Source organism: Podarcis vaucheri, assembly GCF_965113315.1.
Source record: "Podarcis vaucheri genome assembly, chromosome: 5".
NCBI classification, from domain to species: domain Eukaryota; kingdom Metazoa; phylum Chordata; class Lepidosauria; order Squamata; family Lacertidae; genus Podarcis; species Podarcis vaucheri.
Window position 1 is genome coordinate 56,744,477 of NC_138763.1, and position 243,793 is coordinate 56,988,269.

Genomic DNA, 243,793 nt, shown 5'->3' on the forward strand with positions numbered 1-243,793 from the left:
TTGCCACATTTTTGTGACATGTTGGTTGGCCCTAATAAAAGCATTAGCCAAGTGCAGAAAACGGAAGTTTCTACTTTCTGTTGCAATGCCTCTCACTATTTAATGCTTATCCAGCACCAACTACGTGAAAGGCACTTTTTGTACATTTTGCGATGTGAGAGGGAAAGAAGAATGGAAGCTTATTGTCATGCGCCCTTTAAAAGAAACCACATTTAACAAGAAATCTTTTTGATTCACCCACTTTGTCAGTACATTTGTTTTGGAACAATAGCTGCTTTCAATAGCAAGCCCATGTTACATTGACTTCTTTCAGCCTGAATAGACTGTGATGACATCATGCAAAGCCATTTCTGGCCATGAAACTGAAATGCATACTTTGCTATACGCAAACAGCACTGCATTCTTCGGCAGCAGTAACAAAGACGAGAGCCCAGATTAATTTCTTCCTCATTGTGCTGTGAGCATCTCAAAAAGCAGGTTAATGTAAAACCCAGCCAAATGTTGTTAAACCTGATTCTTGGCATTTGTGTCTGGCCTGCAGAAGCACAGGGAAGGAGGAATGGCACCCCTGCAAACTGTGCAAATCCCAGTTGTTAAAACAATTGAGGATCTGTGCATGGTTGTCAAAAAGAAAACTTTATCTGACAGTTTTTAATTTTGGCAGAATGCTGAGCAGAAGCAGGAAGGGGCACTGTGCAGAACGTATAAAGGAGAGTCAACTTGGACAAAGTAGTGATTGAACTAAGTGAATGGTGCCATAGCTAGACAGGTGGGTGGGAGATTTATACCAGGGGTAGGATTCTTTTTTCTGTTGAGGGTTTGCATTCCCATGAGGCTGGTACATTGAAGGGGCACATGATGATATGGTCAGGGCCACCCCTTTCTCTGTCTTTCTGCAAACCGTTCTCTCCTGACGAATTCATCAGTTCTTCTCTCTGCTTTGACCTCACAGCTTCTTAACTGCTCATATTCTTCAACAAGGTGTGGCCTTAAAATCCCAGCTCACATGCCTGGGCTTCCCTTTTGCATTCTTGCTGCGTCTCCCCTTTCCAAAAACTCTTCCTGATTTTAGTGTTGTGCCTGCAAAGCCTTGCAAGTGCATCACCAATAATATCAGACTCAGCAGGTGCAGTGACATCTCTTTTCTGTTTTCTGATTACCAGAAATTTAATAATAATTCATTTTCCTTTCTTCTTCCCAAAGGCAGGTATCTGGAGGAACTCTGGGAAATTAACTTCCTTCCTCTGCCGTGGCTGACGAGGATCTTGTCTGATCATTACCATGCAGTGAGTTGGTATGCTTACTATACTGAGCAAATGGGGGGATTTCAGTTCTTTTTAGGTCTTTTTAACTTCACAGTTTTCTTCTCTGGTATATTTTCCTAATACCGTATTTTTTGCTCTATAAGATGCACTTTTCCCCTCCTAAAAAGTAAGGGGAAATGTGTGTGCGTCTTATGAAGTGAATGCAGGCTGCACAGCTATCTCAGAAGCCAGAACAGCAAGAGGGATCGCTGCTTTTGCTGCACAGTGATCCCTCTTGCTGTTCTGGCTTCTGGGATAGCTGCACGAAACCTCTTCAGGGCAGCGGGAGGAACGCTCCCCCTGCCCTGAAGAGGCTTTGTGTTGCTTTCTCTGAAGCCAGAACAGCAAGAGGCATCACTGCGCAGCGATCCATCTTGCTGTTCCGGCTTCTGGGATTCAGAATTTTTTTTTCTTGATTTCCTCCTCCATAAACTAGGTGCATCTTATGGTCTAGTGTGTCTTATATAGCGAAAAATACAGTATGTCTATGCCTATAAAAATCCAGGCCTGCTTTGAAGTGTGTAGAGGCTTGTCATTCAGGTCGGACACTGAAAACAGATACACAGTGGAGAAGTGTACATGGAAGCATGGATCTAATTTCTAACATTGTTTACGGAAAATAATGATGAATCAATAATGATGAAGCCATGACAGTTCACACCCTGGACATCGCTTGTTAAAATGCATGCATTAAAAGCATGATGTCCCGGGTGTGAACTGTCACTGCTTCCCCCAAAGAATCCTGGAACTAGTTTGTTGAGGGAAGCTGAGGGTTGTTCAGAGACTCCGTTCCCCTCAAACAGCTACAGTTCTCAGACTGCCACACTTAACAACTTGGCCACCACATTCTGTACTAGCTCCAACCTCCACACCATCTTCAAGGGCAGCTCCATGTAGGAAACATTGCAGTAGTACAGGCAGGAAGTCAACATAACATGGACAACTGAGTCCAGGCTGTCCCAGGCCAAGAAGGGTCATAGTTGATGAACCAGCCTAAGCTGGGCATTGGCATCCCTGGCCACAGAATCCGCTTGATACTCCAGTGTCTAGCTGGAATCCAGGAGCATTTCCTGACAACAAGCCTGTTCCTTCAGGGGGAGTACTACAACCCCTTCAAAACAGGTTGTATACCTAATTCCTAGACATGGGAACCAGCCATGTTAGGCTAAAGCACTGAATTGGCACCTGTGTTTTATTGAAAAAAATTGAACTCTTGAACTCTATATGAAGTTTTCTTTTCCTTTCAGCTGGAAAATGGTGGTGACATGGTATTTCAGAGAGACTTTAACACTCAGGCAGTGAGATTTGGTCTGGTACTTACACAGGTAGGTCACTATTAAAACGTGAAGAATTTCTACACAGGATGGAGGGCAGGAGACCGTCTGCTGACAAAACATTTCACATAACCTAACGTGACGATGGGAGGGATATGCATGAATATGAGAGAAAGAAAGAGAAAGGATTTAATATACAGTATATGCTAAAATTGGCTGAAAGATACTGTTGCTGCCAACTCTGAAATCACTGACTGAGATAACGTTTTAAACTGTTCTTATAACATTTTTACCATTTCCTCCAATTGTTGATATGTTTGCCATCCTGGGGTCTTTCAGGAGGAAGGGTGGTATATAAATTGAATAAATAAATAAATACAGACTGAACCTGGGGGGGATGGGAAGGCAAAATTGTGGCAAGAATTAGCGAGGTGAATTTTGTCCATACCTACAGAGTAACTCACAAGCAATGGGCAACTGTTCAGTCTTTTGCGATGTTCCCACGGTCCTTCCCCTTAGAGGTCACTAGGTCAGTTGCTCAGTTGAATCCAGACTTCTCTTAATGGCCCTCTCACAATACTTACAGATCTTTTTGCTGACATAACTTTGAAATTAACTGGGATAAAAATGCATTAAAAAAAAATCTCTTGGTTACTTCAGGAGCCAAGGTACCATTCAGAAATAATTTCCATTTATGGATTCTTCTTTGAGATAAAAGCAGTAAAACATGATGCTTCGGCCTACAGTTTTTACATGCAGGTAAGAAAAGCGTCTCTGTGGTTCTCTCTAACTTGGGCCACCATCAATCTTTAGGGAGATGAATAAAACATTGAACTAGGCCACACCCTGAAAACAATAAATTTCCACAAGGAAGATAGTGTCACTGGCATTTTTTGCTATAAGGAGGAGGGAAATAGTGTTAAGGCTGACTTGCAAAACTGGGCAGAAGTGCTCTTGTGCAACTCCCCATTAGGGTGACCAAGGAGTATAGGGATCCTACCCCTTTAATAGTCAGGTAGACTTGAGCAGTTCAGCAGGTGTAGCTAAGACAAAGGGTATGTATGTATTGCCATTCCAGCTCCATTGCACTCCCACCTCTGGTGTCTGAAGTCAAGTACACATGTCATTAGATTCAGCTCATATGTATCCTGCAGCTTCTTGAGAAATACTTCTGTTGGATGCTTTCTCCTCAAACCAACTTCCTTCTGACTTGAAAATGCAAGTCACAGATTGGTTGAGGTGTATACAGTTCAGACAGCCATTCCACATGTGCAGAATGACAGTTTCCTTGAACTGGAGTTCAGGGGGGTGTACAGTTGCAGGTAAACAAATCAGATAATATGAAGACACCATCACCTGCTCTCTAGTTGTGTACAGCAAATGCAACATGAAATGCACAAGGGAATGGGAGTGGCCACCTTGCTTGCCTGTGCAGCTACTAATGTGTACATACCCAAAGGAAAAACAATGGGAGCTAGGAAGACCAGTTAGGTAAAAAGAGATTGATCTACAGTGGTACCTCTGGTTACATACTTAATTCGTTCCGGAGGTCTGTTCTTAACCTGAAACTGCTCTTAACCTGAAGCACCACTTTAGCTAATGGGGCCTCCTGCTGCCACCGCGCCACCGGAGCACGATTTCTGTTCTCATCCTGAAGCAAAGTTCTTAACCCGAGGTAAAATTTATGGGTTAATGGAGTCTGTAACCTGAAGCGTATGTAACTTGAAGCGTATTTAACCCGAGGTACCGCTGTACCTTGAATTAGGATTTTATTGGTGGAGGTTTTTGAGTACCTTCAGCTCACAGATGCTGACAAATAACAATTTAACTCTGTGTCATTTCAGAGAGTCAAACATACAGATCCAATTATATCTTTTTTTACTGCCGAACGGAGTCCTGTCAGTTTAAAGGAGACACGTGAAATTAAGTATGAAATCAAAGCACAGTGTCAGATAGATGGGAAATGGGAAGAGTTCACTACAGAGAGACTTACTCAAAAGTTTGGAGTTAAGAAGCCCAGCTGTAAAAGCATGGTAAGTCAGGGAAGGGAGCACTTTGTACATTTGAAAAACAAAATTGTTACATTGACTTCTTAAATAGCATAGATAGAAACTTGAGTACTAACTCTTGCCTCTTTCTGAATGCAGGTTTTGAAAGCATGCATACCATCAGTTCCAATCTATGTGACCTTTTCTCTTCTTTTCCCAACATCGTAAGAGACAGCAAGCACTCTCTGGGCAGCTCTGCTGAAGGACTCATTTTGACACCTAGCATATGCGTAGGAGTGTTAATATCATACGTCTAAGGGCCTGCACTGGTCAGGCAGGTGATCACATTTCGCATAACAAGAGAATAAACTGCACCCTTCCCTCATGCTCAGCTCATTTAGACATTAATCCCTATTTGCATTGTACTCTTGTTTCCTGTGGCAAATGCTGCAAATAGATTGCAATTGCTTAGGTGTAGCTTCAAATTACCAATCTGGTGCCCACTAGCAAATGAAGGGCATGAACCGTTCATCCCACATGGATGCAAACAGCCGTGTGTGTGGCATTTTAGAGAGCTTTCTTTTTCCACTCTCCCCAGCTGGCCTTCAGCCAGGTGCACTACAGCACATCTAGTCATTATTGATTTCGGGAAGCCATTAATGTTGCTCACATAAAAGTGTCAGGTAACCCCACCTAGTCTAGCCCTCATCCCATTGCACAGGCTACTGTACAAATAAAAGCAAGAGCCACCTCCATACCAGGAAACTGGAGATCAAGCACCTCAAACAATCCTAGTTTATATTTAAATTATTCTGCCAGAATCACCAACATTGTCTAAATCCTGAGACATAATCTAAATGTATGGCCTTATAGCTTTGCACTTGCTCTATCTCAAATTGCTTGTAGAGCCCCACCAGGTAGGTGTTTTATTGTAATCTGCAATATGTTCTTGAAAACAGTAACAGTGCAATAGTGGTGGATGTATTCTGCTTTAGTTCTGTTATGCTTCTCCAGTTCTACCACATTTTCACTTTCCAGAGGACAAGAACAAGCCAGAACATTGGTGTGCTATAAAAAGTTTGAGGATATCACCAGCACGTTATGAGATGTGCACTGATTGGAAATAAAGCAGTGTGACTGCCTCAAAACTTTTGCAAGTACAAACAGTGTGGAAGGTAGGGTTGCATATAGCTGCCCCAATAGCATCAGGAGCATAAATCATCTTGAATGCACAAGAAAAGGGATTTCTGGAGGGACCTTTAGTTATTCCGGTAATGGAAGGGGGAGGTGAGGAGAGCCTGTTTATTCCCAGCCTTGCTGGTTGCCAGTTGTAACCCGAACCACACTCCTTATTAAACCCGACAACTCCCAGGTGAGGTGAATTCTGGGAGGTCAAAGCAACTGATTCCAAAGGGACTTGGAGACACCACACCCTGCACTTCTCAGCTAAATCCCTCTCTGTTTATCAGAAACAACAGGCCTAGCACCCAGGTGCCTTTCCAGCCTTGCAATTCAACACAGCCTGTTGTTTCCCCTTGGAATCCCACTCTTTCACCCACATGGTATGCTTCCAGTGGCCAGGCACATGGGAGATCACAAAAATGCTTGGCATAAACATACTTCAGACCCCAACAGTCAAATCGCATGAAGTTTTATTAAGAATAAAACAGGAAGAGAGGACAAATGAACAAAACATGATGAGTAAAATAAAAGGAGCCTGTTGGTTCAAAGTTATCCAACCTAACCTTGCTACTTACAAACAGGCTTCCGGTTTTCATGAACAATGTTTTCTTTATTTTTGGTTTCTTAATGTAGTGTTCTGCTTCTTCCTTTCGTCCTCCTGATTTTTAAAATTCTAAATAAATTTATTACCATTGGCTGTGGGCTTCATGCATGTATTTTTTCCAGACTCTCCCCACGGGAGCGAACCTGATGTTCCCCATAAGATCTCTTACCCACTACCTTTATGTGAACTGGATGGGTGTGTGACTAGGGTGGCTACCAGCCCTGCTTCCTCCTCATGTCTTTGGACTACAACTTCCAACTTTGCTGGTCAAGGGCTGATGGGAGTTGGAGCCCAACCACATCTGGAAGGCACCATGAAATGAAGGAAGGTCCTTTAAAAGTCATTCAAACAGAGGACTATCTGTCACACTGCATGTGAAAGGCAGCATGTGAAAGTCTGGCGGCACATCTCCTTGCCTTCGTTTGGTTGTACGGTGTGGCCAAGTTGGTTCATTATTTTCAGGGCTGTGAAAGTTTTCCTGGAAGCTGCTTTAACCAGTCATCTTGTCAATGACTGTCAAGGTCATTTTGGGAGGTGGCATCCACCCTCTTGTTCTCTGCCACCCCACACGGCATGTGTGCCTGCTTTTAACATGCCATTGCTGATACAAACAATGACATAGTGGCATAAGCCTGTTGTCTAGCCGGGGAGACTGAGAGGGAGATACAACAGCCATCTTCAAATATCTAAAGGGCTGCCACATGGAATATGGACCAAGCTTGATTTCTCCTGCTCTGGAGGGCAGGACCCAATCAATGGCTTCGAGAAAGGAGATTCTGACTAAAACATCAGGAAGAACTCTCTGGCAAAATAAAAAAAATTGTCCAGTAGTACCTTAGAGACCTAAGGTGCTACTGGACAATTTTTTTATTTATTTCAACTGCGTCAGACCAACATGGCTACCTACGTGTATCTAGAACTTTCTGGCAGTAAGAGCTGTTTGACAGTGGAACAGACTCACACGAGAATCTGTTCTTCATTGGAGGTTTTACAGCATACAGGCTGGATGGCCACCTGTCGTGTAGATTCCTGTACTGCAAAGGTTGGACTAGATGACCCTCCCAACTCCTCAGTTCTATGATTTTATTATTCTGCCTTGTAAGCTTGAGTTTGCCTTCCTGCGCTTCTGTGGAGTTGTTACAGAAAAATACAGAAGATTATGGTTGGTGCTTACTCATGACCCAGCTGAATAAAGCATACTTTGTTGTAAAATATCAAAGTGTTCCTGGCCCATTAGATAAGAGCAGCAACCTCAGTTTGGAAGCTAATGTGCAGGAAGACTGAGTAAAACACACTATTTCATTTGGAGAACCGTAGCTAATGGCCAATTAATGCAATCCCTTACATGCGGTCAGTTGTGAGGACAGAGCACAGTTGCCTGTAAGCCTAAAAGAAGTGCAAAGGCAGTAAAATGGTTGTCCTACTGTTTAAAAGTGTGTGTGTGTGAGTAAACACCCTGGGGTTCCCCGGAGAAAAGTGCAGGATATAATTTTAATAATTTAAAGTTCAAGATACAGAAGTCATTTCAAGAAATCTAACCAGGAAAAAAGAAGAAATAGGAAAAACAGCATGGAATCACAAATCCTGCAAAAAAACAAACAAACAAACAACACACACACAACCCAAAACCTCCATACCTGCATTGCCTACCAAATTTCAACTCTGTCCTTTAAATTTAAGCACATGCATCAAGAACAGCAAAGGTCAGAATCACAATTTGCATCTGCTAATAATACAAATACCCACAGAGTCAAAACGTGGGTGTTACAGGAAGCATAGGTCAGTATGTCAGTGTGGGTGAATATAGGAAACATGATGTAATTGCTGGCGGCTGTCAACGATATTTCTGTATTTATAAACAAACAAAGAGTTCAGTCCCAATGTCAGAGCTTCACCAAAAGAAAAGAACAAAATGGAAAAATGTCGATGTCATAAATTTATCTCTGCAGAAAGAAATCTCATTATTTCCATTATTGTTTCTATTCTCTTTCTCAGGGAAACTGTGGTGACAAAATATATACTAAGTTAATAAACTCATATACTGCCTTTTGGGGGTGTGGAAATTAAACCTTAGTCAAATTGTTGAGGCCCGCTTGGAACTAAATAGGCAGCAGTATTGGTGCAGGCTGCTTCAGCTGCTCTATAAAAGTTGAAAGTTTAAGACTGCACCTCAGGAAGGAGCTTGAATCTGGAAACATGTTGAGTTCATTTTATTAGTTGATATTTTTGAGAACTAGTTTCTTCTTTTTGCATTCCCTTAGAAATAACTCCCACTGCAACCTCATAATGCACATTTACTGGTTGGTAAGGCCCCACTGAACACAATGGGATTTATTTCTGAATGAACATTTATAGGATCGCACCATTTAAAGTATAAAATTGTGGGCGGGGGGGCATATCCTTCACAACTGCTGGGGTAAACCACACCCCTTGTCTATCACCAAAATAACACTGGTAAACTGAACCATTCATTACTTCATTTTCTACATGAATCACCTTCACTGAGTCATATTTGTTGCGAAAGCCAGGTGGATTTTTTATAAACTTGTCAGTGTGTACTCAGATTACAATTACAACCTTATAAAGTTGATATCATAGGTAAGAACATGGCCATTTATTTAAATGTATTGCTCCTTATTTTTCAGAGGCATGTTAAGTGCCTTATAGGTTGCTTTTAATGTGGAATTTAAGAACTACCTTGTACTAACGTAGCAGATTTTTTAAAGTTTCCTTTGTTTAAAACAAATTGCATTTGTTCTTTTTCCCCACTTCATTTTTGTTGTTGTTGTTCCCCATCAATTTCAAAGGGACAGCCACTCAATATTTGGCTGCCTGCAACTTTAGTGTTTCTCATCCAAAGGACATGAGCTTTGCAGGTATCCTAATACCATTCCATGGCACAAGTCCTGTCAAATACATGAATGATGATGATGATGATAATAATAATAATAATAATAATAATAATAATAATAATAATAATAATAGAACATCACAGTTTTGTGTAACGGAGAGTTGACACTTACTGCAGTGCTAAATTATTTGTTCTTTGAACCATTTTCACCTTCTATGCTGTTCTAATCTCCGGAGATGTACAGCAAAAGACTGTACACACATCAGAACCTTTTAGTATTAACAGCAGTTTTTTAAACATTGGTTGGATCATGTCCAAAGGTCATAAAATAGAATGTGCAAGTATACAGAGGAGTTGTGTTGCTGGTCACTAACTAAACCAAAAGCAAGATTTTATTGGAGCCATAATATTTGATATTCCGAACTTAGAAATGGAAAGCGTAATGTTGGTGGTCAACAAAAGAAGTTTAAAGACTTCTCAAGGCAAATCTAAAAAAATGTAGTATAAACATCAACAATTGGGAAACATTTGCCTGCGAGTGCGCCAATTGGAGAACAGTCTTTACCAAAGGTGTCATGGGCTTTGAACTCAGGACGCAAGGGAGAAACGTGCTAAGAGGAAGGCACACTTGACCAACCCTCACCATGATCAACTCCTGCCCGGAAACCAATGTCCCCACTGCGGAAAGACATGTGGATCCAGAATTGGCCTCCACAGTCACTTACGGACTCATTGCTAAAACCATGTTTATGGAAGACAATCTTACTCGGCTATGAGTGATTGCCAAATAAAAAGAAGAAGATGATTTGATGGTTGTGGTACTGGAAAAGTAAACACACTTTTCTGTTTCCCAAAATACTGTTGTTTCAGGGTTAGGGAAGTGGTAATGTTGCTACAAAAGAAACACTGTCTTGTAGGCAACCCCCAAACTGCAGGCAACCTGACCAATGGGATATAAATGCACAAGTATCAGGCTCTGAATTGACTGCGCCCTTTGAGGGAACTTCTGAGCTGAAAGAAAGAATGGCCATAAGCAGAACTTCACTGACATGGCTATGATAAAATGACTCAAGGAAATGTCATTGTTTGAAAAGAATGGACCTGGGGAAGCCCTTTACCTGTAATGACATGGCAACGCTCCTCCCATCCAAAACAAATAACATGGCTAAGCTGAAGGTCACAGTTGCTTGTGTGCGGATAAGCTACTATGTATACTCTTCCTACCGGAATCGTACTGTATAGAATAATAAACATTTCCGAACAACAGGAAAGGAACAAAGGGAATACAAAATTCAAAAGAACAAAAAAGTTACCAGACGAACGTCTATGTTATGGAGGAAGGAAGTGCAGTGGTGTTAGTTTATGCTTTTATCCAGTGCTTTTTTTCTATAAAAAAGTGTTTAGGGGTACTCTCATTTTCCTATTTATATTGAAATACTGCCCCTCAATGAGGCCAAACCTAGATTCACAAAATGTTTAGGGGTATGCGTCCACCTGCATCCTCCCTGAAAAAAAGCACTGCTAAATGTGCTCCTCAGATGCATGTTGCAGCAACAGTGAATAAGCTGCTATTATTTCCTACCCCTGGTGGTACATGACACCACAAAAGTAAACAAGAGCTCCCAAGAACTGGCTAGCCTATGGGATCGAGTCAGTGCTTTGAGGCCCAAAAGAAAAGAATGAGGTGGCAAGTGAGTGGGTGAGAGTAGGAGTCATGTGAGCTAGAAGGAAAGCAGCAAGATGAGAAGCAAGTTGTGTGTGGGGGGGAGACAAATGATTGATTTCTGTCTGAATCCAAGTCTGCAGCTTTGGGCGAAGTAAGGCCGTCTTGGGGTGTTAACGCTGCAAAGCCCTCCATCGCAGACTCAGGTTGTATATATGTGTAAATAAACTATATATATATCACAAAGACTTCCTAATTCCAAAAGGAACACAAACTCTGGGTAAAAGCCTGGAACCCCTGGAATCTCACCCCGCTTGGAGATAGGGGTGGTGTGCAACAGTATTAACATTTGTAGCTGCCCTGCAGGCTCACCTGAAGGCAAATCTGTCTTGTCACAAGCTTGAATATATTTATGTCTCAGCATAAACATAGAGCGTTTCACCAGTTTCTGCGTCAGGCTCTCTGTAATTATATTTGCAAATGTTGCAAAGGACCCAATAGGCCTACAGTGATATTCTAAAAGTAACCAAGCTGCATCACTGGAACTTCCCACGGTACTGTATATTAAAAACAGCCAGTTGCTTAGGTCCCATCACATTCCTTAGATGCAGAATCACAAAAATGAAAACTGTGAGAGGGCTCAAAGGTACTCTCAGGGTGCAATCCTATGGCCCCTGGAGGATGGGGTGGAGGACCACAGGAGCCACAGAATAGAGATGTCAGGGGCTCAGTCGCTGAACCCTTTGAAGCTCTGCTGAAACCAGTGTTGGAAGTTCTGATGTCAGAAGGGTAAAAAAACCACACACAACCCTCATTCCATGGGCATGCCAAGAAGCAGCTTAGATGCAAAGGTCTCCCAGTCCCTTGACACAGTCCCAAATTAGGGGGAAAATTAGACACAGTTGTGTGCATATCTAAGTTTCTCCTTCCACGTGTTTCCAATGATACATAAAGTTGGGGGGGTTAAATATTTGTCATCTCCCTTCCCCCCACCATGGGCATAGCCAGGATTTTTGTTAGGGGGACAGGCCTTTTGTTGGGGGGGGGGGAGGCAGAACCTCAGTTTGCCATGTATTTTTATTGCTTTAGATGGGGGCAGCTGCCCCCCTGGCTACGTCCATGCCCCCACCATAGGGTTGAAGCCTACAGCTTCAATCCAAAACACACTTAGTAGAAATCTCAGTAAGACTTGCTTCTAAGTAAACATGTCCAGTAAATGTTGTAAATGTGTGAAATGAGGGAGGCAGCCCAGGCATCCTCAACAGAAACAGAACAGTCCATTCAAATCAAGTCAAATGGGAGTATTTCACAAAATGTGCACAGAAGGAATCAAAGATCAGCAGCCACGATGGTAGCTGCCAAGACATTATCAGGCACTCTTTAGGAATCAGGATGGTGCCTTGTCAAACTTGAGTTATATGTAATCAAACTATGAAAGAGTACTGCATTCTCCATTGTGTAAATTATACAATGCAAGTTTTGCTGGCACACGACAGACATTGTGGGTGAAAGTTTCATCACTTCTTCATGAATCATGATACACTATTAGATGGTGTGACTCTGGGACTTTTACTGAAAGATAATTTAAAACATTTGAATAATTGTGAATGCATGAAAAGCTGCTTTCTCACAGAGAAAGGAGCAAGCTCTATGACCCTTCATGGGTTTGGTAGAAAATGTTGCCATGGTAATTGCAAACCATTGTTCACAGCTGACTTCAGCATTCATTGTTGCATTCTGATTACAGCTTTTGTTTCATTATGAAGTGTGATTACTGAAAGCCTCCTTACAACAAAGATGTATTTTCATGCAAGAGCTGAGTATAGAAGAGGCCTTTTAGAAATCCCACCCCCCTGGTTTTAAGCCTGAAAAGGTGGTGGAGGGAGCCCTACTGCACAGTGGGCAATATTAAATATTCCAAAGGAAGCAAAATTAAAATTGATTGTTGTAAAAGTGGTTTTATGACACCATTGGAAAGAACAATTATTGGTCTCTCAAAGTTTTATGAGGTAATGCCTGAATTTACTAGACTTCTGACTTAAAACACAGAACAAAGGAGAGCTTTTAAAATTATATTTACTCAGACTTCTCTGCAGTTATGAACTTGTTTAAACATTGATACATTTTATTGCATCAGCTTATGCAAGAGAGCATGCAGACTCCTACCCTAATGTAATTTGGCCTAATAAATGAAAGCACTGCAACCACATGGTATCTTCTGTCCTTTGACCAACACAGTGTGCTTTGAAACATGCTCAGCAACAGTTAAAAATCTATCAGTTTTTATGGTTCAGTTTTTATGCACTGAACTGCAAACAATGTTTATACAATCTTTGTATCGGAATCAGGAATAATGGATAAATCCCAGTTATTTGATGTCAGACCTCCTATATCCCATGATTACAAAGCCTGTTATGGCTGGCACAAAATATTTATCTGATTTAGTTATGTTAGTCAATATAATGACCAATATTATCTTATCTTAGTTAATGAACATGTATGTAAGGGGGATAATTATTTACTAAATTTAATTCCTACCTTTTCTCCATGGAGAGCAAGGTAGTGTACATGGTCAACACAGTCTAATAATTTATTTTATTTAAAAGAATCCTAAGCCACCTGCAAAAAAGGAGAAGCAAAGTGGTGCACATGCTGCAAAAAATGAATAAATCCAATCCATATTAAATCTAAACCCAAAAACCTGACAGTTAAAATAATAAAACAGGAAGAGCGAGATAAAGCTATTTGTATTGCATTTCTATCCTTGTGACCCATTCCACTCGCTCTCAAGACTCCACGCCTCGTTTTATTTGCAGTTTACTTTTCTTTCAATGGAGCCCAGTTACACCAATTGGCACTCTCCGCTCCCATTATTTTCTATGGACCTTCAGAGAGCTCCCATTGTCCCCAACGGGGACATTCCTGCAGTTCGTTTCAGTACTTCCCTCCCCCGACCCTAGTGAATACATGACAGGTCCGAGCCTGTAGCCTGAGTTCCGCGGAACGAGGAATACAAATCCCAGCATGCAACGGGCTCCGAAGCGATCGCGCGACGCGGGGGCAGGCGCTGGGAAGACTACATTTCCCATGATGCCTCTCGGCAAGAGAAAGCCGGGCTTTCGAAGCTCCCTTATGGAGCACGGCCTTCTTGGGACCTGTAGTCCTTCACCGACTTCAACCCCCACCCCCATCCCAAGCTCTGGCGGCGGGAACTTGGCGCATGCGCCCTGGGCTCGCGAGAGCAGGCAGTTCCTGTAGCTCACACTGAGGTAACTAATAAAGTTTCTCCTCTGAGGAGGGAAGGAGAAGAGAGAGCGAAGGGGGAGAAAAAGAGCTCCAGCGCCGAGAGGAAAAGAGGGCGGGACCGCGCCGGGGAGCGGCTGGTCCGGCTTCGTAGGGCGCTCTGCGTTCGGGGGGCTCTCGCAGGAATTTCCGCGGATTTGAGTGAGTACCGGCCGCCTGAGGGAGAGAGCAGGGCCGAGGGAGGAAGAAGCGGGGTATTAAAAACACGCACAAACGCCCCACTTCCCCGCTTAATGCCGCCGCCGGCTGAAAGGGGTCTCGCCTCGCCTGAGGAAGGGAGCCCGGCGGCGAGGCGGCCTCTGTGGGGGAAGGTAGGGGGCCGCCTCGCCGCCGGGAGACGCCTCGGAGCAGGTCGGCGGCTGTGAGGCGAATGACGGAGGCTTGGCCCGGCGAGGGGGCTGGGGGCTGGGGCTGCTCTGGTGGTTCGTTGAGGTGAGCAGAGTGAGGGTTAAACAGGTTCCGGGGCGGAAGGTGCAGGTCTGAGGGGAGATGGGAGGGGGCGTGGGAGCCCACTGGCCACGGCGAGGCAGCCTTTGCAGAGCCTGGAAGAGGCGGCTGTGGGCTGGCAAGGCGGCATGTCCTCCTCCTCCCAGGGCCAGGTGCTTGTTGCCCCTCTGCAGGCGAAGCTCCTTCCTGGCTGTCGTGGTGGACCTTTGGCCTCCCGAGAGAAGGGAGCTCGGTGGTGGCGGCGGCTGCTAAGCTCTCAAGGTGGCTTTGGGGTCTGCCAGGGGCAGCGCGCCCTCTTGAATGTTGAGGGTTGGGGTCGCGCTCCCTATCCGCAGGCAGGGATATCCCGCCGGGTGCTTTAAGTAATTGGTAAATAAGAATGCTGCGGGGCAGCGTCGCGGGGTCGTTACAGTGCCTTCATCCCCTAGAAGCGTTTGGTTGGCTACTACTGTATGTGCAGTAGGGTCTGCTGGGATAGCCCAGTGGTTAGAGCGTGAGACTCTTAATCTCGGGGTTCAGGCCCCACGTTGGGCAAAATGATTTCTGCATTGCGGGGGGGGGGGGGGTTGGACCAGAGGACTCTAGTGGTCCCTCCCAATTCTACAATTGTATGTTTCTGATTCTGTTTTTATGATCTTATGATCCAGAAAGGGCTCCTCTTGGTAGATATTTCTTTCTTTGTTTGTTTTTGGGGTGGGAAGTGTGGGTGGGGAGAGCAGCTGGCCTAGTTGCTGTGCCCTAGGAACTGCAAAGGGGACAGGATATGCTGTGTGTCGTTTGTATGTAGCATTGGATGTGCTCATGTTGAAACTGGCATGCTGAGGAGCTGAAGGATTGGTGTCATGAGGGCGTTTGATTACCTCTTTGAAATGGATTTTCAGGAAAGGCTGCCCTCTGCTTTTGCTTAGCTCTGCAGCATGTAGCATTTTCTCTTAAATGCCTGCCTACTCTTTGACTAGGACTCCCAAAGTGACTTTTTACCCTGGGGAAAACTTGGCAGCTCATGGTATAATTAACCTGGTAAGTGTTTGAGACTATGCAACATCCCCAGCGGTCAGGGGTTGATCTTGTTACCAAGTAATTTTTGTTACTTCAGTATTCTGAGTGTGACGCTGTGGAGACTCAGATCTTATCGGTCTCGAGAATTATAGAGTGATTTGGGTTGTGGTTGAATGCTGTGCTTTTGTAAAGGATGGGTGCATGAATGCTGACAAATGTTTTCAGTGGGTTTGCGGAGTTATGCCTTTGTGTATGATGCAAACTGGAATTTTGAAGCAGCAGCTTAAAGGCAATTAGAAGAGATACTTTAATTAAAACCTTATTTGCTTTAAGTGTTGTATTTCCTTTTTGATGACTTCAAAAGCCTGCTAATACTGGGATTTCTAGCTTCATTAATATCTGTAAAGGGTTCAAAGTTCCTTATCTAGCAGTTTTGGTTTGCCAAACTTTATTTTCACTTTATCATCACAGGATAGTAATGCTTTCTGAGAAATTTGGAGATGTATATATTTTCTGTGTGCATTTATAATTCACTCTTTACAATAGTCTCAGGATGGAGAATACACATACACTAAAACCAACAATTAATAATATAAGCTAAACAGAAACTTATAACATGGGTATATTACATGGGGAGGTTTGTACATAGATATTCCTGAAGTATCTTCTTCAAAGAAAGTGTTAATGTAATTATTGACATTTTGACTTTTGGGGGGGCAGGGGGAGGGGGATGGATTGAGAATATTCTCCAGCCGTTGATGTGCTGGAATATGCATATCTGGGGTATCTAGATTGATAAGGAAAAGGGACCCCTGACCATTAGGTCCAGTCGTGACTGACTCTGGGGTTGCTGCGCTCATCTCGTTTTATTGGCCAGGAGAGCCGGCGTACAGCTTCCGGGTCATGTGGCCAGCATGACTAAGCCGCTTCTGGTGAACCAGAGCAGCGCACGGAAATGCTGTTTACCTTCGTGCCAGAGCGGTACCTATTTATCTACTTGCACTTTGACGTGCTTTTGAACTGCTAGGTTGGCAGGAGCAGGGACTGAGCAATGGGAGCTCACCCCGTCGCAGGGATTCGAACCGCCGACCTTCTGATTGGCAAGTCCTAGGCTCTGGTTTAACCCACAGCGCCACCTGCATTCCTTATCTAGATTGATACAGATTGATAGGCCTAACTTGCAATATATGTCTATGCCAGTGGCCAATCCCCCTCTTGTGCCGTTTGATGGTTGAGTTGGAATTAGTAGCATTCTCACATTCTGAAATAGCATAACTTAATAAGAGTACAGATAACCACAATAAAAAAATACATTTACAACTGCTCTCATATATAGGCTCTAGAATCAATGAGGCATTTTCTAGTCTTCAGGAGGTTATGTAGTCATTAACATTTATAATGCAGTCTATGCAATCACCTATTTTAAGTGCCTAATATCAACATAACACGCTGTGTCAGTGTGGGAATCCCCTTTCAGTCTGAGGACCATAGTTTGTTCTTAGCAACCATCTGGAGGTCAGATGCTAATGCCGGGCATGGCCGGGGCAAAGTGGGCATGGCAGTGAATGTAACGTTTACCTTTGTACAGCCTGCTAGTTTCTACACACATTCCCCTCTCCAATTATTAGAGTTCATGGGCACATTGTGAGACAAAAACACTAAAGGAAGATATGAAGCAGGGCCAGTGAGGAGTGTGGTTGGGAAGGAAGTGTGGCTTGGGGAGAATCCCAAGGGCTAGAGGGCCTTATCTGCCTCCTGAGAACGAGGTTCCCCACTCCTGCATAATATTGTACCAGTTATTAAGTACTGTATACATATTTTTTATGTATGTGTTATACTCAGTGCTTTTTTTCTAAAAAAATGTTTAGGGGTACTCTCATTTTCCTACTCATATTGAAATACTGCCCCTCAATGAGGCCAAACTTAGATTCACAGAAAAAAGCACTGGTTATACTGAGAAGAATTTAAAATGTGGCAAAATTGCTTAGTTGCCAAACCAGATGTTAAGCTGATGTGGAGGGAGCTACTAACATGAATGCAACTTTTTCTTATATGAATTGCTTTCCATTTAAGCTAGTGATTTCCAGAGATAGTATTTTGACCATCAAAGATATAATTCACAGGGGTATGTAAGGTCCATATTTTGTTCATGCAACTTGTTGAAGTAGTAGAAATTGTGTCCCTGCTGCAAGGAAGTTCATGAAGTTTTGCAACTTGCAGAAGTAGGGCCTGTAGGCAACAATGTGTTAGTATGTAACAGTTGAAAGGGTATCTGTATTAATGGAATGATTAATTAATTGCTTCCTGGGGGAAAAGGTTCTTCTCCTAATACTTTCATTTCACATCCTCATCCATATTCACAGAATCAGTGAATGTATATTTCGCCAATCAATTAATAGTTGCAAAAGTTCTGTTTCCATCCCCTTTTCTTTCAGATGGTATGTTTGTACAAAACAACTCTTCAGTTGTTTCAGTAACTCAGTATTTCACTAAGATTGACAGAGTCTTCTCTAGTGTGCTTTAGTAAAGGCACTGCAGTTGGCCTTGCAGTGGGGACCAAATGATGAATGTAGTAATCAATATGTCTATGATCATGTGTGACATCTAATCTGGAAATCAGCAGCTTGGATAAAACACTAAAGGCTAGTTTTCACTATTTCATGCTTTGTGGTGTGATGGTGCAGTTGTTTCAGTGTTGAACCAGTGCTTCTCATAGGCATATGTTGGGCTACTGTGGGTACAGGATTTTGGACTAGATGGGCCACTGGCTTGATGCAACAGACTCTTCTTATGTTTCTGTGCATAAGTATGTTTTCTTCCCATTTAGTTGTCAACCCAGGAGATTTAGACAGTGCTTGTATGTATAGAGCTTTTGGCATGCTGCAGCAACTGTAGCTATGGTTTCTACTCAATTGCTATAAGGAGAAAGTGAATTTCTGTGGAGGACTATCCTGTAAAAGCACATCAAATAACCACCCAAGGAATTTATATACTTCATTACAAAGAATAGGACAGTGATGATGGAAAGATACAAAGGCTGTGACTGATACATAAATACTGGTATATATATATAGCACCTCCTCCCTTTATTGCTGAATTGCAGAAATAGTATTTAGATAAAAGGCCTTGTTCACAACACTTGTACTTAATTTTCACTTTTGCAGGAATGGACAATCCACATAATATTTTAATGTGTGAGCATCTTTCGGCCTGGAAATGAATTGGCAATCAGCGCTGCTGTTTTTTTGTTTGTTTTGAAAGGGGTTATGTGAATTCTAAATGGAGCTCCAGACAGTAATGTGGATGCTGCGGTCTGGACTAATTGAAATTTCAGTCTTTTTCAAAAGCAGCTCTATGTCAGAGTGCATAACAATAACCCAGTCTGGAAGTTATCAGAGCATGTTGATCAGCTAGCTGTAGTTGGAGATAGGCATTCCTAGTCACTGAGGCTACCTGAACATCCAGTGACAATGTTGGCTGTAGGAGTGCCCCCAAGCTATGGACCACCTCCTTCCAGGAAATTTCAAGCCAGTCCAGAACAGGTGGTCTCCCCATATGTAAGATTTGAGAAACTGGAACACATAAGTCTTATAAGGATTCAGCTTACTGGTCCACATGGTGCATACAACTAAAGTACAGAAGACTGGTTCCGACAGCCATCAGGTTCCAAGCATGCTGTCTTGTATATGACTATTTTCAGTGCAGGCAGAAATCCCATTATGGAGACAGTTATGCGATAAGGATTTCATTATGAACTGAATTATATGGTAGTTTGATTTTTATAAACCTGTACTTTACCATGCATTTCCTGCTATTGGAATATGAAACAGGGTTTCTTTTGTTTTAAAGGAAGGAAGTTAGTGTTGGTGCTTTTAAAAGTAGATATACTTCCTTAAGGAAGATGCAGAAACATCAGGGCTGTGTAGGTGTCTAATTTTTCAAAGACCAATATACAATCAAGGCATTTCATGGAGAGAGTAAGAATTTACAGTGGTTCTGACAGTTTAAGCTCCAGACAGCTTCAGAAAATTGTCGACTTGATGCATTTTCCTCAGGTCTAAAATAAATGTATTTGGCTAATCTATGTGAAATGCCTATTGTTTGAGGGAAATAGTTTAGTTCGTAATACTTAAAATCTATTTCTATAAGATACTAATGACTTTTCAGATTTGTCACGTTCCAATATGTTCTTCTTAATCTTCTGATTTAGTCTTCTGTTAGTTTAATTATTTTTAGTGTATTTTAATTTGTTTATTTGTTTTTATGTTGCTCATCATCTTGAGGATCCTTGTTGGGTAAAAAGGCAAGATATAAATGCCTTTGATGTATTGACAAGAATTAGAGTGGAAAAATTCCAAGCATTTGGATGACTAGGATCCTAAAAATTGGGGCTGATGTCTAGAGTGGCTGGGGAAACCCAGCCAGATGGGTGGGGTATAAATATATTATTATTATTCTTATTGAAATAGGGAGCATTTTCTCTCCTAAGATATTCAGGGCGTGACTTTTATGACAGAGATCCATTGGTAGCAGGTTCGATTTTATTGACACTGGGTGATATTTAGCTAGATAATGGATCAGAATAGGTGCATTGAAATCAATAGACTGAAGTTATTCATTTTGAACTCAGTGGGTCTTCTGTGGGTATGACTAATGTTGAATATTGTTCCACTCTAAAATGGTATTTTAAGCATTTGAAAACTAGGCATAGTGCATATCTTCAGAAGCTTATGTAGGCTAACGTCCATAGTTATTTAGCTTTTCCTTGTACTGTGTTCCCTTTGGACAGTTTTCATCTTTGCATCTCTTTAGCCTTTCGAATTCAAAATCCTTCTTGAATGTAGTGCCAAAAATCAAATGGTGTCTTTTAAACACAGGTTACAACCCCACACAGAGTTAAGTGTGCTCAAACCCGTCCCGTCCCCCCATGGGCACTTAATTCTGTATTGATACAGAAGTTGGACCAATGAAAAGTTCATTTAGACTTGTGAAGTGTGTCAGTTGCTTAGTCAATCTACTCATCTAGCGAAATGTTTTGTGAAGCCAAGAATGCTGCTATTTATGCAGTGAGCATTTTCTATTAGCATCACTATGTTTTCAGATAGCAAAGACAAAAGTGAATGGCCCTTGATCCGAAGCTACAGAAGTATGTGGTGTGATATATCTATATACCACATGCACACACACCCTTTGTCTATCTTCATTTAGAAACAGATGCCCGCTTGTCTGCTTTGTAACAACATTTAAAACTAACACCTGTTTTTAAAATAGTGGCTATGTGTTTCTTCACTAAATTGAAAACCAAGTGTGTGTTTAGACTATCCTTGTGGCTTCAAACAAAAGCCTAGTGAGAATTGTTTTTCCCTCTTTTATTACTGACACTTGCATAACCTAGTGATATATAATAATTAGTAGCTTGTCTTTATGGACATGCATTACAATACTAATAAAATAATTTTAAATATTTCATCACCATAAGACATGATTGCCCTATATTTGATCCATCAGGTGGTTAACCCTGGTTATAGTATTACTTAATATGCCTTTTGTGGTATGTTAGCTCCCTAGTGTATGTAGCATTGGACTTTTGTGTCATAGCATTGTATTGTATTTAGTTTGCTTCCCACTAAGCAGGACTTTGAGTTTTGCATCAAGCCAGTCTGGATCCAGAATAAATTATGCCAATTGAATTTGGATGTGTTTATTTACTGTGTTAATTTTAGTTTACAGAATTCAGTTTGTCAGACAGTTTGAAATTATTTGAACAGTACTGGGTGTGCACGGGCCAAAGTGTTATGGAAATGGAAAACAGCCTACTTTGGGATGGGTTGTGATGGGAGGTAGATTAAATGTTGAAAATCACTTAACTTTTCATCTGTCTTTTTGTGAAACCAAAGGAGTGGTTGGAAGAGCAGTGAACATAGATGAGCTGGTGTTGTGGCTTTTGGTTTGTTTGTTTTTTGGACTCGTTGCTGAAAGCTTGAATTCTGTTCTTCCAACCTTTCCAAGAGTGCTCAGATCCAGAAGTGCACTTTTGATGTTAATATACTTGCATATACTGTGTTGGCCCTCAAAAGTTAAGTGGCAGGAATGTAGCTTCTGCAAAAGATTAGCAATAATTCCAGACTCAGCTCTTTGTGATAGAAATCATGCTACAGTTATTACTCCTCCTAGTTCTTATCAGCTTGGGAGGGTAATGTGCATTTTGCTTTGCATCTTCCTTAGAAGTGGCCAAGCAGGAAGCACATTGTGACTCATAACTGTCTTGAACATTGGCAGAAGGTGATAATATAGTAGCAGAAGGGATAAAAACTAATTTTGAATTTAAAAACTAAAGCAGATTCTTAAAAAAAACAACCAAGTAAGTAAAAGCCTTGCTAAACAGAAGTGAGGAACCTATGGCCATTCAGATATTCTTCTGGAAAATATCCTCCAGTATCTTACCAGGATCATTCACAGGGTGATCTTTAAGAGAACTTATAGAATTTAGTTACCTGACTTTTGCAATTTGTTCAGCTCTCAGATTATGAATCTTAACGACTTTTCAAGGATATATAGTGCTCATTTCATGGAGGAAAAAATTCTTAGCTCAGTAATTTCTTGAAAGTTCTACACATAGTAAATTCACATGTTTTCTCAGAAGTCTACTGTTCTTTGTTGCTGCTAGATAATGTGCATTAACCATTAAATACTTAGGATTTTAGCATTAGCTTTCAGTTAGTGATAGCCCTTAAAATCCTTAAATGTGTATTGAAAACTAAATAGAAATCTAAGTTTATGTAACTTAGATGTGCTGCGGAATTATATGACTAAACATTTTTTAGTTATGTTCCTAGGTTGTGTTTGTTTTGTTACGTTATAGCCGCCACTTTACATGCATTCTTATTAAGAAAATGTATGACGTATAACATGGGAAATTTGGTTTAAATCAGGTCTTTTTTAAAAAAAATTGGCTGTTCTTAAGACTGAAGTTCTTCTAACTTCCCATATCTTGTGTATGGGATATACAGTCAAATCTCAGCTCCCGGACCTCTCCATTTTGGAACGCTTTGGCTCCTGAACACCGAAAACCTGGAAGTAAATGCGCCAGTTTCCAAACATCTGTCACAGCTTCCGCTTGAGTGCAGGAAGATCTTGAAGCCAATTGGAAGCTGTGCCACGGTTGTCGAACATTTTGGAAGCCAAACAGACTTCTGAAATGGATTATGTTCGACAACCAAGGTTTTGACTGTACTTCCTAGTTAGCACATTAATACTGAGCCCTTGAGATCTATGTAACTATGTTTTGGTTTCAGTAAATGGCAAGCAGAAGAAACTTGACTATGCTGTTGTGAGGGCTGGATAAATCTGGGATATCTGGTAATTACATACACCACCCAAAATAAGGCCGTAGAAGTCTGGCCCTGAGTAATAAAATAAAAACTAACTTTTTTCTGGGCCACAAAGCTATAGATTTTATACAGAGAATATTAGCTAGTATATGACCCTGGCTAATTTGACAGAATTCCCAAATGTAGGTATAATGCCTTGCTTCATATTGGAGTGAAAATAAAACTAGCTCAAATTTTTGGCTGCTTAGATGTGGTATAGGTAGTAAAGGAAACCTGTCAGATATTAACTTTAGAATCTAATGGCTGAATATGTGTCCATACTTGTTTTGTCCTAGAAAATCTGGAGTATGCAAAGTATTTGTTGGTTATCCTTATACCAATACGCTCTCTTTCTTTCTCTTCCTGCTTGTTCTCAATAACATTGTTTCTGTCTATGGCTCCAAGGCATTGTGGTGAAATATTGTAACATGTTCTGACAAATGGTATAATTATAACTCCACAGTCCACTGCATTCAGGAATGAGTGGTGTTAAGACATCTCAAAAGTTTAAATATAGTTCATATTGTCTGTGAGATTATATATCCTCATTTGCATCATTGTTTAAATATTTTTATTAACTTGCTACATGTATACTTTCTCACTTTTAAAGAAATGATACAAGAGCTTAGTAATGAGTTATTAAATCAAAATACAATTGGCATGAACACACACTTAAAATGGATACCATCTTTCATGAAATATTTCAGGCAATATAAACATTTTGTATTTGGACTGAGAGCCATACATTTTTGTAGAGCCAAATGTGGAGAGCAGTGTTAGAAACTCAGATATATAATCTAATTGTCATAAACCAAGGTTACGGTTGCCACAATGGAATGTCTCAGCACCTTTTATTTTTGCAATAGAGATTAATACAATTATGATTATTGATTTCTATACCGTTTTATATTTTAAAGAACAAATCTCAAAGCGGTTTACAGCACATTAAAGCATCAGATAAAACAATTCAGAATAAAACAAATTGAAGCTTCAAGGAAAATATTTCAGATCGTTCTGTAAGTGACATTTTGATTTCCCCAGTTGCCAGCCTGGCATCCAGAGATCTCCACGTGGTTGGAATTGGATCTGTACCCGTCACAAAATACACCTGGGGCTTGGCTAATTTCTAACACTGGTGGAGAGTTGCATTGCCCTAATTTGTGGTGCCCTTAGGCTGTTGAGATTTACTCTGTTTTTTAGTTTATCAACAAGCTTAATAGAAGTGCCAGTTGTCTGTATCAACTAGGATAACATGTGGAGAGATCCATTGTGGCCAAATCTACAGTATGTTTGCCTTAAGCATCAGTCATTTGCTTGAAAGCAAGTTGTACCAAGACTTGCCCAATTAAGTCTGTGTGGTTTTTTTTATTTATTACATTTATATACCATCTTTTTCTTTGCAGGAGCTCAAGGTGGTGTACATGGTTCTCCTCTCCATTTCACCCTCACAACAAACCTGTGAGGTAGCTTAGACTAAGGGATGGTGGCTGGCCCAAGGTCAACCAGTCAGTTTCATGGCTGTGTGGGGGTTTGAACCATGGTCTTCCAGGTCATAGCCCAACACTTAGATTGAGCCTATAATATTCTTTATAATATTGTAACAGTTATTTTTTTTAAAAAATGCTGTATCTGTGCCAGAAGGGCTCACTTAACACAATTATGCTTAATTGAAAGCTTAGAGGATAAGAAGGCCAAACAAACAATAATTAAAAGTAATCAAGCCTTCAAATATGTTACCCTCATTTCCTTATCCCTAATTCACCTGTTCCACCTCTTCCTTCCTCTCCAGTATTATTTATTTATTAGTATTCATCCCCTTTGTATGAGGTTTAAAAGTCCAAAAAATAATAAACATAAATTGAATATAGAAACTTTATATAACACTCACATGCAACACATTGCCGGTGAACCAAATCTGCAACTGCTCTTGTGGAAAAGGTTTAAACCCCAGCATATTTTTTGAAAGAATGATTTAGCACAATTATATCTTAATAATTAATATATTCTAGAAACTGAATAAATCCACTATTGTTGTTTTATATACCTTGGTTGAAAGGGTCTTGGTAGCACTTGAAGCATGCAATTCTAATTATGTGAAGACTGTAAGTTTTAACATTATTCAGGCTTCTGAGTGTAATACCGTATTGGCCTGAATATAAGCCTCACTTTCCCCCCCAAAATCTTGACCAGGAAAAGTTAAAGTGTGGCTAATATTCGTGACCTTATGGTATGCAGCCAGGAGCACTGGGCAAAGAGCACCAGAAGCGCGGCAAAGGGGCGACTGCCCTGTGCATAGTCCCCCATCCTCTCCCTAAGGCCAGGAAGGGAGGGAGCGAGGAAGCGGAAAGGCAGCCAGCAGTGCAGTGCAGCCCCCCCCCCCCGGCCAGGAGCAGCGAGGAATGGAGCAGCTTATATTCGGGTATTTTTTATTTTTTTTCTCTCCCCCCCCCAATCAATTTTAAAGGTGTGGCTTATATTCAGGTAGAGCTTATATTCAGGCCAGTATGGAAATATTCTCAAGTATCACATCTATTTTGGAATCTCTTGCTGTGCTCTCATGAAAAACAGTGTTTGGGGCAATGTTTAGTGAATCACAATGTTATTTTGTTTTTTTATAAAGTTCAGTGAGGATTCCCCGCCGCTTGCTTATTTAAGTATCACCTTTTCCTAAAATAAGCTATGAAAGTATGTTAGATGAAACTAGTAATGAAACAGTATTGATTAAGTGCAGCTAGTAAAGCAAACATTTGCTACTCTTTGTTTTGCAGTGTAATGTCCAAATTCAGAAATGCCTTATGTGGATCGTCAAAATCGTATTTGTGGTTTTCTAGACATTGAAGAAAATGAAAATAGTGGAAAGTTTTTGCGGAGATACTTCATATTGGACACAAGAGAAGATAATTTGGTATGGTACATGGATAATCCACAGGTAAAAACATTTCAGGATACTTTTAAATGTGTGTGCTTTTTAATAATATGAGACTGAATTGAGCTGGAAGATTTCAAGGGAAAATTCTGCAAGTATTGACTTGCCTTTCAACTTTGTGCAGATACATATTCTGTTAAATTCTCATTTTGCCCTGTGATTCCATCTTCATGGGTCAAATGATTTACCATTTGAAATTTGGATACCTTGGGCTACAGTCCTAGACACATTTGTTTGAAGATAAAACTGAGACCCAAATAATTGAGGTGTGAAGACTGTGACTGAATGCTGATGGTCAGCAGGTGGCAGGTTCTGGGCTAAATTTGTACCTGAGGTTTGTCATCCAGTCCACGGTTGACATCCAAGAGACAAAAGGTGGAATGGGAAGTAGACTTGTTTATAGATCTTGGCAAGCATTTCAGTGGTGGTGCTTTGGCCACCCAACCCCAACTTCCTTTTCAGAGTGGCTCTTGGGCAGTTGTTTGACTAGGTTTATAGGCTGTACAGTGGTACCTCGGGTTACAGACGCTTCAGGTTACAGACTCCGCTAACCCAGAAATAGTACCTTGGGTTAAGAACTTTGCTTCAAGATGAGAACAGAAATCGTGCGGTGGCGGTGCAGCGGCAGCCCCCATTAGCTAAAATGGTACCTCAGGTTAAGAACAGTTTCAGGTTAAGAACGGACCTCCAGAACAAATTAAGTTCTTAACCCAAGGTACCACTGTAATCTAGAAAAGAAAGACAACTTTGTTGGTATTGTCAGGATTTTCACACTTCTAGTTTTCAACTTCAAACTTACTTGAAAATAAAGAATTGGCTGGCTCAGTGCCAGATGGTGTCTGGGTGAAAACAAAGGAAGTTTACTTGGTTACTTAGGTACATTTGACATGTGTCAATTTAAGGGCTGAGCCATTGTGCCAATTTTGTAAGAATCTTTGGATTTTACTGGATTCAATCAGAATGAAAGAGTTATTAACCATATTGAGCCCCATGAGAAAACTCATGGAAATCAGTGGAGCACTTCTGCAAAAGATGCAAAATACCATTTGGTCCTAAATTTGAGACACCTGATTTATGTGGCAACAGTACTTCGATTTGGGTGTGTGTTAGTGTGTATATGAATCACAGCACCTGAAATCCATTGTAATAATCAAGAGCCAGTCAGAGACTAGTTTTACTAAGGCTAAGCCTTTAAACTGATGCTAGCAAGCTGTTTTAGTGTAGGAGTTTATTTTAAAATAACGAAACACAATTGTAGCAGCATTCTGTTACACAGAAGGTGCTGCTGGGCTGGATAATTATGTTATAGAGATTTCTACCCCACCCTTCAGACAGGTTGCCAGGATTATTTTCAAATTAGAGAAATTAGCAAAATCTAGAAAGGGTAAAAGCATCAGCCAGAAGAAAAACCTGCTTAAATTAAAAATAAAATAAGCTAAAATATAGGAGGAGGTGGAATGTTCAGATTCATGAAACAAGGGCAATTAAGGAAGTTGTTTCCAAAAACAAGCAGGATTAAGCTGGCTGGCGTAATTGGGTATAACACAGAGGGAAGAATGAAAAAGCAATTGCAATTACTAGTTCTTAGAATATTTTGTTCTATGTGGATTTCAAGCTTTTGAACAAAGCCTCAGAGCTTTTCTGAAAGCTGTATTTGGTGTGCATGTCTACTTGCTAGTAGGCCTAGGCGATGTATCAATACATCGTCCAGGATTGGTTTGAGGACCAGAACATGATGGTGCCTTCACCCAGCAGTATATCATGGGTGGAACTTGCCTGCCGCCCAGCTCCTTACCTTCCTTCTCCAGCTGCCTCTTTCGTCCTGTGCTGACAGTGGTAGGAGCGGTGGCGGTTTCACCCCAGCACCTCATGGGATGGGGCCAATGCTCCTCCCTCCGTGTTGGAGGGAGATCTTTCTAATAAAGATCAAATAGATAAGAACATGTTAGAAAAATATTCTATCTTTTGAATGGTTTTTTTTTTTAATGTGATGGTTTGAAAATTTGGGCATATATTGTCTTAATTGATACCACTGCACAATAAAATAAAAACTATTTTCTTGACTACAGAACCTTCCCTCTGGATCTCCGCCAGTTGGAGCCATTAAACTTACCTACATTTCAAAGGTATGTATGTGTTCCTCTAAAGATTGAATTTCCAAATTCATAACACACTTTGAAAGGAATTGAGATGTGAGTAACTTCTTTAAGATGTAGCTAGTAAATATGTGTTTTGATTTTGGCTATTGTTTCTGAGAACATTGGAAAGGAAGAATGCAAAGTCAGAATTCTGAAACTAGTTGCAGTCCTTTATGCTCACAATAATTTTTATTACTACAAATCAACATTTTATCTGATAGGGTAGTGTTTGTACACGTGCATGTGTCATGTTGAGCCCATTTTTATTTATGGTTTCTGAACAAGCCAATAAACCCCTGTTTATAGTTGGCTTGTTTTGGTGAACCATAGTAAAAACTACATGGGTTTTCAAGATATTGATGTACTGCCAATCAGTTGTTCTAAAGTCTGCTGCTGCTTTTCTCCTTGCAGCCACTCCAGAGGAGAGTGGAGTCCATGAGCCTATGAGTCTTAGGCTCATTCATGTAGGACTAGGTCATAGGTAAAGGTAAAGGTACCCCTGCCCGTACGGGCCAGTCTTGACAGACTCTGGGGTTTGTGCGCCCATCTCACATCTATTGGCCGTGGGCCAGCGCTGTCCGAAGACACTTCCGGGTCACGTGGCCAGCGTGACAACGCTGCTCTGGCGAGCCAGAGCCGCACATGGAACGCCGTTTACCTTCCCGCTGGTAAGCGGTACCTATTTATCTACTTGCCCCCGGAGGTGCTTTCGAACTGCTAGGTTAGCAGGCGCTGGGACTGAACGACGGGAGCGCACCCCGCCGCAGGGATTCGAACCGCCGACCTTTCGATCGGCAAGCCCTAGGCGCTGAGGCTTTTACCCACAGCGCCACCTGCGTCCCCATGGACTAGGTCATAGTTTATTGTTAATGTCTGAATTCAGCCACAGTATTTTCTCTGAAAGTAAATAATGTAGATGAAAGCTTCTTAAATTGTCTCCTGGAGTATGAGTGAAACTAGTGTGATGGGAAGAGAATACAGAGTGTGTGGACAGCTTTGATATAATTGTGTTTTGAGTATTTGTATCCCACAGTCAGACTATTTATAATCTTATTTACTTTGGGGGTGGGGTTTTTCATGTTTATATCTGTGCCTTATGTGGGCTTGTTAATTTGTTTATTATTATATTTTCATGTTTATTGTATAAACTGCTCTTTGATTTTTATGAAGAGTGGTATGCAAATGAAATAATAATAAATGTCATTTTTTTCAGTCATATCAGTAAGCCCACAAAATTACTTGCCTGCAAAGTTTTTTACTAGCCTGCTAAGGAAGCAGAAGAAAGGAAGTCCTATGCTTGGTGGGCAGCATGGCAACACAGGCTACTAGCCTCTTTGCCGTTCAGTAAAGAAAATTCCCCCCCCCCCCAATCTGCCATGGTAGGATTGATATGTTAAAGTAAAGAATAAGTTCAGTTTGGATAATATTACATGTGTTTCCATTCTTTGCAGGCCCCACCCTTTGCATGTTACCTTTACCACAGAAATACTCCATTTCTAGTCCTTTGTAGAGATGACATAGCTCACTGGTGTTTTATGTGGATCTGTGTACTAGTGTAATGTGTGTTTGTAATCAACACACAAATCAAGGTGTATTGTAAGGAATTTTTATGTTGTACATGATAATTTTTATTATGGTAATGCATATAACTGTCATTTTTTTTAGGTTAGTGATGCAACTAAACTGAGGCCAAAGGCAGAATTCTGCTTTGGTAAGTTGTAGTAGACTGCATAAATGTTGTTGTTGTTAACTGCAATCAGGATATGTTCTGCCCATTTCTTATCAAATACAAGTGGAAATATCTATTTGGAATTCAAGTTAATTCATTTTAAAGGTTTCCTTCTAATTTAAAGAAGAAAATTTATTCCTTTTTATAGATTAGATATTGGCAGTATCTAAATTAGCAAAATTGTTGATCATACAGCAACAAGTGGCAGTTACCAATGGTATATTTAATAATTGGATAATTAAAACATTATTTCTGTATTTGTTTTGACAAAATTAATCAACACTTTATATGTTTATTTATTTTTACCCCTTTCTCATGTTGTGGACCATTATATACACTGGACTTTATACAGCAAAAACAGAAAGAACGAGAGTCATGTTTTTAATACACATCGGTATTAACAATGCCTGCTAATTTGTTATTTGCAGTGAGTTTAACATGCATCTGGTGATTAAGCAAAGCCTAGATGGCCATGTTAGCATATGCAACAAATTATAAGAATGGCTGCAGGCATGGCTTCTTATGGAGCTATTGCTTGTAGTGTTGCTATAGGCTATGTCCAACTGTGGGGTCCCAATAGCACTAAGTATCTGACTATGTGGTGAGGCCATTTTTACTTATCTTTCTGTTTGTTCAGAATTATGATCTACTACAGAAGCATAGTAAACATAACCTCCTTGCATATCAGAGTACTCCGGACAATTAGCTTCCTATATGTATTGCTTACACTTCATGACATGATGAAAGGAGGTGGTCATGTGGCAAAAAGATTCTCAAATATTTAATATAAAGGAACAGTCTTTGTGTGGGTTATTTGAGCTCTAATGCTTTTTCTGTACTCTGTTGCACACACAAAGGAATTGTGACAATATAGCGCTAGCTAAGAGAATCCATATGATTACCAATCACTAGGAAATTACTTGCAGATTTAAATATGCAATAAAAATGGCAGAAACCAGCTCTGCGGATGTTGCTTGTTCATTCATATAAATTCTGTGTCTACGGCCGTACTTTCCTGAACACGCCCGATCTCGTCTGATCTTGGAAGCTAAGCAGGCTCAGGCCTGGTCAGTACTTGGCTGGGAGACCGCCTGGGAATACTCGGTGCTGTAGGCTCCCCCCCTTAAAAAAAAACAAAACCATAAATAAATTCTGTGTATATCAGGATATGGCATACACATTTTCTTGCTTTAAAAGTCCTGTTGGTTTTTCCTTCTACCTCAACAGCATTTAAACACTAATTTTAGATTTGAAGCACCTATTGTAAGTGTTGGGTCCTATGCATTTTTATAAATAAAAGTCTGTTTAAAAGGACAAATTACTTCTGGTGTTTTCAAACCAGAATAGGATTATTCTTTGTGTATTTCCCCCTCCCATCATACAGATGTGTTGGTTCAGCAAGGGTGTTGGGGTCAGTACTTATTTGGAAAGTTAGAGAAGGGGTGTGTGTGTGTTAGGAGATAGGAGAACCAAGACCACATGCATCACTCCCCACCCCCTGCATCTAGAACTATATATAAACAAAACAGAGTTATTTAAGACAGATGAGTATATGCTATTAAAGTATTGAACTTGGGTTTTATAGCTTTGGGATAAGGAGTAATGTACCCAGTTTGACTTTGAGCTTTGTTACAATGTCTAGAAAAAGAACAACATAGGTTTTTTTTTTAGTTAATGAAGTCCCTTCCTCCTGTCTTTTAACAGTCATGAATGCAGGGATGAGGAAATACTTCCTACAAGCCAATGATCAGCAAGACTTAGTTGAATGGGTGAATGTCCTGAACAAAGCTACCAAAATTACAGTAAGTAATTATTTGTGCATGGTAGAGTCATTCTACATAGACTTCCACTATACTTGGACAAACACAGCAACAATATGTTTGGTTTCCTATGTCATTTTCAGGTAGATGTAGTGCTTACCCTGCCTCCAAAAATAATTTTTTTTTTTTAAATGGTCATAACTAGTAAAACATTATGGCCAAAATTGAGATGGTGTAGAAAGGAAGGGACACTACAAAAGGAACTAGAAACAGAAATCAAATTCCTACTTTTGAATGTCTCAAACTTGGAGAATGCAGGTGAATAAATCAAAGCATATAATTTCTACAAATATTTATCTATTTTTCCTGTATGGAGCAGGTGGATATTTCGTATTGTTTTTAGATAATATTTTTTTTTGGATGAACACTTTCTAGTATCTTATGTTGATATTGTTTAATTGAATAGCTTACACATTTTGTATTATTGTAACTTGTTTTTGAATGCCTCTGGGATGTTTGAAGCGATATATAACTATATATAATTATACTAAGTTAGAATGGTTTTTGCTTGCTCCCTTGTTTATAATGCTTATTATTTTCAGGTACCAAAGCAAACTGATTCACAGTCTCACACTGATAATTCAACACGTCACACTGAAAATGTGGGGTTAAAGAAGCAGATGTCTTACAGGACAGAGATTGTTGGTGGTGTTCCTATAATAACCCCTACTCAGGTAGCAGTGTGCCCTTTTATAACAACTTTTCTAATTATCAGAAGTATTTAGTTATTGGCCATCTATTCCACCAGTTGAGTGATTGCTTGGAGCATGGGATTTCTATTGCCCCCAAATGTTGCCTCTTCTATTGTGATAAATGTGTACATTGCTGTCCATGTATAGACATGCTTTTTGTATTGAAATGAGAAGGCTAGTCTTCATATGCAGGAATTTTGTACAGTTGCACCTTGGATGTTGAACGGAATCCATTCTGGAAGTCCATTCGACTTCCAAAACATTCGAAAACCAAAGCGCGGCTTCTCATTGGCTATAGGAAGCTCCTGCAGCCAATCGGAAGCCACCAAAGCCCAGTCAGATGTTTGGCTTCCGAAAGAACATTCAAAAACTGGAACACTCACTTCTGGGTTTCGATCGTTTGGGAGCTGATTTGTTTGGGAGCCAAGGCATTCGAGATCCAAGGTATGACTGTACAGTGGTGCCTCGCAAGACGAAATTAATCTGTTCCACGAGTCTCTTTGTCTTGCGGTTTTTTCGTCTTACGAAGCGCGGCTATTAATGGCTTAGCGGCTTTAAGAAAAAGGAAACAAACTCGCAAGAACTCGCAAGATGTTTCGTCTTGCGAAGCAAGCCCATAGGGAAATTCATCTTGCGGAACAACTCAAAAAACGGAAAACTCTTTCGTCTTGCGCGTTTTTTGTCTTGTGATGTACCACTGTATATGTATTCAGGGTGTATATGGGACTACTTAAGTTAGAATCAAAATATTATTTTCAGTTTTATTTTGCTTAAAACTATGTTTAAATGTAGGTATGTGCATGTATGTACGTATATGTTTGTGTGATAATGTATACATTGTATTTATATATAATAACACATCTATATGAAAATGCTTTTTGAGGTGGAGGGAAACCTGTTTTTACAAACTCCTTGTTGCAGAATGAGTTGCTACTCTTTGCAGTTAGTTCTAAGCTAGGATTGAGTTTGGTTTTGTGGATGGTAGATTTGCAAGATGCTTTGGCCTGGTAGTGAATCAACACTAGCAGTAATAAAACCTGGTAACCAAGTGATTCTAGACATTATACTTGTTAATGCTAATTCTGAGATAGAATATAACATGAGAAGCAGTTCTAAGAGGCGCAGCTTCATTATGCATATAATTGCAGATCCTTACATGTTGCCTCCAGTAAAGGGAGAAAGCTGATAGAATCAGGAATGTTCCTTGCACAGCATAATCAATATGAAACTTTGATTTAGTAAACTTTGTACTGGCCTGGCTCTTGAAAAATATAGGGAACACCCCCCAAAAAACCACCTTTGTTTTTATAGATAGTTGGAAATAGTTGACAGATTTGGGAGGTGGGGCTATTACCAAATTTGTAGAAGAAGCTTACTGGTTTATATATATTATTTATCCTGAATGTTTGATGAGCTACATGCCAAACCTGAGGTGACGTAGAGACACAAGTATATAAAGGCCCTGATAAATTGAAAATATGTATTTAGTGGTGCACCAAATTCAAAACTTGAATTTATCTAATAAAAGGGAATTTATAATCTGGAATGATGTTAGGGGAAAGTAGTGGAGGAGTTGATGATGAATTCTAGACTTTACCATTAAGTAGTCTTGTTTTATTTCTAGAAAGAAGAGGTAAATGAATGTGGTGAAGGTGATAAAAACTACTTGAAAAGGTCCCAAAGCCACCTTCCTTATTTTTCTGCTAAGCACCCCCCAGATAATGCTGTGATTAAAGCTGGCTACTGTGTTAAACAAGGAGCAGTGGTAAGTGACTAAGATGCATTTCTGATGTTAATGACTCATTGTTCTATATGATGCTAAAGCAAGAGAGTTTTTTTGCCAATGGAATGAATCTGGTTAAAATTATTTGGGAAAGAGGGGAAACTCCAGGGCTCTTTGGTAACTTCCAGACCCTGACATTTAGGAGCATCCCAGGTGGGGAACCTCTGGCCTTTGGGCCATATTTGGACCCACGTGGGTTCTGGTTTGGCCCTTAAAGCCATTTCCCTCAAACCATGGCCTTCTGTCCTATTCCTGATGTCACATGTGATGTCAGGTGAGGAGCAGGTGGAGATGGTGGCTGCCAGTGTACAAGTGAGAGCCTTGAAGTGTGCTCACAATTATGTAATGACAAAGAAGGCTTTCTATCACCACCAGCCAGTTGAGAGGGAGGGCAAGACAGCAGGCATTGGCTGCGTACAGCTAATCTTAGTAGGAAGAAAACCTTGAAGTTGGCATCGAGCAGGGCTCTTTGTAAGCCCCTTTCTCCTTGCAAAGAACCCTGCTCAGCACTTTGAAGCACCAACGACCAACTGATAAGTACAGTGGTATCTCAGAACTCGAACATAATCCATTCCGGAAGACCGTTCAACTTCCAAAATATTTGAGTTCCGAGGCATGGCTTTCGATTGGCTGACAGCTAGGTTTCTGCACAGGGGAAGCCACTTCGGAAGTTCATGTTCCAAGGAGCGTTCGAAAACAGGAGCACTTCTGGGTTTTCGGCATTCTGGAGACGAAACATTTGAGAACAGAGCTGTTTGAGGTACCACTGTACTTCAAAGCACCCTGCAGGGCACTTTTCATACCCTTTGTGGCAGTCCCAGTTATTGTGTGGACATCAGAGTGCATCATCGCCGGATGCCATGTGATGTAACAGATAGCTGATCCACTCACTTGTCAGATTTTGCCTGTAAGCAGTCAGGGGGATAGAGATCTGGTCCACTGGCCAGATTCAATTCCCCACCACTGCAGTAGCATGTGATTTAGTAATGATTTTTAAAGAGAAGTTAACTTAACTGAATGATTTTGTTTGCACTTTAAGAAAAAGGTTTTTGTTTACAGGCTCAGAATCCCATTAGAGGGAAACTGTTTTATGTAATTAATTATTAAATAAAGCCTGGCTGCATTTGCTCAGACACAAGATCAGAAGAATGTTAATAAAAGTATGGCCCCACTCTATCTACTTAAAATTGCCTCTGTATTTTAAGCCTTTAGTATACCTCAGACTCACCATGTTAGACCATCCACTATCGTTACAGCACTATAGCAACACTGAGGCAAAAAAGAAAGCAAGCAAGCAAGCAAGCAAGCAAGCAAGCAAGCACCAGGGGCCAGTATACATCATGAACTAGTGTATATGAGATAGAGCAGCCATAGTATGGAAAAAGTATCAAGCTGCCTCAACAATACAATTAGAAGCAGCCTTGACTTTGACTATTGTTTGGAATTGACCCATTGCTAAAAGATTGCTGGAAGTAACATCAGCTGGAGTAGATGGGCAGCTGCAGTTTGGCTCTGTCATCTTGCTTGGAGTAACCAGAAAGAGAAATCAAAACCTTTCCCAACTTAGAGGGCAACCTGTGATTTGCTGGCTCTTGTTAAAAAAGTTGATTATTTGATAGCTATCAATTGCTCCATTAGTAACTGCCTCTTTTGGGGAAAAGGAGAATTGAAAATACTTTCAGTCACCTCTGGACATGGTGGAAAGACTCACTTTCAGTTGCCTCAAGTTCTTTTCCTCCCCTATTCAGAGCCGTTCTCAGCAAATGAAAACAGAGACAACTCTTCCCCAAATGTTACAAGCTATGCTAAAAAATATGGCCTGGATATTAAGACTCCCATGAATAAACTGTTTGATGGTCCCTAGACTGGAATTACGTTTATGTTTATTTTTTTATTATTTTTTTACTTTACATAGATGAAGAACTGGAAAAGAAGGTATTTCCAGCTGGATGAAAACACGATAGGATACTTTAAATCTGAACTGGTAGGTGTCCAATTGTGTGTGTCAGATTAACTTTTGAAAACATGTTTTGTACACGCATGATAATGCATAATTGTTGTGCTTCTATTTTCTGATGGGAAACTAGTTTTATTGGAAATGTGACTTGGACGTAATTCCTCTTATATATATTTTTGTAAGTTGACAGAACCTGTATGGATATTGTATGTAGTTGGATCATGCTATAATGCTGAGTGCTGAAAATCTGAGAGTGGAATTAATAATTAGTCCATCCCTTTCCCATCCTTTGACCATTATTGGCCCTTATTCTCTGAATTATTTGTGCCTCTCATATATAATAGTTGTACATCTCTAAGCAAAGCAATAACCTCTTTCCATTTTCTCCTGTTGCTATGCATACTTTCTCCATTCCAAGTTAAGAATTAAAGTTTTGATTTAAGATGCATCCTTCTTATACATGTAGGCTGGTATGCTTGTAACAGCAGTTTCCCAATGATGCATTATCAACTTTTAAAAAGATTGTTGAGGGAAGTTTAAAAAGCTACTTGAAGCATCACATTGGGCAGCACTTGAATCTGGCATTAGAAAGACACCTCTCCATCCCTTCTCAGGACTGGCTCCTGGTTCCAAGATCAATAACCATCTTCCAGTGTTGCCTTCCAGAAAAGCAATTCTATCAACTTAAGAGCTTTCTGTCTTTTGCAGTTATCAGTTGATTAACCCAAAGCTAACTTCTAAATTCAGTAATCTTATTTCATCATGGATCACTGGCTTTTACCACAAGTCAATTTCTCGAGAGTGGGGAAACAAGCACCACTGGTTATCTGCTGTGTTGAAGGTGAATTCACTTCCATATCTATAGGCTACTGATGGTAGAAACTATGTGGCTAGCCAATCAGTTGTCTAAAGAAGTTCATAATTTTCAAGTTGAACAATATTTTTGATAACTATTAAGAAGATATTGTGGGTGCTTCACAGCTTTAGTTTTATGATGAAAGCTATCTTCCATTAAAATAGTAATTGTTAAGTGAAATACAAACTATGTTGCGTTTATTTCTTAAGAGCATGGGAGGAAAGAAAATTGAGTTGCTTAGCTGAAGTAAGATTCCATCTACAGCAATGCATGCTCTTGAAGAGAATGAAATGTGATACAAAAATGTTTGGTCTTAATTCTTGCTGTATATGTCACTTTAATTAATCTGATCCTTAAAATTCCTAGCAGTCATTAATATTTGATAGTGCAAAGAAGCTTCTTTGGTGTTGTATGTGGAGAAGGTGTGAAATGTTACTTTACTGTATTAACTTTATATGAGGCTTTTCCTCCAAATAAGTATGCTTTTTGCTTTCCTTTCAATAACCACATGATGGCGCATGAAAAAAGGCAGATGAAGGATGTCAAATTGTATGGTTTCAGAAAAAGAAAGCAATGTAATTCATCATATTACTCAAACTGCAAGCAAGCAAGCAATGTAAACCTTTGAACATTTTACCTATTCATTTACTGAACTCCTTCTGTAATTTTAGAAGTTTCCCCTAAATTGTATTCATATATAGTGTGCTACTGATGATGTTAAGCTGCTCAGTGGTATCAGAAAGTTCATAATCTTTACAACTGATTCAGAAGTCATTACTAATTATTTTTAAATTAAATATGAACATGTCAACTTAGTGATATTGCTGTACTGTGCTGTCCACTATAAATAACCTAATCAGCATGCATTTAAAATGTATAAATGTAAAGATTGTTTGCTAGCAATCTTCCTGACCTTTCTTATCAACGTGGTTATAAAGTTAACATGCATCAACTTGAAATTGATATAGTCCCTAGGATAACATACTTAATTCTTCACATACTGAAGAGAAAGCGGGTTCCTTACTGCGTGATAAAATATCTGTGTACAAATCTCATATCAAATGCTGGGCTCTGCTATCAAATTTCTTGTGTGAGCAAACAGAACTGTGTTCTTTACCATATATTTTTACTCCCCTTCTTGCTTTGGTTAATGATTTTTTGTAGTCATGTTAAAAAAGAAATTAAATCACCATAAAGGGTTGATTTTATATCATTAATTTAAATAGGTTTTCCGCTTAATTCAGAGTACTCAACATGGTGCCCTCCAGATATTTATTTAGAAATAAATAAATAAATAATCCAAACAGTATGCATAAAACAATATAAAGCAATTATCAGTAATATACAGATAAAACCAGCAAAACTTTAAAAGCAAATACTGAATTTTATATCTAGATAGACTTGGGTTTTTAAGAAATGTTTTGAGCAGGTGACTAAAATAATGAGGATGCCTGCTTAAGGAGGGAGTTCTAAAGTTGAGAGACAGTGAGAGAGACGGAGACTCCTAACAGATGCAGAACCTGTATGGCACTTGTAAAAGCGGAAACTCTGCAGATTAAAGCGTTTGAGTACGGTAGGCACATTTTTCTACTAAACTGCTTCCAAGCTGTTTAGGGCTTTATGTACTAACAGCTAAAACTTGTCAGGATTCAAGCTCATATTATTTTCTCTCATCTAGCCCACCATGACATTCCGGCACTGCTCCATGGCCTGTGTGACTTCTCCTGACTTAGTTGTTTTGGAGAAATATAGCTGAGAGTAATCAATATACTGATGGCACTGTACCTTAAATCTCCTAACATTTTGAAGTCCTGACAAAGTGCCATGTTGCCTAACCAGGTTGTGGTGTTTGGTGATAGGTGAGCAGCCTCCCCCACTTCAGATCTTGCCCTACAGGGGAGATGGGGAGATAAGGATCTGGCCTGCTGATTGAAACCACTTCCCCCTCCCTGACCTCCATAACCCTTACCGTTCAAGAATGTCTGCAGTTATCTCTCCACTGGGCCAGTGTTTGCTTCAGACAAACAGCTCCAGGACAGTCTTTAGTTTAGGAGTGGCCAATATCACTGTCACTTTCAGAGACTTGTTAGACTGTAACTTCACTCATCCCCAGCCACTGTGATCAGTGGTCAGGGTTGATGGGAGTTGAAGTTCAGTAATATCTGGAGAGCACCACACTGCCTATGCAGCTCAAATTAATTTATTTTCAAAACAGATGCAACTTGGCCAACTTCATAATGATTAGTTCTAAGGATATTTGGTTTATTTTTCAAAGCTTTGTATTGTTTCCTTATTTATTACACCATCATGCCTCCCAAAGGAGCCAGAGCAGGAAGCAATGCAATTGAAACAACTAATTGATTGCTATTACAGTTAAAGAGACCTAGTTAATTCTACATTCACTGAATGTAGTTGCTGGCAATGTGTCACTAAATTAAACTCAATTTTGCTTGCTCTTGCTGTGTAATGCTTAATATAAATGTAATGCATTTATATTAAGTGATTAGATTGATTTTGGGCCACATCTTTCTATCTGAAATCAACATGGAAATAAACTATCTGGATCACTGAGTTCCTTAACTGGTCAGCAATTTGAAATCAATTTGCTAATCATTTGATTTTGTAAATAAGTCATCTATTTGACATCTGGGATATAAAACTTGCATTTTGGCACCTCCTTTGGGATGTCTTAAGTCCTTGTTTCTTATGTGCTAAAAAAAAATTGATGTACTATCTGTTTTTTCAGGATAAGGAGCCCCTTCGGATTATACCACTGAAAGAGGTTCATAAGGTCCAGGAATGTAAACAAAGGTGAAAATCCAGAGGTTAAACTAAAAAGTTGATGATCTCCTTCAGTTAGAAAAAGAAAGCCTGCCTGCACATCATTTCCCATTATGTCTTAATAAACTTCTCCACTTTCCATTATACTAAAATCACCCTCTGTGGCATGCTTTTAGACAGATGTAGTGAGATCTTAAATAGCTGTATTAAACTGAGTTGCTGGTATATCATGTTAGAAGATGTGGGTCTCTGAACGAAAGGAGGATTATAAATAGCAGGGGGTGCAATATCCCAATGTGTTAAAACGTTTTTGGTGAGAAAGTTGGTTTTATATGTTTTAGATATTATTTTATTTTTAACTGCATTCTTTTACCACTTCGTTGTTGGCCACACTGGACTCCTGTGGGATGAGGGGAAGTATAGAAATTTAATAAAAAGTAATATAACAGGAACACGGGTGGGACGCGGGTGGCGCTGTGGGTAAAACCTCAGCGCCTAGGACTTGCCGATCGCATGGTCGGTGGTTCAAATCCCCGCGGCGGGGTGCGCTCCCGTCGTTCGGTCCCAGCGCCTGCCAGCCTAGCAGTTCGAAAGCACCCCCGGGTGCAAGTAGATAAATAGGGACCGCTTACCAGCGGGAAGGTAAACAGCATTTCCGTGTGCTGCGCTGGCTCGCCAGATGCAGCTTGTCACGCTGGCCACGTGACCTGGAAGTGTCTGCAGACAGCGCTGGCTCCCAGCCTCTAGAGTGAGATGAGTGCACAACCCTAGAGTCTGTCAAGACTGGCCCGTACGGGCAGGGGTACCTTTACCTTTACCTTTACTAATATAACAGGAAATACTCCTTTACTTGAGGATTCTAGTCCTTTGCAAATGAAGAAGCAAAATACCAGTTTAAAGACTGGTGGTTTTGTGTTTGTATCTGTGCTAGTCACAAATACAAAAGATGAAACTGCGGTTGCTGTGTGTGATGCCATAAAGTGGTTTCCATTATGGTATTGTAAGAAAAAAGTTTTCTAAATAATGTTGTCTTTTTGTCATGCTAAATTTGTGAAAGCTTGGGGTCCTGGCTCAAGTGTGGCCCCCTTTGTGCCTGGGAGGGGGAAGGCAGCAGAAGAATCTGATAGCATGCATCACTTCACTGGTGTATCATTTTGCTGTTGATGTTTGTCCTTCCCTGGGCAACTGGCTATACTGAGAAGCTGCCACTGGTGTGAAGCTTCATGTCTTCTAGTGCAGTTACACATTAGAGGTCTGTGCCTGACCTGGACACCAGCCAGTCAGGTAATGATTTCTCCACTTGAAGAATGTAGCCTTGTTCTCTTTTGTGTAAAATTGGGGTGGGAGGAGAGGGGGAAATCTAGTGTCTCAGCAGTATAGTGTAACTACTTTGAGCTGCTAGAGCAAGAAGGTTGAGTGAGTAGGCACAGAATCTTGGTAGCATCTTACTAATATAATGTGTGTGTGTGTGTGTGCGCATGTGTGCATACACCCCCCAACAAATGGTGATATAATTTAAATTATTTTCAAAGGTAGCTCCCTTATTTATGTGTGTTCTGTTGCTTGGAAATACAAATGTGCATGTCAGACAATGGTAAAAATGTTTAAAGACCACAAACATATTTTTTCCCCAGTGATATAATGATGAGAGACAATCTATTTGAAATTGTAACAACTTCTCGAACATTTTATGTACAGGTAAGTCTATGGGAAACCACTTTTCTGTAAGAAAATGAATTTATTGCATTTAGAAAGGTCAAATACATAATCCTTTGCTTAGTGCCTGACAGTATACATACAGCCTTGCAGTTAAATAGTGTATAATTGTTTAGAATGGAATATACTAACAGACATGCCTGTCATGTAAACAATGCTAATGACCAACGGTACCTGTCCACTAGCAGAACTAACAGTATTGAAGGAGTGGATTCCCCCTTCTCCCTCAAGCCTTCCCCTCTTCCTGTGGGCCCAAAATCTGCTCTGAAGGGTTGAAGGGTTATTTGCATCAGATTAGTGGGGGTATGGAGGGCTACAGGGAGAAGAGAGGGAGAGAAAGTCTTGTTGAAAGAACAGAAGTCTGCTGGCATAAGATTGAAACTTGGCCAGAGAGCTGAAGGCAATTCTCCAGCCAGTCCTTCTACCCAAATTATTACAGCCACCTAAACGATCCAACCAAATGCTTGCTTCACTTGTTTTTAAAGTCGTCTTCTAGGGAATCTTTCCCAATGCTCTACTGCCATTAGGCTGTTGTGAACACTTGTTTTGGGGTGGGATTTGAGTAAACATGCATAGGATTGCACCATTAAAAAGGTTAATGCTCTGAGGGATTGAGAAAGCAGAAATTCATTGTGAGAACAGATAAAGTCTAACTCAGATGCCAAGCCAATACTTTTGGTTCTAGTATTTATTTCTCCTCAACTCCTCTTTTCTTCAATTATATCGCTCTTCCTCTAGTTGTTTCCTTAGGTCCTTCCTTTTCAGCTTTGTCCCACTTTCTTAGCCATCCTGCCTCTTGACTGATCCCTTGTACTCACCTCTCCCAGAGCACAGAGCACCTCTTGATCTTAAACACTGTGAAGTTCATTTATTACTTGTGTTCATTGTTTCTCCATCTTTTCCTCCAAGCTTCATTCTCACCTTTACTTCTAGATTCCATGTCTAATCTTGGGACGTGTGTGGCGCTATGGGTAAAAGCCTCAGTGCCTAGGGCTTGCCGATCGAAAGGTCGGCGGTTCGAATCCCCGCAGCGGGGTGCGCTCCCGTTGTTCGGTCCCAGCGCCTGCCAACCTAGCAGTTCGAAAGCACCCCCAGGTGCAAGTAGATAAATAGGTACCGCTTACTAGCGGGAAGGTAAACGGCGTTTCCGTGTGCTGCGCTGGTGCCGGCTCGCCAGAGCAGCTTCGTCACGCTGGCCACGTGACCCGGAAGTGTCTCCGGACAGTGCTGGCCCCCGGCCTCTTGAGTGAGATGGGTGCACAACCCTAGAGTCTGTCAAGACTGGCTTGTACGGGTAGGGGTACCTTTACCTTTACCTATGTCTAATCTACACCATTTTTTGTCCTCTTTACTCTGGGCTCTCTGATCCTTAGATTTGTTATAGCTTGATAGCCCCCTGCCCCAGATTTTAATTCCAGGCTCACTGACAAGTATCACTTCCCTCACAGAAAATGGATCTGAAATGCTAGGTAGGGGTGGAGCTGTTGCAGGTCACCAAACCAACTGTTCTGATCTGTGAACATTTCAAGTTACAACACCAGACCTGCCAATCAGAGATACTACCTGACCTATTCCTTGGAAGAGCCTGATTTCCCTTTAGAAAATTTACTTTTGTGTTGCTGGATCTCCAAAGTGATGTGATACCACTCTCTATGTATATTTGGCCTAAATTTCTAACTGTAGTGCATCTCTTATTTATTGCAATATTGTTTTCCGTGCATGGTTTACATGTTAGTTACTTTCCCCCCTAGAAGCAATCACAAGTTCCTTGTTCATTATTTATGTAGCAGGTACTAAATTTAGAAGTCACTACAGTACTTCAGTAATTGTTAAGCTTGAGATTAGTGAGTAGTTACATCAGTAATATAAAATAAATCTCTTACCATGCCTAAGTATTTAGATATCAGCCTAAGCTTATTAAAGATTTTTTTAAATTGCAATTTTCTTTATTGAGAAACATAGAAAACACTTGTCATATTCTTAGATTACAAGGTTTATGAAGCATATCTGTTTATTGTCACTCACACGATAAGAGTTTTTCTTTCTTTTTTCTTCAGGCAGATAGCCCAGAAGACATGCACAGCTGGATTAAAGCAATTTCTGGTGCAATAGTAGCACAGCGAGGACCTGGAAGATCAGCAGCTTCTGTATGTTTTTAGAAAGCTTTACTGTTTCAGCAGTGATGAATCTTGTACATTTCAATCTCTTTCATTTTCTTGTGCTCTTCTACCCCCTCCTAAGTCTGGAGTAATATCTTTGCATGCATTACAGGTTGCATAGAATCCTGCCTTTTTAATTAAGTGCTAATCTTAGCAGTATCCATATGTGTTGTGGGTCCGCACAGTATTATTTTAATGTTCCAGCAGTTCAACTGGTGGGTTTGAAAATTATTGTAGTTCTTTATTAATTGGAACTCTGTCAAATTACTTGACAATCTTTACTGAATCTTGTACTTGAGATGCCAAATAAACCCTTGATTTAAAATTACTTTGGTGAACCCTTTTGAAAGCTTTTGGGCTCTCCAGTCTCTTAGCAGTGAGTAATCTAAACTTAATGTAGATTTTCATGGAATGTTTTGATAATTATTGGCCTCATTATTGGTGACTAGCTTGGTTCACAATTCTAACATTACCAAACTGAATCTTAACTATAGTGACAAACTGTAGGACTCTGTAGATAGCGGTGATGTAAAGTCGGCGGTTCGAATCCCCGCGGCGGGGTGCGCTCCCGCTGCTCGGTCCCAGCGCCTGCCAACCTAGCAGTTCGAAAGCACCCCCGGGTGCAAGTAGATAAATAGGTACCGCTTACCAGCGGGAAGGTAAACGGCGTTCCGTGTGCTGCGCTGGCTCGCCAGATGCAGCTTTGTCACGCTGGCCACGTGACCCGGAAGTGTCTCCGGACAGCGCTGGCCCCCGGCCTATAGATGTGAGATGGGCGCACAAACCCCAGAGTCTGTCAAGACTGGCCCGTTCGGGCAGGGGTACCTTTACCTTTACCTTTACCTTCCAGCAGATATCAAGTTTAGAGGTACTAAGTATTAGATTTGTCGAGCTGGAAGGAACCATGAGGGCTATCTAGTTCATTCCCTTGCAATACAGGAATCTTTTGTATTCCATGTTTTAATTTATAATGTTCTTGCAATCCATATTCTAGCCATGCTTTGCAGTTCAGGTTTTGCAAGATATGGCTTTTATTTCCCATTAATACATCAAAAGTTAGCATTCACACCTCTTTGTAAAATGGAATGGCTTCATGTGTTAAAAACAATTGATCACTTGTTTCAAGCTTCATTCTTTGGCAAGGAGAAGTATTGTTGTAATTGCAGTGGGTTTTCACTGCATAGTAGAGACTCTGTTTGGGAATCAATGTGTTCTGGGTGAGAGAAGCTGCCAAAAGATTTTTCTATATTTGTGTGTCTCTGTATGTGCAATCTTTGTGGTGGGATAACTCAGCTAGTGACTCTCAGCAGTTCTTTCTTTCTTTCTTTCTTTCTTTCTTTCTTTCTTTCTTTCTTTCTTTCTTTTCTCTCCCTCCTCTCCTCAAGTTTAGGTTACTCTAATCTTAGCTTTGCACTGTGTTCCAGATGCGGCAGGCCAGAAGGCTGTCGAATCCTTGTATACAGAGGTATACATCAAGAACTGGTGAATGCAGCATGTATGTGGGCTCTCATGTAAACTTGCCTTCTTACCAGAGGGCTGAAATTCCAAAATACTTGTTAACACCATGTAAAATGATGAGGTCAATCCCATGGCTTCCTCTATTGATTTATAACCACTGTGAAGTTACTAACTTCTAAAATGCTTCCCATTGGCCATTATGTTTACTATCTCTAAATGCCTCCTAAATAAAATCCATTTTTAAGAATGGCAAAGATTCACACAGTGCTGAAATCTCTGCTCACATGTGCTTGCTTTACTGAGTACAAAAGCTCTAGTAATAAATATACATATTTAGGAACTAAAGCTGACCTAATTTGCATGAGAGTTCATATTTCCATTTTATCATTTTTGAAAGATAGCTAAGTAAAAGCCACCTCGACCCTCATAGCCAAATATGTGTGTACATTAAGGAAAAAACGCTGCACTGATTTGCATGGCTTATATGATAGATATGCATGGGGTCATTAGCCAAGATGTAGGGGCTGTTACAGTTTGCAACCTGTATGTTAATCAAAATAGTGCAATAAATAAAATCTTTTACTTTTTAATCATTAGGCATAACTACATGTGAGTCTTATATCATAGGTGTGAGTTGTATGGATTGTAGTTTTTAAGCTGTTATCCCAGTGCTGGTCCCACTTGAATTCAGATTTTATTTTTTTAAAAGAAATGTTTATGTAGTATTCACTTTAGAAAAGAAGCTTAATTGTAGGTTCTGCTTTTGTACAGTGGTGCCCCGCAAGACGAATGCCTCGCAAGACGGAAAACTCGCTAGACGAAAGAGTTTTCCGTTTTGGAGGTGCTTCGCAAAACGAATCTCCTATGGGCTTGCTTCGCAAGACGAAAATGTCTTGTGAGTTCCTGTGGGGTTTTTTCCCTTCCCCCCTTTTTCTAAGCCGCTTATCAGCTGATCCAATAAGCCGCTAAAAGCCGCTAATAGCGCTAATCCGCTAATCCGTCAATGGGCTTGCTTCGCAAGACGAAAAAACCGCTAGACGAAGAGAATCACAGAACGGATTCTTTTCGTCTTGCGAGGCACCACTGTATTGGAATTTATCACTCCAAGTTGAAGCTTGTATGTTTCATATTCAGTGTCACAGAATGTTTCATACTCCGTGTCACAGAATGTTTCATATTCTGTGTCAAAATGATTCCTGTGAATAGTTCGTTATTGGGGTATTTATAATTTCCCCCACTACTCCAAGTATACTGTTTATCATTGTAGAATATTGAGGTGAGCTGCTTCTGATTGTAACAGACAGTAGAAATAGCTATATTTTAGTGTTGCCCCCACCATCCTAAATTCTAGATCCATGAACTGTTACTCATGTCTTGAATAATACAGTGAGGAGTGCAAAAAATGAAATTGTACCTCACATACACTTGATAAAGGGATTCTGGAATTATATATTGAACCAGTCCATGCTCACTGGTAGCTTCAACACCAGATTGTATTATTGAGATAATATTCTGAAAGAGCTGTTCCAGAATACTGCAAAAAATAATAATAATAGGGCAACTTTCTGGAACAACAGAATTGAATGGGAGAACAGTGTAGTCATGTGACCTGTCTCCTTTTGTCAGAAAGCCAGACTATATGATGGAATGCTGGCCACTTGATTGGCATGCTGCAGGTTCAGTTAAAGCTTTCACTAGCCATCTGAAAGTCCTACTACCTCATTTGTGGTTTTTTTTTAAATATACACTAAAAATATCCTTTGATATCATGAGCAGTCTAGTAAATTTGTCTTGAAAATACTCCAGTTAACTGTATAAATGCTACTAATGTTTTTTGGCAGATACCTTTAAGAAGGGGCTGCTAACTTGTAGCCCTCCAGATGTTGTTTAACTCTCATAAGCTTCAGTCAGCATGTTCAGTAGTCGGGGATGGTGGGATTTGTATTCTAGCAACATCGGGAGGGCCAAAGGTTAGCAGCCCCTGTCTTAAAAGTATAATGTTGAAACATGGAGTTTAGTAGTGACACAGTCATGTAAATAGTTGTTGATAATATTGTACACAATATAAAGCTTAGCAATTGAGGCAGCTCTTACCGTACTTTTCTAGAGGAGAACATGTTAGTATTTTATCTTCAGTATGGCTGACTATGGCAATAAAATACATTTAAAATGTAGAAATGACACAAATCATATTTGTTATAAATTTGGGAGGAATATTGTCCAGTGGAATTAATTTATTCCTTAATAGTTTGTAGTTCTATAGAACGAAAAGGTGAAGGAATAAGAAATAGGTGTCTAGTCAACAAAAATGTAAATGTTCATTAACTTAGGAAGTGACCTTCAGTGAGGGATTCCATTATGCTTCTTTTTTGAATGTGAATACACTTTGCATGCACTTTTGAATAGTTCATTCGAGTTTATTGGGGGACTTCAGGAAGCATTTGTTCACATGTTCTTAAATTATGAAAGTATGCCTTCAATAATTTTAATTGCATTATATTAAATAAACAAGTGCAATTCCAAGCTAGTTTGTGCTGGTAAACTTAAAGTGATGCCATGCTAGACTTTAGGGACCTGACTTGGCCGTTTCAGCTTGCTATCACTGCTGTAAGCTCAGTCTTAACATTTTGCTGCCTTGGAAAACCACCTGCTTTCTGCTCTTAAGCTTTGCTTTGTTTTCCCCCCTTTGATTTGTGTTTTGGTTTTTTTAGAGGTATAAGTTTGAAATGCGTTACTAGCATGCAATTAATGACCCCCTCAATCTGACAAACATTCCTCCTTTACAGGAACATTCCAACTGTTCTTCAGAATCCACCTGTCCTGCAAAAACAGCAGCAGCCACCTCACATTCCACAACCACTCACAACCCCCCTTTGGTCCAAACCCTTAACACCAAGCCCCTTGTCTTGGAGAAGCGAAGACTTCACGAATCTTTTACCAAGACCAAGCCAGGGAGCTTCAAGATCCAGGCTGTCCCTTCAAGAGACCCAGCTTCCAAAGTGACTCTACAGGGCCTAATGGAACCTCAAAATAAAAATGGCACTCAGGAACAGGATCCTGGCCCAGTGGATCTGGATGATGCAAGCCTTCCAGTCAGTGATGTGTAATAATGGGAAGAGTTTGGAGAGTGATGCATTTGCTTTTGGTCCTTGAATTTCCTTGCTCAGACTTTTAGCCAAAGATGACTATGGGATGAAAGAACAAAGAATGGAATGTTGCTTATATGTGTGTGCTTACATTCAAATTTGTGTATGTTTAAATTGTCATATGCTGCCTTGTACTGATTATCAGAGCGGACCTTTTGCTTCTACCGCAGTCTGATGATAAATCTTTTTAAAGTGAGGGGCCAAAACAAATGATTAAATATTACTGTTGTCAATAAGCAAGATACCAGCTGCTTTTCATCACCCATATGGCAAAACTGAGTAGTATCTTTGTGCTTTAATAAAAGAAATGTCAACATGTGACTTACTTATACTCTAATTCAGGCTATTGACAAGCAAGTTGACTTACTTTCTTAAAACACTGGCACAGCCTTTCAGATATTTTAATATATGTATGCAGAGTTGTTTCTTATAGGATCAACACTGTAGAAACTTACAGAAATACGCAGAGCTTGATATAATGTACTTTTCCTATGCACAGAGTCTTCATGTAAAAAACAACACTATAATTCTGCAGTGTCTGAAATGAAGTGTATTTTCCCTACCACGATGATACAGATTTGGCAGCTGCTGCATGATCTGCATTCTTATGGCACAAATACCACCTGCACTGTATTTTAGACATTGCATACAAGTGTGTTAACTTACATGAAATGAGTGTCTCTATGTGTGAGAAAAGCATTCCTAAAGGTGAGGGGCACAGAGCACTTACACCGATAAAAGTGTGCTGACTTTATTGGAACAACTTCTTTGTAACTTCTCTGTGAATCACTGCCCTTCTATAGAATTCAATCCCCTTAGAATTCCTGGTATTTGGTGCTGTGAAACTAATTAAAGAGTAATACAGCTATTTTGAATATTAAGCCTATTTTTATGCACTCCTAAAGGTAAATTGTAATTTTTGCACATTTGGATATTAATGGACCACCAATAAATAAGGGTGTCGTGGGGTTTTTTAAGTAAGGAGAAGGGAAACTGGACTACTAAATAAATCTTTTACAGGTTTAACTAAAAGTATTTTATATTAAGCTTCGCAGAAATTAAAAGTTTAAAACTATTGTCTTAAGATTTCCCCCCTCCTGTATGCTCCTTTCCCCCCAGTGTGGTATTAAATGGTTCCCATTTTATATTTGGGTTAGTAAAGTCTAAACAAACTTGTTTCATGCTGTTAACTGGTACTGAGTTGTTCAATCATGCAATTGTGGCCTGTAACTTTTGGTGCACTAAATTTATTAAAAGTGCCTGTGGGTTCTTCTTTCATGATGTGTTAAATGTTTGGGGGTTAATTGGATGCTGATTTTTGCTTTTGTGGTTTTGAACCTTATTTTGTGTAGTGTAGTTTACAACATGTATAAAAAAATGATACGCTAGCATTGCCAGCATACTGGTATCTATTAGCTGTGCATTGTGTTTTTTAAACTTTTCAGGGTTTCAGTGATGAAAATAATGGGTTTAAGACACTGATGTTGGATATTTTGATCAGAATGAGCATGCACTATTTTGTAGTTAGGTTGTGAAATTATTTGCTTTAATCAACAAAAGCCCCAAAGTCTCACATGATGCTGCTTAATGCAATTCAGTTTCCAGTTTGTAGTACTCTAGTTTTTTTAAACCTTGTGTGTGTGAGAGAGAGATGCTTGACAAAGCAAGAAAAAAGGGAAAAAGGTATTTCAGACATTTAAGTGAAAATGTCCACTACTTCAGTGAACATACAGTTGAGTTATGCCCCAGCGGTGCAGATAAGCAACCTGTTTGAAATTAAGGGTTCTGGAGTAAAGTTGTGTGGGATTCTACTTCAGCCAACAGGCATGTTGCCTACTCTCCTTCTTGCTTGCCATTTAGTAAGATGTGACAGAAGTGGATTATGCCCTATGTGCCACCCCAATTCACTGTGGACTCTGGTTGTTTCCACGTACTCAAACAGGGTTTAATTTGCTGCTGACTTTCAGTTGCCCCACCCGCAAGCCTCATTGGAAGAAGATAGCTGCTCATGGCCCAGTAGAGTTTATTTAGCTTTGCAGACAATAGCACCAGTTGACCTTTTTCAAATACTAACTAGACCAGGGGTCCCCAACTCATGGGCTGGAAGCGGCCCCCAGGGGTCCCCAACCCATGGGCTGGAAGCGGCCCACAGAGGCCGTTTAACCAGCCCCTGAGCCCAGACGCCACTTCTGCGCAGGTGTGATTTTGGGCATCTGCAGAAGCGATTTCCGGCATCACGCTGCGCTAGCCCATCTCCCTGGGAGTGATCTGGCCCATGCCCAGTAAGCCTTGCCGACCCCTGAACTAGACTGTATAGACTGTCACAACAACCTGTTTAAAAGTATACCCCCCCAAAAGCCCTAGTCAGTGCCCTCAAAACGTGGCAGTGACAAAATTCCCTAAAGCCAGCACACTGTGGGTCATGTAGTCTTTTCCATTTTAATTCATTTCTTGTTCCAGAGAAATTTTCTTTCAGTTCCAAGGTGACCTGCAATTATTGGCTTTCTTTGTGCAATACATAAAGAAAATGCAAGTGGAGAGTAACACTTGCAGCCTTACTACATAAGTATTCACATGAAAGCCCTACTTTCAGCTTGCCCAAGGCAATGTCGTGGTCTGTACTAGTTTGCACCTTGAGAATTTAAACTTCTGCAACTTGCTCATTCCATCCTGTCATCTGGTCTTCGGCATATAATTTTTCTGCCTGCAGCTAAGTGGCCTCCAACTTTAAATTAATTTGCCTTAGAGATGCCTTCCCCCACAAAACTTGATTTAAGCCTATATGTCTATGCAGTTCTTTGTGTGATCCCCACCCCATCCCACTGGAATTTACATGGCGGGGGGCACATTCTGCACTACATACAGTATCGCATAGCAAGAGGTACAAGCAGTTACACCATTGGTGCAGACAATCTTGCATTTTTCTGATTCCATTGTGTCTTCTCATTTTTGTTCCTTATATTTTTGTGTGAATTTATATCATTGCACACATCCACCTAGAAGTGTAACTAATTTTGCCTGTCAGGATCTAGTTACTTTGTGATCATGGTAAATCCACTAGTTTAGGCTTCCTTTCAAGGTTACACTCCCCTTTCCACTTTTTCAGCACACTGATTTTATTTATTGAAAGGTACATAGGTGAAATTGCAACATGTTAATAAAAACTCCCAAACTTTCAGTTTTGAGGGGAAATCGCCTGTGTACGAAAGCTTGTAAACATTATTTGGATTTGTTGAGACTAAAAGTTGAAAAGAGAAAAGATTTGTTAGTACTGACAAATGCCTACAGCTATAGTAGTAGCAATGCCAAACTGTGGTGGTCTTGTTTCTAATGAGTATAGCAGCACCTTTACATTTATTAACCATAAGCTAAACACAAGCAGTGTTTGTAAATTACATTATTTGCCTTTTCAGTTACATGTGAACTGGTAAGTTGACTGTTAAGATTAGTTTAGTAGCATACATTTTAACTTGTAACAAACTTAGCCAATAGATATTTGAAACCTTATTTTTCACAAATATGTACATTGTGGGAGAAACTGAATTGGAATGTTTGTATTGGCATACTTTGTTGTAGTTTTAGATTTCCTGGTTCTGGTACAGTTTTCACACTGCATGTTCATTTTATTCTGTTTTGATATTGCCAATTTTAGATTCTGAATTTGAAAGGAAGCAGCACTCTTATTGGGATTCTTTTAAAATTTAACTGCTTAAGATAGTTCAGTGCAGGAAAATATTGTGGTTGCTAAATTGTTAGGGTCTCTTATTTATCAGTACCTTTTTAAATTATTTTAGAACCTGTGGTGTTTTCTGTAAATGTCACACTTATTAATAAATTGACTTCAGTACTGAAATACAACAATCCTATCAGACTACTATATTTAGTGCACTTCAAAAGAAAAAGGTTAATGGTGAGTGAAACTGTTTGCATACTATCTGTTGTTCTTCCTTGTTTAATTCAGAAAACTAAGTGACAAGTTTTTTAAAAAATAAAGAAAAGCCGACCTGTGAAAACTTCATTCTGTGTAGTATAATAATCCTTTGGTTCCCATCATTTTTAAAAATAGTGGTCTTACATCTCATACAGATATGGTGTGAAGAGTTATTGCAAAAGCCTTTTTTGTAATTGTCAGTTGCTTGTAGAATTTAAGGTGGTATCCAACTACCGTAAACACTTCCACTAGCACAATGGAATTGTCCCTAGTATGACCCCCCCCAGATCTGTTATGGGCATGCAGGGGTCACACAGAGGAGTAGGAAACCTCTATTGTGCAGCTGAAACTCCTTGTGCTGGCAGAACTGTTTAGTTTGGGGATCATCTCAGGTCCAAATGACCTCTCACATGCATACCTTTAGTTATATTGGTTTGCTTCAGCAGTTAAGCCAGGCATAGGCAAACTCGGCCCTCCAGATGTTTTGGGACTACAACTCCCATGATCCCTAGCTTACAGGACCAGTGGTCAGGGATGATGGGAACTGTAGTTCCAAAACATCTGGAGGGCCGAGTTTGCCTATGCCTGAGTTAAGCTTTACAGCCCGGTAACAGTTTAGGTTGACCTATTTATTTTAGCATAATAGCAATGTTATAAACAGCTGCTTATGCATCATTTCCCCCTCTGATAGTGAACCTAAGTGAGAAGTACTTGGCTGCTTTGGAAGCGAATGGGGGCTACTCAAAAAATGACAGTGACTGCTCCGTACACAGAGGACAACCTAGCCACCATGTACAAGTACCGGTACTTCAGCTGGTGAATGAAGAGTGTTGTTTCAAAACAACAAAACTGCCTAATGGGAATCTCTTGCATTTACAGAACTGAATGGCCATTGAGCCTAGGAAGGTAGGCAGAAGGCTTCTAAAGCAGGAGATGAATATTCTTTTCTGTAGTGGACTGCATTCCTTCAGGGTTGATTGCTGAGAGTTGCATGATGGCAGGTAACAGTGCCAAAACCACCAGTGGGTGGGGTCCTCTCTCCCTCAAATCAATATTATTTTAATTACGGTATATTCTCTTGCTGTGTGTTGACAGCAAAGAAGAACAAATGCATTTGTTCTTGTTTGTTTCTTAGGGGAAAATGATTGCTTTTCCTTCTCTCAGAAATTTGTGACTCCCTTGAAAACTAGTGGTTACGGCAATACATAGTGTGGCCTCACAGCCAGTGCCATGTATCAAACAACCTTTTACAGTAAGCCTGCAACTTAATTTAACTTGTGTGTGTTCAGCTTTACATACTTGCCCCCCTTTTTTTTACAAATTAGAAAGGGAGCAGATGGTGGGGCAGGGCAGGGGGTGGGTAGGAAGTCTTTGCCAACCCAATGTGTGCCTAATGTGTTTTGACTACATGCCACTTTGGCTTTAGGTGTGAGCCCTGTAACATAACCCTATTGAGGGCTTACTGTACTGCATAAATGCTTTTCAAAACTGAAGCAAGGCAAATATATATGGATTATTCAATTTCTATACCGCATCATATATTTAAAATGTCTCTTAAGCAGTGTACAAAAAATAAAGCAACAATAGACAAAATACTAAAAAATACAGTTACATATAAAAATGTCACATTAATACAAAGTTGCTAATATATATATTAAAAAGTATCTTGTAATGACATATTGACATAACACAACCCCAACATGTATGGTGCTGAAGAGAAGCAACAAAAAAATTGTGATTTACTGTACGGGATTTTACATTTCAGAACTACTAACAAATTGCTTTATTTAGCCATTTAACAATACCAGTTAAATAAGGTATTGGAAAGACATACAGTTTTAACTTCTAATTTGTACAATACTGTAGGACTCTTAAAAAAAAAAAAGTAGAGTCCTACAGTATTTTACAGAGACTCTAAAACTCTGAAGCTCAGTTTCACAGAATCTGCCTTGACTATGAATGACAGACCTAAAATTTGAAACCAGTTGTACCGTTTTGTTAATGCTCACCGGTCCATCTTTCTCCTTAATCATTTTCTTGTGCTTTTTCTGACCCCTTTTCACCTCTACAATATACTTTTTATCGTGAAGCAAATGTGACTGCACCATAGATTTATATAATGACATTATATCAGCAAAATAAAAAAATTCCTTCCAGTAGCACCTTAAAGACCAACTAAGTTAGTTCTTGGTATGAGCTTTCGTGTGCATGCACACTTCTTCAGATATTGAGTGTATCTGAAGAAGTGTGCATGCACACGAAAGCTCATACCAAGAACTAACTTAGTTGGTCTTTAAGGTGCTACTGGAAGGAATTTTTTTATTTTGACTATGGCAGACCAACACGGCTACCTATCTGTAATTATATCAGCAGTTTTATTATTCATTCCTTTTTTAATGATTGCCTTTTTCAGTCATCAAGCTAACCACTACGATCCCAAAGTCAGTTCCCAAATGCTCAGCTCCCATGATTGTATATGTGAAATTAAAGATTTTTTGCACCAACATGCATAAAATTCCATTTACCATCTTAAACCTTCAGTTTGAAGAGGTCCCTTTAGAAATCTTCGCAATCTTTGTTTTATCCACAATTTAGTATCATCAGCAAACCTGGCCACCTCATGGCTCACCCCTAATTTATAGGGTTGACCGAAAATTCCTGACACCTGCTGAGCGCTTTTTTTAAAAGGAAACCACCAAAATAGTGATTTTAAGCTTATGCAGCTGTTTCCGCTACTTTTTCCACAGCATTGCCATACATCCGGGTTTCCCCTGACATTTACAGGTACGCAGATTTGGCAAATTCCCCCTTGGTGCCATTTCTCCCAGGACATGTCAGGGATTTTCCTGACGTATGGCAAGCCTATCACTTAGGAGCAACTTGAAACCCCCAGTTCCCAATCCCATTCTTGGGAGATTCCGGCTTTCCCCATCTCTCCATTCACAGAACTGTCCATTTATTGCTACTCCCCGCTTCCTGCTGATTAACCAATTTCTGTTCCGCCCGAGGACCTCTCCTCTTATTCCCTGACTGCCGAGCTGAGCTCACTCACACCTTCCCACACGCCTTATGCACACGCCAACTCTTTGAATGGAAATGCCCATTAACTTTGGGGAGGGGGGCGGCGGCCTCCTCAAATACATTATTGTGTTGGCTCCTACGGAGAATGCCCCTGTTTCCACTCGGGAGTCTTGGCTGAGGTTGACAGAAAGCGCGGGTTGCGCGTAGCTCCGCCCCGCCGGCATTAAGCGCTCGCAGCTCAGCGCGCTTAGAATAACTTTCCCGGCCCAGGCTCGCCGCCGCCGCCGCCTCCGGCTTGGTGGAAATGGGCTTTGGCGGGTGCCAGCTTTACGGCTTGCCGCGGCTCCCTGCCCCACTTGGCGTGGCGGCGGCGGCGCGTTGCCTTTCCTGCCCCGGCGGTTGTGTAACCCCGCCACGTCCCCTCCCAGGCGGCGGCGGCGCGGCCAACCGACGGGCCGCTCTCCACGCGCACGGCATCTTCTCTGCCTTCCCTCCCCAGGCGCTCCGTTTAAAAGCGGCTCTCCCCGCCGCCGTTCCCATCTGCGTGCCTCGGCGAGCCAGGCGGCCAAGCGCTCTGCTGCAAACCCCTCCGCCTCGCGCGCCTTTCCCGCGCTCCAGACGCGGCGCCTTTCTCCACCCGCTTCCCGCCTTTTCTGAGAGAGAAAGCGCGCCCGAGCGATGAGGGGAGCCCTGTGGCCTCTGGCGCTGAGCTTCTTCTGCCTGCTGCCGCCGCCCGGCTGCCGGGCTCAGCTGTACGGGCGGCGCTTCGAGGAGCGGCCTTGCCCCGAGCGCTGCGAGCGCGCGCGCTGCCCGGAGCTGCCGGCCGAGTGCGCGGGCAGCGGCGAGTCTCTGGACTCGTGCGGCTGCTGCCCGGTTTGCGCCGCGCAGGAAGGCGAGCCGTGCGGGGGCCCTCCGGCCGGGGAGCCGTCGTGCGCCGAGGGGCTGCTGTGCGTGGTGTCGCCCGGCGGGCCCGGCGTGGCGGCCTCGGCCACCGTGCGCCGGCGGGCCAAGGGCGGCCGCTGCGTGTGCGCCAGCAGCGAGCCCGTGTGCGGCAACGACGGAAGGAGCTACGGCAACGTGTGCCAGCTGCGGGCGGCCAGCCGCCTCTCCGAGGGCCAGCGCCAGCCGGCCGTCATCGCCATCCAGCGGGGCGCCTGCGGGCAGGGTAAGCCTCCAGCGGGGGGAAAGGGCTCGGAGTGGGGATGGCGCAGTAGTAGGGCGCGCAGGGCGCTACAGCGGAGCTGGCGTCCCACGCTGGGCGCATTTGTTTTTCTGGGCGCTTTGCATATGGCCAGGAGCTCTTACAAAACAGAACCCGACGGCTTCCCAAGGATCAGGTCTTGTACCGAAATGGGAAAACAGGGCCAATTCAGATCTATTAATAAGGCAATCAAATGAAGGTTGGGGCCAACTCCTAGCGGCCCTTCGGCCCCCCAATAAAATATTTGAGAGGTTTCCCCCCAAGTTTAGTACGTATTGCCATTCAAATGGTGGGTGCAGGAAGAATGGACAAACTTTAACGATTACTTAGCTAAATTTGTTAAGTTAAACTAATTGGAAATAGCTTGCAGGCTTAGGAATTTATATAAGTTAAGTGATGTACAATTTCGAACTGAAAAGGTATAAGGATGTTAATGGACTAAGTTAAGTTTATAAAAATTATGATTTTGAAAGCCGTTATCAGGATATGCATGGAAATTCAACCAAAGGGAAGCGAGGAAGTCACTTAACAATGTCAATAAGTGTAATTTTGATAGGGATATGATTTATGTTTGTTTGTGTGTTTTGTTTGTGTATAATTTTGTGAAACTTAATAAAAAAAATTGAAAAAACACACAAAAACAAATGGTGGCTGCGCATCGTGTTATGTGATGGATTATGTGGGGCGGGGCTTACCAGCCCCCACCCCAATATTTTATTCAAGTTGGCACCCCTGCAGAAACGTATGAACATAAAATAAAGAAAGAAGAAAATACCGAAGAGCACCAGCAGGCTTTCCCCCTTGCATTAGCTTTGCTTCTTTAAAAATCAATCAAGCCATCCAAACCTCAGTTGGTTTCCTGCTTAGTGATGAGGGTGTCTGGGGGGGGGCGCTTCTTGGGCTACAGTTCTCCAGCGTCAGCATCCACCTGTTTTGTGTCCTATTTCTGGCCTCTAATGGTGGTAGCACAATAGAGAGAGCTCTAAAGTAGAACCATGGGGATTACTGATATGCAGATGGCTAAGAAACCAAATTCCCTGGTCAACACCTTGGAGAGTTCACATTATTCTCTCCCTCTTCTCCCCGCCCATGTGAACAATAGTTGTGAGCCATCGGTGGAGAGGAGAAAGTGTGCTCGGAGAGAAGTTTGCGTATGGGTCGAGATGGCTTGATTTAGGAGACAGGGAGAGGTAGTTTGTGCTTGTGGGAAGAGGACCGGGTAGGACTGGGTAGAAAGGTCATGAACTGGAAACAGAGGCAGGGGAAACATCTGGGCTTGATGCTGAACAAAGAGAAGTGAGTGAGATAAACCTGGAAAAGCCCATTTTTGGGTAGGCACGCTGAGAAGTGATCTGATGGGGATGGAGTGTTTGTTTTTGTTCATTGTTTTGCTGGATTCTAGAGTGAGGGTGGGGAGTGCGAAGGAAGCTAGTGTTGCTCTATATGTTGCTTTTTTTAAAAAGTAAATGATCAGTAATATAGATTTGATTCTTCTCTTTTAAAAAAATGTACACTAGCTACCTATAAGCATATCCTCTAATTCTATTTTACAGTGGCCTGCTATGAAATGTACTAAATATAATGTTATGAAGCAGTTGAGCAAGACAGCATAGGGTGGGTCAGACTGTCTGTGATGGTGTTATATCCATTGATCATAGTCCCTTGAATATTTAGAGCACAAACCTATAGATTCAGATGTCGGCCTGTTGTAGCCTTCATCGTGGATAATGTCTCCATATCTCAAGGAGCTACCGTATTTTTCGCTCTATAACACGCACCTGACCATAACACGCACATCGTTTTTAGAGGAGGAAAACAAGGGAAAAAATATTCTGAATGAAACAGTGGACGTATCATTTTTGTGCTTCATGCTGTGGCCACAGACATGTGATCTGATGGTGAATTTGGGGTGACCCAATGCAAAAATCCTGAGAATCCCTGTGGATCCATGCTTTGTAACCACGTTTTTGCACCATTGCAGCCCCAGGCAACAGTGGGTGCGTGATTTTTTTTTGGGGGGGGCAGGCTGTAGCCATGGACATGCTATGTGCTCTGATGGTGAATTTTGGCTGACCCAATGCAAAGATCCTGAAGATCCATGTGGACCCATACTTTTTAACCACGTTTTTGCACCATTGCAGCCCCAGGCAACAGTGGGTGCGTGATTTTTTTTGGGGGGGACAGGCTGTAGTCATGGACATGCTATGTGCTCTGATGGGGAATTTTGGCTGACCCAATGCAAAGATCCTGAGGATCCATGTGGATCCATGCTTTGTAACCATGTTTTTGCACCATTGCAGCCCCAGGCAACAGTGGGTGCGTGATTTTTTTTTTGGGGGGGGGCAGGCTGTAGCCATGGACATGCTGTGTGCTCTGATGGTGAATTTGGGGTGACCCAATGCAAAGATCCTGAGGATCCATGTGGATCCATGCTTTGTAACCACATTTTAAGTGGGGAGGGAAGGAAAAACACAGAAGGCTAAGAATGCAGGAGAGGGCTATAACGTGAGGAAAGGAAGGCAAAAGTTTCCCCCCACCCACCCACACAAGCCAGCCAGCGTGTGCTCTCTCTCTCTCTCTCTCTCCCTCTTTAAATGGAAGAAAGCATATTTGAATGCTGTGTGTCTCCAAAAACAAAAAGCAGGAAGTCAAATCAGAATTTTAAGCCGAACCTGTAATCTCTCTTCCCTTCACAAACATTGTTCCTCCGGAGCAGGGAGAGGATAGAAGGACGGACGCTCTGCTTTCCTCTCTACTTGCCTGGAGGGGAGGGGCTTCCCCTGCTCTTTGTTCCGTTTGAGCAAACACAGTAACGAAACAGAGAGGGCGGGCAGTAAGACCCTGAGGCAGAATGCAGGAAAGCTGCCACTTCCTCTCTTCAGGCTTCCCTTCTCCCTGAAGCGCGGTTTGATTTTTGCCTCATTTTTCGGCTCCAGGGACCACACATTCGCTCCATAACACGCACAGACATTTCCCCTTCCTTTTTAGGAGAAAAAATCTGCGTGTTATAGAGCGAAAAATACGGTAGTTTTCTGTTGCTTACACTTGAAATCTGTCTTTTGCTTGAGGGTCATTAAGGGCCAAATTACATAGCAGGTGAGTGCTTGCTTAACTCTTTCTACTTTGGCCATTTCCCCGCCTTAACCTCCCCTCACCAGCTGCTTTTCCCCTTGCAGGGCAAAATATACAAATACTTGTATGTTTCTTCTGTGGCCAGAAAACCATGCAATTGTGAATGGAAAAGCAGCCAAGAAGAAAGGGTTAATCAGTCTCCTTTCCTCCATTCAAATTTCCAGAATCTTCCAGTTACTTTTCATAAATATCTATATTCATATTAAGAGACAGTTATGCATTTGCTGTGTAACATTTGGCTTGGCTTGACTCTAGCTAAATATTTTCATTTGAAAGAATATTTATGAAAATCAACAAGAATTATGCCTTGACTAATCTGCTACCTGCTGTCTGCTTAAGACTACACTCCCACACATATTTACCTGGGAATGAGTCCCACTGAATATACTATGCTTCTCAATCAACATAGGGTCTGTCTGGAAGGCTGCAGCCCTAGCACAATTGGGAGTAAAGACCAGACTAGATGTGTGATAAATTTGTGGGCAAAAATGGGTCTGCCATTGTTTCGTTGTAGAGTGGTGGTGTTGAGGTGGGGTGATTTAAAATCCTTCCCCCTGCTCACTATCTAAAATGGTGGTTTTTTAAGCTGTTTTTCTCCTAGCAATAGAGGATGGTTCATTAGGGCAAATGGGTCACTGCCCTACAAACATCTTGTCTCCCCTTCCTCAGCCCTCACCTGCTTGCCTTCTTATTTACAGTCAGTCAGGGTGTGGTTCAGCCTGCCTCAGGGTCTGGCTTCCTGCCTTCTGCCCCATCAGTCCCAACGATTACTAACCAATTACTAACCACCACTGTCTCCCAGTGAGGCTCCATGAAGTGGATAAAATCCCTTTAAAAAGTGGCTTGGGGTGTAAATGGAGGGAATACAAAGATTCATCTCTGTCAGCCCTCCACCTGTACTTTAAATCCTCTCCACCCAAATTGGTTTAAAGGGAATTAGCAGGACCTGAGTTAAGTCCTACCACCACCATGCCCATTTGCATCCTAGGTTCTGTACAGCTCAATTTGTAGGTAAATTGGCCTTGAGGAATCTGGCTACTTGCATGTTATACATTGATAGCTAGTAACTGTGGATCATCTGGTAATACATGCAGTGAAAAGTTCATTGGGCTGGCGACAGAAGTTTTAAATCTGGGATTCTAGAACTAAGCTATGTGGTCTGGAATGCACATAGACAACTTGAGTATCTTTGAAGTACCTCCATTTATAAGAATGTGACAGAAAGGTTATATAAACATCTGGCAGACATGGGGATAGAAGGTATGGGAGCAAACACTTCATTCAAAAAAGAAAGGCCTGAAACCACATTTTATTGAAGTAGAATAAATAGCTGCTTTGATGTTGGGATATATCTGTTCTTTACACATTAAGCTTTAAGGAATCTATTTTCTTTCTAGAGTCCCCCTTTCCCCAGTATATACAGAAACACACTTCAAGCAGCTGTTGAAGAAAATCAAAAGTGGTTGCTAGAACCTTTAACCATCCATCCATTTCTACATTGCAGTTTTTCATGTTTACATACTGTTTTTTAAGTCCTTAGACTATTTTACACATTTCGTATATGAAAATAATATGGGAACTTACTTTATATGAAACCATCCCCCACAACAAATGTAGCTGGAAGGCTTAGTCTAAACTTCTGTGAAGAGCTTTATGACTAGGTGCCCTTGAGTCAAGTGACATCATGGAAAATATAATTAGATGTGCAAAGTAAGCAGCAACAGTGGAACGAATGGTTGCTGAATGGTTGCCACAAGCCTATGGACCACTTCTTGGCAATACTAAAACCCATCTCATCAGAAGCTGCACATTATTTGTTAGTTTGATATGGTGCATTTTGTTCGAGGGTAGACAAAATAAAGTTCATGATGTCATTTTTATTAAAGTGTATAATCAAGCTGATCAGTGCTGAGAACCAGCAGGGAGATCCAGCATGTTTTTTTTGGTCAGGGAAGATTTGAGCCCAAATCCTGCTCAGCTAAACTTATGATTGAGCAGAGGTGCATATGATTCCACTTTCATGCAAGTTACTGTTATGTAGCCTAATCTGTTTCACAAGGCTGTTGCATGCAGAAGGTTGTAGGTTCAAGCCCTGGCTTCCCCAAACCCTGGAGAGCTGCTGCCAGCCAGTGTAGACAGTACTGGGCTTGAAGGATCCAAGGGTCTGGCACAGTATAAGTCAGCTTCCTGTTGTTGCAAAACTGTATTCTGTGTAGGAACAAAGAAGTCTTCACTGCAGTACTGTTTAAGAGATTAGGGTTCAGGATAAGGTTGTGTGATAACATAACTCTTTCATGCTCAGCTGGTATATAAACTTACATGTGAGTATAGTAGCCCTTTGAGTATGGTGGGACTTCCTTAGAATCATAGATTTGTAGAGTTGGAAGGGACCATGTGAGTTATCTAGTCCAGCCCCCTGCCATGTAGAAATTTTTTGCCCAAGGTGGGGCTCAAAACTATGACCCTGAGTCTCATGCTTAACCGACAGAGCTATGCTCTACTGACTGAGCTATGCTATGTAAGCATCAATAGAACTGAGCTATCCATGACCTAAAGAGCCTTCCAGCATTTTGACAGATGAGACTGGCCTGACCTTGTGTTATAAATTGCTGTTGAAGGCTATATGCCAGCTAGAACATGGTTTGGCTTTCCAAAACATTAGTCATGTATTATTGATTCAAATGATTGTGGTCCTGAGGTTGTCTAATTAAAAAAGAAAAGAAAAAAGTTTCAGAATGGATGCAGCTGCAACTTTTAAAATAGTTTGCCTTCACCTCTTCAGTCCATGGTTAAAACAATTTATTTTATAACTAAATATAAAATAAACTCCTGTGATGCTGCTCTTCAGGAATAAGCAAAACAAAATATTTTTTGTACAACTTTTAGCTGTTCAGGAAGTTTTCTTTTGCGTCCTTATTAAAAATGGCAGTGCCCATTTGTATCTTGTTTTGTTTAAAATTGGTATTGTAACCAATTGGGAAAAATTTGAATTCTGTTCATTGTAATTAGCAGTGTGATCTCAAAGTCTATCTTTAAAAAATGTTCGCTTTAAGCATCACAGCAGTGCAGCTGTCTTGTCCCCACCAAGTTTAAACATTCCTAGTTGCTGAAGGAAAGCTTGCAGAGCATTCCTAATTCCTGATCTATGCTGCTGCAGGGGGTTTGGGTATGGTGGATATTTACCTTCTGCCCAGCTCTACTTGGTCCTGCCAGCAGAAGATGACAGGCATAAGGCCCTGAAATGAGGCAGAGCGGACAAAGGGTTTGCTGGCCTGGGTCCTAATCTGGACAAGCAGACAAAGGGGTGTGATTTGGGTCTCTGTGCTTCACTAAACTAGCCAGCACACCAGACATTCAGGGCAAGTAGCAGATCCTCAGTTACAAAGGGGGTTGTGCCACGCCATTCAACCACACAACTTCCAGGCTGGGAGTTAGTATTGCCCTTAAAACTTGCTTTTCTATCCCAGAAAGCTATGAGTGGAAGATGTAAAATCAAAATGGAAAAAAGTTCATTACTTCCATTCAGTACAAACCCATGCTTGTTAAGTGTGTGCCTATGACTCACACATCAGTACTTGAAAAACATATATTGCTTTCAACAATAATAGAGAAAGCAATGTACAGTCAATACATTAGCAAACACAAGAATCTAATAAAACAGCAGCAATCATAGTAGCCAGCGGAAAAACCAATAACCTCGAATTCCTCAAAATAAAAAAATTCCTTCCAGTAGCACCTTAAAGACCAACTAAGTTAGTTCTTGGTATGAGCTTTCGTGTGCATGCACACTTCTTCAGATACACATGAAAGCTCATACCAAGAACTAACTTAGTTGGTCTTTAAGGTGCTACTGGAAGGAATTTTTTTATTTTGACTATGGCAGACCAACACGGCTACCTATCTGTAACTCGAATTCCTCAGTAGTCTTATAAAAAAGTACATGAACCAGAAACTTAAATGGATGCTCTGAAGCCTACTAATACATGTATATCTTCACAAACTCTCCAGAACCCTACAAGGATTTATAAAAGGATAATGATTCAAATGTCTGCTAAACAGGACTCCCTTGTGGAAGCTTCAACTTGTCCTCCTGAGAAGATATGAACAGATTTTAACAAAGATACAAACTTAGATCATTCAGTCCCTCTAAGGATCCATCCCCTTACAGATGAAAGGATTTCTATCTCTCATGCACATCAAACTATACACATGGGTTTATCTGTCCCTTTGATCATTTAGCCTGGCCTTTTCTGAACAGTAGAGGCTCAGAGAAGTTTTTCTTCTTCCATTTCCTCTGTAGTCCCTTGAAAATCTGCTCCTGTGGGTTGGGGGATACTTGGGAGTGGAGGTGGGGGGGGATGCCCTCTCATGTGAACAGAGGAACAACTTGGGAGCTGAGCCCAAAAACTTACTCCGTTGACTTCTGCTAATAGTGCAAATTTCAGACATTTTCAGAATTCTTCAGACACTGGCTGATTTTTCCCCCTTTCAGCACATCTGACATCATTTAATTGACAAAGTTGGACAGAGCAGTATTTAAATGTTGCCACCTGTCTAGTTTTTGACCTGATTACCCAGTTCCTAGGCTTCTCGTCTGGTTTTCAGACATCTCTTTGTCCGTCCGTCCCCCACTACTTTCCCCCTCTTTACTGTAATGTGTGTGCTATGAATATGAGCTACTTAGGAGGTTTTTTTTGGAGAAGCAGTGTATGCCTTCATTTCCTCCGGCTGGGGCTTTATCTGGATGTCAGTCGGAACAAAAGAGAGGGACTGGAAAAGCAGGTCTCATCCCTGATGCAGCAAAAGCAACTTTTGGCTACTGGGTCTGATCTTTTTTATAGCAACTTATAAAGGATGCTTGAATGGCCTCAATAAACAATCCATTGTATAATTCTGGGTATTTTATTTCATATCACTTTCTCAGGGAGTATACTGTTTCCCTTTTTACAAAACGAGGTTCTTAATTAAAATAAGTTTCGATGTAATTCCCAGGATTAACATTGTTTGCTCCTTTTTCAAAAGCATAGCAATGAGTTGCAGTGCACAGTTCTTTCCTCCCCCTGTTCCCTCCTTTTTTTGCAAGTGCTTAATTGGACCAAGAGATTGAAGTGCTCCTTTGCCCCCACCAAATCACTGCTTCATAGGCAGGGATATGAATGTTGTGTGCTCTGCTATTGCTCCTCAAGTGCTGTTGCCTGTCTGGAATGTATCCTTGCACTGTGACAATGGCTCTTGCTTGCCTTAATGGAGAGTTGTGCGTTCTTAGAAACCCAACACTCTGGCATTGCTGGCATGTAGCCTCCTGTCAGATCCATTGCCTCACCTTTGCCTCTTGTCTGACCCACTGGCATGTAACCTCATCCTCCAGGCTGGAGAAGATCCACCATCATCACCCTATTTGTTCTGCTGACTGATGAAGCTCCAGCTGAATGGCCCAGCCACCTGTTTTGTGGGGAGAAATGTGTTCCTCAAAAGGTGGGGGGGGGCATGTTGCGTTCTTTGCACGGCTGGTCTGCTTGCCCATGCTTAATAATCAGCCTGTCTGAAAATACTATGGATACTTGAAAAAACATATGTTAATAAGACACAACAACAACAACAAAACTTTATTAGCAAAGCCAACAGGCCACAGCTATACAAGAATTAGAGATAGAATAAAATAAACATAAAAAGGAAATAAAAACAAACAAAAAGAGGTCCGTCAGGTGAACACGTCTGTCACTCAGATGGTGGCCCTTAATTTCACAGCTCTCTCGATGAACCTTGCGACCTTCTCAGTTGTCTGACTGTCCATATCAGATAAGAGAAAGAACAATATAATGTCTTGTGGACGGCCAGGGTTGGAGAGGATGAGTGGATGATAAGACACAAGACTACTAAAAAGACATTAAAACTCCATATTCAGATTTGTTGTAGCTGCAAAACACTTGCCTGAAAATAGGTCATCTTTTTCTAAATGCAGCTTGAGATATGGCAAGGCTCCAGTGGAAGAATGCTAAGAATTGCTATAGACATACCCTCGTTGTATGAACTTGGTCTGCTGATGGAATAATCAAGACAGCATTTTCCTGGAGATTGCAAATGAGGGAGGAGGTATGCTAGATATGTTGGATCTAATACAAGCAAAATTTTGTATGATAGAACTAGTGCCTTGACTTTTGCTCAGGCGAGTTCAGAAAAAGCTACTGAAGTTTCAGAGCATATCTCGGTTGAGAGGCAAACTCCATGAACTACACAAGCTGCAGCCCTGAACCTGCCGTGCTGGGGGAATGTTTGCTATAATGAAGTTTTACTAATGCAAAAGATAACTATTTGCAAATACAGTGCTAAAGTAAAACATAATTGCTCCCTATGTACAATAGATGCCCCAATCTAGCCATGGTAGCCTGCCTGTAGAAACAGGTTCTATATGCGGACCTGCTTTAGAAGAGGTTCAGGAGGCCACTGGACAAGGAAAGTGTGTTTTTGTTCAGCATCCTGCAATGGACTGGCGGTCCATTGGTCAACTTTTTTTTTTATGCCCAATTGCTCCATCAAAAATGTTTGCAAGTTGTAAGATACAAAGATTCCACGTGTTAATGTCACATCTCCCTTTCTTGGTTTTGTAACTACACATAAACATATTTATATATAACACATTATGCCTAAGGCTCTAACTACACATGCCATTTATTTTATAATTGCTCTTGAATGCACGTTCCTCTGCTCAAACAACAACAACAACAACAACGCTACCATGGAACCCACTCTTCTGAATTGAGGCCCTAGCATGGAAAGGGTGGGGAGTAGGGAAGTTTTAACCATTTGCAATCATCCAAATCTGGGTCATGTCCCTTCTGCCTTCCATTGACATAGGAAATAAGCTCCCATTAAAACAGGAGATTTGAAGCAAATTGCTACCATGGAAGCCAATGGGCCCCATTAGGACCATAGTGGGGGACAAAGGGTTAAAGCCTTATTGTCACCTAATCCATATTGGGCACTTTTTTGGGGTGTGTACAGGGGGCTTGCACTTTGGGGTAAACTACAAAGTAAAGTATCTTTTTTGTAATATTTTTTTACCCATTTTCAATTACAGTCCAATAATAGCTTCATTTATAACAATATAAATTTATAATACTGTACAATTATTAATACCAATCATTCAAATACCAGTAAATAAACTGTTGTCACCATTTTCTCTCTCAGGCTGGAAAGAAAAGTGGTCTATCAAACTGCAGATGCCCCAGTAAAAAACCTTAGTTCCTTGGTATCTCACAGTCTCCTTTCATCCTTCCAGCTGAAGATATATGAGCAAATATACTTCTAATTATATTAAATTCCAAGTCTTCTTAGCGTCATTCAGTTCATTTTGTAGATAATAAAGGATGGGGAAGAACCAGCTCTAAGTTTCCATCTAAACCTTTTGCAAAATAGAGCTTCCCTCCTTTTTTCCTTTTCCCCCCACACAGTTTTGTTTGATGTTATATTCCATATTTATAATCCAATTTCTTCCATCCTCACTTATACAAATATAATTTGAACCAACATTCAGAGGAGGGCTGCTGAATCATAAATGTAGAGAAGAAAATATTAAACAAAGAAACAGTAGCCTCCCCTCCCCCACCATCTTTTGCACCTAATGAAGTCTTACCTCAAGTTCAAACCTTGAAGTCCTTGCAGTTGGTTTGTTACGCAGTTTGTGATCTCATCTCTTCTAGCACACGCCTGTACTTTAGTCCAGTTAAGCTCTAATTAACAGGAAAATCTCTGCTTCTTAATGGTGGCATTGGAGGGTTTTCGGCAAGTGAAGTGCTTTCACATTCAGTGCCCCCCTACCCCCCCCCCGCATTCCATGCTGGAGCGAGAGCCAGGTACTGAGACAAACTGAGTGAAGCCGTTCTCCCCATCCTTGGAGGGAATGTGCAAGAATGATTGTTACCCAGAATCATCCTTGTTTTTCCTTCGCCAATGAGCTCCCGCTGTCATGGGAGCTGCCCCCATTAAGGCAGAGCGGAACCGGAAGCCACAAAGTAAAGTATCTTGTGTACTTTGGCCTTGCGTGTACGTGCACCATAGCTGCAGAGTGCTTGCTGCTAGATCGTGCCAATTTTATTATGAGGTTGACTTTCCCAGTCCTTGGACTACTGCCTGGGGAATAGAGTGAACTTCTGAGACCACAGTAGTTGGCCATTCTTGGACTAGGTGATTAATTGTAGTATGAAGTTCTCTGTCTCTCAGTGTAGCCCTTAGGCTGAACTCCCCCCCCCCCCCCAAGTTCTGGCATGCCAAAGAAAAGCAAAAAAAAAGCAAAGCAAAACAATGATGAACTCTTTCAGCACATGCTAACTTGCTCATGTATATGTTTGCAGCATCCCATTGAAAAAAGTGAAGCAAGTAAGCTAAAGCTAACTCTGGCCTTGCTACTTTCTACCCATGCACAAATCAGATGAAGATGCATTCATATTGATTTCTAAATTTAGAGCAAGCCTTGGGAGTGAGTGGACAACTATTAATTCAGGTGCAAACTTTTAAAACATCGTTTTGATTGAAAACTTGATTATCCTTTCTGTTACACAAACGTTGCTGAATTATTACCAAAAGCTTATTATGCCAGATTTAGGAGAAACACATGGCTGGAAGTAGACTTTCAATGTGCTTTCTGAATTCCAGGAATAAGATGTTGTAAATGGTATCTTGGATTTCAAACATGTATCCAGATAAATTTGTAGCTAGTTGTGAAACAAACATAAAATGATTAAACTCCTAGGCACTCATTTTAGTTTGCTTTGAAATTTGACTAAGATTTACAGAGCTTCGGCGCTGTGTAGGAGCTGTCTTTTCCATCTGTCTGTTAGTATTTTAGGTTTTTTATTTTGGTCTTGTAGGCTATTTTGTATTTATTTATTGAGACATTTCATGGAGACAGCTGGCTCTTTGTGCCTACAGCAATGATCTCTGGTGTACTGAATATTAACACTCATCAGACATTCTCTTTCACTAGAACATCCTCCTAAATGGAATAGCTGCATCCTGTTTTCCAAAAGCTAAATGTCAAAAATTTACATAAAGCCCAAATGTGGTGCACATTTTTGTTATCACATTGAGTCCCATTTTCCTTTGACCATTTTATTTCCCTTCAGCATGGTTTCCTGGCCATCAAAGTAGAAGTAATTATGAAAGCCCCATGTTTTATCTATTATGTTATTAATTTAATTGGCAAAATGAGTAAGAATTTACCTTTCAAATCAAAGCAGATAAATATAGATAGAAAGTGGGTCATGGATAAAGAGTTGGTCACATTGGCTTGGTTCAGACCAACCACCAGACCACAGTTTAGTGCTATATGAATGTGCCTCAAACTCCCACATCCCCTCAACTCACATGCTGTGATTGCTTTCCTTACCACTTGTTTACAAACCATAGTTTGCCATTACATGTGAACCAAGCAAACCATGGTTTGGCACCATACAGGAGAGAATTGGATTCACAGTGCACAAGGAGAAGAGTATCTATGTGAGGGTGAGGCTGGTTCATGTCCTGCAGAGCTACTGTTTGGTGTTAAATCTGAACTGAACTAGCATCCTCTTAAAATTCTGATGGTTCAGTTTTATTAACAAAACATAATTTATATTTTAAGACATATTTAACTTGGCTAAGGGACGCGGGTGGCACTGTGGGTTAAACCACAGAGCCTAGGGCTTGCCGATCAGAAGGTTGGCGGTTCAAATTCCCGCGACGGAGTGAGCTCCCGTTGCTCGGTCCCTGCTCCTGCAAACGTAGCAGTTTGAAAGCACGTCAAAGTGCAAGTAGATAAATAGGTACCGGTCTGGCGGGACGGTAAACAGCGTTTCGATGTGTTGCTCTGGTTCGCCAGAAGCAGCTTAGTCATGCTGGCCACATGACCTGGAAGCTGTACACCGGCTCCCTTGGCAAGATGAGCGCCGCAACCCCAGAGTCATCCATGACTGGACCTAATGGTCAGGGGTCCCTTTACCTAATGTGAGTTGCTCATGCAGGCAACCCAAGGGAGTCCTCATTACAGGCTTTGAAATAGGTTGAGCCAGTGCTGATGGTCCACAGCCTGACTGGTGAGGGTGTGGAACAGGATGCAGAACTGTGCACTTCATTACTCCACCCTCTTAAGTGAGAATCCCCAGTTACGCAGTTTAAGGGTTAAGTTGCCACATTAACAAAGGCTAATGCTAATCGGGATTTGCTCTTAGTTAAGCTTTCTTTTAACTGAGGTTTGACGCAAGTTCAGAATCCTACTTAAGAGAAAAAACCTAGGAAGTGTTAACTGTGGCTAACATTAATGGCAACAAATACCGTATTTTTTGCACCATAACACTCACTTTTTTCCTCCTAGAAAGTAAGGGGAAATGTCTGTGCGTGTTATGGAGGAAATGCCTACAGGTGGCATGCCTACGGATTTTCCTCCTCTAAAAACTACGTGCGTGTTATGGTCGGGTGCGTGTTATAGAGCGAAAAATACGGTAACTCTTAAGGATGCATAATGCCAGTGGGTAGAATTAGTGGTATAAAGGGGAATCCTGTGGTTGGTGTATGATCCCTTAAACACCATTAAAGATGGAGCGAATTATGTCTGAAGGAGCTTATATTTTCAAGTTTCCTCACTTTTCACCTAAGTTACTCTGTTTGAGACAGGTCTGTGATGAGCCCAGTTCTGTCTGTTGCATTATCCCCACTGCATATCTTGCCTTCTTAGAAATCATTTTCAGCATTGTTCCATATATATTTTATCTGAGGCTCCTGAGCAGAACCTTTGTAAGACAGACCCTTTAATGCTGGAGTTCATTTGCTATAGAAATGCCCAGATCCCCATTTTTCATCAGCTACTGAGTATTTGTCATTCCTGGGTTATTTTAGTCATTTGGCACTGTTCTCCTTGGTTTATTTCCCTTCCTGTCTCGTCAGAAAGCTTTCTTCCTCATTGATTTTGAAGATCAATAAATGCTTCTCAAATATTTCCACTGATGTAACTTCCAGACAGCTTCGATGGAGCAAATGCAAAATGCAGTAAATAATGTTAGGAAGCCCACTGGTAATATTTGGTAATTTTAAGGGTAGCTTCTTTTGCAGCTTGCCAAGTTTTAATTAAACTTCATGCCAGCCACCTTTGATGGAATATTATAACCATTTCAAAAGTAGGGTTGAGAAATTGTGGTTAAATACTATTCACCATGACTATTGCAGCTGAGAATAGAACCGTTAAGTCACGAGTTGTCAACACCTACTTTAAGCAGTACACTCACTTTTCTTTACCAAGAAATGCTCTGTTTTCCTGCTTTTCTTGCCGATGTTTTGTAGCAGCTGCTACCACTATAGTTGTGAAGATGTTTGGCTGATTCATAGACCGCTGACTGTGGTTTACAATTTAGCAGGGAAAAGACTTCCTGTTTAGAGCCAAGCTATTCCTGCATGAAGGAACAAACATGACTGCATTCTTTATTTTTTATTTAAAAAAATAATTAAAAGGGACTAGCCTAACCAGGAACTGGACTAAGAACTGTGAATCCCAGATTCAGATCTTAACTCAGAGCTGTTTCATCCATTACAATTTCCAATATGGAATTGTAGTGTAGGAAAAAAGTATGTACATTTTCACATTTGAAGTGCAATGAGTTTTTCTGCTGAGACACACCAGATGGGCAGGCAACACTGAAAATAAACTTTAGCCACATTTAAAATAGCTTTATGCTGTCATATTTTTCCTCCTTCCACTCCATCCCTATTTTGTTTTGTGCCATGCATTTAAAAGCAGGGTCTATCTTGTTTTTATTATTATTATTGATCTGCAAACTGCTCAGGGGAGTCTCTTTTGGCTGAGAAGTAGAGCAAAAATGCTACAAACAAACAAACAAACAAACAAACCACTCACATTGAATGAATTTATCCTATGCAGAGGTCAAAGAAGTGCCCATTCATTAGTTATCCAGAGCTTTTGTTATCCTATAGCAGATGTTAAGCAAGACATTAGAAATAAAGGCTGTGTCCATGGAAACAGACACAATTTTCTGTAGTGGTTGTTCAGGACTAAGCAGCTTTATTATTTACAAATAATGAAGAGTGCATCCTCTTGTGGTTTACAATGTTACATAAGGTTTTCTATTAATGACGATGTGCCTGTTAATCTGGTTTCAATTCACATGTCCTGGTAGATAAAGCAGAGCCAGGGAGAAGCACTGCACATTTGGGATTGTAACTAAAATTATTAAATGGTTTATTGATATACAATAGAAAACAGAAAAAGAAATATGTGAATTGACCATATAAGAACATAAATGGACATCCATCAAAGCTCTGCAAGATGGATGGCCTATCTGTGATCCTCCAGATATTGAATTGCATCTCCCATCAGACCCAGCTAGCAATGCCATGGTCAGTGATGTAGTGCAGCAACACCTGGAGCCATAGCCTAGCACCCCAGTATCCCTGCTGTATAGTGTAAACAAAGCAGTACAATATCACTAGAATCATCATCATCAAGGCTATGTAGTGTGAATAATAGCATAACCATAGGAGAATTCACAAACCAACTATAATTTGCATAAGAATAAGTAGCAAAGCTACCAGTAAAGAAATCTGAATAAGAATAAAATGAGGACCTATTTGTCTCTCCAGCCCATTTCAGTTTAAAGCACTGTTTTACCACTGCTCCCTGAAGAGCAGTGGTCCTTGTGTTGTAGCAAGTTTCTCTACACGTGGAAAAATAAGCTGTTTGAGGCTCTCCAAGTGTAACTTTAAAAACTCCAAATTAAACAGCTTGACTAACAGTGCTGCTGCTCTCAGTCTTTGGAGAAATGGATCAAGATTCCATGGGCCTATTAACATGTTTTAACTAACACACACGCTTCTAAGGGAGGCAAAAAGATCCTGAGAGTTATGAAGGGGGTTCATTGGCTTTTGGCACAGCACAAACACTGCTGATTGGAAGGGGATTGGTTGATGCACACTGCTATCTAAAAGCACTACTTAGGAAAAGGTTGGGGTGAACACATGAGTCTTCTGCAAGATCTATTACAGAGAACATTCCTTTTATTATGCACAGAAAATTCAAACTATTACTTCCATAGATTTATTGCTTAAATATAATTTTTATGGATTGGTAACACTGTTCAACAGCTTCTGTACATACATTATTTGAAACATGGATGATTCTATCAAATCAGCTTTCCCTATAGTTCTCTCTAATCCTGGTGAAACATCCTATGTTGCATTTAAATAATTCTCCTGTTTTCCAAAACACTATAATTACTTCTTCCTTTCAGATACCTTACCCAAACTGTGAACTTGCATCTGAAATGTAACCGTTATGAAGTGTAATATGTTAAAAAATAAGGACTAAAAGAGAAAAGGAGTGCCAATGTTAGCTTTTCCTTTCCGGGGATGGGGGGGGGGAATCCCTGGCATTGCTTTCATACTGAAGTCATACATAACTTTGGTTTCTGTGCAGAAAACGAGGTATGCTCTGACTTCACGAACAAAGTGGTGCTGATCCTATAATGCTGTTCTTTCTCATTGTCTTTTAAACTTTTTCTTTAAGGTCTATGGAGACCAGAATCTTAAGTAAAATTTAACTAGCTCACTTCCATGGGGCTGTGGACTTTCTGTTTTTCAGAAGCTATCCATGTTGCCACACAGAAATCTATTGACCCTCTATGCACATCACCATAAACCAGGGTTGCCAACTTTTCTGGGCCCGCGGGTACATTTGCAAACTGAACAAACTGCTGTGGATGCCACAGACATGCCACAACCTAGCACATACCACAACTTATTCTATTAGCTACAGCAGAATGTTTTTTCGTGCCTCCTTTCTATTTTCAGCAGGGGGAGGGGACCCTGCAGGCACCAGAGAAGGCCTCTTTGGATCCCTGCCACAAACCAGACACAATGGCTAAGACCCAGACTAAGTACTCACTGGTTTCAATGGGAACTAAATTAAGTCTTAAAGACGTAATTTGTCCCAATGACTTCAGTGAGGCCTATGCACAACAAATTTAGTCTGCTTTGTGTCTGGAAAAGTACTCTGGAGTAAGAGTGAAGCCTAGATGTTCTCACCATCTGTAACACATGCAAAGAAATGTATCTATTTTCTACATTTTTTTATTTATTTTTTGGTGATGAACAAGGAACTTGCTGTTGATGGAAACCCAAACCTGAACATAAAGTCTATAGTCTTAATATTTAATTTTGAATAATGCAGCAGTCAGTGCTTTTGGTGGCTAGGTCTGTTCAGTGTTTTTGGCATTGCATTTCTCTTATTCAAGGCCTGTTGGTACACATGCAGTCCCAACCCACTTTCAACTTATGTGTAGGATGGAATATGCTTAAAAGGCTCTTACCCATGTGCTGGGCAGTGAGTGTGTAAAATCAAGAGCTGTGGTAGTGGCCAGGCAGCTGATCTATCAGTCAGTAGGTTCTGGTTCAAATGTGGCCTTTGTCATTAACATACTAGACAAGCCACTCTCTTGTCAGCCTAGGCTCCTCTCCCATTTTACATATGAGATAATAAATGGCCAGTCTTACAACTTGGTTGTAAAAGTTATATTGTATCAGTATTATTTATCATTATGTGCATCCCAGCACTGCCACAATTTGAGATGTTTCTGAAGGATAGCCTTCAGGATAACAACTCTAGCAAAGTGCCTCTAGCAAATTATTAGCATAATGTCCATGGAAGCTAATGCCATGGTAAATCTCTTCATCACTAAAGAGCTTTAAGATTCACCTGAAATGTGTGCATGCAGAGACTGAAGGTGTGCATTGGCAGGATCTTGCAAATTAAGCTAGGGCAAGCTAAGATGACCCAGTCTCACTGCTCACAAGACATCCAATGAGATCATTGCTGAGGCTTGGTGAGTCCTGCTTAATTTTAGTCTGGGAACACTAAAACAGATGTACAGAAATGCTGTGAATTAAAATGAAAAGGAAAAAAAAAACTTTATAAAAGATGAATGGCTATGGACAACTGGTAAACTGTGCTCCTGTGCATTAGCTACTTTTTATTTCTCTCTTCTTCCTGCCATGATTCTAGACTGACAAAGAGCAAGGATGGGGACTGGGAGAATGGTGTGCAACAGAAACATCTTTTCCCATGCTGAGAGACACTCTGAGGAAAGCACTGTCCCCTGAGAAAATAGCTTGAAAAATTGTGAGGTTCTTTCATTTGTTTTCAGCGAGGAACTTGAGAATGTGTTTCTTAACTGCTCACAGAGTTCCATTATGAAAGTCCTAGCAATCTGTGTATGTAGAAGGCAAGATGTTTTCCATTAGATCAGTTTCTCTCCCCCACAACATCTGTTGCAAAATTGTGTTATACAACTCAAATGGTTTGCGCAAGAATAACGTAAGATACACAAGAAAAGCCCTTCTGGATCTAACCAAAGGTACATCTAGCCCCAGCATCCTGTTTCTAACAGTGGCAAGCCAGATGCCTCTCGGGTAGCTTGGAAGCAAGGCATGAAAGCAGCCCTGCCCACTCCACCCCAAGATACACTGCTCCACACCTTTATTTAATATTCATGATCATAGCTGTTGATAGGCCTGTCTGCAAATTTGTCTCTTAGACAACTCTTAAACATCTTACCATTTTTATCTTCCGGAAGAGAATTCCATAAGTCAAGCATGTGTTGTTTGAATAAGTCTTTTTTTATCCTTTATTGAATATACTGCTAATCAGGTTCACTAGATAACCCTGAGATGTAGTATTAAGACAGATGGAGGGCAAAAAAACCCTTTCCAACCACTTTATCCACAGGCAGATATAATTTTATAAATCTTTCATTACCTGTTGAATTAGCCTTTCCTCTGAGGAAAGATACTCCAAATCCTGATATTACTGGTTGCCCTCTTCTTCAGCTTTATGGTATGCACTTTGAGGTGGGTTCAGCAGAACTGTACAGAGTATTCTAATGTGGCATTATTATGTATATTAGCTGTCTTGTTTTCACCTCTGTCCTAATAATCCCTAAGATGGAACTTGCCTTTTTTACTGTCAATGCATACTCAGAGTTGACAAATTATTAAACTGTTCAACATGACCAAGAGCGCTTTCCTGGACAGTCCCCATCAATTCAGACCCATAAACCTATAGAAGAAGCTAAATGTTTTGCATCTTTGTGGTTCATTTTACACATCTTTTCGATCTCCAGTACTCCCTGTACATATTTGTTATCAAGCAGTCCAACTTGCCTGGATTTTTTGTTTTGCTTCTTATTGTGCGTTTGAGCCCCACGTTGGGCAAAGCATACCCGCATTGCAGGGATTGGACTAGGTGACCCTTGTGCTCGAATTTGAATTTGGACTTGGAGAAAAACAGACAGAAAGTTTAGGCTTGACTCTGCTGAAATGTAACATTGATGTGGCTGCAAACTTTGTACTTTGGGGATCTCTGCAAGTTATAGGCACACCCTAGATTCCAGTATTCTCCGTGTTTATATTTTGTAGGTATTGCAAAGGCACCGTAAGTTTCACCATATGGGATAGACTCTGTAAAGAAGCTACCCTTTGAACCTCCTACTGTTTGGGAAAGCTGGTCAGGGGCTGCTGTCTTCATGGCAATATCATGCCTATATATCTAATTAACAAAATTAAAAGACAACTGGGGCAGTTGTCATTTTTAAATTTAATTTGCCCAGTATACAATGTGTGGATGAATTAATAGTTGAACTGTTTAGTGTAGTGACTGCCCAGACAGTGATTTAAACTTATGTGAGAGAGTTAAGTAAATGCTGGGAGATCTGGTTCCCCACCTGTCCTCCCCACCCCCCGTCACTAAATTAATTATGAAATGATGGTTTGTCATTTCTAACCATAGCTAGGTATCTCTTGCCTGCTGTTACTTAGAAATCCCATGGTTTTTGTTCTACTGCAGTTCCCATTTCTTAAAGTAAAACGGGAAAGGAATTTTCATGGAGCACAGCAGTCAGCTCTGCCTCTCCTTCCAAGGAGAATGTTTACTCTGGAGAGCCATACATTCATGTTGCAAATAGGTAAAAACTGGATAGATCTAAGAAAGGGATACTTGTTTATAGAACTCTCATCTTGTATGTTGTGCTAAAGTTTCATTTGCTGCAAAAAGACAGAAACACTATTTGATTATAAATAGTGTTTCTGTCTGTCCTTTTTTGCAGTAAATGTAACTTTAAAACAACATACAAGATGAGAGTTCTATAAACAATTGTCAAAGCAATTGTATTTCCTTTAGGATGTGGTGGCTTAATTGTTCTGGTGCAGCATCACAGTTGCATCCCACCCCAATCTCCAAGCAGTACAGGATTCCAGGGGTTCCAGGCACTTACTCAGGGTTCAGTTTCTTTGGAATGAGGGACAGTGGAGACCATGGTGTCTTTATGATATCTGGTTAATTTATACATATATACAACCTGAACCTACAATGGTTAATGCTCACAGCTTTAACAACCGCAGAAGGTCTTGTTTCTCCCATAGTTACAGCCTTGGATTCAAGCAGAAATCAAGGATGGCATTCACTCTCTGGATTCTGTCTGCTTATAGCAGCTCTCATACACAGCTTTGGCTATTGACTTTCTCAGTACTCAGGGGAGGGGGCCCACCCATTTCCCCTCTAGCACAGAGCAGCTTCCTTTGTCAGACTAACTACCCATACCTGGCCTTTGCTTGGCTAATTCAACAATGGAATATACCATTAGATTTTAACCCTTTGCTAGATCCAAGAATTAGAAGGGATTCATACAGCCTAACCTACCCCACAACTCACAACAGTACTTTGATGAATTGAAGCCTGTAACTAGCACTGACACCTTATACCTGTGTAGTCTTTTCTTAAAGTGTTTCATTTGGGGGGGGGGGTTCAGTTTATGCCTCATGCCCCAGCTAGAAAAATTACTGTTGTTGGTTTTTGGATCAATAATTTAGATCCAGGGAAAGTCTATTGCTAAATATTTTGGCAGTCTATTGTGGAAGTATTCCTAGAAATGAGACACATCTGTCAGTTATAAGTAAAACAGAGCAGAATCATGAAGAGTGGTGGACAGAAGGATCTGGGCCATCAGTAGCAGCTTATGGGAGGCAGGAAAGTTAATTGAATTGAGCTTGAGTTATAAAATGCAATTGTTAGGGCCCTTGGGAGGTCTGGCTAATGTGTGGTTTTATGTCCAGGTCCTGTAAATGTTGTTTTACTGAAGTGAACATAGAATGCTATTATGGGTCATTCCCATAATAACCACTCCCTAGAGGTGAGTGTACCTAACCCTGTTCCTAGCAGGACACCTGGCACAATGCAGATTTCTACCCAGAGGTCTCATTTGTGCTGCAGTTTGCAGGCAGGTAGGAAACAGCAGCAGGTGGGAGTGCCACTGTTTCTTCCTTTCTTCATACTCTGGACAAAGGAGAGAGGATGCTTAATCTCTTTCAAGCCCTCTGTGCATGCCGGAGTGACCAACGGAAGGGCTCATTGTTGTCACAAATAGTGACCGGCTAGTAAGCCAAACCAACGTTTGTTAACTCATGAAGCTAATTATACATAATTTTAGCAGTGTGTTAATTATATTTTGTAACTGAGAGGAGCCTCTGCTGAAACTGTGATGCTAGTATATTAGATGATATAAGTAGTTCTTACCTGGCATTTGTGAGAGGAGCACATAATAGAGGTGAGATAAGTGGCACACTTGTGCACAGCTCTGCTAGGTAGCTGAGGATGTTTATGATATGGCTATATGTGAAAATGCCCTGCCTTGTGGCAGCCTCAGAGGTGTGGTGACTCATTTGATAAATATGGGGGTGCTAAAACTGAGTAATCTTCTTTGTAATATAATGAGACCCAGTGCTTTTATTGGAGCAAGTTCCCCCCACCCTCACGATTTTATTAATTAAAAATAATCTCAACAACAGTCTTGTTGTGAGCTCTTAGACTTTTTTTAAAGAAATGTTTTTCATAGATATCAACTCTATTTTTAATACGAGTATTTTGCAACTCTTTATTGCTGACATTGATGAATTATGACAAGTGTTTTATTTTCCATTCCTCAGGCCAAGAAGATCCAAATAGTTTGCGGCACAAATACAACTTTATTGCAGATGTGGTGGAGAAGATAGCACCGGCTGTGGTTCACATTGAATTGTTTCGCAAGTAAAGAAATCCAAGTTTTATTATTTAACTGGAGACTTTGTGGGTTTTGTGTGCTGTTGTGAAAAACACTGATGCTATATTTTAATGTTGTTATGAATATAACATTATGTTTAATGTATGAATAGTATAGCATACTATTATTTTCTTAGTGACCAGCTTTTAAAAATAGTTAATGCATAAAGGACATAAAGTCCTTTATGTCTCATATTCTAAGGTATCATAAAACCAAATGTATCATAATAGTGTGTAATGGTCATAGAAGCAGATTGTCTTTGCTATCTTCAGAAACTGCTTTGCTTCTTGATCTTGAAATTCCATGTCTTTTAGACTGCCTTTTTCAAAGAGGGAAGTTCCTGTTGCCAGTGGCTCAGGGTTTATTGTTTCCGAAGATGGGCTGATAGTTACAAATGCCCATGTGGTTACCAACAAGAACAGAGTGAAAGTGGAACTGAAGAATGGTGAAACACGTGAAGCTAAAATTAAAGATATTGACGAGAAAGCAGATATTGCACTAATAAAAATAGACACTGCGGTAAGTAAATTATGAGCACGGGATTACTTATGCATCTGCTGTTTGATTGATATTGATATATTCTTACATGAAAAAAACTAGATTTATAGCAAACAATGGACTTGGAAAGAAGTATGAATATATTTACATGCCAAATATATAGTTGAATCAAGTTTAAATAAAACTTTCAACCATATCAAGATACTTAGGATGTCATTGTAGCAACGGATTCAATACCTTTGATTTGTAGTCATTTTAAAATTCACCTCCTGGGAGAGTGATGCAGTATCAGTCATCAAAAGGGTCTAAAACTTTTTAGGGCTGCAAACTGGCAAAGTTGTTCAGCAAGACTAAAAAATAAAGTGCTGCCTTTTTAAAAAATCCCCATTTCATGTGATTCTGCAAGCATGTAAGAGCAACTTAGCCATAGTATGAGGAGCTGACATAAATGCCAGAACCAGTTATTTGAATCCTGGAATTGTAAAGTTGAAAGGGATCCTGAGGGACATCTAGTCCAACCCTGTTCAAAGCAGGAATCTCAGCAAGCAGTCCCCAACCAGTTTGAAACCATTCTGGACCCTGATTAGCTTTGCAAGTGTGCTAGGAGATTTATTGCTGCACCATTACCTATTATTACCCATCTAGAAAGAGAGGCAGTGATTGGCTGTGATAGAAATACACACAGTTAACATTGATTCAGTATTGCCATGCACACGTTGACATACAGTCACATGTTTCTACAGCCGTGCTTGGACCTGCTGCTTGTGTGCAAAGGCTGCACATGAGCAGAATAGGAATGAGCATGCTAAGCTCTGCCCCCATGTCACCATGCCTGCTGCCCACCACAGGGGGCAAAGTCTGAAGCAGGGATAATAATAATAATAATAATAATAATAATAATAATAATAATAATAATACTTTATTATTTATACCCCGCCATCTGGCTGGGTTTTCCCATCCGCTCTGGGCTTCCAACAAAATATTAAAATACAGTGGTCTGTTAAACATTAAAAGCTTCCCTAAACAGGGCTGCCTTCAGATGTCTTCTAAAAGTCTGGTGGTAGTTCTTCTCTTTGACATCTGGTGGGAGGGCTTTCCACAGGGCGGGTGCCACTACCTAGAAGGCCCTCTGCCTGGTTCCCTGTAACTTGGCTTCTCGCAGTGAGGGAACCTCCAGAAGGCCCTCGGCGCTGGACCTCAGTGTCCGGGCAGAACGATGGGGGTGGAGATGCTCCTTCAGGTATTCTGGGCCGAGGCTGTTTAGGGCTTTAAAGGTCAGCACCAACACTTTGAATTGTGCTCAGAAACGTACTGGGAGCCAATGTAGATCTTTCAAGACCGGTGTTATGTTCTAAACAATGTACTGAGTCCTCACTCTACCTTCCAAGTTGCAGAGAGCAGACAAAGGGGCAAAGGTTAGTGAGCTCATCCCCACTCCTGCGAACATATATCTTGTGTTTGGATCTGAATATACTCCTACCACGCACTCTTCAAGCCCACATACAAAGAAGCGCTTCTACTGCACTGTCAGTATGGCTGGCAAATTATTTTTGCGGCGTCAAAACAGGCTGTTAATTCTGCATGGCTGCCTTCTTAACATGGGGTCACCCTGGGGCAAAAGGTACTGGCCTTTTCCAGGGCGATGCTTCCTCCCGTTCATGTGCGCTACAGAGTCCAGCTGGGAGCACAGGCTGTTACTGTGCAGATGTGCCCTAATTCAGTACTGCGGCCTTGGAAGGGGAAAGCACAATTAAGACATAACTCAAGTTCTTTGGAAAACGTCTCCTGGCATATGTTTGATTTCTGTCCGAAAACGTAGCAAGAATAATGTTTGTTTATGCCCTAGAGTGCACTCTGGTTTTCATGTGGTGAGCTTGCTTTGCCACTGTATTCATGCTATTTCAAAACCTCCCTTTAATGCACTGCAGGTGTGTGTGTGTGTGTGTTGTGTTATACAATTTGGCATATTTAAAGAGACAAATGCTGTTTCGTTTTCCATTGCTAAGTGCTCTGGGAAAATTAAAACACACACACACACACACACACACACACACACACACAATACTTTATTCAGTATTTCAAACCCTATTGGGGCTATTGATCCAGCAGTTACTAAACTGCTCAGTCATTATCACGTGGCTCCATCCTACTGCCTAGATGCCTTCTTTCTTTTTTACTGTGCTGCATAAATGTTTTACTTAAATATGCAAAGAGAACCTCATGGGGGGAAGCATAGCTTTGAAGTGATGTACAGAGTGCCTGGGATGCTATCTTTGCTCTTTTTATGTATTATTAAGGATTTTTATGCCTGTAGAACAGGCAGTGTCGGGGCATATATCTACGATAAAGAGCTGTACACATATTTAAAAATATTAGCTCATTTCAAATAGCCATGATCAGCATAGGTAATGGGGATTATCCTCCCACGACTTTTTAGGGATCTGGAATGCTGATTCAGTGCAATTGAGAGTTAGCAGAAAGAGTGAAATAAATATTTTTTAGTTTACATTTCCCCAGAGGTTTGGGAAGGAGGAGTTAAGAACATGTTATATCTATGTAGAGAATACAGTGGGTGGAGCTTCCTTAGTTTACACTGTTGCAAGTTGGAGTTTTGGCAAGGGTTAACAGAGGAAGTAAGCAGATGGACATACACAGTAGCTGAGTTCAGCAATTTCCTTTTAAGCATTGTTTCCTGGATTATTTTATGTATTGTTTCTAGAAAGGATGAAATGCTCCTGTGAAATGCTGTTCAGTTACAGTATTTTAGCTTATGCAAAGAGGCAGGGCAATCCAAAGGGGGCAGAGGAAGGAAAATCTGAAGCAGAGACTCTTCCAAAGCCAAAGCCCTGCTAGATTTATTCTGTGAACCGCCCTGAGACCTCTGGGTATAGGGTGGTATATAAATTCAAATTCAAATAATAATAATAATAATAATAATAATAATAATAATAATAATAATAATAATAATGGATTTAGCACTGGCAGAGCAGAAGGTGGAAGATCAGCTTTTCTACCAACTTTCCATGCTTTTTTATTCTTATTCGCAAAAAAGCTTTGGTCCCAATGGAAAGCAAAGTAAGTTTGTTGGCCTTAGGGACTGTGTACTCCCCAACCCCCTAATCCATGGGTAGGCAAACTAAGGCCCAGATCCGGTCCAATCGCCTTCTCAATCTGGCCCACAGACGGTCTGGGAATCAGCATGTTTTTACATGAGTAGAATGTATCCTTTTATTTAAAATGCATCTCTGGGTTATTTGTGGGGCCTGCCTGGTGTTTTTACTTGAGTAGAATGTGTACTTTTATTTAAAATGCATCTCTGCGTTATTTGTGGGGCATAGGAATTCGTTCATTTCCCCCCAAAAAATATAGTCTGGCCACCCACAAGATCTGAGGGACCCCCTGTTGAAAAAGTTTGCTGACCCCTGCGCTAATCTGTGCCAAAACACACCCTCCAAAGCACCAGAGGAGGAAGGATAGCTGTGGAGGTTTCTGCAACTACAACAAGGATGCTCCTTCCACAGGGAAGCAGATTCACAAAACCCTGTGGCCCCAAGACATCTTAGGACTGCATGCTAGGAAGTTCTATGTAGTCACATCACACATAACTAAAATCTACGTAGTTTCAAAACAAGTAATTTTATATGGCTTTTTGAGCACATTTCAACTTTTGTGCGTTACATGCAGCCTATTAAACTTCATTTTGTTCACTATATGCAGCATTCTTCAGTTAGTTTATTAATTCAGTTGGTTTATTCCTACTAAGAGGAATATGTTTAACAAATATTTTGACTGCGAATGTTAGACAAGTGCTCTTCTAAGTACAGTGGTACCTCCAGTTAAGAACTTAATTTGTTCCGGAGGTCCGTTCTTAACCTAAAACTGTTCTTAACCTGAAGCACCGCTTTAGCTAATGTGGCCTTCTGCTGCCGCTGCACTACTGCTGCGCGATTTCTGTTCTCATCCTGAAGCAAAGTTCTTAACCTGAGGTACTATTTCTGGGTTAGTAAGAGTCTGTAACCTGAAGCGTCTGTAACCTGAAGCGTCTGCAACCTGAGGTACCACTGTATAAGCATTAGACAATTGACTAATGAGGTAAAAACTTACCTGCAGTCACTTCCCTGCTATTTTGCCACTTTACACTTCTATCAAATAAATAAATAAATGCTTAATTTGTATCGCACATGGGCTTATTTATCGTTTAATTTGATAGTAATATTTAATGCATTTAAAAATGATTGTTGACTGTATGATTCTTTTAACTGTATTTCTGAAGCAGAAGGGGATATTTCCTCCTTTGGCCAGATAATGCAAATATGAGTACTAAATTCTGTCATGGGATATGGAATGTCTGCGGTAAAAAAAAAAAAGCGCAAGGCGACTTACTCTAAAGATTCCACTCCACTGACATTTCTAAAACTGCTGTGTTCTTTCATTCCCAAGCATGCAATTTTCCTTTAAGTGATGGACTTCTGCCTTAGGACAGACTGCTTTTCTAAACAGGAAAAGAAATTAAATAAAGTATTGAGTTACAGGCACCAGTAGACTGAACTGGTTTGCACTCACTAACCCATTTTTCCACGGAAAAGAATTTAGCACAAATGAGAAACAGATCTGTTGGGATGTCCCCCTTCAGTTTCCATAAGGTTGTGCTGACCAAATGGAGATACATAGTAATACGGGATGATTTGAAGACATCTTGAAGAGTGAAGGTTCTTTATTAACTTTCTTCTCTAGGGAGGGAAGTAAAAATTTATTTCTGGAAAACTAACACAAGGGAAGCCCAAGAAAAGGAAGGGAGCTGTGAAAGTGAAACCATTACTTGTCTTGTAGTGAGTTAGTCAACTGGTCCACCTAGCTTCAAATCATTTTTTGATTCTATCTGCCCAAATAAGTCCGTCTCTCTGTCTCTGTCTCTCTGTCTCTCTCTCTCTCTCTCTCTCTCTCTCTCTCTCTCTCACACACACACACACACACACACACAAACCAAACACATATTCTAACAAGCAGTGCAAATAGGACTTAATGGAACTATAACCAAAGAGTTAATAAAGTTTTTCTGTTCCTTTAGCAAAAATAAACTGGACCAAAAAAAACAACAACCCCTATCATGAATGCAGGTCACATATTGTGATTACATGATGACTGGTTGAAAGCCAAAACAAATGGAACTGAACAGACCTCCCACATGGAAGTTTCCATAGAAGAAAGCATAGAGTTGGAGTGTTCACCTTAGAAGCCAATAAGTCCTCATAGATCACTCTTCCCCTTTCCTGAACAGTGAGTGGTTCTCCCTAGACATTTTATGAATCACTTGGGCAGCTTGACTATACAAAACACGGCAACTTGGACTTAGAAATGTTGCCTGTCTTAGCTCCAAAACAAGTTCCTGAACGTCTTACCAATTAGTTGTCTGAATAACATAGTCCTGGTAATTGGGATGGATGCAGGAAATGCATCTCTTTCCTGTTTAGAAGTTGCCAAAAATGTGCAGAGCTCTAAAATAACTCTCAGGGGTCATAGAGAGGATACTGGTGGACACTGCTTATGTTTGACTTCTCTGATTTGAAGAAGAAATCCAACTGAGCAAACAATCATGTTCATTTCCAGTGCTTATGAAGTCTCTGTTAGACCAGTGGTAGGGAATCTGTGGCATTCCAGATATTGCTGAACTAAAACTCCCATCGTATTTGTCTATTGGCCTTGCCAACTGATGAGGGTCAAAGACCAACATCATCATCCCTAGCTAACAGGACCAGTGGTCAGGGATGATGGGAATTGTAGTCCCAAAACATCTGGAGGGCCATGTTTGGCCATGCCTGATCTAGAGAGTCACAAGTTCCCCTTATCTGTTGTAGATGAATAATCTCACCCACTTTGAAAATGCAGCTAACTAAACTGATACTGGGACAATCAGTGCCTTCAGACTTAGTGATAAATTCTAGTTCATAAGTATGGGAATGAACCTATGTGAGCATCAGGACTCATATACTTCCCTCTTCAGCACAGTTGCAAGATCAGAAGCAATGGCCCCATTTTTCACTAAGCACCATTTATGTCTGAACAAACTGTGCTTAACCTTAACTGTGGTTTACTGAAACAGATTAACTTTGTATTTATGAAGCTGGCATGTTTCAATAACCATAGCTAACATTAACCACAGTTTAGGGTTCAAAACAGAAGTGAACATTTTGGTTCACTTCCTTGTAGTTTCATCAAAGGAGAGTGAATGAGTCCAACACTTGTCTAGGCTCATTCCCTTAATAACTATAGTTTCTTGTGATGTCGGAAAGCAACCATAAATCATATAATGTTTCTTATTAACTCAAAGTGTTCCGAACTAACCTTTGAAGTAAGGAGGCCTGGTTACTGAAAGGAGGATGGTTTGTCTATTAATTTGCAAAAATGATTGAGTGTGACATGATCTAGTGTCTGCTGCAGTATGGTGTAGAATCAGCCTTCCTCAATCTGTACCCTCCAGATATTTTGGTGTACAATTTCCATCTGCCAGAGTCAGTATGGCCAGAGATGAAAGGAGCTCTAGCCCAAAACATGTGAAGGACACCAGGTTGGTGGAGAATAGCGCAGATGCTTCTGTGCCAGGAGACCTAATTACCTCCCTACCTGGCAGTCTTTTTTGCCATTTCACTGTTTGAGGTTTGCTTTTAGGGAGGTCTTAGTCTTTTGATGTGTTTTGAAAATAGTTAGTGACTTTTGCCACAATTTACTAATAGAAAAATTACCATCTGAGCATGTGAAATGGCTTTTAGAGCCTTTTTTTGTTTTTGTTTTAAAAAATCTGCCTCCATTAGATCTCTTAAAACCACCAAGAGGTAAACTTATGAGAAGAAACATTTTGAGGTCCAGTTATACGTTTTAGGGTCGAGATCACTTCCACATGTTTTGTAAGAGGTACCCCTGAAACGCAACCAGTTTGTTTTCCAGAACTGTTGGCCATTAACATAAACACACACAGCTTGCTTTGCTGCTTTCCACACAGGCTGTGTACACAGTAAAATAGCCAAACCCCCCTCTGGCCACACAAATACAGTAACTGCAGTGCTACAGAGGGGAAGAGAAACCACATGAATGGATCAGACAAATAGAAGGGAAAGCAGTGGGTGAGAGAGAAATCAGGAGGGCAAAAGTTCGCATTCATTTCCTGCTGCTGAAGCAGGTAGGCCTCAAGCAGTGTTGGTGCCCTAGAATCAAGTTCATCACCTGGGTTGGGTTTGGTTGGGGTCAGAGAAAGCCTACAACTTGTTTTAGAGCACCGGGCCCCCAAAGACTCAAAAGGGTTGATTGTGGCAACAGTAATGAGGCAGACACTGATACTGGATTAAACTATTGTCACAACTTTTACTGTATACAGCAACAACAACAAAAGTTACTAGGACTAGCTAAATTATTGGGGGTGGGGGCCTCAGTCATGACTCTTTGCACCTGATGACTGGTCTGGCTGTCCATTCCTGCCCCTTAATTTGTTGGTTTTTTCAAGCTTGCCTTCAGGAGAAACTGGCCATTTCCGTAACATAATTACCAAGACAGGAGTTTGACTAATATAATAAAGCATGCAATGAAAATCCAGTAATTACCCCACTAACTACTCAAAAAGCCACTCAATGGAAGGTGAAGACCATGCACGTCCTTGTCCAATCGGCATGGTGTCCAAAAAATTGTTCCTGGCTTCCTTAGAGAGCGACCCTCAGATGACTGAGGTAACTGTAATTCAGTTGTGACCTGCCAGATTTTGCTAAACTGCAACTCCCATCAGCCCCAGCAAGCATGGCCTATAGCAAATGGGAGTTCTAGTTCAACAATCTCTGGCAGGACAAAGGTCCCTCACACGGGCCTTAAATAAAGGGAAGCAACTCAACTCTTGGCCCTGGCCTGACATTCATTTGTGTCTCCTGTCTTTGGCTGCCACTAAATCTGCTTGACACATCTGCTTGTCTGTCTCTGAATTTTCTTCTTGCCACATTTGCTTCACTAAAATGAAAAGGGATAATAAGTTGTGCATTTTCCCAGTTGTTCAGGAGCAGCTGGTAGGTGTGATTTCTTGCATTCGTCACCCTCACTTTCCAGTTTATTGAAGACAGGAATGTAAATCCTTGTATGAAATCCATTGCATCCTCTTCATAGCACTGGCTTAGTAAGATGGTTCTAGTTACAGAATTTTAAAAATTATGCAGACTGTGTTAGGCATTAAATAGCTCCCCACATCACCGGAACACCGGACGAAGAATCCCAGTAATTTTGTGTGTGTGTGTGTGTGTACATACACACACACACCATATTTTTCCGTCTATAAGATGCCCCCATGTATAAGACGACCCTTATTTTGGGGGACTCCGATGGGGGGAGATGGCTCCCGTGTATAAGACGCCCCCAAATTTTGGACATTTTTTTTTTAGCTGTGAAATAGAAATACCATATTTCCCAGGTCTCTACATCGCAAGGTGCCCATACGTCTGCTGTCTTTGTGAATTTGTCATCTTGCATGTGTGCATCACATTCCTCTTTTCCTCTTCACTACTGTCCTTTCATCTCCTTGAGATTTGCTTACCACTTTCATCCATAAATTTGTTCTCAATATCACATAATGGATTTGATATCCTGCTGATGCTGTGTTTCACCTCTTCTGCTTCTATTAAAAAATAATTGATACTTATTTCCCTTACACGTTTGAGGGTACAAATCAATGTTTTATTCGGTGAGTCATACTTTGGCAACACAGTGTAAAGTAATCTTACTTTTTTTGTGTAGAATTTCTTCGCTGGTCTGATCTGTTAGACCGTGTGAATGCGTTGCAGGCTTGTGAATATACTGACTTTGGAAAGTATATTGTTTTTCTTGGCATCTTTTAAAGGAATAAAATAAGCATTCCTGACTTAATATAGTAAGGGCTGTCTGAGTTTTGGCAGCACTTCTGCTAATAGATTGCTGCCATTTAGTTCAGGCATTTCCCAGGGTTGCCGCTGCTACATGTTTTGCAATTCACTGTCAGCTCAGTGTATGAATTATTCTTTTTGGGAGTGGGGCGGGGTTGAGGAATCAATATTATTCTTTAAGAAAAATAAGATTTATAGAGTTCTGCTCTCTTGTATTCTTGTTTATGAATTTTCTGTAAACTTTCAAGCTGTAAGGCAAATAAAAATTAAAGCCACTTTTAATTCCTCACTATAGACACCAGTTTTACTGCAGTTATTTCAGGAGCGGACCCTATTTCAGTTTTCTTCACAAGCATCCACAGTAAAGTATTAACTTCTTACAACCAAACTGGCAACATTAATATGGGGGGGGGGGAGTGCAGTGCTTTGCTGGCCCATGTTCCTGGGAGTTATTTGTGTTTCAGAGGAAGTCCCAATAGGCACCAAAAGGAATTGAAAGTTGCACCTAGTTTGGCTTTTAAATTGTTGAAGATAGTTCCCATTCACAAATGTACCTTACTTGATTCTGATGTCCGCATGCAACCAAATGAAGTTGCAGAATCCCATTGTGATAAATAAACTGTATTTCTTCCTTGTACTTCCTGCAAGTAAAATAACTAGCGCGTAAGGGGAAAAGATTCTACCCCAGCATACTCCTTGCTGTGCTAGTTTTGTAATCAAAGTCAGTGATGTGACAGACTTCTAAATCGGAGGTTGGGAGATTAGTACTAGATTTTAGAGTCTGCCTTGACCTATATTAGATTGAATTGGATCCCTTTGAAGCTGATGTAAGTGAAATCTTTTTACATTGCACTATTGCCTCACCACATTTCCAAATGCACTGTGGATGCCCCCATCCCTATCCTGCCATGCAGCAAACATAAAATCCTGCACTTAATTGAGTGTTGCTGTCCAGGCCTCTGGAAATCTAACCTTGCAATTACTTCTCTTCCTGCACAGTATTAGGTGGAAAGCATTGTTTAGCTTAGATTCTTGCCACAATGAGAAGTGATGGCTGGCTTAGGTCCCTGAACGCTTCTCTTGTCCCAAATACATTTGCACTGGGAGAAATGCAATGGTATCTGTGCCCACAAATGCTGGGTGCAAAGCTTCTGAGACTAATTATTTTAACATCAGCCTTGACTTTCAGAATTTGAAATAATACGTGCTGGGTCTGTGTTTTACGAACATTACATGAGGCCACACGATAATAGGATGATTAAAGGAAGGAAGGAGGGGGCGCACAGAAAGGAGAGAAACAATGACTGTGGTTTGCTCTGGGCTACATGGTTAAGTCAGTGACTCAGCATGGGGAGGGAGGGAGGCAGGGAGGGCACTTGGAAAGACTTAAATCTAGGCATGTCCAGGCTTCTTTCATTTACTCATTATATGCTGCTGGAAGGCATTTAATTAGCTCCTCTGCTTTAATAACTCTTTGCTCCCCTGTCCCTGAATATTGTAAAAGGATAAATTAAAAAGCAAATCATACTTGAAGCTTCCAAAATACTGGGCCTTCCCCGCAAAAAATTATTCTATTCCATATACAGGAGAGAGAGTAATACTGTTTTCAAAAATGTATGCATTGAACAGCTTTCCTGTTTCATTTAGGCAGTCGTGAGGCTGGGATCGGTCTCTGTTGTACTCTATAAAACACCATGCACACCTGGTGGCCCTGCTTAAATTAATGGATTAAATAAACAACTTCAAATTAAGTTCCTTCTTTGAAATTGGTGTTGATCCGTTGTCAACAAACTGACTCATATTAGACTTTTAAAAGCACTGTGATATTTTGCCTTTGTTTTAGCTTCAGCTCATTGTAGTCACCCTTCCTTTGTCATTCAGAATTTATAGTTGCTGTTAATTCTTTTTACGAGGTGGGAGCATTCCTTTGACATGTTTTACTGTAGATTGCTTTCTAAAATGCTAACCACTCAGCAAGCAAGAGACATTTATGACTTGCAATAGGATTTTGGATACGCAGCCTATGCTGGATGAGGACCTGCATTGGCAAAAGGATTCTGTTCACATGGTTTCTGGTACAGGGATCATGTATACAGAATTTGGTACTGAACCAGTAACTGTGTGTGCAGAACAAAATGTATTAAGTCATGTCTGCCCGTAGCTGCAGCAGTGATTACCTTTGCAAACCATTCCCCTTTCCTCACCTTTCCCAAACAAGTGGTAGCTGCTAGTCCTATTAATGGCTTAGGCAATTAGACATGAATGAAAAGCCCACTGCTGCGCATGCATATCTCTGGGTAGCACCTATATCACTCTAACATAACACAGAGTTTTCATCCTAATCTGATTATTTTTGGCCCTTTTGGCTTTTTGACTTTTTTTTTAATCCATTCCCATTCTAAGAGCCTTTACAAAGGTAAGGCTTAAATTACACCACTCTGTGCAAATGTGCAAATGTGTTCCTGGTTATTGTTCATGGAATAGGCACTTGTAATGCAAATGAGCATTTTCCCCACGTAGCACTCCAGATGTCACAATATTTGTGCTCTTTGACTTAACTTTAGAGCTCAACAGGATCTCCAAAAAAGAAAAAGGGAAGGCCGCTTTTACCTTACATAAATTGATGATGATTGCCATGTTGAGGAATAAGAGGAAACTGACAAATCTCACACATGCTCATTTGAGGATTTCTGCCTTAAAATGCCTTAAACAAAAGATACAGAACTTGGTCTCTTCTGGAAACTCTCTGTACATGACACATTCTGCTTTGCAAAACTGTGTTTTATAACATCTGCTGAGGAAGGGAGTTTTGCAGCTGATTTTGTTTTAACCCCAGAAAGAGAAGGCTAACTCTTTCCAGAAGGCATGTTGAATCCCACAGATGATCTTGAGCCAAGTCATACAGTACTTGACTTTGAACTAGTGTTTCACCAATATTGGCCCAGGCTTGAAGACTCAGCACAACTGCAAATAATTGCATTACTCACCAACTATTTATTATATAGCTCGTTTTCTTGCCAAAAATAACCCGAAGCTATGAAAATATGTGTCTGTCTCTCAGGAGATCTATTACACTTATCAGGGTTTGATCTGATAGATGAATCGCTTTAGACAGATCATAGAAAACATTTTGTTTCAGGATTCCCACCCCCACCCCCCTTCTCTCTGCCTTAACATAATATTTCCCTGCTTTAGAAGTTTTGTGGAGATTAACAATAAGTGCTATGCTTAGGGTGTTCCAGTTAAGGGTGAACTGGCCTATAAATAATGCTAATTTATATCTCTAAAGGGATGGACATATTCTTTTGTGAAAGATGTCTGCAAGAAATACATTAGTTTAAAAGGATTAGATTAATATTTTATGACTGGATATTTACTTAGTTTGGTGCTTTGTATTTTTTTTTAGCCACGTCAATGGGCAAAGCAGTGGAAAGGACTTTGTGAGAGATGGGGCCCTTGGCAATGATCAGGGCTCCAAGAGGGAGAAGTGCCATCACTTTAGCATTTCTACTGAGACAGCAACATATCCTGAGCCAGTGGTTGTACTTGGCTACTGCTGAACCAGCAACTGAGCCTTTTGCATTTGCTTCCCCTTAAACAGTTGATTAATCAGACACTAGAGTTTGCCATCACCCCAGAATTTACCTGGATTTTTCTATTCTCCTTCCCTTTATTTGTCTCCTCTTGTGCTTCTACCTGACAAACAGTATACAATGGAAAATTAAAATACTATGCTAGAAGTGTCATTAATATTACTTAATTGTTTAAAGTTGCCATTACATTTACCTGATACAGGAGGAAAGCTGGCTGTGCTTATATCTTGATTCATTGTTCAAGTTACTATTTAAGTTGCTTGAGTTGCTATTGACTAATGATTATTTTGACCCTCTCTATTCTTAGGGGAAGTTGCCAGTCCTCTTGCTCGGACGTTCAGGAGAGTTACGGCCTGGTGAATTTGTAGTTGCAATTGGAAGTCCATTTTCTCTTCAAAATACTGTGACTACTGGAATTGTTAGCACCACCCAACGAGGAGGCAAAGAACTGGGTCTTAGAAATTCTGATATGGACTACATCCAAACGGATGCAATTATCAATGTAAGTCACTTTCCACAAAGCCATTCTCTTGCATTCATGGTTCTCACCTCAAAATACATTCAGATTCTGTTGCTGCCTTGTCATTCATCCCTATAAAGTTGATGCATCAGGATTGGCCAAAATTGTTTCTTGGAACATGCAAAGGAAGCAATTTGCAGTGATCTTTCTGGTTGCTCTTTAAAGAGACATTTTTTTTTTATTATATTTAGCTGAATTCTCTTAGAATTATTAAGTGCAGGCAATGTTCATCAGAGGTCTTTAAAGATCCATCAATGAGTTTGCCAAAATATCACGTTGCTGTTCTTTTGTTGGCTTTTTTAAAGAGACAAGCTATTTTTTTGGACTAATAAGACATCAACTTTTAGTGCTTCTTCTGCTAGCCTTGAGAGAACAGGTAATTCTCAGGGAGAATTCTCGGTCTAATTCTCACAAAGTTGTGCTAACTTCCTGTAATCTAGGAGTGTACAGAATTAAGAAAACAGACATATTTTCCTAAGCTTCGTTAGCAAGGCCATCAAATAAAGGAATCAGTGTCTAGCAGTTTTTAGACTAAAAGAGAGGCAAAGGTGACCAGGAACTTTACTGGAAAAAACAGAAGCTCTAGACATGTTTAAAGAAAAGCATCAAAATTATCACTGAAATTTAGTGGTCTTTCGGATAAAAGAATACTAGGTAAAAGACCTCCCTGTCTTGTTTTAGTCAATGAATGGCAAAACTGAATCCCCTGATTTAAGTACCTCCACACAGGAGACCTTTATTTTGGCTGCTATGGTAGTTTGTTTGGTCTGTGGTGTGCTTTGGCAAGCCTTCCATATCAGCCCCCTTTGAACTCTATGTTCCTTCTCCAAGATCTTGGCTTCGTGCTTTTGTGCCCTTCCGCTCATGAGATTGCATGTGCTACAGTTAAAGCAGTCTGCATTTCCTTTCAAAGTGTCATGCATTGATCGTAAAGGGTTTTCTTTTCCCCAGCCTAACAATACCGGAGGGGGTCTGTTAATCCTTAGTCCGCCATTGCAAAGTTTAGACATTCTAGGCTACAGAAACTATATCAAGTTTATCCCATCCATGTTTGTATAGTAACCTCTCCATAAGAGAATGCTGTGCATAAATGAATGTGAACCCCTCCCTCCCGGAATGTTTTGTGTAGCAACTCTATTTCAAAATGTAAAAAAAACTGTTGTAAATGGGGGGGAAAAAGAAAGATTAAAGACAATTTTTCTTCTTCTAAATTTACAGTATGGAAACTCTGGAGGACCTTTAGTAAACCTGGTAAGAGTTTCTTTCTAATAGTACTTCTAACTGGTGTTTTGGATTTTACTATTGATTCTCTTGCCTCTCTCCCATCCCTTTTCCCCATATTGGTAGAGGAAGGCTAACAAATGCCTGTACAAACATCAGACTCATTAATCACTCTTTAATGTTGGTGCTGGTAAATGGTGTGGTGCTCTTGGAGTTCAGTATTCAAAACATTTACTGTGTGCATATTTCAAAACGAACGTAATACGTAGCATATTTTCTCAGTGAATAATAATATACTTTAGAATCTTATTTCTACCCTGCACCGAACTAGGCATATAAGCAGACTCCCTGTGTCAGTTTCTTATGTTTACCGCATGGTTCTCTCTACCAGCATGTTAGCAATATGATTCTGTGTAAGTCAGAATTAAGCCCCCAAGGGGGTCAAAGGGATGCTGACCCTTCTGGTATTAGTTTGTGATATTTCAGTGCCACTGTCTGCCTAGCCAGTGGACTGTGAGCAACTCAAAAGCTTAGAATCATAGAATAGAATAGAATCATAGAATCATAGAATCATAGAGTTGGAAGAGACCACAAGGGCCATCGAGTCCAACCCCCTGCCAAGCAGGAAACACCATCAGAGCACTCCTGACATATGGTTGTCAAGCCTCTGCTTAAAGACCTCCAAAGTAGGAGACTCTACCACACTCCTTGGCAGCAAATTCCACTGTCGAACAGCTCTTACTGTCAGGAAGTTCTTCCTAATGTTTAGGTGGAATCTTCTTTCTTGTAGTTTGGATCCATTGCTCCGTGTCCTCTATGTGACATCCTTTTATATATTTGAACATGGCTATCATATCACCCCTTAACCTCCTCTTCTCCAGGCTAAACATGCCCAGCTCCCTTAGCCATTCCTCATAAGGCATCGTTTCCAGGCCTTTGACCATTTTGTGCGGTACAAGAACATGGAAGACTTGAATACTTATGCCAAGAAAAAGACACTGTCTGTTGGCTTTGCTTTGTTTTGGTAAATTGGAAATAGTAGAGATTGGCTTCACAAAACTGATGAAATGTATTATCAAGATTTGGAAAGCCCATTCTGTGAGGCAGTGAAAAGTTTTGCATAAATAGTGGCACATGAAGAAGTTCAGCCAGTTCTTTTTAACATGCTAGTTTTACAGATAAACGGATTAGAGTCCTCTGAGGATTGCCTTGACGCCATTGTTGTCTTCTGGTTTTTTTGTGTGACTTCACATTTTCCTCCATTGAAGGCTATTTGGCAGCTTTGGCAAAATTATTATTGCTAAAAAGAAAGTTTTCTATGTCATATCATTTAATAGAAATATTGCTTACTCCAAAAGCAAACATTAAAAATACCTGTAAGGTTTTGTCCGTTTTGATTTAAAAAAAATAAAATAAAACTCAATTTAGGCCAGCTACAATTATGGACTACTTTCTCTTTTTTTAATTTCAATGCAACAGAGTCCCTTAAAGCAAACATGTTGAGTAAGTCTTGTTGGAAAAATAAATCTTGAAACCAGTTGAAGGAAAGTTTTTTGGTTAGTTTAAGAGAAAGTATCAAGCTGTTGTGCAGAGCATATTTTTGCAGCTAGAAAAGACTGGGGCGATGCCTGATCTCATAACCAAGTCGTTCCCTTGAGTAGAACTGTCTGTCCTGGTTTGCAACAGCTGTCTCAACTCTTGGGCAGTAATGTCCCAGGTCTGCTACCTGACTTTGAAGATGCCAAGAATCGAACATGGAGCCGTATGCATGGAAGCATGTCGCATCGAGCTTGCTTGTCTTGATGTTAAACCCTGGTCCTTTCACACTCAGGAGTCTCAAAGCGGGTGGGGAAGAAAAAGAGTGAAGGATGCTTTCACCCAAATGAAAACGGGGGGGGGGGGCAGATTTAATTTTCCAGGGTACATTCAGTTCATGATCAGTTTAGGAACAGGGAGCTATGACAAAGAGATCACACGCAAGGTCAGCAGCTCAGATTAAAGTGTGATAGAAATTGCAGTCTTTATTTGGGCCGCTCATGCTTACTTAATTATTCACACTACTGCAGGATGGTGAAGTGATTGGTATTAATACTCTGAAAGTCACTGCTGGGATTTCCTTTGCAATACCATCGGACAAAATTAAAAAATTCCTCACTGAGTCGCACGACCGACAAGCTAAAGGTACTGTACTGGTAAAGTAAACCTTCAGTCCTATATACATTTACATGAGAATAAGTTCCACTGAATTAGTTCAATCCTACACATATCTGCTCTGAAGTAAGAGCCATGCTACACAGTATACAAAAGTCGCAGCACTTCAAACTTCAGGAAAAGATTCTCCCACCAGACAATCTTTCACCTTTGTGTGGTGGTTTATTATAATATTGTTTATGTGAGGTAGTGTTCAACAATACTACTTCCCACTTATATTCTGAAGTGGTATCTCCCACATCATTCTGCTTCATTGGGGTAGAATGTCTCCTGTTCAGATGGGAAAGGCGAATCAACATAAATGCTACATTTTCCTTCTCAAAACAGGAAAAGCTGTAACTAAGAAGAAATATATTGGCATACGGATGATGTCTCTTACTCCTAGGTAAGTTTAAAAATTTCAGGGTGGGTGTTTGGTGTTTCTGGACAAGGAATATACTAGCCTGGAATTGCGACTCTTTCTTGACACCAGGCCCGTTGGCTAGGCCCCAGGACGCATGCCATGGGTGCACATGTGTCCAACATCAGCACACCCTGTAGCATGCTGATGTCATATGTGCACGTACGTAAGTAAGCGTCCTGACATCAGACATGCAGGACCCCACGGCATGCACGGCCCCAGCACAAAAAAGTGTGGGTGCCCAGCCCCATCATGGGGAATGTTGTGGGGGCTGGAGCACCCACCCAGAGCCTATGGTTGACACACTTTTTATTGGGGAGTCACACGACGTCTCCTCAAAGTGCTGTCCTCCTTTGTTTTCCCCATACGACTTCCATCTTTTTTTAAACCATTGAAAGCCTTCTCTCCCTCTTTCTTAAATACAATGTCTTTGATGAGCGGACAAAGAAAAGGTGCAATTGTAAAAGGCGAAAGAGTTATACGATCTGAAGAGAAACCAGGCAGGAGGAATGGTATACTGATGATATGGTTGCTACTGCTTCACCATTTCCTGTTTGCATTGTTCCATTATCCATTACTTTTCAATGAGAGTTTTGCCAGCTCTGAGGCGCTGCTGAGGGAAAGATCAGCTGGAAACTCTTTACATCATATATGTTTGATCATAACAATTGTTTATTATTGGATCATTATGTTCTGGATGATTTTCGTTTATTTTAAATTTTCAGTTCACTTACATTTTGCGGGTGGGGAGGACATAGTTGGATCCTTGTTTATTTTTCTGGATTACCATTGCCATACACTGCAGCCCATTTTTTAAATTTGCAAAGCCAACGGACAGATGGTTTTCATCTTTTCCCTGGCAATTGTTAAGTAGCAGAGCTGCTTAGCAGAAGAGCTAGAATCTGATATTCAGAGACATAGAAAGAGTTTACAAAATCTGCCAAAAAAAGGAGAAAACATTCTCTACTTGCAAGCCTCAGATGCTTTCGTAAACTCAAAGGCTTAGGACATTTCTAGATCTAAAGCAATACTGATTTCAAAAACCAATATAATTGCAAAACGAACAAATTGGTAAGGCAAAATTTCCTGTGCACTTCTATCCAGAATAATGTTTCTCAATGGTGGCGGCATATTTTTCATTCTTTCTTTAGACTTAGGAAATTTGCACAGGTTACGTCAAAAGTAAAAGAGTGTCCTCTATGTTGTCTTGTTTTGCTTTTCTGGAAATATGTTTCTTATTTAACTTGATTGGGTTTGCTTTTCCTAGCAAAGCTAAAGAACTGAAGGAGCGCCATAAAGACTTCCCTGACGTCATTTCTGGAGCCTATATTATTGAAGTAATTCCAGATACACCAGCTGAGGCGTAAGTTAAAGAACCCCTTTTATTCAAAAACCTGCACCTATTCACTTAAAGGATAAACACCTAGCAGGCCTTTAACTATGCTGTTTAATGGCAGGAAAGTTCTTATCCTCAGATGACATCTGCCTGCTATTTCAGGAAATCTGTTGGTTTCCCAACACCATAAATCTAGAAGATGATTTTTGCCATTTTACCATTTGTTAGAGTCTTGAGCAATATTTAGAAGAGCGAGGGAGACTAATAGACTGTTTTTCCCAGCTGCTATGCTTATGCAGTTGCAAAAAGTTCACATGGCAGGATCCCAAACGCAAGCCCACAGTTGTCCCAAAGCTGGGAGCTGACCCAGCAGTTGCCCTTATCACTGCTGCACTCAGTACTTGGGTACGGCTACGGTATCATGTGATTGTGTCATGCAGTCGCTGCTAAAACAGGGTGAAAGTTGTAGCTGCTGGAGTTCCTTGTCTAACAAGAATAATAATTTGTGGCTATTATTTGCATAGCATTTTCACGGGGCTCCTGATAGTACTGAGCTCCGCAAAGCAGACCAGTGCTCCTTTTGAGTTTCCTGTTCCCCTGCTTCTCGCAGCCCACACCTGAACTGGAAAGAAGATGAGATGTGGGGGGGTAGCTCTTTGCAGGTCCCATAGCAGGGAGAGACAAAGCAACACCGATTTACGGTGGTCTCCGCCGCCTGTTCCGCCTCCTCCTCTGCCTCCCCTGGTCCTCTTCCCTGCAAATGATCCACATTTGTCCTCAACGCCCATACTCTTGATCCAATGCTCCTTGGTCACAGCCCTTTCAGCAGTGCAGCCTGCTTTTATGCCCCACAGGTGGCCTCCTGGGGCGCTGTGCTCACTAGGTCTGCCAGTAAGGCACAGCCCACATCTCTGGGGCCATCTCTGGCCCATTCAAATTTGGTGGGCAATCCCGCCAGCCTCTGACACCAGCCGAGGCCAATAGAGACCACGAAGGGCTGAATTCTCTCCCTCCTCTGTTCTTGCAGCCACGCTTGGCCTCAACAGTCACCACCATTGGAATACAGTAAGCGCTCTTTTTTCCAGTGGTGGAATGCTCTCCCCAGGGAGACTTGCCTGGCACCTTCATTACATTTCTCTTCTTCCAGAACCTTTGGCTAATTAAACAATCTATGGCCTTTTAAATGGGGGTGGGGTGGGAGGTTATTATTTTTGTTTGTTATTATGTTGTGCACTTTTGTTATTTTATATTGTAAACAGCCCTGTGTTCTTTGGATGAAGGCGGTATAGAAATAATAATAATAATAAATAGATAGATAGATAGATAGATAGATAGATAGATAGATAGATAGTACCCTTCTCTTGACCCATAAGCACATATTTCGAATTCTTCTGACCCCCATGCTCATTTCTTGAAAGGGGGGGGGGAGGTTCTGTGCCTCGTTGTTGCACAAGTAGCTTGAAATCACCAGTAATTTAATGCATGCAATTTAAATGTTTTTATTTGTACAGCATACCATACTTGTTTTCATGGAGCTGCAATAAGAGAGGGTGAAATAAAACTTTCTCACTTTCACTTTGGTGTCCCCCCCTTAAGCATCAAAAAATGGCAATCCGTGCAAGAACTTCTGTGGGGAGGGGGGGAAACACTTCTGAAAGAAGTGCTTGTGTAAGGCATTTCTCTGCATGAGACAGTAGCTTGTGACTGCTATAAACTGATTATGTTTAGGGGTTGAATCATGTCTCATCCCGCTAGCTGGGTTAATGTTTCCATAACTCAGAGCCAGAATTTGTCTACAAGAAAGGGCAAGATGATACAGGGAGAAAGATGCTGTATCCTCTTCATTTGCCTTAATGCTGTCAGTGACTTCTGCCAACTCTGTTCAAAGAGCACCATCCAGCTTGATATATGGATTTATTCTTGCTGAATAAGCTCAACTTTGATTTTTCTGTCACCATTGAATGCACATAGGTTAGAGTGAGGAGAGGAGCTAAGGCTACACCACCTAGAGAGCATGTGAAATCTATTTTGTGTAGTAGCACAAAGGAACTAGAAAGGCAGAACTTTCTAAAAAGGATCTAGAAAGGCCCCAGCTTTTCAGAACATGTTCCTGCCATTTGTCCTTTTGAATAGCTTCTCTCTCTAGGTCTCTCTATCTCTCTGTCTGTCTCTCATCACCTGTTTTGCTAAAGATATGTTGCATTCTTGCTTAAGAGTTGTGGGTTTGGTATCTTGGGGGTGGCTGTTACAGAAAGCAGATATGTTTCTTGCAGTTGAAGTAATTATTTTCCACCTCTTTGTATTTCAGCGGAGGCCTGAAAGAAAACGATGTGATTATAAGCATCAATGGGCAACCAATACTCTCTGCCAACGATGTCAGTGACATTATCAAAAAGGACAATACACTCAGCTTGGTAGTACGTAGGGGCAATGAAGACATTATTTTAACAGTGATACCTGATGAAATTGACCCTTAAGTAGAAACATGAGCTGGATTTCATGTTATCTGTTAATAGCAAGCAGTGGACTGCTTATATTATCTCTGTGCTGGTACAGGAAACATTAGACGTTTGACCAACAACCTGCATGTTCAGTGGAAATGTATTGGCCAATAAAATAATTTTCATGTAGTTCTGAGGTACAAAACCGATGCAATCTTCAAGATGATACTTCTGTTCTCTATGTATGCTTTCTATTCTCTACAGGCTGCTCCTTTTGTTAATGTTATTTCTGTGGTCAACATCTGATCCCACCTACGTTGCAAATGTATTATTACTTTGAACCAAGGCTTTCCCAAAGTTAAACCACAACTAAATCATACATTGCATTGGTGGTTCCCCCCCCCCCGTAGCTTTAGTCTTCCTGGAAATACAACTGTTTATATGAGTGACAGATGACTAACATGTTTGAAATGCTCACTTGTACACACACAGCCCGAGTGATATTTCCTTACTGAACCCGTGCTGATTTTTTTTAAAAAAAAGAATACTTGTTTTCCTAGTTTAATTAAAATATTTTCAACAGTACTGTTGTTTGTGTTTTCCCTGATGAAAATTCATTTCTGGAAGAACGCCCCCCCCCCCCCGTGATGCCTCCTTGATCCAAACTCTATGCACTGCATATAGATAGACATATATAATTTCATTACATATCCTGGCAGATACAAATGGCTTATGTACAACTTTCAAACTCACCTCTCTTCACTGTATTTAAACACTGTATTTAAATTTTTAGAACCACATTTGTCACATTGATGGGAACCTTTGTAAAGTGGGTCCTTGGTGAGCCCTATGGACTGCCTCAGATTGCAATTTTGTGCATTTAGAAAGAATACTAAGTGTGTAGTAAAGCTTGTGTTTACTACTGCCCATGGCATGGTTTGTTTGTTTTTGCTATGGATTTTATCAAATTGATTTAAGAATATGAGAGGAGCCCTGCTGGACCAGACCTAAGGGCTATCTGGTCTAGCATTTTGCTGCACAGTGGCTTCCCAGGTGCCTCTGAGAAGCAGAAAGCAGGACATCAGTGCAAAAGCCCGTTCTCTCATATGCTCCCCAGCATCTAGCAAAGCATTCAAGTCAGTGGTGATCATTATACCCTGCGAATTCCATAGTTGTAACCATGCATTGTGTGAAGAAGTATTTCCTTTTGTCTGTCCCGAATCTCCCTTGATGATCAGGCCAACCACGGATTGTGATTTTATTTTTTTTACATAATATCGCTATTGAATTAATGTGCTGCATATGCATAGATTGACCTTAGTAGTTAAATGAGCATTCAGCCTGTGGCTCATTCTAGATTTAGAAGGCCATTCATGTGATGATTCAGTCAATGCATATTAATGTAAGCTTCAAAAGACAATGTACTGAACTGCAGGCATTGCAGATTCATTCTAACAATGCGCAGCTTACAACGGCAGTCCTTTACACCCAGTGCCATACTTCTGGAACAGCAGTTTTCCAAGAGTGCACTGTGGTTGTGCAAACAAATGGAAACTTGTAGTATAAGAGGCTTCTGAATGCTGCGTCCCTAGTAGGTTCATACACTCTTAATAGGCTGTGCTGCACCAGTTCACCCATCACATGCCAAGCAACTGGAAGTCAGATCCTGTAGCTAGAGGCAACTCTCAGTCTGAAAGCAGCTTTGCAATTGCACTCAGATTGGATTTTATTGCATTGACATAAGATTGCACAGGTGCAGAGACCCTCTTTGTCTGTCTTCCTTCCTCTGCTTTTTAACACCTAATTAATTCTCCTTTGAAACTGACAGTCCGTGACTCAGTATGCTGACTAATGTAACAGGATTCTTATTCCATGCTTTGCCATTTCAACTACATAACACAAACATTTCACACACTAGGAGGATGTCTGGATAGAGTGTTGCTTTGCTGCTCTCTACATGGTGGGACATGCCTTCCTTGTGATCCTATAATGCACTGATGGAGAGATAGCAAATAGGACAGGCTTTAAATCGGTGAATCAGTTCCAACCCTGTGGTTCATACCTAAATGCACCCTGTAAGTTGTTACACTTAGCATCTATTTTCTTCCTAATCATGCTATTATTATTAGCTAAAAAAGGTAAAGGTAAAGGACCCCTGACAGTTAAGTCCAGTCGCAGACGACTCTGGGGTTGCAGCGCTCATCTCGCTTTACAGGCCAAGGGAGCCGGCGTTTGTCCGCAGTTTTTCTGGGTCATGTGGCCAGCATGACTAAGCCGCTTCTGGCGCAACGGAACACCAAAACCAGAGCAGTGCACGGAAACGCTGTTTACCTTCCCGCCAGAGCGGTACCTATGTATCCACTTGCACTTTTTGGCGTGCTTTCGAACTGCTAGGTTGGCAGAAGCTGGGACCAAGCAACTGGAGTTCACCCCGTCGCGGGGATTCAAACCGCCAACCTTCTGATCAGCAAGCCCAAGAGGCTCAGTGGTTTAGACCACAGCGCCACCCGCGTCCGACCAAGGCTCATATTATGACAATCTATCAAAACAGTAACAGTTTGGGGATTTCCTCTTTTGGTCTTCCTGTGCCCTCTCTGAGGAGCCTGGGTTCATCCCATGGTTTGAATTATTCCAGTGGTAAGTGCACAATGGGATCTGTGCATATATTTTGAAAGAAAGATGGAGAGAATCAAAGAAGTAACAGGAAATGCTTAGAGAGCAACCTATATTGCCACCTAGTGGGCAATAGATTGTCTTTCACTAGGTGTTTTGGCAATACCTGGAGTTCATTGTTCCTCTGAGTTACTGTAAGTAACTTGGGTAAAGCATGATTACAACATGACTTAGTTTGATATTGCTCCCTATATTTATCGGCTGGCTGCATAGCTAAGTGTTTAATCTGATGTATTGCAAGTATTCCATTACTTGCTTGAAGTGGAAAATGAAGCTAGTCAACATATTTGAAACTATATTGATTGTTCCCTGTAATAGTGCTGGTATCTACTCTAAAACTCCAAACTAGTCTAGATTGGGTAGTAGTTTCTCCTCTCTTTGCTGATTCACCATGTCATCCACACTGATTGAACAGCCAGTGTTACTTGCCTGAAAACTAGACAGATGCTTGTTGGCTTCAGCTACTGGTGGTTTAACAGCCTCATCCCAGCTCCATTTAGTAGCCATCTATAGCTTCCATTGGCTTTCTAGTAGTGGAGAACAACTTTATATGCCAGACTTACTGCCACCCCAGTGCAAAATTCTCTTCTGAATCAAAACTAAATCTTCTCTTAATTAAAACCAGGAGAGCAGTGCCTCAGCTGCAGAAGCAGAACTGGTTGGAAAAATGTGCTCAGTGGTACATTTCATTAGTCATGTACACTGATATTGCAAATTAGTAAAGCAGTAGGATTTGCCAGTTCTTAATGTCTCTGCAGAGCCCTGCAGATGATTTCCATTTCTTTTCCTATCTCTTGACAGGCCCATACACAAAAACCCTTCTCAACTACCATTTCCTATTTCTCTGACTCAGTGACATACAGTGATGCAGTGGATGCTGTATATTATCCCTGCAAAATGTGAAAATGTAAGAGGAAGGTCATCTATAGGCCAACATGTCTGGGATGTAGTTGCAGAATGTGAAGATTGAGGCTCTTTTGTGTGCGCTGGAATAGTGAAGCTTGGAGAGGATTATCTGTGGTGAGGAATCCTGGGGACTGAATAACTAGGATGAAGCTGGTTAAGGTTGGATGGAAGGAAGGAGTTGCAGGCTAAGAGACAGAGAGAATGAGAGAACACTAGGTCTTAGGGGTATGACTGTGGAGGGAAGGGAGCACTTCATCTTGTGCACCAAGACTAATCCATCCAAGCTGTAAGTGACTACACAAGCCCTTTCTGTAAATGTATATCTCAAGGCCTTTCATATTGATTCTATACATGTGCATGTTCTGCCACCGTGACTTAGATAATGCAAAATGTTCAGCACTCTGAACTTGACTTATATCAATGGAACGATGGCACACAGATTGCAATGTACATACAAGAAAGAGTATTTTTTTTAAAAAAAACAACAACCCCAAACATATCTAATCACTGTACAGATGCCATCAATAATGTGGTAAAGCATATACCTGAAGCAATGCAGCAGTTCAGATGGCATAAGTTCAGGATCTGTGAATGGAGATGAACTGGGTGTCCAGAAAGGATGCACACATTTGCAAAAAGGAGATATGCAGTCGAAGACAATACCTTTGCGGGGAGGACCATAGATCAGTGCCAGAGCACATGCTTTACTTGCAGAATACTCCATATTCAATCTCTGGCACTTTCACATAAAAAGATCAGGTAGCAAGTGATAAGAAGGACCTTTGCCTAAGATGTTGGAGATCTGATGCGAGTCATAGTAGGCAACATTGGCCTAGATGAGCTAATGGTCTGATGAGAATAAGCTTTCTACTTCAGAAATTACTCTTTCAAAGGGTTCAGTCCTCCACTTGCTGTAGGAAATGGAGATGTATTCCTCCAAAAGGATGCTTTCAAGAAAATGGCCCAGGATGATAGGAAGCTGCCTTATACTATGCCACAAGAACATAAGAAGAGCCTGCTGATCAGCCCAATGACCCATTTGTCCAACATCCTGTTCTCACAGTGGCCAACCAGATGCCTGTGGAAAGCCAGCAAGCAGCACGTGAGCACAAGAGTCCTCTTACCTCCTGTAGTTTCCAGTAACTGATATTCGGACACATTACTGCCTCCATCTGTGAAGGCAGAGCACAGCTATCACAGCTATTAGCCATTGATAGCCATCTCCTCCATGAATGTCTCTAATCCTCTTTTAAGTCAGACCATTGATCCTTCTAGCTAGGTAAGCAGGGGGTTGCAGCAGCCTAGCCTCCAATGGAAGGGAGTTCTGCAATCTGGGAACAGCCACCAAGAAGGCCCTCCCTCATGTCCTCTATGACTGAACTAAGACCTTTTGCCATATGGCTCTGATGTAGCTAGACATGGCGTCTTGAGAGCAATTGAGCATGAGTTCGTCTTTGTAGGATAGGGTGGTCTGCCACTCCAGCACCAGCCCTGTAGGGTAGTCTAGTAGCCTTGGGGAACTCATCCTTATCCTTTTTCTCTACAACCACCACCCATTTACATATCACCTAGGGCCATGGGCACAGAATTCCAACTGCCTTACAGTGGTCTCCTGTATGTAGGGGAACAGCCAGCTGAATCCCAGGTTTCCTGCTAGGCCATTTCTGCCCCTTTCGCTCTCCTAGGCACCTTAAGAATTAGTACAATTTGGCTACAATTCAGGTAGCCGAAGCCACATGGGAGGTTAATCAGCCCTTAAATGTAAAAAGGAAGGGGAGTGGAGCAGTAGCAAGTGTGCAGCTCACCACCGAAACAAAACAACATACCATACTGACATTGCAGAACTTAGTCCCAATGGTCACCTCTCGTGCTGGAAGCTTCAGCCATCATTTGCAGGTTGAGGGTTCAAGAGGGACAAGGATGTATGACCGCAGTCCATCTTAAAGGGTTTCTTACCTATGTTGGTTCTGACTAACAGCTGGTGCTTTCCAGCCAGTCATAAGCCATGTCATATTTGGCAGGCAGAGTTTCAACATTGAGGGGCTCAGGGAGTTGGTAGACACCTCCTGGGCACAGATAACTTTTGGGAGCAGGGGGTGAGGGTTATCACTGGTAGGAATTGCCAACAGGATTTCTTGATCATCTTTCTAGAAGGGATTTTTTAAAGGAACTTTGTGTGTTTAAGGAGGGATCTGCCTTATTCTCTAAGCATAATAGAGGGCCCAGAGACCAGGCTTTGACAGATCCACGACTTAACTGCTTTCATTTGTTTCCATTTGACTTAGTTATATGACTAACTTTAGCTGGAGTGAGGCACATGTTAGAATTAAGAAGAGGCCTTCTATTTCATTTTTTAAAACAAACATGGATCATACAGGAATGCCTTCAGCCAAGTACAGAAGAGCAACCCATCAAACAAGAGTGCTCTACTCTACTTTAAGCAGACAAGGGTTGTTGCTAGGGAGCCTTTTCTGATGTGCTGGATTCTATAACAAATGTGTTTCTCAATTATTCTTGTGGAGGCATGCTTTGCCAGAACTGAAAATCTATGCTGTTTTTTCTTTTAAAGAAAAGATATGTGAATAAGTGCTGGCAGGAAACTAGTATTCTGTTCATGGATCTTTCCAATGCGATTACTTCCATGTGTTTGCCTCAAAAACTATTCATGTGGAATAAGAAGTTGACTAAACTGTAGACTAAGCAGTGTAGCTGCACACAATGATACTTACCGCCAAAATAAAAATGTATGTCGGATCAGTCTCTATGGAACTCCTGTTGATAATACAGTGGTACCTCAGGTTAAGTGCTTAATTAATTCCAGAGGTCTGTTCTTAACCTGAAACTGTTCTTAACCTGAAGCACCACTTTAAGCTAATGGGGCCTCCCGCTGCCGCCGTGCCGCCGGAGCCCGATTTCTGTTCTTATCCTGAAGCAAAGTTCTTAACCTGAAGCACTATTTCTGGGTTAGCGGAATCTGTAACCTGAAGCGTATGTAACCTGAAGCGTATATAACCCGAGGTACCACTGTAATGACAGATATGATTCTAATTTAATATGCCTAGCTATTCCTAAACAAGTAGTAACCAGAATTGTTTGTGGAAGAAATTGGATGGGAGCAGAGTATGTGCTCCCAATTGGCTACTGAAACTTCATGAAGCCTTGCTTATGGTTAGATTACATATAACATTGCATAAGAAAAAGCTTGATCCATTTAAAAAGAACGTTTCCATTTTGAGAGTGTTTAAAAAGAAATTGTAAAATATTTAGGAACTGAGTTTTTGACTCATATTCATCTATATACCTTGGATCTTAAATGCCTTGGCTCCCAAACAAATCGGCTCCCGAATGATCGAAACCTGGAAGTGAGTGTTACGGTTTTTGAACGTTCTTTTGGAAGCCAAACATCCAACAAGGCTTCTGCAACTTCCAATTGGCTGCAGGAGCTTCCTACAGCCAGTCAGAAGCCGCTCTTTGGTTTTCGAATGTTCTGGAAGTCCATTGGATTCCGTTTGACTTCCAAGGTACGACTGTATTTCTATAGATTTTATGGAAGATTGATGCTCATAAACTGCCCACTCTGGAAAGCTTAGTTAAGTGTGTTTTACTGCATGAGGCAAACTCCATTGAAGGAATGGTCTCCTGCAAGCAGTGCAGTGGTGATTTTCACAATGTAAAGGAAACTATATACCTGAGCATATAACAGCAGCATGCTTTTACTTCCCATTTATAGCAGGCTGATACTCATAAAGGCAAGATTTTTTTTTTTTAATCACAATCAGAGCAATCCACTTTATTCATCCCTTCCCTACAGCAAAATAGCAATTGCTCAAGGCAATCCTGCTCAAGGCAGCAAAAACCTCACCATAAGGAAGTTGTTGGCGCACAACTTGAGCTTTATTATGTTGCACCACCCACTGCAAAACAACAGTCATCCAGCTTGTGAAATAAGTGACTTTAACACGGGCAGCATACTGCTTTAGACCACCCAGCAACTGCAAAAGCAACATTTTTGAGTGGGTGAGTTAAAATTGCCTGGTCATCAGCACAGCAGATTTTTATAATTACATCTTCAACATTCATGCTCACTAAATATATGCACAATTTATAAACATAGTTGCAGAAAGCATAGTGCCCCAAAAATTCTTTATGCTCTCCAATCCAAGCTTGAAAAGCTGAGTAAGCAAGGTGTGTGCATGTGTGTAAAAGTGCAGCGAGATGGAATCCCAAGCAGAGCAAATACCACTTCCTAAGCCCTACTGGCTTGTTCCAGCCAGGGTAGAAGGTGGGCAGCCTTGTCAGAAGACCTGGCTCCAGTTTTCTATTTTTCTTCCAGTTGCTGTCAAAACCACGATACCATGGCAAGAACTAGTAACCTTTTTTTTGCCTTTTGGGGGGACAGTGTTGGGGCAAAGGGAGCTTTAGATCCCAGGATCACCTGCAGTCTGCCCTTACATGCCTCCTTTCAAGTTCTACTGCCAGTGGCACACCACTAGCTATGCCCATGAAGTTTTCTGCAGGTGTACAAGAAGCTCCTTCATGTGCATAAGTGCCAACCAGCTGGCAGTGGAGTAGCACTTATGCTGCATTTTAAGGCCCCTCAGTTGGCCTTTGTCTAGTTTTCCTTTTGTTTTTTTGCAAATTCCAACATCGGCTGCCATACGGGTTTAGGGTTGCCATCCATCTGGACATATCCGGAATACGGCAACCATATGGCAGCCGATGTTGGAATTGGCCAAAAAAAAAACACAAAAAACAACAACTGGACTGTCACTTTGTGGAATATGGCATCCCTACCTTAGCTCAAATTTGAATTTGCACATTTTACAAAATTGGATTGCTTTTTAATGAATTCAACGGCATTGCCACAAATAGATAAATCTACATTATTTGTATCTTTGCAATCTGTATGTCATGAATTCTAATGCATTGGCTTTAATCAGCTTAGGCATTCCAAAATCTAATCAAGACTAGCTTTCTGTTAACATAAACTACCGTTCTCAGGATTTTTTGGGGGTGTGGGGAGGCTGTGAGCTTTAAATATATGGTGTGCATTTTAGCTGTATTCTTACAATACAGAAAAAGTGCAGTGATTCTTCCCTGATCTTGAACTGCTCCAGTAATATTTGAACTGCTACAATCACAAGGGATGGGTAGGCCACATGGGACGCTCTTCCCTGCAGTCCAGCTGGAGGAACTTCCCTTCCCACATGTTTGTAGTTACCAGAATGTATTACCAGAAAGGAATGGGAACAAGCTACCGGGTCAAGGGAAGGGGCAACATCAACCATGCCGCTAGGAACTGGCTCTTGGGCAATGTGTAATAGAAAACATGTGAACCAGCTGCAGAATATTCAGATTTAATTACTTCTTCTCTTTTGCTTTTTCCTTTCCAATGCACACACCCAGAACGATGAACAAAGGAAAATGAATCTGAACCAGTGCAATGACTGCATGGTGTCATATACCACCTGATGGTAGTAAAATTCTCTGAACCACTAGGCAAGATAATACAGAAGATTCCACCAGTTGTTCAAATTACGCTGGGTGGGATAGCTTAATCACCTGTACAATTCTGCCAAGTGATAAGGAGAAGTTCACCCAATACCACGTGAATGCCTAGATTGCTGCCAAGTGAGAAAAGGAGCAGGGAAGGGATTCCCAAGTACAAATTCAGAATATGTTGAGTTCAGAGGACTTGGTAGACCACTCTCCATACCTACCAATGTTGTTCTTTCTTTCTTTCTTTCTTTCTTTCTTTCTTTCTTTCTTTCTTGGAGCTCAAGATGGCGTACATACTTCTCCTCAACATTTTATCCTTACAACAACAGCCCTGTGAAATAGGTTAGGCTGAGAGTGAGTGACAGGCTCAAGGTCACCCAGTTAGCTTCATGGTTGGGTTGGAATTTGACCCCTGGTCTCCCAGGTCCTGGTCCGGCCCTCTAACCACCACACCACACTGGCTGTCAAGGAAGACATTGGCCTTCCTCCACAGACACTTTCCTAGCAGATACGTTCTCAGCATCCCTTCAGTAAATAAGGGTGAAAGATGAAATTCATAAAGTTGTGATATGTTTTAAACATAAACATGTGTGATATGATGTGATACATTTAAACTATGCTTGTTCATGTCCTTCCTTTCCCCAAGATGGGTACAAAATAAACTGCCAAGTGGAGAAGATGCATAGTAGAGAAACCCTCTAAAGGAATTTATTTCAAACTATAATGAAGTTCCCAGCATCTGCCCATAAACTAAGTAAAATAAGTTTACAATTAGACCTACCTGCTGTTGCAGCTGTGGTTGATGAAGCTGTATCATTTAAGTTATAGTATAATTTTAAAAATAAACCAACAGGATTATAATGATGAGGTGCACATCTTTGCACTGAATACAATTTTGCACAGTTATTTCGTTGTATGTCCTTCAAAAAGAAAAATCTTGTCTACAACGGACAGGAATCAATATTACTAGCTAAAAATATAGTTCCACAAGGGGGAGCTAAATCTTTGCATGTAAAACATTGGTATTCAACTAGGAAGCACAGCAAATTTTGATTTCTCTCAGTTTCTTCTTTTTCTCTAATATTAAATTCAGCCCTTCACATTTCCACATCAGTTTCCATGTTCTGTTTGCTACCTTGCATCTTGGTCACATAACTCCCTGTTCTAAGCTTCTGGCTCACATTGCTTCTAACTACTCACATTGCTCCCACCTTTTACTTCTCTCAGCTCTGTCTTTATCTTTGAACTAACTCAGAGCTGAGGGAGGAGCTGCAACTGTTTGGCATCCCACACTGAGTCCCTTTGATGCTTTGTCCTCTTAATGGCTCATCCTTCAAGCTATCACCTCACGCAGGAAGCTTGGACTAGCTTAATTAATTTTCAGCACTTGGTGATTCCAGTGGGTTTAAAAGTGTCTCTCACCCAGGTCAATACACACAGGTCTGGCTTAATACACATTGGCATAATACACCTGGGAATGTCACACAGTCTTAACACTCCAAGCATTCAATTCCAACACCTATCTGATCCAGGAATTTAGGGTGTCTAGCACCTACAAACTCATAACAATACATTTAATAACTCACAATTTGCTGCTCTTTCAGAGTACCTAAATCCAGCTGCCTGAGGAAACTGCCTTGCAAAAATCTAATGGCACAACCAGCCCTGCTGAGCCCAGACCATTATGAGGATAAGGGGAAGAGTTTCTAGGGGAAAAGTGAAGGATAGTGGGATGGTTAAGTGTTTCTTTTCTTCATGTCCCTTCTCTGATGCCAATAAACATTTCCTGAGGGTACTTTTCAGGGGAGAAGGAGGTGTCAGGGCCTTGTTACCTGTAGCTGTAATACCACACACGATATTTCTTCCTTTTCCCAATGTAATCTGTTTTGTCTGGATTCCCTTCTCAAATGTTTCAGGTGACTCCCAGACCCTTGGCTTTTATATGGAAAGTTGCACTGTGCTATAACATGAGTCTAAATGTGAAGAAGTGTTTTGCAATTCCACGGTCAGTGGTACTGGTTTAAACACCATGAGGAAATAACCTTCACCCAGGGTGATTTCCCAGTCTTATCTCTTTATCTCTCAGTGGTTTTTTCTTACAATGTGTGATCATGTATAATACATATACGTCACATTGGTTTGTTCACACAAATAGTTTCCATAGAACAGTCATTGGCATAGCAGAAACACTGTGTGTGGTAAAAATGCCAGGGATATTATAAAAATTTGGCCTATACATACATTTTGTGTGTGCCCATTGCAGGCAGGTTCCATGTGTCCTTTGCCTGGACTGGTTTGGTTAGATTTTATGTCTAGATTTGATATTTATTTAAAAGCATTTTTAAAGGTGATTTAAAAAATAAATAAATCTCTAAGCGATGTACAAAAACACAATTTAAAAACAACAAGACCATACAATTAGAAACAGAGCTAAAATACAAAAACCACTAACAGGATTATAACAATAGGAATTGAAAAATGACAGAGCCCAATATTATGGGAAGCCTGGGCAAAAAGAGAAGGATGACATTTTACCTCAGCCTCTGAAATCTGAGAATTCTAATTTTAGTTAACAGTCAGTCTGAAGGACATAGCTAAAAGGAAGAGGCCACAGTTTATTTTGTACCATGAAAACCACAAGAAGAGGTAGCTAGACAGTGCATTCAGCTTCCTAAATTCCTTAAAAACTTAAACCAAGACTGTGTTCCCCTGTCCAAATTTTGAGGAAAAATTTAGAATGTGCCTCCCTCCAAAAGAAAAGAAAAGAGGATAAGGAAAAATGAAAAAAAAAAAAAAACAGCACCATGGAATGCTGGCTGACTACTGTGGGTAAAGAAAACCAGGTGCAAAAGGGAACGCAACTGAGTATCTTGAAAGAAGTCATGGCTGAGCATCCCAGGTTGGGTTGAGGGGCTGCTCCAAAGTGCCACATCAAACCTTGGATTAGGGGAGCCCTACCGAATATTTGAAATCCTGAAGACCATTGCTAATCATTCTTATGCAATACATTTTGAAAACACGAGAGAGCTTTAGTGGATAATTGCTAGTATCGACTTGCATATTTTTGGAAACATATTGGAAAATGTGTTACCTATACTAGAGGAAATGTTATATAAGGTTTGGCAATGGCTGTTAATGAGTAACTTTATCTTTATGAACATTTATGGGAAGTGACAGACCACCCAGAAGTCTATCTGCTTTTTCCCATACATTGGAAAGTTACTAGTTTTAGGCTTATCTAATCTGTCCTACTGTGAATCTCTTTTGAGTTTCAGAAAGGAAACATAAGAAATATAATTGATAAGATCATAAATAATCCTTCAAACTGCCACACTCATGCGAACAAATGCCCTCCCTTCATCAAACTGTTGGGGAGGTGGTAAATTATTTATTCATATTTTATACAAATATTGATATACCACTAGGTCATTAAAAAAATCAAAGCAGTTTACAGCAATAAAAGGCTGTACAATAAAAGCCATAGACAAGTTTAAATCATGCAATAGTTAATCACTGTGGAAGGAGGAATTCTCAATTGCCTGCATAGGCCTGGCAGAATGGAAACGTTTTCAGCAGTCATTTAAAACCAGGCACAGGAGATGCCCACAGAATGTACACACACACACACACACACACACACACACACACACACACACATATATATATATATTTGCACACTGCCACATCATAAAAAAATACATCACTGTGCTTTACAGCAATGAAAACATAAAACCATACAATAAAAACAATTAAAAAGTTGAAACTGACATCAATGAACCATTGTCGAAGGATGTATTATTAGTTGCTTGCACAGGTCTGTCAGAAGAGAAAAGTTTTCACCAGGCGTTTAAAAGTTGGCACAGAGAAGGCACCTGCCAAATTTCTGTTGGCAGAATACTCCATGGGACCAGGCCAATGACAGCAAAGGCTTGGTGTCTTATAATTGTCCAATGAGCCTCACCAACTTGGGGGATGATGAATGACGTTCCTGCAGATGAACTCAATGATCAAGCCAGGATAATAAGGATTTAAGCAATTCCTGTGGCACCCTGGACCTAAGTTCTTCAGGGCTTTGTAAATTAATAAGAACTTTGAACCTGGCTCAGTAGTAGGTGGACAGCTAGAGCAACTGTATTAACAGTGGTGCCACATGTTCTCAACCAGAAGCTCCCAATCATCTGGCCACCGCATTCTGCACCAGCTAGAACTTCCAACCAGATCAAAGTGAAGCCCTACATAGGGCATATTACAGTAATCCAGCTTCGAGGTTGCCAGTGCATGGATCACAGTGGTCAGGCTATCCTTGTCTAGCAGCAGATGTAGTTGATGAACCAGAAAAGCTGGTAGAAGGCACTCCTAGCCATGGAGCACAATTGGACCTCTAGTAACAAAGATGTATCCAGGAGTACCTGACAAACTATGTACTAGCTCCTTCAGGTGGAACTTGCCAATTTCCCTAACATGGGAACCATCCACCCAAAGAGCCTCCGTCTTCCCTGGATTCAAGCACGGTTTATTGGCTCTTTGTCCAGTCCACCACTGCATCCAAACTTTCACAGCTTCTTCTGATTCAGATATTATGGAGAAGTAGAGTTGTGTCTCATCAACATACTGGTGAGGTCTTGCTCCAAAACTCCTAAAGACCACTCCAAACAGCTTCGCTCCAGCTGGTTGATTGGGTTGATGCAGCAGAGCTTGGAGCAAAGGAAGGAAAGTCTAAAGAGGACCCCACTTCGTAAAATTGTATTTATAAAATGATCGGGCTTTACTGTTCAGTGTTCAGGGCCCGCCCTACCATTAGACAGAGTGAGGCTGCCATCTGAGGCAGCAGATGCTGAGGAGCAGAGGGTCAAAGCTTTGATGCCTTGGCATGCTCTGCACCTCCTAAAGTAGCTTACTACCCTCAGGTGTGGTGGAGGTTCTGTCCCATTACCACGGCTGATGTAGTATTTATCTGCCCATCTAGACAGTTTTTGTAAAGGAACGGGAAAAGAAGAGGCACCACCTTGTTTTTTGCCTGAGGTATCAGAACATTTTGGACCAGCCCTGTAAGTACTGAAAGGAAAAGATGGATGTGCAAAGGGTAGCTACGTGTAGGGAAACAAGAAGTTAGTGATAACAGTAATATGTGGAGTTATATTTTATACATAGTGTCACAAGCAGTATTGGAAGGAGTCAAACATTAAGCCTCCTGCAAACTGAACCTTTGCATAGTGACAATTGTACAGTAACAAACCCATATGTCATTGTGACTGCAATTCTGTATCATTGCAGAGAATTACCCAGAGATTCATATTCATTGTACCACTTGAACTTGATCACAGCTGTGGCATTTCATCACAAGTATGGGTGCAACTATTGCCACCAATTTAGTGTTGCAAATGATTGACAAGATGAGAAGTTACGGCAGGAAGATTTTAAAGGGCAGAAGCCCCCCCCCCCAAAGTATATGTGATGCAAGTAACTTTTTCCTTCCCCACTGAGCTTCACAGACTTCCACAACCAAGTATGGAATGTAGAGTTGTAACCTAGTACCATTTTCCCTGGGAAAGGTAATACTTAGGACCTGACTGGTCAGCAAAATCAGAAAGTTTGGAAGACCTTTTTATGTTGGTTTAGCTGATTAGCTTAGATAGTCCCCACTTTTTCTATAGTAGGTATAGAGAACCTGTGGCCTCCAGATATTGTTGAACTCCAGTTCCTTTCAGCCCTAGTCAGCATCACAAATGGTAAGGGATGATGGGAATTGTAGTCCAGCAACATCTGTAGGGCCATGTTCTCCATCTCTATTCTGTAGCATGTGGCTTGCCTTACTTTATTCAAAGGGATAAATTTCTCTACAGCCCATTAGTTTTTTGCCAAATTTTTGAGAGGTCCAGTTTTGTGTACATCTGGAAATGTTCACACACATTTGTGACTCAACAATGGGGTTGCATTCCTTCTTTCCCTGACAGCTGCCGATCAAGAAGGTTCCCATGGTCAGTGGTGTCAAAAACTACTGAAAGATGCAGGATCGTCAGTTTCCCTCTTTCTCCTAGCACAGATCATCTGTCAGAGCGGTCTTTGTGCCAAAACCAGACTAGAATACAGATTGAAATGGGTGATCGGTCTCATGCAAAAGCACCTGGAGTTGTGCAGCCACCAACTGCTCAGGTACCCTCCCTAAGAAAGATGATAGATGATAAGAAAGACCAGAGGATAATTCTTATAATCCTAGGGCCCCAAGCCCTAGTTGCAGACGATCATAGACCTGTTACACTGGAGCATATTAACTGTAACACAACTCAATGACTGAGCGGTCATAAGATTAATGGATTCATTGTGATAAAGTATTGAATATCTGTTTAATTTGTATATATCTTGAGGATTGTTTCTAGTATGTGGCTTTGTATTACCTGTTTCACTGCTTTGTATTAACCTTGCATGCATTTCATTGGTTGGGAGATTGACGGTGATGGCTAGTCTCCCTCATGGGTAGCAAGTGTCACCTACTGAAAATAAATTTAAAGTTGTGTTTGTAAAGGAAAGTGAAGGAGGCAAGAAAGGACATATCATGCACACACCGCCATACAAAAGTAACAGATGCGGAATAGCAAGCATTTCTGCACTTGCTGCTCCCTAGCAGACAATGCAGTCCTGTCACCAGGACCAATGGCTTCCTACAGAAGTTTTCTCTCACTTTCTCTCCTTGCTCTCTCCCACACATTCACACCCAAGAACAGGGACCTCCAGCCACTGTTGCAACTATCATCATCTGCTGCAACTCCTTCTCATCGCAAGGGTCTAGGATTGTCAAACCTGCCCAAGACTACAACTAATTTGGTTGTTCTGTGCCATTCTACTAGAGACTGGACATGGGGAGGGGGAAAGGTGTTGTTTGTAAAACTGCACAACACTGTTGACAACCTTTAGATGTATTTTAAGATTTTCTTATTTTACTGTGTTTCTTTGATAAACAGAAAACGTGGTATCTGGTTTACCTGTTCTGAATAGCACTGGCATTTTTAGAAGTCATTCAAATGACACATCTTCTAGTTCCTGCAAGAATTATGTGAATAGATATATCAACTCACTAGTTTAGGCAGTTCAGGGCAGAACCTTGGAGTGCACACAGCTTGTCGGCATTTGCTGCCCCACTCTGTCTCATTGTATGTAGGCTTGGTGTCCAAAAAAGAGATCTCTGTTTCCTCTAGTTCTCTGCCAAGCTTTCAAATACTCTTACGTTTCTCTGCAAAGTTCCACTTTTAGTCTGTCAATCAAGTTCTTGCCACTGGCAACCTAAGAACTCTCTGTTCTCCTGAGCAATCAAGAACAACCTTTGACAAAGGTGCAAGCTGCTACATTTTACCCAAGCCTGATTTCCTCCTTCATTTGTGACCTTTACTTTACTTCCTCTTCATAAATTCTCACAGAGACATTATGAGCATTTCACCCTAGATATTTTTTTTTTTTAATGAGAACATAACCTAGGAAGAGTCTGCTGGAACCAGCCAATGGCCCATCTTGTCCAGCTTCCTGTTCTTACTTTTATTATTTATTATTTATTAACATATTAGTCGCTTGTCACCCAAAGGTATCCAAGGGACTTACAGTAAAGAAAAATATAAAATACATAATGCCATAGGGTAAAAAGGGGGGGATAATACACTACTATTTAATACAATACAGTAGTACCTCGGGTTAAGTACTTAATTCGTTCCGGAGGTCCATTCTTAATCTGAAACTGTTCTTAACCTGAAGCACCACTTTAGTTAATGGGGCCTCCTGCTGCCACCGCGCCGCTGGTGCACGATTTCTGTTCTCATCCTGAAGCAAAGTTCTTAACCCAAGGTACTATTTCTGGGTTAGTGGAGTCTGTAACCTGAAGCGTATGTAACCCGAGGTACCACTGTATAACATTTATGGAAAAACAGAAGAACATAGCAGCTGTATCAAATGGTAACAAACAACATTAACAATACTCAAATAATAAACAAAGCCATACTTTGACCCACTAATTAGCGAATAAACAAAACCTCAACCTCCTCCTAGCCCAAAACCCATTCACATCAAAGCAACAAATTTTCCCCTTTAACCTCCCCACCCAGATGTCTGGTGTCAAGGCCAGCTGTTGCAAATCAGTGGTGGGTTGGTCTAGTGTCCTCTAGGGGTGGTCCAGCACCTTTCCTCTCCCTTTAGGGGAAACGGACATGTCCCAGCTTGGGTTGGGCCTTGCCTTGTCTAAACCCATCTTCTGGTTGCCCCATAGGTTCCTGGGTGCTTAGGTTGCCCCATACCAGGATCCAACACTGGTCAAATTCAAAGTACATTAGGTACTTCCCAGAAGACCATTCCAACAGCAATGCCTGATTGGAATGATGATCCAATTCGTACCCATTGCCTTGCTACTTCTTACCTGTTGTATAAAACTGTGGCCTAATTTCACTGAGCACTAGTGTGTATCATTCCTGCTGCACCCATGGGCCATAAATCTATGTTGAATACCCCTCCACTCATTGCTAAAAAATCATGATAGTGCTTTGCCCTTTGCCCTCCTTTACTCTTATGTGCAAATGAAGAGCTTTGCCCCACCTCAGCAAATGGTTTCCAGTCAAAGAAAATTATCCTCTTATCCATGAAGTCATTTCCTTGCCTCATATACACAAATAAGGGCTTCCATGTGTCAATGGTGTCTTCTTCTGCAGCCAACATTATCAACCAAATGCTTCACCTTTGGGTAGATAAGGAAATGTTAAAAGTATGATATGGAATGAACAAATAAAACGCGTCATAAGATTTATGGCAGAGACAGAAAAGTACATATACACAACAGCGCTGTTTACCACAACCATTTGAGTTGGGGAGCTTTTTGTACCTGGACAGAAGTCTTGACGAGATGGATTCCACAGTGATGGTTGCTTGGGTGATGCTGTTCAGTACATTGGCTTTGCCAGGTGTCTCAGGTAATTGCTGGGCTTAATCCCAGAGTACATTAGATGTAGCAAGTTTGTTTACCTAAGTTCCACTTACAGATTTTGGCAACAATTTGGGGACATAGTTGCAAAGTTACGAAGCATGACTATAGCAGGATGATTTTGTATTTGATGCCTCTTCAGTTATCCAGAAATGATCACGGTTAGAAATGAACTGATGGTCAGAGAGGCCATTGATCTGACTCCATTAATCAGTTTTTATGAAAGAGCCAGGATAGGTTTTGAACTTTAGATGAAAGTAAAGCATGAATTATTTGTATACCTTAAAAAAGAGAGAGCAAATGCCAGAACTCAACAAAATATTCACTTGAGCTCATGGGAAACTAACTGTGTCAATATAGCACTTATTTAAAAATCAGTAATAAGGTACATCTTAAATTAGTCCACCACAATATTTTAGGATTGCATTCTAAGTAATCTTTAGATACTTCACATACTTCTTATTTTCATTGTTCCAAAATGTCTCTTGTATGGGCAGGCATGGGGAACTGTGCTGGATGAGTAGGGAAGTGGGCCCAGGCTGCTTCTCCTGAACAACCTGGCTGTACACTGTTATTGAAGGGTAGCTGCATGTGCCATGTGGCCTGTTCTGATGCCTGCATCTAGCCTGCTGCATTCAAAAGTGGTGGAGGACATTGTCCCATGGCCAGCATTGAAATAAGATTGAACTGCCAGTCTAGTCAGCTACTGTGCATGGAACAGTGGGGCCAGCATCTTGATGCCTAAGGAAGGGAAATGTCTTGGTCTGATCCTGGCTCTCTTCCATCCACCCCTCCTTCGCAGATGCTCCAGATGTCCTTTTTACTGAGCAGTTATGATTTGTGCTCATGAGCTTATTGAGTAGGGCCATGCAACGGGTTACTATGTTGTTAGGAGACATACATAGCACCAACCAAGTTATCCCAGTGTGCTTGGGGGCATAGGTTAATGGTGTGGACTGGAAAACTCAGGAGTCACCCCTCTAAGGAGATGTCACAGTTATACACATATACCTGCAATGTTGTTTTCCAATTCCTTCTACTACAGGTTACACAGTCATTCCTGATACCACACCAGAAACTACCGGTAAGAACTCACTTTGTTTTGCTTTTTCCAAGTATCATGGGATTTAAAATATTATGTGTTTCAAGTCTAGAAAACAGGTCGTATCCAATGATAATCCTGCTTAGAGTAGACCCATTGAAATAGGCCTACAGTGGTCATGTCCATTAATTGTAATGTGTTTTACTCTGAGTAGGACTAACATTGGAAACTTGACTGCCAAAATGGTGGACTTTAAGTTCTGTGAGAACACAGTAAAGAGAAAACACACTCAGCTAGGATTTGAAAGATATTCTGCGCTTAGCTTCATTGTTCTGCATTGGGACCCTTTGGGAGGAACAGCAGGGTATAAATTTAAAATAAATAAATAATTATGAAGACAGAAGCCATACAGCCAGAAGCAGCTTGAAGGACAGGGTGGATTTGCTACACGAACTTCTCTGCTGGTGGGGCACTCCTGCCAATGTGTTTTCACTGAACTGACTTCCCTACAACCTTGGACCTTCCACGGTACCTCCTAGTAAGCAGTGACTCACCTGCTGGGATGCTAGTCTAGCAGCTCCATCTCACCAGGTGAGTGGTTTCGGCATACACCTGGATATTAAAATGCTCCATTCTTTGTACAGAACCCAGTCTAGTGAAAGGAGAGGTTGATTTTGAGTGAAAAACTGTGATCGGGGAATGCTTTAAGCATGCCTTTCATCCCCCAAACCTTTTACACTCAGTTTTCATTTTTGAAAATGATGTTGATTACTAGTTTCCAGATATTTACAGGGAACTTAAAAAACCACACGTTCATATGACCCTGAAACCCAACATAAACTTTGGACTGTATCCTATATCTTCATGACTGAAGGACTGACCCCTGGGACATCCACAATGATTTTCTCCAATCAATATTGTCATGTTTGAGGAACGGTCCTAAATGTGTGATTGCCCCAGATGAAAATAACAAATAAGAAATCTCACAATTAGCTTTGTGCCACTGCAAATCGTACACTCACACAATTAGGAGAGCATTCGCTATGAGATTACATTGAATCATGCTTGGCCTATTGCTTTTCTTCATTTTGGTGCAGGATATTATCAAAGGCATCTATCCACCCTACAAATAGCTAAAATAGGTGTGGGTGGGTGGGGGAATAAGGAACTAGGGTGTAAGTAAGCTTTTGGCCACCATTTGACATTTTGAGTTCTGGAAAAAAAAGATTTGGATGGAGTGTTTCCTATCTCCCAGCTTCACAGAAATGTGCATAAACAAAGGAGGTTCTTGATTTCATTAGATTAATTCCAGATGATTTTATAAAGTCCGTTTCACATGATTTTTTCTTCTGAATGCCCATGGTAAGAGCTGATGTCGATCACATCTGAAATCCTGTTAGTTTTCATGCCTTTTTCCTGGGAGAGGGAAACTGCCACCCATTGATGCATGCAAGTACATTCCTAAGAAATGTTCTTCATACAAAATGGACACTCTAACTTAAAGATGGAATATTTGAGCAGCCTCTGAAAGAGAAGGAAGAAACAGGAACATGTGAATTTCTCTTTAAAAAGGAGTAATATTTTGATTCCTGAAAAGTTCATCTGAAAATGATAATGGAAAACTATCTAGGGGTGACATTTCCATTTCAAACAGTAACATGAGGAACAGCCCTTAGTGCGGACAGAACAGGAGGCTAATAATATTTAATACCGCCCAGAATGGCTGGGGCAACCAAGAAGAAGAAGAAGAAGAAGAAGAAGAAGAAGAAGAAGAAGAAGAAGAAGAAGAAGAAGAAGGTGTTGTATGAAAAAGTTTCCATTGCCCTTCTTGGGTTCCATGAGCACTGTATGGTCCATGGGGTCATGAAGAGTTGGACATGACTAAACAACTAAACAACAACCCTCATAAAAGGATCTTCATAACTCTAGTTTAATAATTCAAATAAAAAATCAACCTTATTTAATTCCCTGTGGGTATTGCATAAAAGAAGATGTTTTTCTGTATAGGCTGCTAAATGCCAATATATTTGTTTTTTTCCAGCATGGGCAGATGGTGAGTCTACTGTTCATATTTTTTGCAATATGGTGTTCATGTTTGTCCTAGATTTCCAATTAGATGTATTCTGTTAGCTCAGTGGTAAGAAACATGCCTTTAGGGCAATCTTCTGGGGTTACATGCTAGTGGTGGTTTGGGCCAGAGGCAAAAGTGGGGAGACAAGCAATATAAATTTTATCTTTGTACAGTAGGCTTTTTTTTTACACAAACTAGAGGCAAGGTATTATGACTTATATTCACAAAAGTTCTAGTCAGATTTTTTCAATTTGTCATTTAAAATTGGTAACCAAAATGGGAACTACTCCATATCTCCTAGGGTTATATATTTTAAAACCACAGCTAATATCTATGGTAGAAAACAAAAACAAAAGAAAATTAGCACAATTTTAGTAGTGTATAATTAAAATTATTTCTTTCTTTCCCAAACAAACAATTAAAATATGGCTTAAAATACAGCTTAAAATGCAGCCTCATTTTAGTAGCAGCCCATAAATCAAGACCACAAAGGAAGCAAACATAAGATATTCACCTGAGCCAGCTATCCATGCTGGTCCTACATGGGCCAGCAAAAAAGCCAAGGGAAAATTTATATACCAAATCCCATATAAGGGGTCAGAGTGAGTCTAAGCCGAAGGACAGGTGGAACAGCTCCTTCTTTCAGGCCCTGCGGAAAGATGTCAAATCTGGCAAGGCCCTAGTCTCTTGTGACAGAGCGTTCCACCAAGTCGGGGCCAGTGTTGAAAAGGCCCTGGCCCTAGTTTAAAACCAGTCTAACCTCCTTGAGGCTCGGGACCTCCAAAGTGTTGTTATTTATGGACCTTAAGGTCCTCCATGGGGCATACCAAGAGAGGCGGTCCCATAGGTGCGAAGCCAACATTGTTACTGAGTTCTGGAAAGAACCACAGTTACCTTTGATTCCACTGTTTATATAATATGCCAGTACGAAAAGTCAAGCAACTTTTGCTCTGCTATCTCTGTCACTGTCTTCTATCTAATACTTTATGTTTGTTCTGCAACTGTATCCTCTCCTGTACCACCATCCAAACAACCATTAACAGAACAAAGTAACTCAAGTTTTTCAGCGCATATTATTTATGGGCATGATAAGGTTTGGAAATCTTATCAGTACTTCTGCATTTAGTTGGCATTCCTTGTTTACAGTGTTCAAAAAGTGTCCAGCGTAGGAAGATTAAATGGACAGTTGATGTGAAAACACATTTCCTTTCCAAGATCATTGGGGCCATTACTATTTATCATGACTTTAGATTTTATTGACCTTATGTTGCCCCTCTCCCTTTTACATGGTTTGGAAACTGATAAATAAATATTTGAGAGCATAAAAGACATTGGGGAAAATCAAATCCACAATACAGGCGTAGCTTCTTTGAGAACTATGAAGGGCTCTGATCCCTTTAAAACAGCTTTGGTTATATTTTTGCCTTGTTAATACTGAAATTATATTAAATAACTTAGTGGTTAGACTGTAGCTGTACAGAACTATTTAAAAACACACATGCCTAAAATGCTTACAGTTATACTGTTTTGAAGAAAGCTGAGTTCCGGGGTTATGAAAAATGTACACATGCACCATGGTTGGGGATATTGTACACCAGTGAGGTGTCTAGAGTCTCTTTCCACGATCCTAGTAGAGTATTAGCTAAACAGCCTTTCCTCCATCAACATCTCCCAAATGGGATAAGTAGTAGGCACTGCATAGAAAAAGGGGCCCTGTTGGGCACAAAACCCCAAATGCAGGTTCTGTTGTGGTATTTCTCCAAACTAACTCCTTCATTCCTGGTCTATGCAGCTGAGTCCACATGATGCTGAGAAGGGGAACATTATGAACTGGGCCTTTTTGAAAGTCTCATGATATGTGTTTTACATGTATATGATAGAATACTTCATGATATACTGGTACTCTATGATGTGAAGCATGGGGCATGTTTTAGCTTAGCTTCTTTTTTTGCCCCTTTATGGCTGTTCAGTCATCATTTCCTTTCACTGTCTGCAGAGATCCCTGGAGCATATCAGCTACTAGGCTTCTGCTGGCTGCACCACGGTTATGTGTATAAAATGCTATGTATACTGCCTTTTGCTCCTTAGAAGAAAGGCAGGATATAACTGAGAGTGAGATCCTAAGTGGGGTACATATATGCGCGGAGTAGCAGACCAATCTCCACTTATGAGCTCTCACATGCTGGCCAGGAGAAGAGGTTTCCGTTTTCCTTCCCCGTGTAGATATTTGCTGTTCATCTCCTTGTCCAGTTCTAATAGTGATGAAATTAGTTGTGTCAGGTCCAGGATTGTGTGAAGGCAGCCCCTGGCCTCTGAAATGAAAGAGGGGGCCTGAAATCCAATACACCCAAGACTACCTCCAGCCTTCCTCTGTACTACTGCAGCTGAAAGAACCACAGGTGGCATCTCTACCTGTTCCTTTGCTGGCAGAGTTCTTCTCAACTAATGGGAAGCATCTCCACCCCATCCTAACTCTCTCCAGTCAGTGGATCAGGGGGTTGGGAATGGCCTGTGAGTAGGTAAAACAAACAAACAAAGGTACTGTGGCATATTTGTATTTACCAGGCTGTGTACTGTTGTAGGTAGAATGGCAAAGGGGACTTTTGCCATGTTGAGGGTAGGCAAAGGGGCACGTCACATTCTACTTCCTCCTATGCTTGATTGGGTGGCAGTGGTGTTGCCCTGGAGGCTAGAGATATGTATGTTGGTGTTATGCTATATTAATTGTAGTAGTACTATTATTTTGGTTGGGTGGGTTGTAGAAATCTTTATTATGCTAACATTTCATTGATGTTAGTGGTTGCTGGCATCAGTGGTCCCACCAGATTGGTTTAGCAGTCCTCTCACTTTGAACAGATCTTCAGTAGGGCTTATTGTGGCAATCCTCAAATCTATAACAGAGTTGACCCACTGGTGTGGGTAGAACTTTTCATGAGTAAGCTATCTGAAGGCTGGGAGTTCATTTATATCTTTTGAAATAAATGTGATAAAAAGCAATATCTTAGTTGTTCTGGCTCAATTAGCTTATTTATTTGTAAGAGAACTTAGCTCCTGTTCCTTCAATGTAACTTTTAAAAGTCATTGAAATGTATCTAATAACTCATTCTGAGAGTAGACCCCAGTAGTTGTTGACGGGTTAGCCGTGTTCACTTGACCCCTTGTCACTATGGCTTATCAGGAATGGTGAGATGGCAGTGGGATGGATGTGGTGCAAGCACAGTGGCAGAGCTAATCCAGCACTACTGCCGTTGTGTTTGCTCTTCATCAACTTTGCCGTGGCCTCACTCCTTCTAGTAAACCACAGTGATGTGAATCAATGATTCCTGACAGGAAGTCAGGAAAGCCAGGCCACTCCACCCTGCTGACCACTATTGGTTAGACCCACTGAAATCAATGGACTAAAGGTAGTTAAAACTAAATTCATTGATTTATGAGTATGACCCAGTTGTTCTGTTTTGAGTTCTATGTCTTAGTTGGACATAACCCAAACCCAGTGAGAAGCATCTGTAACTATATGGCAGTCTGTTCAGAAATATGATTTCACTTTTTTGTTGCACTCTTAGTGGCCTCTGTTTGTGGTGGTCATCTCTATGAGCCATCTGGGAAAATCACTAGTCCAAATTATCCTGTTGTATACCCAAATAATGCACACTGTGTTTGGGAAATCCATGCTGAAGGTTATTCCTACATAAATCTCATCTTTGAGTATCTTAAGTAAGTGGCAGTATTATTAGGATTGTGTTGCCCTGTGTGATCTTTAAAAATGATTTTGTCTGCATGCCTGCCTTTCCATTTGCTGTCAAATTGGCTTTGCATGTTAACAATAATCTATATGCTATTTCTGAGCTTGCCAAGTTGTGTGTGGACCCAATATTAAATCATTTACTTGTATTCTAAAGACTTGGCTCAGACCTTAAAAAAAGGCTCACTCCATAAGTGTGAATACATAACAAATAGTGTGCCAAAATTTGCTGACCTGGGTCTACAAGTCCCAATTTCGTGTGGATTTTAACATTTTGTGTTTTATAGTGACAAGCGAAATATCACCCTACTCAGTGGTTTCTAACTTTATATCCACAGACTGGAGCCACGTAATCACTGCTCTTATGATTATGTTGAAATCTATGATGGGCCAGCGTATGTAGCTCCTTTGCTAGGAAGAATTTGCATTTGGGAGCACCAATCATATATTTCTAAGTCAAATACATTGTCTGTTGTGTTTTCAAGTGACACTAGTTCTCAAAGCACTGGATTTTTGGCTATTTATTTTTCTATTCCACAAGGTAAGATCTCACCAAAGAGAACATAATTCAGGACCATGCTGCTTTACTTTAGTGCAATTTTTCAAGTCCATACCTGCAACTGAATTAAATAGGCTATGCTTGCATTGTTGTATCCCAAATTGTAATTCAGGGCCATCCTAAAAAATATTGATGTGTGCATGGGAACTCCATTATTTAATTTTCTCTCTCCCATGGCTAAACAGGGAAGAAGCAATTTAAACTACTCAATGGTTTATCTATTTGGCAGTTGACTCTTCTGCAGAGAAAGGTAGAAACAAACTTGTGGCAAGATACACAGTTCTCTCTCATGTGTTCTGTGTATATAAATTACTTGAGTCTCAGTCCAGATTTTGTACAACATTTATTAGTGGCTGCTTCTGTTTTTGTTTGTTCATTTTAGTACTTTATCTGAAGAACTTTCAATTGCTAAAGAGCAATACATTGACCAAAAATTTAATTTACCCCCCCCCCCATTTTGAACTTAGCCACTAATTTTCACTTGCATATGCTGTCTTCTTCCAGAGTTACCAGAGATCAAGTTTGTTCCAAATGTACAATATATATTGAAAATCTTGTTACTATGCTTTTTCTTGTATAGAAATAAACTGTTGTACACCCACATGTTATTGAATATATTATGTATAAAACTCTGGAAGAGACAAGTTCTCTCATGTGGCTACATATATTTATTTATAGGCACATGGTACATTAAAAGCACATGTTTTGCCCCAAAGAATCCTGGGAGCTCTGTAAGGAGTAAACTACATTCTCAGGATTCTCTGAGAGAAACCACATGCTTTAAATGTAAGGTATGAACACAGCCATAGAGAGGTATCTATAGGTATGTAAACTGGCTGCTGTTTAAGAAACAGGAAACAGGCTGCTCTTTACCAAGTTGTTTCCTGTTGTCTTTCGAAGACGTGTCCTTAAGACTGGTGAATGGATCATACAGCTGTGAGGGACGCATTGAACTCTATTACAAAGGAGAATGGGGAACAGTTTGTGGTGATTACTGGGACATAGCCGATGCCCAGGTTGTGTGCTGGCAGCTTGGATGTGGAGAAGCCATTTCAGCCCCAAGAAAAGCCTATTTTGGCCAAGGCTCGGGACCTATTCTCCTTGATGATGTGAACTGTAGAGGAAATGAGTCTAACCTGTGGGACTGCCGTAGCCTAGGGTGGCATGTTCATAACTGTGGCCACAGTGAAGATGCAAGTGTCATCTGTGCAGGTATTTTCTGATCTTGTTTCTTGCATGTAGCACAAAACCAGGATAGTTGAATCATGCATGGCATGCCTCCTCTTCCCTCCTGAAATGCAACAAGCTTAAGTCCTATTTGAATCAATTGCCTATGTTGCTGAAGTGCAGAACTGCTTGCTTTGGAATTTATCCTGTTCATAATGCCGGTTCGAATTAATTGTAGATAATTGTTCCAAATTTGGAATCCATCAGCGTGCCCCCAGCCTTTCTTTCAAGTCCATAATATCCAGTCACATAATCTTGCACTTAGAGAATATCATATGTTGCTAAAGCCCTGTACAACAGCACAGATATAGCACACATGAAATCCCAGATTCAAGGACATGGCCTCATATCACACAGCGCATTGGCCTAACCAATCAGAGGATGTGGAGCACGAACCTATAATTTCATTTAGGAAAGTGTTTGGCTCTCACATATGTCGAGATTGATGTAATTTTGCCCAATCCCTTCATCCCACCAAGGCTTGCTATACGTCAGGAGAATTCCTGACATATCCTGGTTTGGGGGTTTAAAAATGACATCTGGGGGGAATTTTGCCGAACTGGAAAGATGTTTCTGTTCCCAAAAGAAGCTCAATAATTTTGGTGGTTTCCTAAAAAAAAAAAAAAAAAAGTTCAACAATTTTAGGGTCTTCAGCAACTTTGGGGGGGGAGTGTGTGTCAGGAATTTTACTTTTTGAAATATGGCAACCCTATCCCACATAACTTCTGGCTGCATGCTCATTTGTTTGTCGGCACGTTCTGGTTATTTCTGTATAAGACATTCCACTGTTCATTCCTGCACTTCCAATGCTTGATTTATTATCATACTAGCAGTAATGAGGAGAAGTAGGACAGTTGTGAGCTGTTGAGGCCACCTTATTGTCCTCTCCAGTTCTCTGATGGCAAGGCTCAAGCCATGCGGGGTGGAAAATCCCAGCTTCTCTGCCAATGTGTATGACTCTTGAAGCAGCTGAGGTGAGTAACAGAGAGGTGAGGGTTTCTGCTAACTATCACAACTGGAGTAACAGCTTTGTGTATAGCCTCCGAAGTGGTGGGAATTCTGACAGCTTTATAAAGACAGGGGCTGCCAAGCTTCCATCTTGTACAAGATCTCATAACAGACACAACTCTCCCTCTTGTTGCATCTGAAAGGTGAGCACTGTTGTAGTTCAGTCTGTCATGCCCTCTTGCAAGCTGCAGATGCATGGGGAAGGGAATTTTGGGCAACCCCACAGAGGGAGAGCTGGATTCTCACCGGCCACCGCTGGTCTAGCAGCAAGTCTTACTTGTCATCCACCTTGCAATGGGAGTTGGCATATCTTAGCCTGTGCATTCGCTGGATTATTGCTTGGTTGTCTTTGAAGAGATAGAGGGGACAGTAATCCGTAATGGACACCCTCTGTGAAAGATCATTTCTGTGCCAAATGCTGAGTAGTTACAATTGAAAGCAAGAGACAGTTGCAAGCTTAATGCTCTTTCAATCATCGTGTCTGAACCCCCCCCCCCCAATTAATGGTTCCTCTAATGTCTTTGTTGCAGTACTATAGATAATGTTGATGATAGTTAATGCAATCAGGAAGACAATACTTACCAATATACACACCTCTTATTGAGCCATGACTAGGGGGGACTAGCCAGGTTTTTTGCCCTGGGTGAAGCCTCCGGAGGGCTGTCATTGAGGCTGTGTGTGCGCGCGCACGCATATGTGTGTGTAAATGCGCATGGGGTGCGTGTGCCAAACTGGGTCTTTGATCTGGATGAAATAAAGTCTAGTTTCACTCCTGCTCCTTATGTGGAAAAGAACTGGAAACAGTTATTATATGACTTGTTTCTTGCCCAGACTGAGATATCATTACCGGGGAGGGGGGGAGAGACCTGAGTGTTTGGTGAGTGGGAATGGAGTATCTAGGGATTACCCACTAAGCTGGGTATGTTTTCTATTGCCTTTACATGGGTAGAGTGGTTTAGTCATGCTGGCCACATGACCCGGAAAGCTGTCTGAAAAGCGAGATGAGTGCCACAACTCCATAGTTGCCTTTGACTGGACGTTACCGTCTAGGGGTCCTTTACATTTACCTTTTTTACTCAGGTGGTGCTGTGGTCTAAACCACTGAACCTCTTGGGCTTGCCGATCAGAAGGTTGGCGGTTTGAATCCCCACAACAGGGTGAGCTCCCGTTGCTCGGTCCCAGCTCCTCCCAACCTAGCAGTTCAAAAGCACACCAGTGCAAGTAGATAAATAGGTGGCAGGAAGGTAAACAGTGCGCTCTGGTTTCTGTCATGGTGTTCCGTTGTGCCAGAAGCGGCTTAGTCATGATGGCCACATGACCCAGAAGGCTGTCTGTGGACAAACACCGGCTCCCTCGGCCTGAAAGTGGAGATGAGCACCACTACCCCAAAGTCGCCTTTGACTGGACTTAACCGTCCAGGGTTCCTTTGCCTTTTACTTACCTTTTTTACTGTCTGCACAGTGTTCATTTTGGTGTGTCTTTGTGCAAAGTGCCCTTTCACCAGAGTGATCCAATCACCAAAATTCCCCCAGTGTGCTTTTAAATTATCCAGGCAGGCAATGTAGTCCATACATTGTTTTCAGTAATGGTAGGGAGGAGTATGAAGCATTGCCATAGCCACCAGCAGAAGTTATGCGACTGCAGAAGTCTGCAAAACACAACCCTTCTGACTGTTTTGCTATATTGTATATATCATTCTCCCGAACTCTATCCCCCCCAATCTGTTTTTCTCTGATATTTGCCTTCCCCGACCAGTTTCTCTGTCCTCAACAACTCCGTCCCTCTTTCTCTCTCTGCTGAATATTATTAAATGTACATATTAGTATTAGAAAAAGATATCTTTAACTTATATGTTGTGTTTGCAAATGGATATCATAAACTTTATACTCCAGCAGAAGGTAATTTGCAGTAAGTGAAAATTATGCTCTTTCTGTCTCTTTCTAAATGTTACCTCAGTAGTTCTCAAACTTTTTTCTCTACACCACAACTTTCAGAATAAAAATTTGCTCGGGCCACACCATTTTTTTTATTAATAAGAAATACATTGGAAAACAAAAAGAAACAACTCCTAGCATTGCTAGGAGAACAAGGCAACTTTATAATATGATCTTCAGAAATCCAGAGAGTCTAGTCTCCTCACCAATACATAGAAACCTTTCTCTTTCCTGAGCTTTCATATTTGTTTGAGTTGAAAATCACTGTTTACAGCACTATGTCATGGAGAACTGTCAGTGCAGTTCTCCAGCATGCTGAATGGTGATCCTGGATCACAATTAGGATGGTTGTCCGTATCACTTGATGCTCTTGCTCTCATTTTGAAAAGATACTGTATTTTTCCATGTATAAGGTTCCACAACAGAAAAAGTAATAGCCAGTAATTAATTTTTCATTTTCATTTAAAACATAAATAAATCTGCTACAATTTCAAATAAACCAGAGATTTATTCACCAGCTCCATCTAAAAAAGGGGTCCATATTGTTGTTTCAGAGATTCAGATGTTGCATCTATCATTCAAACATATGCAACCATGAACTCTTAAATCCGAGATGGGGAACATTTGATATTCCAGATGTTATTGGACTGTGACTCCCAAAACTCCTGGCCATTTGCATGCTGGCTGGGGCTGATGGGACCTGTAGTGCAGCAACATCTGGAGCTCTGCATGCTCTGGCTTGGAGTGCCCTCTTGAAGTTGCTAAGTCAGTTTAGCAAAAAAATATGGAAAGGCATTACAGTGGTACCTCAGTTTAAGAACAGTCCTGTTTATGAACGATTCGGTTTACGAACTCCACAAAACCGAAAATAGTGTCCCGGTTTGCGAACTTTACCAGAAGCCGAACAGTGGAAGGGCACCAGCGTTGGGAGGCCTTATCAGGGAAAGCGCTCCTCAGTATAAGAACGGTTTCGGTTTAAGAACAGACTTCCAGAACAGATTAAGTTCGTAAACCTAGGAACCACTGTATTGGGCTCTGTCAATCAGTTATGTCTTTTCTCCTCAAGCCTTTCAAAAGCCCAAGTCTCAACACAATAATTCCCCCCGCCCCTAAATCTGTTGTTTTACACATCTGACATGCATCGGGCTATGAGTTCATTAAAAAAAAAAAAAAGGCTGATGGATGGACAAAGGTGATTTCTTAGAAATATGAACACCTTCTGATATCTCAATCAGTTCTAATATTTTTCATGTGTGTGTGCGCACGTGCTCATATATGTCTCTGTGTGGTTCTTTTACCTTATTACAAAGTGGCTTTTAGCAGGAGGGAAGTCTTTCTGCTACTTAAAGTAGTGACTTGGGTTCTCTGAACATTCTGATTGCATTGCTTTGGACAGAACAGCATCATTCCTAGGAGAATTCTTGGGGGAAAGATCACTGTTTCTATGGTCAGCCTGTGGAGACAGCAATCTTTTTGCCTAAATAATGTCCCTGAGAGTGCCACTACATTGTGACATCGTATCATTCTCAAGGGATGTTCTATCACAGAAAGGCCACATACGATCCCTTTAAATAATCCTGGGAACTGTAGTTTGTTAAGTTTGCTAGGAATTATAGCTCTGAGGGAGAGAAATGATAGTTCATATGATTCTTGGGGGATGCTTTAAATGTGCTTTAAAAGAGTGGTGTGTATACAGCTGCAGAGGTAACAAGGTTTCCATGCCTCTGTAAAAGAGAGAAACCGACATCCTTTACAAATGGGTTCAGGGTAGGCAGGGGCAGTTTGATTATTATGTGTGTAGCATAGATACCATCACACATTTGATTACATTGTCTTTTATTTCACAGGAAATTATAGTTGTGGTTCTTACCTTCCATATGGATCAGGATCATTCAGTAGTCCCTTTTATCCAGCACTTTATCCGAACAATGCAAACTGTAGATGGACAATAAATACTTGGAATGGCTCACGTATAAACCTCAGAATTGCAAGTATTGAGTAAGTACGAGGAGAACTAAATAGTGCTATAAAACTGCAGCTCATTTAAATGTGGACTTTCCTGTGCTCACTTCATCATATATGTTTACTATTATAATTGGGAAGCATGACGATGAACATATCTGTTGAGTATTCATGTGCCCTAATTTACAGAGGTTAGCCCTGTATTCAAGGAGCTGTCAGAGGAGAGTCCTCAGTCTGAAGACACTGAATTGATCTTGTATGACTTGGTGGCATACTGAATCTCTGCCATAGTTAATTGATATACTAAGTTTATATGTTGAGCTGTATGTTCATGCGGGTTTCTTGTTTTTTTTCCCAGGGCAGAATGCCCCTTTGATTATATTGAGATCTTTGATGGATATATCTACTCACGTTCCCTAGGAAGATTTTGTAATGGTTCCCAACGAACATTTTTTTCTACATCCAATGTTCTCACAGTGGTGTTTCGCAGTGACAATAGTGTAACAAATCGTGGTTTTATTGCTAGCTACTCTTCTGTTTATGCGGCATACGGTGAGTGACTAAGTGTGTGTGTGTGTATTAAATTGAACTCAAGTTGAATGACTGAATGGAGTAATAGTTTGTCATTGTGTACATTCATCAGGCCCCATGCATAATGTACACAAAATCCTTCCAAGAAGAGGGGATTGTGCACATTTCCTGATCAATATACATAATCCCCAACAAGACTTTGAGAATGTGCAAATCTTGGCTAAATTTTGTACATTCTCTGGTCATCTACATATCTCAACGGTAGTTTGCACTTTATTTGAGCTACATGCACATTTTTCAGTCAGTATGCATTGTCCCATTTCCCCCCTCTGTCTCTTGTTCAGAAGCATGTAATCTGCTCTCTTTGGGCTGCTTCTGTCCCACTACCTAATCTTCTGTGCCCACAACATACCCCCTCCCCACTGCTCAGCTAAACACCCGGCTGAAGAGGGGGCTTCAGATAAAGATGATTTATTATTACTCTTTATTAAATATATATCCCACCCTTCTTCCAAAGGAGCTCTTTCCCCCCTGAAGTCTAGCCTCCTTTTAACCAGCTGATTAGCACATGGGAAAATGCATGTAGTGAAAAATTCTACATCTTTGCTCACCCCAGAGGCGTAGCAAGGGTTGCCATTGCCCTGGGCACAGTTTTTCCCAGGGTGCATTTTGCTCCTCATACCACCCTGCCAGTCCCATGCTGCTTTGCCATTGTGGGGCTGGCAGGACATCAGGAGGATGCAACAGGCATGTGCCCTTCCAATCAGACCAATTAGGCTGATTGGAAGGGTGCATGCCTGCCCTGGTGTGTCCTCCTCACATCACCCTCCATGCTCTGCTCCCTGTTGGTGCATCCAGATACTACTGCCTCATCCTCCCACAATTCTGATGGAAATTCTCCCCCCTCTGGTGCCACTATTAAGCTGAAGAAAAGCCTTAGTAGCAGAACTTCTACCGTTATTTAAAACCGCTACTTTCCCTCTACCTCTCTGTGTGTGTCTCTTCTTGCTTCCATACCACACCACTGCTGTTGTGCAACCCTTTGCTTTTGCTCCCCTATCCCATTCTGACATCGTGAAAACCCAGGATTGTGATACAATACTACAAATTCTCCAATGGGGGCTGAATGGTGACGGTCTTACATTTTTGTCTACTATATATTTTGGAAAGTAGTTTGTCTGTCCATTTGTCTGTTCTCTATCTGTTGGGATGTCTCTTGATTTCCCCTCTGGGTTTTCAGCGTTCGGGAGCCGAAACGTTCCAAAATGGAGCCATTTGTGAACTGAGGTTTGACTGTATTGGGGAATTTTATAAATCTCAGACTTTAGCAGGCTCTTGCTGAGACTTGAATTCTGCAGTATCTGTTACCAAAAATGACTGTGAATGCTCATGAATGATCCACATACTTTTGGTGTCCCCATCCCAGATCTCCGACTGGTGAATGGACGTCATGGCTGCGAGGGCCGTGTCGAAATTCGTTCTTACAATGGAACATGGGGAACTGTTTGCGATGATTCGTGGAACCTGGTGGACGCAGGTGTGGTGTGTAGACAACTTGGATGTGGACAGGCTGTGTCAGCCACAATAGCGGCATATTTCGGTCAAGGCTCTGGACCCATTCTTCTGGATGATGTTTATTGTAATGGAAATGAGCGCCACCTTTGGGAATGCTCTAACAGAGGCTGGGGGTCCCACAACTGTCGTCACAATGAGGATGCTGGTGTCATCTGTTCAGGTGACTTCTGATTTTGTCATACATATTGTTTTATATTAGCATGTTTTAATCAGTTTGAGCATCTAGGTTAGGCAGTATATTCACTTAATTTTTTTTTTTTTTTTTTGGATTCTCCAATAATTCAGTCCTCCCTAACTATAACTAATAGTAACATTGATTATTCAGGAGCAAACCAAACTGTTGATCTCCCAAGGTGGCATAAAAACAATAAAGTATTGGGCTTCTACAGCAGGAAAAATAGCTACAAACTATGATCTGCAATCTCTAATGAAACACTATTCTGACTTTTGATGTAATTCTGTTCTACTATTTCAAATGAATTACTGAGTCTTTAGAAGAGAATATAACTCTCATTTACCACTTCCAAGGAACTGGAAGTATATGTCAGGAGCCCAGGGTGCTGTCTTGATAACACAGCATGCAAGTTGTAATTAGCTTGAAGATTTATTGCAAAACAATTAGCTGAGCGTCCTAGTCGTACAATTCAGTTGACTCTTCTGGGGAATGCTTCTGGCTTCTGCAGAACCTATGACCCTTACGTTTCTGGTTTTGTTTTCTGTCTAATACCTTTCCCATTCATCTACTCCTGGGGCTCATGGGGTTAATTACCTCCTCTTCCCGTGAGGAAGTGCTCCACCTTCTGCCATCCCTAGCTGAACAGAGAATTGCATGCCACATCTCTAGCCTAATCCAAGAATTGTAGGCACGTAACTCGATTTTGTTTTTTGGTTTGTTTTTAAAAGGTGAATTCTTGTTGAGCTGTTGGCAGGCAGAGGAGAAGTGACTTGATTTAGTTCTCTTCTTTTCCTTTACCCAATGACCACTGATCAGAAAGATATTTAATTATACATTTGTTCCAATGAATCACAAATAATTATACTGATCAAACCATTAACACATTTGGGAAACATTCTAAGGTCTCTACCTTTTTATTTTTCAGGTGGTCACCTTACAACAGGTAAATGATTCATTTAATAAAAATTTCCTTATGGCTTTTTTTATAGTAGTGAATAACTGCAGCAATATTACAAGATTAAGGGAAAAGGTAGCAGTGTTGTTGATGTTTAGTTGTTTAGTCGTGTCCGACTCTTCGTGACCCCATGGACCAGAGCATGCCAGGCACTCCTGTCTTCCACTGCCTCCCACAGTTTGGTCAGACTCATGCTGGTAGCTTCGAGAACAGTGTCCAACCATCTCATCCTCTGTCATCCCCTCCTCCTTGTGCCCTCAGTTGTTCCCAACATCAGGGTCTTTTCCAGGGAGTCTTCTCTTCTCATGGGGTGGCCAAAGTATTGGAGCCTCAGCTTCACAATCTGTCCTTCCAGTGAGCACTCAGGGATGATTTCCTGCTAGTGTATTAAAATATTTAAAAATCTTTAGTCGACTGAAGAGGTGTCCTCAATTCACCTGGCAGAAAATCAAACAAGTACTTACAAAACTTTCAGAGGAGGGCATGGGCAGAGAGGAATTGCTCTCCTTAGCTTCTGTGTCTGACCACCATGGCTACTCCTTGATGGGAAGTGGGATTTGATGGTCAGGGGGTGGGGCTTGTTGATTTCAAAGGTGGCCCCTACCTCCCCACCCTTATCTGAGCACTGAGATCCAGCATAGGAAAGGCATTTTCCTTTCTTTTAAAATAATAATTCTGAGGCAGAGCCTGTTGTGATGTGTAGCCATCATGTATAAAAAAGCAGCTCTCCCCCCCCTACAAAAACTACTGTTTATTCATCATTTGAATGTATGCTGATGGAATGAATTAATTCACAGTGATTGAATTCACATATGTAGTATGATACAATGAGATGATATATCGGAGGGGGAGGCAGCATAAAGCCTATATGCCATATCTAGGCAGCCAAAGGGAAAAGCATTTTTCTTCTGTAGACAAAATACATCTACATCTGTTAAATTAGCAGGTGTGGAAAATGCTTCTTCTTCCTTTTCTCACATGAGCTGCTAATAATAATTAATTTAATAATAATAATATAATAATAATAATATCTTTATTGTCATTGCCCCCTCTCGGGGACAACGAAATTACAATCTCCCTCTCATTGCACATAAAGATACAGGTAGATGCCAGAAAGTGTTTGACAGTTTTGATGAATGGTGTCATGAAGTGTATCAAATTCTGCATTTCCTTTCCATTTCCTAAACAATTCATTCCATTGTCCAACCTTAGACTGAGCATTGTATTGATTTCCTTATAGCGAATTTATATTTGCCTTTCTGGAACTTAGACCCATTAGTCTCCACATTATTAATGGCATTGGCAGTGGGGGAGAAAATATTTAGACATTTCTTAATAGAACAGGTCTTTCAATGGCAATGGATTCTAATCCTTATGAATGAGGTACTTTAGGCAGATCCTGCCACTGCTTCCAATAATGGAAAGAATGACGTTGAAGGTAAACATTCTTCCTATTTGCAAAAGCTTGAAGAGGTTTATGTCTGGTCACTTTAAACAAATACAGGAGATGGAGCAATAAATTCAGGCTTCTTCTTGTGTTTTATAAACTGCATTTCAAATTAATTTTTAAAACTGCAAAACGTACCCGCAAGATCAAGGAGTAGTAACATGAGGAGCATAAATGTAACTCAGCCTTGGCTATTTTTCTGGGACTTACTTTATGTATTTATTTATAGTTATAAAAGTATTCCTGTACTACCATTTCATAAGATATCAAGGTGGTGTTCACTATTAAAACGTATTTTTCAAAAAATAACAAAAATGCAAATAATCATCAAACTTACAGATCAATGTAAAACCAAACAGCTGCAAAGGCCTGTTGGCACAAAACAAGAGATGCTTGAAAGTCAAAAGCTTGAGTCAATTGTTTAAATTGTTCTCTCTCTCTCTCTCTCTCTCTCTCTCTCTCTCTCTCTCCTCTTCCCTCTTGATCTTCAGAGAGACCAACTCCTCCATGGTGGCCAAGGACAAGTAAGCTCTAGATTTCTTTACTTCATTTTTTTTTACATTGCCTTTTTATGATCACTTTTACTTCAGCTTCATTAGTGGTATCTGCATTATCACATGGTCTAACACAGGCATCAGCAAACTCGGCCCTCCAGATGTTTTGGGACTACAACACCCATGATCCTTAGCTAACAGGACCAGTGGTCAGGGATGATGGGAGTTGTAGTTCCTAAACATCTGGAGGGCCAAGTTTGCCTATGCCTGGTCTAACAAAAAAGGACTTGCAGAATACTCTCATGCTGTTCACTTTCAAAATGGATATATAAAGTCATGTGGTACGGTGGCTGTTGTTTATTGCTTTGAGGAGTAAAAATGAGTTAACTCAGCCTCTCTTTCAGGGTTTCTTAGCTACAAGGCTAACATAACAGTGAACTTGAAACATAAAATGAAACATATATAGGGAGAGAATAAAACCTAGTAGCCACAAATTTTAACACCTGATACAAGGTCATGTACAAAAGATCTCCCCATTTCCTTTGCACAGAGGCAGACATTTCTGCAATAATATTCCTTTGCGCATGTGGATGTCACCAGCAACAGACAGTGGGGTGGACAAGTACTGCTCAACTTACCACCAGCTGGTTGTGTTGGTGCTGCTTACTGGGATGTTAGAGGAGAAGGAATGAGGTAGTGGCAAGGTTGATGCAAATCCAATACAGTAGTACCTCGGGTTACATACGCTTCAGGTTACATACGCTTCAAGTTACAGACCCCGCTAACCCAGAAATATTACCTCGGGTTAATAACTTTGCTTCAGGATGAGAACAGAAATCATGCTCCAGCGGCGCGGCAGCAGCGGGAGGCCCCATTAGCTAAAGTGGTGCTTCAGGTTAAGAACAGTTTCAGGTTAAGAACGGATCTCCGGAATGAATTAAGTACTTAACCTGGGGTACCACTGTACAGTTTTTGTGCCAGTGAGTTTGCAGTGTGTTGACCTTGCCTCTCTCCTTCCACCTTCTAGTAAGCAGTAGTGATACAAAGCCTCTCCTCCTCCCAGAGGGGAGGTGTTGTGAGGGGGAACCGTTCCTGCATCGGCAGGGGGGGGGCGTGTTCGGCCCCCTGCGTTATCTCCTAGCTGCCGCGCTGCCTCTCAATAGGGTTGAGCCAGCCAATAGGGTTGGCCCAGAGGTGGGCGGAGTGTGGTCATCACCTACCCCACCCCATTTTGGGTACTCTGTTAAAGGAATCTGGTGGTCGTGGAACCTGTCCGATGCCCTACTGGTACGACCCCTGGTGATATCAGGGGGAACTTTCAGTTGTATTTGCATCAACAGGCTCCTCCCACTGGTGGTTAACCTCCAAATGACCCCTGCTGCATGGATGGGGTCATATTTAGGTTGTTTGATCCAATGCCTAAGCCAATACCGCTCACATGCTGTAATCAATAAAAGTTGTGGCCTTTTTCTTTTCTTTTTTAAAAATAATATTTATTACTTTTCCAACAATTTAAACACAACAACAACAAAAAAAGACAATACAATACAATACAATACAAAGACACTACATAACACTAACACATTAAACTAACAAAACAAAAACAGTTTAAAACACATCAAACAATTTCAGTATCTTATCTTTCATTCATTTATTTCAGCGACCTCCTCACACCTCCCTTTTTGTATTCCACTCCTGTTAATTGTTTCCGCAATTCCTTTCCATCTTCCTCTGTTTTCTATCCTATAATTATCTTGACACATTCTAACCTTATTTTTTCCTTTAATACTCTATTAATCTATTTATACTTAGTTCCTTATAACATTTCTACTAAAGCCATATAACTTCATTCCAACCTTTTTCTAACATTCATTAATTTTACAGTATTTTTGTAAATAGTCTTTAAACTTTTTCCAATCTTCTTCCAGTTGTGGCCTTTTTCAGTCCACTAACCTAAAATACTTGTATCTTGGTCTCTTATTCATTACTACGTGGGTTAGGGTCCTCGACCCACAAACAAGTGGAGGTCAAGTGAGTGGCACTAAGCCATCCTGCTGTCCATTACTGGGTGTATCCCTTTCACTGGATTGAGCATCCTAGTGGCCACGTGGCCATTCAGAGAATCCGCCCTTCTCTCTTTAAGATGGCATTGCTAGATAAGTCAAAGTATAGGATGTCTAAGTCTTCATCTTCAACACTAGGACTGAATACACAATAAAATGCTCTACTGAACCTAAACTCAGGTTTGTGCTTTTTTTCTCTCCAAACAAGCCATGAGCAGCAAGTAAGTTTTGTTCCTGGCTTACTACTCATGGTTTTGAAGGTCGGTGGGAAACCATGAGTCCAGGTTTGGACCCAATACTAAGGTAGATCATGGCTTAGCTCCTGCCAGGGCAGTTGCATCAGAAGCAGGGGAGGAGTGAAGTGGCCATGATTTTAGGAGTGTGCACAAGTGACTGCACATTCACCAGTAAATCATAGCTAAGCTTAACTATGGATTAAAGTGATGCAGTAACCAAGCAACTACTTCAGAATATTAAGCAGGGTTGAAATAAAAGTCAACCCTGATTGCAACATGTGGCTTTCTCAGTAAGGAACATTGGGTTCTGGGTGTAACAAGGAATTAATCATAGCAAGTTTATAATATTTTCTAGAATTTAACTACTTATATCCCATATATCTGCAACAAAATTTGTTCTGTGTTTTATTTCTTAGCTCCCTCAACAGATTATTCTTGTGGTGGTTTCCTCGCACATTCATCTGGGTCATTTCAAAGTCCGTTTTTTCCATCCAACTACCCAAATAATGCCGACTGCGTATGGGAAATCCAAGTAGGAAGCAATTCTCGTGTATCACTTACTTTCCAAACACTTCGGTAAGTAAAGCTCTAACATTTCCATGTCAAGGTCTCAAAATGAAACTTATTATTATTAATAGCAGCTTTCCTAGATACATTACATATAAATTCAAAAAGAGGGTGAGATTATAGCTGGGAGGCAAACAGTAGATGTCGTTAGGACTATCCGGTGAGTCCATGACTGAACACCAAACCTTAGATTCTAGGCAAAAGAGCCCACAATGCATTTGCCATTTAAAACACATGGCTTCATCCAAAGAATTCAAGAAACTGTAGTTTACCCCACACAAAGCTACAGTTTCCAGTACCCTTAACAAACTACAGTTCCCATGATCCTTTGGGGGAAGCCATGTGCCTTATATGTGTCATTTAAATGTATATTGTGAATGTGATTGCTAGCATTTCTAGTTCCTTCTATAGTCTAGAATCTATTATCACCCAAACCTGGCTGTCAGTTTCTTTGGTTCCCTATTAGAGTACTATAAGAGCTTTTATACCAAGACTGCAGCATATCGTATTTTAGAAAACCGAGGACAAGCTTATTTGATGAAAAAGAAAGGGGGGCAAAGATGTAAGGGTTGAACCCTGCTTGTGATGTAGCATGCTTACAGCCCTACCTTGTAAATCCAGGTGTGTTGTAGGAAAACTCTTGTTACTTAGTGGTAACATAATAGCACCCAAATGTACTCAGATGCACTCTTTTCTTCCTACTTAACATATTCAAGGGCGTTGCATTCCACGTCTGAACTGTGATGTGCCATGGCTTAACAAATAAAATCCTGTTTGGTTTTCTATTTCTTTTGTCTGATATCGTTTGTCTAGTATCTGAGCAACGTAACACACCAAAATAAAGTCTGTTATGTGATAGTAGCTTAAAGGAATTGCAAGTGTAGAGACTAATTCATCATGATCAGTGAACATTGCTGTAAAAATCACATTCTTGTTTGCTTTCTAGACTAGAATCATGTAATAATACACAGAGCTGCCCCTGTGATTATATCGAAATCTATGATGGAACGCTCCATAACTCTCCTTTGCTTGCGAAGATTTGCTCTGGCTATTACCAAACCTTTACATCAACCTTCAACATGTTGACGGTTAGATTTCATAGTGATCACAGTATCACAAACAGAGGGTTTTTTGCAAACTATTACACCATCCCAGCAAATCATAATACAAGTAAGTGCAATGTTGCAATACATTTTTCTTTTACCAGATTGTTGTCATTCAATTAGTTTAAAAATCACAAATTTTCTTGGTATTGTATTGGTTTTTTCTGTTGTCACTAAAAAAACAACTCCATCTTTTTACGTTTGGAATCCATAACTTGCACTTGGCTTACCTAAGTCAGACTCTTCTTAGCTTCAGGAGCACCAGAGGCAGATTTAGGGGAGCATGACCAGCTCACCTGCATAGGGCACCAACCTGAGAGGTTGCCACTGGAGGTGGCATAACAATGACTTAGAATGGAAGGCAAGAAACGGTGGTGGTGGGGGGCACCACCAGAGTCCACCACTGGAAACACTCTTCAGGCCATTGTTATATAGCTTACAATGAACAACCACACACCAAATACTTCAACCGCCAGGCTACTTTGCTTCCTTAGAAAGAAAATGTATTGATTGCATTGGGAATTAGTTCAAAGTAAATATGTTTAGGGTACAGAGTGAGAGGGGGTGAGGTTGGCACAGTGCAAACGCACTGGCAGAGCCATTCCAGTGCTCCTTGAAGTTTAGGGAAGCTTTTAATATTTAGCAGACTATTGTATTTCAATATTTTGTTGGAAGCCGCCCAGAGTGGCTGGGGAAACCCAGCCAGACGGGTGGGGTATAAATAATAAATTCTTATTATTATTACTCCTATTGGTGCCTTTGCATCATGCTGACCTCGCTGCCACTTCAATACCTCCCTAACTCCCAACAGGCAGCAGTGATGAGACTGGAGGTCAGGTGATCAGCAGAGCCCTATCGTCCTATTTGCTACTGCTGAGCAATACATTCTAAAATTTTTAGTTTTAACTGTTTTAACTGTTTTGTTACAGTCATAAGAATAAAGTGGGCACTAAAATATATCTCTCTCAAACGCCAAAGGCCATGGAAAAGAGGTGTGTCTTCAGGATATGATAGAAACCACATAATAAAAGTGGCAAATAGGAAAAATGTAAGGACGTATAGGTCAGGGAACTTTGTGTTACTCTGTACAGTGCAATAAAGATGGATGGCATTGCCTTCATAAAAGCATAATAATGTATTGTCTTGTTTTATTTTATTTTAGTGCACTAATACCACATCCTTTCTCTCCTTGATAGCTCTTCTTTGTGGACCAGAATATATGCAAGCTATAATAAGTAGAAGTTTCCTGACCTCTGCAGGCTATTCTCCATATGATGTCCGCTTGATTGACCCATCCTGCCCACCTATTATCACACCGTATTATGTTATTTTCAACATACAGTACAATGGCTGTCAGACCAGAAGAGACGTATGGAGACATATTTGATTTCTATATGCATGCCTTTCTTTCTTTCTTTCTTTCTTTCTTTCTTTCTTTCTTTCTTTCTTTCTTTCTTTTCTTTTCTTTTCTTTTCTTTTCTTTTCTTTTCTTTTCTTTTCTTTTTCTTGTTTAGAAAAAGCATGGCTTCAGGAGTTCAACTGGGGCAATGCTAACAAACTGAAACATGTAGCCCAATTCATGTGTATACACAGAAACGGATTTAGGGGAGCATAACAAGTTTATTTGCACTGGGCTCCAAGCCAAGAAGGCTGTGCAGAGGGTGCTGCAACAATAATTTAGAACGGAAGGGGAGAGGTGGGGGGAGCACTGACTTTTGGCTGCTGAAATTTGAAAGCCCAGAGTCCACCATTTAGATCTTTGTACAACAAATAGTCACATAAGAAAATATTTTTAGTTTGATTTTTAGCATCTGAATAGCCTGGGCTATTCATGTTACGTTGGCAGCATGGAAAGGAGCCAGATCACAAGATCCCTTGCTGCAAATGTAGTATGAGTATGGGATGTTAGGGCACCATCAGAAACCCCAATTTGTTCTGTGTTGGGGGTTGCATGGGTCAAGGTAAGGACAGCAATACAGCATATGAGTTAGCTGTATGTTCAGAGCAGTAAGACTTAGCAGACACACTTCAAGCTCTCACTGTGGGATAAGTAAGTTGGCATTTTGAAACAACTTAATTCTGAACAACAGTTGATACAAATAATATTTGTATAGAGAATTCAGTAGCATCCCCAGTGATACCATTGGCTTAGACAAGTATTCCTACATCTTGAAAAGGCAACTTGGTGGTGGGGCTGCTTTGCGCAAAGGTAGCATTAAGACTGGCTGCAGCAAATTCTACAGTGCCAATGCAACATCCTTACCTCAGAAATGTATGTTAACTGCTGCCCCCCCCCCGGATGTTTCAAACAGGCAGATGCTGATACCATTATTTATTCAAACCTGATCACGGCAGCTGCTTCAGGATACATAATTAAAAGGGACAAGGATCTTCACTTCCATGTCAGCTGCAAGATGCTGAAAAACACTTGGATAGAAACAATGTATGTCGCTGATGGTGTAGAAGAGATCAATGAAACTCGGTATGGACAATATGAAGTCAACATCACATTTTATACCTCCGACTCCTTCTTATATCCAGTCTACGACTCACCTTATGAAGTTGAGCTGAATCAGGAGTTATATCTGCAAGTTGCTCTTCATAACTCTGACCCCAATCTGGTGCTGTTTCTGGATACATGCAAAGCATCACCCAACTACAATGATTTTACAACTTTGACTTATGATATCATCCAGAGTGGGTAAGGATGTTCACCTTATATATTGTTTGTCTGATTAACTGTGTTAATCTTTATTGCTTTTCATTTCTAAACATACATGTGGTATAAATATTAGATCTCATTAGGCATGCCATTTTAACCATGTTGTCACTCCAGCCAGAGGCTGGAAACAGCCAAATCATCATTGGGACCATTCTAAAATTGACATGCATCCTAATTCATGATCTATTCTGCTGGGAAGAAGAGCAGTTAGGAGGCAGCAGAGGCATTCCTCTATGTCAGGCACCCCCAAACTTGGGCCTCCAGATGTTTTCGGACTACAATTCCCATCATCCCTGACCACTGATCCTGTTAGCTAGGGATGATGGGAGTTGTAGTCCCAAAACATCTGGAGGGACGAGTTTGGGGATGCCTGCTCTATGCAGAACTGCTGAGATCCACAGGCAGGGAAGCTATCCTAATGTGCTCACCAATGGCACATGGTATTGACAGCCTGTTGTGGGTGTTTTTCCTGCCAGCGGTAAAAAGTAAGTCCTCAAAACAGGAAAGACTGGTGGCAGAAGGGGTGGAGCTGCTGGATTCTAATCTGGTCCAACAAGTGGAGAGGGGTCTGATCTGGGCCTCTCTGCTACACCAGCCTGCAGCTGGCACAGCAAAAATAAAGAATAATATCACACCTCCCACTATCTTCCACTCTGTCCTGCTTGAGTGACAGGTCTTCCAATGCAGTGGTGGCTCCACATTTAATGCATTGCAGTAATCCAACCTAGAGGTTGCCAGAACAGAGAAAACAGTAGTTAGGTTGTCCCTGTCTAGATAGGAGTGCAGCTGATGGAAAGTACTCTGTGCCACTGAGGCCACCTGAGCCTCAAGCAACAGCAAAGGATCCAGGAGTACCCCCAAGTTGTGTACCCATTCCTTCTGAGGGAGTGTAATGCTATGAAGAACAGGCAACATCCCATCCACCTAGTCTAGTGAACTGACCATGAACAGCACCTCCATCTTATCTGTATTGAGCTTCAGTTTGTTGGTTCTCATACAGTCCATTACCAGGGCAAGGCAACGGTCCAGCACATCCCGTCTCACCTGCAGATGTAAAGGAGAAGAAGAGATGTGTGTCATCAGCACATCGCTAACAACCTACTCCAAACCCATTCAGCAGTTTCATGTAGATGTTAAACAGCATAGGGGATAAAATTGAACTCTGAGGAACCCTGCTCCAGAGGGCTGAAGATCACTCCCCAAGCATCACCCTCTGGAAACGTCCATTGAAGTAGGACTGGAACCACAGCAAACCAGTGCCATCGACAGCTGCTCCAAACGGATACTAAACTAGCATACTGATACAGTTTTATAGCAAATTATTGACTAACCGAAGCTTGCATTCTTCACAAATCCTCACTCAGGTTTGATTTGACACCGTCAAGCTTCTAAAACAGCGACATTTAAATTATATTACTATAATAATTTCCTCGAGATTAAAATGAGATGCTCAGAATGCTCTAATGCGTGTGACATTTTGTGCATTAGTTCAAAATAGTACCTCTGCATGAACCAAGATGTTCCTTTTAGTATATTTTGACTCAATGTATATTCAGATACTTTGGCATGTGCTGCGTATGGTTACTTTCAGGAAAGTGAAACTTAGAGCTGGTCACCTGTTTTGAAGAGCTGTTATGCAACTGACATAATAAAGGTTACAATTACAGAAGTTTTTGCTTTCCTTGGGAAAGCAAAGCCTTGCAGATTAAAAGGATGGTAAAGAACAGAAAAGCGAGTTCACCATATATATTCAGTACAACCTTAACAGATCATTTACTTACGTATTTTCATAGGGTTGCCATATTTCACATTTTAAATATTTGAGCTTCTTCTCTGCTTAAGCTTCCTAATGAAGAACAAGTTTTTTTTGGGGGGGAGGTTACCAGTTATGGTGAATGTTTCTGTCAACATGCTTTGTGCAGTTTTAATTCAGAGTGAGAAATCACTGTCACCTACTTCAATTTAAGCATGACAGGCATGCCCTTGAAATCAAGCTTATTGATGTTATTCACATTATGTTCAAGTGACACTTGTATGCTTTATTTCAGAACTGTTCAAAGTGCTACTTCTATTTCTTCATTGTTCCACATTAACTATATGATGCGAATTGAATACTAATTAGTGTAAACTAATTTTATTATTTTTCTATTTGTGCAGGTGTGTTAATGATCCTACATATCAGACCTATTATTCCCCAAACAATTATGTTGTTCGGTTTTCCTTCAAAGCCTTTAGTTTCATGTATAAACATCCATCGGTTTACCTGCAGTGCAAACTGGTGGTTTGCAGAGCCTATGACTATTCTTCCCGATGTTCTCAGGGTTGTCTGAATCTGCTTAGATCTAAGAGAGATACAAGCTCCTTCGAGGAAAAAATGGATGTTATCATTGGGCCAATTGAACTACAGAAGAATGGCATTAAGAATAGAAATTCTGGTAATTTTGCTTCCCATAGAGTTCTTTAATGTCTTTTAAATACAAATCAATGCCATCCTAGAGTAGGGATAAGGAGGAATGTATTTTAAATGGATTTATGCACAGAATTTGGCAGTTCCAACCAGATTTGAACACTGCATTAAGCACCCACTTATATCTGAATCACTTGTTGCTGTTTTTTTTAAAGCCCAATTTATATGCATAATTATATTGAAAAACTCATATATATGAATTACCGTAATATATAGTATAATGCATTCAAAAGTATAAAGTTTTATGCTGTATTATATTTCTGCAATATCAATTCATATTAGTACATACCTATTTCATGCAGTTGTACACATAGTTGTGTGCATCTCTTAATGCGCTAGTTACCTTAGGAGACGACCTAGAGTGCATATGCATATAACAATGCACATAATATTGTGCATTATGCTGCTTGTTGAGATTAAGGAGATGGGAATTAGAAAATTATATATATGGATAAGCATGTCACTGAGATTTTCAGAAAATCCCACCCCTAGTTTAGATCTGTTTCAGGTTGTTGAGGTTAAGGCAGAGCAATTAGTGTTTCCTGTGGCTTTGAGAAAGGGAGAGCTATAGGGGTGCAGGGTATAAGCTGGAATCATCATTATTACCATCATCCTGGCTAGCATTGTATCAAAGCCCTAAAAAATGCTTATAATGTACTTTAGCACTCTCCTCATCTAATAGTACTTCCTCACCTAAACTTGTTACATTACATATCTTCTTAATGTGGCCTCGTCCATCAGATGCAGCATTACCATAGCTGTGCCATATGTACCCTGTGCCCTCCAGCGTATGATCTACCCTCCACAGTGGGCTCATAGGGTTCAGCTTCCAACAGTCATCCATGCTTCTTCTTTGGCAATCACTCATAGCCAAGTAAGATTGTCTTCCATGAACACAGTTTTAACACTGAGTCCATAAGTGCCTGTGGAAGCCAATTCAGGATCCACATGTCCTTCCACAGTAGAGGAGAGCAATAGTGTGGTCAGGAAAGTTACTGTGCATTTTTTTTTTTTATTAAAAAATAGTGCTATGGAAGTCAATGGTCCATTGTCTTCTAGGCAGCTAGAACGATGCAATTCCATGACAGTTCAAGCAGATAATGCATCACATCTTTTCTTTTTAATTTTGCAGAGGCAAAACAAGAGCTGCAAGGAGATGTGGACCCTCCTCATGATTCGCATGCACCATACATTGTTGGCGCCGTTGTCTTGGCAGTCGTTGTCATGACTGTCGCAGGATTCATTTTGAAAAATAAATTGAGAAGACCAATTCCATATGAGATAATGTGAGCGCTTAAAACCTTGGGACTCAATCCAACACCAAGTCAAGCATGCTTAAACTCATTCATTTCCATGAGTTTAGGTGCAGCTATTTGTTGGTGGGATTGTGGCCTTGATGGTTGGCAAGAAGAATCTGTACTGAATGTGCATCACTTGAAAGATGCATCCTTATGAAGGGGGTCTCAATAGTTTTGTGATTTTATCTTGATTTTCGCTTTTACATGAAAATACAGAAGCAGGAAAATGTATTGGACACAATCCAGCCATATTAAACTATTGAAAGACCCACTGATTGCACAGGAGGGGGCTTAAAAATTATGCTTAATTATTCTATTGGTCTTTTTACTTTTTTACTAGATTTTACACGTTGTCATGAATGTATGTAGATGGATGGATTCAGATTAGACGAGGACCTGAAGTACAACACAAAATACAAATAAAAATTAATCCTACCAAGAGTCTCATGTTCAGAACTCGAGCTATTTTTATGAAATTTCTGCCAAGTTCCTTGAAGCAATATCCAATATTAGTAGTTCAGTGCTGCATTTAGTTAAGAATACCTTTTGTAAATGACATACCACATAAAGTTTTCATTCTGTCAATTTGTATAACTGTCTAAAATGACAATATTTGTTGGTAAACAAGGGCATTTCAACAGTTTCTGGTAAAGTGGATAAACCTTCTTAGGATTGTTTTCAATTTTGCCCCTCCACTCCTTGAGGGCTGTTTCATCCAGCCAAGGATTCCATGAATAGAAGGGCAGGATGGCAATTTTCTAACACACACACACACACACACACACACACACACACACACACACTTTCTCATCCTGCCTGGACCACCTCTCATCCTGATCCCCTGATCCTCTGGAGGTTTGTAATATTTGAGTTTATTTACAAATGTGCAGCTTAAGCATAGATGGAAGCAAAGGGAAAACACCCCCAACAGATAGACAAAGTCCACTGCTCCCACACCAGGACTCTAAGGGAGAGAAACCGATATCCCAGAATGTTGCTAGGGGTCAAACACAGCTCTCTGTTTCTGTGCCTTCTTTGTATGTTTCAAAGCTGCAGTTGATTGTACTTTCCACACACAGACACCTAGATGGCAAGATCCTTAGTGGTGGGAGCAGCAGGATATCTCCCCCCCCCACCCACCCATCCACTCACCACCTTTCTAACCACTCAGAAAACTTAATGAGAAATGGTTGAACAATTCGTTCCATGGGAAACACACCATTAGACTTTTGTCACTCCTACCAGATCCAGGGTTCTGGTCCAGTAATACCTCAAGAGAACCCACGGGATAGTCCTTTTCACAGAACCCTGGCATGAAACTGGCTATTCCTCTGAAAAGTTTGACAGTATATTTGTAAACTGTGGACTTGTACTTTAGATTACGAAGATCATGTACTTTATAAACAAATGTTAGAAAAATAGTTCTGCTTACTATATGTTTACCATTTGGGAAACAGACCTGCCACATGTCAGACCTAGCTCCTGTCAAGGGGTGATGCAAAATGGAAGGAGAAGGAAGTACCATATAACTAAGCTTGCTGATTGCTGCTAATTGCTTCCCTGGTGATCTGACTGGTTTCCCAGTGGTTCTCTACTTTGACTAGAGGTTTGTTGTTTGTAAACAGACTGAATTCCTGACACCCACCAGGTTCCAAGTTTAGGATTTGCGGTGAGCTAAAGTCTTGTACATCCTTCTTCCTCAAAGGATTACACAGCTTAAAATATGACCAGTGAAGAACTGACAAGGGGGAACGTTGGGGGGTGGGGGGGTGGGAGAATAATGAACCATTGAAGTATTACGTACTTTAGCTTAAGCCTTTGTATGAGAGATCAAGGGCAGAAGAGGGAAGTCCTAAATATGGTTTGGGAAAGATGCTTATAAGGAAAGAACTAAAAGCTGGGAGTGAAACGGGGCAGCATGAAGCTACTACAGTAGGTAGGGAATTATTTGGTTGGTTTATTTATTATCACCCTGTGGGGATGCCATTAGACATTTCAGCCATAAGGATCAAAATGTCTTAGGCTCTCCCTGGAGAAATATCATTAAAAAATAGTACTTGAGGAATAAAGACCTTCAAGGGGGTACTTTACCAAATCAACCAGTAGATTAGGAAACCTGGAGTGAGTGAGTAAACAAGATATCAATCAGGGGATAAAAGCATGATTAAGGAAAGTCATTGGAGATCTGCTCAAGACAACACATTACAAAAGGTCACAATAAGAAGGAAAGGTTTTCTTTCTTTCTTTCTGTTGAATTTCCAGTTAAAATATGTATGCATGGATTGCTGCAAAAGTAGTATGAAAATGGTAGAATTTTATAATGACCAATGCTAAAAAAACCAAAAAGTGGTTTTTAAAAGTTCATCTGCATCCCATGAGTAGATTTGTGTGTGTACTAGTAAACCATATACCTAAACAACATGTGACTATCTGGATAAATGCAAGGCACAATTTTGGCCCTGTAGTTCTTAACCGAGCAGGAATGTATATAATCCTGCTTCTGCAAATAGATTGCCTTCGTCTAACCATGAAGCCATTTTGCCTGATTAAAGGACGGCTCATTTTATGTGCAGTCCCTTACTATATCAGTCCCTTTTTACCACTCTACAGCAAACTCCTTAAAACATACTAACAGTGATGAAAACCAAACTGAATAACCCATGAATACCAACTTGTTCAGGGTAGTTAAAATAAAAAGGGGATTGTGAGGCGCCCCAAAAGGATTTTCCCAAACTGGGTGAATCAGCAGTAAAATGGCAAATGCAACGCAATGTGAGCAAGTGTACTTTGATGCAAATTGAAGCCAAATGTATTAATTTCACATATGCACTCATAGGGTATGAATTAATGGTGCCTGACCAGCTACAAGCTTGATGAAGGTGTTGGTGTGAGGCAGATTCCATGCTAGGAATCATTAGGGGAAAGGATCATTAGGAATATACAATTCTATGGTACAACCACACTTGGTGTACTGTATACAGTTCTGGTTGTCTTACCTCAAAAAGAATATTGTGGAGCTGTAAAAAGGTTCAGAAAATGGCAACCAAAATGATTCAAGTGGGTGGAGCAATTCCTCTATGAGGAAATAACTTTTGGTGCTTTTTAGTGTCGAGAAGAGGTGAGAAAGCAGGAGTATGATAGAGGTGTGTTTAGTTCTGTGTGGTGTGAATAAATTGGATAGGGAAATATTTTTCTCTGTCTCTGTATAGTAGAGCTTGGGGGTCATCAAACTGAACTGAATGTTGGATGACAAAAAGAACTTCACACAATGCATAGTTAACACAATGCATAGTTATGTGGTACGAGCAACAGCCATTTTGCCTGGGGGCTCCATTCTTGACCCCTGCACACATTGGCAGAACATGCACAAGCCTGCTCTGCCCTGTTATGTCCTGTTCTGCCCCTGTTCTGCCTCTGCCCTGCTCCCACCATGCCACCTTTTCTGGCCACTTCCAGGTTGCAGTGATGTGTGTGTGTGCAGCTGTGCACATGTTGAACACATGTGTTGAACATGTAAAATGGTTGTTGCCTGTATTTGCTCCCACAACAGGCATTAATGGCAAACAAAATGGGAAGGCCTTAAAAGAGGATCAAACCAATTTATGGAGCATAGCTGTCAACTTTTCCCTTTTCTTGTGAGGAATCCTATTCGGAATAAGGGAATTTCCCTTAAAAAAAGGGAAACGTTGACAGGTATGTTATGGAGGACAAGGCTATCAACAGCTACCAGTCATGTTGGCTGTGTTCTATTTCCACTAGGAATTCAAGGTGGTAGTGGGGGAACTGCTGCACTTAAATTCGGCTTGTGGAGTTGGCCTTTGTGAGAACACAGTGCTGGATTAGACAATCCTTTGGCCTGATCCAGCAGGCTCTTTTAAGGCTCTTCCCCCCCCCCTGGAAGGCTGCTTCTAAAACTGTCACAAGACTACCATTCATGAGAATCAGGAATAAAATAGTTGTTAAATTGTTCTTTGTCTGGCCCTCCCCCTCCCTAAACACTCAATAATGGAATTTTCTTGTAAACTCCCCATGTTTAGAAATGTCATGCTTCTTTGCAGAAATTGTTGTTAATAAATATCAGGTAGTTTGGTTTGAGGTTTGCTTGAGTAGTTTCCCATCTCCTTCTTGCCACCTGAATTGGCAAAGCCTTGAAATGTCCTTGACCTGCTTGCAACCCCTATTTTTCTTTACCCACCATCCGATTTTCCATTCTTGGCTGTCTCTGCTGCTTTATCTTTCACAACGCCTGTTTAAATATGTACTATTGTCTTTGTAGTGCTCAGTACTTGGCTCCAGATACATTATCTTCACACCTTACTTGTTCATTCATTTTGATTATTTTTCAGCATTCACCAGTCTTGACTTTCTACTTGCTTGATCAAATACCCAGAGAATATGTGCAAAAATTCAAAGGCATGGCCTTGAAAATAATTAATGTGGCACAAACAAATTTACAAAAAACTATTTATATATATATAAAGTCCCCATGAACGTTCTGGCTTTAAAAAGGAGGCAATCATAAGTAGAAACATCTTCTTGTTGAATCACCCTGCTACAGAGGTTCCCAAGGCCTGGTCCACAGAATTTCAGTGTTCTGCAAACTTTCCCCATGTTATCTGTGGCATGTCTTCAGATTTGTGGTGGAAGGTGGGAGGAGGCATGTCTACTGCATTAAGCATTTATATTTATTTTAATAGAGTTTTAATTGCTTTTTTATTTATTGTATTATCATTCGAATTCTATTGAGCGTGATATATAATAAATAAAACAAGCTATAAAAATGCAATTAACACTCATACAGAATCTAGCACAGCACAGTACGCATGCTACAATAGGGAGAAAAAGAACCACAGGAGTTTTTAAATGGTCCGGCGGGGGGGGGGGGGTGGAACCACTGCACTAGTCAGCGGCAGGAAGAAATCTGAAAAATATGTAATGAGAAAACAAATGGTTCAAGTTATTTTATTCATTTATTAGATTTGTATCTCACTCTTACTCCCAAAGGAGCTCAGGGCAGCAAACAACCAAGTAGCAGAACAACTAAAAATAGAATTATTAAAAAACAACCCAGAACTTCTAAAAGCAATTAACATCATTTTGAAAGCAGCCACATTCTCTCACAGCCAATAACTGATATGAATGACTTCAAGGAACAGAAGCCCAAAGCGCAAGTTCAGCAGCCAGAAGGAGCTGTGTGTTTCTCTAGATCCTGGCTGCATATGGGCACAAATATTTCTTGTGCAACACTCTCCTTAAGAGAATCTTGCCTGCTGACATTCCCCCAAATGAAGTGACAAGTAGGTGCACTTGATGGTATCTAATTCGCACTCATTTCCTTCTGGAAAATAGCCCCCCCTTTTTAAAAAAAGGAAGGAGGAGAATGACAAGCGCTGGGCTTCATACTGAGGATTGTTTACACAACAAGTATAAAAAATTAAAGATAAGGGAAGTGGCATTGATATGCACTCGTATTGTTGGCATGGTTTAACAAACATTGTTTGGCATCGCAAAAGTCCTTCTAGAGAACTTCCTTTTCCCAGGAGCTGACGAAAAAGGGCAGATCAAATTTCAGACCCACCACACTATATATATTCAGGTGTCTTCATCCTGAAGGTTACTACTCCTAATTCTCCTGGAATCTTAGCCCAAGATGGATCAAACTGTGATCTTTTTTTGGGTGCTACTCTCAGCATCAGGTAATGTGGTGTGTGTGTGTGTGTGTGTGTGAGAGAGAGAGAGAGAGAGAGAGAGATCTTTGCTTCACCTTCTTTTCTGTCTTGCATACATAAAGTGGAACAGCAATTTCAATAAATAAATGCTTAAATCAGAATTGAGAAATAAAGGACAAAGTCTGTAGCTCAGTGGTAGGGAAGGCTCCAAGTTCCAACCCTGGTATCGCCATATAGGGTTGGAAAAGTCTCTTGCCTGAAACACTGGAGAGTTTCTGCCAGTCAGTGTAGACAATACTGATGTAGATGGACCAATGAATTTAAGTCCGTATAAGGCAGCTTCATATATTCCTATGAAGAAACGAATGTTGACTGTTTTCATATATGAACTGCTTGAACCTTTTAGAGCATAGTCATAGGTATCAACTTTGCTGTAGAAAATTGACTGTCATTTGCTTTGTTGCGAACTTGGTCTTCAGATTATGGTCTGTGCATCCATCTAGAGTTAGCTACCCTTATGCACACTTCAGGGAAGTAAGTGCCATTGACTTGTTTCTCAGGAAACAGGAACAGACTGCAAATCTTGTCGGGAGCAATGGGATAAGTTTGTCAAAACCAATTTATTCTACTGGTTTCAGTGGGGTGAACTTTGGCTGGATCGGTATGTTAGTGTTCGTTAGAAAATAAATTAAAAACCATTACTCTATTCATTTCACAACCTTGCCTTTGTTTGGGGGAAATTATTGAATGATTTATTACTTTGATTACATTTGGCATTCAATTCAGTGAAGTTAGATTTCAGAGAATAGTTTTGAGATGTAGACTAGGTAGATTGTCTAGGGAACTTTTTCTATCCCTCTCCACTGGAGGCTTGAAAGAAAAACAGTTTTTAGAAAGGTCATTAAGAAGCTAAATCAACATTTTTTTTGTTAGGAATCTTCCCAAACATATTGGGTGGTATTCAACTAAGTTTTACATATAGTAAACACACTAAAATTAATGAACATGACTAAGTTAGGTCCATTGATTTTAAAGGATCTGCTCTGGGCAGAGGTGCCAGCTTCTCCAGACTATTTAGGGGTCCTGTCATGACATCCCAACATCATGCACATGATATCATGCAATGTTCTGATGTCACGCGTGTGGCACTGCATGGCATTCTGATGTTGTGCGACTTTATGATGTCACGTGCATCCCCTCAATTGTCCAGAGAAGTTGGCCCGTCCTTCTCTAAAATAAGATGGGGGAGAAAGCTAAAGTGCTTTGGCCCCAGACGCCGGCACCCCTGGCTCTAGGTAAACACCAGGTGGAGTCCAGAACCTCTGAGCATCAAATTTGTGCTCCTACTTATACTATCTATAGAACACTCAAGCTTGAAAGGCAGTTTTTTTACCTCAATGTAAAATGGATTAGATGTATTTTAGAGTGTAGCAGCTTCTTCAGCATGTGCCCAGTTGAAGTTCATGTTTTTGATGTGGTATGGGATCTCCCCCCCCCCATTGCCCCTAGAAGGTCGCAGCCATAGGTGCTAACTCCCTGGGGCCCTGGATGCCCCAGCACTCACAAAATTCCCCATGAAGGGGCTGGACAACCACAAAATTTGGTGCCCAAGCACCCATGTCCTGGGGCACCCATGGTCCTGGGGCCAAGTTGGCACTCCTGGTCCCAGCAGATGTTGCCACAGGTTTCCTGCATGCACAGATTCAGGGTCTCCCTAATCATGGGCAATAGGATGGAAGATTCACTTCTAAAACAAGTTTAGAAGGATTGTGGAAAGTAAGCCCCTCCCACAATCGATAGAACTGATCATTAATCACATACACTATTCCCAATCCTTAGGGGGGAAGCCTCATATCTTACAGAGCCAAAATGGCATTCCAAAAATGAAAAAGGAGGCTATCAATAGGTTTAGGGGAAACCCAAGATTTGCAATTGTATGGAATTTTTTTTACGGAAGAAAAGTGGACCAAGCATTCCACACAGGGAATGGTGTCCTCAGGGGCCAATAAATATTGACTGTTGGGGGCAGGTAGAGAAAACCAAGGGACAGAGTGGAGCAATTTGATTCAGTTCACATTTAAAGGTGAACCTACCTACCACACACTTTCTGAAACAATACAGAAACTAAAATACAGCCATCCTTCGAGATCTTATTCTGTGGATAAGTAATGTGTACACAAATGCATAGACTAGGATAAAGGGTGCCTAAACATGCATATGTAAGTGAAAATAACAGATGAAATGCATTATACTAGGGGAAACAGCTTTGAAAAAAAATGTGTAAAGGTAAAGGGACCCCTGACCATTAGGTCCAGTCGTGACCAACTCTGAGGTTGCAGTGCTCATCCCGCTTTATTGGCTGAGGAAGCCGGTGTACAGCTTCCAGGTCATGTGGCCAGCATGACTAAGCCGCTTCTGGCGAACCAGAGCAGCGCATGGAAACGCCGTTTACCTTCCCGCCGGAGCGGTACCTATTTATCTACTTGCACTTTGACGTGCTTTCGAACTGCTAGGTTGGCAGGAGCAGGGACCGAGCTATGGGAGCTCACCCCGTCGCGGGGATTCGAACTGCCAACCTTCTGATCGGCAAGTCCTAGGCTCTGAGGTTTAACCCACAGCACCACCGGTGTACCAAGGGGCAAATATGCATTCCACATGTGTATATTAGGAGAAATTTGCACTAAAATGCTGGTAAATTTTATGAGGACTTTAAAAATTACAAACTGGATTGGAAATGTGAAAAACTGAAAGGATTGGAAACATGAGGAATGGGGAGAAACCAAGATGCACATATTTCCCCATTCCTAGGTAGGGAGAACTGAATTAGAGTAGGGAATCTTGAACTGAAGCCACTGCACACGCCAACATTTTTGTTGTAGGTCTCACTTATTTAAAACTCATTTTTAAGTAGTTGTTCCACTCCAGCTGGTTTGGAGTATAAATTCCTTGGCTCAATAATGTTTTGCATAGTGACTAGCTGTGCTGAAATATATTTAGATGCGAGTTGCAACTATTGTTTTGTAGGCTCTCCTGGGCATCAGTCTTAAACAAGAACCACTGTGTGCCAGATCCTGCCACCCACACAAAGGGGAAAAGTTCGGAAGCCAGGAGGGAAGGTGTGGCTGGGCATGGGAAGAGAAGGTTGGCAAGGGTTGGTCAGTGCCAGAAATTTCCTCTCTCTCCCTGCCAGAAACAGCGTAGGTTGTTGCGTGACCATGACGTCTGTGGTGTGTGATGGTGTACTCAAACTGGTTTAGAGAGGAGGAATTCAATGACTTGGAATGCTTCTCCTTTCCTACACATCACTCTTTCCTGCGTTTTCTTGTGCATTACCCATGTCATCACCCCCAGCATGGGTTGCATCCAATTTGAAAAACTTCCATTTTTAAAAATGAACCAACCACAACTTACACATTTTATTAATTAACTAATTGGAAATGCATCATTCTTTAATATTAAGTGTCCAAGGTACTATGCTGTGTAACATTTTTGCTTGAATTGTATTTTACTTGAATCTGCCTTAAATAACTCTAGTTACTGAGTGTTGCTGTTACATTCAGGTCCTGTTGCAGGCTTCCCACAGTCAGAACAGGATACTGGACTAGCAGCTACATCTAGTTTCTGACTTCTGTAGTTAAAGAGGTTGTCATAACTGTATTTGCATGGAAGCAAATATCTATGTCAATGCAAAGAAATCCCCCCCCCATTTGCCCAAATATTTCCTATTATGGAGAATATCCATTCCATGCAGCTCAGCTATTTATAACTGAGAAGGCACCAAGGGACTCTCCACCACCCCAGTTGGTTGCATTCCATAAGCATTACTTTTGAATTCTTGAAAACCCTTGAGAGGTTTCTCTGAGCATTCAGCCATAATTCTCAAGAGCAGTCTTCTTCAACTTGGTGCCTTCCAGATGTCATTAGCCTATAACTCCCATCCCAAACAACATGAATGGGGCTGATGGGAGTAGGCTTCCAAAAACATCCAAAGAGCACCAGGCTGGTGAAGGCTTCTCCAAAGGGTTCAATGATGGAGGCTTGAAGATCAGCCCACCACCATTCACAGTGGGAAGAGATGCTCAGAACATCATTTCCTCCTGAAGCAGAAATCTATTGGGTCTTAGCCTTTTCAAGAGCACGCTGCCCTCTCCTACCTACTCCCTGTCCTCAAGGTGAAGTATTTTTGTGTGTGTGTTGGGGAAGAGGGAAGAGGCAACAGGCTGTGAACATCAGCATGGATGTAAGAAAAATCGAGGTGGAGGAACCAGTCCACTTCAGTCCTGATCACTGTAATTCCACAGACCTAGGTGTGCAAATAGAGCACTGAAAGCATAAGCTGTGGGTCAGTTAAAGCACAACAGTTGAGGTCCAATTCCTTCTTCTGCACTCATTCCCCAGGTTTGAACACCCAATCCCAGACATCAGACCCAGATCTGGTAATGTCTGGGTGAAAAAAACACATATGGGACATCTCTTAATTTAATATCTATAATATCTATATTCACACACACACGAGAGAGACAGAGAGACCACTTTATCGTGGTCCTTAGACCCAAAATACACAGTACAACAATAGTACATATTAACAGTTATTAAGGTGTAAGATCAGCCTTGCTGGCCAACAGAGGAGCTTTAGCTGGTACATACTGATTTCTTATTTTTATTGCCTTTAAGAAGTGTAACAGTATCAAACTTATCCTCAAGGAGAACCTTAACATGAAATGGGTCAGTATTTCTAGGTTGTTCCGATAGTATTGGATTGATTAGATGCTGTCGAACCTGTTTATACAAACTACAGTTTATTAAAATATGTTCCATATATTCAACATCCTGGGAACATGGGCACAGCCTATCTCGGTATGGGGCACCAGCCAATATTCCCCTCAGCACTTCAGATGGGAAAACATTTAATCTGACTTTAGAAAACAGATGGTGATAGTTAGATACAGTCAAATTCTTAAGATAGGGAGATAACAAAAAAACCCTGTAGGTATTGGAATCCTGACACAGATGGGCCACAGGTCACATGTGAGCAAGATTGGAAATCACTAAAGGTGATATCCCATAAGTTCTGTTTCACAGTTTTGAGGGCAGTATCATACCCCAGGTGGGTAAGAAAAAGGTTGAAAGACCTATCAAAGAGGCCTTACATGCCATGGTTTTTGACCAGGAGCCATTGTACTCCTCATTTATCAAATAAAGGAGTAGCCCATTCCCAAAGCCATACATGCAGATTCTTAGCCAATATTTCAAAGCACTCCACCAGTGGGTAGGGAGAGAGAGGAATTACATGCTGCCAGGCTACAAACATTGTAAAAATTAGTTTCATAGCAAGGCTCAATACACTCATTGTTCTTCCCCCTGGATATTATTTACACATTTCCCAACTATTGCAGAAATAGCCTTTCATTGCTAATCATTATTTTTCATTATACTTTCCCACAGTCATACAGAAGAAGCTTAGCTGTCTTTAATAACCTTTAAATGTATTTATATAAAACAATAAACTCCTCTATAAACCTTAACCTTTTTTAAGCTCAGCAGTAGTAGCTTTAGTAAATTCACTTATTAAATTTTTCTATTTTGGTGTTCTTTAGCTTGTAGGACAAGTCTCCCCTTGTCCTACCTGGAGATACTGGGAATTGAACCTGGGAACCTGCGTGGAAAGCAGATGCTCTGGCACCACGCTGTAGCTTAGCTGAGAAGGAATGGAGCTAGGGTTCTCATTGCCTTAAGGGGTGCCAGGGGTGTAGGTGTGGATCACAGGTGTGGTCTACCTGAGATGATGATTGCATTGCTATGCCACTGGGATGCTGAGCAACAGTCATAGTCATGTTTGCACATAGTCAAGACCCATGTTTATCCAAAGCCTGTGTCCCGTGTGTTCCTCTTTGACCTCTATGAAGGATACTCCCAACGGCAGGTGCAAAAGATTTGCTGTGGTGCAATTACTGTCTTCTGCAAATTACGCCTTCTACAGAGGTTTCGCTGGGGTTCTATAGAAGCATTTTGAGATTATACTAGACCACTTCAGAACAAAAGGATTATGAAAAGGAGCTACTCTGTGTGTGGCTAAGTGGCAGTAATCCTAAATTAAATGCTATCAGATTTCCAGAAGCCAGTAAGGTTATAAAGATGATCAGAAGAATGATTCATGTTGTTTGAATTTAAGTACTAACATTCATTTCCTTAATACTAGTCAAACATTGTGAAATGCTGCTCTTAAAACAGAACTGAGTTTTGTTGAATAACGTCCCATTTCAAGAGTCTAAAAAGTAATTGTTCAAACTCCGTTCTTTGACACCCCCCCCCCCCAGTTTGCAGTTTATACAGTAACATAGAAATTTGCTCTGGCTGTGAGAGAAATCCTTTCCCAGCCCCAGTAGCGTAGCTCGGGAGGGGGGCGGCAGGGAGGGTGGTCCACACTGGGTGGCAGGCTTACCCAAAGGGTGTCCCGGGTGTCGCACAGCCTGCAGAGTGCCCCAGCCACCACCTCCTGCTTGGCTGTGGATGGCCTGCAAAATCAGCATGGCCTGGAGCTCAGCTTATTTGCCCCACCCCATGGGCAGCTTGCCCTGCCCCTGCGGGCAGTGCATGCACCAACCCCGGGCACCCAAGCAGCTTGCTACACCACTGCCCAGCCCTGTCAACTAGTGGCTAACCTGTGTCTACAGCAATGTCAACCAGCAATCAAGGAAGGAGGGGGAGGGATACAAGTTGGCAATGGTTCTTCTTTACTACTGCCAGCCACAACAGTGCTGTGCTGTGGCCTAATCCTGGAATTACAATCCAGGAGTATACTAGAAAGAGCAGGTTCTCCCTCATGTATGTCACTCTGGCCCTGCCTCCAGAAGTGAGCTAGTGTTGCAGATTGGCCTCCAATGTACAACTTCCAACTTGTACAGCTACTGCTCTGAGCTCAGATGAAATGGAACTTTTAGCATACAGTGCTCTTATTCATTTGGGGTTTATTTTTGTTTGTAAGAACACAACTTGATTGCATTTAAGATTGAAGCCCCACATATGAGACTCCTAAGATTTGTAACTGCATTCCACTATAATGGTTGCAGAAATTGGATTTGCTAGAGAAGTGTCCTTGTTCTTCTTCTTGCTAGCAAAAGTGGCATATTTTTATTCGTTGTGAGCGTGGCATTCAATGAAGCCATTTTTTTTCTTGATGAAGAACATTTCCTGCTACATATTAAACCACATCAATTCAATGAACAATTTTGAAATTGTATTCTTGCAATGTTTTCTTGATTCTCTTTCCTCTCTCCCTTTTCTTTTAAATAGGAGTGAAATCTGCCACAACAGTAGCTAAAGGTAAGCAGCATCTCTTCTGCTACATAATATAATGTTGAATTCCAGTTCCCGGCATGCTGATAATATAGTATCGCTTTCTCATGCAGAAATTTGCTAGTGGGTAGCCTGCAAACTCCTTCAGATGCTGTTGGAGGAGCCTAATTGCTGGGGCTGTGCAGGCCCCTCAATGCAATCTAGGGCCCTATCTGGCACACTGGAGCAACCCAATCTGACCCAAGCTGATCTGGGTCCAACCCAGCCTGACCCAGTATCTTGTGAATTGCCCTGTGATCTTTGGATGAAGGGCGGTATACAAATTTAAGAAATAATAATAAATAACAATAAGCTTGAAATCTTTTTTTTTGGGGGGGAACAGTTCTAACTCAAGTTAAATATTTAGCCAGAAGGGGAGAAGGAGAAACTGCCCCCCCCAACAGCATATTTTATTAGGGTACTAAATCAAACACATCAGATTTCCCCCCCAAAATACCCATAGCAAAGCATTCTGGCTTCTTGTTCTTATAAGAATGCCTACTATGAGCTGAACCTATCTATAGGCCTGTGCTGCAAAGAAAAGCTGGATTCACTGGGCTCATAGTAGATCTAGTATTTATTCTTCTGCCAATGGCAGCTCTCTGCTTAATGGTGCAAAGATCACCTGGCTTCATGACACACAACAGATGTGATGCTGAAGATGGCTGAAGAAAACAGAAGGACCACATGGAATTCAGTCCTTGTGATTCTGTCCTCTGGATCTTGGTGAAGCTGGAAAGTTGTTACTGGGATCTGCTTTTGGAGGGGTGGGGGGAAGCAGTGCTTTGACGCAATACTCAGTGTTTATTTTTGTATTTGTTAGGCAGCTACAGTTGTGGCAAGACTTTCACAGATCCATCAAGGTCATTTTCTCCCCCATATTACAATGGTGGTGGAGACGTCGTAGAGTGTCTCTGGACAATTGTTTCATATTATAAGATTCCTATAGTGCTACGCCTTGATTATTTCAGGTAAGTCCTCCGTTGCTGAAAGCAAGTGTTTTGTACTGTCAGCATCTCGCTTGTACTTTGGCAATAGGTACCACTGAAGAGGAAATTATTTCGTCATGCTTCCTTTCCTCCTTAATCTTTTTCTTCACTTTCTGCTTCTCTTTTTCCACACTTACCCCTTTTCATGTTCTCCTGGTTCTTTCATCTTTTCTTTTTCTTTATATGTTTGCTTGTTTTGAATAACTAGAGCAAAAGGATGCAGAATTGATATAATACATAAAGTGATTGATTTGACATTTTTTTAAAAAATACCTTGTATAAGTCATGGTCAAAGGCCTGGAAACGATGCCTTATGAGGAACGGCTAAGGGAGCTGGGCATGTTTAGCCTGGAGAAGAGGAGGTTAAGGGGTGATATGATAGCCATGTTCAAATATATAAAAGGATGTCATATAGAGGAGGGAGAAAGGTTGTTTTCTGCTGCTCCAGAGAAGCGGACACGGAGCAATGGATCCAAACTACAAGAAAGAAGATTCCACCTAAACATTAGGAAGAACTTCCTTACAGTAAGAGCTGTTCGACAGTGGAATTTGCTGCCAAGGAGTGTGGTGGAGTCTCCTCCTTTGGAGGTCTTTAAGCAGAGGCTTAACAACCATATGTCAGGAGTGCTCTGATGGTGTTTCCTGCTTGGCAGGGGGTTGGACTCGATGGCCCTTGTGGTCTCTTCCAACTCTATGATTCTATGATTCTATGTATAAGGGCTTTTCACCTGAGCAGCTTGTTGATGGATCAGGTTCATCTGCAAGGTGTGAGGGAGCTGACACCACCACCCTGTTGTGGGTTACAGGTGTGCCAGTTTAATTTGTTTTTCAAAAAATTTCCATCATTACTGAAATCACAAAGGAATAAAAGCATGCATATCCTTAAAGCATATATGTGAAAGAGAAAGAAAGAAAGAAAGAAAGAAAGAAAGAAAGAACAAACATTTTCCAGTTTCAGAGTCCATTCCAGTTGTTCTATTATTTGCAAAGTTAGTAAAAAATGGCTGGCAATTCCATAAGTGCCAGGGAATCTGGGTCAACTATGGCCTGCATATCTCACTTGGGCTGTTGAAGCTTCTGAGTCTTCATTTGCAAATTTAATAAAACCAAAGCAAGCTGAATGCAATGCGCCAGATGTTGATTGCCTTGGGAAAGGGTGAGAAATGGAAGTCTTTAAGGTGACCATGCCCTGTGGGCTCATGCATATTATATACTAAATAAATAAATGAAGTTTCCAAAATTCCCTACAAAACAGCATAGCTGTCAAGTGTCCCTTATTTGAAGGGACAGTCCCTTATTCCAGCGCCATGTCCCGCTGCTGTCCCTTATTGATGGATGTCCCTTAAATGATGTCCCTGAAATGATGTCCCTTAAATTTCAAAGGAAGCAGCTCCTCTCCCTCCCTCCCTGCTGGCCAGGGAGGAGGGAGGCTCCAACTGTGTTGCTTGGCTGTGTTGCTCACCCAATAAGAAGTCTAAGAACGACTGGGGGTGGAGCTTGCATGCCTTGTGTGTGGCTAGTTAATGCAAGCTGAGGGTTTTTTTGTATCGTTCCAATTTTAGTATATGTGCTGCCGAAGCTGAGGGGTTTTTTGAATGCTGGACGCCATTTTGTTGCATGTGCTGCTGCAAACTTTGCAGTGCAAAGCAAGGCCAGGGAGCCATCTTAGGTTGAGGCTGCAGAGGCCTTGTGGTGCATGTGATTCAGATTCTATTCAGTTGAACCTCTGGTTACAAAGTTGGTTGGACGTTAGAGCATGAGTTTGACCAGACTGCAGGAGGACAGGAAGACTGGAGTGCCTGGAACAGGTGAGGCTGCAGGTCCCTTATTTTGGCTGTTGGTCCCTTATTTTCAAGGCTGCTGGTCCCTTATTTTCAAATCTGTAAGTTGACAGCTATGCAAAACAGTGCTCATGACTTCTGTGGGAAAATCAATATTATGGCCACACTAGGAAGTCTAGCTGTCCAGAGCCAGCACTCCTGCTAGAGTTCTGCTGCATATATTTAAAGTAGGAGAGGAATGATGTGCTGGCTCCAGGTCTGGCTCCCATTGAGACATTGTGAGATGCATTCCAAAATCTTTCCTCCAGAGCCTATTTCTTACCAACCAATGAGACATTACATTAATCAAAATGCTACAATATTTAGTGCTACAAGGCCTTTATATGTCCTACTTATCTGGGAGCAGGTCTCAGGGAACTCAAGAGTACTTGCTTCCAATTAGCCATGCATAGGATTTTGCTGTTGATGTGTTATGACAAAAAATTAACTGAACGCAAGGGGTCACAAACCACAGGTGGGAGAGGAGACAGAGTTTTTAAAGTTAAGAATGTGAGGAGAAAATGAAATCATCAAAATCATATAAATAATAAAATCATTGTCATCGTCGTCTGATACTTTTGAATGCAGGAATTTCTTTGCCTTGTACAGTATGACTAATGACACTTTTTCCTCCACAGTTTGGACTGTACTCATGAATACATTCAAATCTATGATGGAATGGTAGATCATTCAGCACTACTTGGGCAAATATGCGATGGCCCAAGTCAGGTCTTCGTTTCACGTTCAGGCCTCATGAAAGTTTTACTCCACAGAGAGTCCTATAGTGCAGGCTCTGGCTTTTTTGCCTATTACGATATAACAGGTAACCCTGGAACTCATACATTTACTTTCCATGCAGCCGAATATTTTTGCTTTTCGTATGCAGGAATAGAATTTTGTAGATCGGATTAGAATTTGACATTGTGGGCATTTGCTTCAGGATTCCAATAGAGGGGCTTTAACGCAGTAAACAATAGGGTTGTGCAACAGTTCACTAGATTGGCTTGTATCTGTACTTGTAATATTGGGAAACAATCTACGCCGCTTCAGAGCCACTCTGTCTTGCCAGTTTGACTTCTTGTTCCGAGTCTGAATTAGACCTGTTTTTCCCCTTTGATTATGATGGGGAATTTAAACATGGCTGAACGTTTCCCCCTTTTCCCCAGGAATGGATGACAGAGAAAACAATGCCTCTCCAGAGAGCATGAAGCCTGCCAAATTGCAGGCAGTGCAAGGCCTGGTTTTATCCCTACTACAAAACATATGCAGGTTGGATGGGGAGCTGATCTGTGGTCTTACCCTCCACACATATGTTCAGTGTCACTGTTTTGATTATCTGGAGAATGCCTGACTCATCCACAAACTATTTCTGCTCAACCTTTTCAGTGAAATTTTGCCTTTTTTAGTCTTCTCAGATCCAGAACTATGCTACTTGTAAAAACTGCCCAAACCCCTATTTGTTTCCATGGTTTTTCATTTTGTTTCCTCCAGTCTTCCTTCAAATGTTCATTTTTTCTTCATAGGGAAAACAAAAGTGCTAAATTCGCAAATAATTTTTTATTAAAAAATCAACATTTTCACTGTATATTTTGGAAAGTTGTTTGTTTCACTATCCATTTGGATACTTCTTACAATATTATAATGGTTGTTCTGGACATTAAGGGACAAGTTGGGATACAATTGGATGCCATTTGGAATCAAGATGGTTGCCACACCATGCAAATTTTACATTTCAACCACTCATTTTACAATTGCTCCGATACAAGTTTAAAATATAAATGTGGTTTTGATTTTGAAAGAGCAAATATTTTTAAAATCTAGGTTGAATCTTGACATCTGCAGGATATTATAGCATTAACAATTGCTAGAATGTTGACTGTTTTATAAAATGATGTTTTTTATTTATAGATCTGGCAACCTCACCAGTCCCTGAATTAACAACAGGTAATGAAATCTGCTCACCTTTTTTTTTTAATGCAGGGAATATGAAGGTCCCTGGGCATAACAGTAGGCTTGGCAGAGTAATGGTCATAGGTAGTAGTAAACTAAATTTTACTGAGAGTATATCCATTTAAATTGAGAGTCCTAACTTAGTCATGTTCATTAATTTCAGTGGGTCTACTCTGACCAAAATGTAATTAAATGATACCTCATAAATGGTCTAGCATTTGATAATGTTGAGGTAATGAGGTTTTAGCATGGAAGAGAAAATAAAGACACAAACCAAAAAAGGAACTATTGGAAATTTAACATTAAGTTATTGAGAATCCTGAAATCCAAACAAGGAGAGATAATCTGTTGTAGAAAATATCAGTAAGAGCAAGGGAGAGAGAATTAATTTGAGCTGGAATCAAGAAGAGAAAGAGAATTCAAAAGGTAGGTTTTTTTTCAGACTTAGCTTCGCAAAGCTCTATATTGATTTGTTTTGTAATACTTTGTTCATCTATTTCCCTAAGTTGTGGAACTAACTGAGTACAGAACTGAGATATACCATTCCCATTTTAAATCAATACAGACTTTATTTCGTATTAGGTAAAAAGTCATTGAATATACATTATCTGAGCATCACTTACCTGTCCAAACTTGGGGTGGTAAATGGGAGCATAGATAAAAACAACATACTTTCTTGGCATGCAATTTAAAAACTAAAGGGGGTGAACCTTAATGGAAATGAGTAAGTGAATGAAAGAATGAAAGTTTGTTGGAAACAGATGTATTTATTCTTGCTTTGTTGTTGTTGTAAATATTCTTTCATCATGAGGTGAAATCTAATGTTGAATCAGTGCTTTTTCCTAAAAAAAATGTTTAGGGGTACTCTCATTTTCCTACTCATATTGAAATATCGCCCCTCAATGAGGCCAAACTTAGATTCACAAAAAGTTTAGGGGTATGCGTCCCCCTGCATCCCCCCCCCAGAAAAAAGCACTGTGGGGACTTCCGGTCGGCGCCAGCGTTAATGGCGGTCCTCTTTCCGAGCTCCGGAGGAGGACTGCTCTGCGAGTTCGGGTCTGACCCGCTACGGCAAGCGGGGGACCCCTAAAATCACAGGCGCGGAAGCCTGTGAACAAGGAGATTCGGTGGGCACCAGAAGCGCCCCCCTTACCGCAGAAAGAGCCTTTTTAAAGGCTCTGGAACGACATCGGGGGAGCACGGTGCTGAGAGTCGCTACCCAGCCCGCAGAGTGAAGCCGCGTCGCCATTGACGGAGAGCGCTGATTCCTTCCTGTAAATCTGGACTGAAATTCCCGTGAGTAAGACTGAACGACAATTTTGAACTTCTTTAAATTGAAAATTTGGCTGAAAACGGAGGAGGCAAAAATTAAGGAAGTCTGCCTTCCCCCGACTGCATGACAGCTAAAGCATCGGAATTTAAAAGCTGTATCCACAAGAGACACCTTTTGATTATTTAAATCTGACATTGGACTTAGATCTCTCCTCTTGCTAGCAGAGCAGAGGGGAGGAAAAGGGACATTAAGAACTGCATGACTTATTTAAAAAGAGAAGAAAAGTCTTCCACTGCCTCAATACCCTGAAACGGACTGCTAAATAAGACAATAGGGCACTGAACTGCTTTTAAACTTTTGGGAAAGTTACATAGTTGAAGTTTTGTTTGATACAAAGTCTTTTGACCTTACTGTTACAGTATACAAAAGCAGACTGAAATAGTATCTACTGGAAAAAGTACTGTAACATATATTTATAAGCCTCCTGGAATACTTGCTTTTAACTTTCTTTGTCTCTGTACTTGGGCATTCTGGTTTGCTCCCCCTAGAGGTCCAAAATAACGGCTGTAACAATCTAGGACAGTCGAATTTTCCATTAGGAGATTGTTCCCGTGGGAAACGACCTTGGGACATGAGTGCTCCAGCAGAAGAGATAACCACAAGAGCCAAATCTAAGCAACAACAACTCCAGCAACAGCAACAGCAACAAAAGAAGAGAGGCTCGATCACAGGCATAACCCCTATAGGAACAACAGGACAAGAAAAGGTGACAGCTGCTTCCATGGAGGTAGTGACACAAGCGCTACTTAAGATAAACCAATCCTTGGAGACTTTGACAAAGCAGAGCTCAGAAAACACACAGAAATTAACAGAACTAACAGCAAGATTGGACTTGAATACAGAATCTATAAACAAGCTGGTTCAGGAAAATTCTGCAACACGTAAAATTGCAGAAGAAGCTAGAACCATAGCTGGAGAGACTCAAGAGAACTTAGAACCGATTGCCAAAAAAGTTCATGAACATGATCTGACACTGGCGTTGTGGGAATTACAGAGAAAAGAGAGAAATTTGAAATTAAGATTGATTCCAGAGAACGAAGGAGACAACCTCGTGGAGTTTTTAACACAAGAGTTTGCTGACTTTTGGGAAGACCTGGAGGAGGAGGAATTTAAGATTATAACAGCATTCAGATTGGGCAAAAAACAGAACAGAAAGACTCTGAGGGACTGTTTGATTACCCTTAGATCTAAGGAAGAAAGAGACAAATTACTAAATTTACATTACCAAAAGGCCCTGCAAATTGAAAATTCATCTATACAGATCTTTAAAGATATCCCTAGACAAATTTTAGAATTGAGAACTTTTTATAAGGATCTGGTTTACCTGCTGAAGAAGAACACCATTCCCTTCAGGTGGGAATTCCCACAGGGACTGTCTTTTGACTACAAGGGAAAGAAGGTTAAAATAAAGACAATTCAAGATAAAGAGAAGTTTTTGGAGAGAAACCGAGAGGATCTACAGAAGGGAACGGCGGACCCAATTGCAGAACAAAGGAGAGCACTAGACATTCTGAACCTATCGTTTGGACAGAAGCCACCACCATCAGAGGAAGAGCAACTGCTTGGAGCGGTTGGAGGAACAACAGAAAAATAGCAAGATGGCCCTGCAATTCCTTAGTTGGAATTGTAATGGGCTGAACATGCCTTTGAGGAGACGCCAAGTGTTTCATATTCTGCAGAGAACAATTGGATTTGATATGTCTACAAGAAACTCATGTAACCAGAGCACACAGGAAATTACTCATAAACAAAAGATTAGGACAAGAATTTATCTCATCGGATAAAGTCAAGAAAAGAGGAGTTGTGATTTATGTAAAAGAGAAGTGGGCCCCAAAAATGATCTTTAAAGATGAACAAGGAAGATATCTGGCAGTTGAGATACAAGTACAAGGAGAAAAATTTTTAATAGTTGGAATTTATGCACCAAATGATGGCAAGGCGGACTTCTTTAAGAAACTTCATGAAACTCTGATGGACTATTTGGATTACAATATGATAATCATGGGAGACATGAATGGTGTGGTTTCTACAAATATGGACAAGGCACAAAGACTGACGATCTCCAAGGAAGGGAGACTTCCGAAGACCTTCTTTGAAATGACTGAAAACATGGACTTAATAGATATATGGAGAACAAGGAACCTCTTGAGAGAGAGGGAACTTTTTTCTCCCAGGCAATGATGACCTGGACCAGAATTGACCAAATTTGGATCACTAGTGGGATGGCTCCAAAGATTAAGAAGGTAGAAATCTGCCCAAAAACCTGCTCCGACCATAACACCATGAAGATGGAAATGAAACTTACAACAACTGGTCAATTTAGATGGAGGATGAATGACACCCTGTTTCGAGATAAGGAGATCCACATGAAGGCCCAAAAAACTTTAAAGGACTATTTTGAAATAAATCTAAAGGCCGATGTGGAAAAAAGAGTGAACTGGGACGCAAGTAAAGCTGTGATGAGAGGATTTTTGATTCAACAAAATTCAATAAAGAAGAGAAAGCAGAATGAGAAAAAGGAAAAGATTCTGGAAAAGATAAAGGAAGGAGAGAAAAAACTAAGATCAAAACCAAAGTCCCAGGAGATCTTAAGAGAGATTAAGTTATATCAAACACAATATATGGAATTGATGAATCAAGAGATTGAATGGAAGATAAAGCAAATGAAACAAAAGACATTTGAATCGGCAGATAAATGTGGCAAACTTCTGGCATGGCAATTGAAGAAAAGGCAGAAACTAAATACAGTTACAAGTCTAGAAGTGGATGGAAAGAATATAACTAAACCTAATGAGATTAGAAATTGCTTTCTGAGCTATTTTAAAAAACTTTATTCTCAAGGACTACAAAATGAAGAAGACACAGATAAATTCCTTAACAAATATGGATTACAAAAAATCTCTCATCAAAGCAAGGTGGATTTAAATCAGAAAATAACAGAACAAGAGATAGAGGGTGCCATCCAAAATATGCAACTGGGCAAATCTCCAGGACCAGATGGACTGACTTCCAGATATTATAAAGCTTTGAAGGAGTGGTTGGTTCAACCGTTAAAGGAAGTCTGTAACGAGATTTTAGAAGGAAAAAAGGCACCTGAATCGTGGAAAGAAGCGTATATTTCACTCATACCAAAGACAGAGACTGAAAAGACTCAACTTAAGAACTACCGCCCAATATCATTACTCAATGTGGATTACAAAATCTTTGCAGACATTTTAGCAAAAAGATTTAAAAGAGTGCTGATGGAGAAGATTCATAAGGACCAAGCAGGCTTTCTTCCAAAAAGGCACCTATCAGAAAATGTAAGGAATATAATAGACATTTTGGAAAAGTTAGAGGTGAACATAAACACTAAAGCAGTGCTGATCTTCGTAGATGCGGAGAAAGCCTTTGACAATATTTCTTGGAGTTTTTTGAAAAAGAATCTTCATGGGATGGGGGTAGGCCAAGGATTTGAAAACGGTATGGGTGCGGTATATTCTGAACAAAAAGCCAAACTGATTGTAAATAATGTCTTACCTGAGGAACTTAAGATAGAAAAAGGAACACGACAGGGGTGCCCAATTTCCCCATTGCTTTTTATTTCGGTTCTGGAGGTGTTGCTGAATATGATCAGAAATGACCAGCAGGTTAAAGGTGTACAGGTCGGAGCTAAACATTATAAGTTAAGGGCATTTGCAGATGACCTAGTATTGACTTTACAAGAGCCAAACACTAGTACGAAAAGGGTGTTAGAGATAATTCAACAATTTGGCCAGGTAGCCGGATTTAAACTGAATAAACAAAAAACTAAAGTCTTAGGAAAAAACTTAACAGATATGGAGAAGGAGAAATTTCAAGAAGAGACAGGTTTGACAGTGGTCAAGAAGGTGAAATACCTAGGGGTTTATTTGACATCTAAAAATTTGAACTTGTTTAAGGACAACTATGAAAAATGTTGGTTAGAAATTAAAAAAGATCTAGAAATATGGAAATTGTCAATGTTAGGCCGAATTGCAGTTATCAAGATGAATGTATTGACTAGAATGTTATTTTTGTTTCAAACTTTGCAGGTTCTTGACAAGATGGACTGTTTCAAGAGGTGGCAGAAAGACATTGCGAAATTTGTCTGGCAGGGCAAAAAGCCCAGAATAAAATTTAAAATACTTACAGATGCAAAAGAAAGAGGGGGATTTGCCCTGCCGGACTTAAAACTGTATTATGAAGCAGCAGCGTTTTGCTGGCTGAAAGAGTGGATGCTCCTCGAGAATACAGATATCTTGGACTTAGAAGGTTTTAATAATACATTTGGTTGGCATGCATATTTATGGTATGACAAAATCAAAGTGCATAGTGCCTTCAAAAATCACATTGTCAGAAAAGCGTTGTTTAATGTTTGGACAAGATATAAAGATTTGTTGGAAAACAAAACCCCTAGATGGTTGTCACCCTTGGAGGCTAAGGCATTGAAGAAACTCAATATGGAGGTCGGATGGCCAAAGTATTGGGAGATATTGGAACAAGATGGAGATAAAATGAAATTACAGAGCTATGAGAAAATGAAACCCAAAGTACGAGATTGGCTCCATTATTATCAAATAATGGAGGTCTATAAACAAGACAGGAAAATTGGCTTCCAGGTGGAAAAATCAAAATTAGAGACTGAACTGTTAGAACCCAATACTAAGAATTTGTCAAGAATGTATAATTTGCTGTTGAAATGGAATACACAAGATGAAACGGTTAAATCAGCCATGATTAAGTGGGCACAGGACATTGGTCATAACATTATGTTTGCTGACTGGGAAAGGTTGTGGAACACCGGTATTAAATTTACGGCATGTAATGCCTTAAAAGAAAATATTATGAAAATGATTTATAGGTGGTACATGACCCCAGTCAAGCTTGCAAAAATTTACCACTTGCCTGACAACAAATGTTGGAAATGTAAAGAAACTGAAGGTACTTTTTACCACCTTTGGTGGACATGCCCGAAGATTAAGGCTTTCTGGGAAATGATATATAATGAAATGAAAAAGGTACTTAAATGTACTTTCCCTAAGAAACCAGAGGCCTTTCTCTTGGGCATTGTCGGCCAATTGGTGTCAAAGAAGGATAGAACTTTCTTTATGTATGCAACAACAGCAGCAAGAATACTTATCGCAAAGTATTGGAAGACACAAGATCTACCCACCTTGGAAGAATGGCAGATGAAAGTGATAGACTATATGACATTGGCAGAGATGACTGGCAGAATCCGTGATCAGGGAAAAGAGACGGCGGAAGAAGAATGGAAGAAATTTAAAATTTACCTCAAGGACTACTATAAACTTGATGAATGTTAGAATGTCGAGGTTTTGAGAAAGAAAGGGTTATAGCGACATAAGATTAGATTAAAGGAGAGATTAAGAGGACAGAGGTTTGACAGAAACAACTAGAAGTTGCTAAAAACTTTGGACATTGGAATGCAGAAAGCGGAGGTATGGGGGAGTCTGAGAAAAGAGGTTTATGGAAAAAATGTTATGAAACTATACATGTTGTATGTCTTTTTATATGTTTGTTTGTTTTAAAAAACTTTGTAAAACTAATAAAAAATTTATTAAAAAGAAAAAGAAAAAAGCACTGTGTTTAATCATATTCAGGGTAGGTTCATTTATTTCAGTGGAACTACTCTGAATATGACTAACGTTGGATATCACCTTCTGATGAGAAGATGAGAGTAAACAGGAACAAAATTAGGACAAAACTTGAAAAATTGTGATATCCTGGTTTATTTTAGTATGTGTAGAGCCAAAACACTGGATCCCAAGGGCCGCACATCCTCTGTTTCATATAAGGATATTTACAATTTTCTTCAGAACAGCAGCTAACCTTGGTCAAGAGTCCTCCTATGTTTCTCTTCAGTGTTTTAAGGTTATTAGAGTCTAAACACTCTTACGTCTGTTGCTTGTCCATTTATGACAACATACTGGGGTGGTAAAATGCTTGTTATTCAACTAAATATTGATCAAGGTTGCTTTTCGTATCAAATTCTTCTCTCACAGCTCCAGGGTTGACAACCAAACCCGTGTATAGTAAGTTTCCAATCTAAATCTTTATTGTTATACTTTGTCCAAAAAGGGTATGAATTAGAGAGAAGCAAGTCTTCAATTGAATAATCAGACATTCAGTTGAAATAGAAAACATACTTGTTATGGTGTAAGAACACTGCAATCTCTGTTAACTGAAGGGCTTTACAGGCATTTGGACTTATGTCTCTTCTTCAAGGGAGGACAGAGGCAGCAGGGGTGATTTGAGAATAGCCCTCCCCTCAGGCTGTAGCAGGAGCAATGCAAAACAGGGCACCTCAGTCCCAATCTCTCTAGGCCAGCGATGGGACGCCTTTGGATCTTCACTTAAAAGTCCTTGACTTACAAATAAATAAATTACTTTTCTGTTCTTCTGTATCTCTTCACTACATTTGCATGCAGAATTCAAGTATAAGATATAATTTTAACTTTTTTGTGTAACAAGTAGTTCATTTTTTAAAATGAACATATAGAATGTGGATACTACAATTTGCTGACCAATGTTTATCTTTCTTTAGCAACAACTCTTCCTCCAGAAACCACTAGTGAGTACCTACCTTTTTGCATGTAATTTTGCCACAGTGAACAGCCAAGGGAATAATGTAGTTTCGGGCAGAAAATACAGCATGGAATTAAAATGCAGTACCTTCTTACATCCCTTATAATAATGGGATCTCAGGACCATCTGAGTACAATCGTGGTTGATGCTCTTTGGCGGTAGAAGAATGGAGCCAGAGCACAGTCATCTGAGCAGCTTCCTAGTTGTCCCCATTCTCCTCCTTGCTCAGCTGTACAAAGCTAACACTGAGACTAAGAAGGAGGAATCTGACCAGCAGTACCACTGCCTGGACAAAGGATGCTGGGCAGGCAGGCAGGGGGTGCGGCTGACAGCAGAATGAGGTTGGTGGGGCAGTGCCCCATTTGCTTTCACAAATCAGCCTGACCCAAAAGTAGATTCATATTTGTTTTGACACAGAGTAGAAACAGAATAGGCCTTTCCTTTGAAAAATTGCATATGCAAACACACACACAAGTGAAAGTATGGTCATCTTGCACTGGGATGTAAAGTTAACATTTTTGTTCCTTGCTTTCTGATCATCGCCTTCTGAGAAATCCTATATTTCCAGCCCCCTGAATTGGGTGTTCCCAATGTGCCTAGGTGAAATTTTAGTCCTAGATGCCCTTGGTCTGAGGGAAGATCTAAAATGCAGTGCTAATGGGGACTTCCGGGACTAAATTTCGGAACAAGAATGTTTTAATAGCTGAACAAGATAGAAAGCAAGAAATAAAAGAGCAAAGGACTAATTACGACATGGAAAGAATAATCAGAGGAGCAACAAATGATCAAGGAAAACCAAAGGCTTTTATTAGACTGGACTTTTGAAGTTAAACATTACCAAAATAACTAAATTTAAAGAAAACCGGCAAGATGGATTGAGATAAAATTATGGCTGTGGACTTAAGACTTCCAGGCCGACAACATACAGATAGATGGACATGGGGAATCTAAACCGGGGAAGGGAGGGGGAATCTTAGAATCCAAAGGCTATGTAATCGATTTTTTGAATTTTCCTATATTTTCTATCTTATATTCTTTATAACTTTGATCTTATATGTTTTCGTTTTACTTTTTATCTTTTTTAAGAAAGGGGGAACTCGTGGAAGGAAACGAGAACTGATCTTGGGGGGAAAATTGTGTATTATTTTAAGATAAGGAATGTTGTTAAGATTGTGTAAATTTAAATTGGCTTATGAGTAAAATGTATTAGGTTTAATTCGGGAACGAGACCTTGTTGAACCAACTTAAGGAAAGGGGAATACAGTCGGGAGGGGAAGGAGGAAGTCCCAGAAAGAAGGTTATGAAACGAAGGCTTTAAATTTGTTTCTCTGTTTCTTTTTCTTCTTTATCTTTCTTTCTATTTTTCTTATTCTGTTTTTATTGGAAATTCTAATAAACATGATTTAAAAAAAAAATAAAATGCAGTGCTAATGTTGCTGTAGAGGAGATTATCTCTACAATACCTTGCACATAATGACAACTGAGCCTGGCTCTACAAAATGTTCTGTCTGTGTTCTTCAGTGCCCTTTCAGTGTGGTGGCATCCTCTTGGAACCATTTGGATACATCCATGGCCCTTTTTAAAAAAATGAACATAGTACAATGTGGATATTTCAATTTGCTGACCAATGTTCATTTTTCTTTAGCAACAACTCTTCCTCCAGAAACCACTAGTGAGTACCTACCTTTTTGCATGTACCGCTAGTTTTGCCACAGTGAACAGCAAAAGGAATAATGTAGTTTTGGGCAGAAGATACAGCATGGAATTAAAACGCAGTGCCTTCTTACATCCTTTATAATAATGGCATCTCAGGACCATCTGAGCCAGTGTGGTGTAGTGGTTAAAGAGCGGTAGACTCATAATCTGGGGAACTGGGTTCGCGTCCCCGCTCCTCCACATGCAGCTGCTGGGTGACCTTGGGCCAGTCACACTTCTTTGAAGTCTCTCAGCCCCACTCACCTCACAGAGTGTTTGTTGTGGGGGAGGAAGGGAAAGGAGAATGTTAGCTGCTTTGAAACTCCTTTGGGTAGTGATAAAGCGGGATATCAAATCCAAATCCATCTGAGTACAATTGTGGTTGATGCTCTTTGGTGCTGAAAGAATGCAAAGCAGGAAGACCAACAGCATATGGAGCCAGAGCACAATCAAGTAGGCAGCTTCCTAGTTGTCCCCATTCTCCTCCTTGCTCAGCTGTACAAAGCTAACACTGAGACTAAGAAGGAGGAATCTGACCGGCAGTACCACCTCCTGGACTTGCACATAGGATGCTGGGCAGGCAGGCAGGGGGTGCGGCTGACAGCAGAATGAGGTTGGTGGGGCAGTGCCCCATTTGCTTTCACAAATCAGCCTCCACCTCAGGAGCCTGTATGAGTGTTAGTGAGAAATGACCCAAAGGTAGATTAATATTTGTTTTGACACAAAGTAGAAACAGAATAGGCTTTCAGCCTTTCAAAAATTGCATATGCAAACACACACACAACTGAAAGCACGGTCATCTTGCCCTGGGATGTAAAGTTAACATTTTTGTTCCTTGCTTTCTGATCATCGCCTTCTGAGAAATCCTATATTTCCAGCCCCCTGAATTGGGTGTTCCCAATGTGCCTAGGTGAAATTTTAGTCCTAGATGCCCTTGGTCTGAGGGAAGATCTAAAATGCAGTGCTAATGTTGCTATAGAGGAGATTATCTCTACAATACCTTGCACATAATGACAACTGAGCCTGGCTCTACAAAATGTTCCGTCTGTGTTCTTCAGCGCCCTTTCAGTGTGGTGGCATCCTCTCGGAACCATATGGATATATCTATGGCCCTGATTATCCTGGAAATGGCAGGCTGGTGGAGTGTGCCTGGGAAATTAAAGCTCCAATGTTGTACAGTAGAGTTGTTTTACGGTTTAAAACAGTTGGTTTGAAGTAAGTATTTGGATTATCGTAGTCCTTTCTATACATTTGACTGATTAATTTCTAAATCTGTTTTTGCAACCAGTAAAATGCATCTAAACAACATGGAGTTTTGTGCCATCTTAAAGACTGACACATTTAAAGACAAACAGCATTTAATATTCTTTAGTCTTTAACGGCCTTTGGGCAAGACCTTTTACACAGAACCTTCATTGTTTTTTGCTGCAACGGCCTTACATGGCTTCCCCTGTGGATATGGTCAAAAATGTTTGAGTCCAAGATAATTTTTGATGTCTAGAACAATCAAGTGAGGTAGCCAGAATCACCCAGGACCAGATACGGTCGTACCTTGGAAGTCGAACGGAATCCATTCCAGAATTCCGTTTGACTTCCAAAACATTCAAAAACCAAAGCGTGGCTTCTGATTGGAATTCATGGAAGCCCCATCAGACATTTGGCTTCCAAAAATAGTTCACAAACTGGAATAGTCACTTCTGGGTTTGAGACTACCAGGAGACAAAACATTCGGGAACTAAGCTGTTCCACTTCTAAGGTACGATTGTACATAAGAAGGCAATGGGCAAGATACAATTCAGAGTTTTTCAATCCAGTCCCATATACATATATACGTGATGTAGTTCACACAAATGCCTACAATGAGCCCCAATGAATACGGGAATATTGAATGGAGAATAGAGGGGGAGAATGGAATGCCTCTCTCACACACATCCAGGGCTTTTAATTACTGTGAAGAATATGTATTACTTAGTATTTTTGTTTTTATAATACTTATTCTGTGACATTTTGTATGCATTGCATTACATGTACTCAACAACTTGAATCAAATTAGATAGTATTCATCACAGCTTGGTAACTTAATGCTTTCTCCCAATGCCTGTCTACATCCATATAACTTAGAAAACATTGCTAAAATCTGACTGTAAATGTGAGGCTGACCCCATATTTTTTCAAATACTCAGATTTATGGAGGATGATTGAGTGTATTTCCAATATTTGGTAATCAATTTTTTGCCAGTCTCTCAGCATAATCTAACATGCCATGTCTTGAGGAATTGCTAGTTGCGAGGAATAAAAATAGAGTTTTTACGTGGCTCCATTAATATGAATAATAAATAATAACTTCTAAATTTGCATCTACAGTTTGAACTGCCGCAAAGACTATATTGAAGTCTATGATGGTGGCCTGGGCTCATCAAGACAACTTGGAAGAATTTGCTTGGCTACCCATCATGCATTTATATCCACGTCAAACACAATGACTGTTGTGTTGTACAGAAATTCCTTTAACGCAGGACCATCATTTACTGCTTATTACTATATGACGCCACAAGGTAAAATGTGATTTTTAGAGTCACCTATTAATCAACAAATATATTCAATCTGCTGCTTTCATGAATGGATCCTTATGCTTCCTTAAAAATTGCATAAGAATATATAAAAAGAGTCCTGCCTAATAAGACTGAATATCCTCGTAGCCCATCATTTTGGGAAGTCCAGAAACAGGACTTCAGACCTGTTGCATTTACTGGGTCTGTTCACACGACAGTTTATTGTGGACCTGTGCTCACGCATGCATGTTTTGCACAGCATCTACATGGCACAGTCCTCGTCAAAATGCAGTCCCATATTATTTTCCTAATTAATCCAGATTGGGTTGTTGTGGAACTGGTAAATGGTAAATGTGATAACGCTAAATGTGTACTAAATGGTAAAAAAATATGAAACGGCATGTTGATAAGGACATCAGGGCTGGTTTGGGAGGTGACTGGGATGGCACTGGATTCTTATGGTTGGGAAGGAGCTGAATTTTCCCTAGTGTGGGTAAATGTTGCTTGAGTAAAGAAGCTTCTGCACCCTGGTCTGCCACTTTTTTGGCCCTTTTGATTTCATTTGGGCAAGTACTGGGGACACTTCTGTGGCAGTGAAGTAGAGGGATTCATCACCTGATCTCTCTCTCCAACCCCTCTTTTCACCCTTGGAGAGGGAGATCCAATGCCATTATTATTATTATTATTATTATTATTATTATTATTATTATTATTACTACTACTACTATTTATTATATTTCTTTATTATTATTTATACCTCGCCCATCTGCTGGGTTTCCCCAGCCACTCTGGGCAGTTTCCAAAAAAAGATTAAAAATACATTAAACTTCCCTAAACAGAGCTGCCTCCAGATGTCTTCTAAACATCAGATAGTTGTTTATTTCCTTGACATCTGATGGGAGGGCGTTCCACAGGCGCCACTACCAAGAAGACTCTCTGCCTGGTTCCCTGTAACTTGGCTTCTCGCAGTGAGGGAACCGCCAGAAGGCCCTCGGTGCTGGACCTCAGTGTCCGGGTAGAACGATGGGGGTGGAGACGCTCCTTCAAATATACTGGACCGAGGCCATTTAGGGCTTTAAAGGTCAGCACCAACACTTTGAATTGTGCTCGAAAACGTACTGAGAGCCAATGTAGGTCTTTCAAGACCGGTGTTATGTGGTCTCGGCGGCCGCTCCCAGTCACCAGTCTAGCCTTACTCCCTTACTCCCAGAGGGCCTTACTGCCCCAGGGGACTATAGGCTTGAAGGACAAGAGTACATATTGAATTTCTATTCCCTTCTTTTATTTGTCTTCTCATTCCCCAACAATTCACCTTTCATTCATTCATAAGCAAATACTATATGTTAGATCATCTAATGGTCAAACAAAATTCACTGCCACAAAAATGGGATTTCAATGTAATATAGTTCTTAATAATTTTTATTCCTTTCTTTTGCAAGAAACAACTACAGAACACATTTTGCAAGAAACAACCACAGAACACATTGATCCTAGTAAGAAGAATCTGCTAGCTATTTAAAAGCATTAGTACAATATACAGTTTTGATTTCATTTTACTGCACCATTTTTTTCTTACTCTGTTACTTTGTTTCTCTTCATGAACTAGCTTCTGTCACCCCGGAAGCAACTACAGAAGCAACTACTGCTGCTGGTAAGAGTCCTCTGACTCCCAAACTAAAGTACTAAATCCTAATCCTGAGTATATACACACAAATATCATAGAACAGGTTTCTCATGCAGAGCATCTGCTAACGAGAAACCTGAAAATTAGGTGGTGTGTATATTTTAAAGAGCCTGATCTGTTGATGGCTATCACAGACTGTCTGGAGAAGCAAGCACAAATCTTTTCCAGAGATTTCCTTGACTTCTATTTCATTTGTATCCCATTGTCTATGACTCTGTTCCTCAAGTCTGGTCTTGAAAAAAGCATGGTCACATCCACCTTGCTGAAACATCCTACTTGAATATTTGCTGAAATATTCTCCTTGAAAATGGGGCTAAGGTGTCATGCGAATAATTTATGTTAATGTGGTAGATGTTGGAGTCGCCTCTGCAGAGGTTATTCAGTTCCTCTTAGTACCTGACTTCTAATCATTAGATTGTGGTGACTGTTGTTGCTATGGCACACTCAAAGCTTAGGAACTGAAGTCTCTGCATAAGACTCAGCTGGCATGTAAGTGTAATTACTGGAGCAACTTTTCCAACCAGAAACCACAGAACCTCTGCCAATGATAAGACTGAATCCTTCTCTCAATAGGCGGGAAGTATGAAAGATGCCTAGTTGAAATTCCATTCAGAATTGGGGGAAAGAGCTCTTAGGTGTGGTTGCTAGTACATATTTGACAGTCTGAAAGTATTAGTGATACATGTTCCAAAGGTAACTGAGTCAATATTTCAAAACAAGGAAGAAACTGAACCAACTTTTGAAAAAGAGTATGGAAAATTGAATGGAAATTTTTTGTGTGTGTGTGTGTGTGTTAATGGAAACAAATACTGAGCTGTATTTGAAAGCATGTCCGTTGCTCAGTCCCTGCTCCTGCCAACCTAGCAGTTCGAAAGCACGTCAAAGTGCAAGTAGATAAATAGGTACCACTCCGGCAGGAAGGTAAACGTGTTTCCGAGCGCTGCTCTGGTTCACCAGAAGCAGCTTAATCATGCTGGCCACACGACCCGGAAGCTGTCTGCAGACAAACACCAGCTCCCTTAGCCTACAGAGTGAGATGAGCGCGCAAACCAGGAGTCGTCCACGAGTGGACCTAATGGTCAGGGGTACCTTTGCCTTTTACTGAGCTGTATTAGGCATGGCATAGCAACCTGGTTTGGGGTTACAGCTTTATTCCCCATTTCCTTTCTTCGAGGGACAAACTATCACCAGCTTTTTATAAATCTTCCATTTCTAGCCTGATGCAGTAGTGCTGAGGCTAGATGCTTCTTGGGTTTGGTGGTCCACTGAAAAATATCCAGTGTTAGTTACACTGAGTAGTAAACCTTCAGGCCCTTACTACAAGGATTGCCTCTTGTGCCACAGATCCTTTCGCCAAAGATTCTTGGAAATTTTAGCTTGTTAAGGGTGTGGAGAATTGTTAGGAGGCCCTCATCACCCTCTCAGAGCTACAGTTGTCAGAGTTCCATGGAGAGAAGGTTTGGTTGTTCAATGTTTGGCTTAATATTAACACATTCTACCACAATCTGATTGATTCTGTTCTTTCTTACTAGTTCAATCCACAACTGGAGAACCGACCACTATAGTCACAGAGTGTAAGTCTGCATGTAGAAACTTCTTTTGTGACCACACAGGGAAATAAGATACACAGATTGGGTGAACTAGGCCACATTTAATTTAACACTACAAATCTACAGAAGGGAATCAAGGTCAACCTCAGACATCTCCCTCTGCTCTGACAGAGGGAGATCTGATTATTTCTGTGGCCCACAAGGAAGTTCCCTCTAGGGGCACAGGGTTGCTGGGTTCATTGGGTAAAAATACTGATCCTTTGATAGGGCACCCCTGATTCCTCTCCGCTGGCGGTGCTGGCGGCAGCAGTCCTGGGAGCCCGGGAGTCGGACAGACAGAGCCTTTTACTCTGGCTGGCTTGTAGGAGCTCTTTTCTGCTGTTGCAGCCGCCATGCTGCCTTGCCGGAACTCTCTCGGGTAAAAATACTGATGAATATTAACAGATAATAGTGGCATGCCTATTACTTACCAATGCATATCAATGTTCCTCTTTCTTTGTGAACAGCTCCTTCTACTCCTACTGGTGAGTCCTAGTTTTTCATTTCAAGGCTGAATCTTTCTCAATAGGCATGAAGTATGAAAGATAAATAGTGGGAAATTGATTAAGAATGGGGGGTGGGTGGAGCTCTTAGGTGTTGTTACTAGTGCATGTTTGAAAGTTTGAAAGCATTCGTGATATATGTTCCAAAGGTAACTGAGTCATTATTTCAAAACAAAGAAGAAATTGAACAGACTTTTGAATAAAGATTGTGGAAAACTGAATGGAATGTAAGCAGAATGTAAGCATAAGTCTGCATGCTTGAAACATCTTTTGTAACCACAAAGGGAAATAAGATACACAGACTGGGCGGAATGAGCCACATTTCATTTAACACAACAGATCTGCCGAAGGGAACCAAAGTGCACAATACTATCTTCAAGTAGCAAACAGGGTGAACCAACTCTGACCAGAATAAGAGGCATCATTTCACCTTAAGCCCCATAACTTAGATGGGGTTTTACAGGTTGGCCTCAAAGGTACTTCTTCTTCTGTCAGTGGGTCTCACAACTCAGAAGGCAAGGCTCAGAAAAGTACCTAAGGGTGCTCACCAAAACCTAACTACCTGATAACTAATTAATTATCCTATTTAACAACAAAGTGATTTACAACCAACCAAACAGACAAGCAACTCTCACTCATGAGATGAAGTGAAACCAAGAGGAAAGAGAAGTGCATTAAAAACATCCTGCCCACAAATATATTAGTAATTTAATCGGGGCAAGGATATTGGAGGCCTCCAGCTTCAACCTAAAAGCTCTCACTTCCATACATCACTACTGGGAAAACCATAGCTTTAACTATACAGACCTTTGTTGGCAAGGTAATGTCTCTTCTTTTTAAGATGCTGTCTAGGTTTGCCATCGCCTTTCTCCCAAGGAGCAGGCGTCTTTTAATTTCATGACTGCTGTCACCATCTGCAGTGATCATGGAACCCAAGAAAGCAAAATCTCTCACTGTCTCCATTTCTTCCCCTTCTATTTGCCAGGAGGTGATGGGACCAGTGGCCATGATCTTTGGTTTTTTGATGTTGATGCTTCAGACCATATTTTGCGCTCTCCTCTTTCACCCTGATTAAAAGGTTCTTTAATTCTTCCTCACTTTCTGCCATCAAGGTTGTGTCATCTGCATATCTGAGGTTGTTGATATTGTTGGATTCTCAGGCCGCAGTCAGAGGTAACTGGCCACACTCCAGGCATTCGGCTTGAGATCCTTGTTGACCTCCCCGTCTGCGTCTCCCGGCAGGATACAGCCAAGGTCACTATCGGCGATCCCACTCAGCATGAGAGGGACACACCTCTCCTCCCTCCTCCCTGCTTCCCTCAGGGAGGGGAAAGAGACAGACAGAAATCTATTTACATGACTTTATTTCTGTCATTCCAGCAGTACAGAGAAACACGTCTGCACTCTCCAGTCTCCAACAGTAGAGAGAGAAACTCCACCCCTGTACTTCCAGTACAGGTCAGATGACACTCTGAGCTAACATCCGGTGCTCAGTACAGTGAATAGACTGCCCCTTTGTTCCAATAGTACAGTCCCAAACATCAACATCCTGTTTTGCATTCCAGCAACTTGCAGCTCGCTCTCCCATTGCTGCTTTTTCCTGACAGATATTTCTTCGGGCAATCTTAATTCCGGCTAGGGATTAATCCAGCCCAGCCTTTCGCATGATGAATTCTGCATATAAGTTAAATAAGCAGGGAGACAATATAGAGACTTGCCGTACTCCTTTCCCAATTTTGAACCAATCAGCTGTTCCATATCCAGTTCTAACTGTAGCTTCTTGTCCTACATAGAGATTTCTCAGGAGACAGATGAGGTGATCAGGCACTCTCATTTCTTTAAGAACTTGTCATGGTTTGCTGTGGTCGACACAGTCAAAGGCTTTTGCATAGTCAATGAAGCAGAAGTAGATGTCTTTCTGGAACTCTCTAGCTTTCTCCATAATCCGGTGCATGTTTGCAATTTGGTCTCTGGTTCCTCTGCCTATTCTAAATCCAGCTTGCTCTTCTGGGAGTTCTCGGTCCACATACTGCTTTAACCTACCTTGTAGAATTTTAAGCATAACCTTAACGTGTGAAATGAGTGCAATTGTGCGGTAGTTGGAGCATTCTTTGGCACTGCCCTTCTTTGGGATTGGGATGTAGACTGATCTTCTCCAATCCTCTGGCCACTGCTGAGTTTTCCAAACTTGCTGGCATACTGAGTGTAACAGCACCATCTTTTAAAATTTTAAATAGTTCAGCTGGAATACCATCACTTCCACTGGTCTTGTTACTAGCAGTGCTTTCTAAGGCGCTTTTGACTTCACTCTCCAGGATGTCTGCCTCAAGTTCAGCAACCACACTAACAGGGGTGTATGAGCCATTCATATCTTTCTAGTATAATTCCTCTGTGTATTCTTGCCACTTCTTCTTGATGTCTTCTGCTTCTGTTAGGTCCTTACCACTTTTGTTCTTTATTATGGTAATCTTTGTATGAAATGTTCCTTTCATATCTCCAATTTTCTTGAACAGATCTCTGGTTCTTCCCATTCTGTTGTTTCCCTCTATTTCTTTGCATTGGTCGTTTAAGAAGGTCTTCTTGTCTCTCCTTGCTATTTTTTGGAAATCTGCATTCAATTTCCTGTATCTTTCACTATCTCCCTCGCATTTTGCTTGCCTTCTCTCTCCCGCTATGTGTAAGGCATCGTTGGACAGCCACTTTGCTTTCTTTCATTTCCTTTTCATTGGGGTGGTTTTTGTTGCTGCCTCCTGTATAATGTTGTGAGCCTCCATTTGTAGTTCTTTAGTCACTCTGTCCACCAAATCTATTTCAGTGGACCTACTCTGAATATGACTAATGTTGGATATCACCTTCTGATGAAAAGATGAGAGTAAACGGGAACAAAATTAGGACAAAACTTGAAAAATTGTGATATCCTGGTTTATTTTAGTATGTGTAGAGCCAAAACACTGGATCCCAAGGGCCGCACATCCTCTGTTTCATATAAGGATATTTACAATTTTCTTCAGAACAGCAGCTAACCTTGGTCAAGAGTCCTCCTACGTTTCTCTTCAGTGTTCTAAGGTTGTTAAAGTCTAAACACACTTAAGTCTCTGTTGCTTGTACATTTATGACAACATGCTGGGGTGGTAAAATGCTTGTTATTCAACTGAACTTTACTCCACAAATATTGATCAAGGTTGCTTTTCTTATCAAATTCTTCCCTCACAGCTCCAGGGTTGACAACCAAACCCGTGTATAGTAAGTTTCCAATCTAAATCTTTATTGTTATCCTTTGTCCAAAAAGGGTATGAATTAGAGAGAAGCAAGTCTTCAATTGAATAATCAGACATTCAGTTGAAATAGAAAACATACTTGTTATGGTATAAGAACACTGCAATCTCTGTTAACTGAAGGGCTTTACAGGCATTTGGACTTATGTCTCTTCTTCAAGGGAGGACAGAGGCAGCAGGGGTGATTTGAGAATAGCCCTCCCCTCAGGCTGTAGCAGGAGCAATGCAAAACAGGGCACCTCAGTCCCAATCTCTCTAGGCCAGCGATGGGTCGCCTTTGGTTCTTCACTTAAAAGTCCTTGACTTACAAATAAATAAATTACTTTTCTGTTCTTCTGTATCTCTTCACTATATTTGCATGCAGAATTCAAGTATAAGATATAATTTTAACTCTTTTGTGTAACAAGTAGTTCATTTTTTAAAAAAATGAATATAGTAGAATGTGGATATTACAATTTGCTGACCAATGTTTATCTTTCTTTAGCAACAACTCTTCCTCCAGAAACCACTAGTGAGTACCTACCTTTTTGCATGTAATTTTGCCACAGTGAACAGCCAAGGGAATAATGTAGTTTCGGGCAGAAAATGCAGCATGGAATTAAAATGCAGTACCTTCTTACATCCCTTATAATAATGGCATCTCAGGACCATCTGAGTACAATCGTGGTTGATGCTCTTTGGCGGTAGAAGAATGGAGCCAGAGCACAGTCATCTGAGCAGCTTCCTGGTTGTCCCCATTCTCCTCCTTGCTCAGCTGTACAAAGCTAACACTGAGACTAAGAAGGAGGAATCTGACCAGCAGTACCACCTCCTGGACTTGCACATAGGATGCTGGGCAGGCAGGCAGGGGGTGCGGCTGACAGCAGAATGAGGTTGGTGGGGCAGTGCCCCATTTGCTTTCACAAATCAGCCTGACCCAACGGTAGATGAATATTTGTTTTGACACAGAGTAGAAACAGAATAGGCCTTTGAAAAATTGCATATACAAACACACACACACAAGTGAAAGTATGGTCATCTTGCACTGGGATGTAAAGTTAACATTTTTGTTCCTTGCTTTCTGATCATCGCCTTCTGAGAAATCCTATATTTCCAGCCCCCTGAATTGGGTGTTCCCAATGTGCCTAGGTGAAATTTTAGTCCTAGATGCCCTTGGTCTGAGGGAAGATCTAAAATGCAGTGCTAATGTTGCTATAGAGGAGATTATCTCTACAATACCTTGCGCATAATGACACCTGAGCCTGGCTCTACAAAATGTTCTGTCTGTGTTCTTCAGTGCCCTTTCAGTGTGGTGGCATCCTCTTGGAACCATTTGGATACATCCATGGCCCTTTTTAAAAAATGAACATTGTACAATGTGGATATTTCAATTTGCTGACCAATGCTCATCTTTCTTTAGCAACAACTCTTCCTCCAGAAACCACTAGTGAGTACCTACCTTTTTGCATGTACCGGTAATTTTGCCACAGTGAACAGCAAAAGGAATAATGTAGTTTTGTGCAGAAGATACAGCATGGAATTAAAACGCAGTGCCTCCTTTCATCCTTTATAATAATGGCATCTCAGGACCATCTGAGCCAGTGTGGTGTAGTGGTTAAGAGCCGTGGACTCGTAATCTGGTGAACCGGGTTCGCGTCCCCGCTCCTCCACATGCAGCTGCTGGGTGACCTTGGGCTAGTCACACTTCTTTGAAGTCTCTCAGCCCCACTCACCTCACAGAGTGTTTGTTGTGGGGGAAGAAGGGAAAGAAGAATGTTAGCTGCTTCGAGACTCCTTTGGGTAGTGATAAAGCGGGATATCAAATCCAAATCCATCTGAGTACAATTGTGGTTGATGCTCTTTGGTGCTGAAAGAATGCAAAGCAGGAAGACCAACAGCATATGGAGCCAGAGCACAATCAAGCAGGCAGCTTCCTTTTTGTCCCCATTCTCCTCCTTGCTCAGCTGTACAAAGCTAACACTGAGACTAAGAAGGAGGAATCTGACCAGCAGTACCACCTCCTGGACTTGCACATAGGATGCTGGGCAGGCAGGCAGGGGGTGCAGCTGACAGCAGAATGAGGTTGGTGGGGCAGTGCCCCATTTGCTTTCACAAATCAGCCTCCACCGCAGGACCGGTGTTATGTGGTCTTGGCGGCCGCGCCCAGTCACCAGTCTAGCATTACTCCCTTAATCCCAGAGGGCCTTACTGCCCCAGGGGACTATAGGCTTGAAGGACAAGAGTACATATTGAATTTCTATTCCCTTCTTTTATTTGTCTTCTCATTCCCCAACAATTCATCTTTCATTCATTCATAAGTAAATACTATATGTTAGATCATCTAATGGTCAAACAAAATTCACTGCCACAAAAATGGGGTTTCAATGTAATATAGTTCTTAATAATTTTTATTCCTTTCTTTTGCAAGAAACAACCACAGAATACATCTTGCAAGAAACAACTACAGAACACATTTTGCAAGAAACAACCACAGAACACATTGATCCTAGTAAGAAGAATCTGCTAGCTATTTAAAAGCATTAGTACAATACAGTGGTGCCTCGCAAGACGAAAAGAATCCGTTCTGTGATTCTCTTCGTCTAGCGGTTTTTTCGTCTTGCGAAGCAAGCCCATAGACGGATTAGCGGATTAGCGCTATTAGCGGCTTAGCGGCTTAGCGGATCAGCTGATAAGCGGCTTAGCGGCTTAGAAAAGGGGTGGGAGGAAAAAAACCCTGCAGGAACTCGCAAGACATTTTCGTCTTGCGAAGCAAGCCCATAGGAGATTCATTTTGCGAAGCACCTCCAAAACGGAAAACTCTTTCGTCTAGCGAGTTTTCCGTCTTGCGAGGCATTCATCTTGCGAGGCACCACTGTATACAGTTTTGATTTCATTTTACTGCACCATTTTTTTCTTACTCTGTTACTTTGTTTCTCTTCACGAACTAGCTTCTGTCACCCCGGAAGCAACTACAGAAGCAACTACTGCTGCTGGTAAGAGTCCTCTGACTCCCATACTAAAGTATTAAATCCTAATCCTGAGTATGTACACACAAATTTCATAGAACAGGTTTCTCATGCAGAGCATCTGCTAACGAGAAACCTGAAAATTAGGTGGTGTATATATTTTAAAGAGCCTGATCTGTTGATGGCAATCACAGACAGTCTGGAGAAGCAAGCACAAATCTCTTCCAGAGATTTCCTTGACTTCTGTTTCATTTCTATCCCATTGTCTATGACTCTGTTCCTCAAGCCTGGTCTTGAAACAAGCATAGTCACATCCACCTTGCTGAAACATCCTCCTTGAATATTTGCTGAAATATTCTCCTTGAATATGGCGCTAAGGTGACTTCTAATCATTAGATTGTGGTGACTGTTGTTGCTATGACACACTCAAAGCTTAGGAACTGAAGTCTCTGCATAAGACTCAGCTGGCATGTAAGTGTAATTAGTGGAGCAACTTTTCCAACCAGAGACCACAGAACCTCTGCCAATGACAAGACTGAATCTTTCTCTCAATAGGCAGGAAGTATGAAAGATACCTAGTAGAAATTCCATTCAGAATTGGGGGAAAGAGCTCTTAGGTGTGGTTGCTAGTACATATTTGAAAGTCTGAAAGTATTAGTGATACATCTTCCAAAGGTAACTGAGTCAATATTTCAAAACAAGGAAGAAACTGAACCAACTTTTGAAAAAGAGTTTGGAAAATTAAATGGAAATTGTGTGTGTGTGTGTGTGTGTGTGTGTGTGTGTGTGTGTGTGTAACTGGAAGCAATAGGTATCTTGTACTGAGCTGTATTTGAAAGCATGTCCAGTGCAAGTAGATAAATAGGTACCACTCCGGCGGGAAGGTAAACGTGTTTCCGAGCGTTGCTCTGGTTCACCAGAAGCGGCTAAATCATGCTGGCCACACGACCCGGAATCTGTCTGCAGACAAACACCAGCTCCCTTAGCCTACAGAGTGAGATGAGCGCACAAACCAGGAGTCGTCCACGAGTGGACCTAATGGTCAGGGGTACCTTTGCCTTTTACTGAGCTGTATTAGGCATGGCATAGCAAGCTGGATTTGGGTTACAGCTTTATTCCCCATTTCCTTTCTTCGAGGGACAAATTATTACCAGCTTTTTATAAATCTTCCATTTCTAGCCTGATGCAGTAGTGCTGAAGCTAGATGCTTCTTGGGTTTGGTGGTCCACTAAAATATATCCAGTGTTAGTTATACTGAGTAGTATGCCTTCAGGCCCTTACTACAAGGATTGCCACTTGTGCCACAGATCCTTTCCCCAAAGATTCTTGGGAATTTTAGCTTGTTAAGGGTGTGGAGAATTGTTAGGAGGCCCTCATCACCCTCTCAGAGCTACAGTTGTCAGAGTTCCATGGAGAGAAGGTCTGGTTGTTCAATGTTTGGCTTAATATTAACACATTCTACCACAATCTGATCGATTCTGTTCTTTCTTACTAGTTCTATCCACAACTGGAGAACCAACCACTATAGTCACACAGTGTAAGTCTGCATGTAGAAACTTCTTTTGTGACCACACAGGGAAATAAGGCACACAGATTGGGTGAACTGGGCCACATTTAATTTAACACTACAAATCTACAGAAGGGAATCAAGGTCAACCTCAGACATCTCCCACGGTTCTGACAGAGGGAGATCTGATTATTTGTGTGGCCCACAAGGAAGTTCCCTCAAGGGGCACAGGGTTGCTGGGTTCACTGGGTGACAATACTGATGAATATTAACAGATAATAGTGGCATGCCTATTTCTTACCAATGCATATCAATGTTTCTCTTTCTTTGTGAACAGCTTCTTCTACTTCTCCTGGTGAGTCCTACTTTTTTAATTCCAAGTCTGAATCTTTCTCAATAGGCATGAAGTATGAAAAATACATAGTGTGAAATCAATTAAGAATGGGGAGGAACACTTAGGTGTAGTTGCTAGTACATATTTGAAGGTCTGAAAGTATTAGTGATGCATGTTCCAAAGCTAACTGAGTCATTATTTCAAAACAAGGAAGAAATTGAACCAACTTTTGAAAAACAGTTTGGAAAATTGAATGGAAATTGTGTTTGTGTATGTATGTATGTGTGTGTGTGTGTGTGTGTGTTTGTGTGTAAGTAACTGGAAGCAATATATATCTTGTAGTGAGCTGTATTAGGCATGGCATAGCAACCTGGCTTTTGGTTACAACTTTGTTCCCCATTTCTTTTCTTCTAGGAACAAACTGCCACCAGCTTTTTAGAAATCTTCCATTTCTAGCCTGATGCAGTAGTGCTGAAGCTAGATGCTTCTTGGATTTGGTGGTCCACTAAAATATATCCAGTGTTAGTTATACTGAGTAGTATACCTTCAGGCCCTTACTACAAGGATTGCCACTTGTGCCACAGATCCTTCCCCCAAAGATTCTTGGGAATTTTAGCTTGTTAAGGGTGTGGAGAATTGTTAGGAGGCCCTCATCGCCTTCTCAGAGCTACAGTTGTCAGAGTTCCATGGAGAGAATGTCTGGTTGTTCAATGTTTGGCTTAATATTAACACATTCTACCACAATCTGATTGATTCTGTTCTTTCTTACTAGTTCAATCCACAACTGGAGAACCGACCACTATAGTCACAGAGTGTAAGTCTGCATGTAGAAACTTCTTTTGTGACCACACAGGGAAATAAGATACACAGATTGGGTGAAGTAGGCCACATTTAATTTAACACTACAAATCTACAGAAGGGAATCAAGGTCAACCTCAGACATCTCCCTCTGCTCTGACAGAGGGAGATCTGATTATTTCTGTGGCCCACAAGGAAGTTCCCTCTAGGGGCACAGGGTTGCTGGGTTCATTGGGTAAAAATACTGATCCTTTGATAGGGCACCCCTGATTCCTCTCCGCTGGCGGTGCTGGCGGCAGCAGTCCTGGGAGCCCGGGAGTCGGACAGACAGAGCCTTTTACTCTGGCTGGCTTGTAGGAGCTCTTTTCTGCTGTTGCAGCCGCCATGCTGCCTTGCCGGAACTCTCTCGGGTAAAAATACTGATGAATATTAACAGATAATAGTGGCATGCCTATTACTTACCAATGCATATCAATGTTCCTCTTTCTTTGTGAACAGCTCCTTCTACTCCTACTGGTGAGTCCTAGTTTTTCATTTCAAGGCTGAATCTTTCTCAATAGGCATGAAGTATGAAAGATAAATAGTGGGAAATTGATTAAGAATGGGGGGTGGGTGGAGCTCTTAGGTGTTGTTACTAGTGCATGTTTGAAAGTTTGAAAGCATTCGTGATATATGTTCCAAAGGTAACTGAGTCATTATTTCAAAACAAAGAAGAAATTGAACAGACTTTTGAATAAAGATTGTGGAAAACTGAATGGAATGTAAGCAGAATGTAAGCATAAGTCTGCATGCTTGAAACATCTTTTGTAACCACAAAGGGAAATAAGATACACAGACTGGGCGGAATGAGCCACATTTCATTTAACACAACAGATCTGCCGAAGGGAACCAAAGTGCACAATACTATCTTCAAGTAGCAAACAGGGTGAACCAACTCTGACCAGAATAAGAGGCATCATTTCACCTTAAGCCCCATAACTTAGATGGGGTTTTACAGGTTGGCCTCAAAGGTACTTCTTCTTCTGTCAGTGGGTCTCACAACTCAGAAGGCAAGGCTCAGAAAAGTACCTAAGGGTGCTCACCAAACCTTAACTACCTGATAACTAATTAATTAACCTATTTAACAACAAAGTGATTTACAACCAACCAAACAGACAAGCAACTCTCACCCATGAGATGAAGTAAAACCAAGAGGAAAGAGAAATGCATTAAAAACATCCTGCCCACAAATATATTAGTAATTTAATAGGGGCAAGGATATTGGAGGCCTCCAGCTTCAACCTAAAAGGGCCAATTATTTGCTTATTAATAAGAGAAGGAGAGAGTTAATGCAATCAAGTTGGGGGAGGAAGGAAGAGTTTAAATTAAGCTGGATTTCATTTCAGATTTCTCTGTACAAAATTCTATTTTGGCTTACATGCACAAAATATTGTGTTTTCTAGTATGTGGTGGCTATCTCTCCCTTCCAAATGGATCTATCTCTGGACCATATTATCCTGGAAACGGTGCCATTATACAATGTAGCTGGGAAATTCAAGTGAGCCCTGATAGACAAATAGTTCTCAAGTTTTCTTATATTAGGTAAGTGTAAGGAACTGAATGTTTTTCCATTTTCCACAGGCACCTGCACATGATGTTAATTCATGGTTTTGTCATTACCTGAAGACTTTAATAGATTATGGATGACTGTTCTTCTCTGTGCTTGAAAGGATAGATGTGTTGAGGTGTTTGCCTGAATTTGTAAGCACCAAACTTTGTAGGGAGGTCAGAATGTTTATGCAAGCCCTGACCTTAACCTGGCTGTCTGGTTTGCTCCTTCCCTCTCAGCCTCCAACCTTCTCTGTGTCGCACAGGGAGGGTCTGCATAGAATTTCTACTTGTATTCACTTGAACACAAGCAGAACTCTCTGCATGAGAGACCCTGATTCTATCCAACAAACTTAGCATGTGATAGCCATCAGATTAAATCCTGCTAACTGATCATGCGGTTCTGCCCTACACGAAATGAAATCCCATACAAATTAAAAACCTTCCAAAGAAAATACATCATAAACACATTTTTATTACAAACTCTACAAGTGGTAGATATTGGCCCTTTCCTGAAAACAAAAGGCTCCACTTTTTAATGCTTTCTTAGGAAATATGAATGACAGGCCCTTTCACTGAGGCATTGAAAGATGAGTATTTTGTGAATCTTGTCTTTAAAGCAAATTATGCTGTTCCAGCCAGAGGAGACATCATTCCATAGCAAAGTGGTTAAATTGTATGCATATATATTTGAATTCTTTGAATAAATTTGTAAATTTGAATATTTGAATTCTGGGCATTTTCAGGAGCAAGGCTGGGAAAGACCTATAACTGTGACACTGGAAAGCCATTGCCAGGTGGAGCAGACTGTACTGGACGTAATGGGCCAGAGGTCTGACATGACCTTGATATGTCCATAGGCATGCCACTCTTTTAGGTTGAGCTAATCTGGGATACATCTGAGAGTCTCATCAGCCACCTAGCTTATCACTCAGCTGACATTTACTGAACCATCTCCATAGTATCATAGATGTAGGGTGGGGTTCTCACAGGCAGAACCAATCATAACATTACTTTAATATGTTCGGAATTCAGGTCAGCTCCACTGAATCTATGTATTTACCTTTATATTTTGCCATATGTGTCACCAAAGAGAGAATCACTTGAATGTTCAATATGGCATCTTTGCTCCTCATATGTACATGTGATTTGCAGTGTCCAAACATTTTCATTGTCTTCAAAATGCCAGCCCATATCTGCCCCCTCCTGGATTTATTATTTTCTGATAAGTAAAGAACGACAACGCTATTGCCAGTGAATCATTTGTGATAGTGACCCATTATGAAATTGAACCCCCATATATAAGCAACCTATGTAACTTTTCTTTACTTAATGTGAAAATCTGATGTATGAAATGATGGCATAATTTTATACACAAAGAGTGACTTGCTGACCTGCCTTTATACAGTCTGGACTGCAATAAAGAATATATTGTGATCTTCGATGGGTACCCGTATGTCTCCACTATTCTTGGAAGAACTTGCTCTGGCATCTATCTCAACCATACCTACATATCAACTTCCAACACAATGACTATTCTGCTGCACAGAGATTCATATTACTCAGGAGATGGGTTTTATGCTTCTTACTATTCTATTCCACTAAGTAAGAGTTATCTATTTATCTAGTACTAGGACATTTCTAGTATCTGTTGTGTTAGATTAATGTTGTTCTGGTTTGAGGATGCAATGTAAGATGAAAATCAACATATGTCTTGGGCAGAGATGGGGAACTTGTGGTTCTCCAGATGGTCTCCAACTCCCATCAATCCCTGCCAAAATAGGCAAAGATCAGGGATGATGTGAGTTGTGATCTAGCAACATTGGGTGGGCCACAGGCTCCCCACCCTTTGTCTAGGATCATACCAACATACGAACCCATAGGCTGGTCGGATTATGGCACAGTTTCTGTGACTTATCCAGAGATGAATAGGATATTTACTTTGCTTAACTTTCCTGTTTGCAGTTACAGATAGGTAGCCGTGTTGGTCTGCCATAGTCAAAATAAAAAAATTCCTTCCAGTAGCACCTTAAAGACCAACTAAGTTAGTTCTTGGTATGAGCTTTCGTGTGCATGTGTATCTGAAGAAGTGTGCATGCACATGAAAGCTCATACCAAGAACTAACTTAGTTGGTCTTTAAGGTGCTACTGGAAGGATTTTTTTTATTTTTCCTGTTTGCATGAATGGTATCAGTTTGCAGTTGGATAGATCAAAGGTATTTTTCCTGTGAGGGACCAAAGTAAGATCTGAATGCACAATTTTATGCCATGTTAAAATTTCTAGCCCCTTGACATGCACACTTTACTGAAGCAGCATCTCGCCACTGACACCTTTTTTTTGTTAATGTTGTAGGAGAATATTTTATTCCACCAGGCTTTTTGTATGTTTTAAGCATCCTGATTTACTTGCATTTCACTTTAAATGTTCTCCCTTTAATTGTATTGATATTTTTTTGCTGTATAAATAAGGTGTGCGCACACACACGCGCACACACACACACACACACACTGGTGACTTTTGTCAATGAAGAATAGCTGCCATATGTTCCTAGGTTATTGGATATATTACTGCTAGGATCTTAACATCAGTGTAATAGTAGTTTTATTGTACTATTTGTTTACCTAAATAGGAATAGAAACAACTACTGAACCACCTCTCAATGAATCAACAGCTGGTAAGACCTTGTTCTTTTTCTTTTATGTCATTCATTTTAAATGTTCTCCCTTTAATTGTATTCTTGTATGATTAATGTGTGTGTGTTTGTGTGTGTGCACGCACACACACACACACTGACGACCAGTCAATGAAAAATATCTGCAATATATTACTAGGTTACTGGATAGATGACTGCTGGGATCTCGATATCTTCAGTGGACTATCTGTACTATTTATTTTGTTTCCTTTAATAGACTTAACATTTGAATCAAGTGCTAGTGAAGCAACAACTGATAAGATGTTTTCCCTTTTCTTCTGTGTCTTTTGTTAGGTAATAAGGCAAATGGTTAAACATGACACTCAAAGAAACTAGATGCTTCTTTTCACAGTTGTGTGATTTAGGCATCTCTGAGCTTGCAGAGGATTGCATGCTCAAGATCCAGGGAAGCTGTTCTTCACCACAGATATATCTGAAACCATGGGGTTTCTGCTATCTTCTCTCTGTTGTGGAAAAGAAGCAGTAGATTTTACACCTCAGGGAATGGCATTAGATTACACAATAGAGGCACCCTGAAAAGAACATCTTTCATATACTTAAATCACAACAAACTGGAGTATGAGCAACACTGTTTGTTTGTATAATGGTCTTTGTCATGGTGGAAAGGTGTAGCAGGTGAGGGCACAGAACTCAATGTTGTGACTACAGTTTCCCAACTTTTTACCATTTAAATGCTAATTAGACACAAATTGATCTCCCTTTTGTTTTGTTTTTCATTTGTACAGCTCTTCCTACAAGTTTAGCACCAGTTCCTGCAAGATGTAAGTTCCATTTTCTCCCTAAAACATGCATGTGAGAATTGCAGATTTTGCTGATTTGGGTTGTGTAGCTGAAAAGTCTCTGTGTTTAAAGGAAATAGTGAAACTGAGTATTCCCTCCCAAATACTTCAAATTTCTGAAAATGTGGTAAAGCTGTTCCATGGCAGCTTCATTATGAGCTCAAACAAGCCCCCGCTTGCCTGACATATCATTCACCAAGGTTGCCCCTACTCATAAGTAAAATGTAAAAAACATTACACTATTTAATATGGTTTCTATGTGCCCTCATTCAGCACTCTCGTGTTCTGGAGAATACATGCTTGCACGCATCAGCAGGGACTATCTTGGGTTGCTGGGCTACAATGCAAGCGAAGTATCCCTGAATACTTCAGACCCTTTCTGCACACCTCAGATTACTCAAGACTATGTGGTCTTCGAGATACCATATAGTGGGTGTGGCACAGTAAGAAAGGTAAGACAATGAGTTCTTAAAAATATTGTCAGTATCCAATGCACTTGTTCTGTTTGTGCAAGGATTTTTGCATGTGCTATGGAACTTCTCCTCTATCCTCTCCCTGCACATCTCACACCCTCCTCAAATCTATTTCAGGGTTGTTGGAAACCCCAGAAGAGATTTAAGGGGCTGTGGTCAAAGGAGGGGATAAAGTTCTGCTGCACAAGCTTAAATCCTTGCAATGATGGAACTAGTTACTCAGTACCACGTTGGGTACTGCACATTATATCTGTTATCTGGTTCTTATCTTTGTAACATTACCCTGCTGTTTAAAGTTTGGAAAAGTATTTCACCCACCTTTTGGCTATAACATCTGAATGATCTGGCTTAGAGAGAGCCTTGGGAAATCCATGCTGCCTCTTCTCCACTCTGCCATGGAGCCAGTTTCCTCTTCTTCTTTCAACTATATTTCTAGGAAATGTCAGCGCTGCCCTTTCATAGACTTTGACACCATTGAACAATGTGTTTAATTCCGACGTGAAACTACCAATTTCAGAACTTGGGTTAAATAGCAAGTGTCAGCAATATGCCACACCATTTAAAGCAGACCGTATTGTGGGCAATTCCTGACATTTCTGTTAATCATAGGAAATACAGGAGTGGGGAAATTGCTCCAGAAAGAGTAAGTGGTATAAGGCGGGGGGAAAGCCTTATGCTCCTGAGATTGTCCTCCACTTTTAGAAAGCCAGTAAATTAGTGGTAGCATTATGATCACGCTGCCTGGCCCTTTGAATGCTTTGCATTATGCTCAGCTTTTTCACTTCTGAGGACAAAACCCGTCATGTTAATACACACAAACAAACAAATAAACTCAGTTATTCTTAAAGAAACCCATAGCATTTTAAAGATAAATGTCATAAAAGTCAGATATTTGTTGGTATATTAATTTGAATTAAAAGATGTAGCAATTTTTCTGCACATTTCTGTGTTTCTCTTCTCAACTACTGAATGCATTTTATACTTTTATCTTTCTTAACTTTTTCAGTGAGAATACAATAAAATTCCAGATTATATAAGGTGTTTTTTTAATGGTAATAAGTCTGAAATATCAGCACATTCTAAAGTGGTTAAGTATATTGGGTGTGTTTTATATGACAGGTCCTAATTTACACATATTATTGACCTAGATCTTTCTCCCCTGTCCTTTAGCAGTCAAATAATGACACCATCACCTATTCCAACATAATCAAGACATTAGCCGCTGGTTATATCATTACAAGAAGGAAAAACTTCCAATTTCATATTATGTGTGAAATGAACGCAATGACTGTTGTAGAGACGATGTTTGTTGCCCAAAATTCCATTGACATTACTGAAAGAAAACTTGGCAACTACAGTGTGGCACTTTCGTTCTATGAATCATCATCCTTCAACGTTTCAGTTCGCAGTTTTCCATACTTCGTGTACCTCAACCAGGTTCTCTATCTCCAAGCAACTCTCAACAGTTCTGATCCGAACTTAGTACTATTTCTAGACACATGTGTAGCATCTCCATACCCTGGTGACTTCAGAACTCTGACCTATGACTTAATCAAGAATGGGTGAGTATATTTTAGATAAGCATGTTTAGATATCCACTTAGAAGAAGGGCTTTCCTTTTGGCTTATATGACAGCAGAGTTAATACTAATCATGCAATGCCATTCACACTCACCTGGAATAAACCATACTGAGCTCAATTGGATTTCTGCATAGGCGCATATAGGATTGTACTTAAAGGTTTCTTTGTGGTATGAACAAGTGGAGTTGCTTTACTCTCAAACTGACTCTGAAATTCACTTTTTAATTCTGACATCATATTTCTTAAGAAAATCTATAAAAGAGTTGCAGAGCCTACTTGCTATTACTTGTTCCTGAAAATAATAATAAATATGGTTGTGTGCTGCTAACTCATTGTGTCATCAGTCAAAGAGTCTTAGACAAAAGCAGGGGAGGCAAATACTTGTTATCACAATGGCCAGCCTGCATGCAGGACCTCTTCCCAATTGCTTCCCAGGTATTCAGAAGCATACTGTCTTTGACAATGGAGGCAAAGCAGAGCCATCATCACTAGTACCTTGATAGTTGAAACCTCCACGAACATCATATGGGAGTGAATCCCAAAGTTTAACAATGTGCTGCGCTGTGTGAAGTACTTTCCTTTGTCTGCTCAGAATTTTCTAACTTGAAGTTTCGTCAGATGGGCCCAAGTTCTGGTATTTTGAGTGACTGCTTTCACATACGCTGAGTCTATCTTCCATTTTATTCTCTGAAATCCACCATCCACTTATTGATATTTCTTCTCATCCTTCTCCAGCATGGTCTTTAGTCACCAAAGATAACATACTTCAGAACTCCATAAAGGATTCATCTAAAGTAATTATGTAAATAAACTTGGTTCTTTTATTTTCAGATGTGTGCGAGACCCAACCTTCTTAAATCTGAGTGAACTCGGATTTAACTCAAGGAACAATCAAGTTCGTTTCAAGTTCAACTCTTTTAAGTTTCTTTATGAACATAATCAAATTTATTTGCAATGCAAACTAGTAGTATGTAAGGCATATGATTACTCATCCCGATGCTACCAGGGATGTTTAACTAGAAGGAAGAGGGATGCAGATGACCTTCAGGATAAAGTGGATGTGGTTGTGGGACCAGTCAGACTGCAGACAGAAACCACTGAAGACAGAGGAGAGGGTAACTTTTATTTTTTATTCCTTTTTTCTACTTTTTTCTGATGATCATAGAATCATAGAATCATAGAGTTGGAATAGACCACAAGGGTCATCGAGTCCAACCCCCTGCCAAGCAGGAAACACCATCAGAGCACTCCTGACATAATAGAAATGATTGCAGACCAGGATTGAAATAAATGCATGGACACATTTGCTGTGTTGAATAACTACCATTTTATTGAACATTAAACCAAATTTGCAGAGGGAAACTATAGGTGTGGGAATGAACAAATCAGGAAATCATGTAGGTATAAGACAAACCAATCTCTTGCTGGGTCAGTGGTAAACCATTTTGTTTACTCCTTACCCCAGCCACACCCTGACGGTGAGTTGGGAGGCCTGCATTCACCACCACCCCTTTGGGCCCCCAAACTCCAGGTGAATGAGGCTAGTTGACTTCAGGAGAAGTCTCTATCCTATCTCCAAGCCCTGCAGGCCTCAGAAACAAACAGTCACCCCAAATGGAGCCTAAAGGGATCACCAAGCTACCCTATCAAGTTCCCCTTGTGGCACCTATGTGCCAAAGTGACCAGATTATCTGAAGAAAAAACAACACTCAAATGGTCAGATTAACCTGTAACACAAGCAGAACCTATAACGCAAGCAAGTCAAGAGCCAGATGAACCTGTCAGCCAGAATAGCCTAGTATTAAGGCACTGCACCTAAACCGTCTCCCATCCCACTGGCATAGGCAAAAACTCCAGCTGCAGAACAAGGCAGCTGGGCTCAAAAATCCTACTTGGTCCTGAAGCAAATCATACTGTGATGGAGGTTGGGAGAGAGGGTGGGTGCCAGATAAAACAGAGGGGGAAGGGTAGGGGAGGTGGGCTTTTAAAAGGCTCTGTCACTCCCTCCCCCCGAGTGCTGTCATGCTATGGTACAACTTGAGACTCAGATGCAAACTCCCCCTTGCCGCCCAAAGCAATCTGGGCAGTGGAATAATGATTTTCAAAATATATTCTGAAGTATCTTGAAATAATAATTACTCAAGAACAAAGTGTTGTTACAATATTCTACTACTTTGTTCAAATAATATTTAAACCAGTATTTATTCCCGTTTTGCCTGGCAAAAGCCTAGTAACATCACACAATGAAATCTCATTCTGCGTTGCTTCCACTCTTCGGGTAACATTTCCCTAATGGGCAACTTTTTGAGACTCACATGCCACTGATGCATGGAAAGATAATGTAAGGATGGGCAGAATAAAGAATTTGACTCTTACGTTTGGAACATAGGATGCTGCCTTAGACAAAGCCAGGCAATTGGTCAATCTAACTCAGAGTTCTCTAGATGGACTCACAGTGACTCTCCAGGGCTTCAGACAGAGGTCTTCTCCAGCCCTACCCAAAGATGCCAGGAATTTGACCTGAGCCTTCTGCCTTCAAAGCAGTTGTTGCCTTCCAAAGACAAACCTGCCCTCTAACAAAACTAATATATATATACATTTAGATAAAGGTACAAAGTGTTTTCCTTGTATGTTTATATTGCTATAACTTGCCCAGGGATCTTATGGTGAAGAACAGGTAAGAAATCTGATACATACATACAAACAAACATTATCTGAAAAATTGTTCCAAACTTTGTTTTTTTATTCTATTTACAGAACTGGCTGAGAGTGTGGAACCAGAAAGGAGAGAAGCTGCGAGCTCACTTACTGTTACAACTGTACTTTTGGGAGCCATGGTCTTTGTTCTGTCTGGCTTACTTATAAGCAGCAAACTGAGAAGGAAAAACTATCACCAAATCTACTGATACCAATGCGTCAGCAAGATATACATTCAGCACTTCCTACACAAAAACAAAAACTGCATCTTTAGCATGTATTTCTGAAACTTAAATCCATAGACAGGCACATCTATAGTTGGGCACGTTTACTGGTAGATTAAAACACAGCCCTGTTCAATCAAAGTACCAGGATCAAATATATATTCTGATCAAAATCATTGCCTATATCCAGCTATTTTGACTTAATGGCATTGTAGAATTGCTCTCATTCTCCTTTTAAACATTCCCCCCATCTTCTATGGATATAGTTAAGTTCCATTGTACTTCCAAAAACTATTCTACATATACATATTATACATGCCAACTTCATATGTCTGAGATGCATCAGGACTATATTTCAAAGGAGGATTTGTTGCGACTCTTCAGTTAATATTTAGGAGCTGAAGGGCAAATTGCTGAAGTTTACTGGAATCATTGGAAACAGACATAGGAAATGTGCTTCATAATACATAGCTGAACATGCTCCTGCTATGTCATTTTGAAATGATAAGTTTGATATTCTCTTTTGACTAGTGTGGAATCTCTGTCACAAATGTACACAAGCAGTTTGGCTTATGGCCTGATTCACCAGCCAGTTCAGTCAGAGAATTTCATGTTCAGTTCAATTCATCTTACAATTACCGCATTTTTCGCTCTATAAGACGCACCAGATCACAAGACGCACCAAGTTTTTGGAGGAGGAAAACAAGAAAAAAAAATTCTGAATCTCAGAAGCCTGCATTCGCTCCATAAGACACACACACATTTCCCCTTACTTTTAAGGAGGGAAAAAGTGAGTCTTATAGAGCAAAAAAATACGGTAGTTTAAATCCTAGGATGTTTTTGTTAATTACTTAAGCAAAGGATCTCACAATCCAACTTTTCTCTGTCACTATTCCATTATGCTATTTCTGCTTCTGTTGAAAAGCAAACTACTGCTTTGCCCCATTGTGCTTTGGGAGAAATTTCAGATGACCACGTTACCCTTTCACGTGGCAATTCATGCTGTCAAATTGATGCAAACAACAAGCCCATCATTTGTAGGAAGCATAAAACAGATTCAAGGTTTGTTGTTGCATTTTGCTAACTGAAGGTAAAGAGGCATTCGGAGTCCACATGGTGACTGACAGAATAATAAGAACAGAATTATAATCTCAAGCAACTCCCAAGGAAAGGGTGGCCCATAAAACTGAACAGATAGTTATAGGGTTTTATGATGTATTCAGGAATAGAAAAATCTGTTTCATCAATGTAATGCCAAATTATATGAAGTTGCATTCTGCTGCCAACTACTTTGCAATAAAATTACTACATCTTTGCAAGTTACCTGTGTTCACTGTTTATTGTCTCATCTCATTAGCAACTTGGAATGGTCAAAGGAAATACATGGTTGGCACAAGGTGCCTGGGGATGGGGGAGAAATATCATTCGGTTCACTTTTAAAGGCAAGCTCACTAATTTGCACTTTCTGAAATGACACTGCCATTCTCTGAATTTTGCAATGCAGTTCTCCGGCTAAATAATGCATACAGAACACACATTCTAGCATGAAGTGCATACAGATGCATGTACTATTGAAAATGTAATGTATTAGGGAAAATTCCATTGGAGAAAGTGGGTATTGGGCAAAATTTCATCCACCAATCTATAGATTTGGGGCAATTTGTGCTTAAATGCTGGTGAATTTTCAAGAGGGCATTCTTTTAAAAAATTACACCCTGATGTGGAAATGTAGAGGACTGAATTTAAGACTGGAAAAATGAGAAACTGAAACTGACAGGCTCACCCATCTCTATATAGCTGCCTGTCCTCTGTGCATTGTTCTACTCTGCCTTATGCTACATGTTCTGTATTCAGCTCTAAAGCATAGTATTGCATACCCCTAGAGTATATTTCCTGTCTAAGGATTTTCACATATTTTCTCTCTCCATGATTAGTTGGTTCCAGAAATGAATTCCCAACAGAACACTTTATTGCCAAAGCTGAACCTGCAGCCTGTTTTCTTTTTCTTCTAATTGGTTAAGCAACAAAGACATAATAGAGGAGGAAAAACCCTTATGAGTTAGCAAAACATAGCCACTAAGGAGGCCATGTGAAATGGAAGATGCATATACAAAGCTAGTGAGTGGTAGGCCACAGAAGTATAAGAATGCAAAAACTGAAGACATTAAGCGCCCTGGCACAACGGAGAGTCAAGTACTGCAAACAAGAATTAGAAGTATATCCAAATAAAGTCATATTTTACAGGAATAAGGATGAGCAACGCAACCCCAGAGTCAGCCACGACTGGACCTAATGGTCAGGGGTCCCTTTACCTTAAGGAATCTCAAATGTTGCTTGTTCATGTGTGTAACAAAGGTCCACCAGATGGCAGCAAAGTCCTCTATCTTAGCATCACTTCTCAGTACCTTTAGGTGGCGAGTAAACTTTTCTGAAACCACTCTGTACAAGGCTTTTCTATACCAACTTCCAGTGTAATGGATGTGGCTTCCTTCCAGCCCTGAGGGATGGCCAATCTAGCAGCAACCAAGAGGAATCTAATAAGGTTCCCACAGATATGAAGAGAAGGCAGAGTTTCGGATCTGGATCTAGAGCATGGCCAATAACCACTCCGATCTCTGCCAAAACTCACATTCAGAATGCTCTAATGCAAAGGCAAGACCACCAGAGATGCCAGTAGATCCTGGCAGTTCCACAGTTCTGCCAATGAAGCCAATTGTTCGTTTGGATGTGCATAGTACTATCTATGCACTGTTTCAATAAGTTTTCTCTAATACTTGCCAGAACCAAATAAAATGTTTAAGTAGACCATATGTTGTTCCAGAAGTCCTTCTCAAATTCCTCATTCAAATCTGCCCCCAAACAACACTTAACTAGCAAAAGAGGCAACATCACATTCAACAATATAATCAATATAGGAGAAACTATCCCCCTATGCACTGGGGCATATAGGAATATATGTCTGGCAATAAATACCAAAGTGCGATTGCATGTCTTTGTGTGGCACTGCCATAACGTTTCATATTCTGTGCCTCAAAATATCTGCTGCAGAAACAAACAGAGCAGCCTTTTCTGTTGCCCTTCGCAGGACCATCTGTCCTGTGTACAATGGCACTTTGAGCTTTATTGGCAGCACAACACCAAGCCCTGCAAATAAACACCAACGTTTGAGCATATTGGGGATGACTGGGAATTTATGGTGCAATTATTCTGAAGCTAAATACTTTCCCCCTTTTTTTATTTATTTAACAGTTCATAGGGTGTGCCTTTAACTTTACTTCACATAATGCCGCAGGCCACTGTACACAAATTCATGGAAGTTTATTAGCAGGAGTTTCAATTTATAGCACTAACAATAAGCATTAAGGTCTTGGTGTACAGTGATGAACTATTTATCAGACAAGTGCAATGTAGTCCACTTTAATAAGCTTACTATGTTCTGAAATTTAAGAACCTTGGTACATTGTGCAACCATTTGGATTCTGTGCAGCAGCAGTAACAAGATTTTCTTTGTCTTACTTTCCCTACTGCATTACCTACTGTGTCCTCTGCATTTTTTTGGTGCTAAGCACTGGAAAAGAGAAACAACAAAAAAAGAATATTTTATATCAGTATTGTCAGAGCTGCCACCCAGTCCCAGCTCACATAGGACCAAGTCCGCCAGCGTTCACTTTATAAGAGTCTTTATTAAGTTACAGGTTTCATTTCCGAACTGCAGCGTGCAGCTCTACACCTTCTGCCCTAGGTCGGCGAAGACCCGTCTGAGTCCCCGCCTCTTGCACACCAGCTTAATACCCTAGCCTTGCTCCACCTCCTTCGCCTCTCCCTACGTCTCTGGGTCCTTCTGCCCCCCTGGGCCTCCTCCCTTCTACTCTCCTCTGACGCTGACCCCCCTGATCCTTCTGCCTCCTTGCGGCGGGCTTTAGGACCTGGCTCACTCTCCGGGCTGCTTACTGCTCCAGCTTCCGCTGCATTTGAACTTGGCGCGCGCGCCCAACTCTCTACTTTCCTCTTAACCGTTGTCTCGCTCTCTGAGGAGGGCGTGACCACCCCTGACTCGTGCCCTCCCTCCTGCTGACAGCCTCCGGAACCCGATGCCTGGCTACCTTCCTCCCTGCTGCTCTCAGTCTTGAGCGTGGGTCCCGACTTCCAGCTGCTGCCGCCCTCAGTTATGAGCGTGGGTCCCGACTTCCAGCTGCTGCTCTCTGAATCTCCTCTGTTCCCTTCCTCCTGGGGTGTCCCCCCGGATCCCCCCCTTGCTCTGCTCACTGGGGCTCCCTTTTGGGAGTCCTCTGACTCACTGCTTAGGCTTGGAGATCTCGGGTCGTCATCATCACTCATTTTCCCTTCGGATTCCTCCCCCTCGCTCTCTGCTTCCTCCCTTCTCTGCGTCTCTGCTCCTGAACCCCTGACATCCATCCCCCCCTCGAAGCCCCCCCTTCCCCCCTCCCCGCTTTCAGGTGTGGGTGCTGGGTGCTCCATCATCACGGGAGGGAATGCCGGATACAGTTCGCTCCCCGTGGTTGGCCGCCAACTGAAGACCTCCGAGTCTTCCTCCTCGCGGTCGCCGACGTTGACCTGTTCCGCTTCCATCTCTGTACCGCCGTGCTCGAACCCAAGGTCCTCCCCGAACACGTCCATGTCAGTCTCTGCGTCGGTCGCTCGACCTGGCATCTCCAGCCACTTCCGGCGCCATTGCTCCTCCGGTCGATCGTCCCACCAATACGAGGTGTCTGACGCCGAACCCGCCGGCGATCCTTCTGGGGAACGGGTGCTCAGTGCGGGTTCCCCGTCCGAGTCGAATCCATGGAACGTGCTGGAAGAAAGTGTGGGCGTGAACAGCCAGTCGTCGAAGAAGCTCGCTGGCATGGGTCTGTGTGGGAAAAGGGCATGAAACTCGTCCTTGAGCAGGGGTTCCTCCAAAGCGTAGTCTGGCACCCAGCTATTGGCGCTGGCCCGGGTGCCCTCTCTGGCTAGGAGGTATTCGACTCCCTCTTCTCCCCATCTGGAGTCCAAAATCTCCGTGACCTCGTTGATGGGGTCTTGCTGCGTCACCCCTCGCGTCTCCGTCCGCTCCCGGAACGGACTCGGTGCCGTCCCTGGCTCCTGGAATCTGTGAGGTGCCTTGTAGGGAGTGAGCACCGACCTGTGGAACACCGGATGCATTCTGGAACCCTCCGGCAGCGCCAGTCGGAAGGCTACCGGGTTGATCTGTGCTTCGACTTGGTACGGACCAATTTGCTTGTGCCCCAACTTCTTCTTGGCTAGTGACCTGGTCGGCACTGCGTGGGCTGCCAACCAGACCCAGTCTCCCACTTGGATCTCTTCGCCAACCCGCCTGTGCTTGTCAGCTTGCACCTTGTAGGCGTGCTTAGCTAGCTCCAGCTGCCGTCTGAGTTGATCGTGTACCGCCTGCAACTCTGACGCGAACGCGTCCGCCGTCTGTGGTTCTCCGTCCCCCACTCTCTCCCGTCCCGGGAAGGTTCTGGGATTCCTCCCATTGTTGGCGAAGAACGGCGTCACCCCTGTGGACACGTGCTTCGTGTTGTTGTAAGCGAACTCGGCGAGCGGCAGGTAATCCACCCAGGTCGCAGGTTGTTGATTGGCATAGCATCTCAGGTACTGCTGCATGATGGCATTGACCCTCTCTGCTTGCCCGTTGGTCTGCGGGTGTCTTGCTGATGCCAGATCGACCTTGACATTTAGAAAACTCATCAGCTTCTGCCAGAAATTCGAGACGAACTGGCGCCCGCGGTCGGACAGGATAGACCGCGGCAGACCATGCACTTTGAACACGTGATCTATGAACAGTTTGGCGGTTTGTTCCGCCGTGGCCACCTTCGCACACAGAATGAAATGTGCCATCTTGGTGAACAAGTCCACCACCACTAGTACAGCTGTCTTGCCTCTCGAGCTGGGTAGATCCGTAACAAAGTCCAGGGCCACTCTCTCCCACGGTTCAAACGGCGTTTGCAGCGGTTCCAGCAGTCCCGCCGGTGGTTTGTGCACCGGTTTGGCCCTCTGGCAGGTGTCGCACCTCGCAACGTAGTCCGCGACTTCCCCTCTCAGTCTGGGCCACCAAAAGTCCCTTGCGACTAATTCCACCGTTTTTTCCGTGCCAAAGTGCCCGGCCGTGGGTGCGTCGTGCAGCTGCTGCAGTACCCTGGCGCGAAGTTCGTCTCCCGGCACGTAGATGGCCCCTTTACGTAAGAGCAAGCCGTCTCGTATCTGGAACTCGTCGCCCTTCGCCGTGCCCTTGTGCACCTCTGCCATCTTCGCCCGCGCGAAGGAGTCGTCCTGCAACGCCTGCCGCACCGCATCCAGGTCTACTGTGGCTGAAGCGCACGCCCACGCTGTTGGCGCGAAGATGTGCATGGCTGCCGCTGGCTTCGCCTCTTCGAGGTATTGCGGTTTGCGGGACAGTGCATCCGCCATGACGTTGGTGTCGCCTGGGACGTACTCTATTCGGAAATTGAAGTCAGCAAAGAACTCCGCCCAACGTATCTGCCTCTGGTTCAGGAACTGAGCCGTGCGCCAGTGCTCCAGATTCTTGTGATCCGTGCAGACCTGCACCGTGTGCTTGGCGCCGATCAGGAAGTGCCTCCACGCCTTGAAAGCTGCATGAATGGCCAGCAACTCCCTGTCCCAGATGGTGTAGTTCTGCTCCGACTTGCTGAGCTTTCTGGAGTAGAACGCTCCCGGCCTCCAGACCCCCTGTGGGTCCCTTTGCAGCAGGACAGCTCCCACTGCTCTATCGGACGCGTCTGTCTCTACCCGCATCGGTTTGCTGGGGTCGATATGCAGCAGTTGCTCTTCCGACGCGAAGAGACGCTTGAGTGCCTGAAAGGACTGCTCCGCCTGCGCCGTCCAGATGAATTTCTTTTTCTTGGAGCTTAGCGTGTCCGTAATGGCCGCCGTCTGCATCGCGAACCCCTTGATAAACTTGCGATAGAAGTTGGCGAAGCCGACAAACCGCTGGACCTCCTTCCGATTGCGCGGGCTCTTCCAATCCAACACCGCACGAACCTTGGCGCTGTCCATGGCTAGCCCCTTGTCCGACAACTTGTAACCCAAGAAATCCACCTCCGTCGTGTCGAACTGGCACTTCTCCAGTTTGGCGTACAGTCTATGCTGCTGCAGCCTCTTCAGCACCTCCCGAACATCTTGGTCATGGGCTTGCTGCGAGTCGGAGAATATCAGGATGTCATCCAGAAAGCAGACGCACTTCTTGTAAAGGAGTCCCGCCAACACATGATGCATGAAAGCTTGGAAACAGTGAGAACCGTTTTGCAATCCAAACGGCATCACTCTGTATTCGTAGGTGCCCAGAGGCGTGAACATGGCTGTCTTCCACTCATCGCCCTCCCTCATGCGGATGAGATTGTACGCACCTCGCAGGTCCAACTTGGTGAACACGCGTCCCTTGCGCACCGTCGCTAGCAGGTCGTCAATCCTGGGCATGGGGAAATCAGAAGGCTTGGTCATCTTGTTTAAGAGGCGAAAATCCACCACCAGTCTTTTCTGGGGCGTGTCCTTCTTCTTCACGAAGAAAACAGGACTGCCCCCTACTGCCCTGGACTCCCGGATGAAACCGCGCTGCAAATTGTGATCTATGAACTGTTTGAGTTCCTGTAATTCGTCCTCAGACATGGAATACAGCTTCCCTTTCGGCAGCGTCGCCCCTGGTAGGAGGTCAATCTTGCAGTCATATTGCCTGTGCGGTGGTAGCTTGTCAGCCTCTTTCTCGCAGAAGACCTCCAAAAAGTCCGCGTATTTGTGGGGGACTGCTTGCAACGTTCCCAACTGCAGTTGTGATTCCTCCTCCTCTCCCTCCTGTCTGGGCAGGATGCAGTGTTCTGCGCAATAAGAGGAGCCGAAGATCAGCTGTCTCTGGTACCAAGCCAGTGTCGGACTGTGCCTGTCCAGCCAACTCATGCCCAACACAATGGGCGTGTCCGACAGTTGGGTGACATTAAAACTGATGACTTCCCTGTGGTTGCCAAGGCGCATCACCATCGGTGGTGTTTGCTTCACCACCTGCCCCCCTAGCAACTCTCTGCCATCCACTGTGACGACTTGCAGGGGCAGAGTGGCAGGCAGTAGCTGTATAGCGTGCTGCTCCACAAAATCCTGCGCTATAAAGTCTGCGTTGCTTCCAGAATCCACAGAAAGCGGCACTTCGATAGTGACGCCATCGGGTAGCTGGAGAGATGCTGTGAGCTGCACTACTGGTTTGGGTGGGAGGGGGTCCGTGGGTTGCAAGATCGCTGGGGACTGCTTCACTGATGCGTCTGGCTGGGCCCCAGTGCCTCTGTCTCCAGCCAGACATCGTCGTTTCCCTGCTGTGGTTCTCCTTGCTGCGTTGCTGCAGTCACCATTGCCGAGGCTGCAGTGTGCTTGTGGAGCCTCCGGGGACACTCTTTCGCCAAATGGCCTGGATCCTCGCAGATGTAACACTTCCTGTTCCCTCTAGGAGGCTTCGCTTTCACTGCTGTCGGTGCTTGGGCTCTGGCTGCTGACTGAGCCCTTGCACCTCCAACCTCCATCGGTTCCCCTCCCCCTCCTGGCGGAGGTGTGGATTGCGCACGCGCTGCTTCTCTTGGAACGAAAGAGAAACTTCTCGCTGCTTCGCGCCCTCCACGTCCTTCATCTCTGCACCAGGGACGTTCTTCCAGCCTCACCCCCACAGTCAGCGCCCTTTGGACCACCTCCTGCGTGCTTCGGGGCCTCTCCCCCCTTGCAATTTCATCCTTGACCGCTGAGCTTAGACCCTCCCAGAACAGGTCTCTGACAGGGGGCGAATCCCGGTCCCACTCTAAGGCACTGACCAGCGCAAAAAAGCGGGCGTGGTACTGCCGGACGCTTGCCCTCCCTTGTTTCAGTCCATGAATCTCCCGTCGGGCAAGATCCACATCGATAGTAGACAAAAAACACGCATCCATCGCTTTGATAAAGGCATCTGCATTCTGAAGCGCCGGATCTTTATCCCTCCACAAATTGCGTAGCCACGCTTTAGCATCCCCATGCAAATGGGATAGTATGAACCCCACTTTCTCTTCCTCATCTCTAAAGTCTTTTGCCAGCAGTTGCAGTGCGCACATTACGTCTGCTCGAAAATTGGGGTACTGTTGTAAATTCCCATCGAAGTGAGCCACAAGCCCTCCTGCTCTCCGTGCCAACCCAACCCCCTCCGGTCTGGGTCCTGGCTGCCCGTGTTTAACCCATGCTTCAAACCTGGCGTGGAGATCTCTGTAGGCGGCTGCCGCATCCTCCTCCCTCTTCTTGGATGCCAGTACCTCCGCGTTCAATTGGGTAACTGCCTGTTGCAGCGCTGCAACTTTCTCTGCTTCCGTCATCTCTGCTAACCGTCGTGAGCTTGCTCCCAAACACCGATCCCCTCCTCCAGCTGCCTCTCTCTCCGCTGCGAGATATCAGGTGTCCGAAGCTTTTAGGAGACGGGTCTTACTGTCAGAGCTGCCACCCAGTCCCAGCTCACATAGGACCAAGTCCGCCAGCGTTCACTTTATAAGAGTCTTTATTAAGTTACAGGTTTCATTTCCGAACTGCAGCGTGCAGCTCTACACCTTCTGCCCTAGGTCGGCGAAGACCCGTCTGAGTCCCCGCCTCTTGCACACCAGCTTAATACCCTAGCCTTGCTCCACCTCCTTCGCCTCTCCCTACGTCTCTGGGTCCTTCTGCCCCCCTGGGCCTCCTCCCTTCTACTCTCCTCTGACGCTGACCCCCCTGATCCTTCTGCCTCCTTGCGGCGGGCTTTAGGACCTGGCTCACTCTCCGGGCTGCTTACTGCTCCAGCTTCCGCTGCATTTGAACTTGGCGCGCGCGCCCAACTCTCTACTTTCCTCTTAACCGTTGTCTCGCTCTCTGAGGAGGGCGTGACCACCCCTGACTCGTGCCCTCCCTCCTGCTGACAGCCTCCGGAACCCGATGCCTGGCTACCTTCCTCCCTGCTGCTCTCAGTCTTGAGCGTGGGTCCCGACTTCCAGCTGCTGCCGCCCTCAGTTATGAGCGTGGGTCCCGACTTCCAGCTGCTGCTCTCTGAATCTCCTCTGTTCCCTTCCTCCTGGGGTGTCCCCCCGGATCCCCCCCTTGCTCTGCTCACTGGGGCTCCCTTTTGGGAGTCCTCTGACTCACTGCTTAGGCTTGGAGATCTCGGGTCGTCATCATCACTCATTTTCCCTTCGGATTCCTCCCCCTCGCTCTCTGCTTCCTCCCTTCTCTGCGTCTCTGCTCCTGAACCCCTGACAAGTATGCTTCCTTGTATTTTGTAAAAGAAAGCTTTTCAGAAGTATCATTTGTGCCTGACACATACCTGTAGTCTCTGAAGTGGAAAGAGTGTAGTTGTACTGCAATTTCATCTGAAAGCTGGCCATTTTTATTTTTTATTATTATTATTTTAGTTGCTCTTGCCAGGAGCAAACATCACCTTTGTATTTGGTGCTGGCCCTGGACAAAATCTAGATGGAACATACTGTAAACTGTACAAAACACCAAGGCAAAAATATTATGTCTTCTTCATCTGGATGATATTGAATCCTATTGTTAAGCCAACTTGCTTTATGTATTTAACTTTCAAGTCAAGCATTTCAATGTTGAATATAGCAAAGCCCTAGGCTTCTTACAGAGTACAGATAAGATTATAAAAGCCGGTGGCTGTTTTCATTCAGGAGGGTGTCATAAACTTTGAAGGAAGTATATAATCTATTACAGAATACACATAAAATGATAAAAGTCAGATATAATCCATTACAAAATACTGATAAGGATTATAAAAGCCAGCTGTGTGGGTGTTTAGGAGGATGTTAAAGACTTTGAAGGAAGGACGTAATCGATTACAGAATACAGATAACACTATCAAAGCCAGGTGTAATCTATTAAATAAAGTCCTAGAGCTGTACTAGCACCTCTAGCCACTATTGGTGCCATATTCTGACCTTCTGTGATGAAAAGAAGGACTGTAGTAGAGACAGATAAGATTTGTGATGGCAGGATAGCTAGTCGTCCTTTTTAAAATGAAGGTTTGGGAGTTTTTGACAGCGATGGTCACTGTAGCTAGACTAGTCATACCAATAAATTTGAAATGTAGGGGATATAATGTATATGACAAAACCTACTTATTATAAAAGAGATATTGAAGAATGTGTACTAGATTGATTGAAACATGGAGTCTGTTTGTCATTGAATTCTAGTAAGGTAAGGTAAAGGGACCCCTGACCATTAGGTCCAGTCGTGACTGACTCTGGGGTTGCAGCGCTCATCTCGCTTTATCGGCCGAGGGAGCTGACATACAGCTTCTGGGTCATGTGGCCAGCATGACTAAGCCGCTTCTGGCGAACCAGAGCAACGCACGGAAACGCTGTTTACCTTCCCGCTGGAGCGGTACCTATTTATCTACTTGCACTTTGACGTGCTTTTGAACTGCTAGGTTGGCAGGAGCTGGGACCGAGCAACAGGACCTTCTGATCGGCAAGTCCTAGGCTCTGTGGTTTAACCCACAGCACCACTTGCATCCCTACTTTCCAATAATTATCAGTCTCTAAACTTCTACATCATTTTCACACATAATTTGACATCCTGCTTAATATATAACAGGAACCAAGCACAACTAATAACTGTATATAGTACTCTTTAAGCCATTATTGCCTTTTTGAATATGAATACATAATATAGAAATAGATAGATGAAAAAAATTATTTCTTTTGTAATTATCACTTCTTGCATTTAAAAGACAAGTGCATGCTATTGTACTGAGGGAAAAGAAAAAGAGCCACAACAAAGTTTTTAACAAGAGGATTGTGGAAAGGATAGGAATGTGGAATATGTGGTCTCAATGTTGCTGAAAGTCTGGATATTTCTCTTCAGCAAATTCACAGTAAGAGAATGGGAATTAACAGAAAAATGAGAATTATATTAAACCTTCTGTAATACCTTTAATATTTTTGTAAAGATTTTTCAATCTTTCTACACTAGAACTGGCACAAAGTATTCATGATGTAAATTTGCATATATAAAATAAACATTAGTTTTTCCTGCTGAACACACATGTGAATTTCATTTGAACAACTAATGTTATTCCAAGGTCAACCCCCTAAAAATTTCTTTCAAGTTCCAGGAGTTCATACATTCTCTGCTATGATTTTGGCAATAACAGAAGCAAGCCTGAACATCCTTTCTCTTCCACTTACCTTGTATTCTTCAATACATATATTCTACTAACTCATTCTGTCAACGCAGGGATTACAGCTAGCTTTCTCCCTTTTTTTATTCCTGCATGCACTCTGAGCTTTCCCCTAATCTGTGTCAGACGTTGAGGAATCCCTGAAATAAATTAAGGGGGCACATGGAGGAGAATGGAGGGAAAGTCCAATTGCCTTAGCAGTAATCCTTGTGCTGATCAGACCCTGATCTATTGCTGCATTGGATACAACTCATATATATTCATTCATGGCAAGAGAGCAGCACATAGGCCACCTTGTTTTCTTAATTAGTTGATGATTCCATACATTCTGAAGTGTAACCCAATTTCATTGTATTCACTGGACCTTCTGTTGTACTGTTTTCAATCCCTCCTCCAACCATGTGGGTGGGTGGGGGTGTCTGTGTCTCTGTGTGTGTTGGTATGTGGGTGTATACCTGCAACTCAGGCTAACATTTCATGCATCTGATGAACTGGACCAACGTCCTAGAGGTTTGTACCATAATAAATTTGGACTATAAGCTGCCAAAAGATTCTTTGTTGGGTTTGCTGCAACACTGTAATTGAACTATATAGTGAAGCGCCTCCACCCTTAATCATCCAGATGCTGTCGTGTATATAATAACTGTATATTTTAAATTGGAGTATAAGGTAAAGGTAAAGGGACCTCTGACTGTTAAGTCCAGTCGTGGACGACTCTGGGGTTGCAACGCTCATCTTGCTTTACTGGTCGAGGGAGCCGACGTTTGTCGGTTTTTCCGGGTCATGTGGCCAGCATAACTAAGCCACTTCTGGCGAACTAGAGCAGCGCACGGAAACACTGTTAACCTTCCCTATTTATCTACTTGCATTTTCGCGTGTGTCAGAGCTGCTTCCAGATCCTAGCTCACAGAGGATCACGCTAGCCAGCGTTCACTTTATAAAAGTCTTTATTGATTTACAGTTTCCATTTCCAAGCTGCAGCGTGCAGCCCTACGTCTTATAAGCTAGACCGGCGAAGCTCCGTCTGAGTCCCCGCCTCCTGTACACCAACTTAATACCCTCGCCTTACTCCACCTTTTCCGCCTTTCCTTTCTTCTCTGGGTCCCTCTGCCCCCCGTGGTCTCTTCCTTCCTGGACTCTTCTGACGCTGACCCCCCGGACCCTTCTGTCTCCTTGAGGCGGGCTTTAGGACCTGGCTCCCTTTCCGGGCTGCTTACTGTGCCGCCTTCCTGTGCATTTGAACTTGGCGCGCGCGCCCAACCTCCCACTTTCCGCTTGACCATTTCTTCGCTCCCCGATGGAGGTGTGGCCACTCCGGACTCATGCCCTCCCCCCTGCGGCGAGCCGCCGGATCCCGATACCTGGCGCCCTTCCTCCCCACTACGCTCTGTTGGGAACGCTGGCCCCGATTTCCAACTGCTGCTCTCTGAACCCCCTTTTGTCCCTTCTTCCTGGGGTGTCCCCCTAAGCTCCCCCCTTGCTCTGGCCACTGGCGCTCCTTTCTGTGAATCTTCCGATTCACTGGAAAGACTCGGAGATCTCGGGTCGTCGTCATCGCTCATCTTTCCTTCGGACTCCTCCCCCTCGCTCTCTGTTTCCTCCCTTGCCCTCGCCTCTGCTCCTGAACCCCTGACAGCATGCTTTCGAACTGCTAGATTGGCAGGAGCTGGCACAGAGCAACTGGAGCTCACCCCGTCACGGGGATTCAAACCGCCAACCTTCTGATCGGCAAACCCTAGGCTCTGTGGTTTAGACCACAGCGCCACTTGTGTCCAAATCGGAGTATACCTACCAGCAAATTAAACTCTCCATCTACTATCAAATAATAATAATAATAATAATAATAATAATAATAATAATAATAATAATTTATTTATTTATTTATACCCCGCCCTTCCCTGTTCAAAAACTGGGCTCAGGGTGGCTAACAACAAATTTAAAACACTTAATTGTAAAAGCAGCATAAAATACAGTATAAAAACATGAATAACAATAAAATTCAAAAATCAAAAATCAATTTAGGGGAAATAAGTACAGTGGTACCTCGGCTTAAGTACTTAATTTGTTCCGGAGGTCTGTTCTTAACCTGAAACTGTTCTTAACCTGAAGCACCACTTTAGCTGATGGGGCCTCCTGCTGCCGCCGCGCTGCCAGAGCCCGATTTCTGTTCTTATCCTGAAGCAAAGTTCTTAACCTTTCTGGGTTAAGCGGAGTGTGTAACCTGAAACGTATGTAACCCGAGGTACCACTGTATTAGATAATCCCCAGGGCTAGTTGACTGAATTGGTCCTACTTGGGCCAGCGAGGAGGCCAGAGGAGAATTAGCTGTGGGGTCTCAAAGCGGGTAATCTTCATAAAAGGAGAGGGGGAGGGAAGAGAAGGGAAATAAAAGATCAGGCAGAATTCAAATTAAAGGCCAGGTGGAATAGCTCTGTCTTACAGGCCTGATGGAAAGGGGTTAAATCCTAACAAAGAGATATGGTATAATAAATAATAATGTATGAATAGTAGGTTCTGCAATATTAGGTCCAATTGCATTGTGACGTACAAGAACTTTCACCACATCAAAGGCCTTTTTTCATATCTCATGCCAAAGTCAATAATTTAGCTAATATTTGCATTGCATATGAATTGACAGAAGTGGTATCTTTTTGTTAAAACACTGACTGTCCTGCTATAACGAGATAAAGTATAAAATTCCATAGCACACCCTTTCACTTCTTAATCCTATATATACTGGTGCATGTTTAATCAACATAAAAGGCAATCTGGCAAAAATGAGTTCCTTCCTGATCTTTACTTGGCTGTTCCTGTTTAATGAAATATGTTTAAGTGCATCAGGTAATATGGCTAAAATTCTAAACATTCTTGCTCTTGCTCTTTCTTGTTCCCCTTCTCTGTGCTGACCTTACAAATTGCTAGTTGATTATGGGAAGAATTTGTTACAAAGGAACACATGAAGCTGACTTGAGTATTTATGACTCCTTCAAAACACATGATATTCTCAACAGAGGCATTGTCAGGGTCATACTAAATTGGGCAAAATCCTGTCTGCTTCTGATATGATAATATCTTGATTATGTGCAGGTATGAGCAGAAGATACTTGGGAGAGTATCGATGTGGACATATTTCTGATGATGAGGGACTATTAGACATAATGACAGGGGGCACAGTCCCATACATGTCTACTATGACAAATAATGTATCACTTCCACATAAGGGTATATGTGAGGACAGTTGTATATATAAGAGCTCCTTTGAGCACACCATTGGGGATTTTGTTTTTTCAAATGCAGTATATTTTTTTGGCGGCGGGGTGTGTGTGTGTGTGTGTGTGTGATTTAATCCAGCTCACATTTAAAGTTGAACCTACTCAATTTGTCCTTATGTACTTCAATCCACATTGTTGGGGTTTTTTTGTGTGTAATATTGAACAAATTTTGTGTTTGGCATATTGTTGATTTTTGTCATTTTTAAATTTACTGCCATGCTGTGTTTCGTATATTTTTTGATGTTTTGAATGCTTGCTGTAACTTGTTTTAGGCACAGCTCATTATGGAGAAGCGGCATATAAACTCAAGCTTGTAAACTCAGTCAAGCAATATTCTAGGGCCAATTGTGCAAGGAAAATGCATATATTAGTGAAAGAGAATAAACAATAAAATGAGATGAATTTTCATGATTTTTTAAAAAAGAATAATAATTGCAAAATGATATGGAAATTCACTGCTACAAAAGCTAGGATTTTCAGTATTGTTGCTCTTAATTTTTGTTATTCCTGTATTCTTATCTTTTCATAGTATTAACCACAGAATTCCCGCAAACTACCGGTAAGGAAAATATGCTACTTATTTAAAATTCTGCTACATAATACATACTATGTATTAGATGACTTAGTATTAAAACAAAATTCACTGCTACAAAAGCTGGAATTTACAATGGCAGATGAAGGTGATGGACTACATGGAACTGGCGGAAATGACTGGCAGAATCCGAGACCAGGGAGAAGAGTCGGTGGAAGAAGATTGGAAGAAATTTAAAGACTATCTACAGAAATATTGTAAAATTAATGAATGTTAGAATGATGTTGGATAGAAATTAAATGGTTTTCAGTTGTAATACTATAAGGGAATATGAAAAATGGATTATTAATAGGCAAAAATTTAACGTTATAATATTTTAAGATTAATGATTAGGATAAATAAAGAGGGTAAGGATTTGCTGAACCAACACACTGAACTGGAATACAAAAAAAGGGAGGCGTGAGGAGGTCCAGGAAATAAGCTAATGAAAAATAAGTAATGGAAAGAATGAGTTGTTTTTAACCATTTTTATTTTGTATTTTTTATTATTTTTTATTTTTACTTTGTAATACTTTGAAAATTTTAATAAATATCTTATAAAAACAAAAAACAAAAGCTGGGATTTACAGTAATGTTGCTCTTAATTCTTGTTTTTCCTATATTCCTATCTTTTCATAGTATTAACCACAGAATTCCGGCAAACTACTGGTAAGGAAAATCTGCTACTTCTTTCAAAATCTGCTACATAATACATACTATGTATTAGATGACTTAGTATTAAAACAAAATTCACTGCTACAAAAGCTGGGGTTTTCAGTAATGTTGCTCTTAATTCTTGTTTTTCCTATCTTTCGCAATAAACAGCCCCAGAAGTGCAAACAACTGGTAAGGAAAATCTGCTACATATTTAAAAGCGTCACTTCAAAACACCATTTTTATTTTAGTGACATTTTAATTTACTTCGCAATTTCTCTTACTCTGTCATTTTGTTCCCCTTCAAGAACTAACTTCAGAAGAGCCTACTCCAGCTGGTAAGGGGGCTTCTAATCTTCTTCATAATAAAGTGCTAAATCCTAGTCCTGAGTATGTACATACATGCAAATATCAAAGAATAGGTGTCTCCTGGAGAGCATCTGAAAATGAGAAACCTGGAAATTAGGTGGTGTGTATGTTTTAAAGAACATGATCTGTTTGTGGCACTCAAAGTCACACTGCTTTATAGGCTATGTGCTGTACAGTTTTGATTAGCATTGATACCTCTGCATTGGTTAGTGCAGAGTTCTTTTCTGACCTATATAAACAGGTTAAGTGTTCAAATTTGTAAAACAATTGAGGCACTTTGCTGGCATTAATTTGAAGCTGTTAACATGCTGAGGAAATTTTCCAGTTACTGTTAACATCCACAGTTCAATAAATGTCAAACCAACAGAGGTATGTCCTTGCTATAAACATTTATAAAAACACTCTGGAAGAAGACTTGAGAGACAAGAGTAATGCTTAAAAGGTCATATTTATTCAAAATCTGCCAAACAATAACCAAATTATGTAACTGTGGGCAGATGGGTTATAATAATTGTGTATAAGGAAAGCATTACTCCACTCCACAGGGGCATGCAAACAACTGCATTCTGTGACTCTCTGGCCAGGAATTGGAATAAAATTCTTCCTCCTTGCTATGTGAGTCTTGGCAATGACTACTCAACATGCATACCTGGGGCCCACGGTCCAGTATTCACCAAGATTCACAGGCCAGGCCTAAAGGGCAGCCCAAGGGACTCTTGAAGTTGAAAGCTGCTGAGGAGACTCAAAACGCCCCTTCTCCCCATAATGCCTCAGAGTGCCTGCCAATGGAGTTTTAAAATTCCCTTACCTGCCCACACTAAATTCCAAACAGACCAAATAAGTACATACATTAGCAGCAAATCAAATAACCCTACAGGGTGGGTGAAAAAGGAGAGTTTCAAGGAGAAATCAGGGACTTACCCCCAAAATTATATTTAGCTCCCAGAAAGAGATACTAGCAAAAAAAAACAACAACCCCACCCACACTGTAGATGGAGGGAGGGTGAGCACTGCAAAAGAGAAGAAGGAAGTGGAGGGGATGGCACAGGCTTAAATAGCAGCCTGATTATTCTGCTCCTATTGGGAACTCCTGCCTATATGATCCCCTAAATCTCATGTCTATGGGAGAGACCAATGTGTGTTTTCTTCTGAGAAGGAATGTGTGGCAAATTCATCCCCACTAAACAGCAAGGGGTGGCAATCTTTGACAAGCAAAGTTCATAGCACAAATACAAAAAGATATGATAGCATATTCCTTTGCCTTTCTTTCTGATAACAAGAGTTCAAATCCCACAACATAGCTCTATGACTATAAACATAGTATCACATGAAATCAGACAGAATGAAAATTTGTTCCAAAGTTATTTATTTATTTATTAAATTTCTATATTGCCCTTCATCCGAGGTACACATGGAGGATTACAATATAAACCCACAAAAATACATAACATAGTAACAAACAACACAATACCTCCACACACACACACACACACACACACACACACACACACACAGTTTTAAAGGCCATAGATTATTTAATTAGCCAAGGCCTGGGGAAAGAAGAATGTTTTGCCTGGCGTCTAAAGATAGTGAAGGTGCTAGGCAAGCATTCCTGGGGAGAGAATTTGACAAATGGGGAGCCATCACAGAAAAAGTCTGTTCTCATGTTGCCACTCTCCAGACCTCTTGTGGAGGAGGCACATGAGGAAGGGCCTTAGATGATGATCACAGACAAAAGTAAATGGATCTGGATAATTGAATGGTAGGTACTGAAATAGTAGGTCCAGTTGCATTGTGCTGTACAAGAACTTCCATCACAACCTATCAAAGGCCTTTTTCATGTCTCATGCCAGGGTAAATGAAGGACCACAGCGGTGTTTAATGACAACAATACTCTCTGCCAATATGTGCATTGCATTTGAATTGGCGCAAGTGATTATTATCTTTTCATTACAAGAATTGAACCATACTCCATGTCTTGGTACCAGGAAATGGATTTTTAAAAAATTTGAATAACAAAGTGTAGCATTACTATAAGCAATGCCTTGACAGCATAAATACCATTAGACAGTAGCCCTCTGTCCAACTATAATGAGATAAACTAAAAATGTCAAATTGCATGGCACGCCCTTTCAATTTTCATTCCTATATATTCTGGTGCATGCTTAATCAACTTAGAAGGCAATCTGGCAAAAATGAGTTCCTTCCTGATCTTTACTTGGCTGTTCCTGTTTAATGAAATATGTCTAAGTGCATCAGGTAATATGGCTTAAATTCTAAACATTCTTGCTCTTGCTCTTGCTCTTTCTTGTTCCCCTTCTCTATGCTGACCTTACAAGTTGCTAGTTAATGATGGGAAGAATTTGTTGCAAAGGAACACATGAAGCTGACTTGAGTATTTAAGACTCCATCAAATCATACAAGCTATTCTCAATATAGATGTTGTTAGTTTCATCCTAAATTTGGGGAAATCTTACCTGCTTTCGAAAATTCTAATATATTGATGATGTGCAGGTATGAGCAGACTGGTGGGTGCCTCCCTCTTACTTTTTCTCATACTAAGTGTGGCATTTTTGCCTATTACGATACAGCAGGTAACCTTGGAAGTCATACATTTCTTTTCCTTACAGCCAAATATCTTTGCTTTTTGATGGACTAGAATCTCAGAATCTTTGGGATTAAAATATAGGGGCCTAATGCAGTCAAATCTGTTTTATGGAACGAAATTTCCATGCAGTAGTACTGAGTGCTCATTGTGTTGACCAGTTTTCCAATGTAGTGTTTCATTGTCTTGTTTATATAATATTTATTTTTTGCATATTCCAAAGAACGTTCCTTGCGATTAGTTAATGGAAGAAACAGATGTGAAGGTCGCCTTGAAGTATATCATAATGGCAACTGGGGAACAGTCTGTGATGATATTTGGAACCTGAATCATGCACGTGTGGTCTGCAGAGAGCTTGGATGTGGACCAGCTCTGTCAGCACCAGGAAATGCCCGTTTTGGTCCAGGCTCAGGCAACATCCTCCTGGACGATGTACAGTGCACAGGAAGCGAATCTTCCCTGCTTCAGTGTTCTCACAGAGGTTGGGGGACACACAACTGTGGTCATCATGAAGATGCCAGTGTCATTTGCTCAGGTATTACTTAATAACTCTAGCTGTCCTTATGAAAGGAATTCAGTTTCGGAATCTGTCTGGATTTCTGTAAGGAAATGGGTGTTGCAAAACAAAAAAACCCCATCAAAATAGTACCTTTGAATTATTTAAAACAATCCAAAATGCAAAAATAGTCCTTAGTCTGCTGCATTGGCAAAATTCTCCCCATTCCAAGACATTTAATGCAATAGAAAAGCTCTTGGTAGCTGCCTTCACAAAGTCCAAAAAGTTATCGCACCCTGTCTTCTGCCTGGCCCTGGAATCTTCTGTGAATTGCGCTGGTCAAAGGGAGTTGAAACCCTCTGGGGTTCCAGTGGCACACTGCTGGAAGCACTAAGTGATTTTTTAAAAGAGTGTGTATGCTCTGTTTGTTGCTTTAACTTCCCACAAAGTTTCAGTGAGAACCAAGGCTTCTTGCACTCAAGTTCCAGGAATCAAAAAGCCTCTGCTCAGTTGGTCAGTAGAAGGAGTGGGAAATGGAGAATTGCAGGTGTGGGATATTACCAGGCTACGTCCCTCAACTTTCCTGGCTTTCCTGAAAAATTTGGGGGGGGGGGAGGAAGTATTTAAAGCAGGGGTGGCTAAAATATAGCCTTCTAGGTGTTGTTAAACTACAGTTCCCATCATCCCTGGCTACTGACCATGCTGGCTGGGGCTCATAGGGGTTGGAGTCCAAAAGTGTCGAGAGCCGCCAGTAAGTCATCTCTAATTCAAAGCAACTATCCCCAGTGCCATCTAATAGAACAATGTACAATATGCACTGTTAATGTCAATTGAGTCTTTATTTTATTTCACTGTGCAATTGGGTTGATCTTAATGGTGGGAAAAGGAAATAATCAACATATTTTTGACTTGTTTGACAATAAGAAATACCTTTTTAAATATTTGAATATTTCCAATTTAGCTGCCTTGAGATTAGTTAATGGAGGCAACAGATGTGAAGGTCGCCTTGAGGTATATCATAATGGCAACTGGGGAACAGTCTGTGATGACATTTGGAATCTCAATCATGCACACGTCGTCTGCAGAGAGCTTGGATGTGGACCAGCTCTGTCAGCACCAGGAAATGCCCATTTTGGTCCAGGCTCAGGCAACATCCTCCTGGACAATGTGCAGTGCACAGGAAGCGAATCTTCCCTGCTTCAGTGTTCTCACAGAGGCTGGGGGACACATGACTGTGGTCATCATGAAGATGCCAGTGTCATTTGCTCAGGTATTCCTAGGCTGGAATAATATAGCTCAATAATACAATCAAGGGAATAGGGTGGGTCCTGAGAATACAAATCTCAGTCTGTGATTATAGCCACCTTGCAATGTGAAGTCAGTTGAGGGGGGTGCCTGCTTTGGCCTCTGCTTGTCTTCAGAGAGCCATGTTCACTGTGGGAAGGCCATGGCTGAGTGGCTCAGCACATGTTTCCATGCAAAGGTCCCAAATTTGGTGCACAGCACCTCCAGGTGGTGCTGGGAGAGATTACATCTGAAGAACCGGGGCGCTGCTGCAGAAAGTGGCATTGGGTTTTTTCACAAGGCTGTTTACTGTGGACTTGCTACTGCTCATGCATTTGAGTTTCGCACAGCATCCGCATGGCATAGTCTACATCAAAATGCAGCCACTCCCATATTACCTTCACATTTAATCTGGATTGACTGGATCTTGGAGGGTTTAAATGTAGAAATAGGAAAAGTGTATTAAATGGGGGGAGGGAATGGAATGACATTTTGATGAGGAGATTGGAACTGATATAGTTACCTCCCCAGTTTGGGGGCATGTTAGTGACTGGAAATGCATTGAATCCTTCAGGATGGGAACGCGTTGGATCCTCCCTAACATGGGTAAATGTGGTATAGATGGGAACTTTTTGCATCTTCGTCTGAAACCCTTTGCTCCATATTGATAGGACAAGATGCTTGGCACTGTGTAGGAGGGACCTGATTGTCCTCTTCAAGGCTGGACAGCTCTTTCCACCCTTGGTGAGAAAGACCCAGTGCTTCCTATGGCCCTAGGGACACCATCCCAGGGACCATAGATACGGTTGAAGGACATATTGTTTTTATATTCATTTTGTTTGTCCCCCCCCCCCCCGTCTCATTTTCAACAATTCACCATTCATTTACAAGTAAATGCTGTATACTTGTAAGATCATTTGATATTAAAACAAAATTCACTGCCAGTGCTACTCCCCCCCCCATGGTTTTAATTGTAATGCTGCTCTGAATCCATTTTGTTTGTTTCTTTTCAAAGCATTAACCACAGAATTCCCACAGACATCCAGTAAGGAAAATATGCTATTTATTTTTAAATCTGCTACATAATACATAATATGTATTAAATGACTTAGTATTAGAACAAAATTCATTGCTACAAAACCTGGGATTTTCAGTAATGTTGCTCTTAATTCTTGTTTTCCCTATCTTTTGCAATAAACAGCCCCAGAAGTGCAAACAACTGGTAAGGAAAATCTGCTACATATTTAAAAGCATCTCTTCAGGACAACATTTTTATTTTAGTGACATTTTAATTTACTTCGCAATTTCTCTTACTCTGTTATTTTGTTCCCCTTCAAGAACTAACTTCAGAAGAGCCTACTCCAGCTGGTAAGGGGGCTTCTAATCTTCTTCATAATAAAGTGCTAAATCCTAGTCCTGAGTATGTATATGCAAATATCAAAGAATAGGTTTCTCCTGGAGAGCATCTGAAAAGGTGGTGTGTATGTTTTAAAGAACATGATCTGTTTGCGGCAGTCATTGACTGCCTCCATCAGGAGAATTATGCACAAATCTCCTCCAGAGATTTCCTTGACTTCCATTTTATTTTTATCCCATTGTTTATAACTCTGTTCCTCAAGTCTTTTCTTGAGGCTAGAATGGTTGCTTGTTGGTAGACAAGGAGATAATTATGGCTATAATCTTTACCTTGATAGCTTTACATGAAAGATATTGACTGGCAGTTGAATCATTCAAAGGTGTTTCTCCAGAGTACGACCGAATTAAAATTAGAATGAACAATTTTTGCTGGTTGGCAATTGGGGGGAGGGAAAGGTACAAAAGGAGAATTCCTTGGATGCCAATATCCAAGTTTGGGGCAAGTAGTCTTTTGTGAGAGAACCCCCCCAAAAAATTGAAACCACAAAATATGCAGCAAAATGAAGTATGTAAGTATAGACTGTTAGAACTTTAAAATATGTTTCCCCAAGTGAATTCCAAAATAGTCGCCTCTTCCCGCAGCATCAGAAAGCATGTTAGTTATATGGGGCTGGTTATCTCACAAAATTCTGTCATGTTAAGTATTCTAGCCCCTTGACATGTGCACTTTGAACAGGAAGCCAAGATTTCACTTTAATAATGGAAGCAGCATTTTCACTGCTGGTCCTTTCTTTGCGTCTCTTTTAACTGGGTTGTTAAGATATTTTTATTCTGCTGGGTTTCTGATGCATTTAAAGCATCCTACTTTATTTGCATTTTCACTTTGCAAGCAGCAGCGTTTAATGACAATACTTTCTGCCAATATGTGCATTGCATTTGAATTGGCGCAAGTGATTGTTATCTTTTCATTACAAGAATTGAATAATACTCCATGTCTCGGTAGCAGGAAATGGATTTTTTAAAAATTAGAATAACAAAGTGTAGCATTACTATAAGCAATGCCTTGACAGCATAAATACCATTAGACAGTAGCCCTCTGTCCAACTATAATGAGATAAAGTAAAAATATCAAATTGCATGGCACGCCCTGTCAATTTTCATTCCTATATATTCTGGTGCATGCTTAATCAACTTAGAAGGCAATCTGGCAAAAATGAGTTCCTTCCTGATCTTTACTTGGCTGTTCCTGTTTAATGAAATATGTCTAAGTGCATCAGGTAATATGGCTTAAATTCTAAACATTCTTGCTCTTGCTCTTGCTCTTTCTTGTTCTCCTTCTCTATGCTGACCTTACAAGTTGCTAGTTAATGATGGGAAGAATTTGGTGCAAAGGAACACACGAAGCTGACTTGAGTATTTAAGACTCCATCAAAACATACAAGCTATACTCAATATATGTGTTGTTAGTTTCATCCTAAATTTGGGGAAATCTTACCTGCTTTTGAAAATTCTAACATATTGATGATGTGCAGGTATGAGCAGAAGATACTGGGGAAAGTCAATGAGGAAAGGCGGAAAAGAACTCGAATGTGAAAATAAGTATGTACAGGATATTTCTGATGATGAGGGACTATTAGATATCATGGCTGGTGGCACAGTTCTGTACAGATTTACTATGGCGAATGATGTCTCAGTTCCAGATGAGAGTAGGAATCATACAGAAGCAAGCCTCCAACTGAATAATTAGACATTCAGTTGCAATTTTGTTGCCTCCTCTCTGTGTACACACAATTGAAAATAATGAATACCCAGTGAAGAGGGCTCTAGTGAGCACAGGTTTTAGTTGGAGGACATCGTGAGCATTAGATGTAAATGCTCACAAAGTGTAAGACGGTATCTACCTTCACTGCCTTTCCATTCTCCAAGTCTCAAAAGGCAAGGAAAGGCAAGGGGAGCAGGGATGGTGGCAAACAGCCCTTGCCTCAAGCTCCGGCAGGACCAGGACCAAACAGTGCACCTCACTCCTAATCTGTCTAGGCCAGACTTGGTTGGTATTTGTGGGGAAACAAGTCCTTCAGGGGTGTTTTATGTGTGCCAAAATAAAATACACTACTGATATTTAGATTTGCTGATCAATGTTCCTATTTCTTTAGGATCAACAACCACTGCAGAAACTACTGGTGAGTGCCTCCCTCTTACTTTTTCTCATCCCAAGTGTGACTTTTTTCACAAGCAAGATTGTCTGCTACATGGAGCGCATGCGAGTTTCGGTGAAAAATATTCCTAAGGTAGCTGAGCCATTGTATTGGCACAAAGGAAAAATGAAAAAGACTCTGAGGGGTGAAAATTCCTTGTGGTGCCTGTTGCCGTTTCTAGGCTGTGGCTAGCCATTCCTGGTTTAAATGGAAGTAAATCAGATTGTCCACCTCACCCCACCCCAAATATGAATGGTTTGGCAAACTGTTTAATTCCTTGTGAACAGGTTTATCATTCTAAAAAGAGAACCTTTGTCTTTAAACCTATGCTGGGGGTAGGGCAAGGAGCTAAGCTGGATTCACTGGGCTTGTGGGTCCTTATTCCTGATGGCAGCTCTCTGCTTGTGGTGCATGGATCATTTGATAACCAGATTTGGAAGCTACAGCAAACCTCCACTGCCTTTCCATTCTCCAAGGCCCAGAAACTGACCTTAGGCCAAGGGAAGCAGAGGCAGCAGGGATGGTGGCAGAATAAACATCCCCTCTATGCCAAACACCATGTTCTAGAGAGAATTGGTTGGTATTTGTGGGGAAGGAAGCCCTTCAGGAGTGTTTTAAGCCTGCCATAATAAACAAACAAACAAACAAACAAACAAACAAACATTTAAATTTGCTGATCATTGTTTATCTTTCTTTAGGACCAGCAGCTTCTGCACAAACTACTGGTAAGTGCCTGCCTTCTACTTTTTCACATTCCAAGTGTGACTTTTTTTGCAAGCAGGACTGTCTGCTACATGGTGGGGTGTCTAAGCTTCAGTGAGAAATGTTTTTAAGGTTGCTGAGTCATATATTTTTTGACTCAAAGCAAAAATGAAAACGACTTTGAAAAGTTGCATGGAAATTCACATATAAGTGTGGAACTAGAAGCAATGAGCATGTTGTATTGCGAAGCACAAACACCTGATCCAGAATAAAAACACTGTTCCTTCTTTCCCTTGTTCTCTGATCAAGAAAACATCACTTTATAAGAAATGCTGTATTGCTAGCCTAATAAAATAGCATTTAAAAAACAAACAAACAAACATATTGAATTGGGTGGGCCCATGAAATATATACTGTGTTATAAAGGATCCTCTGCTGGAGATTGGGTAACCTGGATTCACTGGGCCTTATGGGTCCAGTCCTTATTCCTCTACTGATGGCACCTTGTTGCTTGTGGTACATGGAACATTTGGCTGAAATGACTGTTTCGCAAGACAAGCAAACCTGATATTTCTGGTGGCTGAAGAAAAAAGAAGGACCACAAGAAACTTAGTCCATGTAAGTACCAGGGTCAAGGTTAAGATAGAGAATTGTTACCAGGACTGCTTTTTTGTGGGGGCGGCGGACTGAGATAATCAGTGTTTAATTGTATGTTTACTAGGAATCTATGGATGTGGCAATACTTTCTCAAATCCATATCAGTCATTTTCTGGCCCGTATTACAATGGTGATGGAAGCATCATACAGTGTCTCTGGACAATCCATTCCTATGATTCTAGTCCTATTGTGCTAACTCTTGACTATTTGAAGTAAGTACTGATACTGCAAACTTTGGGATGGGATGGGACGGAACCCAGGAGCTCTTGCTTGAAATAAGATGGTTTTGTGCTCTTTTATCTTCACAGTTTAGACTGTACACATGAATATGTTCATGTCTACGATGGAAATGTTTATCAATCAGCACTACTTGGGAATATATGCAGTGGCTGGAGCTGGGTATTCACTTCCTATACAGGCACTATGACAGTTCTGCTCCACAGACAGTCCTATCGTTCAGGCTCTGGCTTTTTTGCCTATTACAATATAGCAGGTAATCTTGGAACTCATACATTTCTTTTCCCTACAGCCAAATATCTATGATTTTTGTTGGACGAGAATCTCAACATTTTTGGCATCTGAGATTTGGCTTTGGGATTAAAATATAGGGGCCTAACGCAGCCAAAGTCCTCCTCATGGAACGAAATTTTGGAAAAGTTAGATCATTCCCCAACTCTCATGGGCCAGTGTGGGTTGGGAAATGAGCTATTTATTAAAATAATAAAAGAAAAGAAAAGAAAAGAATAATAATAAAATAAAATAAAATAATATAATATAATAAAATAAAAAGCACTGACCATAAGATTTACTGTGTATATGCATCTGTAACACTAGGATCAAGTCTGTTTTGGACCCATTCTGTGTCTTTCCCATAAGATTTGTTATTTGGGCCCAAATCAGCTCTGTTAAATCAGAATTTCTGTTTTCCCCACATTGGCTATACTCCCCCCCCCCTTGTCACAGAATTGCTTGGTGTTTGTAGGCTAATGAGCCCCTCAAGAGTGTTGTAAGCCTGCCAAATTGCAGGCAGATCCCTCCAGAGGGTTCTGTGCATTACAGCCACCTTGCAATGTGAAGTCAGTTGAGGGGGGTGCCTGCTTTGGCCTCTGCTTGTCTTTAGAGTGCCATGGCTGAGTGGCACAGCACATGTTTGCATGCAAATGTCCCAAATTTGGTGCACAGCATCTCCAGGTGGTGCTGAGAGAGATTACATCTGAAGAACCGGGGCGCTGCTGCAGAAAGTGGCATTGGGTTTTTTTGCAAGGCTGTTTACTGTGCACTTGCTACTGCTCATGCATTTGAGTTTTGCACAGCAACCGCATGGCATAGTCTACATCAAAATGCAGCCACTCCCATATTACCTTCACATTTAATCTGGATTGACTGGATCTTGGAGGGTTTAAATGTAGAAATAGGAAAAGGGTATTAAATGGGGGGGAGGGAATTGAATGACATTTTGATGAGGAGATTGGGACTGATATAGTTACCTCCCCAGTTTGGGGGCATGTTAGTGGCTGGAAATGCATTGAATCCTTCAGGATGGGAACGCGTTGGATCCTCCCTAACATGGGTAAATGTGGTATAGATGGGAACATTTTGCATCTTCGTCTGAAACCCTTTGCTCCATATTGATAGGACAAGATGCTTGGCACTGAGGAGGAGGGACTGATTGTCCTCTTCAAGGCTGGACAGCTCTTTCCACCCTTGGTGAGAAAGACCCAGTGCTTCCTATGGCCCCAGGGACACCATCCCAGGGACCATAGATACGGTTGAAGGACATATTGTTTTATATTCACTTAGTTTATCCCCCCCCCTCATTTTCAACAATTCACCATTCATTTACAAGTAAATGCTGTATACTTGTAAGATCATTTGGTATTAAAACAAAATTCACTGCCAGTGCTACTTCCCCCCCCCCCATGGGTTTAATTGTAATGCTGCTCTGAATCCTTTTTGTTTGTTTCTTTTCAAAGCATTAACCACAGAATTCCCGCAAACCAGCGGTAAGGAAAATTTGCCACTTATTTAAAAATCTGCTACATAATACATAATATGTATTAGATGACTTAGTATTAGAACAAAATTCACAGCTACAAAGCTGGGATTTTCAGTAATATTGCTCTTAATTATTGTTTTTCCTATATTTCTATCTTTTCAAAGTATTAACCACAGAATTCCTGCAAACTACTGGTAAGGAAAATCTGCTACTTATTTAAAAATCTGCTACATAATACATACTATGTATTAGATGACTTAGAATCTAAGACGTCAACCTCATGCCTACAGTTTTAGATGGTACAGAATTTAAATGCCAAAAGATCTCACTTTTGTCATGTGTTTGTTTCTGCAGAAGAAGTTCCTACAAGTGAAACAGCAGTTTCACCCAGAGGTAAGTTCAGTGTTCGCCGTAAGATGGGCCTGTCAAAATTGGGGAGAATGAGCAAGAGCATTGGAGTCAAATCAAAGGCTTGAAAGTTCCTTTAAGAAATGAACCAGCTTAAGTTACGTTCAGCATGACCCAAAAGGAACTCGTTCCAGTTCCCATTTCGTAACCCTTTACAAAACACAAATGTTCAGTTCACTGCATTTGGTCACATTAACATTTCTTTTTTAGAGGGGAGAATATTTTGCACAATTGCAAGAAATCCCCTAATATACAACGCATTAGTTATGAATGCAAAAGGCCTTCACAGCAACTACTCTCTTGATGCACAATGTCAACATGTTGAAACCCTGATTCTAGTAGAGTCTGATGCTTAGGTTAGGGATGGGGAGAACCTAAGTTTACAAGTCTTGCCTATGTAAGAATGATATTTTATTGTTCTAAGATGTTCCCATGAGACTGGTCGGTGGGAACAACAGGTGTGAAGGACGCGTGGAACTCTACTACAGAGGAAGCTGGGGAACGGTCTGTGATGATGGCTGGGACTTAAATGATGCACAGGTTGTCTGCAGAAAGCTTGGATGTGGATTGGCTTTGTCAGCACCAGGAGGTGCCTATTTTGGCCGAGGCGCTGGCCAGATTCTCCTGGATGATGTAAACTGCACAGGGAATGAACCTTCTCTGGAGCTGTGCTCCCATCTGGGATGGGAACGTCACAATTGTGGTCATAGTGAAGATGCTGGTGTCATCTGCTCAGGTAACTTTCCAATCCTGTGTATTTAGTATTGTTGTGGTGACATCCCTCCAGTTTCAATAGGAAAGCAAGGCATGAGTGTCAATTGCTCTGGTCAAGGGAAGATCCTATGTTGCCATGTGGGTGGAAATAGGCAGGATTCATTGCAGTGCCTTTATTCTTACAGAGAATCAGCACTGGAAATCTGTTCTGCTGGTTTGTAACAAAAAAGATGCAGAATATCAACCAACAGATGTCACTATTTTATGTACATCAAGGGTCTTTTTCTTAATATTTATGCTGGCTGAATATTTTTATTATTTGTTTATTCACAGCTTCCGAAAGACCTAATCCAACAGGTACCTTTTATTTTTTTATTTGTCTGATTCTCTCAGCATTTGAGGGCACCTTTTTATTGATGCTCCTTCTTCCAAATCATGGCTTCCATTTTTATCTTTGTTTATAACCAAAGCCTAATGTTAAAGTGACCATGTATGATGAAAATATTGCCCTTCTCAGAACTGATGGGGCAAAGTCAACCTCATGCCTACACTTTTAGATTGTGCAGAATTTAAATGCGTATAGATTTCACTTTAGTCATGCTTTTTTTTCTTCAGCTCTTCCTACAAGTCCCACAGAAGTTATATCCAGAAGTAAGTTCAAAGTTCTCCATAAGATATACTTTTGAAAATCGGGGAGAATGAGTAAGAAGCTTGGAATCAAATCAAATTCATGAAAGTTTGTTTTAAAAAGGAACTAGTTCAGTTCCAGTTTACATCTTTTAGTCGTTTAGTTCATGTTCAGTTCACAGTTCTGTTCTAGTACCTCCCAAATATCCCTTCCAATTTGCTTTCAACATTCAGAATGTTATAACTTGCTCCTGTATCATATCTACTTAAGAAGACTAAAATATAATCCTTACGTTTGGAGGCCAAAAGAATATATAAAATTAAAAAAGACAAATAAAAGAATGACCCTAGAGATGAACTAAAAATCGCTGAATGATCTACCCCCAAAATGAAGTTAATCACATTCAGTCCAGCCTGCAATTATGGGAACTGCTTTCATGGGGAAGTTCAAAGATTTTTGAATTCTGTGAATATCGTGAACTAGTTCATTCCAAACACTGAGTCAAATGCAGTCTCCCTAACTAGTCTGAGTAAAATGTCTGACGCTTGCAGAGATGTAATTGTGTTTAAGATATCTTCTGTCACAAGTACAGAGTGGACACAGGTAAGGAAGTCACAGGCAACCCTTCTTCTTTGCAAAGTACCTTAGGAGGAGGTCATGTGCAAAGAGGATGGGATGGAAGGGAAGGGAACACTTCAGCCTTCACTGCCCAACTGCTTTTCTTCTGAAATTTTCTGCTCCCTATTGTGTTTGAGACTCAGGGATACCTTTCAACAGTGGCTGTGAAACGAAGTAGATGGGAAAATCATCTAAAGGAGGGGAAACAAGTGGCAGAGGAAAGTTTGAGCATCCTGCTCAGTTCTGTCCCTTCTCTGATGCAATTAAACACCCCTGAGAGCACTTTCTAAGGGAGATTGAGTCAGCAGGTGGTTTGGATGCAGCTTCTCCTTCCTATAGGCATTATTACCTATCTATTTTTTATTAAAAATCCTTAAAGGAGCATCTGTGCAATATTCTCCTCTCCTTGCAAGATGGAGGTGCATTCTGTAGAAAGAGGCAAATAACTTGTGGTGGTGACATCCATCCTGTTTCAAAGGGAAAGCAAGGCATGAGTGTCAGTTGCTCTGGTCAAGGAAAGATCCTATGTTGCCATGCGGATGGAAGGAGGCAAGATTCATTGCAGTGCCTTTATTCTTACAGAGAACCAGCACTGCGTGTGGTTATTCTGGGTATCTGTTTTGCTGGATTGTAATGAAATAGATGCAGAATATCAACCAGCAGATGTCACCATTTGATGTACATCAAGGGTCTTTTTCTTAATATTTATGCTAGCTGAATATTTTTATTATTTGTTTATCCACAGCTTCCGTAGGACCTCATACACCAGGTACCTCTTATTTCTTATTTGCCTAATTCCTTCAACATTTAAAGGGAAAAAAAATTTAAGATGTAGATTCTTCCAGATCACAGCTTCCATTTTTATCTTTGGAAATGAACAAAGCCCAGCTCTAAACAGGCTCATTGGACCATGTATGGTGGAAATATTGACCTGCTCGTCATTGGTTTGGCCCAAGTGACGGTACAGAAGTCAACCTCATGCCTACAGTTTTAGATGGTGCAGAATTTAAATGCCAAAAGATCTCACTTTTGTCATGTTTGTTTCTGCAGAAGACGTTCCTACAAATGAACCAACAGTTTCACCCAGAGGTAAGTTCAGTGTTCGCCGTAAGATAGGTGTTTGAAAATTGGGGAGAATGAGCAAGAACATTGGCATCAAATCAAAGGCTTGAAAGTTCCTTTAAGAAAGGAATCAGCTTAAGTTTAAGTTCAGCATGACCCAAAAGGAACTCGTTCCGGTTCACATTGCTTCCTTTACAAAACACCCGTCTTCGGTCCACTGCAGTTCACATCTCCATTCAAGGTCATGGAAAGTATGCTTGGCAAGTTCAAGCAGAGAACTTTTTCTTTTGACAGGAATTATGTAACATGAACATTTCTTTTTGGGAGGGGAGTATATTTTGCACAATTGCAAGGAATCCCATAACATACAACGCATTTGTTTTTTCAAGGCAATATAGAACTGGGGAGATATGTTAAGGTTCATTAGTTATGAATGCAAAAGGCCTCCACAGCAACTACTCTCTTGATGAGCTGCACAAAGTCAACACGTTGAAATCCTGATGCCAGTAGATTCTGATGCTTAGGTTAGGGATGGGGAGAACCTGAGTTTACAAGTCTTGCCTATGTAAGAATGATATTTTCTTGTTCTAAGATGTTCCCATGAGACTGGTCGGTGGGAACAACAGGTGTGAAGGACGCGTGGAACTCTATTACAGAGGAAGCTGGGGGACAGTCTGTGATGATGGCTGGGACTTAAATGACGCGCAGGTTGTCTGCAGAAAGCTTGGATGTGGACTGGCTTTGTCAGCACCAGGAAGTGCCCATTTTGGCCATGGAGCTGGCCAGATTCTCCTGGATGATGTAAACTGCAGAGGGAATGAACCTTCTCTGGAGCTGTGCTCTCATCCGGGATGGGAACGTCACAATTGTGGTCATCATGAAGACGCTGGTGTCATCTGCTCAGGTAACTTTCCAATCCTGAGTATTTAGTATTGTTGTGGTGACATCCTTTCAGTTTCAATAGGAAAGCAAGGCATGAGTGTCAATTGCTCTGGTCAAGGGAAGATCCTATGTTGCCATGTGGATGGAAACAGGCAGGATTCATTGCAGTGCCTTTATTCTTACAGAGAATCAGCACTGGAAATCTGTTCTGCTGGTTTGTAACAAAAAAGATGCAGAATATCAACCAACAGATGTCACTATTTTATGTACATCAAGGGTCTTTTTCTTAATATTTATGCTGGCTGAATATTTTTATTATTTGTTTATTCACAGCTTCCGGAAGACCTAATACAACAGGTACCTTTTATTTCTTATTTGTCTGAGCAACTACTCTCTTGATGAGCTGCACAAAGTCAACACGTTGAAATCCTGATACCAGTAGATTCTGATGCTTAGGTTAGGGATGGGGAGAACCTGAGTTTACAAGTCTTGCCTATGTAAGAATGATATTTTCTTGTTCTAAGATGTTCCCATGAGACTGGTCGGTGGGAACAACAGGTGTGAAGGACGCGTGGAACTCTATTACAGAGGAAGCTGGGGGACAGTCTGTGATGATGGCTGGGACTTAAATGATGCGCAGGTTGTCTGCAGAAAGCTTGGATGTGGACTGGCTTTGTCAGCACCAGGAAGTGCCCATTTTGGCCATGGAGCTGGCCAGATTCTCCTGGATGATGTAAACTGCAGAGGGAATGAACCTTCTCTGGAACTGTGCTCTCATCCGGGATGGGAACGTCACAATTGTGGTCATCATGAAGACGCTGGTGTCATCTGCTCAGGTAACTTTCAGATCCTTTGTATTTAGTCTTCTAATATATTTCTAACAGTAGAGATCTCATTGCAGGAAGCCAAATTAATGAGGAAATGGTATAAAGTCTATTTGGTAAATTGCGTGGCCATACTTCTGCTTCCTATTGGCATTATTACATCATCATCATCATCATCATCATCATTATTTAAAAGCCTTAATAATATTGTGCATACTGTGCAATATTCTCCACTCCTCCCAAGATGGAGGTGCATTCTGTAGAAAGAGGCAAATAACCTGTTGTGGTGACATCCCTCCAGTTTCAACAGGAAAGCAAGGCATGAGTGTCAGTTGCTCTGGTCAAGGAAAGATCCTATGTTGCCATGTGGGTGGAAACAGGCAGGATTCATTGCAGTGCCTTTATTCTTACAGAGAACCAGCACTGCATGCGGTTATTCTGGGTATCTGTTCTGCTGGATTGTAACAAAATATCTGCAGAATATCAAGCAGCAGATGTCACTATTTTATGTACATCAAGGGTCTTTTTCTTAATATTTATGCTGGCTGAATATTTTCATTATTTGTTTATCCACAGCTTCCGGAAGACCTAATACAACAGGTACCTTTTATTTCTTATTTGTCTGATTCTCTCAGCCTTTGAGGGCACCTTTTTATTGATGCTCCTTCTTCCAAATCATGGCTTCCATTTTTATCTTTGTTTATAACCAAAGCCTAATGTTAAACTGACCATGTATGATGAAAATATTGCTCTTCTCAGAACTGGTGGCGCAAAGGCAACCTCATGCCTACACTTTTAGATTGTGCAGAATTTAAATGCGTATCGATTTCACTTTAGTCATGCTTTTTTTTTCTGCAGCTCTTCCTACAAGTCCCACAGAAGTTATATCCAGAAGTAAGTTCAAAGTTCTCCATAAGATATACTTTTGAAAATCAGGGAGAATGAGTAAGAACCTTAGAATCAAATCAAAGCCTTGAAAGTTGGTTTTAAAAAGGAACTAGTTCAGTTCAGGTTTACCTCTTTTAGCTGTTTAGTTCATGTTCAGTTCTAAGTTCAGTTCTAGTACATCCCAAATATCCTTTCCAATTTGTTTTCAGCATTCAGAATGTTATAACTTGCTCCTGTATCATGTGTACTTAAGAAGACTAAAATACAATCCTTATGTTTGGAGGCCAAAAGAATATATAGAATTAAAAAAAGACAAATAAAAGAATGACCTTAAAGATGAACTAAAAATCGCTGAATGTTCTACCCCCAAAATGAAGTTAATCACATTCAGTTCAGCCTGCAATTATGGGAACTGCTTTCAGGTGTAGTTCAAAGATTTTTGAATTCTGTGAATTTCGTGAACTAGTTCATTCCAAACACTGAGTCAAATGCAGTCTACCTAACTAGTCTGAATAAAATGTCTGACGCTTGCAGAGATGTAATTGTGTTTAAGATAAACCTTCTGTCACAGGTACAGTGTGGACACAGGTAAGGAAGTCACAGGCAACCCTTCTTCTTTGCAAAGTGCCTCAGGAGGAGGTCATGTGCAAAGAGGATGGGATGGAAGGGAAGGGAACACTTCAACCTTCACTGCCCAACTGCTTTTCTTCTGAAATTTTCTGCTCCCTACGGTGTTTGAGACTCAGGGATACCTTTCAACAGTGGCTGTGAAACAAAGTAGATGGGAAAATCATCTAAAGGAGGGGAAGCAAGTGGCAGAGGAAATTTTGATCATTCTTCTGAGTTCTGTCCCTTCTCTGATGCAATTAAACACCCCTGAGAGCACTTTCTAAGGGAGATTGAGTCAGCAGGTGGTTTGGATGCAGCTTCTCCTTCCTATAGGCATTATTACCTATCTATTTTTTATTAAAAAGCCTTAAAGGGGCATCTGTGCAATATTCTCCACTCCTCGCAAGATGGAGGTGCATTCTGAAGAAAGAGGCATATAACTTGTTGTGGTGACATCCGTCCTGTTTCAACAGGAAAGCAAGGCCTGAGTGTCTGTTGCTCTGGTCAAGGAAAGATCCTATGTTGCCATGCGGATGGAAGGAGGCAGGATTCATTGCAGTGCCTTTATTCTTACAGAGAACCAGCACTGCGTGTGGTTTTTCTGGGTATCTGTTCTGCTGGATTGTAACAAAATAGATGCAGAATATCAACCAGCAGATGTCACTATTTGATGTACATCAAGGGTCTTTTTCTTAATATTTATGCTAGCTGAATATTTCTATTATTTGTTTATCCACAGCTTCCAGAACACCACACACACCAGGTACCTTTTATTTCTTATTTGCCTAATTACTTCAACATTTAAAGAAAAGTTTTTGGTTGTTTTTTTATGTAGATTCTTCCAGATCACAGCTTCCATTTTTATCTTTGGAAATGAACAAAGCCCAGCGCTAAACAGGCTCATTGGGCCATGTATGGTGGTAATATTGACCTGCTCGTCATTGGTTTGGCCCAAGTGACGGTACAGAAGTCAACCTCATGCCTACAGTTTTAGATGGTGCAGAATTTAAATGCCAAAAGATCTCACTTTTGTCATGTTTGTTTCTGCAGAAGACGTTCCTACAAATGAACCAACAGTTTCACCCAAAGGTAAGTTCAGTGTTCACCGTAAGCTAGGCCTCTAAAAATTGGGGAGAATGAGCAAGAACAATGGCGTCAGATCAAAGGCTTGAAAGTTCCTTTAAGAAAGCAACCAGTTTAAGTTTAATTTCAGCATGACCCAAAAGGAACTCGTTCCGGTTCACATTGCTTCCTTTACAAAACACCCGTGTTCGGTCCACTGCAGTTCACAGCTCCATTCAAGGTCATGAAAAGTATGCTTGGCAAGTTCAAGCAGAGAACTTTTTCTTTTGACAGGAATAATGTAACATGAACATTTCTTTTTGGGAGGGGAGTATATTTTGCACAATTGCAAGGAATCTCCTAACATACAACACATTTGTTTTTTCAAGGCAATATAGAACTGGGGAGATATGTCAAGTTTCATTAGTTATGAATGCAAAAGGCCTCCACAGCCACTACTCGCTTGATGAGCTGCACAAAGTCAACATGTTGAAATCCTGATGCCAGTAGAGTCTGATGCTTAGATCAGGGATGGGGAGAACCTGAGTTTACAAGTCTTGCCTATGTAAGAATGATATTTTATTGTTCTAAGATGTTTCCATGAGACTGGTCGGTGGGAACAACAGGTGTGAAGGACGCGTGGAACTCAACTACAGGGGAAGCTGGGGAACGGTCTGTGATGATGGCTGGGACTTAAATGACGCGCAGGTTGTCTGCAGAAAGCTTGGATGTGGATTGGCTTTGTCAGCACCAGGAAGTGCCCATTTTGGCCGAGGCTCTGGCCAGATTCTCCTGGATGATGTAAACTGCAGAGGGAATGAACCTTCTCTGGAGCTGTGCTCCCATCGGGGCTGGGGAAGTCACAATTGTGGTCATCATGAAGACGCTGGTGTCATCTGCTTAGGTAACTTTCTGATTCTTTGTCTTCGCCTATATTTCTAACAGTGGAGATCTCATTGCAGGAAGCCAGATGAATAGTGAAATGGTGTAAAGTCTATTGGGTAAATTCCTTGGCCACACTTCTGCTTCCTATTGACATTATTACATTTAATTATTATTATTATTAAAAAGGCTTAAAGGGGCATCTGTGCAATGTTCTCCACTCCTCCCAAGATGGAAGTGCATTCTGTAGAAAGAGGCAAATAACTTGTTGTGGTGACATCCGTCCTGTTTCAACAGGAAAGCAAGGCATGAGTGTCAGTTGCTCTGGTCAAGGGAAGATCCTTTGTTGCCATGTGGATGGAAACAGGCAGGATTCATTGCAGTGCCTTTATTCTTACAGAGAATTAGCACTGGAAATCTGTTCTGCTGGATTGTAACAAAATAGATGGAGAATATCAACCAGCAGATGTCACTATTTCATGTACATCAAGGGTCTTTTTCTTAATATTTATGCTGGCTGAATATTTTTATTATTTGTTTATCCACAGCTTCTGAAGGATCTCATACAACAGGTACATTTTATTTCTTATTTGTCTGATTCTCTCAGCCTTTGAGGGCACCTTTTTATTGATGCTCCTTCTTCCAAATCATGGCTTCCATTTTTATCTTTGTTTATAACCAAAACCTAATGTTAAAGTGACCATGTATGGTGAAAATATTGCCCTTCTCAGAACTGGTGGCGCAAAGGTGATGGCACAGAAGTCAACCTCATGCCTACACTTTTAGATTGTGCAGAATTTAAATTCGTATAGATTTCACTTTAGTCATGCTTTTGTTTCTGCAGCTATTCCTACAAGTTCTACAGCAGTTAAATCCAGAAGTAAGTTCAAAGTTCTACATAAGATATACTTTTGAAAATTGGGGAGAATGAGTAAGAACCTTGGAATCAAATCAAAGCCCTGAAACTTAATCACATTCAATTCAGCCTGCAATTATAGGAACTGCTTTCAGGTGTAGTTCAAAGATTTTGAATTCTGTGAATTTCGTAAACTAGTTCATTCCAAACACTGAGTCAAATGCAATCTACCTAACTAATCTCAATACAATGTCTGATGCTTACAGAGATGTAATTGTGTTTAAGATAAATCTTCTGTCACAGGTACAGTGTGGGCACAGGTAAGGAAGTCACAGGCAACCCTTCTTCTTTGCAAAGTGCCTCAGGAGGAGGTGATGTGCAAAGAGGATGGGATGGAAGGGAAGGGAACACTTCACTGCCCAGATGCTTTTCTTCTGAAATTTTCCGCTTTCTTATGGTGTTTGAGACTCAGGGATACCTTTCAACAGTGGCTGTGAAACGAAGTAGATGGGAAAATCATCTAAAGGAGGGGAACAAGTGGCAGAGGAAAGTTTGAGCATTCTGCTCAGTTCTGTCCCTTCTCTGATGCAATTAAACACTCCTGAGAGGACTTTCTAAGGGAGATTAAGTCAGCAGGTGGTTTGGATGCAGCTGCAGAGTGGCATAATGGGGTTGGGGGGTTGGATTGAACTGGAACTCCATGCAAGACACTTGTGGGAAGAGGCTGGCCCCATGCAAGATCCAGCAACTACATTTAACAAAAGTGTGTTTGCATTTTACACAATTCAATGCTGTTTCTATGTGCTATCGTTTAGCCCTTTCATGTTCTGGAGAATACATGGTTGCACGCATCAGCAAAGCATATCTCCGGTTGCTGGGTTATAATGAATGGAGTCTGTACCTGAATTCTTCAGACTCTTTCTGCGCACCTCAGATTACACAATACTATGTGGTCTTCAATATACCATTCAGTGGGTGTGGCACAATAAGACAGGTAAGAAAAAGAGCTTTAAACACCAAATCTACATTCTGCCATTATCTGTGTAAGCTTTGTAAACTCGCTGTTTTACAAATGGGGAAAGTATTCTATCTTTTGGTCCAGCAAACACTAACATTATGGGAACATTTAGGAAATCCACACTGCTTCTTTTCTACCCTGCCATGGATCCAAATTCCTCCTCTTTCTTTTACTGTGTTTAGAAGAAATATCAGAATTGACCTTGAGCCATATGATCACTATTTAATGTTAGTCTTAACTGGGATTTGAGACTAGAATTCCAGATTAGTTTCAGAGCCCAGGATAAAGAGAAAATACCAGCAATTTGCCATACCATTTAAAGCAGACAGTATTGCAGGTAAATTCTGACATTTCTCTTAATCATAGAAAAAGCAGGAGTGGGGAATTTGCTCCAGAAAGAGAAAGTGATGTGAGGAGGAAAGAAGCCTATGTTCCTGAAATTGTCTCCCAGATTTAGTAAGCCAGCTAATTCTGGCCCTTTGAATATTTTGCATTTTAAAAAGTGTATATGTATAGTCCATGTTTTTTGTCTCCAATTTCTTCTCTTTTGAGCACAAAACTCATAGTTTAAAAGAAAGAAAAAAGAATTTAAAAACTCTTAAAGAAATCCAACACGTTGAAAGTCAGGTGTCATCTCAACATTAATTACCTTTAAAAAAAAGAAATGAAGAAATGTTGTAATATTTTTGCCTGTTTCTACATATGTGTTTCTATTCTCAGCTTCTTAAAGAATCTTATATTTCTTATATCTCTCCTACCTTTTCCAAAAAAAATAAAACAAAATTTCTGAACGTACAAGCTGACTTTCATAATTGTATGTCTGGAATGTCAGGACATTTTAAAGTGATTAAGTACAGAGGGTGTTTTATATATGGCGGTTACTGATTTATGTGTACTGTTGACATATATTGTTTCTCCCTGTCCTTTAGCAGGCAAATAATGACACCATCATCTATTCCAACATAATCAAGACTTCAGCTTCTGGTTATATCATTACAAGAAATAGTAACTTTCAGTTTCACGTCATATGTGAAATGAACAAGACTGCTGTTGTAGAGACAATGTTTGTTGCTCGTAATTCCACTGACATTACTGAACTAGGACATGGCAGTTACAATGTGACACTTGCCTTCTTTGATTCGTGGTCTTTCAACTATCAAGTTCGCTCTTCTCCATACTTTGTGTCACTCAATCAAGCACTCTACCTCCAAGCTACTCTCCACAGTTCTGATCCAAACTTAGTACTATTTCTAGATACATGTGAAGCATCTCCAAACTCTGGTGACTTCACAACTCTGACCTATGACTTATGGAGGAGTGGGTGAGTATGTTTTAGATAAAAATGTTTAGATACAAACTTAGAAGAAACACTTGCCTTTTGGCTTATAAAGCAGCAGATTTAAGGCTAAACATTCACTCTTATTCACATTATGTAGAGTAAACCATACTGCGCTCAATTGGATTTTTGAGTAGGCACGCATAGGAATGCACTTAAATGTTTATTTTTGTTATGGACAAGAGGAGTTGCTATTCTCTCAAACTTGAACATTAGCACACATTTTAATTCTGACATAATACTTCTTAAGAAAATCTAGAAAGAACCCACTATGCTACCTACAAATATTTGCTACTGAATGGAATGATAAAGATGGATGTTTGCTGCTATGTTGTGTCATCATCCAAATTTTCTCATGCAAAAGCAAGGCAAAAGTATACTTTGAACTGGACTGAGCAATGTGTTTTTGTTTTTGTTGCATATACATGATGTCCCTGCCAGATGTCTTTTTTGGTTGAGACTAACTTCCTAATTCTATGAAAGAAATTTAAACTATATCCATTTAGAACATTCAAAAATCTGTTCTGACTGACAGCCATAATCCCACTGTGGTCCTCCAGACACTGTACCACTTCCACTGCATTCTCCAACTGGGCTTGTGGAGTTGCCCCTACCCATTTAGAACATAAGAATATATGATAAGCCCTGCTGGATCAGACCAAAGGTCCATCTAGTCTAGTATCTTTTTCTCCAGTGGCCAGCCAGATGCCTTTGAGAAGACTGCACACAGGGCCTGATTGTCACAGCACTCTCTCCACGTGAGATTCCCTGCAACTCTCATTCAGAAACTTAACTGCATTCAACAGTGGAGGTCAAAGGACAGCCATCAGTGCTCATAGTTACTGATAGCCCAAACCTCCATGAATTCATTTAATCCCCATCCAAGTTGGTGGTCCTCATCACCATCTTCTGGGAGTGACTTCCAAAATTTAACTATCAGCTGTGCTGTGTGAAGAAGCACTTTCACTTGTCTTGATTTCCCCACAACATTCATCTTCATTGGGTGGTCCTGAGTTCTAGTATCTTGAGTGACTGCTTTCATATACACTGAATTTGTCTTCCATCTTGCTCTCTGAAATCCACCTCCCACTTATTGAAGTTTCTTCCCATTCTTCCGCAACATGGTTCTTCATCTCCAGAGATAACATGCTTCAGAACTCCAGAAATGACTCCTATTAGTATTCTAAGTAAAGGATTCCTCTAAAGTCATTATCTAAACAAACCTGGTTCTTTTATTTTCAGATGTCCACGAGACTCTACCTTCAGATATCTGGGAAATCCAAGGAGAAACGAAGTTCGTTTCATGTTCAGCTCCTTTAAGTTTCTTAACTATCACAATGAAGTTTATTTGCGGTGCAAACTAGTAGTGTGTAAGGCATATGATTACTCATCCCGATGCTACCAAGGATGTTTAACTAGAAAGAAGAGGGATGCAGATGAACTTCAGGAGAAGGTTGATGTGGTTGTAGGACCAATCAAGCTTCAAAAAGAAGCTAAGGAAGACAAAAAGCAGGGTAACTTTTACTTATGATTCCTTTTCTTGTTACAGTGGTGATTCTCAAAATATATTCTGAAGTAGCCCAAAGAATACATTTTTTTTACTATTTTGCTAAACTGTATTTAAACCAATATTCCGATTTTCCTTGGCAAAAGCATAGTAACATCATACAATGAAACCTCATTCTACATGGCTTCCCCTGTTAAGGTCACGTTCCCTAATGGGCAACTTTCTTGGAGTTCTATGCCAGGAGTGACTAGAGAGTCAGATGCAGAAGTAGACAGAGTGAAGAATTTGACTGTTATATTTATGTAGTATGTTACATTACAGCCCCACAAAAGTCAGATGTTTCTATACAGACGCACAGACAGTAGTGGCCCATGTAACAACGTAGGTTGGGCATCGCTGCTCTCCAGGTTCCAAATCCAGCATGCTGCTGGCACTTACCGGGGGGAGAAGGGGTGCGACCTTGGAGCTGTCACACTGTGCAGTGCAGCAGAGCCAATTTGACACTCTTGCTATTGTGTGCCTGCCCAGCACTAGGATCCCCATACCTTGCACTTCCAGGCAATCAATATGTATTGTTGCAGTTCAAGGACACAATACAGCCAGGCATCAACAGCAGAGAAGCATGCGGAGTAGAGTCCATGAAAGTTGTGACCTGGGAAGGCCCTAGATCTTTAAGAGGGCTGAAAGTGGAAGTCTAAATCCTTTGGAAGACACTATAACATACTGGTCTATACAACTCTCGACTTTATTGATCTTCTGCATCCTTAGATTAATGTTTGTATGTGGTCCAAGATCTCATTTTAACTATTACCTCAGATGCAAATACAATGGGGGTGGGAAATATGTTTCCCTGTGTTATATTGTCCTTTAAATAATGGGGTCTAAATTCAGTTCAATTGAAGTAAACTGGATATTGCAAATTACAGCTCTTAAACATTCAGATAAGTTACATGCACCTTCATCAACTGATGACTTGCAGATTAGTAGTTGAACTGTATTGTTTTGAGAAAAATTATGTCTGAGATAATAGGTACAATGAGAACTCCATAGTTTCCTCTGAGAGAAGTGAATCACACCTGAGCAAGATCATTTTATCTTAAGGACATAGGAAGTTGTCATATTTAAAGTCAGTCAGCTGGTCAGTCTAGCTCAGAGTTCCTTAGAGCAACAGGCAGTCACATTTCAGGGTTTTAGATAGAGCTCTTCTCTAGCCCTACTGGGAGAAAGCAGAAACTGAACCTGCTACCTTCTTGCCTTCAAAGCAGTTGCTGTCATCCCATGATGAGCATGCAGGGGCAAAGTTGCCAGTTGTCCTTAAACTAGGTGTTTGAAGGACATCTCTTACAAAAATAACAGACATATATGTTGATAATTGTATAGAATGTTTTACTGGGATCATTTGGTGAAGGGCAGATCAGAAATCTGGTGAATAATTGGATTAACAAGTTGTTCTATACTGTGTTTCTCATTTACAGAACTGGCTTAGAGCGCAAGTCTAGAAAAGGATAAAGATGGCATCCTCCTTACTCTTACTACTGTACTTTTGGCAGCCACAGTCTCCATCTGGCTTTCTTATAAGCAGCAAACTGAAACCAACTGATTCCAATGCATCACCAATGTAAAAATTAAGCACTTTCTGCACACACAAAAACTCTGTTTCTATTTCTAAAAGTAATCAGTTTCTTCTAAGAAAGTGGTTTGTAATCCAACAAACCTACAGACAGGCACATTTACATTTTAGCATAAGCAAGAACTCAGTTAAGTCCAAATATTGGGATTTATTGTTCATACTGATCAAGAACATTAGTTATGCCCAGCTGCTGTTACTTAATATCATTGCGGAAAAGATCTCATTCTCCTTTTAATTCCCTCCCCTTCTATTGCCTATGGTTATATCATTTAAATCAAAGTCCCAGACCCTATGTATACCAGTTATGATAATAACCTTTCTACGCATAAACATTACAGTTGGAAACTTTATATGTCAGATGTGAATAGTGACTATATTTCATGAAGGATTTGTCAGAGTCTTTAATGAAAATTTATGCCAAATGATATGAAATTTATTTTGCTTCCAACTACTTTCCAATAAAATCCCTGCAAGTTGCCAGTGTGCATTTTTCTTCATTGCCTCACAAGCAAACATAAATTTATTTGTATGGTTCAAAGGAAATACATGATTGGCATGAAGTGCCTAGGGACGACAGAGACGTTTGGTTCACATTTGAATTCTGCAATGCAGTTCTCCAGTCCAGTATTGTGTGCACTAGGGTGAAGTGGGGGAATGGCCTTGGGAAAATGTCCATATCAGGCAAAATTTCATCCACAAATGTGTACAGTAGGAGCAATTTGCACTAAAATGTTGGTGAATTTGTTGTTTTAAAAATTGCAAACTGGTGTAGAAATGTAAACTGAACTGAAGACTTGAAAAAATAGAAAATTATTATTATTATTATTATTATTATTATTAATAGTAAAGCTTCCAACAGAATATAAAAACACGATAAAACTTCAAACAGTACAAACTTCCCTAAACAGATGTCTTCTAAAAGTCACCTAGCTTTTTATTTCCTTGACATCTGATGGGAGGGCATTCCACAGGGTGGGCGCCACTACCGAGAAGGCCCTCTGCCTG

The 243,793-nt window shown here is 41.2% G+C and overlaps 6 protein-coding genes across 15 annotated transcripts in view; all 6 read left to right on the forward strand.

The window, feature by feature from the left end:
* The window catches only part of BTBD16 (BTB domain containing 16), a 29,013-nt gene extending 24,062 nt beyond the window's left edge, over positions 1-4,951 (forward strand). Inside the window, exons 13-17 of the mRNA XM_082222769.1 lie at positions 1,204-1,286; positions 2,552-2,629; positions 3,239-3,337; positions 4,423-4,611; positions 4,726-4,951. Of these exons, the coding sequence (XP_082078895.1) occupies positions 1,204-1,286; positions 2,552-2,629; positions 3,239-3,337; positions 4,423-4,611; positions 4,726-4,794 (518 nt within the window). The 3' untranslated portion in view covers positions 4,795-4,951. The remainder of the gene's footprint in view (positions 1-1,203; positions 1,287-2,551; positions 2,630-3,238; positions 3,338-4,422; positions 4,612-4,725) is intronic.
* Positions 4,952-14,000: 9,049 nt separating this feature from the next.
* On the forward strand, positions 14,001-49,424 carry PLEKHA1 (pleckstrin homology domain containing A1). 6 transcript variants are annotated; one of them, XM_082222809.1, is made up of 13 exons: positions 14,142-14,310; positions 25,754-25,914; positions 27,981-28,037; positions 29,715-29,760; positions 31,483-31,580; positions 32,141-32,272; positions 33,915-34,055; positions 35,989-36,057; positions 39,633-39,697; positions 41,302-41,365; positions 43,441-43,530; positions 44,933-45,007; positions 47,787-49,424. In XM_082222809.1, exons 2-13 carry the CDS (start codon positions 25,774-25,776, stop codon positions 48,105-48,107), a joined length of 1,299 nt encoding a protein of 432 aa, XP_082078935.1. In that variant the 5' UTR covers positions 14,142-14,310; positions 25,754-25,773; the 3' UTR covers positions 48,108-49,424. The 6 variants fall into 6 exon arrangements, with proteins under 6 accessions (XP_082078931.1, XP_082078935.1, XP_082078933.1 ...); XM_082222807.1 differs by having other exon boundaries at positions 44,967-45,037; XM_082222808.1 differs by having other exon boundaries at positions 44,967-45,007.
* A 6,120-nt stretch (positions 49,425-55,544) lies between these two features.
* HTRA1 (HtrA serine peptidase 1) lies at positions 55,545-100,251 on the forward strand. The gene is made up of 9 exons (XM_082222780.1): positions 55,545-56,263; positions 78,446-78,545; positions 78,873-79,077; positions 91,845-92,039; positions 93,276-93,308; positions 95,345-95,459; positions 95,817-95,874; positions 97,157-97,252; positions 99,534-100,251. The coding sequence occupies exons 1-9, from the start codon at positions 55,777-55,779 to the stop codon at positions 99,700-99,702; spliced, it is 1,458 nt and encodes a 485-aa protein (XP_082078906.1). The 5' UTR covers positions 55,545-55,776; the 3' UTR covers positions 99,703-100,251.
* A 23,063-nt stretch (positions 100,252-123,314) lies between these two features.
* On the forward strand, positions 123,315-148,014 carry LOC309532944 (scavenger receptor cysteine-rich domain-containing protein DMBT1-like; the record flags this gene model as incomplete). The annotated part of the gene is made up of 15 exons (XM_082223732.1): positions 123,315-123,321; positions 124,374-124,524; positions 124,891-125,093; positions 126,012-126,323; positions 131,128-131,278; positions 131,601-131,794; positions 133,200-133,508; positions 134,449-134,466; positions 136,417-136,449; positions 139,135-139,294; positions 140,232-140,455; positions 141,585-141,757; positions 142,701-143,089; positions 145,268-145,545; positions 146,710-148,014. 15 exons carry the CDS (start codon positions 123,315-123,317, stop codon positions 146,865-146,867), a joined length of 2,760 nt encoding a protein of 919 aa, XP_082079858.1. The 3' UTR covers positions 146,868-148,014.
* Positions 148,015-152,487: 4,473 nt separating this feature from the next.
* LOC309532470 (scavenger receptor cysteine-rich domain-containing protein DMBT1-like) lies at positions 152,488-200,837 on the forward strand. 5 transcript variants are annotated; one of them, XM_082222757.1, is made up of 22 exons: positions 152,488-152,571; positions 159,838-159,867; positions 160,703-160,850; positions 163,327-163,511; positions 164,597-164,632; positions 171,995-172,024; positions 172,537-172,563; positions 174,223-174,249; positions 175,331-175,487; positions 176,637-176,827; positions 186,283-186,363; positions 186,803-186,847; positions 188,316-188,357; positions 189,958-189,975; positions 190,902-191,040; positions 192,455-192,651; positions 193,677-193,721; positions 194,486-194,521; positions 194,813-194,991; positions 196,183-196,574; positions 197,425-197,708; positions 199,351-200,837. In XM_082222757.1, the coding sequence occupies exons 1-22, from the start codon at positions 152,526-152,528 to the stop codon at positions 199,497-199,499; spliced, it is 2,484 nt and encodes an 827-aa protein (XP_082078883.1). In that variant the 5' UTR covers positions 152,488-152,525; the 3' UTR covers positions 199,500-200,837. The 5 variants fall into 5 exon arrangements, with proteins under 5 accessions (XP_082078883.1, XP_082078884.1, XP_082078886.1 ...); XM_082222758.1 differs by lacking the exon at positions 188,316-188,357 and adding an exon at positions 189,434-189,475; XM_082222760.1 differs by lacking the exons at positions 175,331-175,487; positions 176,637-176,827 and adding exons at positions 184,360-184,386; positions 185,275-185,301.
* Positions 200,838-214,456: 13,619 nt separating this feature from the next.
* LOC309532945 (scavenger receptor cysteine-rich domain-containing protein DMBT1-like) lies at positions 214,457-243,265 on the forward strand. The gene is made up of 35 exons (XM_082223733.1): positions 214,457-214,548; positions 215,509-215,538; positions 216,190-216,219; positions 216,376-216,396; positions 216,513-216,542; positions 219,402-219,713; positions 220,636-220,944; positions 221,974-222,003; positions 222,160-222,180; positions 222,297-222,326; positions 224,468-224,494; positions 225,208-225,234; positions 225,933-226,080; positions 226,177-226,361; positions 227,842-227,871; positions 228,029-228,058; positions 228,219-228,257; positions 228,697-229,008; positions 229,602-229,637; positions 230,978-231,001; positions 231,283-231,321; positions 231,887-232,198; positions 232,510-232,533; positions 232,701-233,012; positions 233,577-233,600; positions 233,859-233,894; positions 235,237-235,260; positions 235,548-235,586; positions 236,152-236,463; positions 236,990-237,013; positions 237,286-237,321; positions 238,113-238,291; positions 239,245-239,636; positions 240,894-241,165; positions 242,634-243,265. The coding sequence occupies exons 1-35, from the start codon at positions 214,485-214,487 to the stop codon at positions 242,642-242,644; spliced, it is 3,771 nt and encodes a 1,256-aa protein (XP_082079859.1). The 5' UTR covers positions 214,457-214,484; the 3' UTR covers positions 242,645-243,265.
* Positions 243,266-243,793: the final 528 nt, after the last annotated feature.

Bases quoted from the DNA above. Each gene is read 5' to 3' on its own strand.
- LOC309532470 (XM_082222757.1), top strand. From the start codon at position 152,526: ATGGATCAAACTGTGATCTTTTTTTGGGTGCTACTCTCAGCATCAG. The intron at 186,848-188,315 runs GTAAGAGTCCTC...CTTTCTTACTAG, and splicing joins AGAAGCAACTACTGCTGCTG to TTCTATCCACAACTGGAGAA. The intron at 194,522-194,812 runs GTAAGTTCCATT...GCCCTCATTCAG, and splicing joins AGCACCAGTTCCTGCAAGAT to CACTCTCGTGTTCTGGAGAA.
- HTRA1 (XM_082222780.1), top strand. From the start codon at position 55,777: ATGAGGGGAGCCCTGTGGCCTCTGGCGCTGAGCTTCTTCTGCCTGCTG. The intron at 56,264-78,445 runs GTAAGCCTCCAG...TCCATTCCTCAG, and splicing joins GCGGGGCGCCTGCGGGCAGG to GCCAAGAAGATCCAAATAGT. The intron at 95,460-95,816 runs GTACTGTACTGG...TTCTCAAAACAG, and splicing joins GCACGACCGACAAGCTAAAG to GAAAAGCTGTAACTAAGAAG.
- PLEKHA1 (XM_082222809.1), top strand. From the start codon at position 25,774: ATGCCTTATGTGGATCGTCAAAATCGTATTTGTGGTTTTCTAGACATT. The intron at 39,698-41,301 runs GTGAAAATCCAG...TTTTTTCCCCAG, and splicing joins GTCCAGGAATGTAAACAAAG to TGATATAATGATGAGAGACA. The intron at 43,531-44,932 runs GTATGTTTTTAG...CCTCAAGTTTAG, and splicing joins CTGGAAGATCAGCAGCTTCT to GTTACTCTAATCTTAGCTTT.
- LOC309532945 (XM_082223733.1), top strand. From the start codon at position 214,485: ATGAGTTCCTTCCTGATCTTTACTTGGCTGTTCCTGTTTAATGAAATA. The intron at 222,181-222,296 runs GTAAGGAAAATC...TTCCCCTTCAAG, and splicing joins CCCAGAAGTGCAAACAACTG to AACTAACTTCAGAAGAGCCT. The intron at 229,009-229,601 runs GTAACTTTCCAA...TTTTTTCTTCAG, and splicing joins TGCTGGTGTCATCTGCTCAG to CTCTTCCTACAAGTCCCACA.